This window comes from Tympanuchus pallidicinctus, unplaced genomic scaffold (assembly GCF_026119805.1).
Source record: "Tympanuchus pallidicinctus isolate F22 unplaced genomic scaffold, pur_lepc_1.0 scaffold45, whole genome shotgun sequence".
NCBI lineage: Eukaryota > Metazoa > Chordata > Aves > Galliformes > Phasianidae > Tympanuchus > Tympanuchus pallidicinctus.
Window position 1 is genome coordinate 418973 of NW_026294764.1, and position 245004 is coordinate 663976.

At 55.4% G+C, this 245004-nt stretch overlaps 8 protein-coding genes and 2 long non-coding RNA genes across 26 annotated transcripts; 4 read left to right on the forward strand and 6 right to left on the reverse strand.

Moving 5' to 3' along the window:
- Positions 1-2970: 2970 nt before the first annotated feature.
- PPP1R12B (protein phosphatase 1 regulatory subunit 12B) lies at positions 2971-87191 on the forward strand. Of its 9 annotated transcripts, none has more exons than XM_052702535.1 (26): positions 2971-3331; positions 20065-20195; positions 21049-21167; positions 23072-23231; positions 25237-25381; positions 26724-26798; positions 29234-29313; positions 29856-30001; positions 30800-30909; positions 31990-32187; positions 33137-33219; positions 34843-34968; positions 39625-39810; positions 40329-40514; positions 50933-51023; positions 51445-51606; positions 52291-52474; positions 52994-53106; positions 53466-53510; positions 74176-74192; positions 74632-74776; positions 75240-75344; positions 75616-75669; positions 76379-76429; positions 81206-81385; positions 84537-87191. In XM_052702535.1, the coding sequence occupies exons 1-25, from the start codon at positions 3044-3046 to the stop codon at positions 81338-81340; spliced, it is 3135 nt and encodes a 1044-aa protein (XP_052558495.1). In that variant the 5' UTR covers positions 2971-3043; the 3' UTR covers positions 81341-81385; positions 84537-87191. The 9 variants fall into 9 exon arrangements, with proteins under 9 accessions (XP_052558495.1, XP_052558498.1, XP_052558499.1 ...); XM_052702538.1 differs by lacking the exon at positions 81206-81385 and adding an exon at positions 76739-76791 and having other exon boundaries at positions 2972-3331; XM_052702539.1 differs by lacking the exon at positions 84537-87191 and adding an exon at positions 76739-76791 and having other exon boundaries at positions 2972-3331; positions 81206-81224.
- Positions 34976-36385, forward strand: LOC128090332 (uncharacterized). The gene is made up of 2 exons (XR_008210907.1): positions 34976-35927; positions 36046-36385. It is a non-coding gene; the product is annotated as an uncharacterized LOC128090332 (long non-coding RNA).
- Positions 87192-89501: 2310 nt separating the features above from the next.
- Positions 89502-100936, reverse strand: SYT2 (synaptotagmin 2). Its single transcript, XM_052702573.1, has 9 exons — positions 100838-100936; positions 93697-93879; positions 93432-93601; positions 92943-93059; positions 92671-92838; positions 92411-92578; positions 92183-92300; positions 91645-91778; positions 89502-91153 (listed from the first exon to the last, which is right to left on the reverse strand). Exons 2-9 carry the CDS (start codon positions 93860-93862, stop codon positions 90947-90949), a joined length of 1248 nt encoding a protein of 415 aa, XP_052558533.1. The 5' UTR covers positions 93863-93879; positions 100838-100936; the 3' UTR covers positions 89502-90946.
- A 1361-nt stretch (positions 100937-102297) lies between these two features.
- On the reverse strand, positions 102298-148805 carry NAV1 (neuron navigator 1). 6 transcript variants are annotated; one of them, XM_052702519.1, is made up of 32 exons: positions 148681-148805; positions 142280-142787; positions 141869-141954; positions 138533-139273; positions 125703-125805; positions 123603-123968; positions 116285-116423; positions 115831-116128; positions 114748-115441; positions 114027-114476; positions 113792-113833; positions 113511-113659; positions 112709-112879; positions 112225-112277; positions 112009-112032; positions 111841-111918; positions 111567-111650; positions 111360-111471; positions 110682-110803; positions 108919-109115; positions 108668-108830; positions 108396-108570; positions 108206-108303; positions 108021-108116; positions 107734-107893; positions 107406-107641; positions 107177-107331; positions 106983-107054; positions 106443-106639; positions 106209-106327; positions 105872-106069; positions 102298-105351 (listed from the first exon to the last, which is right to left on the reverse strand). In XM_052702519.1, the coding sequence occupies exons 2-32, from the start codon at positions 142759-142761 to the stop codon at positions 105256-105258; spliced, it is 6156 nt and encodes a 2051-aa protein (XP_052558479.1). In that variant the 5' UTR covers positions 142762-142787; positions 148681-148805; the 3' UTR covers positions 102298-105255. The 6 variants fall into 6 exon arrangements, with proteins under 6 accessions (XP_052558479.1, XP_052558477.1, XP_052558476.1 ...); XM_052702517.1 differs by lacking the exon at positions 148681-148805 and having other exon boundaries at positions 138533-139270; positions 142280-145579; XM_052702516.1 differs by lacking the exon at positions 148681-148805 and having other exon boundaries at positions 142280-145579.
- A 186-nt stretch (positions 148806-148991) lies between these two features.
- RNPEP (arginyl aminopeptidase) lies at positions 148992-154018 on the forward strand. Of its 2 annotated transcripts, none has more exons than XM_052702558.1 (11): positions 148992-149407; positions 149749-149889; positions 150551-150699; positions 151143-151259; positions 151364-151599; positions 151894-152007; positions 152156-152268; positions 152393-152501; positions 152827-153051; positions 153542-153684; positions 153768-154018. In XM_052702558.1, the coding sequence occupies exons 1-11, from the start codon at positions 149006-149008 to the stop codon at positions 153927-153929; spliced, it is 1911 nt and encodes a 636-aa protein (XP_052558518.1). In that variant the 5' UTR covers positions 148992-149005; the 3' UTR covers positions 153930-154018. The 2 variants fall into 2 exon arrangements, with proteins under 2 accessions (XP_052558518.1, XP_052558517.1); XM_052702557.1 differs by lacking the exon at positions 149749-149889 and adding an exon at positions 149927-150067.
- A 1591-nt stretch (positions 154019-155609) lies between these two features.
- Positions 155610-174668, reverse strand: LZTR1 (leucine zipper like transcription regulator 1). Of its 2 annotated transcripts, XM_052702545.1 has the most exons (20): positions 174462-174668; positions 174314-174376; positions 174052-174108; positions 173519-173598; positions 173053-173161; positions 172800-172883; positions 172086-172143; positions 171837-171976; positions 171483-171684; positions 167396-167506; positions 167084-167176; positions 166129-166224; positions 165304-165487; positions 163817-163986; positions 161951-162107; positions 161148-161274; positions 160020-160169; positions 159727-159832; positions 158829-158909; positions 155610-156331 (listed from the first exon to the last, which is right to left on the reverse strand). In XM_052702545.1, the coding sequence occupies exons 1-20, from the start codon at positions 174635-174637 to the stop codon at positions 156215-156217; spliced, it is 2361 nt and encodes a 786-aa protein (XP_052558505.1). In that variant the 5' UTR covers positions 174638-174668; the 3' UTR covers positions 155610-156214. The 2 variants fall into 2 exon arrangements, with proteins under 2 accessions (XP_052558505.1, XP_052558506.1); XM_052702546.1 differs by lacking the exons at positions 159727-159832; positions 160020-160169 and having other exon boundaries at positions 156212-156331.
- Positions 174669-176073: 1405 nt separating this feature from the next.
- On the reverse strand, positions 176074-194953 carry IPO9 (importin 9). The gene is made up of 24 exons (XM_052702544.1): positions 194788-194953; positions 192969-193030; positions 192340-192426; positions 191621-191822; positions 191164-191252; positions 190824-190910; positions 190298-190417; positions 189209-189309; positions 188312-188370; positions 187650-187801; positions 186879-186977; positions 186642-186748; positions 185831-185970; positions 185285-185444; positions 184550-184776; positions 184195-184343; positions 183173-183301; positions 182300-182575; positions 180567-180733; positions 179322-179455; positions 178904-179023; positions 178315-178416; positions 177513-177589; positions 176074-177153 (listed from the first exon to the last, which is right to left on the reverse strand). The coding sequence occupies exons 1-24, from the start codon at positions 194951-194953 to the stop codon at positions 177043-177045; spliced, it is 3123 nt and encodes a 1040-aa protein (XP_052558504.1). The 3' UTR covers positions 176074-177042.
- A 656-nt stretch (positions 194954-195609) lies between these two features.
- KDM5B (lysine demethylase 5B) lies at positions 195610-223989 on the reverse strand. Of its 2 annotated transcripts, none has more exons than XM_052702526.1 (27): positions 223732-223989; positions 216488-216565; positions 215859-215981; positions 215038-215208; positions 212793-212927; positions 212264-212357; positions 211796-211899; positions 211119-211277; positions 210423-210542; positions 209900-210058; positions 209332-209513; positions 208557-208719; positions 208058-208177; positions 207530-207724; positions 207170-207351; positions 206555-206679; positions 206125-206275; positions 204857-204971; positions 203603-203958; positions 202382-202520; positions 201535-201714; positions 201047-201205; positions 200265-200753; positions 198565-198676; positions 197829-197983; positions 197068-197400; positions 195610-196550 (listed from the first exon to the last, which is right to left on the reverse strand). In XM_052702526.1, the coding sequence occupies exons 1-27, from the start codon at positions 223867-223869 to the stop codon at positions 196413-196415; spliced, it is 4575 nt and encodes a 1524-aa protein (XP_052558486.1). In that variant the 5' UTR covers positions 223870-223989; the 3' UTR covers positions 195610-196412. The 2 variants fall into 2 exon arrangements, with proteins under 2 accessions (XP_052558486.1, XP_052558487.1); XM_052702527.1 differs by lacking the exon at positions 223732-223989 and adding an exon at positions 222079-223329.
- A 1024-nt stretch (positions 223990-225013) lies between these two features.
- LOC128090334 (uncharacterized) lies at positions 225014-228920 on the forward strand. Its single transcript, XR_008210909.1, has 2 exons — positions 225014-228010; positions 228169-228920. It is a non-coding gene; the product is annotated as an uncharacterized LOC128090334 (long non-coding RNA).
- Positions 228921-234405: 5485 nt separating this feature from the next.
- LOC128090309 (tubulin alpha-8 chain) lies at positions 234406-242162 on the reverse strand. The gene is made up of 5 exons (XM_052702567.1): positions 242038-242162; positions 239430-239652; positions 237037-237185; positions 235026-235706; positions 234406-234795 (listed from the first exon to the last, which is right to left on the reverse strand). The coding sequence occupies exons 1-5, from the start codon at positions 242038-242040 to the stop codon at positions 234502-234504; spliced, it is 1350 nt and encodes a 449-aa protein (XP_052558527.1). The 5' UTR covers positions 242041-242162; the 3' UTR covers positions 234406-234501.
- Between the last annotated feature and the right edge of the window lie 2842 nt (positions 242163-245004).

Genomic DNA, 245004 nt, shown 5'->3' on the forward strand with positions numbered 1-245004 from the left:
GACCGGGGGTCCTGATGGACGAAAGGCTGCAGGTGAGCCAGCACTGCGATCTTGCAGCCAACTGCAGCCTGGGCTGCATCAAAAGAGGGGTGGTAGTGAGCAGGAGCGGATTGCCCCCCTCTGCTCTGCCCTTGTGAGGCCCCGTTTGCAGAGCCGAGTCCAGATCTGAGGCCCTCAGCTCAGGAAAGATTGTGGAGCTTTGAATTTGAGGAGCTGAGAATTTGCTCTATCAAATCGTGTTCTTGTGTTCTTTGTATCTATTGTGGTTTCCCTGGAAACAAATAGGAGGCACTACTTATAGAGCAACCTACACGTCCCGTCCCTTGAGAAAAAAGGCTGATCCCTTCTCACTGCAGCTCCCTGCGGTGGTTGCAGAGCGATGGGTTCCACGTCACTGAGCAGAGCATCCCCAGCTGCCACCACGCAGGTTGACACGAGCACCTCCACGTCACCATCAGGTGCTCCTGATGGCCACGGATCTCCCTGCAGGCTCTCTGAGTTCCTGCTGAGGGCTGAAGCCTTACCCCAGCTCTGATGCAGCCATGGGGACGTGCGTCCTGCCCCGCGGGGCAGGGAAATGAGATGACTCATAGGAAGTGTGCAATGCTCAGCACTCTGGTGCTGCAGATGGCTGCAGACCTGGACAGAGCCACCCCCTCCTGCTGAGTTCCCAGAGATGTGCAGCAGGGCTGTCGGGTTCTGGAGGCTCACGTCTCCCCACTTCCTTCCTCCAAAGACGGAACGGATGAATGAAAAGCTGAGTGACATCTTCAGAAAAGGGCCCAGCATCCTGAAATTTGGGCTCTGCTGCTGCAAATCTCAGCTCTGCTCTTTGCTCCAGGGCTGTTCGCTGCAGGGCTGGAGGAGTGCGCAGGGGTCAGCATCCCTGGGGGCGTTCGGAGCCGCGGAAGTGGCGCTGAGGGATGTGGGCGGTGCGGGGGGCGGGCTGCGGTTGGGCTCGGGGAACTCGAAGGTCTTTCCCAACCTTAACGATCCTAAGGTTCTCTGCCTTGCTGTCCTCGAGGGGGAGGGCTTTGGCTGGCCGGTCCCTTCCATTGAGGGAGCCCTTTAGAGGCAGCGGATGGAGGCGAAGCCGTCCCCGCAGCTCGGCAGGTGCCGTGGGTCCCCGCGCCATCTGCTGTCGGGTCGGCGCTGCGATGCTTCGCACCGCGGGGCGGGGAAGGCTGCTGTGAAAGGTGAGAGGCACAAATCCGGGCTGTGCCAGAAAGCTTTGTTTGTTTCATAAATAAAGCACTTATTTATCGTGGAGCAGTCAAGGTTCAGGAGAAACTGAAGGGAACGAAAACAGTACTTCAAGATAGCGGCAGCTGGAGGCACACGATGCGGATTTTGTTCTGGATGTGGGGGATGAATGAATGGTGTGTGCTCAAAGTGATCATCTTGGGAGCAGACCTGCAATAAGAACGTTTTGTTCAAAAGCTTCGTGCTCAAAGACCAGAGCTGGGCTAAATTCGAAAGAGCATCATAGGAAAACAGACAGGAATGTGGTCAGCAGTGTGAGGGACCCCGGGGTGTCAGAAAGATGGGAAGATGGCAGCAGTGTCACAGGCACAGACAGCAGCCCCTTCTTGCAGAGTTGTTCATTCTGCTGAGGATAAATTCCACTATGGAGTCCAACCTGCACACCCAGCTGTGGTTGCTGCAGGGTTTGCACACAGTGCCCATCATAGTGGACGTTGCCAGGAAGGTGCTGCGCTGATTTAGAGGCAGCCGGAGCAGATCCCACAGCTTGGGGAGATGTGAGAATCTGTGCATGGGCAAAGCGGCGTCCCAGAAGTAACGGCACACATGCCAGAAGTTTGGGGAGCACTGTTTGCATGGATTACTGCCAGTTCTCATGGGCGGTGCCTCTCGGTCTTGTTAGCACTCTGAAGCTCATTCAGACAGCCAGGAATCCTGGATGTAGAAATCTCTGCAAAGATACTTGGCCAAAATTCCTGAGAGGAAAACCAAAGTCTTGAACACATCGACATCCAATGGCTTTTTCCGGGCGGTTTCCATAGGAGCACTGTGTGCTGCTCCCAGGAGCGCAGGGCAGCCCGCAGCTCCACGGCTTCACTGCACAGCTCACGGGGGCATTAAGTCCATGAGCTGCACCATCGGTGCACAGCAGTGCAGCTCCAGGCCTGGTCCAGCGTGGCTTCAGCTCATCACCGCGACTGCGGATCTCAGCGTCCCTTTCCAGCCTGAAAGATCCGCTGGGATCCGCCTTCAGGACGCGACGGAACGGCACCGGGAAAGCGCCGTGCTGCGCCGCGCCACCAGGGGGCGCCCGAGGACGGCACAGCGCCGCCAAAGCCGAACCGCAGCTGGGACTGGACGCGCTGCGCTGCATTGCTTTGCGCTGCATTGCTTTGCGCTGCATTGCTTTGCGCTGCATTGCTTTGCGCTGCATTGCTTTGCGCTGCATTGCTTTGCGCTGCATTGTTTTGCGCTGCATTGCTTTGCGCTGCACGGCACGGCGCCGCACGGGGCGGGCAGAGCCTCGCTGTCCCCTCGGTGCGGTCTGTGCGTTTAACGATGGAGAAAACCGGGCACTGCATCTCCGGGCACACCGCACCGCCTGGCACGGGCGGGGCCTGGCAGGTGCCGCTCGCTCAGCGCGGAGATGGGGAAGGCGCGGAGCCGCCGTTCCTCCTCATCCCCGCCCTCCCCTCGGCCTTCAGAGCCGCGGACCCCGCGGGCGGCGCTGCCGGCGGGGCGCGGCGATGGCGTCCGGCCCCGCCGGGCGGGAAGGCGGGCGGGGGGCGGGGACGGGCGCGGCGCGCGGGGGATGCCGGGAGTCGTAGTCCGGCGCGCGCCCAGGTGCGGCCGCGCGCGGGGGCCGCCGGGAGCCGCGCGGCGGCGCGGGGCAGGTGCGGCGCCCCCCGCGGGAACTACAAGTCCCGGGATGCCGCGGGGCGCGGGCGCTCGGGGCGCGGCGGCGGCGGCGGCGTAGCGGCGAAGATGGCGGCGGGGGCGCCGCGCCCCGCTCCGGGCTGAGGCTCCGCGCCGCTCCCTGCGCCTCAGTGCGGCGGCGGCGATGTCGGAGCCGGAGCACCTGGGCGGGAAGCGGGCCGAGTCGGCGCGGCTGCGGCGGGCCGAGCAGCTGCGGCGCTGGAAGGGCTCCCTGACCGAGCAGGAGCCGGTGGCGGCGGGGGGCGGCCGAGGGCGGCACCGAGGGGCCGGGGGATCCCGCGTCCGGTTCGAGGAGGGCGCCGTGTTCCTGGCCGCCTGCTCCAGCGGGGACACCGAGGAGGTGAAGCGGCTGCTGGGCCGCGGCGCCCGCATCGACACCACCAACGTGGATGGGCTGACGGCGCTGCACCAGGTGCGTGCGGGACCGGACGGGTCGCTGGGATCGGGTCGGGTCGGACGGGACGCGCGGCTCCCCGCGGGCTGTTTGTAAACAGAGCGGTGTCGGAACCGCGCGGAGCGGCGGTGCGGGGCGGGACGGAGCGCCGTGATGAGAGCGGAGCCGGGATGTGCGGGAGCCGCGGCGGTGTCACAGCGCTGCCCTGCGAGCCGCGAACGGCCCCGTGCAGGGCTGTGCTGAGGGCGGGCGGTGCCGCACCGAGCCGCCCGGCTCCCGTTGGGACGCGCGGATTTTGCTCGGGACCCCGCGGCTGCAGAACGGCGAAGCCTGCAGGCAAACCTGCGCTGGGTTTTGCTCGCACGGAGCTGCGCGGTACTGAGAGCTGCCCCTCGGTGCCGGGAAACCGCGGCCGGTTCGGAACCAATAGCAGGGTTGGTGAAATTGCGGCCGTAGAACGGCTTTGCTGTTCGTTTCCAACCCTGCTGTGGCTGCGCTGCGCCCACCCGGCCTCGAACGCCTCCACAAATGGGGGCAGCCCGTTGGAATCCCATCCCACAGCACCGCGTCTGACAGCGGGATCGAGCTGCCGGCACGCCGGGCAGGAGGAGGGTTTGGTGAGCTGGGGGTGTCGTGGGCTGAGTGTAGCCATGGGATGGGGAGAGCAGAGCACAGCCTGGAAAAAACACCTGTAATAACATCGTTGTAGGCACCAGTGCTTTAATAGCACAAATAGCCACCCAACCCAGTTACTGCTCTCTTTTTTGCTTGTTTGGCATCAAACTGAAGCACTGGGACGTTGAAAAGCTCCATTCACAAGCTCACCTGCTTGTGGCTGTCACTATGCTGGGCAGAGGTCTTCATATTCTTCTTGAGCTCCAAAAATAAGCAAATGGCACAGAGCTCACAGTCTGCTCTACAGTAGTTTGTTGTCGTGTAATTAAGCAAACATACAGATGTCAGAGTCAGTAATGGGAGGTGATTGGAACAGGGAGAAGACTGAAGCTAAGGTGGGGTAGTGCAGTGGAGCTGGGAGCCCCTGGGGGGGTTTTGCTGCTGGAGCTGTGGTGGATCTGCCCAGAAATGTCAGCACATCCCTGCTGTGCAGCACGGGACGCCCGGCCAGGAGCGCATCATGGAGTGCATTGGATCCGTCAGACTTTGATCAATGGGCAATTATTGCTGCAAGGTCACGTTTCTTGAGTATGTGGCAAGCAGTAATCACCAGGCAGACCACAAATACAGCTCTGTACATGGGAAGAATTTTGTCTTAGCAGCCATCAGGTGATGGCAGCACCTGGGCCCTGGTGCTCTGCAGAGCCTTCAGGTGAATGAGATGTTGAGCAGATGCTCACCCCCAGAGATGGGCTCTTACCTCTGAAACCTCTCAGGAAGGAAGTTGGTTTTCTCTATCTCATATCAACTTTGTTCCCTTGTCTCACTGAAGTTTTCTCGTGTGTGTGTTGTGGCAGTACTGAAGCAATGTGTGGCTGAAGAGAGGTTTTGTGCACCCAAAAGGGACGGGATGTGTTTGGTGACAGGTTCTGCATGTATCTCAATGCTGTAAGCTTGTGTTGGATGAAAATGTTTGCTGTCACTTTGTTATCTCCGATCAGGTCTGAAATACCTGTGGTCCCATGTTATGGGGAATTCTGCTATTATGGGAAAGCGTTAGCTGAGGTGATTTGACTAGTGGACTGCATGGGAGGATTTTCTTAACATCTCCTCTGAGCATTATGCAGAGTGGAGCAGATGATGGTGAGCATTGACTTGGGTTTAATACTGGTAAAACCAAGCAGCCACGCAGAGAGGTGCAGCTACCAGAAAGAGTTTGCTTTGCAAAAAGGGTGGGTAATCTTTTTTTTTTTCTTTGTTTAAAGAACTTAGTGAGGCTTGCTCTGTGCCAGTGCATGTCTGTGTAGGTAATGGAAGGCGTAATGAAGTCAATTGTCTTAATTTGTCAGACTCAGCATCTGCTTCTGTTAAACAGGAGGCCGATCTTACAGATGGGAAGTCATCTCCCAACCTTGTAGGCAGTGCTGTTCTGTCTTTAAGGGCTCTTTCAGAGAGGATGACAACATAAAAGATTGTTTATCCTTCGTCTGCCCTTTGATGATGTACCGGTTGTTTTCCTCTTGTGTTTTCCAAGGAGAACTGAGCTGCTGATGAATCTGCTCCCAGGACTGTCATTTGCAGTCCCATTGAAGTAGTCTGGCTCTTCTGATGGCTTTGCAGGACAACGCACAGCCGTTCAGAAGCTGCTCTGTTAGAAGCTGGGTACTTTGCACAGCGATTCCGCCTCAGCCAAATGATTCTGGAGCCTCGGTGGCAGTCCCAAATTAACAGAGTCCTGTTCCTGAGTCAGGGCTGTAAAACTGAGAGCGCGTCTGGTTGCTTTGCAGAGCTCACCAAAGCAGTGCCCACGTCAGCGGAAGGCGGCCAGTTGTTGATTGCTGTTAAGCAAATTTGGCCTTTTATTTGCTTTCAGACACAGGGTGTGTAGGCCTGGGGAAGCGAAAGGTGACGCGGTTGCTGACCAAAAAGTCCAGAGGTGGGCTGTGGGCTGCTGGCTGTCCAGCCGGGACGGTCCGTGGAGCAGAGGTTTGCTTGTTGCTCTGTAGGAGCTGCAGGGAGGCTGAAGCAGAGTGGGGTTCTTTGCAGGATAACAAGGATGGAGCCAGCATTGCTGCCAGAAGGGCAGTGGCTGCTCACGCAGATCCTGCACAGCAGGTCCTGGGAGGAGTTGGTCACCAAAAGGCAAAAGCCAGCTCGTGCCTTGGAGAGAGCAGTTGTAGCACTGTGCATTGAGCGAGGACTCTCCATCACAGAACGAGCGAGGCTGGCAAAGACCTTCCTGGTGTTACAGGGCTGTGTTTGGGGCACCACTGCTGTTCTTTCAGGTAATTCGGCTTCAGGTCTCTTAACGGAGGGCAGTGGTGCCGTACATCAGGCTGTGTTTTTTAGAACTGGGTGGCTGCATTGTCTAAAAATACATTAATCCTTAGAAGAGAAGGTTATCTGGGGACAGCCAGACCTTTTCCACTGCGCTCTGCAGAGTTTCTTTCCAAATACGTGCTTCTGTTAATGAAAGCAGAAGTTGCAGCCTGTGCTGTACTTAATATTGCTCATCAATCTGAAATCTGATGCTGTCAGCAGTTGGGTTTATCAATAGGGTAACTGCAGTGCTTTACTTCAGCCTTCCCTCGTAAATAGGGTACAACAATGTCCTCTGCCTGACGTGAGGAAGCTCCGATGCTGACATACAGCACAAACGTGGTGGGCAAACCTGGTTCCAATCCAAAGTGCAGCTTCACCAACCTAATGCATTTACTCTCCTGCTTTACTCAGTCCCACTTCTGGCTTCATGCTTTGTCCCCATGGGTTCATTCAGCTGTCTGTCCTTTGTGTCTCTGTTTCAAAACAGTCTCCTCAGTGGGCACAATTAACTCCAGACTAAACAAACTAACCTTGAAGCGAAATGAGTCGGAGCTGCTGCTCTCTGCAGAGCTCAGGGAAAGCCTTTATTTTGTTTCGGGGCCGTTGCTCTGTAAGGCTTCTGCAAACCGAAGCCATCAGCAGCAGGACTCAGCTGCTGGGTGCTGGGAGGAAGCAGTGCTTTAGTAAGTAGGTGGGTATTTCTGGTGGGAAATGTGCATCTTTATCATTTCCTTCTTCAGCCTCTGTTTGCCCATCTAGAGATCAGGTTGTCGAGCTCTGATCCTTCCACAAGCAGTGAACAAGTGAGCTGGCAGAGGGACCTGGGGGGAAGCTGGTTGTATGCAGGAGGTGCCAGAAGCTTTCTGACTTTGACAAATGCGATTCTCGAGCCTGCATTAGAGATGGAGACACGTCGTTAATGCTGCATGCTTGTCTGAATCAACACTGTTTGATAAGGTTGAGAGCTGCCTCAGCAAAAACAGGGGAATGGGCCATGAATGCAAGGCCTGGAAAGGGCTGCTGCCCCGGGCTCATGTCTTGCAGCTGATGTTAACGTGGCTGAAACCCACTGAAATGCTAAGGATGGTGTTTATGCGCAGCACTGTGCTGTAGCTGGGCAGCATCCTGGTATTAGCATTGTGATTTCTATCACCTCTTGCATGTTTGAACGGTGAGCGTTAGGGGCCGGGAGCTGCTTCTGTTGCCAACAGGTACAGAGACTTTGAATTGAGATTAGGTGTTTTAGGAATGGGACTCGTGAGACATCTTAACAGCAGCGTGTTGTAATATATTGAGATAATAACTGGCTAATATTAAAATATCAGGCTGTGGGGCTGGTGTGCTGCCTCTCAAACAAGGATGATTATTACCATAAGTCAGAAAGACGTGCCAGGCTGTGTGTATTAGAGCAGTATTTGGCTGTGTGTATTAGAGCAGTATTTTTAAGCTGGCTGGGAGAGGGGAATGCTGCGTTGGGCGGCCGTATAAATACAGGGCAGGGGGCTTTAAATGCTTGGAGGTATCTGCTGTGCTTGTTAACAAGTGGTGTTTCTGCACAGGGCTGGGATGGAGAAACCCCCGCTGTGCTGGGGAGCTGCAGCCCCACGCACACTGCAGGCTCTGCTCCGTGAGCGGTCTGGCTGACCCCCCTGCTGGCCGCACGGCCCGAGCGAGGTGAAGGTGCCCGGAAAAATCCCAGGGTCTGAGTCTGCGGTTTATTTTCAGCTGTCCCGAGGGGAGGTGCAACAGTTGTCCCTGCCGTCTCCTTTTTGGGCTGCAGCAAACTGATCTGTGGTGCTCGGGGATGGGAGCTGTGTGCTGAGTGGGGGTGGTTCGGTGGGCTTTGACGTGGGCTCCCCTCAGCACAAATGATGCAGAAGAGCTTTGCAGCTCGCGGGGCCCCGTCTGGTTTTCTGTCGCCTTGCTGGGTGCCAGGTGAGCGCATCTGATCCCCGTGCTGCTCCTGCTGCCTTCTCAAGCTGCTGGAAATGGGGACGTCAGAATCCTGGATTCAGACACCCACGCAGCTCCTCGTGACAGCATTAATTATCATGTACAGTAGTTAAAAGCGAGCAGTGTTTGGGAAAATACACCTAACTGCACTCTTGTTAAATTTTTTTGGAAGACCCGTCTCCTTGCAGATCAAATACGGTCCTTTTTCATCTGAAGAACAATCCTTCCTGAAGGATAAATGGTGTGGTTTCTTTCTTGGTGGTTTTCTGTTGGCTTTTATTTTTTGGCACTCTGTTTTTTCTTGGAAGCTGCTTTCCTGTAACTGAGCAAACCAGGGCAGCCTTCGCTTGTCGGTCTCCCTAGGAATGTTTCCGTGGTACGACAAGCTGACCTTGCAGAGGGGCACCAACAATTTCAGCATTGCTTTTCCAGCATTCAGCCTTGCTCGTAAATCCTTGTGAGATGTACAGAATGCGGGTGAGCACCTGCCAGTGGCCTTTTATGTGTCACTGCCTTTTCAGGATAGAGCTCAAGCTGGCCCCTCTCTGCCGCTCGGTGCTGGAGCATTGATTTGCCACAGTGGTTGCTCACCATCCATTTCTGGAATCCATCTGAAGCCACCTCCTATTTATAATGTGTCATTCCTTGCTGTCTCAGACAGCTAACTGTATTTTGTTACAAAGCTTCCTGCTTTCTGCATCTGAAAGCGTGTGATGGCAGCAACCCACGGACGAGGGGCTGCCATGCTGTGTGCACGCAGTGCTGGTGCAGTGAGGCAGGACTGTGCAGCACATCTGCTGTGTGGCCTCTGCCCATCTAACCTGGGTTGTGTCTGCTTAGCTGGGGCTGGTAAATGCAACGCCACGACCAAGGGATGCCAGGCAGTTGGAGCTGGTGGAGCCCGACTGCTTTGCTGGCTGGCTGGATGCATTCTGCAGCACTGCTGCAGCTGTTCTGAGGTCAAAGAGTGACGCAGGTGGATCTTCTTCCAGGATCTGAGTTTGTATGAGCATCAGCTTTATCCAGTACTGTTATCAGTGATGGGTTTTGAGTGGCAGATTGATACTTGGCACAAGGTGTGTTAATAGGGATTTCTTCCCTGGGAGATTGCTGGGGAAGCTGAACTCTGACCCAGCAGTTGTGTGTGATGGGGCTGCTTTTAATTGCTTGGGTACAGATGGGGCAGTGCTCCAGGTCCTGCCACTGCCAACAGAAATCCTGGGGTTCTGGAGGGCTGAACGTTCAACTCTTTGTGTCTGAAGGACCGCTTTGCTGTCCTGTTTGCTCTCTGGTGTTTGTAAGCAGGGTGATGCTCCAGTGTAGGCAGTGCCCTGTGTGGGCAGCAGCCTGATCTGAGCAAGTTGGCTGCACAGCACAGCCCCAGCTGCCCAGGCAGGGCTGCACTCTGAGCCCTACAGCTCACTGCCAACATCACAGCCTTGTGGGGGGCTGGATTTCTTTGATTTGTGTTGTAAAGTGATGTGACCGCACCAGCAGAAGTCTCTGCGAGCTCCAATCCTGTGCTGGGGTCTTTAGGTGAGCTTTCCAAATGGTGCTCACACTATGGGTGTTATCCACGTGTTGCATTCATGCAACGATTTCTGATACCAAAAATGATTACTCTGGCAAAGGTGCTTTCAGCACAGCTGGGCAGCACATGCCCAGTGCTGTGTTACACATATCAGCACGTCTGCATTTTCTGATAGAAGAGCTGGGTTTTAAGCAGCCTGCAGCAATCATCTCAAGCAGGCTTATGGATACTGAACTTAAATAGCTCTGTCTAGAGAGGGTTAGCAAGTGCTGCTGGCCTTCTTCCAGTGGAGCTGGTACGTGGCTTAAGCCTTTAAAGCCGGTTTTATCACTTGATGTGTGCTTTCGGTTCTTGTCTTGCTTTGGGCTTCTTTGTTGTTCTTTGGAAGCAGTTGAGCTCCGTGCTGCTCCAGGGCAGCTGTGCTGCCTGCTGATGCCCTCCTCAGCTGCCTTAGCTTGTGGGGCGCCCGCTCTCCATGCACAAGCCTCAAAAGGTAAAAGTTGTGCTTATAATCATTGTTTCACTGATGCTGGAGAAGCAGAAAGTTCATGCTGTGGTTCAGAGCCTCTTCTGATAGCTTACTCGAGCAGTTGCTGTGCCTGCTGCTCACCCTTCTGCTCTGCATCCCTGGGAGCTGGGCAGGTCTCTTTCTGCAGCCAGCACAGGGATGCTGCTGCTCACCAACTGGCTGCACTTCGTGTGGCTGCTCCCCTTGCAAGCCCAACGTTTGGACTGTTCTGTCAGCCAGATCTTGCCAGTTTGCCTGTAACAGACACCTCCAGAAACCATAGCAAAGCTGCACTGTGCCCTCTGTCCCGTTGTACACAAGGGGAGCAGCTCTGTGTGCCGGGGAGCTGGGCCAAGCAGGAACTGGCAAATGAACCTTCTGCTAAGAAAAACTGAAGGACATTGGAATCTTAAAAGGCCAAGTGTCTTCTCAAATGTTAAAGCTTTAAAATTAAAACTGGGTGATTTTTAAACAGCCAAATATTATTGTGTTGTGCAAATCATTAGCAGTAACGCTCTGTATTTAGTGGGGATGCTATTGAATTTGTGGGTGGTTTGCTGCAGCAGCACCAAGATCGTGTTTCTTAGTGTCCTCTAAGCTGTAAAGATGAATGTGTATGGGATATTACCTTGGTAATGCTTGATTTTTGGACCTTTTTCTGTTCCTAACTGACTGTATCCTGAACGAATGCACCCAGCTGAGCACAGGATGGAAGTATTCTTACAAAGGATGCATTTCAGCTTTGCAGTTTGCAGTGGCTTTTCTTGTCTGCCTTGGCTGGCTGACAAACAGAGTGTGACCTTCGTGGCTCTGAATGGTTTGTCTTCTAAATTGATATCACTTGAGTTATTCTGAACAAGCATTCCCTCACGCCGAAAAAGATAAGTGGAACATTTGTCTGCCTCTTGTTGGGAGACTTCAGGGCTGCGCCAGCCTGTGTGCCAGCAGAGCCAAGGTTTAAACTTCAGAGCATATTGCACGAGTTATTTTTGATCCCTGCTAATAGCGACTATAGAAAGAGCCCAATGCTTATGGCCAAATATTGTCTTATGGCTATTTCAGGTTTTGGCTTCTCTTCCATCTCCGACTCCATCGATAGAGAAATTCCATTCGTTTCCATTTAGTTTGGGTGCTCTTAATCTTTAAGAACATTTTTCAGTGTTGCAGAAAGCGACCGAGGAACAAAGAATCGATTGTGGCCATTGGCAGCGGTTCCACGTGCTGGCATTCCAGCCAGCTTCCTGCACACTGTGCTGCTGCCTGAACAGCCGAGGCCTCATCCACACCAAGAGCTGCGCTGGGGAGGACGAGGTGCTCTGACGAGACTCCAGGGTCGTGTTTCCCATGGCAGTGTTGCAGTGGTGGGAGCATCGCAGTTCAGAAGCCTTGGGCTGCCACGTGCGTCTCCCCTGGGTGCCTCCCGTTGCTTTGCCTTCCAGGACAGTCCTCCCAGTGCTGGAATACTTGCTTATCCTCAGCTGCTACAGTAAGGCTAGTTCTAATCAACCTTCCCAACCAGCTTGGTGTCTGTTGTATCTCTTTCAATTGGAGCACGCTGGAATTATTCAGGATACTGGAAGCACAGTGTGCCATCTGTTTATATAGAGGCCCAGTGATATTTTCTGCTTTTGTTCCTTTCCAGACAATTTCTAACGTTTTCTTTGCTTTCTGAGCCTGGAGCTGATGTTTTCCTACAGTTATTTGTTACAATCATAAGAGCTTGTTCCTGGATGGCAGTAATAAGCTCAAAGCCTTTCATTTTGGTGCACGGCTTCATTTCATTAGGTGTATTTTTTTTGCCTGTGACTCACTTCACAGTTACCCACATTGAATTTCATCTGTCACTTTCTCAGCAGTCACCCAGCATTGTGAGATTCATCCTTTTCTCTCCTCTCCCAAACAGTTTCAGCAGCCAGCTTTATGACTATTCACCTCATCTTCCGGATCCTTTGTTCATCACATTGGGCAGCACAGAGCTCAGGAAAGGTTTGCTGGGCACAAAATCTGCTGTGTATCCTTCAGGGCTGTCCCTGCTGAGCAGGTATTTGTAGCCGTGCTGTGTCTCCAGGAGCTGTGCTGAGGGCCTGGTGAGGAGCTGGTTGGTTTGTGTTGCCCTTCGTGCTCATTTCCCTCCAAGGAGCTCCAGTGGGTTTGTATATCTTACAACTCCCCTTTGTAAAAGCCTTGCTGCTCTCTTCCAAAATAGCACGACCACCCGTGTGTTTGTTGTCCTGTGTTATGCCATCTGCTAATGGCAGTGCCAGCAGCTTGGTTCCTTGGGCTTTTAATCAGATCTCTCTCTATCCCAGGAGTTTCTTCACTTCTAATGAGCCCTCCTGTCCATTCCCCAGCTGTGCAGTGAGGCACATCCTGCTCATCCAACCTAGTCAAGTTAAGATGTTGCTGATTCTTCCTGCAACCTCAGCTCCTCCCCAGTGAGCTGCTGCTCTTCCTTCGCAGCTGGCACTGAGCTGGGGCTGCTCTGTGGCACCCCAAGCCCTGTTGGTGCTCACTGCTTCTCCTCCTCAGCAGAAATGGGTTCAGCTGCCCGGAGGTGAGGTTGTTTCATGGCTCTGACACAGACCTTGCCCTCTCCTAAATGTTTACCACCTGTATTGTGGCACTCAGTGTGAGGTTTGCCTGCTGCCACCCTCCTGTGGTGCAGCTTGTTGCACAGGTGACACAGTGCAGTGAAGGTGGAAGTGGCCATCTTCTAGCTGGACTTCCACCTGGGTTTGTTTTACTTGGAGGCTGAGTTCACCTGTTGGCCTAGCTACTGTTTGGCTGCTGCTTCTGCAAATAGCCCTGGAGGTGGAGAGCTTGCTTGCCCTGCAGTCCTCCCTTTGCTTTCTTGCTTTACCCTTTTCTGTCTGTCCTTTTTTGGCAGCAGGCACTCTGGGGCTGTGTGACACTTGGAAGTCCTGGCGGAGCACTCAGGAGTTGTTCTGGGCTGCTGCTATCTGAACCACGCAGGGCATCTGCATGGCACTGGAGCGGCTGTACGTTTCACTTACGGGAGATGTAAAAGCTTGGATCAGGTCAGATTCTTTGATCACAGAGACCACAGTTCTCGACGGGTCTCTAAGCGTCATTAATGTCACTGGGGAAGCTGACGCCTTGGCTGTGCCCAACTTGTACAACTCCTGCCTGGCTCTGTAGGAGCGCTGTAGGAACGGGGTTGGATGGGAGCAGCACTGCCACTGATGGAGCACCTCCAGAGCTGAAGAGCAGCTCAGCAGAGCATTCTCTTGCTAAGTAAACCTATGGCAAACGAACGTCCGTCTTCAGGAGTGAAACCTGTGAGCTTTTTAATTACGACATGTAGTTGTTTCAGTCAGGGATTAAAATTTCCTTAATTTAAGGGCAGGATTTTGTATTTCATGCCTTGATCGGGTGTCAGCGAGTGCGAGCTGAGTGGAGCAGTGACACACTGAGTGGTCAGAACGGCTGAACTGGTGTGACTTGAAATGCTAATGCTGTTCTGCACCAGTAGGAAACTGGCAGCCCCTGCTTTTCAGTGACAGAAAGACTTTATTTTTAGTGCTGGCACTTCATCAAGCACTGGACTCGCTTCAAGCTCTTCTCAGGTGGTATGAAGCCTCCAACTGCTGTGGAAATAATGGGTATTAAATAATGCTGAAAGTAGGGAGATGGAGATGGTGAAAAGAGAGTGAGATGATGATCCAGGTTGGATTTGAAGGAGCGCTGTGAGCATCGCGGTGCTGCAGGAGGGGCGGCAGTGGGAGCGCAGGTGGGAGGCAGCAGGGCTGATCCCAGCAGCTCTGTGCACAGCAGATCACTCACATGGCTGTTGCTGACCTGGCTGGTTTCACCTGAGTGCTGTTTGATGGCGATGCAGGAAGGCTGGCAGTGCTGTGTGCCCTCCCAGGCAGCAGATGGACTGGAGCCATTCAGCTCTGCCCAGCTGTGCTGGGGTGGGCTGGGCAGTTTGTGTGTGTGTGGGGCCCTCTGACCTTCTCTTTCTTTAAAGCATCAGTTCCCTTTACCTAAAGAAGGCAGTGCTGGAAGCTGCAGCACACGAGGGCTGCCCTGCAGGGAGCAGGTAATGCACCACGCAGCAGCAATGAGCTGCTGTGCTCCCAGCAGTGCTGCTGCACAGCCACAACAAATCCTGCTAATTGCCAAGAATTTCACAGGAGTTCAGCTGAGCCATTGGTAGTCTGGTGAGGTGGATCTTTACCTCCTCTCCAATAACTGTTGTAACCCAGAGTGCGTATAAAGGTGGGGAGAGTTTCAAAACGTGGCCTCTGTTCCCAGCAGTTCTCCACCCGATGTTTTGTGCTGCTATTTCATCTTGAAAATGCTGTGCTGGAGAAGTAATTATGCCTTTGCAGCATCCCTCTTCTCCCTTGTGCTCTTCTGGGTTTTTGTTGTGCTAATCGTTGAAGAGATTTGTTGTTAGCTCCTTTTGATGACTGGCATGGATTGTGCCCAGTGCTGCTTCGTGTTGGCTTTTGTTTTCTTTCTAATGGAAAAATCTGACACAATCCATATCTCTTTTCCTGCCTGCATGAAAGTTATGACTCAGCTGTTGCTTAAAAACAAAAAGCAACGTAGCTAATTGATCAGAGGAGAAAATGAAAGATACCCTTTCATTTTGTTTCTCTCCCTTTTTCCTACCTATTTTAGTGCCAAAGCCACCTCTTTCTGCCAGTTCCAATCCTGTTGGTTCAGAGTGAGCCCTGCGTGAGGGTTTGGAACAGAGACTTGCAAGCTGAGTTCCTGGCCCAGCAGTGCCAGCGTGGGACATGGCAGCAGGTGGTGCAGAGGAGGGGTGGGAGGCACAGAGCTGCTCAGCAGGAGCTGCTTTGGTGCTCCTCAGGCTCACAGCCCATGCAGGCCACGCTGCTGCAGGATGGGGAATTTTTGGTAGTTGGACGAAAGGCCCCTGAAGTGCAGAGCTGGGATGGTGAGGCACGGAGGCAAGGTCGTCCCTGGGTGCTGGCAGTTGCTGGTGGTGACAGTTGGGAGGCTATTTCAGGAGTGCTTTTCTCTTTGTTTTCTGTGAGCAGCTCTCTCCGTGTTCCCAGATTTAACCCTGACGCTGCTCAGCTGTCATCGAGCTCGCCTTCCTTCAGGGGCTGCTGCCTGTTTGTGATATATGTTGATATCCTATATTTACTCTTCCTTTGCGTTCAGGGGAAGATCGGCTCCCTCCAGCTCCAGGCTGGCCTTGTCCCATGTGTTTTAGACTTATACCAGGAGAATATAACACAAGTCCTGTCATTTAATCTCTTTGATTGTGACCTGTGTGTCGTCACAGCAGGACACAGCAGCCTGCTGTTCCTCCCAGTCTGGTGTGTTAGCAGGCAATGGCTGCTGCCCTCGGTGTGTTCCTCTGGTTTGTAGTGATTCTGACCGTTTTCAAAGCTGCTCAGTGGCAGCAGTGCTGGGATGTGGGCTGTCCACTGCCTCTATCTGCTTACTGAAGGCTGGTTTACAGTTTGAAATATGGGTGAAGTAAATCCTGTGCATGGGGAGATGTGGGAACATATGGCTGGGGCAGGTGGGGCCGGCAGTCTGCATTTAAACCTCCTTAAGCTGCTGTGGAGTGGGCTCAGATGGAGTTGGGAGAACATTTGGCCTTGAGATTCGTGCTTCTCATTGCCTGTGTTTGCTGCAAGAGCACTCGAGCTCTTTGTTTAGCTGGCAGAAAACCTTTAGATGGGCTTTGCTGTGATGTGGCTCTGTCTGATATTGTCACAGGTAATCCTGCTGGTAACGCTAGGAAGAAGTCTGAACAAAACCCACTTTTGTTGTCCCATATCTAATGCAGAATCTTTCACAGCTCGGTGGTGGTGCAGCCTCTGCCATCCAAATGAGCCCAGGTTGAGTTTCCAGCATAGAAACATAATTCAGAAGAAGGCCAGAGGTGTGGGCAAACAAAACGAGCATCTAAACCTCCAAGATGTCAGTGCTGGAGGGGAATGGCTGCAGACACAGTGTGAACATGTGCATGTTTGCCTGTGCTGGTCTGACAGCCTGAATGCTCGGTGTGATGGCAGCGTGTCTGACCAGGCAGCTTGCACACTGTATTTACTGTGACAAGTGGCATTACCAAGCATGACTTCTATGCAGGAACCATGAGGAGTGTTACCTGAGAAGGTGACACTGTGGGATTATTAGATTTTCACTCTTCCATGCAGCAGGGGTTACCAGGATAGAGCTGTGTCACAGGACTGATGTCTTCATAGCAGAGGCACGCGGCACAGAAGCTGAGTCCCTTCTTTTCCCTTTCTCCATCATACCTCCGCCTCAAGGAAATGCAGAAGTTCTCACTTAAATCCTGAACAACGGAGGACGGAGCACCAGAGAATTAAATACAGCCCAAATTAAAATCACAGGAATTATTACAGGTTTCCTGGCTGACTTTGATTCCGAGCTCTTGATTACTGGCTGCTATTCTATTACATGATTTTATGACAGTGGGTGATGGACTGTTTGTAAGCTAAATATTTACTCAGTGGGGCAGCATTTAGAAATGCAGCATGCTCTCAGCCAGTTCTGTGCTTGTTAAGTGCACTGGTGGACACAGTGCTGCCAGCCCATGCAGGTAACAGCTGCTGAGGTGCTCAAACTGAGCACTGATGAGAGCTGTTCTGCTTGAAAACCACAGCACTGAGTTGTGTTAATGTACCAGCATGGGCCAAATGCGATGCCCTCAGCTGTCCCTCGTGCCCCCCAGACCCCTGCCCACCTTGGCAGCCCTCCTTTAGGTGCTCTCTTTTTGTCTTCCTTACAGCATGGCACCCAAACCCGCACACAGGGCTGGAGCTGAGGCTTCCCCAGCGTGGAGCAGGGCAGCCTGTGCTCAATTTGGTGCATGCCCAGAAAGTGAGCAGGGCTGTGCTGTTTCCAGGCAGTGACACGTGTGAGCTGGGCTGCTCCTGCTGTGACCACCTGGGTCTCAGCCCACCCAGCTCCTTTTGCTCCTGGCGTTCCATCTCCCCTGCAGGCATGCCCAGGAGATAGGCAGGCCCAGCCTTGGCAGCTGCTGCATTGCTGATAGCAATCACAAGTCAGACGAGAGCTTGTGTGCTCTGCGTGCTCCGAGGAAGGAGCAAAAGCTAACAGTGTTATAATAATGAGGTTTCATTCAAGATAACGATCAGATTGTGTCTGGCTGTTGGATGAGCCTTGCCAGGCAGGCGGAGCTTTGCAGAGCTGTTCTGTGACGTTTCCTGGTGGCCCTTTTCATTACTGTGATGTAAACTTCATGCTTTAAAGAAGAATGTGTCGGTGGTGGCAAAAAGCCATCGGTGGGTGCTGCTGTCCGTGAAGGGCTACAGCTGTTATGGGGGGGGAAGGCAGTGTCAGATCAGCAGATTTTAGAAGCTGAGCACTTCCTCCCTATGGAAAAACTGCTCAGTGCTGATGCTGTGCCAGGGCAGAAGGGATGTGTGAGTGGGGAGGGCAGCCTGCCCACCGCTGGGCTTTGGGCTCCATCCGCCAGCACTGAGCAGCTCGTGGCTGATCCTGGGCTCTGGGTGCAGTTTGCACCAAAGTGTGCTAAAGCTGGAATAGGTGAGGGCTGTGCCAGAAGGGATTGGGTCTAATCCACTGCCAAGGAAGGTGCTGCAATGGCTGGGGATCAGCCGGGTTGGGGTCTCTGGGTAGAGGGAGGGATAGCCCTGTGCATTCCTACCCTTATCATCTCCTGGAAGGTTGTGCTGGATCTCTCACAGGTAGAGGACGAGAAGGTCAAGTAGAATTAAAAATGTAAAGGGACAAAACTGCTGTGGTTAACCTTGCTCTTAGCCTCTCTTAGTGTGCCAGCAGCTCTTTGTGCACACGTCACAAAGCTGCTCAGGGTTAGCAGTGCCCAAAATCGAAAGAAAAGAGCCTGTCTGGCCATTTTTTTCTCTCTGTAAAGCAAATTCTAGCAGCAAAATGGGAGAAGAGAGTTCCTCACATCAAACAGCTCCCTGCTGAGAAGGCAGCGCTCCTCTTTCCTCACTTTTGGGCTGGGAGGCAGGTGTGTGCTTTGTGCTATTGCTGGCTGGTGTGAGTTATTCCTACCACATCCCGAGGAACGCAGCAGCAAATAAAAGAGGAGAACTGTGCATAGCGGTGGCTCCTCTCAGGTTTCTGAACTTACCACTCTCCTAAATTTAAGGCTGGGGGATTAATAGTACTTAAGGCAGGGTGCATCGGCCGCTTCACTTCCTCTCCGACCTCTTCTCCTTCCTCTGTAACCTCAGGAAACCTGCTTTGCTGAAGCAGAACTTTGCCCTCCGGCTCTCGGGGTGGTGTTTGCTGGGAGCTCAGGCTCCCTGTGCTGCATGGGCAGATGTGAGCTCTGAGATCCGAGGCTGGAGATTCCTCTTCCTTATGGCCTGGTTTGAGGAGCTGTGACTGCATGTGCAAATATGGGATCTGTGCAAACGTGTCAGTGTTACTTGGTTGATCCTTAGCACGATGCATAGGAGTACATTGCAGCCCCTGGCAGCTGCTGTTCCCTCTGTCCTACCTTGATGATTTATCCCATTATCCCTCCTAGTCCCATAGGAACTGTGCAGGAAAGGCACCAGCAGCAGAGCATGGCCAACAGCAAGTGTAAATTAAAAACACGCATATTTTATTTTGTGTCTAAAGAGACTTTTTAAAGTAATTTTTCTTTTAGTCCAACGCATTGTGGCTTGAAGAAGCAAATGTACTGGGTGGCAGCTGCTTGGGTGGCTTTAATGATAAAGAATGTAAATAGAACTGTCTGTCTGCCCAATAAACATGGAGCTCACAGGAGGAAGGAGTCCTTGAGGCTGGACTCGGTCATGCACCCAGTGCAGGCAGTCCTGCTGTGCTGTGCTCCTCCCTGGGCAGATCGGCAGAGCACCAAGCATTGGCCTCCCTGCTTCTTAGAGCTGCAGCAATAAAGTTCTTTGTTGTTCTTCGGTGGGCAGAAAGAGAGCTGGGTTCTGCCTGCAGCTGAACACATGAAACTCCTTTTGCCCCCCAGCCATGCTTGGTGCTCCTTAGCTGAGGCACGTGTGCTTGGACACGTGTTAAGCTGCCAGCTCATCCCTAAATAGCAGCCTCCTTAAATGCAGCACGGAGCATTGCTGTAGCCAGGAATCTGAGGAAGGAGGAATTCCACCTTACAGAACTGCTGAGACCTGAAAATCCAGCTGGGTTTTCGTCTGGCAACTTCAAAGCTAGCAGGTCTCTGTGCGTTCAGGCTCTGCAGTTAATAGAGCAGCTCATAAAGGGTTGTCATTCCCTTCAGGAGAATAAGCACTGCTGGATGAAGTTGTACTTAATATGTGCCATTTTGTGTTCTGATTTTTTTTTTTTAATGCAGTCATGTCTATAAAATTGTGCTGTTGCTGTAATTGTATCAGCAAAGAGCTCCATCCAGCATGCAGGTGCTCTGCTTGAAGCTGTGCTTCCTCTGCTCGTCCCATCAGCAGTGAGATCTGCTCTCATCACTTGCTCTGCTGTCGGGGGATGGCATTACCTCAATAGACACACAGCTTGCCCTGCTTCAAGGAATCCAGTGCCAGAGCTGAAACCAGCAATGGGGAGCGCGGCGTGGAGCTGTGCCAGGTTGATGTTGGGTAGAGGAGGGAAATGTGCGTTGGTGTGAAGCACAGAGCTTGAGTGAATTTTGAGGCTGTCCACCCAGAGACTCATTGAGTTTCTGTTCATTTCTGGAAGTTCTGAAATTAATGTAGTGCTGCCTTATGTTTCCAAGTGTGAGATCAGGAGCTGCCTGCTGCCAGTAAGCCGCCGATGGGAGGTGTTCATTTGATTTAACATCGTTGCATTTCTTTCTTTTCTCCAATTCTTCCCTCTCTCCCCCAGGCCTGTATAGATGAGAACCTGGACATGGTGAAGTTCCTTGTGGAAAATGGAGCCAATGTGAACCAGCAAGATAACGAGGGCTGGACCCCCCTGCACGCCGTGGCATCGTGTGGCTACCTGAACATTGCAGAGTGAGTGAGTTTCAGGCTGTTTGGGTATCAGTAACACTTTGCACATCCTCCTCTTTGAGTGGGTGCAGCCATGGTTGATGCTCTGAAGCTCACACAGTGCTTGGAAGCAACGTTAAAAAAAGAAGATGCCTTCCTTCTTCTACTGAATGCAAGATGTCTTACTGTTAGGGTGGAACCTGTAGCTGGTTGTCCTTTACTGATCCCATTAGAGTGGTTTGTGATTTGTTGGGTACTTTGCTAAAACCCCGAGCAGAGGGGAAACGTGAGGGCTGGCAGGAGCTGATGAGCACAGAGGAGCAGCAGAGCATGGAGAGTTCTGCCCTGATGTTTAGGGCAAAGCAGTGCTGCCAGTGACTGCAGCTGATCCACACTTCATGATGCTCACAGAGGGCAAGATAGTTGTGTTTGTCCCGGAGGAGGTAATGGTACTGCTTGTGCACCAACAGATTGTTCTGGGATTTGCCCAGATATGGGACCTATGGAATAACTGGAGCCAAAGAACTGGCAAACATAAGGGGGAGAAGGAGGCGTTCATTGTTTTTTGAATGAAATAAGTGAAAAAACTGGGGATAGCTTGGATTAAAGGCATCATCTCTCAGGTGAGTGCAAGAACTGGGGATGCTGAAGTAGCTACAGAGAAGCAGAAGTTATTTGCAAGAGCCACTGAGCAGGAACCTTGCACTTAGCAGTGAGCTTTTATAGAGCAGAGATTTGATAAGAATGTGAATGCTTGTTTGGTAAGTGAACTTGATTGAGGAGATTGTATGCTTTGTTCTGCCACTTGATTTCCTGTGTTAGTTGCTCTGAAGCCTTCATGTGAGGTCTGACGTTGGCATGGCTCTCATTGGTGTAGGTACTTAATTAGTCATGGAGCCAACGTGGCTGCTGTGAACAGCGAAGGCGAGGTCCCGTCTGACATTGCAGAGGAGGCAGCCATGAAGGACCTGCTTCTGGAACAAGTAAAGAAACAAGGTAAATCAGCAGTGGGATTGCGTGCATGAGGGGCAGAGAAGGGTTTCTCTGTGGGCTGCTTTTCTGTGGACAAGGAGATGTGAAGTAGCAGAGAGATTTCTGCTCAGAACACTGGAACGAATGCAGAAGATTTGTGTTGTGCATTCTCTGTCCTTTTTAGTAGGATCCTTGAAAGGGAGACGCTGCGGTCCTGAAAGCTGATTCTTTAGATCCAGTTGTTTTAAAAGTGAGATTTAATTCTGGTCTGGTTTCACTAAGGCTTGGTGGTGCAGAATTGAGATTTGCAGCCCTGCTGAGCGTTGGGGCCTGGAGTGCTGCGTGTGTCCTAGAGTGACCTGCTTTATCCTGATCCTTCCCAAGACTTCTGCAGCCCATCTGCTCTGCTATTTCCCCTTTCCTCGTCAGGTGTGTCTGTGTGAGTTGTCCCTGCAAAGCTGTCACTGGTGGAAGTGATTTGGGCAGTGTCTTAATTAAGGGATCCTGTGCCAGTGTAAGATTTTCTCTATACTCACCAAATTCATCTGCAAGTGGTTTGGTGTCTGTATGTATGTGTAAGAGTTTTAAGTCCTGCCTATGAAGTTCATCAGCGATGTTCTTGAAGGATGCAAACTGCTTCTCTGTAAAGCAGGTGATGAAAGCCGTGCACTGCAGTAACGTATTTGAGGGGGCATCAAGGCAGTAATTCCAGCTCTGCTGCTGATATTTTGCCTGATGCTTGTTAGGTTTTCGTTTGGCTTTTTCATTGCTTTGCCACGTTAGTAGCATCCTGCTAAGATGCCCGAAAGCAACCATCTGGCTCTGCTGAGAAGCTTCCCATTGACACAGTTTAAAGAGTTGATAATTGCTGAAATAAACGTGTTAGAAACTTCAGATAAGCATCCCTCCAGCTTTGCTTCAGCTGTAGCTGAAAGCAGATGCTTGGAGCAAGCACAAGAGCAGGACAAGTGTGCATGACTTCCCTCCCAAGTATTTTCCCAGCCTGCAGCCTCTGTGCCTCGAGGCGTTCCTGAGCCAGATGGACTTTCTGTGTATTTTCTATGTGAATCTGCCATGGATTTCTGTTTTGTGGACTTATGAGGTCTCTTTTGGTCTCTGAGCTTGTGGAGCATTGCGTTTAACATCTCCAGATGTGCTGCTACTGTTGTGCAAATCTGTAATTCTTGTTTTGAAGCTGTTTGCAATGTTAATATTTGCAACATCTCGCAGTGTTTCTCAGCTCGCAGACTGAGTTGATAAGTGTTGTCTTTTGTTCTACTGTAGTCTCATGCCCTACAATTTCCTTGGTAATCATGTTGTTATAGCGAAAGAACTGATCTGTAGGGCCTGCTGCTTTTCAATATTGATCTTGATTTGTTTTAATTTGACCTTTTATTTCCACCTCCTATCATCGAAATGATTTAGGACTGTTTCACCAGCATCTGTGGTTTGGAGGAGCTGATCAAATATGTCCCTCAGAATGCATGCCAGGAACGGCCCTGGTGCACTCTCTGCATGCAGCTTGCTCACTTACTGAATTTCCCATGAGAGCAGTGCTGGGGTTGTGCTGTTCTTACAGAGGATGCCTTAGAATCATTTCTGCACGTCCTACACAACTCATTTTTGTTAATTGTTGTTCACGAATTGGTTCTGTTAGGCTGGAATAAAGCATATTGGCAGTACAGCCCCTCCGCCCGTGACTGATTCAGTTAAGCCAGCAGTTGACCAGCAGAGTTTGTTTTCAGTCAGGCTGCTTTGAAGTTTCTGTTGACGATGCTGGAGATCTCCCAGCTGCTAGAAGCAGCTTCTGCTGATATTTTTGGGAGATGACAAAAGCTGGTGTTGTGTAGCAAATGAAAAATAGGGTAAGTTTACAAAGTGCACGAGAGCTTTCACCTGATGATCTCTTCTGTGCATTGCTGTCTTAGGTGTAGACCTGGACCTGGCAAGGAAAGAAGAGGAGCAGCAGATGCTGCAGGATGCCCGGCAGTGGCTGAACAGCGGGAGAATTGAAGATGTAAAGCAGCCTCAGACGGGTGCCACAGCTCTTCACGTGGCTTCAGCAAAGGGCTATTCTGAAGTCATGAGGTAGGAACTCCTTCCTGTGGCTGCTTGATGAATTGAGCCTGGATTTCCCGAGCATAGATTTGTAGTTGATATGTTTCATACCAACATCTTTGGGCTGCTGTGTAAGTGCTCAGTAGAATTATGTGCCCAGCAGTGGTCATTCACCTAGAAATGCATAGAGGCTGGAAGATTGCCTTTCATACCTCCAGGTCTTTGGAGAAATGAAAGCTTTTCTGAGAGCAGGGTGCAAATTAGAAGGTCAGGTTTCACTTAGACTACAAGTTTTAGGGCTAACAAGCCAGGCATATCAGGATGAAAGTATAATTTCAGCCTATGGGGGGACAGTGCATCCTGCATGGCAGTCACAAAAACACCCTGACAGCTGACATGCCCAGAAGGTCAGAGCAGTAGTAAAATGCAGTGTCCACCTCTGCCTCTGTGTCCCAGCACCCAATGCCACTGCTCTTGTAGCCATCAGCAGAGACAGAGGTCCCACCATGACACAGTGCTGCTTCTACTGCTTCATCATGGACAGAAGGTTGATCAGTGCAGTGCTTCCTGGCAATGAAGCGTTAATATTTTTACAGGTAGAGTCAAGCCAGGATGTCCCAGCAGTAAAGCTTCCTAAATGAGGGATGGATGGAACTAATGATATGCAGGTTGAAATGCTTTCTGGAAACATTCATCCACCTTGATTCCTTATTTCATAGTCCTGAGTGACGTGACTTGATGTGTAAGAGCAGCTTCTTATCAAGCTCAAGTAGTTTTGTTAATCTCTCTGTTTCCTCTTAACATTCATTCGTTAGAGCTTATAATAGAGTTACAAGCTGTCTGTGTCTCTGCTGTGCCCAAGAATGCTAATTCAACGTGGATCATATGGAATAGAAATCTGAGATCCCTCTGGACAATGTGGGGTTTGGTCCCACGGGTTTTTACTGGGAGGTTTTCTCTCCAGTCAATGGAAGCTGTGTTCCCCATTTGCCAGATGTCCACTTCTGCTCAGCTACTCGTTGCCATTAAATGCTGTAGTGATAAACAGATCTCACAGAGAGCTGACACTGTTCCACTCTTGTGTGTTTTACGGCCACCCTGTAAGTTCAAATACGAAGCTTCAGTGCCTTAAACCAAAGGGGCTGAAAGCCAGCAGCTGGCTAACTCAAATGAGATGTGGAATTTCTCTGTGACCTTGAGTATCTTAATAACCATGTTCCTCCCTTTTGCCAGCTGGAGAATGAACGTGAAGTCAGCATCCGATTTAAAACTTCTTTTGCAGGGAAGCCCGCTGCTGCTGTAGCACCACTGTGTTTTATTTAGCCCTGAAACACATCGTGTGAAGTTGCAGGAGTTTCAAAGCTGTGCTGTTCTGGGCTCGTGCTGGATTTCCCCTGAGCTGAAGGAAAGGGGAAACACCACGGAAATTTCCAGTGGCAGTTTTAGTGGAGCTGCAGAATTCCCTTGGGATGTCCTTCAGTATTTGAGCAGCTGGACAACAGTCAGTTCTGATACGTGAGCTGCTCGCTGCTTTCACCTGATCACTGTTGTGCCTCTGACATTTCAGACAATTGTCTCTGTTCTGTTTGTTTTGGTTTTAAATATTCAAGCCCCAGATGCATTGCAGCATGGTGCTTTGGTCTGCTGGAAGGGGCAGCAGGTGGGAGGTGTTCAGCAGTGGAGGGGACGAAAGGAGGTTTGCAGGCAGTCGTCTTGGGGACGATGTGCTGTAGCTGTGCAAGCTCTGATCTGCACAAACACTTATTGGAAGTCATCCATTATTTAACCTACAAGTTGAACAGCTGGTGATCGCAGTCCGCAATGTCTCTGCCTGTTGCCTGGCAGTTCTGCCAGCGCTGTCTCCTTGCTGTACGTGGCCCTGTTTTCCAGTAGAACCACCACCAAACTCGAATTACCAAGTGTCCTTTCCATGCCAGGTGCTGTGCTTGACTCACCTCTTACAGAGATTACGTTCTGGAGAGAATACAGAAGTCGTTCTTGAGTGGGCAGGAATCAGTGTTGCTTCTCTTCTCAGGCTCTTGATCCAGGCTGGGTTTAATTTGAACGTCCAGGACAACGATGGCTGGACTCCACTGCACGCTGCTGCACACTGGGGGGTGAAGGAGGCCTGCTCCATCTTGGCTGAGGCACTGTGTGACATGGATGTCAGGAACAAGCTGGTCAGTAAGCACTGCAGGCACAACATGCAGCTTATTTCATTGCAAGATGCAGTTTGACTTCATTGCCATATGCCATAATTGCTTATCAGTTTGATCCAGCAGTGTGACAGGTTACATGGTGAGCTGTTCTGCATGTGTACTAGAGCACTGAAAAGCAACAGGAGATAAGGACTCGTGGCAGGAGGAAGGAAGAAAAGATGCTAGGTATTATTGGAAAGCATCAGTGGTGAAACAAGGACCAAGAGGGGCTAATGTGTGCATTCCTCTTTCAGTATGACCCCAACATATGGACCAAGAAGAGAAAAACAATCATGGAGTGCAAAGTAATGTGCTAATATTAAGCTATGAAGCATTGCAAATTCATGAGCCCTTGAGTCACTGGCAGCATGAAATCTTTCCTACTCCTCTGTCTTGGTCACAAAAAAGGAAATAAAATTCACAATGCTTGTGAGAAATGTGTGAAGAAAAATAGGGCATTTGTGAGGGGGGGATTAGAAAGGAAGGAAAGCACCCCTACTTCCATGCTAAGAGCTGGAAGTTTGCTTAAAGAGCTTAAAGAGTGGGTATTCAGGAGGTGAAGCCTGCTTGTCCACAGTTGCTCTCTGTGTTCCCCTCCTTGTCTGCACTGGAAACTGATGTGAAAGAGGTCACTGTAGGAGGAGGCACCACTTTAGCATGGTGAGCTCCGTGGCATTCAAAATATGGAGAACTGTTTTTGTTTTTAATGCCATCAGAAGCTTTTCCAAAGTGTTCAGAAGGCGTGTGGGTTTTCTATTTTGATAGACATGAAAAGAAACAGACACAATTGTATTTGCTGCAGCCAGTTGCCAGATATTCCCTGTCAAAGATTATTACCTGGCTAAGTCAGATGGCTTGGAGTTATTTGGTCATTAGCCATCAAGTCTCATCGTGGTGTAAATGTAACTTGATTTCCTGTTTAATGCCCCAAAGTGATTTTTTGGGTTTCTTTTATTTGTAAATGTTCATGGATGTGGAAATTAGCACCCAGGTTTTTTGGCCTGCTGATGGTGGGCAGCCCTGCAGGAGGTCCAGGTGCACAATAATGCAGCAGAACAACTTGTTTGCAATCCTTCTCAGTCCAGGAGTGCTTTTCACAACACAGGTAGCTGTGCTGCCCTGATGGATGAAGGAAGGATTGTGTCAGGAAACCACGACTGCTGTCACTTGGCTTTCTCTACTGCGGAGCATGACAGAACGATGCTCAGAATCAAGGCACAGTGGCTGTGGTGCACATTCAGTTTAATTCTTCACTGATAAATAGTGGTTTTTGAGTGCTGATGGCATGCTGCACTGAACAGCCTCTTGTCCTCTTTTTCCTCAGGGCCAGACTCCGTTCGACGTGGCCGATGAGGGGCTGGTGGAGCATTTAGAAATGCTGCAGAAGAAGCAGACGGTGGTGAGTTCTTGGCAGATGGTTTTCCTCGTATCCAGTTCTGTGCACAGGTGCTCTCTGAAGCACAGGGCATCAGCAGAAGCATGAAGTGGAGGGGCAGCTATTTTTTATGTCCGTCACTCAAGGATCTCTAAACACACCATATTTTGAGTAGATAGGAATGTAGTGATTGTGTCTGATTCTCCCCTGTGACTGTACTGAGTCCTACACAGTCAGATCCAGTTTTAGACCATATAGAAGTCAGTCTAATAGACACTAACACATAATTTGTGTCTAGCCTTCCTAAATCCATCAACTATCTCCCAGGATTAATTTATATTAGGGTGAAAGGTAATTTATAGCTTTGATTTCTGAAGGGGCCTTCAAGCATAAGCGTGTCTTCACCGAATGGGCAACTCCAGCAGGAACATTGTCACTGTGCTGGTCAGTTTTTCCATGTCAGCAAACCCTTAGGTACTCACAAACTGCTTTGAGCTCTCACTGGTCCTTCTGTAAAAGCTGGTTTTATATTTAACATGCAGATGGATTTACATCAATTGTCTCTCATCACTTCACACCAGGAGAGGAATTGTCTCTATTTAGCATCCAGATTTTTAAGAAGACAACCTAGTTGCCCCCAATGCAGCCCAATGCTCTTGGTTGATTTGTCCATTTTTCCCATTCTCTCTGAGTGTAGAACACTCATCACCTCCATTTTCTTGTGAGGACAGGGAGATTACATCAAAACAGGCAGAGTAAATTATGTTGTGTGTAGAAAACTGGGTGGCTGACTGCATCCAGGTCTGCTGAGGTGCACAATTCTGTGAGCTGCTAAAGAATTGTAGTTCATCTGTGGAGTTGCTCCTTTCGTTGCTTTTGTTTGCTGGCAAAATCTGTAATGTCAAACTGCTCTTTACTTAATGGCAATTTACCCAAGTCCCCCCGTGTTTGTATCTGAGGGGTTACACTGTCACTGTACAGAAAGATTTCTGATCTCAAAACCATGTTGAACTGCTGCTTCGTGGTGCAGTGGAGATACTGGATGGATTTATTAGCAGAAAGTTGTCACTGAAATGCATCTTGATCAAAGTGAAGGCAGTCATCAGGCCAGAAAGTAGGTTTGGGTTACGTATTTTCCTATTTCACCTGGTTTGTACAATTGTATCTTTTGGGTGCTTCCAAAAAAGCCTGCCCCACATCTTTTCAAATAGAAAATAAGGACAAATATCAGAAAATATCATTTAAAGCGCTGGATTCAGAAGCAGACATAATGAGAGCATTGCTGGTAAAACCCAGTGGAGTATTTTGAGGAACTGATGATGTGGGTGGTAGAACTTGAGCTCTGATCATAGCACAGCTGCTGTCACCCGTAAATAGCATCCTAAAAATTAATCAGCTTCTCCCTAAACGAGGTGTTGATAAATACTACCAGCACTTTATTGTGGGTTCCCTCCTATGCAGATGCACCAGGATAGTGAGAGAAATGTATTCTTCAGAAGAAAAGCAACAGAAACAGCCACAAGACCTCTTTGGATGTGTGCTAACCCATTTTTAGGCTGGCTTTGCAGGAGATGGTAGCCCCCTGCTTCTCTAGATCGGCAGCTCTAGATAAAGGCCATCTCCATTTATTAAATGAATGCAGCTAGCTTTAGCAGAACTGGAAAGAAGGAAAGAATCCTTCTCCTATATTCTGAATTTCCAGAGTTCTTCCTTCTTGTGCCATTCTCAGCTCCTTGTATCGAAGAGTCACCCAGCTGGACATGGTACAGAGGAGACAGGCTTAAAGCGAGCCTCTAATTGTGGTCGTTATTCATTTCTTTCTTTTAACCCCAGCAGTCCCTGTGCTTTCAGTTTTGTTGTTTTTTGTTGCTGTCCATCAGCAGTGACACAGTGCTATCTGAGTGAACGCTGTGGTTGCTGCAGTGATTGCAGGTATTCCTGTCCAGTGCTGAATTTTGGCACTGAGGGGTTTAAGAAGGGCTCACCTACGTGGGAGATCCGCCCTGCCTGTGCTGGGCACGCTTGGATGCTTTCCCCTGACTATAAGTGCACAATGGGGACACAGGCACAGCTTTTAAACCGAATCCAGCCTGATTTCCTGGGTGTCCAACTGCACGTAGATGGACCTCCAGCACTGCGTCTGGGTGCAGAGCAGCGCCGTGAAAGTCACGCTTTGAGCCTCAGCACAGACTGCTGCAGACTCCTGCTGAGCCTCATTGCCTTGCAGCTGCAGGCTGAGGATGGGCTGTGTGTGCAGCTACGTGCTGGTGGAGCCCTGGGAGATCAGGGCATGCAGGGCTCTTGCAGATGTGCAGCTGCAGCAGGAGCTTGCTGGGCAGATCAGTGTTTTTCATTGACGAGGCTGAGGTGTCCTTGCACCGTGGATGTTGATGCTGTGCTGAGGTGTCGTGCTCAGATGTCTGTTTCTCTTTCTGCTTTCTGCTTGGACTTTCGGACAGCTGCGAAGTGAGAAGGAGACGAGGAATAAGCTGATTGAAGCTGACATGAATGGCAAACCTCAAAGTGGAGTCTTCATGAAGTACGTTGCTTTCCTCTTCTCTGAAAACAAGCTGCACGGTGCAGCAGGGCAGCATCTGTAAACTGTCAGCTGCTTTTAAAAGGTCTGCTGCTGTTTGTGCCTATTTCTTGATTCCTTTCAAATTCAGCCTCATTTAAATGTAGCATCAGATGGTTCTTACTGTACCCAGTGAAAGCCAGGACAAGGAGTTGGGCTGCTGTTTGGTCCCCAAGCTTCTCTTCCTGATGATCACTTTGACCTTTGGGCTGAGAGCTGCTTTGCAGCTGCAGAGCCTTACAGCCTTGCTGGTGGATTGCTTTCTTAGGAAAAGACAGGAGACCACATTTCTTCACTCTGAGAAATGCCCACAAAGTTAGGAAATGAGAGACTGGCTTTGGAATCCGTGGGAAATGGGCAGTGCTGGAAGGGCTGGGATGCAGAGCATACAGACTGATTTTTGTCAGTTTGATCTTCTGTGTATACAAATCATGTCTGCGTGTTTCTGAGAAGCAGAGCTCAGAAAGAACTCGCTTGGTAATCCTTAAAATTCCTGGTTCTTCCAGCAAAGAGAAAATTCTCTATGAGGAAGATAGGCTGAAGACCACAGATATGGAGGAGGAGAACAAAGACTCGAGCAGTTCTAGCTCTGAAGAAGAGGAAGAAGCTGAAGAAGATGAAGTTTCAGAATCAGATGCTGAAAAGGAATCAGGTAAGATGCAGAGCAGTTTGAGGTTTCATAGTTAGCTGGGCAGTGATAGGAATTGAATTGGAGAACTGCATTATTTTTTTTTTTTTGCTTTGTTGTTAAAGACATCCTGCAATCTCACTTCAAGTCTGTATGCATAGAGGAATACAGCCAGTGTACTAAAAAAGCCAACTTTCAGGTCAGCATATTATTTCAGAAAGCAAACCATGCGTGGTGTTTTAATTTCTACTTCCATCTCACTTGGAATAAGGAGCACAAGGCATGCTCTCAAACTGCAGGATGTTTTTTCCTCGTGGGCCATTTTTGGGATGAGCACTTCAGGTGCTGCAAGATGGTAGAAGACAACTGAACGAGAGTTTTATTCACTGCTCATGCTTCATTTGCTGGTGCTGTTTGGATGCTTACACCTATATTTGTTTCTTCAAAACAATGACTGTGAGAGGCACTCGTTGCTGGAGAGGAAAGTATTGCATTGTTGGTGTAGGGAGGGCATTTCCCAGGCGTGTTGAATGTGGCTGTGTTGGGTGAGTGGGCTGACCTGGAGGCAGACCTTGCTGAGAAGATTTTCTTACCATGGGATGAAGTTCTAAAGGTTTGCTTGGCAAAACACATCCATCTGGTGACTGTGGAAGTAACTGTTCAGTGAGTGGAAAGCCTCCCTGAAGTAAAGCTTGTTTAGGCTTGGCATCATCTTTGTGATCTAAGGCACGCCTGGGGCACGCGGCTCTGAACCTGAGTGCTTGTAAAGAAGGGCCTTGAAAAACGTGATACTGAAACATTTGTGTTTTTTTAAACCTGTAGAAAGGAAGGAAGAGTCCTTTGCCAACGACTCCAGCCACGAAACCAGGCCCAGCGTCACTGAGCAAATACCACCACCAGAGTCCAACTCCTTCACTGCCTCTGCCAGAAGGGTAAGAGAATTTGGATCAGCAGGGACTGGAACAGAGCTTGGAAGCAGTAGGGTTAGCTAGGAAATAGGATTCTGCATACTGTTGGGCTTTCCTGAATGGCCTCTGAGAGTCAGCTTCCATTTTGGCAAAGCTGCTGCATTAGCGGCAGTAGAAGTCCAGCACAGAGGAGGAGATTTGTATGATACAGTGCCTCTCCTAGATTCTTACTTTCTGAAACAAATCCTGGTGTTCACAAGGAAACTTTACTTGCTGCTGTCAGTTCTGAGGCAGCTGATGCTGACCTCTTACCAGCAGCTCTTTCTCCAAAGGGTTTTGCTGAGGTATCAGCACTGAATTTGGCATCCTAGTCTGAAGCGTCACTTGCCAAACCTGTTCATGCAGTGACACAACGTTACAGCCCAGTAAGCAGAGAAGATAAAGTTTGCCTCTGACTAGATAGCCAGGTGTGAAGGCTTTGCAAATGTGAACCAGTTACTGAAATCTTATCTGGATTCTCCAGCTCATGCATCACTCAGCCAGATGGCACTGGGAGGCTCTGTGTTTTGCCTAGGATGGGTATCTTATGCTCCTGGTTTCTTTTTGCACCAGAATATGGAGGGCAGCAGGCACTGTTGCAAGGATGAAGTACCAGTTGTATGCCAGAGGGAAAATGATTCTTAGCAGTCATCTTTTTAACTTTTTGCCTCTTACCAAAATCCAACTTCTTGTTCAAGTCAAGCTATTGCTCCTCTGTCCATTGCTCAGCTCAAGCTGAAGCTCCTTTATGGGAGAAATAATGAATAGTGGATTCTGATTCACCCCTCTGTGTACCCTTTAAGTTTCTGTCAGTCCCATCTCAGCCTGTAGGCTCTATATTGAATCATTCCTCGCACAAAAGCTCTCTTGCTCTACCTGTTGCCTTTGAATCTCTTCCCCTTCTTCTATACTGCTTTTAAGCTGTGGAGTCCAAAGTTGTGCCCGTTATCAAACATGCAGTCTGGGTGCAGCCCAGCATAAAGCGAGGCCCGCTGAAGCTTTTCTCAGAGCGGAAATCCAGCCTTGCAGTGCTCTCACCTCCTGCTGCTCTTGTCCCCGCTGCAGTTCAGTTGGCTCAGCAGGTCGGATGAGCAGAAGGATGAGTCGCCCTCCTCGTGGCGGTTGGGTCTGCGGAAGACTGGCAGCCACAACACCCTGAGCGAAGTCGCTGCCCCCCGTGAGGCACCGAGGGAGAAGGCAGCTTCCATCTATCGATCCTCGTCCACCCCTCGGATCTCTGCGTTACTGGACAGCAAAGACAAGGTTTGGCTCGTCTTTCGCAAGGATTTTGTGGCGTATCCCAGTTGAGATGTTTACCTTGCAGTTTCAAGACAGTTTCCCTTTCATTTTCACTTATTGCTGGGTTTGTATCTATAACAGAATCACAGGATGGCCCAGGTTGGAAGGGACCTCGAGGATCACGAATCTCCGACCCCTGCCACAGGCAGGGCCATCAGCCTCCCCATTTCATAGCAGTCCAGGCTGCCCAGGGCCCCATCCATCCTGGCCTTGAACACCTCCAGGGATGGACGGGGCATCACAGCCTCTCTGGGCAGCTGTTCCAGCACCTCACTGTTCTCACAGTAAAGAATTTCCCCCAACATCCAGCATAAATCTTCCCTCCCTCAACTTAAAACCGTTTCCCCTGGTCCTGCTGTTGTCTCCCCTTTCAAAGAGTTGAACAGGTTTGGGTGTCTCTGGTTCTTTTTATTGTATACTCACCCGTGCACCTTTTTCTACTGATTGCAATCCTGACACAGCTGTCCTCTGTGCCCCTCTGACCTGTTTCCTGCTCAGTTTCAGTTGGGCTGCCAATCTGGCACAGCCCATTCTTCACCAGAAAATATCAAATCCGGACAGTAGCACATATCTGCAATGGAAATTCTCCTTCCTCATCACCTGAGTAGATTCCCTCTCTATCCACCAGCTGTATTTGTGAATCTCGTTCTGTGTATTCACTAGCTGTAACTGCTGCCCATTTTAAAATAGTTCTAATTGGAAGCTGCTTACATTTGCTAACATGTTCAGGAAATCATGTTTAAGGTGGATATTTTTATGCTGTCACATTTCTTGCCCAAGAAAAAGCCTCAAACAAGTTATCCTTAGACAGGAAAATACTTCTGTGATTGAATGAACCTGACAGTGAATTTATCTGTCACTGAATGTGCTGCAGGTATCTCAGACTTACAGCCAAATTACTTTTCTTTATCAGGATAAAGAGAACAAGAGCTATCTGGCCACAATAGCCCCCAGAAGGCTGAGCAGTGCAAGTGACATAGAGGAGAAAGAAAACAGGTGAGACTGAATGTCTGTCGGCTCAGCTTGAATCCTGCAGGCAGTTCCTTGGAATGTCTTTTTCCTGTGTTAATGCATCGTATCTTTTCTGGCAGTCCTGTCTGCACAGGTATTTACAATCAGTTGCCTTTCATTTAGACAAGCAGGCAACATACAATAATGTTGCTTATCATTTAGGCAAGCAGGACAAGTGATTGTTTTCCCCAGCCCTGTATCACTATTTATCTATATCTATGTACTGTCTCCATCTGGGAAACTAGGTAAATGCTTACTTTTTCGTTCATCATTTTGTATGGAAGTGCCTGACTTTGCAGCTCTCACATCTGCACTTGTGTCACTGGCTCTCTAGTTCCCTTCAGTTCCTTTTATTCAGGTCTCTGTCACTTTTTGATTCGCTGAGTTTGTGAACTCTCTCGTGCAGAGCTGCATACAGCAGGGGCTGCTTTTGGAGGGTTGTTTGTAGTTGCCTCTGGGCAGAACCACAGTGTAAATGGGATGAATACCCAGTATCCCGAGGTGTACTGTAGAGATAAGCCATTCACACCAGTTACTCGTGGCGTGGAGGAGAATTTCAGCTGGCCTCACGTTCAGCCAGTTGCACAGCAGTGGTGAGCAGGCACACAGAGCAGTTCTGTGATCTGCACTTATGGGGGTGTCCCAGGATGTGACACCAGGAGAGCTTCAGCACAGACTGACATTCTTTGCTGATCTTTTGCTGGAACCTCCCTGCTGTGTTCTTGCTTAATCTCAGCTGGCGCTGGGATTTGGGCTGTGGCAGACAAATGACTGATAAGCTTGAGTGGTTTTGGCAGTGGCTTGGATTGAGTGGCATCTCCAGCTGAGTGCTGGTAAGTGTCCTTCGCTCTGTAAAGCAGAGAGCAAGGAGGGCTGTGCTGCACAAACAGATGGTGCCCAGATGCTCCGTGCAGGACAGGTTTTGTTCTGATATTCCTTCATTTCAAAGCAGCTGAATATCGCTTCTTAGAAGCACGGATGTCTGAAAGGGCATTTGGAAAGGCACTGCGACTGAAAAATGGTCATCAACCGTGGGCTGAAGGTCCTGTCCAAAACTAGAGCAGGACAGGACATTGTGCTGGAGAGTGGTTTGGGAAAGGCAGCCCCAGTTTCAGATAAATAGATAAGTGTGGCTGCTGATAACGTAATGCATAAACTGACAAGTGATTTTAGATATTGCCAAATCTTCTGTCTGTTTTGTACTGCTAAATATAGCAGAGGATTTGTCATACTGTGTGGCTTTTACTTCTATCATTGCACGATAGAGAATTAATGGTTTGATTGTAGATATTCTCCTTGTACCTGTTCCACTTGTGCCGTGCTGCTCGACACGAGGTGACGTTGTTTAATGTGTTCCATGACATTTGTGGCCAATCTGAACCTCAGTCGCAAGTCTTGGGACTGGAAAAGGATATTCATGCAAAATATCACATCCTATTCTTAAATAAAACAGCTAATAATCACAGCAACTGGCAGTGGAAGCGTTTCAGAGAGCAGCGATGTCTGTAGGTGGGTGTGAGGGGGGGGTTGGGGCTGGGGGCTGCGGGGGAGCTGGAAGCAGAGTCTGGGAGGTTTCCTAAACAAACCCTGTGCTCTCTGCTGCCTTAGAGAATCAGCTGCTAACATCGTGCGGAGCGGCTCCTACAGCCGGCAGCCGTGGAGGGATGAATCAAAGGGAAATGAAGCTCCCCATTCTGGGGCACCTCCTACCTACGTATCGACGTACTTGAAAAGGTATGCCCAGCTCTCTGCCTGTGCTGTCAGCAGTCGGTTCTGCCCTTAGCGTGCCTCCCTCTGCTCGCTGCAGCAGGCCTTGAGCAGAAAACACAAATCAAGGCTCGTCAGCGTCTGTCGTGCTGAATAACCTCCTTAGAGACCATCGCTTTTGTTGCTTATAAATGGCTGGACTGAACTTAGATACTTTTCTTTGTACAATTCAAACGCAAGATGTTTTGTGTTGATGTTGTGGTTCGATAGCAAAAGGGAAATTGGTCATAAAAAGAGAATAAAGCAATTACAGTCTGACCTCAGCATTCACATAGCTGTTAAGGTAAGTTGTAGCGTAGTGCTAGTTTTGGTTTGCATTAGAACGTGTTTATGGCAGTAATGCTATCGGGACAATGGCAGTGCTCTTATGGGTGGTTTAGGGCAGCAGACTGGTGTCTGCAACCTTTTCCTTGTGGCAGTAAGGATGCAGTTTGCACAGTGTATGCGAAATTGTAGAGCAGCTTCCAATTGCTGGTAGCCCAGCAGGGTCAGAAAAGCATCCCGTCTGTGACTTCATAACTTCAGTGTCTTTGACCCCTCTGGGAGGCGGAGGCTCGGTGTTCCCGGAGCAGCAGGTAGCGGCCTCTGAATGAGGTGAATGAATGGCCTCCTGTGATGGGGCAGATCATTCATTTCTGAGCTTTTGTCCACCTTGAGAAAAGGAAGATCAGCCCTTTGTGCAAGTACTGCTCCATCGCATCACCTTTCTTGTAGCTGCAGCTGGAAACCAGCATCTCAGCACGTGTAAATGTGTTGTGCTGCAATGCCATTTGTGCTTCAGGAGAAGAGCAGAAATGTTTCAGGATTTTAGATGATGTTCCACAAAATTCTAGACTCCGAGCTAAATAGCTGTGCTGGAGATGGAGCAGCTGCTCGAGGTTTGGGAAGAGGTGCACTTCTGTGTCCTGGTGCTTCTGCTGGTTGAGGTAAGTCCTGCTCTGGAGCGGCCTGTCCAATTGCTGAGAGCACAGAGACCCATTTCCACAAAAGGTGAAACAGCCACTTCAGGCAGCAGACTTTTCCTGATCTGCTGATCCATTCCAGTGACTTCACATCTATCCTGGGACATGATGACAGGTCAGCCTCTGTAGCGTGGCTCTCTGAAGGCACTCCAACCAGCAGCAGCTGATTGCATTGGAAAACTTTGGCCTCCTGCAGCTGGCATGCCTGCTGTTCCCTGGTCTGAGGCAGCCCATAACGTCACTGAAGTGACTGTGCTGAAACTTCACAAGCGTTGCCTGTTTGTCTCACCTGATCAGAATCAGATTTAGTGCCACGTTCACACAGTTGCATTATTTAGTTGTATTTCCTTGGTCAGACTGCGCAGGGATCAGCAAAGGCTTTGGCTGGCAGTGATGTTTTGCTAATAAAGACGTCTTTTCACGTAGGCTGAGTTCTGCCCTTCTGTAGGAGGGTGCTGGAATCTGAGCAGTTACAGGGAATAGCTTTGCCAACTCGGGAATGAGGCGCAGGGGCGCCCGCACTGCTTTACAGGCATCAGCAGTTCAGTGTGACTTCACAAGCAGTGAAACTGGGGTGCGTTTGCTCTCTGTCCCCTGATGGTTTTCTGTAGAGGAGCACAGAGCAATGAAATAATCGTGCCGATTTCTCCTCCCTTCTACATCACCTCTCAGATGAGAAGCAGAGCGGGTTGCCTGTTGTAGGCTCTTTGTCAGCAGAGTGTTGTTAGTATTTGGAAAACAATTCTGGAGGATAAAAGCTCATTTTGAAGGAGAGTTAAAGTGAACGTGACATACCTGCATGTTGCTGACAGGATGACTGCTTTCCCCTTTACCTTAGTGTTTAACTAATCCCCCTAACGAGACCCAGTTATGTTCTGAGTGCTTTGTGTGACCCCCAAACAAAGGGTAAACGCCACCAACAGATCACATTCAGGTGTTGAAAATGGTTTTTCTGCTCCGAGGGAATAAAAGAGCTTGCAGTAATTTTACAAATGCTCTTCAGCTTCAGTGGAAGCAAATGTTAAACCTCTTTCTCTAATGGTAGGGGCTGTCACTCCTTTCTCTGGGTGCAGCACTAAGGAGCAGAGCACAGACCCGTTTTCTGACAGCCCTGTTCTCGTGCATGTTGACCTTTGAGCAGCCAGTTCTCATCAGTTAAAGTGTTGGGAGGAAAACTAACGTTGCAGATTGAATTAATTCAGCATCCTTCCTTTGGCATCAGCTGCAAGAGATGCTTCACACCAAAATGAAACCACTTTTGCAGTTATTTTCTTCATTTTAGATACTTGCAGGCACTCTTTATTGTTTTTGCTGGCATAAAAGCCATCACAGCAAGTCAGGCCTGCAGTCCCAGCTCCCATCACCAACTGGTTTTGGAGATCCAGTTGCTGAAGCTAGAATGGCTTCAGAGCAGCCTCCTCCCCTGCCTTGGCTTTCAGCAATCCTTAATTAATGAGTGGGGGTCATAGTTAGGTCATCTGTTAGAGACTGAACAGCAGTGTGTCAGTGCCTTTATTTCTGTTGTTGGGTTCTTGAGCATAAATTCCTAATCCTCCTTTTTGATGAACATAACTGTTAATAAGTAGATTTTCCAGCTAAACTCTGTGTTGCAATTTTCTGGTCCTGTTTGCTCGAACTGTGACCAATTGAGTCAGTGCTTGAGCTGTGTGATGCCACCCCTGCAAGGTGATGGGGAGGGGAGGTGGCTTCCTGCAGAGCTGGCAGTGCTTCAGATCCATCAGCAGCTCGAGTGATGCCCAGCACCAGCTTCCCCTCGGACCTGAGCCATGTGCATGTATGTTCCCCCTTCCCCTCTCCGTTCGCTCACATCTCTGCTCCCCGGGCACCTGGTCTCCTTCCATCCTGTTGTCTCCCGTTTCCAGCCACTGCCTTTTCCCTTCTGAAGCACTTACCAGGTCTTATTCCATAACCCTCCCCTTTCCTCCCTTCCCAACCAGGTTTCTCATCTGCCCTCTGCACCGCAGCCTCTCTGCCTTGTGTTCTCCTAGGATGGTGCCCCACCAGCCCTGCTTCCCCAGGACCACCACCAGCATTTTCCAGGCTCCTCCTCTCACTCCTTCCCCTGGCGCTTGTTCCACTGCAGTCATCCTCTCAGTACAGCAGGCCCTGATTTCTCCCCCTCATCTCTGCGACGTCACGGCTGCTCTCTCCGCACGCCCACGGCAGCCAGGTTTAGCTCCCTGCTCTCACTCTCCTTTCAGGCTTTTCCTTTTCCTTTGGTGCAGAGCCCAGAACGGGAGGCAGTTCCTTCCCAAACCACTTCCTGCTCCCCTGTGCTCAGGGCTTGCCAGAGGAAGCTTTGTTTGCGGTCCAGTGGAGGTTGCTACCTGGTGACAATAACTTGCTTGTTCCTTTGTGACCTGGATATGGCAGGCAGCCATCAACCAAAGAGCCCAAATGTAATGCTGCTCCCCATGGAGGCCTTCCAGGATGCTCCAGTCTCTCTTTGGCTGTGTAGGGACCGGCTGCTTGGCTGGGCTGGCCGGCTGCCTTGGCGTATAAAACTAATTTGCAAATCGAGTGCCTACGTGAATTGGACTGAATCCTTCCTCCGACCTCCTGTCCTTGGCTGTTGTTCTGTCCCTTGCAAGTTTTATTTCGGCCTCGGGCTGCTCTCTCTGACTCTTGCTGTAGTGCTGACTTCCAGTTCCAGCCCATTTACCCTGCCTTTCCCATGCACCTGCAATTCTTCGTCCTGGCTTTTCCTCTCGATCAGCTTTTCCTCCTGGTGCATTTTATGTCAACCGCTTTTCTTCCATGCGTTCCTGCGTGGGAGTCATTAGGATGCAGGCGGTGAGACGAAGCCTTGCCAGCCTTTGATTCATCCTGCAGACAGCCCAGTCTGACCAGGAGCAGCCAGGAATACCAGTTGCTGGGTGTGTCAGGATCCCAGATCACGAATGCGTGCTTGTTTCTCTGTGCCATCAACAAGCAGCCTGGATATGGGGCTGAGCTGCATGTGACACAGATTTTTGCCATGTTTCATCATCTGTTCTTAGAGGTGTACAGCTAATCAAAGCAGAAGGGTGTATCCTCATATTGAAAGCCCTTCAAAGTAGGAGCACTTACAGCTTTTCTGTAGAAATGGTTTTGAGAGTTTTGCATTAAAATGGCCAAATACGCATTTCCTTTGCTCGTTCTTGAGTACTTTAGGACAATTTTGGTAGTGATTGTTCCAGATACAGAGCTTGTGCCATGTGTGCCCCATTGGAGCCAGAACTGATATCTTTAAGCCACTGCAAACAGGTTCTTAAACCTGGAAGTCCCAGGCATCGCTGGGAGGCAGTGCAGCCCGGCCCGCTGCTGTCCCTCGCTCCTTCCCTGCTCCCAGCAAAATGATCCTTGCTCATCATCCCCACCATTCCCCATACACAGCATCGCTCTGCGTGCAGCTTCTGCCACGGCAGGACTTCTCCCTTCCCCGATCTTCCCTGATCCACTGTTATTCTCTCTATGGAACTCAGCTGGACTGATCTGAAAGGTGATCTGCAGCATCTCTGGTGTGCCATAATCTCCTTTGCTCAGGAGTAATACTTTGCTAAGATGTAATACTCCCTTTTCAGCTGCGAGCTCAGCTGTGGGGATGTTCTGTTGAATGTTTACTGTGCTCTGAAGGACCTGATTTTGTGATGTTTTACAGTGCTTCATTTGGTAGAAGTAGTGACCTCAGCAGTCCCTACATTTCAGCCAGTCGCAATACATCTCTAGCTACCTCACCCACTGCCATTGGTTCATCTACCTCACTGAGCACCCCGTGGCAACCTGCCTCTGCCTGCCCCACACCTCTCGGTGCGAACACTCCTGCATCCACCTGCCAGCACACCAGGTAACAGCTGAGATAACGCTGCACAAAGTCAGCGCTTGGGTTGGAAGTTCTCAGTTCTGGATTATGGATTGGAAATGTGCTTCCGTACGGGAACTGCTGATAAGAGATCGCAGCGTGGTCGCCATGCAGTTTCAGTGGCGTGTTTGCACCAGGATGCAGTTAGCAGCCCACGAGTGAGCTCAGCTTCACGCTCCTCCTGCCCTGCTGCGATGACACGGCGCTGCTCGGGCTGCTCTCCAGCATTCAGCATACGAGCTCTGGAGTTCGTTCCTTCTGCCTGTTCACCAGTTACGTTTGTAATAATTTTTGCTGCAGACGGGGATGTGGTCATTAACTCTGAATTCTTCCTGCTTATTCTTCTACACGTTTTTATAAACCGGTCTGAATGTGTGCAGTTCCCTCTGCTACCACCAACCCGGAGCAGGGAGGATGAACTGCCGGTGCTCCCTCGAAGCCGTGGTCTCGGTTAGCAGTTGAGTTGACTTGCTTTGCTTTCCGTTATGTCTTCTCTATTTCAGAGCCCCTTTCAGGCAACAAACTGATTCTGCCGTAGAGAGAAATACAGAGGGCCTCTCTGCTAGCACCCCCCTAGGTGTAATCACAAACCGTGCTGCACGCGGCTCTGCTTACGGTACTGCGAGTGCCGGTGCTGCCTCAACCACAGGAAAGGACTGCTCTGCTGAGGAAGCCAGGGAGCGCAGAAGGTCAGTGGGCAGTGCTGGGGCGTTTGGTTCCTGCTCTGTGGTCGCAGCTGGCGTGGCGGTGCTGGTGGGGGTGGCAGAGCTGTTCCTCAGGTGCTGCCGGCGCTGCTCTGTCTTCAACGGCCACTTCAGAACCTGAAGGTTGCATTTATTTGGGGCTTTGCCTGCTCGTCCTTTCAGTGTGTCTCAGCCTTTTTCTTCACTAGTCATCTCTGCTACGGTCTGAGACCTCTGTGTGCAGGAACGGGCAGCGCTCTGTGGGTTCTGTAAAGTGAGTCCCCTCCTAAAAAGAGCATTGCACTGAGATACGTTCAGACCAAGTGCATCCCTGTGCTAAGACCAGTGGGGATGTCCTTGCATTGCTGTTAGTGGGGGAAAGCAAACGCTGCTGGAGTGTGAGATGTGTGATGCAGTGGAACAGGCTGCACTCCAGCAGCATCTGCTGCCTTCTGTTGGCTGTGAAAGAAGACTCAGCATGGAGGCTGAAGTCTGCCCTGTGCAGCCAAAGCTGTTCCAGCAGTAGCAGCACTTTGTATGGGTCTGAATGTATGATGTTACCTTAAGACTGAGGAAGTATAAGCCTGGATCAGTTGATGCTCTTTCCAAAGGAAATTTACCATGTGCATTTAAGTACAGAGTATCAAGTGATCCTGTTTATTCCTGCGAGCAGGTGAACTTTTGCAGGCTGTCCCTGCAGTCAGCCGTGGGACCCTCCAGCACACAGAGGTGTGCTTGCTGTGGGCTTCTCCCTGCTTCAGATGCAGCAGATCCCAAGAAAGAAGGCTGCTCTGTGCTGTTGGAAAATACTCAGATTCGTAAGCCTGTCCAGGCCCTTTTTTCTTCCAGAGCTAACCCAGGTAGTGCTTGGAAGGCACTGCAGGCTGAGCCGAGTTCATCAGCTCTGTATGCAGGGAAATAATTGGATGTAGCTACTGCAGCTTATCATTTTGGGTCTGTGAGGACGCTGAACATTCACTGCTTGGAGTGCCTCTGCTGCTCCGGGCGTTTTGCTGGCGGTCAGTTGACTCGGTGTCATTTGCAATTGAATTGAGATGAGCTGCCAAAGGATACTTTTAGTGCAGAGAGACCTCGGGAGAGCACGGAGCGAGGATTGTGCTCTCTGTTCGCTCTTCAGACCTTCTCATGGCAGTATCTCTATTTTGGCAAACTCAGAATAACGCTGTAGAGGCTTTGGATTCTTCCCAGGAGGAATGGTCTCTGCAAACCCCCCGACTTCTGGCACCGCCTGCAGACACAGAACCTGACTGACAGTACTTGTAAATGCCAAACAGAGCATCTATTAATATTACTGCATCGGCATTTATTGCCACATCAGTTCCTATAAATAATACAGGAGATCTGTTTGTCTCCTGTGTTCTTCCTATTAGTGATCCATCTCTTATGAGTTATGCTAATGCAGAGGTAAAAGCCAAAAAATTCCTCCCACCTTCAAGAGAAGCTTTGAAATTACTGAGCAAAAAATGCAGCAGTGATGCATTGTGCTTAAGGGCAGAGGAAACCTCGTGTGTGTGTCTCTTCTAAGAGCAGGATCTGCTGTTGGGCCGACTGCCTGCGTGCACAGAGCTAGGAAATGTGCTCTTAGAGAGGCAGGAGAGGTCACCTACATGGGGAAGGCTGATTTTGGAAGGAGGCCGAGTTCAGTAAAAGCAAATAAAAAAGGAAAATGGCAAGCAGTTGTCAGGGAAGCACTGTATGGATTTCAGTTCCCAGCTGTTGCAGTAGCATTTGGTCCGCTTCAGTGTTTCCAAAGCTCCAGCTTTCTCTTAGCAACAAAAACATAAACAAGCTTATCATCTAATATTAGATCACAGGGATGTCTTAGAACTTGGAGCCTTAAATTATCCGTGTGGGGCCAAAGGTTAAAGCAGAAGACTGTGAGGTTTGGGGAGGAATGAACAGCAGAACTCTCCTGCTGCTGTTTGGGATCCTCTGCCCGCCGGCAGGTTGGCCCTGGCCCACCGTAGCATTTCCTCTGGGGTGTCCCTCCTCCATCTCCTTCCTGGCTCCCTGCTTTGGTCAGGTAGCAGAAAATCACATGAGTCAAAAAAGAAGTTGGGGAGAAGAAAGGAAAAACCAGCAAAGAAGAAAACAGGAGGCAGCAGAGGAGCGATGCTGTGCCTGGCTGAGCGCAGCCCTGCCGGAGCTGGGGGTGCAGCAGCGCAGCCACGCTGCATGCAGGGCTCACAGACCCAGCAGCCCCCCGTGCTGCAGCACTGCATCGTGCTGCGGGCAGCTCGGAAGGTCGCCATCCTCCCCAGCAAATCGTTGTGCACTCGGTCGCTTTCTTCTCTCTTGTGGGTGCTTTGCAGCCAGTGCTGAGCGATGCTGCCGAGCCGTTTTGCTGATCTCTTGCCGGGGCAGAGCAGTCTCACCTTCCAAAAGCGTTTGTCCAGCTGAGCGCTGAGCAGCCCCGGCTCTGGGGCCGGACACCTTTCTGGCTTCTACACGCTGCCGGGGCTCTGGGTGCTGCTGCCCGCTCTGTCCTTTACGCAAGAGCGGCCTCTAGTGCTGGCAGCCCCTCTGCAGAGAGCGCTGTGATCTCATCCTTGCTGGGGCCGCGACCTGGAATGCAGCGTGTGCTGTGCGATGTGCAGCTCTGCGAGGGAGCCCTGGGGGCGCACGGCCTCACCTGAGGGCATCGCACAGCCCGGAGGATGGTAGAATCAGGAAGGCTGGAAAAGACCTGTGAGCTCAGGGAGTGCAACAGCCATCGGCCCATCGCCGCCGTGCCTGGATGTGCAGAGCAGGAGCTCTTTACCTGAGGACAGCAGAGCAGTGCCGCCTCTGTGCTCAGTTCTGTGACTGCTTTAGAAGGAAAAGCTTGAATTGAAGCCTTGTCCGTTTGGGTCAGAATTAGGAATTTAATTTGGCCTTCCTCTTTTTTCTTTTTTTTTTTCCCCCCTGCTCACACTGTTTATACAGTTGCAGTTGTGTGTGTTCTTCTTGTTGAACGTTGCATCGAGGTGGTGGTGCTCACCATCAGGAGAGCTGATGGAGATGGGAAGCGGCCTCTGCCTTATGTGCCCAGGGCAGATTTCCAGATAGATAAATGTAAGGTGAGGTGGGCTCACTTCCTGGGGGCTGAGGGCTGTGCTCAGTTTAGCATCTCGCCCTCTAAAGTTTCGCCTGGAAATGTTTTTGGAGGAAAGTTCACTGACACGCACGGTAAACGTGCCTGGCAAATATTTCTCTTTTCTGCTTTGTTCCCAAGAGGAATCCGTTCTTCATTCTAAGGATCCAGCTGCTAATTATAGTAGTGTATATTAATAATATATTAATAACTAAATCCTCCTCCACCAGCACTACTAGATGAACAGTTTTTGGCGAGTCCTTCGGCCCTTTTGCCTCGTGATTCCTGTCCAAATTCAGAACTTGACTCCTCCAGGGGTTCCCTGATACGTTAACCCTTCTTATTTCATAAAACAAAACCACAGTGAGATCCTGTCCTCTTAGAGACTTAAACCGTGGAACTTGAACCCAAGAGGTGCTTAAACATCACTGGAGAGGAACCGACGGAGAAAGCTGTGAGAGCTGCTGCCTGTGACAGCAGCGTTTGTCTCCTCATCCTCACTGAGTGCTCACGGTTCCCTGGGCAGCCTGAGTGCTGGGCATGGGGGAAGGGCAGCTCCCATCTGTGCCAGGCCGTGGAAAACGAAAAGTTAAAAGGTCCTGTGAAGAAGTGAGCGATCATGTGGCACCTGCTGCTGAGAGCCTTTATCTGCTGTGCTCCTGCAGCTAATCGCTTTCAGATAAAGTTGTCCTTTTTTTAAAGGGCTGCTGGTGCAGATGATGTGGGAGGGCAGGAATTCTTGGGGCCGCTGGGTTTTCCTTGTTGGGAAGCAGCGCGGCTGCTGCCGCTGTATCAGAAATCAGCCCGCATTTTTATTTGGAAAAAGGTCGGGGTGTGGGATGGGGGTCAGTGCTGAGCCTGCCTTCCTGCAGGGCGGGCGAGCAGGTGTGTGCTCTGCTGCCCACGGCCGGTGCTGTGCTCAGGGCGAGGAAGGGGGGGTTGTGGCACTTGAGTTGGGCGGAGGAGCTCGGGGTGGAGGTTGGCCTGCTAACTCCGAGCACCAATATATGTGGGATCCTCCAGGAATGGGGCAAGGAAATGAAGCGGGCGCTGCTTGAGCTAAGCAATGTAACAGCAGCCTGACGGCATGGAGCGAGCAGAAGGTAAAGCTGCCTTTTCTCGTCCCTTCCTACGTGCAGAATTTGTGTGCGGTTCCTCCTTCCCTACTAATCCCACCTGCTAATGTGTTTCACAGATTTAATTATTGAATCTAAGAGGAGCTCTGTTCATGGGTTCCAGCTCCATCTGCATGCCATCACCTGGACTCCGGGCTGTGGGTGTTTACTGACCAGGATTCTGACGTGTCACATTTAATACCCAAACTGGCATTAAACTGAAGAGTGAACCTGAAATGGTTGCGGTTGAGCTGAGGGTCCGGCTGGGAGTTTGTGTAGCACAAAGTCAGCTGTTCCGCCAAATCCTTTGCTCCACAGCACCGACCCGTGGATGCTGAAGGTGGAGGAGCAGGCAGAGCCGAGCAGTGACCCAGGGGCTGCTACAGAACGAGTTTTTGAGCCAACTTAATAAATCTTCTGCTCCTGAGAACAGCGGAGTCATGAAATTGAACCGGAGCCTCTGGCACACGCTAAGAAATTGCAACCTTAGCTCAGTAGGAAATGGGAATCTGTTATGCATTATTAACATTCGGTGATGTTTTCAGTAATTGAGCCGGGGCTGATTCATGCCTGCGTGCATCCCTTGAACCTCTGCAGCAGCAGCTCAGCGCCTCCTTCCACGGGGTGGCAGCCGAAGGCCGTGCAGCGCTGCCAGCCGGCGGAGCGCTTTGCAAAGGCTCCTGTAGCTCAGCAGCTGCGTGCTGCTCACGGCCAGCAAGTTCTGTGGGTTTGGTGGCTATGAACAGCAGTTTGGCAGATACTAAGGTTTGTGTTGAGTGCATTTTATTCAAGAACGTCCTGCCTTGCCTCGACATGGAAACCAACTTTTGGGAAGGCTGTAGCAGCACTGCTCGAGGTCGTTTAAAATGTCACATTGCAGAGACATTTTAAATGCAGAGAGAGCAATACCGAGGGAGGTAAAGCACGTGCATCTTTGCCTGCCTGCTGCAGGAGATGGAGTTTCATCCGTTTCTGTTTTCAGGAGCAGTTTCTTAAACACGGAGGTTCATCCTGTGAGCGCTGCAGACAGGGCTGCTTGTTGTTCTGCGATGCAGTGATGCACTGCTCAGCAATGGGCATTGGCACCCGGTGTGCTGAACAAAACCAGTTTCCAGGTATGCCAACCTGGAGGGCTTTGTTCTTGTGAGACTGCAGCTAATTGCATTCGATAACTGAAGGGAGGTTCAGCAGGGAGGACGTCTTGCTGGCTTGCTGTGTGTTGGCAGCACTCTTCGCTTTTTTTCTTGCAGGAAAAAAAAAGTCCTGAATTATTTGTTGTTGTTTCAGACAAAGGGGAAATGTGTCCATTAGGTATCTGGAAGGATCTGGATTCAGAGCACCAGCAAGCCGCCTCCAGACAAGGGTGTCAGTTTCAGGCCCATGATCACCGTGATGCTGAGGGTCCTCTGTTGATACAGAGGGAAAGCATTGATCATCTGAACGCTTCCAGCCTGTGTGCTGTGTCCCCCTGCTCCAGACGTGGCTCGAGAGGTGACAGCACTGATTTTCCTTTCCTTGCAGAGGAAACCCAGGGCCCGTGGGGCTCAGAGGAGCAGCAGGGCTCAGTGAGAGCAGCTCTCGTTGCTCTGCACCGCTGTGAGCAGCCTGCAGAGGGCTGGCATTGAGCTGTTTGCCCTGCTTTGTGAGCAGCACACGAGATGAGCGCAGCAGAGTGGAAGTGCTCCTCACACAGCAGCTGCCATGCTGTAACCTCAAACCATTGTAAACGTGGCATCAAAGCCGAGTTCTGAGGAGGGATAAAGGGGGCTTGTTGCGATCAGCAGGTGACAAAGATCACCAGTCTCATAATCTCAGATCAGAACCTGCATGCGTTGGGCAAAGCGAAGCTGTCACAGATAGGGAATTTCATCCTGTGCTTGTTAACCTGCAAATCAGACTGTAAAGAGGTGATTGAAATTCAGGCTTTTGAGATTCCGTGAGCTGAAAATTCACAGTCCAGATTGGAACACAGTGACAGCTCTCAACAGCCAGAACCAGCATGGGAGGGGAGAGCAAAGGCCTGGAAATGGGAAATCCTCAGGGGAGCCTTTTCAGGACAGCTGCAGAGTGCTTTTAGGAGCGTGGCTCTGAAATCTTGTTATCCTTTTGTCCTCTGCTTATGAAACACCTCAGCGTTGCCTGGCTGTCCCCCCCCCATCCCTGTTCCATCATTTGCAGTTGGATGCGTCGTCCTCTCCTGCCTGTTGAATGCTCTTGCTGCATTATGGCCAGTTTTATGGCGACTTCTGTGACAAAAGTTTCCGTTGGCTGCGAGCTGATGCACACAACGTGTTGGCATGGGGATAAACAGCAAAGAAGAGAAACCCGTTGTTGGATGTGAGCGCAGGAGAGCGTGCTGCCCAGCTGTCCTCGTGTAACTGTCAATGATTGATTCGCTGCTTTAACGTCTAACTTAGGGAGCTGTGTTTTGGAACCGCTGTCAGCGTTGTTTCCTATGAAACCTGCTCTTGCTGCTCTTCTCTCCCCAGTTTATGGATAGTTCCTTAGCTAATGGCAAGTTTCCAGGCTGTAGGATTGCATTGCTGGGATGCTGTACTTTTCCAGTCGCTTGCAGAGGAGCTGTATCAGTGCTTCAGACTTTCTCTGGGCATTTCTTCCATCCTTTGATCACCGTACAGCTATAGATAGATCTGTGTGCTAAGGATGTTTGAAATGCCTACAGGGTTTTGAACAGTGCTCTCGTGCTTTTGCAAAAGGCTTTTCCAAACCTGTTGGTAGGTTGGATGGGATGGATTGCCATCTGTGTGCCAGCAAGTCTCCTGTGCCTGGCTCCCCTTATCCATCTCACCCAGAGCTGGAGGAGTCACAAGCCTCGTCCTGGCTTCTGATACGGCCTCTGGTGTTGTGTCTGGGAGTGCAGGTCGAACTCCTGAACTAGAAGGAGGATTTGAGCTGAGCAATCAGGGAGTCACCATCGCATTATCTGTGTGTCCATTAGCAGAGATTGGCGCTTCTTATTCTGCACCATTCGCCCTTTACGTGGCAGTTGTCCCTGCATGGCATCTCCTTTCTCTGCAGCACAGATTCTCTATTGCGGGTTTGGTTGCATCCTTGGTTTGCCAGCTTGGATATCCAGGCTGTCATTTGCCCTACTTGGCCTCTCCCTTTCTATTCGTGTTTCATTGCTGCTACTTGAGCTGCTGGTGAGCAGTTGGGATCCGTGTTTGTGTCACAGTGCCCCAATTAAAAGAATTAACAGTGAAAATCGGTGGCTTTTTGCAAGGAAACACAACGTGTTGGGTCATTTCCTTAAAGATCTGCATGGACCGTATGATTTTTGCTGGCATCAGGATGGCAGAGATGGTGCACTTCATTAAGCATCACATTACTTAAAAATCAAAATCTCTGTGATTGTTTACACGCCACTTTTGCTGTCTGTCTCCTTCAGCTTGCTGTGATCTGCAATTCTTCTGCTTTGGAGAGCAGTGCATCGCTCTCCTCACAGCACGCAGCCCAGCCCTGCTGTGTGGCTGCATCCCGGCTTGCTGCCTCCTTTCAGTCACTCCTGCAGGTGTGCTGTCTGCTGTCTGCATCTGAAGTGGTGCAGCACAGCCGCCTTCTTTGAGCACTACAGAAACGGGCTGTGGCTGCTTCCTCCGAGGAAGCAGAGCGTCGCTGTGCAGTGGCTCTGCTGATTTGCATCAGAAAATTCGTTCACCTCGTGCTCGTAAAATGGCCTTGGTGAGCTCCGAGCAGCAGGGAGTTGTGTGAATGGAAACCTGAAGTCAGCAGGCGATGGAGTTCAGCCCAGCTGTGCCGCAAAATGTGCTCACCTGAATGCTAAGTCACTGCTGCAGGTTGGATGCAAAATTGTTAACGATGCTTTAAAATACTCCTATTTTTTTATCAGTTCTGGAGGAGCAGAGGGGAGGAGTGGGAAGGAGCAGGAGGCAAGATGTCGTTCCTCTTGCTGTGCTCACACGTGCTGTCTGCGCTGTGCTGAGTGCAGCAATCTCGCCTTGCTCACACGAAGCAGAGCATCCCTGCAATCCAGTGCTCTCCCAGCACCACGTCGTGGGTGTTGGGTCCTCCTTCTACAGGCACAGAGTTGCTCTCCTTTCTCTGCTTCCTTGCTGCATGCGTGTGGCTCCTGTGCTCTCACTGCTGAATCCTTCAGTCCTCCAAAGCATGAGATCCAGGTTCCATCAATGCAAAGCTATTGCAGTAAGCTGCCTGCCGTGCTTAGCTACACCATGACTTGGTAGGTGTGCTTCAGGATTTTTTTTAGTACTGCTCTGAGTTTAGCTAGCAGTATATTTGACAAATGCACTCTTCCTTATTGCTTCTGGATGCAGAGAGCAGCTATCCTACTTGTGTCAAAAGCTGCAGAAAGTGCTTATTGTTTCCTTAATGTGCCATTACCTGGGCAGCCCATTTGCACAGAGTAAAGGGGAGCAAAGAGAGCTACTTGTCTACAAAACTAGGAGCAGCAAAGCTTTTGCACATCAAACAGCAGGTTTTTGTTCACGAAGCAGCAAATTCTTAGGAGGCAATCATCGCTCTGAATTTTAGGCACTTCCACTGTTGGAGCATCCATCACAGCTAGTGTTTCTGTCTGGGTAATCAATGGGAAGAAACGAGCTGCTCTGCAATGCGTTCACATGATCAGCTCTTGCTGAAGGTGACGAATTGCAGCCTGGAGGTGCAGTTCGGTGTGGGCAGCCCAGCTGAGGCCATCTGCATCCACTGCAGCCATCTCCCAGATCACGATTCATCGCCTGCAGCCCTAGCACAGCTGGGCCTTCAGCCTCCTTGTACTCTCAAAGCAGTTCTGGCTTATCAAGTGGAACACACACCGTGGCTGTTGGGTTGGTTTCTTCCAGCTTCCCCATTGACCCCCATGGAAGCACCCCTGTGCAGCCAGAGCATTAAGTGATCTGAGCTGGGGGGGACCTGAAACGCCATGGAGCTCCAACCCCTGCCATGCAGGGCTGTCAGCTGCTGGTCACGCTGCCCAGGGCCCCGTCCAGCCCACCCTGAATGCCTCTGGAGCTGGGGCACCCTCAGCTCTCTGACAGCCTTTGATGGGAGCCTCTGCTCAGCGCTGCCAGCCTCGCGCTTGCTGAATAGTGCTGGGCGTGAAATCATGACAAGGGGGCTCAAAGCTGTGGGGCAGATGATTTGGGAATGATTCAGCCTCAAGGATTCATTGGTAGTGCAGCAAAGTCAGTAATCTTTCTAATAAATGGCTGGATCAGATGAAAAATCTGTTCAGCCCATTACGTTACATGGGAAGATGGTCTGCAGAGGGCAAACCAGGCGAAGAATCCCAGGGCAAACGAATTTTTCCTCGATAGATCTTTATCCCTTTCTTGGCTAATTACCTGTCTACATCTTTGATGCTCTGCTAACCTGTGGCAGTGATAGACCTACAAAAGAACATTTCATTTCAGACACTCTGGTTCTTCTACTGTGAGACGGCGTTAATCATCATTCCCCATTAGCCGGGCTGAAGAATCCAATCTAATTAATCTTAGCTAAGATGGAAGCCAATCCACCGGTATGGAAATGAGCCTCACCGCTGTGCTCTGCTGCAGCACTGCTGAATTCCTCTGAAGTTCCTCCTCTGTGAGCGTCTGTGCAGAGTTCAGTGAAGATATTTTCATGTGAATAATGCTGAGATCTCTGGGGTTTAATGCAATCCAGTGGTGGCACAGCCTCTGAGGCAGCTGTGTGCTTTTCGGTAGCAAGGGGCTCGCTTTACTCAGTGCTTGGAGGTCACTTCTTTCCTTCCTTAACCCTTTCCACCACGTTCCTCCTTTGTGTGGTGCCTGCAGTTCTGCTGTTTTCTGCTGTGATGGGTTTCGTACCGATGAAGGCAGCAGATTGCAGGGATGTGATGGTGAATATAATGCAGGGAGGGTCTGAGCAATGTGCCAGTGCAGGATTTCTTTCTTGAGATCTATATCTGAGCAAGAGATGTTTGGTTTTTTTGCTAATGAGTGTAGTAAGACCTGGACGGGGGTAAATAACACCCCAGATAGGAGGAGGTGATGTGTGCATTTCCCCTGCTCATAGGAAGGATGGCCCAGAGCAGACAACAGCAGCAGTGCTAGCAGACAGAGCTCAAAGGATGTTTGTAGATACAGAAGAGACCAACAGCTCTGGAGCTCGCTGAGTCAGGAGGGCAGAACGTCCGCTTTTATTTCCATGTTAACCTCTTCTGCCTCTTTTTGTCATTGCTTTCCCTGCAGGTCATACCTGACCCCGGTGCGGGATGAGGAGGCCGAGTCGCTGAGGAAGGCACGGTCCAGGCAGGCCCGGCAGACACGCAGATCCACCCAGGTGAGGGATGGAAATGGGTGCGAAGGGCGGCTGCGTGAGGAAGCAGGACTTGTGCTGCTGAGTGACTGCCTGGTGCGGGGACACCCTGATAAAAACACACAGGAGGAATTAGTATAAAATACTCCTGCGAGCACCTAGAAGTGAGATCACAAAGTGCTCATTCCGTCAGAACAGCAGAATAGCTGCCTGTTAGTTGGTGGCTTGATGGTGAATGTTTGGGTCGCTCTGATGCTGTTCTTACACTGAGAAATGTGGGAAGGGCAGCGAGGCGCTTCTCTCTGGGTCGGCGTCACGTTGAGGCCCACGGGCGTCAGGTTGGCCGAGCAGAAGCCAGCTGAGCAACCTTAAATTTGCTGCGCGAGCTGGAAGAGCTGAAAGGTAGTTGCACAAATGAAGAAATCCTGGCTTTTCTTTGTTACAGGGTGTGACGCTGACGGACCTTCAGGAGGCAGAGAGAACCTTCAGCCGCTCCCGGGCAGAACGGCAGGCTCAGGAGCAGCAGAGCGAGAAGGCTGAGAGCGCTGCTGAGGACAGTGAGAGGCAGGAGAGCCGCACGCGGTGGAGCAGAAATGCAGATGAGGAGGTGAACTCCTGCCCGGCCCCTCGTTGCTTGTGATGATGCAGTGCTGAGGCTAGCGGAGAGAAATTCTTAGGGGGTTTCCTGTTTATTTTAAGGGGGCAGATGTGCTGGAAAGACGCTGAGGATTGTCCTTGCCTCAGAGGGGTTGCACGTATGAGGGTTAAGGTGTTCCTTTGCTCTCCGCCAAGGATTGCATTCCTCTATTTCTTACCAGAAAGCAGAACTGGAAATCATAGAAGTGGAATGAGAAGACTAATGAGAGCGTTGTTGCCTGGATCCATGCTTACTGTGCAGATTGGGCTGAGGCTTTTTCCTTCCATCATAGCACAGATATTCTGGGTGCAGTGGAAAGCTGGGTAGCCCAGTGCTCTCCGCCTTCCATCACTCCTGGTTTTTTTCACTCGAAATCATTTTTGAGATAACTCATTTGTTGTGTTACCTGCAGTGGGGACAAAGGCAGTAATCCTAGGCTTCCTAGCAAAGGGACTATACAGTGTTTATGTGCATAGCTCCACTGGGCTGTTAATGCTTGTTCCAGTCTGTATCTGACCTGGTGGATGGTGCTGATGTCTTTCAGCAGTAGTGAAGGAAATACAACCCTCTGGAAGGTCACTCAGCTGCCTGAAATCCCAATCTTCTGCTTCCTTCTCGTTTTGCCGACATGTTGTGGTGTCTGTTTGCTTGCAGGCTGTCTATCGGCGATTAAGGTGCCCAGTGCAAGCAGACAAACCTACAACACCTGTATCTCCTTCTACGTCAGCTCCTCTCCTTTATACAAGCTCTTACCTAACTCGAACAAATAAATATCTGGGCCTTGACTCTGTGAATCCAGCAGACTTCACAGCTGCGGCCACAGAGATGGAGAAGAACGGTATGTGCTCAGCAGGAGGGCGACGGGAAGCTCCGGGATTTTGATGAGCTTTAGCACTTGCAGTGCATAAAGTCACAGAGTTTACGTGTTCTGAGGGGTGCAGTGTGGGAAGCTGCCATCTCAAAAAACAGATGTTACGTGTTAATAATGTGGGGTAAAGGCCACTGCTTGTAGAAGAGGAGGATAGAAGAGTTTTCCATTTTGAACAACTAACTATCATGAGTCTACGTTGTATTCAGATCTTAGAGCTGGGTACTGATTCTGCTACTGTAATTTGTCCTGAGAATAGAAGTGCGCTGTGGTGATCTGCTGAGAGCTGACAGGCAGTGTAATCCTTTGGTTTTGGATAAGGCCAGGTGTAGCAGGGCGCTCTGAGTCCATTTTATCTGGTTTACTCACTACTCCGTAATGGAACACAACCCAGAACCACCTTGATTGGCTTGAAAAGAAACGTAGTGCCTTAGCAGAAGTGCAGATGTAAATCACTGGAAGCAAAGCAGTCTTTCTTTGCTTGGCTAGAGTGCGAAGATGTGGATCTGGAGGACAGATCTCCAAACAAGCAGTCGATCCGAGAGAGGCGGCGGCCAAAAGAGCGGCGAAGAGGCACTGGCATCATTTTCTCAACAAAAGATGTGAGTTTGGGTTGCTTAGAGAAGTGAAACTTGCTTTGTAATATTTTGAGTGAATTTCCTTCCAGTTCCAAGCTTAAGATTTTCTTCCAGATCAGGTGGTTCCCCTTTGGTCCGTCTCTCTCTAGCTCCTATTTCAGACTGGCACTTCCAGAGCGATCGCATCACCCTTTGGTCCATGTAAAATCTAAGAAACAGGCTCTTAAAGGCCTGGCTTACTCCCTTATTTTGGTAGAAGTGTTCGTAGCTGTAACATCAAATCATAAATAACATCTTGCTGTGATATTAAAAAAAGAAAAAAGAAAGAAAGCAACACAACTGTTTCCAAGATGCCTCATGATAGCATCTGCTTTTCATCCTAGGACGATGACGACGTTGATGGAAATGAGGAAGTGAAGGAAAGTCGGGTGAGTGAAAACATCTCCAAACAGTGCTTTGCTCCTGAGTGCTGGTGGCAGTAATTCTCCTGTTGTTCATATGAGAAGCTCAGGAGCCAACTGGCAGGGAGCTGGGAGCAGTTTGCTTACTGAAAGGTGCAGAATATCTGCAGACCGACCCGAGTGCCAAAATCTGCTCCGTGTGGAGAAAGTGTGTGCTATGGAGAGAGCTGTCAGAGCAGTGTCCATAGAGCAGGGCTGCCAGGCGTCTCAAAGAGACACAGCCTGTGACCTTGTGCCTCAGCATCATCCCAGCCACGTTGGTTTGGATTCTGAAATCTGTGCTCGTCTCCTCGTGGATTTGTTTCTGTGCAGGAGATCTTGCCAAGCAGCACACCAGAGATTGTTCTTTGTTCCCCTGTAATTGCAATAGTCTCATGATCCTCCCAGGCCCTCTCTTCATAATAATTGTTGAGTCCTTCCAAATTGACTTGGTTTCTTTTGTTGCTGTCTGTCTTTGTCTAAAATACATTTGAGCCTGACAACATGACTTAAACATTGTTAAAGCTGAGTGTGTTTCCAAGCTCTCAAAGTGTGATGTGCAAACCTAGGAAAACAGTAAGCTGAAGGTTGCATGGAGGTCAGCCTGCTTGTGCACATTTAATCTTTGACAGAAACATTCGACTCAGAGCAGCTTCTCGTGTGCTTTGCAAATCAGTGCAGTGATGGAAGCATTTATTGGGTCAAAAAGAAAATATTCTTGTTATCTTCTTCCTGTGCTTGGTCCAAATGGGGGGAGGTCGTGGTTGGACTTCTAGGGGTCAGAGCCTCACATGGAGCTGGGATGGCTCTTGGCACATTCCTGTCTTTCAGTGCCAGCCTTTGCTTTCCCAGTGCTTGCTTTGCAAGTGTGAAACTCGGGGTATTCCTCGCATGCTGTGTGCTGGGTTGGGTTACAGCTCTCATGCCCACTTTTGTTTGCTCTTCCACTGAAATCTGAATCTTCTGCAGCATATCATCCTTCAAATTGTTCTGAGATTTCAGCCATCTCGCCTTGAGACCGAAAGAGATTTAAATGTTTACAAAGTAAAACTAACAGGGGTGTCTTATTCTGTGCAGTCCTCCAGCGCTGCTGTCTTGGTCACTCGTCCCCAGTTTATTTTACATTGAAGTCACGGACATTTCTGTGCTGCAAACTGCCCCTCGGGTTGCAGGAGTGGCAGAGCAGCTGCTGGGACACAATTCTAGCACCAAGCAGCCAGCGCACTTCGTATTCATGAATTTGTCAGTAATAACTTGCTGTTGTGGACTGACGAGTGCGGCCGTCGTTGCTGTGAATGTGAATGTGGTAAAAGTCCCATTGCAGACCCTCAGATCCCCCTGAGTTTGAGAGCAGCTTTTTTCTCCAGTGTTTGTGTGTTGGCTGCTAAGCAGACAGATTGCATGGGAGCCGAGCTCTGCTTCAATTCCCTCTTCCAAACTGTGCAGCAGTGAGGTTCAATAAAGGCAAGGTAGGTGCAGTCTTTGAAAAAGGAGCAAAGGTAAATTGTTGTAATTCTCAGAAGTGGATGAATTATTTTGGCTGAGATTTGCAAACCCAGCGTGGGAAAGCAGCCCAGGCTCTCTGGCTGAGTGGTAGGCAACTGAGAGCAGCCTTCTAATAGGATGTGTCAGGAAACCTTCATTTGTTTTGCTACCAGCCCTGCCTTTCTCCTGCTGATATAGACTGCTTGAATAGGTTGTGGAAAGTTGGAAGAGCAGACAAAGTTTTATTGTGGAATAAATGTTCAAGGGCAGAAGGGCTTTGGCTGGAAAAAGCCTCTGGGGAAGCAGTTCTAGGAGGGTTTTTTTTGCATGGATCCACTGGGAGGAATGTGGAAAGGGAAGAGCCTTTGTTGGATTGGGCAGACCTGAGCTCAGAGCGGAGAGAAGGAGGGAGCTCGGCCTCCATCTGGGCTCTGCTTCTCCAAGTGAGAAGTTGTGAGAGTGCAGGGAGAGCTGAGCAGGGGGGGCTGCAGCGGGGTCCCTGGTGGCTGCGCTGCTCCCTGTGAGCCAGGGGCTGAGGGGCAGCAGTGAGAACAGCATCACGGGGGGGTCGGCGTGTGCCAGCAGTGGGGGGTGGGCAGACATCCATGTACCGGTGTGATTTTGGAGGGGGTTTCCATATCCCTGGCTCTTTCTGTCTTTGCCTTACACCCGATGTCTGCCAGTGCTGTTAGCTAGCAGGAGAAACTGGGTCCAGTCTGGAAGAAAGCTGTTTCCAAACGAGGCACTGGATATAACAGAAGAACGACGATGTTTGCAATAGTTCAGAGCATTTATCTACTTGCAGTTCTCTCTAGAGGCGTTGCAAGTGAGTCTCACCCGTGTGGGACGCGGTTTCTCAGGGGAAAGCTTTAAATCCAGCCGAGTGTCGTGTTGGTGACATCCCAGCATTCCAGGCACTAAAAGTGTCAAGGGAAACATCTGTTTCCATGGACTTCCCTTAGGACGGTCTGTATGGCACAGCATAAAACTCAGACACGTAAATGGCGTCAGCTTTGATGCAGGGGTGGCACTGGAGCACACAGTTGTCCTTATGGCCGCAGTAGGGTGCGAAATGAGCCCCATTCTCAGCTCTTTGATTATGAAACGTGACTATTCTACGTTCCAGCGCCGCCCAAGCCCACTCTGCTTTGTGACTAATTCCTTCTCTGCCTAATGGTGTGACTGAGCTGAAATCAGCAGGCTCAGGTGAGGGCTGATAGAAGCAACAGCTCCTGTAGAAGGGCTGCGTTTCTGAGCTTGTTGCTGTGAGTTCCAAGGGAAGAGCAATGAACTGCAGAGTTGGTTTTGCAAACTGAGCGTCCTGATGTTGGAGCTGTTCCACAATGTAGCTCGGGAGCCCTTATTTGGGGATGTCACGGGGATTTCTCTCCTGCAGTTTTGCTCTTCGTGGCATTTTATCTCCCATTAAGACTTCCAGTTCAGCTTTTCTATCTGTGCTGTTTATCAAATCCTTCTTTAAAAATAGTTAAACGACCCAAAGGTCAGAAGCAGTTTCAGCTGCTGTTGCTCCTTGCCTGTTACAGCCAGACTGCATCTGCCAGAGCCCTCAAGTCCTACCTTCCTCCATGGACCCCAGCCTCTCTTGCTTCCTTTTCCCACTCTGGCAGCACAAAGCACAGCACCCTGCGGGCTGTTGTCTTTTTAAGCTAAGAAAGGATCCGAGTCCTCTGCTTTCAGGACTCAGATTGCCTAATATGGTAAGGTATGTCTTCACAGCCTGCTCTGTTTTGCTGAGATCCGAGGGAAAATTGACTCATAAAAGGGAACAAAATAGGTGAATTTCTTGCCAGCTGATAAGAAGGGGAGATCTTTCAACCTGGACAGCGTGATGTGATGCTGCTCACTGTGCTCCTCATTGCTGCCAGCCCAGGGTCCCTGTGGGGCAGTGAGGATGCAGTGTTTCTGCTCTTGAATGTTTACTTCTAACACAGTTGTGGTGTGATGGGGGAGCAGAGCCACCCGGCCCACATCCCAGGTAACAGAGGTGTAGCTGTGCATCACTTGTGTGGCTGTGGCTAAATTATAGAGGACTTAATTATGTGTAAAGGGAGACTATGAGAGATTGGCTCTGTTTAGTCCTGTTTATAAACAAAGTGCTGTAATAGGTTGTTATGCTGCAGTGAGACGGGATCTTGAACATGTGCACAGCTAGCAATATAAAGTTGGATCTGAAATAGCAGAAAATTGCTGCAACAGCATGAGTTAGTGTTTTGGCATAGAGCTGAAATGTGGTGAAGAACATTTTTATTGCATTTGGAGTACCCTGGCTTCCTTGGGAGCTGGAAGGGGAAGGCAGTGTAGACATTAAGATTCATTCTGTGTGCTTCTATAGCATTTTTTTCACATCTGCACAGATGATTCTCCTCTGTTGGTTCTTCTTAACATCAGTGTTTGGAGAGGAGTATCAGACTTGCTGTCTGCCATCCCTGGTGATGCAGTGTTTAAATCGTCAGCATGGCTGCCTAGTCCCTGTTTACACGTTGTTTGTGCTTAAAGGCCAAGCAGTCCAAGTCTGCTATGCAGACTACAGGGTTACAGCTAAATGCGTTCTGGTTAATTCCTATAATTCACCAAGCTGCTGAATTAGGAAGGTGTAACGTGAAGCAGTGTCCACGATGGAGGTGGGTAACACAAAACCAGCTGATGGGCAGCCTGTGAGTCCCGGGGAGGTGAAGCAAAGCAGCGAGTCCTCCAGGAGGGATTCACAAGGTCACGGAGCCGTGACTATTCGCAGTAACTTTATGCTGTAGCTTCTTGGTGAATTACTCTCACAATTTCAGTATGGTTCAGAGTGACAAATCTTTCACAGTTGTCAGCAGGTGATTGCTCCCGAAGCTGTGGAGCTGAGGTTAGCAATGGATCGGATGCCCAGCAGATCCCTTGGCTTTTGCTGGCTCTGCTGGGAGCTCTGTGCTGGCAGTTCCAGTGTTCCCATTTTAGCCCAGGGTTCCTTTGCTCACACAGGAGCCGACCCGCATGCTTCCAGGGATCCTTCTTCCTTCCCAGAAGGAGCTGGGAGCAGTGTGATGGTGCCACGTGGGCTGGCAGGGGGATCACTGCCATATGTGTGCATCCCTCCTGCGCCGGGTGACGTGGCTCAGGTGCTGCAGAAGCCAGCGCTGGCTGAGGCTGGGCAAACCTAACGACTGTTTTCAGGCTGATTGTGTTTATGATTTTTGATTTTAAGAACTAACAACACCTGTTTATGCTTATACGTATCCGTGACACGCTGAAAACTACGGAAGGGAGCGAGATTTCCAATTCCTGAAGTTCCCATAGCAGCCCTCCATCCTCTGGAGCTGCTGGTTGTACCTCGCTGTCCGTCAGCCTGCAGCCCGCAGTGCAGACATCTTTCCTGACATCCTCCAGGAAAATCCAGCCTGTGGGATGGACGATGGTGCCTCAGGTGGGCAGGGTTGTGTGCCTTGGGGTGAGCTTTGTGGGCAACGAGAGAAGGCTTCGGGGGATGCAATGCAATGCAGTGCATCTGTGCTTCCTGCCCAGTGCTTCTCCATGCTCTGCTGGCAATGCTTTCCTTGAGGCAGCATCCCTGTAGGTGGGTAATGCTTGTGGCTTGTGAGATGCTGAAGGAGTAAATGGTTCCTCTCCCAGATATGTCCAGAAGGACTGAAAAGCAGAAGCTGCGTTGCCAGATGGCTGGAAAGGAATGAAGAATAAGCTGCGTTTGTTTGGAAAACTGAACTCAGATTCTCTGGCAATAAAATATCCTTTGGAAAATAGAGCTGTAGGAAAAATCGCGTGTTCCAGTGACTCAAGGGTGGTGATGCTGTTTGTCACCCTTGTCTTTAAAAGGTCACTTTTTGTTCCTAGTTTATACCCTCCCACATGCTTTTCTTCAGAAAAAATCCTCCCATTTGGGAAGTCACCATTTGCTTTTGGTCTTGGACGTGCAGTTTCACTACTAGGAGTAACTCTGTTTGGCAGGAACCTTCATTGCTTGGTGTGTCAGGATGTAGAATCCTTAAGCTGTAAAACTCCTTCCTGGCAGGGATTGGCCCCCAGCTTTGGTTTTTCACACCTCAGGATGTTTGCTTTGCTCGCTCTGGTAGGCACCTCACACACAGGCAATGCTGAGCGCTGTTTTTTTAATGGACTTTTCTTTCATTACTCCTAGATTGCATCCTTGGGAGGGAACGTAACCTTCTGCACCGCAATCCGTTGCTGCTGTTGAAGGAAGGCCAGAAATAGCTTGAAACGTAGTTAGATAGCAATGTGTTGGAGCTGCATGTCTGTTGGATATTGCATTGGGAGAGCTGGCTGCTGCGTGGCACGAAGGCCCCGTGGGCATGGGGGGGAGGGGGCAGGTGGGACATGCACACACTGCTGAACCTCCGTGTTGCTGATCCATCCGATGTGACTCTGAGCGCTCGGTTTTACTTCTCCATGTCGTGTCTTGGAAGGTCTCGTAGCTGGAAGTGCTGTGTTTACATCTGGTTCTTATATTCCCGTTGGCTTCCTTCATTTCTCTGACACTGTCAGTATTTGTGAGTTTCTGCTGCGTTCCTCCTTGCAGCTCACCGTGTGTTTGCTTCTGCCGTGCTGGAAGGAGGTAATGTCACAAAGCACTCACAGAGTGCAACTGCTGAACAACTTGAGCTGGAACATGTCCTGCTCTGACACTGCTTTGCCCTTCATGGGATGAAGTCACTTGTTTTTGGCAGTGCTCTGAGATGGACCTGGGAGTGGACGAGGAGCTCATCCCTCCAGTGCTCATCACACTGCTTTTCTGAGCAAAACGTGGCCCTGATGCTGGAGTGGAGCCTGACTGGAAAAGGACGCCGTCAGCTTCTGCAGGAGCATGGAGCAGATGCACTGTGCACAGCAGCCCTGCCCCAGCATGTGGGGTTATGGCATCAAAGTCAGGAGTGCTGGGGCTGCCTCTGCACCTTCCAGTTGTATTTACAGCCTTGAGGGGAATCCCATCTGTTTGGTGTTCCTGGTTATTGATACCATTGCCTTCCGGCTCTGTAACCTCTCACTGACATCCCTTCTGGAGGTGATGAAGTCAACGCAGCGAAATCCTTCTTCCTTTTCCACAGACTTTTCTTTAAGCTCAGTCCTCATGGTGCAGTTGGGGACGTCCCATTCCAGTCACTCTGTGCCCCTTCTTGTCCCGTTCCAAACATCTCAGTTCAGACCCACAGAACTGCCTGAATGCTCATCTCCTGCGTGCACGATTTGATGCCTGTAGGTGCTAAAATGAGGTTTCTGTGCTCACAGTGGTGCTTCTTTTAACACTTTAACCACTGCTTTTTATTTTCTGTATTTGTAAGAAGGCAAGAGGATTCTCAAGTTTTAAATATAAAATGTGCTATTCTCAGCCCACACTAAAATTATCTTCTGCTGCAGCTTAATGCTAATCCAGGTAAGCCTAATGGGTACAGCTTGCAGCATTTTTATGGTAAATTTAGTGATGGGAATAGAAAGCAGAGTCACATACGGTGCTGAGTGTACCGTTATAGAATGGCAGCGGCGTTTGGGAGGGGAGGAAGATCCTCTCCTTCTGCTTCGTATCCGTGAGACATAGTGCCAGGTCTGCTCCTGGGAATCCTGCTCAGTGCACTGCAGAGGAGAGCTGCTCACTCCCACAGTTTGCATTCCATTTATGGCAAAGTGCTGCAGTGCCTTTACATCACGTTTACAACAGAGCTTATTGCCTGACCAATAGTTTCTTTGCTACAGCCCTTCAGCCTTCTGCTGCCGAACAGAACCATTGCTGGCTTTTCCAGTCCTAAATAAACCCTGTGAAGCTGTAACTGAGCCTGTTAAATTTTGCACGTAATTCTACAGTGATTTATTTACAGTGTTTTAAAGTGTTTTTTATATAGCGGGTATTTTTCAGTCAACTTTTCATCATCCCTGATAACAGCAGGTCGGTGTTTCAGCGCGTGCAGCTCTGACCCTGTGCTGTCCCACATAACAGCACTGCTCTGCGTTTGCAGTGTCTGCAGCCTGGATTGCAGCTCGTGGGGAACCCAGAGCTGGCCGTGCAAGAAACAAGGCTTGTGTTGCAGCCTTGAAGACAGGCTTTTCATCACATCTCCTGGGCTGGTTACCAGCACTGCTAATTTCAGAGCAGCTCACCGAGCGCTGAAACAAACAGCTTCTCTGCTGGCAGAATCTCATTGCACAACGGGCGTGGGATGCAGAGGATCAAGAAGCGAGGGCAGCAGTGCCAGCAGGATTCGGGCTGCTCCGTGCAGGTTAACTCCATCCCCACATCTCATCAGTGCTCGAGGCCTTCTGACCGTGAGATCCACACAGCAGGGCAGCACAGCAGTGCCCTCGTGCCAAGCTGTGATGGTTGCTGCTGTTGCAACCTTCCATCTGCAGCACCCCAGGTGTTCAAGCAGTGCCCTGAGCTGTCAGAGCAACGCTGGGCTGGGCCACAGGCGCTGCATCACAAACAGCAGAGCTCACAGCCAAGCATGGGGGTGTAGCAGAAGGCAGATGCAAGGCGTGTGAGATTCTTCCAGGGAAGAAAGTAATTGTTTGATGCTTTGTGTGTGGGAAGACTTGAGGATGGCCTGAGGTGGACGGCATGAAAGAATGCGTTCAGATTTTGGCCATAGTGTAAACGTTGCTTGGATTCTTGTTTTGAGGAGGAGGTGCCCTGCACTGTGGATTTTAGCTTTGCATGCCAACTCGGTAACAGAAAAGCAATTGGAAATTCAGTCCAGAATCTGTTCTGTCTAGCTTATGTCAATAGTTCAATACTTAATAGGTATTTTGTGTTTAAACTGAGTTTTTCTGTTTTGGGGTGGGTTTTTTTGTTTGTTTGTTTTCATAGAATCATAGCATGGTTTGAGTTGAAAGGATCACAGGATGGGTTGGGTTGGAAGGGACCTCAAGGACCATTGGGTTCCAGCCCCCTGCCATGGACAGGGCTTGGTTGTCTTTGTTTTTTTACAGGCTATCTAGAGCCCTAACAATTCTCTTATGGCATATAAGAGGACAGGACAGTGGAGTTCGCTCTGTTTCTCCAGAGAGGTGTCAGGAGAATGAATGTGGCTTCAGAATGATGAAGTATTACATGAAATATGCAGTCTGAATTTCAGCATTTCCCTGGGCTGGAGCAGCACCAAACGTGCAGCTCGCTGTCCTGCAGGTGCAAAATCCAGAAGTGGAGGCTGTGAAGTTCTGTGATTGAGCAGCAAATAACGAAAAGTCCAAGGGTCCAGCAGTGCCTGCGCTGTTTGCACCAGGAATGGAGTCGTGCCCAGAAGTGCTGCTCCAGGACAGACTGATGCTGGAGCCTTCCCTCCTGCTCAGCACGATGTGTGCTGGTGCGCAGGGCTGCTCCTGCCTGCGGTTGGTGCTGCAGATGGACTCGAGGTGACCCGGCCATGGCTGTGCTGTGGGGAGCATCCTGGTGTTGTGGCCCCAGTGCTGTCTTCAGCTCAGCCCCTCTGTCAGCTGAGCCCTGTAAATGCTCTCATTTGGGGAAGCAAATGTGCTCCTCAATGCGTCTCTGCCTGGGGGAGATGGGGAGGTTTGGCTGCAAATGAAAGAGAAGTCAGCTGGATGAGAAGTAATTCAGCAGCGGTCAGGAAAGCGTGGTAAACCTGAGGTGGAAAATGACAGCCAGGACTTCCAGGAGATTGGCTTGGGATGGTTTGCTCCAAAAATGCCATCCGCTCTCCCTCATCCTTCAAGTTTTATTAGAATTCTGCTCTCCCAGGAGGGCTCCTGCGTTCCTGCAGGGCTCACTGTGGGCTCACAGCACTCTGCAGCTCTGGCTGCAAATCCTGCCTTTGTTTCCCATTCTGCCGCCCTTTGTGAAGGCGCTCTGCTGCTTAAATCTACTTCGTCAGCCCAGCGTTGCATAGGTGAAGACTTCCAACGCAGGTAAAGGGGATGTTTGAATTCATCCTCTTTCTGATGCATCATCTTGTATATTGGTCTTCCTCTCCAGTTACAGCAGTAGAGTCTGTTTGGGGAGGAACACAGGTGGCCTTTCCAAAGGAAAAGTATCTGAAAAGTGATCTGAGCACCACTGCCCTGAGACAGAAGGTACTCGTGCTGCAGTGCTCATGAAGGAGGAGGAATTCGAGATAATGTTGCCTGTAAATAGAGTTCAGGTCGTGGCTTTGTGGGCTTTGTGATGTGATGTGGCAGCGCTCAGGAAAGGTGGCTGGGGGCTTTGGGGTGGGGTTGGATGCGTTGTGTCTCTGTTTGGTGGCTGTATGGATATTCTCTGACAAAATAAGCAGCACCACATCCATGGCGCAGGACGGGCTGGCGTTGCATACTGAGGAATATCCTTAGCAGACGGCAGCAGTCACAGCTAAACCACGACCTTGGATGTTACAAGCACTGGGATGTGAGGACGAGAGAGCTGCAAAGGGAGGTCGGGTTTCATACTTACACAGGGGAGAACTTGAAAGTGAGCTCTATGAGGCAGCATGAAGTGTCAGCTAGGCACTTTTGTTGAGGTGAGGATGGAGCCCGGCGTGTTTTGCCATATTGCATCTCGTTTGCTGTCTCTCTCCTGCCTAATAAGGATGCTATTCCTCGTGCTACCCCATCTCTGTAAAGTGAGTTATTGGCCACCAGGATGCGTTTTGTCAATCTGTGAGGCATCCGCACTGGATGACTAATTAACTTTTAATTAGTAGGGAATAGAAAGCTCAGATTTTGCTTTGCTTTGAGGCTCAGGCTGTGAGTTCTGTGCTCAGCGCTGCCGCCCCTCCCCGCAGAAACGCAGCAGTGGGTCCTGGAGGACCGGAGGGATGCACAAAGCTGTGGTGTGGGGCTGTTCAGCTCCGCCTCATGACTAAGCTGGGCTTTGTCAGCCTTGTAATTGGGACTGAGGTTGCCACACGAGTTAGCCCAGTTTCAGTTACTGATGTTTTGAAACCTCAGAGCCTGGTGTGAAGGAATTGCAGGATCATGGAATGGTTTGGGTTGGAAGGGACCGTAGAAATCACCTCGTTGCCACTTTCAAGCTTGCCCAGCTCCTCTTGGATGGCATCTCCTTCCTTCTGTTGTAGCAGCTGTGCTGTTCAGCTCGGTGTCTTATGCAGACATGCTGAGGATGCACTCGGTCTCACTGCTGTGCTGTCACTGCTCTGTGCTGCAGGGAGGGCTGGGTGCCGGGTGATGAGCGCGACAGATGCGGGCTGCGAAGGTCAAGGTCCTGCATGGCCTCCTTGAGCAGCAGGGCGCCTGTCACTGCTTCTCGTGTGTCTGGGCTTCATCTCCATACTTTTAACAGGGAATGCAGAAGTATTTCCAGGCAGATTTAGACCTCTCCGAAGTTTTTTTCCTTCCTGCAGTCAGTAGAGGAAGAATCTCCTTCCTTGTGGTGAAGCATCAAGTGGAAACCTGACCTCAGAGTGACTTTGCCAGAGAAGGGGAATCCAGCAGGCGCATTCCCCACTCTGTGGTCATCAGTGATGCTGTGTTGCTTCTCCTGGTCGTGGCAATACTGAATGGTGAGAGTCAGCCATGTGGCTGCATCCCAGGAGCCCTTCCCACATTGTGTGCTTTAGTACAAGTGCACAATTACCAGGCATTGTGCAAAGAAATGCAATATTTAAGGCTAACAGGTATGTGATATTTAAAAGTACTTCATATGGATGATTTGTTACTCTGGATTGTTCCATGATAAAGTGACCTGCAGGGCTGGAGCAGCACATGGCTGCGGGTGGGCAGGCTCCAGCACACTGGTGGGTCAGTGGCTGCTTTGGGGCTGTGAACAGGTCTGGGTCAGCGTCAGTGTCTCTGTGTGCCACCACAGCACCGATGCTGATCCACTTCAGCACATGAGCTGAACAGGTAGTTGAGCACACAGGTAGCTGAGCCAATGTCCTCCCGGTGAGGAATGGCAGAACTTTGCACCTTAAAGCTGCTGTTTGACTCCTAGATTCCGCTTAGCGTATGAAGCTGTTACATCAATGCAGTGCATTGCAGAGCACATTCCCTGTGCTTCTTGCAGTTGAACGCCGTGTGCCTGCTCAGCTGGCACTGCAAGCCATCCTCTTGCCTTTGCAGTGCTGCACTGCTGGCAGGGAGCAGGATGTTCTGCTCAGCAGAGTGCCCTGAAGTTTACTGAGAGGTGTGTGCGCTCCCCACCCTTCTCCCTGCCCTCCGTGCTCTCTCCCCTCCTCCTCCATCCCCAAAGCTCATTTCATTGCACAAGTTCCCTGTCGCCTTCTTGCTGCTCAGGGCGGGCTTCTGAGCAAACAACAAAAATCCTGTTGTGCTGCATGAATGCGTTCCTCCCTTTAATGGTATGAAGTGCTCCGTGTCCTTTACAAGATCTCCCTTTGTCACAGCTGTGAAATGCGTGCTCAGGCTGCCGGCTGCTCAGCCCTGCACAGCGCAAACCCTCCGACCTCCGCTCTCAGCTGCCAGGCCTTGGAAGCTTGGAAGTTTTTACTTTCTCCCCCACCTTCTCTTTTTTTCCCCCCGTTTCTCCCCTACAAGTGGCAGCTCAAATCCCAAGCTGAAAGTGAATCGCAGCTGCTGGCCGCCCTCCAGCATTCCTGGCTGCAAGAGTAAGGATCTGGAATGTCAGCGGCAGCGGGGCGGGAAGGAGCAGCGTGCGCGTGGGGAACGGCGCCCGGAGGAGGAGGACGGAACAAAACACAACTTCAGCTGCCTGCCCCTTTCCAAACCCGTGTTTGTTCCTGATTTATGCTTCGGGTTTCTCTTAAAGCATGCAGCTCGGCGCAGCCACGGCAGAGAGCTGGCAGCAGCGTGCCGGAGTACAACAGGTTTTTGGTGGTGGTTTGGGTTTGTTTTTTTACTCTTTGGAAAAGCGTCTGGTCTAGAGACCTCGGCTGTTCCTCCTGCTCTTCCCACTGAGCTGGGAGACCTTTCCTGAGCGGCTTTGGGAAGGAGAGCCCCTGGTCCTGCGGCTCCGGACAGGAGATGTCCCTGCGTGGGCACTGCGGACGCCGCCTCTTCTGCTCAGACGAGGAACCTTTCGGAGCCTCAGCTCCCCCTGCAGCAGATTAATGCCTAAAATTGTACACCTTAACCAGCAGGGTTTAATTACCAGAGCTGTGAGTAGTTTAATTAGTTTGTTCTGACCTTGGGAGGAGGACCTGCCCAGCGACGGGAGAGCGCAGCTTTATTGCTCTGCGGTGACCCAGCCTGCAGGGCCATGTCGTCTCTGTTCACCAGGAGCAAGGATTACACGCGGAGCAGGAAGTCCCAGTCAGATTCACCCCCGTCCTCTCCTTCCCCGATTGCAAAGACGCTCAGAGTAAGCAGCTTTTCCTTTCTGTGCTCAGGGCGGCCCGCTGGGGTTGGTGGAATGCCCTGGGAGTGCCGTGGCCGTGGTTTGCTTTGGAAGGAGCGTGGGGTGAAGTGAAAGTCGGGAAGGTGACTCTGCGGCAACAGGTTGGAAAGGCTGCAGGTTCCTGGGGCGGTGCTGATTGGCACCGGTGCTGCGGGGAGCTGCTGTGATGGTGTTCCCCTGCCCTGCGCTCGCAGCGGGCACAGGCATCTCTCTCCATAGGTTATGTCTGCGAGGAAAACGAGGCAAAGCCTGAGCAGCTTGTTAAGCTGTACGCTTCCATCAGCGCTGCGATGCTGCCGGCATCCAGCTGGGAGCTGTGGTCTGGTTTAGTAATTCCAGCAGTAGAAATATAAAGAGAACCACCTGCACCAGGAGGAGCAGCAGGGCAGGATGGCGGCGTGTGCTGCTGTGCGGAGGTGTTTTGGGAGTGGGAAGGCTGTAAGAGTGCTGGTGTTGGCTGGGGGAGGCTGTGGGGACCCCTGCATCCCCACCAGGGTATGGGCAGCTTCTTTGCAGCCGAGGAGTCTTAGCCATCCTGGAGGAAGTCCATTCACTTCTGGAGGAATGAGCCTGAAAAAAGGCAGATTGATTTGAGAGGCAAGCATTGCATTAATCTGAGCACTGAGGTTCGCTCAGATCAGGTGTTTGCGTGGTCTGCTCCATTGCTCCTGGTCTGGAAGCAGCGTAGTGCTGGTTGTGCAGGGGGTGTTTGCCCCTCTGTGGGGCAGTAGCAGCGGTGCTGCCTGGGGCATCCCTGGGGTTTTGGGGTCACCCCCTGTGAGCTGGGTCCCGTGGCAGCTGACCTCACTGTGCCTGCAGCTCCTGGGAGCCTGCAGCAGTGGTAACAGTGGGTGCAGGACACACTGGCGTGTCAGGGCTGTGGAAGCAGCCGGTGCTTTGGCAGGATTTGCTTCTAGCTGAAACAAAGTCTCCGAGTTAATTCCTTCTCCGAGATAATGTAATTCTGCCGTGAGCAAAAGCAATAATTAAGTGTACTTTCCTATGGGATTGTGCCATGGTATTTTTTGTGCGTTTCCCCTCTGCTCCCATGCCCACAATATTGGCAGCCCTTGCAGCCTTAATAAAACAGGTGGGAATGTGGTATCTTGGAGCCTTTCCTATTTCCATCCGGTTCCAATCGATCCCAGCAGAGCTGTGCATGCTGAACGATCCCAGCTGGGCAGGCAGTGAGGGGCAGGCATGGAAACCTCCTGGAGCAGCAGGCAGCCCAAAGAAGGGCTTGTTCCTTGGGCAGACAGCTGCATTCTGATGCCATTTGCAGAGCAGCTTCCTGTGGCATGCCCTTGGCCCTGCCTTTGCCCTGCTGCTCGTAGCCTTCCTTGTTGGCTGTTAGGATAAAACCACACGTGCTTTTTTTTCTGCCTTTAACAGTGAGAAGGGTGAGCACTTTGCAGTGAGTTATTGCACGCTCTAAGAAGGGCAATACCTGGGATATAACAGCACCATAGGGGAGGGCTCGAGCAGAAGGCACACGAGGAAGCTGTGCAGTGTGTTGGTGTGTGAGCAGCTCCATGGGCCATTGCAGGGTCAGCACCTCCTGGTGCCTGACACTTCTTGTGTCATAGAACCAGTAGGGTTGGAAAAAAGCCCTGAGGTCGTCTGATCCAACTTTCAGTGGCACCACCAAACCACATCCCTCAGTACTGCGTCTGCCCTTCAACACCTCCAGGGATGGTGAACCCCCACCCCCAGGCAGTGCTGCCGATGCACTGTTGCACTTTGTGGGGATGTTCGGGTGCCTCTGGAGCTCCTGCTGCCATCACAGCCCCACCTGGCAATGGGGGGGAGCGCCTCGTGGCCCCTTCTCACCCTGCTGAATGGCACTGTGACCACTTGAGCATGGCTGCAGTTATTAGAGGTGCCCGCTGTACTCTGGCATTAGGCAGAGCTGCGCAAATCATTGGCTGTGCTGCACAGCTTGAGGGGATAACAAGTGCTCTGCAAACAGTTCTCCAGGAACCTTTATCTTCCTGGTCTGCACTGAGCAGCCTGGGCTCGTCCTGCTGGTGATAAAAGTGATGCTGCTTGCATGGGAGCAGGGTCAGGCCGGTTGTTTCCAGACATTCTTCTCCTCGTGTCTGCACTGCTGGCTCATTACACAGTGTTTGCAGAAACTGCTGTCCTCTCCCCTTAGCCAGCAAAAACGTAGGATACCGAAACTTGAACTTTAAGGCAATTAACCTCAGGCTGTGCTCCTTCCACTGCCTGGTTTGTTTATTGCTGCTCCGATCGTTGTTTCTCAGGCGTCCTGTTCCTTAGATGGATATCAGCAAGAAATAATTCTGGGTTCTGTTTGTTGTTCTTCTTTTTGTTGTGTTTTGTTTGTTTCCTCTGTAAATGCCCATATCTGGAAATGCATTGGGAGCACGCAGTCATCCTCAGGGCTGGGCAGCTCTGACCACCCTTATGTCCATAGCAGGAGCCCTGGTGCATGCAGTGACCCATGTGAAGTGTTACACCCCGGCTGTGGCTCTGTAGTGAAACTTTCTCAGCTCTCCTCCTTTCCTAGGAATCAAGCCATTGATTCAAGCCAAAGCCAAGCAGGGAGTGTGGCAGCCCTTCAGTGTCCACAGGCTGCTGGCTGAGGCCATGCTCCAACCCTGTGGCATTTGCTAGGCAGACGTGGCCCCACTGCGTGTCCATATTACCAAAATAAGTCGTTTCTGCCCTGGGAGGGCTCTTGCAGGGTGCTGTGGTTGGCAGGGTGGGATGACGTTTCCCATGTGTTGAAATCCCATCGGGATCTGGCTGCTTTGGGTGTGCTGCTCCATGGAGGGATCCAGGTCAGCAGATGGGGAGAGGCTGCCTGGGATCACAGTGCTGTTGTGGGATTGCCCAGTGCTGCAGGGGGAGCCCGGTGTGCAGAAGGGGTGAGGAGGAGGAGATCTGATCTGGGCTCAGCCCAGGGGGGATGGGGAGGTGCTGTGGGATGGGAATGGGTGGAAGGGGAGAGCGGATGGAAGCCAGAGGCAGAAAACCACTCTAACCTCTGAATTGCAAACCAGTGTTTACTGCAGTGGCAGGAGCCCATTATAGCTTTATTTTCCATAAGAGGAACACGAACCCATAGCAAACAAAGCTGGCAGGGCTCAGTCTGCCCCACTGCCTCTGGGCACTGCAGCTGGATTTGTGCAGCTCTGGGCACATCTGTGCTGGCTCCTACCCTGGAGGTGCTGCCCCGTCCTTGGAGCTGCCCCTGGTGACAGATGCAGAGTGCTGACCTCAGGTTAGCTTGGTTTGCTTCTTGGGTTGGTTTTGTTTTTCACACGGACTTGTCAGTTCTTTTTAGTAACCCCCTGTAGCTGAGGTCACTCCTGAAGAAGCAAAGCTTTGGAGCAGACATCCTTGGGCAGGTTTGGGCTCAGATCACCTCTGGCAGCAGCTCCGGAGCTGTTTTAGACAGAAACAAATGAGGAGAGAAAGAGGCAGCACCAGCAGCCTTAACTGACAGCACAGGATGCTCCGTGCAGTGCAGACAGCCCAGCATACCTCAGCAGTCCTAATGGCTTTTCCATGCAAGCGCTCCCAGTGCCCATGCAGTTGTCACAGAAATGCTACGTGGCTGCAATGGGACAGGTTGGTTTTAGCAGCTGCAACTGGGGCTCCAAATAGATATTTAAACACACCATGATAACACCTGGGAATGCCCAGCAGTGTGTGCAGGGCTGGGGAGGAGCTGCTACCTGCAGCCCCGTGGCATTAAGAAGTTGGGGAGCAGCAATCTCCTCCTCTCAGTCACTTGGCCCTTCAGCTTTGATTTCCTCATGTCTGGAGTGCTTTGCAAAATGAAGTTTTTCAGCAATAAAACTTGATCCCTTCGAAAAGAAGGGAAAAAAAAAAAAAGAAATCAGAGCAGCAGACCCAGGTTTCTGAGTTGTGGCCTCTCCTAAATTAAACTACAATCCAGCTCAGTGCTTTACACAGTGAGCTCTATCCCCCAGAGCCAGCAGTAATGAAGTGCAGCTGGGGCTGAGCCGAGGGGCCACGGAGGAGTGGGGAACTGAGGCAGGGGGTGGGGGGAGCAGAGGGGAGCTGCCTGTGCTGGGGCCATGGAGGTGCTGCTGCTGACAGCCCCCCCAGCCACGTGTTTGTTTCGTGCCGTAAGCAATGCAATGTGTTGCAGGCAGCGGCCAAGGCTGCTATTCCAGCTCAGATGGGCTTTTAATATTATGCTTCAGTAACAGCAGTTTTTCTTAAGCAAAGCTTTTTGATTTATCGTTTGTGAAAACGTGCTTTGCGTAAGGCTTTGGGGAGTTGGGGGTTCGATGGAGGTGGTTTGGCTGCACGGTGTTATCCATCACGGCAGTGGGATTTGTGATGCTTGCATTCGCAGCGGTGCAGCCCGGGCGGAAGGCAGCAGCATCCATCACCAGGCTGGAGCTGGCGGGGAGCTGAGCCGCAGCGCTGGGTCGGCGCAGCAGCTTTCCCAGCGAGGCAATGACCTCAGAGAAGCAGAGTTCAAAACAGACCTTGTAATTCTTCTGCACCCTTTGGAAAACCAAACTTCCTGAGCACTGGTTGTGCCCAGCCCGCAGGTCCAACTGCAAGCTGCACCACGCACCAAAGCCATCCCTGCTCCTCCCCACAGCTCCTGCAGTGCAGCCCCACGCTCCCTGCCAGCTGCACACCGTGCACAGGGGCTGACCCTCCTGCAGCAGCCGTGCAGCAGAGCAGCAAACCTGCAGTGGGCTGGGAGCAGACAGCGCAGTCTGCAGCAGTGTGCAGCTCCCTGCAGCGTTGTGCACGTCACAGGGAGAACTGTGAGCCCACGGGCAGCGGGGCTCAGCAGGAGGATGGCTGCCAACACCGTTGGAGGAGTTGTTGGGGCTTTCTGTGTGGGTCTGGGGGGGAATTGGGGCTGTGGCTGTGCCCTGGGATCCTGCAAAGTGGCAGTTGATCATGGCGGTGATCAGATCCCTGAAACAAAGCACCAAAATGAATTCCTTGGGAACTGTCTTAAAATAGTGCGGACTTTCCCGAGGTTGGCCAATGGGAGATAAAGAACCATGAAATTTTCCAGCAGCATCTTTTTTTGGGGGGTGGAAATGTAAATAGTGGACTTGTTCTGCCTGTGCTGGGCCAGGTGTGAGCAGCAGCAGAATGCATCTGGAAGCAATGGGGCAGTGTCTGCCTTGGCAGAAGGCTGAGCCCCTCTTGGCGCTGCATTTCAGGGCTTCATTTCAGCCAAACCTTCCGCAAGGAATTTGGTTTTAATTTTACCTTACTGAACTTCAAACAGCTGTGAGAGTTTGTGTGTTCTGAAGGGAAAACTCCTGCCTTCCTCCATCCAAAACCCAAACCCTGCAGCGTTCCTGCACTGCGCAGCATCGGCTTGGAGCAACCCGGCGTGGTGTGAGGTGTCCCTGCCTGGAGCAGGGGGTTGGAACTAAATGGTGGTAAGGTCCCTTCCGACCCAAACCTCTGTATGATTCCATATGCTGTTTGCTCCCATGGGAGCTGTTTGCTCCCATGCCCTGTGTTCTGCAGCCCTGTGGGGTTCAGCCAGCTCTACCCCAGCCCAGGGGAGCTGGCAGCAATAGCCAGGCGGTGCCACCCCAGCGCTGTGCTGCCATCCCACAGCCAGGAGGAAGGATGTGACCCGAGGTGTGTGGCTGTAGGTCGGGGTGCACGTGCAAACCCCACTCCCATCCTCCTGCTGCGAGAGCTCTGAGCACTGATGCTGACCAGAAACCTGGCGGCGCTCCCTGCAGCGCTGCTCTGCGTGTCGAAGTTTTCCTTCACCAGCCATCAGCGTCCCGGGCTGCAGGTCCTGCCTGGCTGCACGCTGCTTTCAGAACCAGGGCAGCCGTGCTGCTCCCTGGGGCCCTCCTCCCCCCGCCCTGACCCTGTTTAGCTGGCGAGGCTCATGGCACAGCCCTGTGTTCCCGTGGCTGCTGCTGGTTCTTGTGGAGCTTCGGATCCCTGGGGAAACGCAGCGCTGGGGGCGATGCTGACAGAGCAGCTTCATGTTTGTCAGTGGAAAAAAAAACCATGAAAAATATGATGGTGCATTCAAAGAGTCGGTACAGCTGGTTCTCAGCACTGCTTGAACCCTACCAGGCCGTGTGCTGTTCAGCCAGGAGGGCTCTGCTTGGTGGGCTCAGCCGCCGCTGCCCTCTGCTCCTTCAGGGAGCGACGGAGGCTGAGGCTGCGGCGCTGAGCTTAGGGCATGCAGTGCTCTGCTCCCTTGGGCAGCACGGCAGGTGATGCTGCTGCCATTTAAATGGCACTTGGTTGTTTGAGCAGAGAAGCAGTGACTGCAGGGAGGGCAGCCCAGCTGCAGCTGGAGGTTTCTGAGGGTGCTGTGGCAGAATGCAGGGCAGGGCTGGGCTGGAAGGGAGCTGGGCCTGGTGGAGATGGCTCCTCTCTTCTGTCATCGTTTTAAAAGCAGAACAGAGAAATCTGGTCCTTGGGGTACCAGCGTGGCCTGTGTGCAGACCTCAAGAAGAGGCTGAGACAGAAACTGATCTAAAACAAAAGAAATATCCCTTCCTTCCCTGACGGTAATAGCGAGAGGAGGAGCGATCCTCTGCTGGAAGCTGGTTTGTGATTCCATCACAGCGGGGCCGTTGCCAGCAGTGGCTGCAGAGTTCTGTTCAGCCTCTGCTCTCCAGACCCGGCCTTTATATGGTATCATCTGTGTCTCAGAAGCACCACTTCACTGCAGCACCGCGCTGGGAGGCGGCTGCAGGTGGAAGGCTGGGGAAGGATGCAGTTCCCTGTGGGCCCCTTCCAGCTCGGGCTGTTCAGGCTGTAGCACAGGGCTGGAGCTGCTGCCGTGGTTCTGCTGCAGCCCTGTGCTCAGCGGATGGAGCCCCTGCAGGCACAGCCCTGGGGAGAACATGCCAACTGATAGCAGGGTTTGGGCTTTGGATTTAGCAGCTCCAGCTGAATGTGCTCTCCAGCTGTGAGGCTTCAGCTTTGGTTCAGTTCCTTTGTCCTGGCCAAGGCACCACGTTCCTGTGACAGAGGGCTGTGTGGGGTGGTTTCCTTCTTGAACAGAAGACGGGGGTTGTGTTGGGGTTGGAAGAATTAGAAATGTGGTGACTTGCAGTACCTGCCGTGTTGTTGTGTTCCTGCTGTGGTGCAGGCTGAGCACAGCCCTTGTGCTCAATGCACCCATGCTCAGAGGAGCTCATGGGGGGGAGCCGAGGATGGGAGCAGTGCATCCCACAGGAGCCCGTGCTGTTCTGTTTGACTTTGGCATTTGTAGGAGAAAACTGCCCGGTGCAGAGATCTCCACTACAAGCTGTGGTTTACCACACTTGGCCCCGCAGGACTCGGCAGCGCCAAGCAAAACTCCTGTAATCCCCTCTGGCCCAGGTCAGCGTGCTTTAAGAGCACCAGCGGCTGCAGCGAAGGCAGAGCTGGGCATTGCTCTGCTGTGATGGGAATGCAGGTGGGGAAGGAAGAGCCCGACGTGCCCCAGGCTCTGTGGGGCTGAGAGCTCCTCAGCCTCCCCACGGCTCCTGCTGAGCTCCTCTCGCCCTGCAAAGCTCTCCTTCCTCACGAGTATTTGGCCGTGGAGAAAAGGTGGGCAGCGATCAAAGCCAGCAGGGCTATTTGATGTGAAAGGGAAACAATAGATGAGTTTGGGGCCCAGGAATGGGCTTCAGTTCTGGACGCGAGGATTTAAAAGCCAAGGCTGTGTAGGTTTTGGGTTTGTGAAGGAAATGAAATCTGAAACGCTTCAGAGGAGCAGAAGCAGTTGAGAAGGCTCTGCAGCAGTCGCTGGGTCGCAGTTTGGAGCAGGCTGTGTGTGCTGGGTGGGAGCAACGTGCTGCTGGGGCTGCACTGTTAGTTCATTGGTCATTAATTCCCTTTTTTTCTTTTTTTTCCCCCTCTTTCCTTCAGCATGAACGACTTTCCAGGTAAGAACTTTGTTTCTCGGGGGTTGTTTTTTTTTTCCGATGTAATATTTTAGATTTAAGACTTTTTTCTGTGTCCCATTTTTGCACAGCTCTGGGGGTTCCCCTCCTTCACATCAATGGCACGAGCCGTCCCTGGCTCTGACCAGCGGGTTCTCAGCTCAGCTCAGCTGTTGGGCCACTCTGCTTTCTTCCTTTGCTCCTCCAGTCACCCAGCAGCCATGAGCAGATCAAAACCTTTGACGTCCCGTTGCATGGAGCCCATTCCCACCATGAAGGTGGGATCCCAGCAATGCATGGCACGTTGCTGCCCGCTGGGGTTTGGGCTGATATCCGCTGGGCTGTTCCCAGTTGGTTCAGCACGGGGCTCTGCTCGCCTTTGTGTCACACTGGCCTTCCCTGCATTGCAGCTGCTGCACAGTGCTGCGTCTTTGCCTTGCAGGTTGGAAGCAGCTACAGCCCCTGCCACCAGTGACTCCTACAGCGACCGTGCCTCCAGCCGCTCCAGTGCCTACAGCCGCAGAGAGAACCGCCTAGCAGCCCTCAGCAGCAGGGCAGAAGAGGAGAGCAACAGGGACTACAAGAAGGTGGGGTTTCTGTGTGTAATGTTGTCACTGGCTGCACCTCGGGAGCTGCACCGACTGTCTTTGGAGCATTGTCTGTTTCCATTGCCTTTGGGAATGATGCTCGCTGTTCTCGAATGCGTCAGTCCTACAGAGGGCAAAAACAGGACAGGGGGTGAAGGGACCCCCTGGGGAACAGGGAGTGAGGGATCGGGCTGGAGAGATGGGGGAGGGATTTGTAAAGAAGAAAAGGCTGACCTTGAATGCTACCAGCATGGCCACAGCGTGCGCCCCCAGCTGAATCACTTTGTGCTGCTATGACACTCTGGAATTATTTGTTCTAAAAGCTCTGAAGCTTTCAGCACGATCCTTGAAATCAGTAACACAGGCTGCCAGGTGTGCGTGATGCAAAGGCCGTGTGAAAAGTGTCTGTTTGGAGCACAGTGGCTGAAGAGCAGCCCTGTCAATTGAAACGTTTGCATTTCAGTTGTACGAAAGCGCCCTGTCTGAAAATCAGAAGCTGAAGTCGAAACTGCAAGAAGCGCAGCTCGAGCTGGCTGACATCAAATCCAAGTTGGAAAAGGCAGCCCAGGTAAGGCCAAAAGCTGCTGCTCTGCTGGGCAAAGCGAGTGCTGCCCTGTGCCATGCCAACACATCTGTGATGAGGGAGGGGATGCAGTGCTCACGAGGGAAGCTGCTGCAGGGGAGACTGGTGTTACTTTGCACAGAAAGCAGTGTGGTGTGTGTGATTCTCTAAGGATTGCTGCTTCTCTGGGCAAGAGCATCTGTGGGCTGTCCAGCCTTTGTACAGCATCGTGTGAATGCCTCTCCATTTTAATAGCTTTCTATTTTTAATTACATAGCAGAAACAGGAGAAAACTTCTGACCGGTCCAGCATGCTGGAGATGGAGAAAAGGGTATGTGTGTCTGCTTTCTTCTGGGTTCTGTCTTTGCCTTGTGCTGCTCTACAGGGCATGCTAATTTCTGGAAGGAAAGTGTTAATTAAAAGATAAGTTACATTTTTGCCTTGCAGAGCAGTGCACGGCTATAATTGTGTTCTGACCTTTTTGTGCCTGAGACTTTTCTGCTCTCTTTGCAGATCAGCCATGTTCTGACTTCCTTCTTTCATTATAGGAAGCGACAGAGCAGCAGATTGCATTGCACGGTCCTACAGGGCTGTCAGTCCTTTATGCCTTAAAATGTTATTGATCCTTATAAATAAGAACTTTCAGGAGGGAGGGAGAAACAAGACAAAGCACGGGCTGGGTGTCCATCCTTGTGATTACTCTTGAAATCTGATTGAACATTTCGTCCTCCTAACAAGCAGTTGGATTTGTTGCAATAAGTTAAGCTGTGGTGTCTGGCTGAGTCTTAACTGACCCTGAGGTCAGGTTGGAATGGACCTGAGAGCTGTGCTCCACCTCACGTGTAGGGGCAAAATGGGCCCCAGCACACGGCCTGCTGCCACGTCCGTCTGCTCTGCTCCTGGCTGTGCAGTGCTCTGAGGTGCTTTTTGGTGATGGCTCCCGTAGAAATGCAAGACTTTTGCTTTTCTTTAAAAGAGAACACGCTTTGTTTTTCCTGTAAACACCTCTGACCGTCTCTGTTATGAATCCCTGTAAACAGGAGAAGCGAGCCCTGGAGCGGAAACTCTCTGAAATGGAGGAGGAGATGAAGGTAGGGAATAATCTGTTCCCTCTGTTGTGATTTTGATGCTTTGTATTAATGTCTGTTGGGACTGTCACCCAGGAGTAGGACATTAAAGATATACATGGGAAGGGGCTCATCTCACCTCTGAGTGCCTTCAGTTTTGCATCCAGGCCTTGCTTTAATGGCTGTTCTCCAAACATGGAGTAGTGTTGAGCCCTCTGTTAGCATCCATCGAATCGCACCATGTGTTCTGTTATGTTGTTTGCCCTGAGAACTGTGAAGGCTATTCTCCCCAAATGCTTTCTGAGACTAACCTGTGGCATCCGTGAGTTTCAGTTTGCTGGATAGTCTGCAGCCCAAGCGAAGCCGTTGTGGCTCCCTCCAGATGGGTAAGAAGACAAAGCTGGCTTTTGAGATCACGCGCACTGGCCAGCACAGAGCACACAGTGATTGCATTTCTGTCCTACAGCATGTTTGTGGAAGGCTGCGTCAGTAAGTCAGGCTGGAATGGATCTCAGCAAAGAGGAATTTGCTCCCAAGTCCAGCATGGCTTGCTGTTCCCAGCCCACCCACCGACTGCTCCCTGCCTTCCCCTCCCGTGGCCCTGCTGGGACGGAGCCCCGCGGCTGGCAGGGAGCACCGCAGTGCAGATGCAGCGTTTGCCACCTGGGTGCACCTACAGCTTCACAGTGATTCTGCAGCGTTCCGTGATTTTATGCTGCACTTGAATGCTTGTCCTCACAGAACGGCCCTCTGGTCCTGCGTGCTGTGCTTCCCTCCCCTCTGAGGATGATCCAGGTGGGACCGCGTCGCTCTGACAAGGCAGGACCTGGGGATGTCAGCGGTGCACTGATGCAAATGATTCCTGCCACCCTCAACGTGGTTCCTGCTTTGTGCTTCTATTTCAAGCTTCATATCTTTACCAGGCTTACATCTTTGAAAGGATAGATTGGCTTTTGCTGCGTCTTCTGCTGCAATAAGTCTCAGAACAATTTGGTGGAGTCTTGCTGCAAAGGCTCTCTTGGTCTTTCAAAGAGGACGAAATGAATGTGGATGTGCTCAAAGGGGAGCAGCCAAGGGCTGAGGGTGCCTGGATTCCAAATCCTTCCTCCTCTCAGCAAGTGGCAACTGTGAACTCCGGAAGGACTTTCCCATCATTACAGAAATGCAGCCTCCAAGAGAAAGCACGGGCAGGAGCACTCTGTGGCATTGCTTTAGCCCTGCAGATCTCTTCACAAACCAGCTCAGTCCATGGAGTAAAAAGACAAATTGGTGTCCTCTAGTGGCCTGTTGGTTTTGAGCACTTCTATTGGTTCAGAAAGCAATTAATGAGAGAAGATGCCTGCAGGGACTGCTGGACACAGCTACAGCTTCTCTGGTTGGGGGAGCCGGGAGCTGCAGGTGGATGGAAGCTGAGAAAGTGCTGTGGGAAAAGCAGCACGTGAAGTCTGGTGTGTTCCTGTGTTACCCTGAAGCTGCTGGCCATGCAGGAGGCAGCACATGGCTGCAGCAGCCCGTGGTCTGCCTGAGGACAAGCTCAGCTCCTTGGGAGTGATGCTGCCTCTTTCTGCAGACCCAAGCAGCCTTTTGTTAGCGGAATAAATAGATGTGAAATTTGAAAGTGTCTCTTCTGAGGCACTGCTGGGTTTCCACCCCACCAGGCTTTGCAAAAACTCGAGCATGTGTTGAGCACCTGACTGTGCTGTGACATGCAAACAAGTGTGAAGGCTCTGACAATGGAAGTCCATAAGGATGGCAGGCTTTCCACGTCCACTTACATCACGTCTTAAAGCAGGATGCAGCCCAGCTGTGCTTGTGTAGAATGAGATAACCTCTGCAGAACATCTGTACCAGTCCCTGCTGAGTCAGTAGTGCCAGGAAAACAAATCTCTTAGTACTGGCTGTGCTTGCATTCCTGCTACTTTTGCTAATTGAATAGCTATTGAGCAGCATCAGAAAGAGCAATTTAAGCAAATCCACCAGTTTCCTATAAGGTGGAGAGCAGCAAGGGGAATCCCAGCCATGCCATGGCGTTGGGTTCTGAGTCATACTGCAGTCACTGGGATTCTTCCCAGCATCTGAATGGAACCAGTCCATCAGGGCTCACCTGCAGCTGTTTGCTCTTTGGCTGGCACTGAGTCCAGAGCAGTTTGGGAGCAGCTGACTCCTTGGGAAGAGGAGGCACAGCAATGTCACAGGAAGGTCCTGGGTTGCTGTGACAGCAATGCTGTGTAGTTCAGCCCAAGCTGAGCTTACAAGCTTTGTTCCTTCCATAAGTTGAGCTGCTGCTGGTGAAGCTGCCAAGAAGGGGAGAGGAGCGTGGTGAAACTGGTGATGGCAGGGAGCTCCGTGGTGCTGGAGGGGCTCCTGCAGCCCTTGGGAAGGTGACACAGCAGTACAGCATTTTCCTGAGTGACTGCAGGGTTTGACTGGAGATACAGCAGCAACTTGGCTGAGGAAGGAGAAAGAAAATTAGCATTTGCACTGAACTGATTTCAATGCCAAGTGCCTGAGGTCCCAACTTAACACAGCAATTTTCCTTGAAGGTCACAGAAGCTTCTTTACTCTGAAGCAGCGCCGCACCTCCTGGCTTGGTGCATTGTGCATGCTTTGGGCATCCTGATTTTCCTGAGTGTTGCAAGCACAAAACCCTTTAATTGAAGGCAAGTACAGCTGAACCGAGGAGCCTGCTTTCTGTAAGCCAGGAATCAAGCAGAGCGATAAGCAATCACAGCAGGATCATCCACATTCTGGTCTTTGCCTTTGGCTTCAGCCCAGCTCTCAGCCTTCGCTCGCTGTCTTTGAGCATGATAAATAGGAAGCCATCCGACCTGCAGCACACGCACATCTTTGCACAGGTGATCCTTTCCCAGCTGCACAGCGCGCTGAGCTGAGCTGCGTCTGCTCGTGCTGTGCTGCAGTTCGTGCTCTGTTGGTGTGGGAAGCGAGGATGGTCTCTGAAGTGATCACAATCCTTTCCACCCCACGAAGCACGCACTGCGTTCTACATATGTTGGCCATTTTCTGCCAGCCAGATGCTCAGCTGTTATAAAGCAGAGAGCATTTATAAGCTGCGATACCGCAGGAACAAACGGCCCTTGCAGTCCAACCAGCAGCTCCTGGGTGCAGGATGGACACAGTGATGTCTGTCTGTCCTCTGTCCAGCTGGCGCAGTGGGGCAGGTCGTACTGGCTGGGATCTGGGGATGGGGAGGGTGTCTGTCCCCCGAGCTGTCCATCAGTCCGGTGTCAGAGCGGCACAGTGAAGGCCAGGCAGCAGGAGCTGTGCTCCCTTGGATGCAGGAGCAGTTGCACAGCCAGCTGGGCTCAAGCCCCGTCCTTTCCTGCTCTGCATCCCTTCGTTGGCGTCGTGAGGCTTTTGGACGCGGTCTCCGTTCCTTCATGAGGAGCAAAGGTAGTGCTTAGGGGCAGCTGGGGCTGCACTGCTGGCTGCCCAAAATGCTTCTGTGTGGCACTGAGCCCTCAAACATCCCTGCATGCAGCAGTTCTGTGCGGAGCTCCGGCAGCTCCATGCACATCAGGTGGAAGTTCTCACAGCTGTGCAATGCTGCCCTGGCTAAGGGTGGTGTCATTTTGCAGGCAGTGCTGCCTTGGGACCCATGGCAGGAAGGAGCTCCCCGCAGCCCCTTCATCTCCTCCATCCCCACACACAGAGGTGTGGGGAGGCTGCAGGAGGGACGGAGGGCGCTTTGCCTTGGGCTGGGATTTGTCTCTTGAAGCCAAAATCCCTCCTTTGGAGGGTGCTTCCCTTCCTGCCCCCCACCCCAGGGCAGGGATGCAGTGCAGGAGGCAGCGCTCGGCCCTCACACCTCCTGGTGTCCATTCAGTGTTGGTGTCGATCCATTTTCATGTAGTGTTGCTGGGGACGCATCCTCCTTGTGTGAGCAGCAGTGATGTCTGCCCAGCTTTCTGCTCTGCCTTCCCCTGTGCTTCCACGCCGTGTCTCGGTGCCGCAGTGTGGCTGTGCCACCCCTCCTGGGCACCCATTCCTGCCCTGTTCTGTGCTCGTGTGGTTTCTGTACTGAGCAGCACTGTGTTCTGTCTGCCTCCTCCTCAGGCTGTTCTCATTCAAGCTCCCGTCATTAAAAATGAGTGCTTTCAGTTCTTACCTTTTTCCTTCTGAAGGCTGAGCCTTGTGGCAAAGAAGAGTTGAATTTGGGCCGGGTTACTTAGAAAAACCCATGCCCACCCCACAGCTGTGGGGAGCAGAGCCGAGAGCCTGGCTGTGAGCATGGCTGTGAGCATGGCTCAGCTCTGTGCCCTGCAGAGGCTCTGCTGCAGCTCTGCTCACTGCTGTGCAGCTGCTTCGGTGTTCAGAGATGCATGGGAGGAGTGGCACAGAAGCTCTCAGGTGCCAGCAGTGCTCCCAGTGCTCCCAGTGCTCCCAGTGCTCCCAGTGCCCACGGTGGCGGTGGGGCAGCATGACGGTTGGCACAGTGGCTCACTCCCACAGCTGTGTCTGGTGGAGCTCATTATGGGTCATTAGAAAATCACCCTTAAGGACCATCCTGCTTTGGGTGGGAAATCCACTTACTTAGGAGCATTCTAAAGGCTTTGGGGTCCCTGGGGGAAGGGCAGGCTCCCCACATGCTGTCAGTGTGCCAGAGGGCTTTCAGTGTGCACATCTGAGCTGCTGCCCACCCAGCACTCGCCGCTACTCATTTCTCTTTTCTTTTTCTCTGTTCTTTTACCCCTCGTGGACTAAATTCACCTTTCTGTGCCCTTTTGTCTCCACGGTGTGTTCTCTCTGTATCTTCCCGTCCCCTCCTGTCCCTCTCTGCAGAACCTCCACCAGCTCAAACAGATTCACACTCTGAGGCAGATGAACGAGCAGCTGCTGGCCGAGAACAGGGCTCTGACGCGGGTTGTGGCCAGGCTCTCGCTGCCTGCCAAGCCCTCCGAATCAGAGGAGCTGTAGCCATTTGCCATCCGGCTCATCTCGCCTCCCTCCTCCATCCTCCAGGCAGGTCTCCGCTCCCGTGGCCGTGTCTCCCCTGGCTGGCTGGGCTGCAGGCTGCATGCGGCCGACGGTCTGCAAGCACCGGCTCGCTGCTCTCCAGGCAGGGCTTCCCCGCACGGTGTGCTCTCAGTTCTGCTGACCCCGCTCTGCTTGGCAGCTGCTGACCTCCGCCGTCCCACTAACAGCCCGCAGCAGGGGGGGCTGCTTTCTCCTTGCCCGGAAGAGCAGCAGGACCCGGCACGGCAGCGGATGGGTGGCACTGAGGGGTGGGAGCTCGGGTGCTTCCCTGTGGCTCAGCAGCCGGCTGCCGTCGGTGGCGGTGCCCCTTGCCATCGCTGTGCTGTGTGTCTGATCGAGGTGTCGGCAGGCTGAGTTCAGCAGGATGTGGCATTATGCAAAGTCGCGATGAATGATTAATGAATTTCCAGGGGCGTCATGAAAAATGCGCATTTTAGAAAGGAAGGTGATTTCAAGAGAATCCCAAACCGATCAGCCTTCGGCACTTTCTCTTGTTTTCTTAAGCAATGAAAACAAGCTCCTTCCCTCCTGTGAAGCAGTGGAAGGTGGAGGTGTGAGCTCGGCACTGCAGCATCCGTGCTGCCTCCTGCGGGACGGTGCGAGCGGAGCCGACCTGCAGTGTGCACTCACTGTGTGCTGGGAGTCACTGCAGAGAAATGGGGCTGTGAGCCTTGGGAGCTGCACCCTCACGTCACACTGCATCCTTTCCTGCTGCTCCGTTGCCTCAGTGCTGGCATAAAGCTGTGCCTCCTCCCTTCGCTGGGTCCTGCACGCCTTCTGCAGGTCAGTAGGGATATTTGGGTCCCTACAGACAGAGCTATTTTTTCCTAAAGGAAAAAAGAACCACTGTGCTCTAGTGGGATGGAAGTGGCACTGAGGTATGAAAAAGCCTATTCTTAGCACACAAATTATATCAGAGATGATTAACCATAGAAACAAACTAACCGGGGGAACTGGGGCTTCCCTTCCCCGAGCCTCAGTGCCAGAGCCCACGATTTGCTCCGGCTGCTTTGTGCTGTGGGTCAGAGGGAACGGCCTCCCCACGCGCCCGCTTCAAGTCCACAGAAGTCGCCCCATGCCTGTCCCTGCCCCCCTTGTTCCCACAGCCTCAAAGCAGTGATGCTTCACCGACTTTAAGCCACCTGTCTCTCTTCTTCTGGTAGGAAACCATTGCAGCTCCGCTTCCCCTCTCTGCCCATTGCTCCCTGTCCCATTGCAGGCTGTGGTGTTGATGGATGCTCGCTCCCCGCTTGCTTGCAGGCTGAGTGCTGCCTGCTGGAGCAGCGCTGCGTCCCTGCTGGGTTTCCTCAGCTCTCCTCTTAGGTGCAGCACGGGATGCTGCTGCTGCCTGTCAGCTGCTCTCCTTGCTGTCCTTGGACATCACAGCTGTACGGCCGTGTCACTGTTCTCAACTGACAGATTTACTGCAGTGGCACTTCACGGAGAATCTCATTTTCCAAAATCCACATCATTTCTGCAGTGTCACCTTCTGTGTGTCGCAGTGCACACAGCTCAGCTCGCAGCTCGCTCTGTGCTGACGCTGCGCATCAGCATCGTGGGGCTGAGCCCTCCTGGCCCCGTCCCTCTGTGCCATTCTAGCAGACATTTACAGAGCATCATTGCTCAGACCCCTGCAGTACAGCCCTGCTTCACGTGCTGTTTATTTTGTGGGGCTTGAGCCTGGTTTGCAGTGAAGGGAGGAGTGCCCTCTGCTCGAGAGGCTCTGCACTTTGCAAGGCTGACGTGTGACTTCCACAAAGCTTCACTGGAAACTGATGGAGCCGAGCAACAGCCAGGAAGCTTCAAGCAGCACGTTGTTCCATTCCTCCCGTTCCAATAAATCACCAAAGTTGCACTGAAGTATTTTTGTAAAGCACATTGGTAAGCTGTGAAATGGGGATGGATGCTGCAGAGCCACCCCAGGCAGTGACAGGGAGGGGATGGGGGCTGTGTGCAGCCCTCAGCAGACGGCTCAGCCCTTCGATTGCTGTGGACGTGGAGGCAGTGTGCTCAGAACCATGGAGTCGTGAAGGCTGGAAAAGTCCTCTGAGATCCCCAGCCCCACCACGCTGTGCCCACCGCCATCTCCTCAGTGCCCACAGAGTCTGAGCGCTGTGACCTCTGGGCAGCCAAAGCATCACTGCTCCTTCAGAGAGTGAGGATGAGCCACTGGCAGGGAATGGAAGTGCAGGGTGAGGGCACAAACCCTTTGCCCTTCTCACCATTCCTGGGCACTCGGTGTTGGGCACTGCCTGCAATTTGGCTTCATTCCATGATGAGCAGCAGCATCTGTTCCAATGGCCGCCGTGTGGTGGGGTGCAGCCCCTGGTACCTCTTCCTTTGGGAAGGGGATGGAGCACATGGGGCTACAGGAGCCGTGCAGGGACGCAGAGCAGCGCTGCTGTGAGCTGGGGTAGAGCTGCCTGCAGGCAGGGCCAGGGCTCCAGCGCCAAGGGGGAGAAGGCAGAGCAGCTCTGCAGTGGGGATTTCATTTCAGGGGAATTCCTCCAAGGGCTGCATTGACGCAGGTGAGTCAGCGCTCAGCTCGCTGGGCTTTGTGCCACCTCCAGCTGGGACCCCCCCACACACAGCACCAGTGCTGTTCTGCTCCTCCTGCCTGGGCAGCCCCAGAGCTGCTCCCTGAGGGTCTGCAGTGTGGGAAGCAGGAGGGTCAGGGCTTGTTGGCCAGGAGGAGGTGCTGGGAAGGTCCTGTTGGTGGTGTTTGTTTCCCTCTCTGTTTAATTGGAGGTCTGTGTTTTTTCTCTGCTGCAGCCACTCACCGCGCAGCTCTCTGGGATGTTCTGTGGGACCACAATGTGAGCACTGCCATTCAATGTGTGATCCCAAAGAGATGCTTTGTTCTAAAGATCAGCTCTAAAGATCTCAGCCCCGTCCTGAGTTAGAAGTCCAAGGCAGAAAACGTGTCAGGCCTGGGGAAATGGACACAGGGAAAAGCTGCCTTAGTAGCTGTCTGTTCTGCCAGGCCCTGTGGGAGGGGGTTTGGATGAAAGGGCTCAGAAATGGTCCCACCGAGCTCCGTGGCACCGCTTTCCTGGGGGCTTTGCTGTGTGAGGAGCCGAGCTGAGCTGAGCCCCAGCCCTGCTGTAACCCCGGCCCTCTCTCTGTGTTTGTGCAGATTCTGACGGAGCTGAAATCGGACAATCAAAGGCTGAAGGACGAAAACGGGGCACTCATTCGTGTCATCAGCAAACTCTCCAAGTAGGGAGCCGAGCTGCAGGACGGGGGGGTGCCCTGCTGAGCCCTGCCCCTTCCTCCTGCCCCCCGCACAGCAGCATTGCAGCCACGGGATCAGCATCGCTCCTCCCTGCCCTCGGCTGGACGCTCCCTGTCTGCCCTTTCCCCCCCACAGCGCACCCCCCGCCATTCTGTTTTAACTTCAGCATGTTGTGCGATCTCGGACATTTGACTCAAGGAAGAGGAGGATGTGGAGTGGTGCTGAGCTGCCAAAACTTCTCCTTCCAGCAGCCCACGGTGTGCAGGAGGGAGCTCTGCTGTGCAAAGCGATGCCCACGGAGTTGGTGCAGCACATCTGTGCCCTTTGCAGGTGGGACCTGGACCGTGGGCCAGGATTCTGCGGACACCCATCAGCCCGTGTGCAGTGTGGGACTTTGGTTGAAATGTGATGCTACGAGGAACGGCAGCAGAGCTGATTCCTTCAGCACGTGGGGATGGCTGCTTTGCACAGAGACCTGGCTGGTTTTTATTTAATGTCACATTGCAGATCTGGTGGGTAAATGCCCCTCCTGTGCAGCTGGTGATGGGGTGCCGTGCTGCAAACCCCGGGGCTCCCGCCAAGCTCCCTGCACTCAGCAGCACCTGGGACCTGGACCCGGACTGCTGTTCTCAGGATGGAATTGCAGACGTTTGCCAAACTTTCTGAAGAAGGAGCCTGGTGTGGTGTGTTGGTGTGGGAGGCTGCCGTCAGGCAGAGCCCTGCAGAGGAGCCTGGGCAGATATTTCAGGTCCTGCAATGGCTTTTCAGCATCAGGCTGACCAGCTGAACCGCAGCACGGTTTTGTTTCTGGGGAATGGAAATGAGGGGGGCAATGAGGCCTGGTGGCACAGATCCTCTCAGGTGGGCTTTGGGGCACTGGGCACGGAGCTGCAGTAGCTGTGCTCCAGGTGCCCGGGGGTCTTTGGGGGCTGGGAGCTGAGTGGGAGTGCTGGGAGCTGCATCAGAGTCTTTTCATCCATCAGAAGTTTGCAGTCCGCCTCAGCCTTGAAGGAAACCTCAAAAAAAAAACCAACAAAACCCAACCCTCTGTATGTTGTACGGACTCAGAACAGTTTGAAATTGTTCTCCCTGTGGGCATTCAGGCAGCGACTCCTGCATGTGCTGCATGCTGCCCTGCTGAGCTCCCATACCAGACTGCTCTCCTCACCGCGTTCAGCCCCACGCCCTCATCCTCCCCCCCTCATTGCCTTTGTCCCTCCGTTTCCCACTTTGTGCCATGGGCTCCTCGTGCTCGGAGTGGCAGCAGCCGCGCACGGCAGCTCTGTGCTGAGATGCAGATGGATACTTGAACATGAGTACAACTAAGTTTGCTCAACAGGGTAAAAATTCATCTGCCTGTCCTGGGCTTCTTGGAGCCTCCTGCTGGTTATCACCTGTGCATTTTCCTCTCCCTGGGGGCTTTTTTGTTTCTTTCTAATTCTCCATTTTCCCCTCCCGTCCTCCCATCCCACCTCAGCTCTCTCTGCTGGCTGGGCTCAGGGCAGCTCAGCACGGAGCTCCAACTGCTCCTCTTTGCACCGTTCTCCGGTGCAGCGCGGCCGTTCCTCTGCTGCTGTGCTTCGGGGAGGAGGAGAAGCGCTTTGGCATCACCGGGGCTCCTGCAGAGCGCTGCCCACACCGGGCAGGCGGTATTACTGCTTCACGTATCCCTGCTTTATGGAACAGCTTTAAGCCCTGAGCTCCGGTCAGTGCTTTCCCTGCACGCCGCTCCCCCTCGGTGCGCCCTGTGTGAGCGCTGCTGCATCTCTCCACGTTCTCTCCCACCCTCACCCCGGGCTTGGCTGCAGCAGCGCTGCCCTGTCCCAGTCCCGGTCCGCAGGCAGGGACAGTCCGAGCTCCCGGCTGCTGGGAGAAGCTCGGCCCGAGCTGACATCATCCGCACCGGCGCTGCGCCCCTTCCTGCAGGGGCTGCCGCTGCGCTCTGCCCACGAGGAGCCGTTGTGCGAAGGGCGCGGAGCCGAAGCGCCGCTGGGATGCGGCGCTGCGCGCCCCTCTGTGCTCGCAGCCGACGCTCCGCGCTGACGATGGGAGCGCAAACCCCGCGGGCGAGGAGGACTCGGGGCTCTCAGTGCGTCTGCAGGAAGCACCGAGGTGGCGGTGGGTGCGACGCCGTGCTCTGCGCTGGGCACGGAGCGCAAAGGAAGCGGATTTTAACGCTGCTCCCTCCTTGAAGCAGAGTTTGTCAGACGTGCCTCCTTTGGAGAACACGGAGCTTTTTTTCTAAGCAGTGCTTGGGTGAATTCGTTTTTATTGCTTGGGGTGAACCCTGTTGTGGCTGCGAGTTTGATGGTGGCTCTTTGTAAATAACTTCCTGGAGGAAGCAGGACTGCGTTCCAGATGGGGAGAGAATGTATTTTTATGCAACTTTGAGTGGCCTTTCAAACCCTGAGATGAATGATTTGTTTTACTGGTTGTTGTTATATAGTATTATAAGTATTATGTGTTTGAAAGTTTGGGAATAATATTCACATCTATGATGCTTGTAAACACAACAGTATTTATAAATAAATAAAATAAGAGTTGATAAAATAGAAATTGTGTCTTCGAGTCCGACTTTATGGGGCCGGGGAGGGGTGGGCGCATCTCCTCACACCTCAGCCCATCTCCTCACATCTCAGCCCATCTCCCATCTCAGCCCATCTCCTCACACCTCAGCCCATCTCCTCCCATCTCAGCCCATCTCCTCCCATCTCAGCCCATCTCCTCCCATCTCAGCCCATCTCCTCCCACCTCAGCCCATCTCCCATCTCAGCCCATCTCCTCACACCTCAGCCCATCTCAGCCCATCTCAGCCCATCTCAGCCCATCTCCTCACATCTCAGCCCATCTCCCATCTCAGCCCATCTCCTCCCATCTCAGCCCATCTCCTCCCATCTCAGCTACCTGGAAGCTGACACCCCCAGGTGAAGAGCTGCAAAAGTGGTCCCAGGGATGGAAGCCCTCCTGAGAGCAGTGCCTGAAGGGGCTGTGAGAAGGAAGGGGACGGAGCGCAGCAGTGGTGTGAGGTGGGATGAGGGCTGCACACAGAGGCAGTGCTGCCCCGTCCCTGCAGACCCCCAAGGGTTGCGTTGCAGAGTCGGACCGGGCGGCCTTTAATGGCCCCTTCCAACTCAAACTGTGATTCTATGAGTTGGTGAAGCTGAAAGCTGAGCTCTGAAATGCCCTCACGTGTCCCCAGAACTTCACCCCAGAAGCAAAACCAGCAGGGCAGCAGGGCTCCTTTCAGCTGTTTCTTTAATAAGGAGACAGATATCATTACAAAATAACCATTGAACGATCAGAGACGGGAACGACAGAGTCCACACGAGGGGAAGGGGCTTTAAAAGCAGCTTCCTGCCGGAGCCCAGCGCTGCAGGGGCGGGCGGGGGGATGGGGATGGGGGCTTCACCCTCCCGGTTATGGGGCACGAAGGCAAAGCTGTGCGGCCTCACTTCTGTCCCCAGGAGGATGGCGCTGGTGTCACTGCGAGAGGGAGAGGGAGAAGAAAGAGGAGAGAGAAAAGGGAGAGAAAGGAGAGGAGGGGAGGGGAAGGGGAAGGGGAAGGGGAAGGGGAAGGGGAAGGGGAAGGGGAAGGGGAAGGGGAAGGGGAAGGGGAAGGGGAAGGGGAAGGGGAAGGGGAAGGGGAAGGGGAAGGGGAAGGGGAAGGGAGCAGCCCCCAAACAGACACAGCAGAGCCCCAGAACCTCTCCCCAACACCTTCCCACCGCCATCTCCAACGCAGCACAGATGTCACTGCAGGACATCCCTGGTTTCACCGCCCGCCCCCCCGCAGCTCTGAGCCCCACGGCCGGGGCTGGCGGCCACGCGGGACCCCCGGGGCGCTGCGGTCTGATATGGCTTCTAAAGTTGCAGTGATGTGAGACGCACCAACGCGACACAGAACACCGAAGCCACGATGGGACAACGCGACAAACACGGGGACGAGAGACGCGGGTGGAGGGCACGGCTGGCAGCGCTCGCCCTCCGCGGGCTGCAGGCATGCGGTGCTTCTTGGCCTATTTTCTTCTTCTGCACGATTTTGTTTTATTTTGTTTCATCTTTTTGGAGGGGGGAGGAGCACTCAGGCAATGAGTTTTGTCCGTCGCCCGCACTGCTCTGCTTGGGCACGGCCGGGCCATGCTGCGGGGCTCATGCACTGCTCGTGGTTTGTACAGCGATGGACGTCTCCATACAGGTACCTACACACAGCTGGGGGGGCAGAGGCAGCACAGATGGCTTTTGTAGGTCGGTGGTTTGTCCCTTTTTTTTTTTTAATTGTTATTATTATTAAAATTAAAAATAAAGAAAGACGTATCATGTATTAAAGTCAGAGTTCCCCCTCCTGCCCCGAAGCATAAAGAGTCCAAATGGAAATTGCAAAGTGCAGCAGGGATGGGGAGCGGGCGGGGGGGTGCATGGGGCAGGGGGGGGCAGGGGGGGTTGTGAACAGCATCTGCTCCTCTGCTGCTTCCAATGGAACGCCAGGGTTCTGGGTCTGGGCTGAGGGATTCCTGCTGCTGCCCCACGCTCCCATTCACTGAAGCCACCCCGAGATTTCTCCTCCCTTCTCTACACGGTCTGTGCACGGCTGTGTTCACACCCTGACACAGGACAAAAATGAATCAAAGCCAGGGAACCACTGCTCCCAGCCCCAGCACACGGACCCCAGGAGTGGGACAGCAGTTTGGGGTCCCCGTTCCCAGCCCCAGCTCAGGGCAGGGCGCTCCCCACTGCACACCACAGTTGTGGCTACCAGAACCCCGAACCACGGCGAGGATGGAGGTGTCCCCTACTGGGGTTGCACCCCCAGAGCTCCACTGTCCCTCACTGCTGAGTTCCCCTGAGTTCTGCCTCCAGCTCGGGGGGGAGGAGGGGGCAGTGCCAAGGCACCCAATGGCCCCAGGGGGAGCTCAGCTTTGGCACATCATACCTGGGCTTGGGGTGCTGGCATCAAGACACCGAGTGTAGACTCCTGGCAGCATCCTGGTGCCTGGGGCTTCCCCACTGCACTCTGAAACTCTGCTTCTCTGCTGCAAGCTTGCTCACCTGAATGCCAGTCTCTTTCATAGCCTAACAGTGCCAAACTCTGCATGCTCAGGACATTCCAAGGAGCTCCTCTCACCAGGACCTTTGCCACAAGACCTGGGGTGCAGGAAAGCAAAGCAGAGCAGCAAGCACAAAGCTGCTGGGGAGAACTGCACAGGGACATGGGGACACACTGTGCCCCAGGAAGGACCAGGCTGAACCAGGGGCAAGGCCATCAGCTTCCCAGCTCAGAGGCTTGGATCCAGAGAAGTTCTTACCCAACCAGCGCTGCTGCCAGCAACAGGAATATGGCTTATTCCACCCAGCAGGAGTGGAAGGGCGGATGCGACAGCAGTCGGCTCCTGGGGAGCAGCAGCCCATGGGGAAGGGGGGGGGATGTGGCCCCCCAGTGATGGGATGCAGCCATAGGGCCGGAGTTGCCAGAGCCCCACCTGGGCTCCGCTGGGTGCCCGCAATGGGGCTGAGCCGTGCGGATGGCAATGGGTCCCACAGCAGCTCCTCCAGCACTCAGACACCTCTCCACGTGAAGCAGCCGCAGGGAAGCATCTGGAGCGATGGGTTTCTACGCTGTGCCGTCAGGAGGCAAACAGCAGCTCCAAGCACGATGGGAAACGCGGAGCTCCGTGGCTCAGCCCCTGCTGACACGCAGTGGTGGCCCACGCTGCATCCCGTGCTGCGTCTCCTCCAAGCGCTCCGTCCTCGTGCTCCTCCTGCATCCCCCCAGCTCCTGCAGCACAGCTCCGCCGTCCCTGCGCACCTCTTCCCAGCAGCAGCCAAAGCTGGAGCGGCCCAGCATCTCATTCTCACCCCACGGGAGGCACAGCAGGAGAGGGGAGGCAGCCAGGTCTCCCGCAGAGGTCATGGATGTCCGTGCTGGTGCTGGAGCCCCAAGCAAGCACAGTGAGTGTGGTCATCCGGCTCCGGTGGCACCTCCATGCAGCGATGCTCGGCGATCCCCATGGGCAGAACGGAGGCGGTGAGGCCGCGGGTCGGTGATGGAGCAGTGGGGAGGGATGTTGGGCGAAGGGGATGGGGCATGCAGCCAGAGGGAGCGATGCTGGAGAATGAAAAGAACCATCCGAGTCTTTAACCTCTTCCCCTGGAAGCTATTGGGACCGTCTGGAAACCCTTCCACAGCTGTCAAAGGGTATTTCAGCTTAAAACAGAACAGCGACAACAAAAAAGAACCAAACCAAAGGTTGCGTAACTGAGGTATCGGTAGCTCTGGGTCGCTTTCAATGTCCGCCGCGCCGGCTGCAGGTCCTCTATTTGTTCTTCCCGAGAGCTGCGTCCACTTCTTCCTCTGGCTTCAGTGAGTGCCACTGGGCGATGGGCCGCCGCGGGTTGGCCAGCATGTCAGACCAGTGCCGCAGCTCCGTGCCCGTGGAGTTGAAGCCCGTGAAGATCTTGCCGATGGCTTCGTTCTTGCCCAGCTTGTCGTAGTCCAGCACCGTGATGACCACCTGCACTTTCTGGGGGAGGAAGCTGTCGTTAGAGGGGCGGGAAGGCAGAGCCCCAGGGGTCCCACAGGGCTGAGCCACACAGTGGCCTCTTTTGGGGCAAAGTCCCCTCCGTCCTTCCACCACTCCATCCCACGGAGACACGGGGTCACAGTGGGGACTGCGCTCACCCTCACGTGGCCACCCTTCCCAAACCTGGGGTGAGCACTGCAGGTCCAGGAGCAAAGGAACGGGTAGATGTGGCACTGAGGGACGTGGTTAGTGGCATGGGGGGGATGGGGTGCAAAAACCTGATGAACTTTGAGGTCTTCTCCAACCTTAATGATTGGATGATTCTATGGAAGCCCCAGCCCTGCCGTGGGCTGGGTTTGAAGGTGCGTCTCCAGACCAGGCTCAGGGATTGGGTTCCAGCTGGACCAGCAGCTCAGCAGGAGGCCTCAGGCTGCAGGGACATCCTTCACTTCCCCCCTCCCACGTGTCCCCACAGATGTCAGCACACCAACCTGTATCTGCTCAAAGGGGATCTCGAAGCTGAAGGACTCGTTGAAGTAAGGGTTTAAGGTCTTCTTCTTAACTGTGGTCTTCTTCTTCTTCAACCTCTTCCCGTTCTGCAGCAGGTGGATCTTCACATAGGGATCTGGGTGAAGGGGGGACATCAAGCAGGGCTGGGACACCCATGGGACACCCTGGGGCAGATCTCAGCCCAAGATGAGGGCTCTGGGAGGTGAGGAGTTTGGAGGTTTGTGGATGGAAGCCGAAGCCAAAATATTTCCAATTTAGGGAGTCGCTGGGCAAGGGATGGAGCTGCCCTGCCTGCTGTGGTTCTCCTTTCAGGGGGGTTGGGAGCAGCAGATGCCCCATTGATGGAGCAGGAGATGCCAGCAATGAAACCAAACCTTGTCACGCACTGAGCACCAAACTACCCTTCCTAAGGGGCAGGGGGCTCGTCTTCCCTACAGCCAGACTTCAGGCTGCCTCCAACAAAGGACTCTGAGAGCACTGGGATGGGGCAGCAGGATGACGCCCCCGAGCAGCACCCACCTGAGAGGCCCCCAACGTCCATCTTCTTCAGGTTCTTGGCCTCCAGGATGCAGACGGTGAGCTTGCCGGCCGTGGGCACGTAGCGGAGGGAGATGCAGATGTCTCCAAGCTTCTCTGGCTGCCGAGCAGAGCATTGGCAAAAAGGAGGAACTGGGTCAGACCCGGCTCACGGCACCGAGGTGGGTCCATCCCAAGTGCTGTGTGCCCGTTCCACATCTCAGCTCTCACCTCCTCCTTCTCACCGCTCTGCAGGTCCCGCCACTCCTCAATAGGTTGGCCCAGATCCACCGTGTTCATGGGCACCTTCACCTCACCAATGATGTCGTGCTTGGAGAAGCGATCGAAGTCGTAGATGGCCATCACCAACGTCTTCCCACCCAACTCCTGGTAAGGGACCTGCACAGGGAAGAGCCACCCGCTGGCATGGAGCCCCAAGGAGCCTTCAGCACCCAGCAAGGCACAGCTGAGGGGTCAGGCAAGGTCCTCACCTTGAAGGTGAAGGTCTCGTTGAAGGCAGGGTTGAGTGTCTTCTTCTGCACCTTTGTCTCATACTTCTTCTTCTTGTCGGGGAGCAGGAACACCTTGACGTAGGGGTCTGAGGTGCCACCCATGTCCAAAGCCGGCAGTTCAGCCGCTTGCAGGATCCCCACGGTCAACTGGAGGGGACAGAGTGCCTTCAGCACAGCGGGCTCCCAGCCCCACGTGGGAGATTTTTCCTCCTCAGATGAACCCCCTGGGTAAATCCCAGCCCCTCCAGCACCTGGTTTGCCTGGAAATCATAATCCAGTGAGAACTGCAGCTTGCCCAAGTTCTCTGGCTCCTTCTCCTCTTCTTCACCTTCCCCCTCCGTCAGTCCTGTCTCTGCGTCGTCATCGTCCTGGTGGCCAGAGCAGCACCCAGGGGGAGCGGCACAAAGGAAAAGAGTGATGTCATGGACAGCACTGGGGAGAGACCCAGGGCAAGGCAGGGAGCTGGGTGTTTGTATGGCCCCACTGATCCCCTGGGACACAGCATCCCTTCAGTATTTGGGAATCACAAAGGAACCCCTTTGCTGCAGCACACAGGTTGGATATGCACTGCAGCATCACGCCCCAGACCCACTGGTCCCATGAAATCCCCTTCCCCCATCCCCTCCTGGACCCCATAATGGGGAGATGGTCCGGTTCTGCACAGCACCATCCACCTGGAGATCCCCAAACTCTGGGGACACCAAACCAGCAGAACCTTGGAGCACCCCAAAGGACTTCACCTGGTTGCCCGACTTCATGTCCTTCATGTTCATGGCATTCTTCATGCCTTTGCCCTTCTCCTTCTTGTTCTTCTTCTTCTTGCAGCAGCATTTCTTGCAGATGCAGAAGCAGCAGGTGAGGAGGAGGAGGCCAGCAACCACCGCGATGGCGATGAGGGCCCATGGCGGCACTGCAGGGACAACAGTTCAGCCCCATCTGGCCCCACCACCCCACACCCTGCGGAGCCGTGGGGAAGGGGTCCCGGGAGGAGGGGCAGCCACTCACAAGGGATCTTGTTGAGCTCATTCATGAACTTCTCCCTCAGCTTGGCAAACATGTCCTCCTTGCTCTCTCCCGGCCCCGCAGCCTCGGTGGAGTTCTCCATGGTGGCCATGGGCATCGTGGTGGCCGTGGCCTCCGGGGCCACCATGGATGCTTGCTTGAATGTCATGGTGGGACTGGGGAACCCTGCAACACAGCACAGGTCCCTTGGTCCTTGCTGTGACCCTGAGCAGCCACGTTTCCTGGCCCTTTTCACCTCCAGAGCCCCTACAAACTCCCTGCAGGAGCTCCAGATGCTGCTGCCATCCAGCGGGGCCGTGGAGGCACTTCCAGCCCAAGTGGGGTTGAGACGACCCACACACCCCTGTGCCCTCTCCCACTGGAGATGTCCCCCGATGACTCGGTGGCATCATATGGGCCCTGTGGTGGGGCTGTTTTCCATTGGTCCCTGATTGCATCACAGCACACACAGTGCAGAGCTGAGCCTCCAGCTGCAAATGAAGGTGACATCCCACAGCGCCTGCCATGAGTTCCTCCCTGATGCTCCCAGCCTAAAGCTCCCATTCCAGCTCAGCACCGTGTCCCAGCTGCTCCTGTCACCTCCCAGTCCCTCAAGATACAGAGCAGCCCCCAAGAACGGGGACACCCAGCCCGAGAGGTGCAGATGTGGCACTCACTTCTGCAGCAAAAGCAATGTGAAGGGCACCAGGACCCGACCCAGGTGGCCTCCATAACCCTGGCATAGAGAAGAGGGCAGAGGAGTTTGTCCCACCCACCTCAACTGAGGCAGCCCCTCAGAAAGCACCAAAACAGCGCAAACTCATCACTTCCATCCCTGCTGCAGTCAGTGCCAAGGTCACTGCTTCACCACCACCCGAATGCTTCTCTATTGAGAAATCACAGAACTCAAAGGCAGGGCCAAAGTTTTCAGGCTGCTGGTGCTGTTTTGGGGAACTTAAAGCCCAGGACTGCAGGAGAAGGTGCTCAGCAGCTCTCAGTGCTGAGCGGGGCTGGCACCAGCCCTGCCTGCAGCTTGGAGCAATGCCTGCAGTGAGCAATGTCTGCTTCAAGCCCTGCTGCAGCTCTGAGCAATGCCTGCAGCACCGAGCAATGCCTGCAGCTGAGCAATGCCTGCAGTGAGCCCTGCTTGCACCAAGCCTGAGGCTCTGAGCACCTCCTGCAGCCCCCAGTGCTCCCCTTGGAGCTGCACCAGGACGTGTTCAGCTCAGGAGCTCCCACTCAGCCCCAAACCCTTCCTCCCCCTCAGAGGTCCCGCAGCAGCAGCAGCCCTGCTCTGCTCTCCACAGGATGACTTTCTCTCCAAACTGCTGATGCACACATTTCTGCCCATCTGTTATGGAAACACCAGAAACCACGTCAGAGAGGTGAGGATCCGGGGGCGAGCAGCCCTTCCTTCACTGCACCCATCAGTGCCACATTCAGTGCCACCCGTCTGTCCTTCCTGCAATGCCATAGCCATGGGTTGCAGCACGGTGCAAGGAAGTGCAGCCAAGTGGGAGGAGGAGGAGGCAGCCTGCACCTGTGTGCACGTCCGTGTGGATGTCAAGGAGTTTGGCCATGAACAGAGGGGGACTCTGCACAGCCCTAAGGGTGACATTTTCCATTGCTTTTGGTATTGCCTTTGCACACCGTGAGCCCCGGGCATCCCCACGTCCCCCCTCTGCCACCACCCCACAGTGTCCCTCCCCATGCAGTGCAGTGCAGTGCAGGTGCAGCAAAGGCACTGCAATGCAGCGCTGCAGGGCTCAGGTCTGTGTGCTGCTTGCTGGTTTTATTTTTTTCTCTTGCACATTTTTTTCTTTCTGTTTTCTGTCCATTCGAAGGAAAGCTGTTGTGGGGGGGATGGCAGCTCCCTCACCCCCCTGCCGCTCTGTCTCCTGTGCATTCCATTCACACCCATCTCCCCTCGCCCTTGGCCCAAGAGCAGATGGGGGTTCAGCACCAGCAGCACCACAGGGCTCTCACCCTCACCCTGCAAACCCCCATGGATCCCCCTGGGATTCCTCCATGCCGACACTGGGGAAGTTCTGCATCCAGCTGCAGTTTGGGCTCAGGAAATCCTTCCGGTGATCCCTTCATTGCTCCCATTCCCATACACAGCTTCAACCCACAGAGCCTCCGCAAGAAAAAAAGGGGACCAGAGCTTTCCCCGTGCGACAGCCCCCAGGCACAGCAGCACCACAGTCCCCACTGCCTTTGGCATGGAGGGAAAGGGATGGGGATATATGGACAGGAAGAGGGACGGGGCTGCAGCCATCCCTATCACAGCCTCCCAGGGCAAAGCAGGGTGCATGGGCAAGAAGTGGGGGCTGCCCGGGACCACAAGGACCAGAACCAGACAGAGGTGTGGGGACATGCGGAAGGGCAGAAAACAGCAGCTAATCATGATTAATGAAGCTGAGGCAGCAATTAGAGGCAGCACGCCTGGACAGCCGGCTGCAGGAGCCGCGATTCGCCGCGCTCGGGTTCAGGCAGTGGCTGTGCCTTGTCCCAGGGTGACCCAAAGATGGGCTCCAACCACACAGCACATCCCACAGAGGGAAACGGAGGCAAACAACGAGGACTGTCATGGGGGGGGGGGAACAGCGTGAGCTGCAGAGGGCTCTGCTGGGGCTGCCAGCACCGATCCCAGCCGAGATGTGGCACAATCCCACGCAGGGAGCGGCTGTGCTGGAAGTGCTGCTTTGAGCAAGGACCCTGCTCCTCCATCACAGCCTCTGTGCTATTGAAAGCAGAGCCTGGAGATGCAGAGCAGTTAAATACAGTCTTAAAGTTAGCCTTCATCCATCATTTGGCCACCAGATTAATGGCTCAGGACGTCCCCCAGCCGGAACGCGCTGCTCCCTCTGCCCAGCGCTGCTGCAGCTCCCATCAGTGCAGCACACACAGCTGGAACAGCTGAAGGTCGATGGATGCATGGAGCTGGAGGGTGAAGATCACACCCCACAGCCCCGGCCCACACTGAGCCCAAGGGAAGGGGCTGGGAGTGCTGCGGGGATGGGATCCAAAAGTACACAGGGAGGTAAAAACAAGTGGCGAGTGCACGGTTCCAAAGCAGGCAGCTCTGAGCTGCGCGTGGTGCATCTGCCATCCCAGGGCTTCTCTCAGGGTCCCTGCAGGGCTCAGCTGTCCCAGCTGTCCCCTGCCCAGCAGGACGCAGTGTGGGCTGCAGATGGCACTCCCTGGAGCTGCTGCAGCGCCGTCACAGCAGCTGCTCTTCTCCTGCCCTGTGAAAGCATTTGGCTCCTCAGCGCTTTGAGACCCCACGGAAGGCAGCTCCATGGCTAATTAGCAGGGAAGCAAAGCAGAGATGGCTCCGAGGCACCTGCAGAGGCCATGGGGCGCTGGGAGCAGCCCTCCTGGTGCAGCAGCACAGACACAGCCCTGTGCTGCAGAGAAGTTTTGGCTCACGTGTTGTTGCAGTGCCCTCAGCCCCCACGCAATGACACCACGGAGAGCTGCTAACCACCACCAACCCTCCCCAAACCACCACCAACCCTCCCCAACTGCTGACAGGCGCTGCCCATCCCAGCCCGCTCCCCACGCCATTCTGGCTGTGCTAAATAGGGCAACAGAAGGCGCTGGGGCAGAGCCATCCCAAGCAGCCGGCTGCGCACCAGGTTGGCACCACGAAGGCTTGGTGCAGCCGTGTTGGTGCTGCTCTGCCCACGCCGGGACGCTCCGTGCCATGGAGCTGCGGTGTCTCCAATCAATAGGAGGAGAAGGCAGACGATGGCTCCTGGGGCAGAGCCAGGAGCTGAACCAGGAGCGTGGAGTCGAGCCGCATCGATTTTGGTTTGGAGGAAGGAGAGTGATGGCACAGTGCTGGCAGCCCCTGCCCACCTCGCCTGCTCCCAGCAAACCTGGGATCCGAATCCCCCAAATCTGTCTGGCTGTGCAGGTGGATGAAAGCCGCTGGGCAGCCATGCGGCTCCAGGTCCCCTGCAGCCTGAGCTGCAGCCCTGTGATGCTCCCAGGGATTTGGGGCACACATCACGCATCCTGGAGGAGCAGCACAACCAAACGGGGCTCGCTGTGCTACGAGGTCTCCTGCCCCAGCCATCTTTGGTCACGGCCCACATCCCCAAAGTGCCACCACGCACTGAACTCAGTTCACACGCTGCCATCGTTCCAAGCACCAGAACGGCTCCTGCAGCCCCTGCAGTGCCTGCACAACCACCCCATGGCACCCACGCACCACCTCCAGCTCTCTGTGGGACAGGTATAGCATCAGGACTGCACCTCCTGCACCTCCTGCCAGCAGCAGTCGCTCCCTTCCATCTCCCAGCAATGCCCAGCCCAGAACTCTGCTCTGCTGCACTCTTTGAGGAGGAGCAGAGGAGCAAGGAAGACCTAAAATGATGCCTTTAAGCAGAACCACGAGCTTTCCTTAAGACGCAGAAGCAGAACCACGAAGCCAGGAGCCCCTTCTGTGCAGGGCTGTGGATGCAGCACTGCCTGCGTTCAGCAGTGCTGGTGTGGTGCAGGGTGCAGGATGGCCACACGAAGGGGAACACCGCAGCAATTCAGCACAGCACAGAGCAATCCCAGCATGCGGGCTGCAGCGTGGGCACATCCCATAGAAGCACCCCATAGGGACAGGGATGGCCCCTGTCCGGACCCAGAGAGCAGACCCCATATGGCAGCAATGCTCCAAGCAGCCAGCATCTGGGGGATCACATCCCATGATTTGGGGCTGGTCGGGATGGGTGATGCAGGCAGTGGGTGGCAACAGTGCAGGGCATCTTAGATTCCAGCCACACACTGCCTAATTTACGGTTTAATTAATAAATGGGGAATTATGCTGGGTTGATCCAATACCTCTGGACGTGCGATGTTATCAAAATCCCATTACCAATGAAGGAAGGCATGAAGAGCAAAATTAGCTTTGGCATCTGAAACATTTCAGCCGATGCGATAACACAATTATTAGGGCTAATAATCAAAGAGCACTTGGGGGAATGCAGGCTCCTGTGGGAGCTGAACACGGGGTGGGGATGAGAGGGGAGCAGAGGGGCTCCCACCCAGCGGGCAGAGCCATCTGCAGCCAAGGGCAAAGCGCACAGACAGCCTCCACTGCTCAGAGCTCTGGGTGTGGGGACAGCAGGACGGCACTGAGCTCTGCTGCGGGGTTAGGGGGAAAAGAAAACAACACCAGGGATGGAAAGCAGCAGGCACTCGGTCCCATCTATTTGCCTTGGGCACTGATCTTGCTCGAGGACACCCCACCTCCCTGCGCAGCCAGGAGGAGCAGAAACTCAAGCAATAATTAGGAACCGCAGTCATCTGGCGCCGGGAGCTGGGCCTCTGCCAGCAGCACGGTGAGCAGAGCAGCACCCGCTGCCGCCCTGCAGGAGCCCTCTGCGCTTCGGCGCCCCTCCATCAGCTTCCCATGGGCTCCAGCAGCACGGAGCCGCTCCCCCAGGAGTGAGCGCTGCAGCGCCCAATGAGCCGCTGGGCTGCTGGGGGTCCGTCTGTGTTTTCCTCTCCCCCTCCCGCCGTGGCATCGGGCAGAGGGCGCTGAGCCAGGGCTGCCCGAGGCGATGCGGTGCGGGGGACATTTGCACACCGATACTGCTGGGCTGATGTGGGGGGAGAAATGCACTCCTACAGGGATGGGGTCCGGGAGCTCCCAGTAAGGGGATCCCACTGCCCAGTGCAGGGGCTGAAGATGTGCAGGTAACTGGGAACAAGGTCAGATCCATCCCCGCGCTTCACCACCTGCAAGAAGCGGGCAGAGCATCGCTCCCAGAGGAACACGGGGCTGCTGGGGTGTCCGATGGGTTCGTGCCGTTCCCGAGCTGTGTGGCTCATGTCCCACTGCTCAATGACCTTGGGTGCATCACCTCTCACAGCACCCCACGCTCACCCAGAGTCGCAAACCAGCAAAGCCTCTCTGCTTCTCTGCAGCAGCATCCAGCCACGAGCACTGACCCCCGCGGTGAGGTGAGAGCCCCGGGCATCCCGCAGGGCCCCAGCAGCCCGCGGCAGCGTGGCCGAAGCGCTGCGCTAGCGAGGAATAATGCAGCAGGCAGGAGACGACGCCTGCCGGTCATCGAGCTCCCATACAGCGCGCACAGAGCGGAAAATCTGCAGCAGCACCTGAGTGCACCATCAGGTAGAAGTTTTGCTGCTGCAGAGGGGCGGGTGGGGGACCCCTGGACAACCTGCAGTGGTGACATCCCAGGGTGGGTGTCATCACAGGGAGGGTGTCATAGCAGGGAGGTTGAGGTCCCAGGGTGGGTGACATCCCATCGCTGCACCAAAGGCGCACGCAGTGCAGGGGGACACACACGGAGGTTCCAAAGCTCGGGCTGCAGTTGGGGACCACCGAGCAACGCGTGACACAGTCACTTTGTCCAGTTGCCTTCCCCCCGTGCGATTGGCAGAGCTTTTTTGGGGTCGCTGCCGCTCCTCTGAAAGTAGGCTGCGGGCGGGATGCGGGCACACAGCCCCTTGTAGCCCAACGCTGCCGCCCCGCACCGCCCCACCGCCGCACCCCGCGTGCACGAGGAGCGCGGAGGATGCTGCAGCCCCGCGAACGGACCGGCAGAGCTGGCCGCGGTCCAGGACGCGGCGGAGAACCCCGGGAGCTGCCGGTCCGGAGCCGCGATGCTGCCGCCGTTTACCCGCACCGCACCGCACCGTGGCTGCAACTGCGGGGATGGGGAACCCCCGGCCACCTCTCAGCGCCGGGATTCCAAGGGCGCTCCCGGCCCCGAACGCGCGTGGGTGCGCGGCTGAGAGCCACCAGCGGTCCGGGGCGCCCTGAAACCCGGGGTGCATCCCGCATCCCTGGGGGGTTCCCACATCCGGGGGCGGTGGTTCTTTCATCCAAGGGGGATCCCGCAGCCGTCAGCCTCGCAGACGGGGGAACCGAGGGCGCATCGCCCTATGGGCAGCCACCGGCACAGCCCCTGGCATCGGGCAGCGCCCAGAGCCCGCAGTCTCCTCGCGTCCCCGGGATCCCGCACCAGCCCCGCACCGACACCGGGAAACGGAGCTGCCACCCGTACACACCGGGGTCGGATCACCGGGGGAGCGGGCAGCCCCGTCCCGCAGAACCCGCACCGCTGCGGCACCGAGAGAAGCTCGAGAGAAACTTCGGCGGGCGCGAACTTACCGTGCGCTGCTGCGGAGCGCGGTGCGGTGCGGTGCGGGACGGGTGCGGGCGCTGCGGCAGCACCGGCCCCTCCGGGCTCGCGTGCAGCGGCTCCGCGTAGCCCCGCCCACTGCCCACAAGCCACGCCCCTCCCTCGGCAAGCCACGCCCCCCTCCGCAGTCCGCCCCGCCCCCAGCGCTGTGCTCGGCGCGGGGTCCCCGCAGCGAACCGCGGGGCTGCGGGCTGCGAGCTGCCAGACCCCCCAACCCCGGAGCTCCGCCCGTGCCGGGCGCAGCCAGGAGCCCTCCGTGCAGCCCCGAGGGGCCGTGGGGGGCAGAAAGGTCGGGGTCACCTTGGGAGCGTGGGCTGGCAGCGTACCTGTACCGACCGGATGATGTAACTGTAGTCAGCGCTGCGGCGCCCCAGTGGTGCTGCTGCAGCTGTGGGGTGATGATGTACCTGTACGTGGGTGCTGCTGTACCTAGACAGGGTGGTGATTCAGCTGTATGGGGCGCTACTCAGCCCATACCGGGTAGTATAGCATCCTATAGGTGCTGCTGTACCTGCACGGAGTTGTACTGCAGCATCCACACATCGCATGCTGCAGCACCCCATGGGTGCCACTGTACGAATATGGGCTGATGGTGTGCACGTACTGGGTGCTGCAGCACCCATGGGTGTTGTCATACCGATGGGGGTGGTGTAGTCAGATCCTGTAGTGGCAAAGCTGACACAGCTTGGAGCAGTGATGGAGCACCTGGTGGGAAGCCAGGGCCAAGCAGGGCAGCTCAGGTGTGTGCAATGTACCTGAGTGACAGAAAGGGGTGGAGCCAGGATCCACCCCAGCCCTCTTCTAAGGACTGGCAGTAGAAGTGGGAGCATCTTGCTGGAGGTCCCTGTCTTGTGGAGGTCTTCTAAAGGTAAGCAGTTTTTTTTCTGCTGTTTCTGTGTCTACGGTTGTTGCATTTGAGCTTGTCCTCATTTGCTGCAGCCCAGGACTTTGTTACCCTGCTGTCACTGCTGTGCTTTCCATCACATTACAGCATCACACACCCAAACTGAGTGCAGCTGCACCTGGAGTGGACGCAGTGGTCCCCCAGGGTCGCCTCTGTATCTATATGGGGCAGCGACCCACCCACACCCAGTAGAGCAGTACGGGTGCTGGGGTGCTCTGAGTGGGGCTGAGGCCCTACAGTTGCTGGGGCAGACTGGCAGCTCATTGCTGCCATCCCTGTGCAGAACCCTGGGAGCCAATGGGAAGAGCCCACATGAGGATCCTCGCTGTGCTGGCATTATTTCACAGCTTCTGGAGCATTTTTCCCTTCCTGGCACCGCTCTGTGGAGTGGAAAACAGCTCCGGGGCACCGTGCGGCCTCCCTGCAGGTCCTCACCTGTTCCCCAGCACTGTGCACGACAGCCCCAGCATTACAGATTGTGTTTGGGGCACTGTGTGCAGCGACAGAGGACACGCAGCCAGGCAGTACAGGAGATAACTTTATTGAACCCAATGGTGTGAGACAGACGACCGAGAGAGACATGCCGGGTGGTGCGGGCGGCGTGGGCAGCAGGAGCTGACTTGGTGCAGGGCTGGGTTGGTTACTGTCCTTCGGAATGAGCCTCAAGCCTTTTCCTGGCTTCCTCATGTACTTTCTTTAAGTAAAAACGACGAATGGTGGCAGAGTCCAGGTGGTGTTTGTTCCTCTGATTGTTCCCGCAGCTATGTACAACGTGGGGTTGGGTTTCCACATCAGGTATAAAACGGAGCGAGTTTACAAACTTGGAGGCGAGGGAAAAAGCAAAGACAGACAGGCGAGAGAGCAGTAGAAATCTGGACCAAAATCTTAAAGAGAAATTTAAAAAGTGCTATAAAACCCCTCGGCAGGAACACCATGCAGTTAAGAAACACAAAACCCAGTCAGTTACACAGATCATCTAAAACAGGAATTTGTCCATTTTCGTCTTTTATTTAATTAAAAAAAGGTTTGTTTCTTCTTTTAATAGAAAAAAGCTAAAATTGTAAGGTTCAGGCCCCTGGGCAGCAGCAGCTCGAGGGTGGGGGGGGGGCTCCTGGTGCTCCAAGGGGCCGCGGGCGCCTTTGGGGTGACGGCACCTCGGGGCCAGCAGGCAGCCTTAGCACAGCGTCCCCACGGGGACAGCAAGCACCCAGGGGTGGCTGGCAGCCCCAGCAATGGGCAGAGCAATGGTGGGATCCATGGGTGTGGGCACCCTGAGGGTCCCCAACCTCCCCAATGGGTGCCACCACACTGGGGGACACCAACAGGAGCCACCAACGCCGGTCCCCTTTGGGTGAGGGACCCCACTAGGAAGCCCCACCCAGCACCCACCGTGCCCAGGGCCCGGCTGTAGCTGCTGTTCATCCCACAGGGCTTGGGTGTCTGCACCCACAGGTTTGGGGCGACCCCACAGGCCACACAAGGGGACGCTGCAGTGCGTGTCCTGTGAGGGTTTGTGGGGTGTTTTGGTGGCTCCGTGGTGGTGCCAGGGATGAAATCCCAGTGTGAGGCTGCACCAACACCGTGCACTGCGGGGCTCCTCCAGGGCCCCCAAAGGTGCTTTGTGCCCCGTCCTCAGGGCGTTAAGGTCCCGAGGGGGGTGAGAGGGGAGTGCGGGTCCCCAACCTCGAGCTGCTGCTGAGCCAACACCTGGTACAATCAGAAAAGAAGTCAGCACAGCACAGTTATCACAGAGTACAAAAAAAGGAGAAAGACGCGCAGGGTCGGACCCCGCCAACTCACGCAGGGCGTTCGACTACGGATCTATTTACAGCGAGTCCTCAGCTGACAACACAACAGAAGGCAAACGGAAAGCCCTAACGTCCAAGCCAGCGTGGGGAGGGACAGCCCTGTGCAGAGGGGCTGGCAGCGGGGAGGCTGTGGGACAGACGGAGAAGTGAGCACCATGGGGCCGCGCGGGAGGGCTGCGCGGGCAGGAGAGCACCGAGGGCAGCGGGGGGCACACAGAGCCCCAGGGAGGTGGGGGGGGGTCCCTGAAGGCAGTGGGGGGCAGAGCAGCCGTGGGGAACGGCTCCCCTAAAGGTGCTGTGCCCTCTGCGGGGCAGGGAGGAGGGGAAGAGAAGGGTACTAAAGGGACCGAAGGCAGTGGCCCCAGCTGGGCAGCGCTCAGCGAAGCACTGGCACCACAGTCCCATCCCAGCCCAGCTGGCTTTGGAGGCAGCAAATGCGGGCTGTGCCAGTGGCCCCCCCCTCCAGCCCTGCGTGCCCCCTACCCACAGGGATTAAGGCAGTGCAGGGAGCAGCGCCTGTGACATTGCACCATAGGGCCAAGGGGACGCGTGGCCCCAGCTGGATGTCCCCAGAGCACCAGTGAGGGTATGGAGAGCCCATGCTGAGAGGGCACTGTGCGGCTGCAGGGCACAGGGTGGGCCTGGGGGGGTCACAAAACCCCATGGGGCAGTGGTGAGCCAGAGGCACGGGGACAATGTCAGGCACGGCTCTGTCCCTGTGCCACCCAACCCGGCAGCAGAGAGGGGATGGGAGCAAATTGCCACCCCTTGCCCCACAGCACTGTGCTGCCCCTTGGCAGCCCCACAGCACCCCCCCTGGCCCAAGGCCACACTTTGCCTTGTGCTTTTTGGGGAGGGGGCCTCCAGGCAAAGGGGCTCTCCGGGTGCATCCCCCTACCACCACCTGCCCAGACCCATCCCAGCCAAGATATGAGGCAACTGGAGAGGTGGATTTGGGGACTGGAGGTTGTCCAGTGAGCACCAGTTGTGTGACGGAAGTGTGTGGAGTGGTGGGACCAACAGCTGTAAAAGAAACCAAAAGGAAGCAGAGCTGCTCAGGGGGGGAAGCGATGGGCACCAGAGCATGGGCTCAGGCTTGGGAGAGCAAAGAACCAGAACAAAAAAGGGAGCAAAGCAAAGTCTGGACTCGGTCAAACGAAAAAGGGAGGGGGGAGTAATAAAATAAAATAACCGAAGCGGGGTTTATTGGGTTGTCCTGGGTGCAGCGGCTGCCAAGCAGGTTAAATGAGGAATGTACAAAGAGAGCAGTGGGAGCACGGTGCCGGACACACAGACACGGCCACACGTCCTCCCACCCCCCAGCTCCAGCCCAGGGGGCTCCCACGGGGTCCCTGCCCCACGCAGGGCCCATCCTGCAGCTCCCTGGAGCGGGGGCTTGGCCGCAGCAGCTCCAAAACCCGAGAGTTTGCAATAGAGACAGAAAAACCAAGAAGAGAAACCAGGATTCTCCTACCCCCAAAGAGGGGTGGGGAAGCGGAGCCTCGCACTCTCCCACGGCAGAGCTGAGCTTCCCCACGCTGCGCAGAGCTGCACAGGGCTCCGCTCCTCACCGCTCGCCAGCCCCAGCCCTGCGCTCCAGGCTACCGGAGGAGGAAGAGGAGGAGGAGGGCAGCCCGGCGGCCGCCCCCTGCACCTGGGCCAGCATGTGAGTGCCTCACAGAGTCGACTGCAGGTCGGGATCCACCATGGTTTCACGATCCGGAGACTCGATGTAGTTGGCGGCTTCCTGGAGCTTCAGCAGCATGGCCATCTGTGGGGAGCAGCGCGTGGCACTCAGCCCGGAATCCTTGCCCTCCCGAGGAGCCCACCCAGTAAGGGGGGGACGTCAGAGAGGAAAGCAAAGCCTGGACGTGCTGCAAACCCTTCCCCCCCCCACCTCGTGAGCTGGCCTTGATGCCTATGGCTCAGCATGCGCAGGGGAACGGGCCCTGGTGCGCTGAGGGATGTGGCTGGAGGGCACGGAGAGATGGGCTGAGGGATGGACTTGGTGATCTCAGAATCATTAAGGGTGGAAGGATCACCGTGATTCTAGGAGCAGACGCAGTGGGGACGGGGTGCCGGTTGGACTTGATGTTACCAAAGGTCTTTTCCAAACTCTATGATTTCTATTGGCGCCAGCATCCTGCACCCACCCAGAAAGACCCAACTTTTCTGCATCTCTCAATCAGGGTTTTTACACCAAAAACTAACTGGGAAAGCAATGCTCAGCTCCGTGCTGCTCTCCCTCCACCAGCACCACCCACCCCCTCCCCAGCACACCGCAGCCATACCAGGGGGTCCGCATCCAGGGAGCTGGGCGTTGTGTCTTTGACAGTGCGCTCCTCGGGGGGGGAGACAGTGCTATGGGGTCCGATGGTGGGTGGGGGCAGGTGGTACAGCTTGGACTGGTCTTGCTGTGCTGATGGCCAGGGCAGGGTGTCCCGCACCCACTCCACGGGGTCCTCCCAGGCTGCCTTCTGCCCGTGGACCTGCAGGCAGGGGGCAAGAGAGGTGGCACCTGCACACCAAACCTTCACCCCACCCCAAGGGTGCCAGCACAGCCCAGGCGCCACCAGCTCTGAGCTGGGCCCTGCTTTGTGTCCCCACGCGCCAGGATGCGCTGGGTACCTTGAGCCCATCTTTCGCCCCCTCCTGCAGGTAAGGGATGATGGAGTTGTTCCACAGGTCAATGAACCAGGTCCGGAAATCCTCGATTCCAATGGGGCAGGACAGGAAGAAGCAGGGACCTGCAGGAGGAGGCAGAGTACAGATGGGAGCTGGGCTCTCTGGCTCCAGCCACCCGCCCCACGCCAGCAAAGCTGCACCCAAAGATGATGTAGAAGAGAAAGGCACTGGCCATACCGATGAGGAAGTCGGAGGTGCTGTGTTTCTCCAGGAAGGTGTGCAAGTGGTACCAGAGCTTGGGCACCCAGTCCAGCACACGCAGCAGCTCCTCCTTGTTGGCGTTGACGTCCGTGTCTGACTCCAGCAGCTTCCTCCGCAGGTAGCGCACCAGGAAGCCATTGGCTGGCTCCACGTTGTTGGAGAAGGTCAGCATCCTGGGGGAGACCGGGGTGCTCAGGGATGGGGCTGTCCACGTACCACAGTGCCTCCCAACCCCCTTCACGGTCCTCGGACCCTTAGGAGAGGCTCCTAGGACCCCCACATGTCCCAAGCCCAGGGGTGAGGCAATCAGACCCTTCTGGGATGGCAGGCAAAGGCATGGGGCTTGGTCCTCATCAGGCTCCCCCACCACAGTATGTGTTCCTGGGACTGCCCAGCAGCAAGGAGTGACAGCCTCTGGCCTCCCCAAGCCCACCAGAACGCTCCCCAGGGATGTATAATCCTAAGGAGTTGGATCCTTACGGGTTTCCTCCATCTTGGGACAGTCTATAATTCTACCTGAAGCTGAGATGGAGACCATGGTTCGGGGTCATCTTCACAGGCTGGTTGGTGGTCCCGATGATGTAGGGGCTGAGCGAGAGATGGGATCGATGAGAAAAAGCAGCCTGCATCACTCCCAGCCGCAGCAGAGCCAGGCACATACGTGGCCTCACAGGAGGCTGTGCAGGATGGGGACACAGCAGAGTTCTCACCATTTGTGGTACTTGCAGGTGAGCGCGCCGTTGACGAGCTCACTGATGGAGCCCGCCTCGCTGAGGTCGTCCAGGAGGATGACCAGGGGCACGTCTGCCGTGCCCGTCTCCCTGTCGATCTGGTTGGCCAGGTTGGAGAGGTACAGCTGCAGGTCCTGCAAACAACGGAGCATCACAAACGGCCCCAGCATCAAGTGGGACAGCAGCACCGACAGGGACAGTCCCTCACCTTGCAGGACTGCTGGTGCATGTTGAAGGTGCTGACGATGCCCTCGGTGACGTCCCGGCCCGAGCGCTCCACCAGGTACTCGGCCAGCCGGTTGGTCAGGTACGTCTTGCCGGTGCCGCTGGGTCCCGAGAGGATGAGCCGCCGGTGCTTCAGCAGGAGGCTGATGTAATGCTGCATCATGGGCTTGGGGATGAGCGTCTCGAACACCAAGCTGTCCACGCACTTCTCCTTCAAGCCTGCAGGGAGGGATGAGCGTCCCGCTCACACCCTGTGGCACCAGGGGACAGAGGGAGGACGGCACAGCCGTGGAGCCTCTCTGCTCACCGACCTTTGAGTGTCACCACGATGCTGCTCATGCCCCGGCGGCACAGCGGCAGCTCCGGAGGCTCCGTGTCCAGGACCCGCTTGATGTGGCTGATGCTGTAGCCATAAACAGACTCAGTGCTGAGCCCCAGCGTGGAGGCAGGATCCATCTTGGTGATGTAATCCTGTGAAGACAAAGACGGGTCTGTTAAAGAGCAAGCAGGGCTCAGCAGCTCCCTGAGTCCCCAGTCAGGACCCAGGCACAGAGAAGCATGAGGAAGGCTCTCAGAAGAGGAGTCACAACGCTCCTACCTTGAAGACCTGGCAGACAGCCTCATCCAGCATCTTCCAGTCCACCTTCCCGCTCACCTTGGTCCAGCCCAGGAAAAACTCTTGTTGCTTGAGGTCCTAGGAGCCAAGGCAGAGGTGTGTGGGGTTGGAGCACAGCATTTTGCCCCACAGGGACAGGTCGGGACTCCTGCACAGCCCACGCTTACCCCCTTGATGATGTGCTGGGGCGGCATGCGCACCACGATCCTCAGCGTCAGCTCATCCTTCTGGGTGCCAGCACTGACGGCGTCCATGGGAGACATGTCTGGGGACAAAGCAGAGGCGGGGGGTCTGAGTACATCCAGCCTGAGCCAGACCCTGCACAGCCATCAGCACAGGCAGCTCCGCCATCCCTACCGGCGTCCCCCGGGCTGGGGCTGAAGGCATGGCCCAGGGAGAGCCCCAGCGAGCGCCGTGGCGACGAGGAGGCCGACGTGCTGGTGATGTGGCCAGGAATGGATCCCGGCACCACCGAGGGCCCCGGAGCCACTTTGAGCCGATCGTTCTCTGCCTTCAGGAGATCCACCTCCAGCTGAGGGAAGAAGAGCAGGACGGCCCGGGTGAGCAGCTGTGTGCTGGCAGTGCCCCAAGAGCCACAACAAGGCTCTGGGGAGAGCAGCCACCCCCACCTGCATGTTGTGCATGGTCTCCCGCAACTGCTCCAGCTGGTGAGCCGAGTTGAGGGCCTCCAGGCGGATGTCCGTCAGCTTCATCTCCTTCTCCCACAGCTCCGAGCGCAGCTCTGACACCTCCTTCTTCTCTGGTTCGCCCTCACCGTGCGCCTGGAAGAGCCTGGGCCAGGGAGAGACCGAGGTGTGCTCAGGGCTGGGGCGGGCGCGCAGCCACCCCACGGCCAGCCCTCGTCCCCTGCACCACGCACTCAGCCGTGTCGATGCCCACAGAGGAGGAGGTGGAGGATTTGATGGAGGGCGAGGCGGTCTCGGTGGAGCCGTGCTGGAGCTTGGGGGAGGACGGGGCTGATGAGTCCGGCGTGGCGATCTCCTCAATGTCTGAGTAGGACGAGGCCGACTTGGGCCCCTTCTTGATGCTGAAGGCTTTGTTGAAGGAGCTACGCAGCTACAGGAGACAGAAACACTCCTGTTAGAGACAGCCCTGCAAACGCAGTCCTGGCCCAGCCTCGTGCCCATGCCCACAGGCAGCCTGAACTGGGACCAGACAGCAGGACCACCACTGAGGCAGGACTGCCCACTACAACCACCCTGCTCTGCTGGCACAGCCTCCACCCCAACCAGCACCAACCACAGGACCCACCTCCCAGCCACGCTCCCCCACCAGCACCCACACTGGGGCACCGCACCAGCATCCTGCTCCATCCCAAAGAGCAGACTCCATGCTGGCAGTCACCCAGCAGCCAACCCAGCAAGCAGGACATTGCAGCACCCAGCCACCGCAGAGTTGGGTCCTGGGACACCCTGAGCCCCTCTGCATCCTTCTGGAGGTGTGGGGCACGAGGGTGGGCATGCAGCATGCACACAGCACACACACAGTGGCAGACAGATGAGTGGGAAAGGCTGGAGAGAACAGAGGGATGCTGTGCAGGGGCCAAACCATGGCTTACACAGTCCACCTCTGGGACACTGAGCTCACAGCGCATCCCCCTGGGGGTGGATGTTCCAGTGGGAGGTGGATGGAGAAGGGGGTGGAGAGCGGGCAGGATGCAGCCCACCTCCCACTGGCTGTAGAAAAGCTAAGCTGGCAATCCCAGGAGCAAAACTGTCACGATGGAGAGGATGGGATGGTTCGTGCAAAAACCAAGCAGAGTGCCTGGCTCTGCTGATGACAATAATATAGTGGGACCTACACGGGCCCTGAGGGGAACAGAGCAACTCAGCCCCACTGGCAGGCTGGGGGTCACCCCTGGGGCCAGCTGTGGAGCTGGGCACCGTGACACCTGGTGCACAGCCCAATGAGGGCAGCACCACACCAATCAGGGCTGCAGTGTCTCCTTTGTGGGGCTGCCCTTGGATGGCTGTGATGCCTGCCCCAAGCAAGAAGAGGACAGACACCATCCATGGGACAGGTCCCCATCCTGCCCCAGGGATCTCTGCCAAGCTGCCCAGGGGGTTCAGCCTGCAGGAAGCAACCAAGGCGTGCTCAGCACAAAGCCCTGGGGTTCGTGCCAGTGGGATGCGATGCTCTGTGTCATGAGTGCCTTCCCGTGAAATGGAGCGAGCACCCAGGGCAGGCACAGCATGGGGTGGAGGGCACAGCATAGGACTTACCTCATACACCTGGAAAAAAAGGGATGAGGTCAGCATAGGGGGAAGAGAAACAGAACAAAGCGAGACTTAATCATGCATCCAGCTCGGGGCCACCTGGCTGAGTGCCTGCAAAGCCCCAGGCCAATTCCCCTGCGGGGGCAGGGCTGACAAGTGGGAGAGACCACGAGGAGCAGCTGTGCAGGATAAGAGCTGGAAAACTCCTGGAGGAGCTGGGGAAGCCCTGGCCCCCGGCAGCACAGGACAAGTCCATGGTGCTCTGTGCTCCTTGCCAGTGCTGTCCCCAGGGGACAGAGGGGACCAACACCACGAGGTCACAACAGAGTGAGTGCAGCTGGCTCATAGGGCTGAGCCCACCCAGACCCCGCACCCCCTCCCCACGCCTGCCCCCTGCCCAACCCACCCAGCTCTTCTTCTTCTTCTTCTTGGCATCGGCATCTTTGCTGCTGCCGATGCTGGAGTGGCTGGTGATGCTGTTGAGGCTGGAGATGCTGTCTGAGGAGTTCTGCCGCTTGATGCGCAGCTCTGGGGCCACCAAGGGAAAGCAGACAAGGGGAGAGACCAAGAAGGGAGCGATTAAACTGCATCTATCCAGTACCAGAGCCGTCACATATTCCCAACCCACCTGCAATCCGCCCCTTCTCCCCCTCGCCCACCCAAACCAGGCAGGAAGGGGACATGAGGTGCTGACAACCAGGGACGTGCACAGAGCAGACACTGTTCCCCTCAGGTTCCAGGCTGCCTCCCTGCCATCACCCCACACCCACAGTGGGACCTGGGGGTAAGAAACACTTGAGCATTTGTGAGAATAAAGCCAAGATGAGTAGCTAGGAACATATTGGTGGCAACAGGCCCAGTGAGGGGAGGTCTGGGGGAGGACAACCATCTCATTCCCCACACACCAGCACCAAGACCTGCGATGACAGTTCTGGCTGTGACACACAGGCATTGGGAACCCCAGGTGGAGAAGAGCCTAAGGAACCCCAAACAGCTGGCTCAACCCAGATGCCAGCTCCTAACCGCACAGCTGAGGCTCTCGAGGTCCCAGCCCCCTGGTGGCCAGCAGACCACCATGCCTTACCTTTGGGAGCAACATCGGTGCCATTCAGGGCACCCTGGATCACGGCTTGGGCCTCTGAGTTCTTCTTCTTCAGGAAATCGATGGTCTCCCGCAGGTCCAGCAGCTCCGTGTCCTGCAGGAGCAGAGCCACGAGTCATGGAGCGCATCCCAGTGGTGCAGGAGAACTCCAGAGCACCCCCAGCTCCGGCACCCTGAGCACCCACCCACCTTCTCCTCAGCGGTCTCGGCCAGGTGCCGCAGGCGGGACGTCATGCTCACCAGGCTCTGCTCAAAAGCTGCCACCAGGTTGGCCTGGGAGAGATGGAGAGAAGGGTGAGCACCTGCAGCCCCAGGGCTGCTCAGTGCAGGTGGCAGGGAGCAGCAGAGGGGACTCCTCCTGGGGCAGAGAAGAGGAGCGCGGAGCAGAGCCCACAGCAGGTCAGCTCCTAAGGGAACCAGAGTGGAGGTGAGCATCAGCCCCACACATCCTGCAGGAACTCACGTTAGCAGACAGCTGGGATGTCAGCGTGGCCACCTTCTCCTGCGAGGACTCCAACTCGCGACGCAGCTTGCGGATTTGCTGCAAGGAGAGAGCAGAGGGGTGAGAGGGGCCGTGCGCTCACAGCGGCTGTGGGTGGGGACCAAGTAGCAGCGCTGGGCACGGGCTCACCTCAGACTGCATCTTCTCCTCAGCCTGGCAGCGTGAGGGCAGAGAGAGACAGACAGAGGCAGGCAGTCAGGAGGGCAGCGAGGCGCAGACAGGCTCAGCACGGGACAGAGGACATGCACGGAGCCCCCCCGCATAGCTCAGCATCATTTTCCCCCCCTCGGACCCCCCAGCCCATAGCCATGCAATGAGGAGGCGCAGCCCGGCGGCAGCTCTTACGGAGGAGTAGGTGGAGGACGCGCTGGAGGCCAGGGACAGCACCGATCCATGAACTGCAACACAGCAAAACCCAGTGTGTCAACAGACTGAGTGCTGCCTGGGGTTAAAGGCACAGGATAATGCCACAGGGGCTCCGCAAAGAGCCCGGAGTGGGGACAGAGCTGCAGGACGCTGCCCACTCCTCGGCACTCGGCCAGCATCCTCCTGCCTGGGCACACGGCAGGGAGCACCCTCCACCTGCTCTGACTGAGCCTGAGGCTCTGCCACCCATGCTGGATGCTCGGGTTCCCCGTCCCCGGTGCCAACCCAAGGCCACCGGGCACCTCCAGCCACCCAGCAGGGCTCCAACCTGCCCAGCAGCACCTGCACGGGTCGGGATGCACTGCGCTGATGCCTGGATGCAGCAGCCCCTCCAGCAGAGCCCAGAAAAAGTGGCGAGGGCCTGGGGAGCCCCACAGCCCCTCCATCCCAAGCATACTCTCACCGTCATCCACAGGGTCCCGGAAGGAGCCCGAGCGGATCATGCCCTTGGGTTTGTCTGCCAGGGAGAGGGTGCTGCCCATCTGGGAGGTGCTGTACAGCTCAAAGGTGGAGTCGTGGGTGGGGATGCTGTTGGAGCGGGTGATCCGCGGGGTGGTGGTGGCAGTGGGGCTCACTGCAAGGAGAAGGGAGGGGAGAGGAGGGGTCAGAGCCGGGCAGGGGATTGGGATGGGGAAGCGGGGCTGGAAGTGGACCTGGGGAGCCGGGATGGGGAAAGGAAGCAGGGATTGCAGTCCCAAAGCAGGAGGACGGGAGGAAAGCTAAAAAGCAGGTTTACGCAGGGAAGACTGGTAAGCTGTACCCAAGGCAATGCCTCCTGGTGAACATGGAGCTGAGAAATCCACCAAGCTGGGCACAGCTGGTGCCACTGTGCAGGTAGCACTCCGGTCACCTCCGGGTGCAGTGTGATGCACCCCATCACCTGCTGCCAGGCCCAGTCCCTTTGCCTGAGTCCCCCAGACCCTCCTGGGACACATAGGTCCCAGCGAGAACGCAGCAGGGCTCCACTCTGCACCCCCAGAGGAGCATGCAGGGCACCGAGGATGAGTCGGATGCCCTGAAGCAAAGCCGTCGGCCCCCAGCCACAACCCAGAACCTCAGTGTGGCAAAAGGAATGGGATGAGAGCTGGGTGTGCCAAAAAAACAACAAAACAGTGACCCTAGGCTCTGGAGCAGGCCCAGCAACGAACCGGGGCATAGGGGCACAGAGAGACCCAGGCTGGCACAAGGAGGAGGTGGGCACTGACCGATGCTGGTGAGCGGACCCTTCCCAACCAGAGCCATGGGGAGGGCAGGGGGTGAGGGCAGCTCCGGCTGATCGTCCGCTTCGGGCAGCCCTCCAATGGTGTGCGAGTGGCGGCGCTCCTTGGCCTCCTCCTGGGAGTGCAGCTGGTACCTGGAGCGGAGCATGGAGTGAGATGGTGTGGACACCTCCCCACCTCCTGCACAGCCAGCCCCACACTGCTGGGTGCTCTGCCCACCCATCCAACCTCCCTGCGCCACCCAAAAGCCACGTGGACCCTTTTACCTCAGCCCCTTCTTGGGCAGCGTGTTCCTGTCACGGTTGGTGCTGGAAGGGAAGGGAAGATCAGTCACCTCCCTGCACAGACAGGGGAATGTGATGAGGCAGCTAAGGGCTGGGTGACAGGAGGGGGATGCACGTTTCCCCCCAGAATGAACCTCTGAAGCAAGCAAACGCCAGAGGAGGATGATGATGGACAGGGTTATGGGGTTGAGTCTTGCTGCCCACCCTCTGCTCATACCTGTCCAGGTGTGCAAGCCGGGGGCTGCCGCTCCAGCCCAGCTCACCCGCCTCCTCCTCTTCCTCTGTGCTGGCAGGGGGGACAGCAGCAGGGCTGGGGGTGGCGGTGCTGCCCCCCGAAAAGGCACTGGGCAGGCTCATGGGCATCTGCAGGGACTCCATGCTGCGATGCAGGCCGGAGAGCTTAGGGTACATCCTGCCCTCCTTGGGGACGCTGAAGCCGCCCATGAGCTCCAGGCCCTGGGAGAAGCTGGCCGAGTTGATGTTGAGGATGGGAGCAGGACTGGGGCTGAAGCAGGGTGTCAGGTGCCCGCCAGCTGGGTGCAGGTCCTGGAGCTTGGCAGTGTGTGGGGGATGCAGCTCGCTGGAGGAGGGCAAGTCCAGGCTGTTGGAGTTGACCTTGTCCAAGTTGGCCAATGAGGGAGGCTTCACGTAGGTTTTGGCAGCCGCTCTGGGGTAAAAAATGGATGAGACAAAGTGAGAGCAGGCACTGGGTGCAACATCCCAAAGGACCCCGTTCAAGTAAAGCACAGATATGGCACTGAGAGGCATGGGTGGGTGGGCACGGGTTGGGTTTGGTGGGCCTAGAGGTCTTCTCCAACCTTAATGACTCTATGGGTGGGCACGGTGATGACGGGTTGATGCTTTGACTTGATGACCTCAGAGGTCTTTTCCAGCTTTAATGATTCTATGATTCTAGATTCTAGGTGGGAGGGTCATACCTGAGGGGGGTGGGGGGCAGCTCAGCCACCTTGGCCGCCGGCGGGAGGTTGGCCTGGGCTTTGGGGGTGCTCTCAGGAGAGCCAACGCTCTTCAGCGTCACGCACTCGGAGTCCAGCGCTACGGCCTTGGCCTTGGCCTTCTCCTTCTCCCGGTCCGTCTGGTTCACGGGGGCCGGCGTGCCACGGCCAGCGCCGATCTTGGACGGCTCCTTGAGCCGCGACACCGTGATGCTGGCCTGCTTGGTGCTGAGCAGGCTGGGATCGATGCTGCTGCTGACCGGCCGGTTAGCGCCGCGGCCACCAGTCACACTCATGGAGCTGGACTTGGCCGGCCGGGGCAGACTGCGGTACTGGATGTTGGTGCGAGCCCCCGGGGCCAGGAAGCCGGGCTCGGCTGCGTTGGAGACATCCAGGCTTGTTTTCCGCCCGCTGACCGGCTTGACGGGGATACCGGAGCTCTTCTGGATCTTGCCCAGCGTTGCTGAGCCCCCAGCTTGCATGACAGTGGCAGTGCCGGTGGCCGGGGCCGGTTTCTTGTAGCCAAAGGAGCTGGAGGCTGAGGGGCGCGTGAGACCCGAGGGCGGCTTCTTGGCATCGCCGACGCGATCGCGGCCAGCGTCAGAGGAGGAGCGCTGCAGCCCCGTGCTCTTCACTGACAGCTTGCTCTTATCGGTGGCTTTGGTCTCGGGTTTGCCTGGTGGGGAAGGAAGGATGAGTGAGCGGGGAGGTCTGAGGGACAGTTAGGTGCAAAACAATTCAGAGCTGAGGGAAGCAATGGAGATGGGAAAGCAGAGATGACAGAGAGGAAGGAACAGTTGGGTTGGAAGGGACCTTAAACATCACCCAGCCCCGATCCCTGCCGTGGGCTGGGTGCCCCCCTTCAGCTCAGGCTGCCCAGGACCCGTCCCTGGCCCCAGGCACCTCCAGGGATGGGGCACCCACAGCTCTGGGCAGCAGTGCCAGGGCCTCACCGTGCTCTAAGTAAAGGATTTCCCCCCATATCTAATCGTAACCTCCCCTCTTCCCATGTAACCCCACCACCTCCCCCCCGAGGAGCCGTGCCGTGCCCCATCCCGGCCTCACCTGCCACTTTGAGGGTGCTTTGGGCCGTGTGGGTGATGGGAGAGGTCACTGCCACCGGTGGGGTTTTGCCCTTCTTGAGGGAGCCGGGGGTGCCCAGGCTGACCGGCTTCTTCAGCTCTCCACCCTTGGAGCCCTCCTCGCAGCTCTCTGCAGGCTCCCGCCGCCACTTGGAGGAGCCGTGCTCCATCTTGAGGCTGCTGCTGTCGTAGTCCAGCTTCTTGGGCGCCTTCTCGTCCGCCTCGCCGTACCAGCTCAGCCCGCTCTCCGCCAGCGAGCGCTTCTCAGAGTCGGTGCGCAGCTGCGGGCAGAACGGAGCCATGGGTGCACCAGGGGATGGGGGGCACCGGGCACCCAAGGGTGCTCACAGCCCCACCGGGTCACCGCGCCATGCCTCTGCCGTGCCTCGGTTTCCCCACGCGTTGCCACGCTGCCCGGAGGGGATGGCAGCACCTACCGCTATGGCCGAGTTCCTGCGCGAGGCCGTGGGGGTGGAAGGCAGGGAGTTGAGCGAGGAGCTGGCATTGAACTCCTCCGAGCTGAGGTTGTCAGAGGCATCGCTGAGGCCGCTGCTGATGGAGCTGCTCTCATCCCAGCTGCAATGGCACAGCCAGCGTCACCCCCCGGCCCGGCCGTTCCCCACCACCCACCGGCTTCGCTCCACCCCGGGGCTCCAACCTCAGCCCCGTCAGCCTGGCAGGGAGCCGACGCTTGGCAGCCACAGATGGCTGCAGCCCAGCCTGGCAGAGCCTTCAAACCCCGCAATTTCCCCACCAAGGCCCCAGAGAGATGTTTTACGGACGCGGCAGCACGGGGGGCCACCACCTGCACCGGGGCTGGCACCGAGACCCCTGCAAGCGGTCCCACCCAGAGGGTCGGGAGGATTCCCAGAAAGGGCAGGGACCCAACACGGAGCACAGCATCCAAGCACCCTGCAGCCTCCACCCTTCCTTGGCTGCCCAGCATCCGCAAGGACGCAGCACCTCCGTGTGCCCCAACAGCTGCTCCGTGCCGAGGGCGCAGCAGAGCGTGCACAAGCCCATCTCCAGGGCTGTCACTCAGCACGGGCGTCTTCCAGCAGGGTGAGCACAGCCCCTTTCAGGTCAACGGCTCAGTAGGTCAGCGAGGCCCCCGCAGCCCTGAATTGGGCTGGGAGGGAGAAGCAGTAGTGGAGGAGAAGGGAGCAGAGCCGCGGGGTCCCCAGCAGAAGAGTCTGCACCGCAGCACCGGCATCACAGAAAAGCAGGAGCCCAACAAGCAGCAGCAGCTGGGGAACTGAGAAGCATCACACAAGTGACACAGCAGCCCTGGGGACAGGGCAGGCAGGGATGGCACCCACCAAGCATCTCTGCCACCTGGGGTCCAGGGACACCCAAACACAGGGATGGAGCCATACAGCAAGCCAAGTTAGCTCAGTGACCTGCAGCACAGCGCCAGGTGCTGGGCTGGGGTCTGCAAACCCCTACCCGTGGGTGGGGAGCGAGCTCTGCCAGAAATGAAGGGTGCTGGGGTCACTGAGCTGGAAATCCCAGGGGAGCCAGAACACGACCGGGAAGCACACAGAGCTTCCTGCAGGGCTGCACAGCGGATGCCCGCCCCCACGGCAGGGGGTCGGGATGAGCCGTCCCTCCCCACACGGTCCCCAGGAGCACAGCTGTTGTCATGCACCGCAGATTCATGGATGGGCGAGCAGAGTCCGGCCCCGGGGCAGAGGCCCCAGCACGTCTTGTGAGATCCCACAGCCGCTGCAGACCCCGGCAGGGCACGGCGGGATCCAAGTCCTGCCCCTGCTGGCCTTCCCAAACACAGGGACCGGAACGGACACAGCCCCCTGCATCCCTGCAGAGGAGCACCGCTGCCCAGGAAGGGATTTAATTACAACCACGTGCCCAGGAAGTGCCACGGGGCTGCCCGGCTCCCACCACCGGCCCAGCTCTGGGGATTTCTCGCCGGGACAGAAATCCCCAAAACACAAAGCAAAACTCCTCCACCACCCCACATCAGCATCTCTCGGTACCAACCCCGCGGCAGGCAGCACTCCAGCACGGCACGGAGCTGGGGCAGAGCCCTGGGGAGCTGCACCCCTGGATGTGACTGAGCCCAAGGTGGGTCTCTGCAGTTCCCCCCAGCCCAGCGGGGCTGACGCCAAAAGGTCTCCCGACCTCACACGGAGGCTCAGGGTGTTGGCACACACAGAACTCCCGTTAAACAGGAACAGGGCTGGGGGAACCCAACACCCCCAAACCCCCACGTTCCAGGGCATCCAGCTCTCCAAGCACTTCCCCGCTCCACCAAGCCCCAGCACAGCTGCAGGGTACAGGAAACGTCCTCAGAGCACTCAGTGCCTCCAGCCGGCACGCAAAGGGGTCCCCAAAACCGAGCACTGCACCGGGGCAATCACCCTGCAAGGAAAGCATCACCCCGGGCAGTGACGGCTCCCGGCTGAACGCACGCAGCCAACCCGCGATGGGCAAAACCAGCGGTCCTGCAGCCAAGGTCACCCTGCAACCCCCCCGCGAGCAGCAGCCACGGCACCGCACCGCAGCGAGCGCTGCAAACCCGGTGAGGGAGCCGGGCGGGCGCCCAAGGGACCTCCGGGGGGACGCCGTGCCCCGGGGGGGGCGGCAGCCCCCGGGCGATGGGCGGCACGGGGCACCCCGACGTGCCGCGGTCCCGGGGCTGCGCCGCGGGGCTGTGCGGGCAGCGGGGTCAGAGCTCAGCCCGGCTTTGTGCCGCACGCCCGCAGCCCCTCCATCTTAGCGGCGATCCGCGCGCCGGCACCGCGCCGAGCCCAGCCCGCACCCAGCCCGCAACCCGGCACCGAGAGCCGCGGGGATCGCGGGCGGGGCCGCGCCGCGCTCCCCCGGTGCAACCGACACAAAGCCCACCCGCGGCTCGGCCCCGGGGCTCCGGGCCCTGCAGACAAAGCCCCGCGCCCCGGAGCCGCCGCACCGCCGGGCCGGGAGCCGCCCGCCCGCAATGCGCCCGCCCCGCCCCGAGCCGCGCCGCGTCCGCCGGTGCCGGTCCCGATGCGATGCGGTGCCGGGCCCTACCTGGCGACCAGGCGCGGGGCGCGGCGCGGCCTCCCGGCCCGCAGCATGCTGCTGCCCGTGGCTGCGGCCCCGCGGGCGCGGCGGGAGGGGCGGCGGCGGCGGGACCGCCCCACCGCGTTAAAGCGGCAGCGGCGGCGGCGGCCCGGCCCGGCTCGGCGACAAAGGGACCCGCTCGGCACCGCTCGGCTCCCCTCGGCCCATCGAAATGGGGTTGGGGTCCCACCCACCGGCCGACACGGCCTCCCCCAATCGCGGCCCACGGCCCTGCGGTCCCCCCCAGTGAACCCCACATCCCTGCAGGCAGCTCCAGGTCCAGCCCATGTGAGCAGCATCCCCAGCCTCGCAGCGCCTCAAGCCGCCCCCTCCCCACAGCTCCTGGCACCCCCCGGCCCAGCGCCCCCAGCACAACCCTCAGCACAGCCCCCGTTACTCCACCACCACCTCCCAGCACCCCCGGTTTGCAGCCCCGGAGCCTCTTGGGCTCAACCCTCGTGCCGCGTGCACAGGGGGGCTGCGTCCGGACCCCCCCGCGCCCCGTGTGCACGGCAGCACGGACCCTCTGCATCTGTTTCTGTGGCTGCCCCCAGGCACGGCGCACGCTGGGACCTCTTCGCCCGCAGCGGGCAGAGAGGGTTAAGTGCAGCTTTAGCAAAACAGCACCGGTCCCTGCAGGCATGGAAATAAGTAATTCCTTCCTCGCTGTCCTCGCACGGCAACGCCTCTTGGCTCCCTCCCGCCGCTCATCTCCGCTCGCTCGAGGCGCTGCGCTGCGTTGCGGTGCGGTGCGGTCCCCCGGAAGCCTCCAGCAGCAGCTCAGCGCCGGGAGCAAGGAGGGGACGTGGGGCGGTGCACCCCGCGTTGTCTTCACCCGATGGTTTTGCCTCTCATCTGCCCCCGCTGACCCCAGATGACTCCCCCTGGGGATACTGAGCCCTCTCGGTCTGCCCTGGCCCTTTTCTCTTGCTCTGCCATAGTCATGGCAACGATGGAGCTGCAGGATTTGCACAGACCCGTTTCTACAGGGCTGTGTCTCCACACCCCATGTCCGGAGGTCGCTGGTACGAAGGGAGCCTTGGGGACGTGCAAATGGCCACCACTATTCCCCATCAGCTCCCAGCAGGACTGTTGGGAAATGCAGGGAAATAGGCTCTTCCCTTCTCATTCACTTAATGGGGCAGAAAAACCAATTAGCTTCACAAATCACTACTGGGGGGGGCGGGAGGACTGGGCGCTTCCCTGGCAGCATCCTCCATGGAAGCTCAGAGATCTCACCTTGCAGGGGCTAAAACTGAGGCAGCGAGCTGATCCGAATTGCCTGCGCTCACCCAAAGGGGGGAGGATCAGCATCACACCCCACTGCACCCCGACAGCCAGCCACCGCTGCAGGGCACACGGTGAGGAGCATCAGGCCATCTCTCTGCTCCCCTGAAGCTCTGCAAACCCCAGAGGCATCGCATCCCTGTGCGGGGACCTCGGGCTGCTGGGGGATGGGGGCACTCAGAGCCCTGCATGAGGAGGTCAGTGAGTCGCAGCGCAGCGCTGGGGTGGGGGTGTGACTCAGCCTGCTTGCGAAATTCCTGTTTTTCCCCATGTCTGGACAAGCCCTCGGACATCTCTGCCTGCAGAGGCCAGGATCCTTCACACGTGGCAAAGCGGCACGTGGCAAACAGCAAAGCCATGGGGCAGAGCCGTGCTGCCAGCTCCTGGGCTGCAAGAAAACCCCAACCCTGGACCCCATGCCCCCAGGCAACAAGAAAGGGGGCGCAAGCCTGAGAGACCCTCCTCACCATCCAGCTCCTCCAGGCTTGAGCTGGGGCAGCAACTGCCCCAGTCCCACTCCTTCGGTCCCGTTCCCTGGTGACAGCCTGCTGCAGAGCAGGGACAGGGCTGGAGGACCACGGCAAGGACAGCCACCAGCCCCGGATCATCCCCTGGCAGCCCCTGAGCCCATTTGCACAACACACCCGGTGCAGAATCCTGGCCTTGGGGAGCCCCGTGTGCAGGGAATCTCCTGGAGCAAACCCCACATCAGGAACAAATCCGACACAGCGCAGCACAGAGGATCACGCTTCAACGGTGGTGGTGCCCAGCGGGTTTCTGAGGCCCTTTTCTGGGATCATCCCCAGCTCGCCCTCAGCCCGGATGGACGCAGGAGCCCCGCTGAGCCCCGACACGCAGCGTGGCGCAGCAAATATTTATCCGGCATCGCTTCCCCGCTGCTCCCCAACGGCCCCAAACACACGCAGGGCCACGTGCGGGGCCACGGCCGCACCCCGCGGGACGTCCCTGCTGAGTGCTGAGCTCACGGCTCGCCGCGATGGTGCCGAGGGGTCAGGCTGGGGGGCAGCGCCGAGCGCGGGCGGTGAAGGGAAGGGAGAAGCGCGCCTGCACCAATCCCACTCGGAGAAGGGGAGGAGGGCGGCCGCTCCCCTGCTGCTTGCAGGGATCAGAGCCAAACATCTGCTCCCGGCTCTGAGCTCCAGGAGCTGTGAGGAAGCCGGAGCTCAGCCAGCACCGGAGTGAGTGCAGCAGGGCCGGAGCGGGCGCATCTGCATCCCAACCATGCGACAGCCCCGATCCCAGCACCAACAGTTGATGCTGCAGCTCCGTTCTGTGCCTACAAGCAGAGCCATGGACGTGTGGATGCTCACACCGCAATGGGATGCAACAACACCTCCACCCCTCCCCACTGATAAATGAGGGTGAAAGGACCCCCGAAATCATATTGCTCCTGGGGTCACCCTCGGCAGCGGGCACAGAGCACAGTAGGTCCGGCACAGCGCTGCAGCACGGCCCCAAGGGGACACCCGGAGCATCCCAGGACTCTGCATTCTGCTGTGCCAGCATTGTGGGGAAGCAGCAGGGAACGGGCGGGATGACGAAGGATCTGGCACAAGGAGGGTGGCGGAAAGCACGACGTCATGCAGGGCTCTCCAGCCCCGGGAGACGTGGCGGGGCGGCTCGGAGCCGGGCAGAGCTGGCTGCCCCGGCACGCCGCAGCCCTCGCTGTGCCAGGAGTGCCAGAGCTGCTCACATCAGCTCATCGAATGCACAGCACAGCGTGCAGCCACGGAGCTGCAGCACGGGCAGCTGGAACCAGGCAAAACCCGACTTGAAAAGCCCTGCCTGAGTGATCTCTGCCTCCTCCGCTTCCGCCTGATTCACGCACAGGTCTGCACACGAACGCCCCGCGTGGCCGCATCCCAGCCCCAAAATCACACCTCTGTGCCCCAGGGCTGGGCAGCAGCACCCAGCCAAGCCTTGCGGTGAGATGGGGGCCAAGGGTCACCAGAGCCCAGGAAATGTCCTCAGCCCAGCCAGGGGCTCCTCACAGCCACCCCACCCCATGGGACCCCCACCTCCCACCCACAGCCCCCATACCTGGTCCCGCTCTCCCGAGCTTTCCCAGCCAGGTCCCATCTCGCAGCCCCGCAGCCTCCAAGGGGCCGTGTCACCACGTCCCCCTCCACAGGGCTGTGTCACAGCACTGGGGGTGGCTCTGACCCACTGCCCTACAAGCCCGCGTGTGCGCCGGCGCATCGCAGCACCCCAGCAGCAGGGACCCGGGGGCTGGCGGCCCCATCTGCAGCTCCTGCCCGGTGCATTAGCGGCACGGGGAGATGCAGCCTGGGGCGGTGTTTGCTTTCTAGGTCAGAGGCAGCAGAGGAGGATGGATGTGGGGCTGTGGGGCTGCTCTGTGCTCTGGGAGTGCTCCCCGTCTGCAAAGCAGCCCCACGCCCTGCCAGCACGAGGGGGGAATCACAGAGACACATGGGCTGGAGAAGTCCTTCAAGATCCTCGGGTCCAGCCATCATCCTGACCCATTGAATCCCACCACTAAAGCACATCCCTTGGTGCCATGTCCACCCATCACCAAAATACACCCAGGGATGGGGACTCCCGTTCCAATGCTTTGGGCACTCTCCCCATAGAGATCTCCTTCCTGATTCCCAATCTCAGCCTCCCCTGGTGCAACTTGAGAGCTGAGCGCAGTACCCCAGGCTCCATGGGCTCCCCATGCAGCTTCCCCCTCCCCTCCAGGCCCACCCCACAGTGCTGGTGACACCACAACCAATGGGGTACCCAGAAGGGACCGCAATGAGCCCAGCACAGCACAGCTCCAGAAGGACCCCGGTGCCCCAGGGTGGTGTGAATGCACAGGCTGTGCTCGGTCCCGCTAGGAGCTGACGTGACTCTGGACACCCATCCAGGGCTGGAGCCAAATACCTCCTCCTGCTCTGGGACAACTCAAATGCTGGTGTTATTTATTTTCTCGTGCACTGAAACAGGAAACCTGCAATATGCTGAAGCCCTGGAGCCCCGCCAGAGCCAGGGGCACCTCACCAGCTCAGCGGGAGTGAAACACAAAGTGCTGGGCTGGAGATGCCCTGGGGTGGGGGGATGGAGGTCTGGGGGGACCCATAGCGAGGGGACAACATGGTGCCAGCCAGCGACATCAAAACCTTGGTGCCCTGCTTTTGCTGGGATCCCATCCCACCGGTCCCACTATGTGCCAGCAGTGCTCAGATCCACCGTTGGAAACAGGGGGAGCATTTCTGAACACAGAGCTGCTGCGTGCTTTTCACACAGCCACAGAAGCATCGCGGTCAGAAAACACCCCCAGGGTCACCAAACCCAGCCGTCGGCCCAGCCCCCGCCGCTACCCACGCTGCTCCTTATCAGCCCTCTGCTCTGCTAACAGCCCCCGATCCGGGCACTCACCCCGTGGTGATGTCATCGTCCTCCGTCAGGGTCTTCCCCATCAGGTCACTGTCGCTCATATATCCCGACTTCAGCTCCACGTCATCGCTGTCCAACGCCTCCACCAGCTCCAGCCGCGAGATGTGGCTCAGTTTACTGGGGCTGCGCATGGGCATGGTGTGCGAGTAATGCGCCCGCTCGCCGTGCATGTACCAGCCGGGGGTGCCCTCGGAGCGGCAGCCGCCCCCCACCGACGGCGCATCCCCCGCCTGCAGCCGCGGGCTGGATTGCCCGTAGCGCCAGGAGAGCGGCGAGGAGCGGTTCGACAGGCTGGAGACGCTGCGCGGGTTGGCTTCGTCGCTGTCGTAGCACGTCATCTCCAGGGAGCTGCGGGGACGGGCCAGGGTGAGGGCTGCCGGGCGGGTCAGGGTCGCCCGGAGGGTTACCGACCCCCAGCGGCCAGCACAGCCCGCACATCGCGTACTGCAGGTCCCGCGAGGACGGCCGTGCCGTCTGCATGGATGTGCTTGGTGGTGCCCAGTCCCTCCAGGGGCTGTGGGGCAGGATGTGGGGCGTGATGGCGCTGCTCCCCTTGTGCTCTGAGCTGCAGGACGATCGAGGACCCTGCTTCCCTGGCTCCAGCAGACCCCTGCTTTGCCCACTGCTGGGGATTCCCCGTACAGATGGTGTGGAGGGACACGAGCATCCACAGGCCGTGCTCCGTGCACCCCTGCCCATTTCCCCACACGTCCCAGCAGGGGCTGAGGCTGCAAAAGCAAAAGGGGCGGCTCCTCGGCACGGCACAGAGCTCCCCATCCCCGCAGGGCCCCCCGGGGTCGTGCTGAGCCCTGTTAACAGGGATCCACCAGGGAAAGCCCCACCGTGCTGCTGAGCGTGTGCCCCTCTGGGCCGGCCCAGGGGTCTGCTGTCCCCCAACCTCAGGGTGTATTTCGGGCACGGCAGGGAGTGATGCTGAGACTAAACTTAGACACCACAAATGATTCGTTCTTGGAGCAGCTCCTGGGAGCCCACAGCCCTCGGCTCAGCTCCACGCTGCCATCAGGAGCCGCTCCCCTGCTGCAGCCACGTGGGCCCAGCGCTCCTGCATGAGCAGCAGAAGCCAAACCCGACTGCAGCATGGAACTGAAAAGAGGGAACTGTATAAAAACTGGGAAGTTTGTTAAAGCAGAACTGCAAGAAGCAGCTGAAAGGAGCCGGTTTGGTAGGCAGCACAAGGGCTGTTTAAAGCTGTGCTGCTGGCAGCTCAGGGCAGAGACTGAGCAGAAAACCCCGAGGGCTGTGAAACCTCCCAGCAACAACGCTGCACCCCAACACAGACACAGGGCAGTGTCAGGGATCCACGGGATGCAAGAACCCGGCATGGAGGCCCACCATGCACTGATCGGTGTCTCCGTGGCAGGGATCTGTCTGAGCCCTCAGCCAGGGGGAGCATCATAAATCATCAAGGAAAGGAGGGACAAAACCCACCAGCAAGGCTAATTTAATCGCCTGTAATCCTTGTCCTATTTCCCTAAGAGTGGCTGACAGGATTTGCTGAGGAGCCGCCGAGCGGAGCACTGCTGGATGGAATCTGACACAGACGAATGCAAAGGGAATGCAAAGGAAATGCAAAGCAGCCCTGCTGGGGCGCGGGCAGCACGGCAGCTCTCACACCGAGCAGAGCCTGCAGAGCTGCAGTGGGTAAAGCCAGGAAATCGCGGGCTCAGGGAACACAGCCTGTAAATCCCGGGGCTTCGCTCCCTTCAGCTCAGAGATGTGCAAAGCGCAGTGGGGATCCCAAAGATCTGGGTGAGCTTCAGCACGAAGAAATGCTGAGCAGAGAGAAATTCTTCATCGGGGGAGCACAGGGCCGTGAGCGCCAGCGGGGGTGAAGGGGCGGCGAGCTGCTGCTGCTCGTCCCTTCCAACACAAAACTGAAGCGCGCAGCGAGACCACGAGGTGGCAACAGACAACCAGAGGATGCGAGCAGCTGCTCGCCCAGCGCAGCTCGCTGCAAAGCCCGGCTTCCAGGCGTGGCTGGGGGTGACATCGGGCACAGCTTCCCCCAGCTGAAGCCCCCAGGAAGGATGGGGAGGGGGATGGGGGGGGCTGAGTCCTCACCTGTGAGACACCTGGGAGCCCCGCAGGCTGGACATGGTCTCCTCCAGGTTCTGCCGAAGGTCCAGAACATTCTGCACCGTCCTCTTCCTCTGGGACTCGGGGTCTGTGGGGGCACAAGGAGGAGGCTGTGAGGGACAAAGTGCCTCTGACCACGTCCTGCAACCTGAGAGGGAATGGGGCAGGGTGGAAGGGCTCCCATGCTGCATCCAAACGTTAATATTGCTGCACCACAGCTAAACCCACCTCCCTGGGAGCAGGGCAGAGGGACCAGGAGGAGGGAACCCCGGGCAGCAGGGGCAGAGCCCCACTGGGACAGGGACTTCTGCTCCAGAAATGCTGTGCTGGGAGCACATCCCCATGCACATATGTGCACATACATGTTAGCACACCTGCGTGCACACGTGCTTACACAAACACACACAGATGCACACACGGCTACTGGGTCACCACCTCCTTTCTATGGCAGCTGGCACAGCGCTGCTGAGCCTGGGGCACAGCTTCCTCCCTCCACGTGCCCCTGACACACCGATGCAGACCCCAGTGCATAACAGCTGGGCTGTGACCCCCGATTCCAAGCTCTGCAGTGAACCACAGCCACATCTCCCAGGGCAGCAGGAGGGGATTGGCTCCTCCTTAACACAGCACAGCACACAGCCCTCGGGCTGTGCAACTGCACCAGGAGAGCTGTGGGGACCAGGGGGGGGCTGCACGGCCAGCACACAAGCAGGGCCCATGCCCCCTCATCCCCAGCACCCACGATCTGCATCCCTGGGACTGCAGGCAGTGCCACGGGCTCAGCAGCGCTGCCCCATCCCTGACTGTGTGCCTACCCCCAGCCATGCAGCCCCACTTTCCGTGCGACCCTACGAGGCAGTGATGAGCACAGGCAGCCACGATGAGACAGGTTAAATGAAGCAGGTGAAAGCCCACAGCACAGTGGGGTGAGCGGGGCTGGCAAGCACCAGCAGAGCCCCCAGCCACGACCGGAATGTGGGGCACCCAGCATGGCACACAGGGATGGGGATGTGCAGACAGCGAGGAAGGGTCTGGGGGCTGCAGACACAGCATGGATGGGGCACGGTGGGGCAGAAGCAGCCATCAGCCTGCTCTGCACCTGGGGACAGAGGGAGCCAGCGTCCTCCTAGGGGGGACAGGTTGGCACGCTGGCTCACCTGAACACAGGCAGGGCTCCTCCGCACACCGCACTCGGGGCAGCACCGCGTCCCCTGGGCAGCGACAGCACCGCAGCCCCAGGTGTCGGCGAGGGGCCGGCTGAGCCCTGCCCAAACCGGAGCTCCGGGAAGGGCTGCAGTGTGGGAACGGCGGCGGCGCGCCGGATTCCTCTCCTCATCGATTTAGCAAGCTGCTGCAGCCAGATGTTTGCAGCTGCCGGCACGCAGAGCAGCGGGGCCGGCTCAGCCGCGGGGTCAGTCGGGCACAAAGCCTGGGCTGGGCTCACTGCCCACCAGGGACGTGTCCACAGAGCTCCTGCTCGGCGCGTCTCCTCCATCCCAGCTCAGAAGCGCAGCCCCAACCCCGGCCCTGTGCCCCGCCGTGCTGCCCCCACAGCCCTCCTCCTGCCCTCCTGCCACCGCCCCAGCAGCTCTCCCCACCCCCTGCAGCTCTGTCCTTGCGAACAAATTGTGGTGGGGAAACTGAGGCAGAACGCCCGGCTCATCCCAACCCCCATCCGCACACGCAGACTTCCTTCACTCGGCGACGCCAGCTGCTCTACCATCGCAACGGGGCGCAGCCGCATCCCATAGCCGGGCACTGCAGACGTGGCCAGGAACATCCAGGAATGAGGAAACCATCAGCTCCTGCAGCTCGTGACAGCGCGTTTCCGCACACGGCCATCGCCTCCCGCTGGGCCGGCGGCTCCGCGCCCCACGTGCTCCCCATGTGCTTTGGCCGCCGTGACGATGCGCACATGTGGGCCACGTGGCAGCCAGCCCCGCACAGGGCGCAGGGCAGCAGGGCAGCAGGGCTGCGTGCGAAATGGGGGCTGTGCCTCGGGGCGCTGCCCGGCCCGCAGATGGCTGCTGCCCCTTCGGAGCGTTTCACGACCTCTTCCTCTGCTGCCTCCAACCCAAACCCGCTGCAGCTGGGGGCAGAGCGGAACCCGGGACCCTGCAGGTTCCCGCCTGCAGCGCAGGACTGCAATGTTTCCACGTGGAGTAACGTGGCTTTATCCCCCGTTCTTACATTCACTTCTGATTCATGCTGCTGGGCAGGCGGCGGTCACAAGTCGTCATCTTTCTCCCTGTGGTTTAATGAGTCCTTCTTTCCTTCCCCGTGACCCCGGGGCGACATCGGCCGCAGGGATGAGGATGGATGCATCTCAGTGTGCTCTGGGCTCAGCCCCAGTGTGTGGGGTCAAACAGAGGGGTGGCAGTGGGCAAAGCTGGCAGGGACAGCAAGGCACAGTCTGGGCCATCTCATAAACCATGGCCATCCCCACAGTCACAGCCAGCCCCACACCTATGACCAGTCCCATACCTGCAACCAGTCCCATAACCATCCCCATAACCGTGTCAGTTTTCATGACCAGGACCATCCCTGCAGCCCCACAGCCCCGCAGCACGTGCCAGCTCCCTGCTGGCAGCAGGCAAGAGCAGCAAATTAGCAGCAGTGCAGCAGTGACAGCTGGGATGGGACTTCAGCCGAATCAGCACTTCTGGGGCACTGCTGCTGCTAAGTGAATGGCTCCTCCTAATGAGGGCAGGGCTGGGAGACCTGGAGCCTGAACCCGGTCTGGCTGCAGCGAGCCAAGCTTTTAAAAGGGATTCAGATTTTCTCAGGCTGGAGCAGCCATAAATCTAGTTAATTGGGTCTCTCCCATACACTACTTTCCAAGCGAACACGCTGGAGAGATCCAGCCCGGGCCCCCGGCCCATTTGTGGGTTATTCTTTCAATGGATGCTTGGCCCCAAACCACCCCACCTGCACATCCAATGCAGCTCTGTCTCCATCAGGACGAGCTCAAGCTGCTCAGCCTGTCACACCTCCAGCCCAGGACTGCCTGAAATCCCCCCGCTGGTCAGGCTGTCCTGCAGCCAGGGCTGCTCCCTGAGCAGGGTCGGTCAGCACTGCGCCTCAGTTTCCCCACAGCTCTGTGCTCCCCCACAGTGCAACCTGTGTGCGCCACACAACACGGCTGCGCTCAGCCCTGGTACCCTGAGCCTCCAGCAGCCACCAGCAGCTCGAGGGGATCCACAGCAAAATTATCCACACCAGAAAAGGGGGACAAAAGCAAAGCGAAAGCCCTGGGGGCAGATGGTGCTGCTCCACACCCAGCGCAAGGCACGGGGCGGACATGGTGGAAATTCAGAATTCCAGATGGCTCTTTTGGGTGGGTTTTTTTGGGTCTTTTTTTTTTTTTTTTCCCTGTCTCATTTCCAAGGCAACAAGACTCGCTGTCATCTGCTCGTTGCCATGGCGATTTCACCTGATTCTGCTTCAGCAGCGGAGGAAGAGAAAAGCTGGGAGAGCGCCGTGCTGCCACAGAGCCCCGAGCTGCTCCGAGCTGCGGGGAGAGCGGGGATCAATGGGGCTTTATCCAACCCAGGCAATGGGCCGATTCACGGGATCTAAGGAAGGAGCTGCGGGTTTCTTAGGGCACAAGTCGGCCCTTCTCTTAACTGCTTGGTGCCCGCCAGATGTGCCGCACATCTGGGGACGTTGCCATGGTCTGCCTGGAGGGAGGTTTTGGGTGCTGGGGGTCCGGCGCCCACCTGTGGCTGCACCCAGAAGACCGAGCTGGGCTTCACATTGCCCCCCATCCCACGTCCCAGCACTGCCCTGCCCCGGGGTCCTCATGGCACTGGGAGGAACGGTGGGGAAGCATTCTCACAGCAAGCAAGAAGCAGAACGCCCCAATGCAGCCCCAATGCAGCCCCAATACAGCCCCAATGCAGCCCCAATGCAGCCCCAATGCAGCCCCACAGCCCACCTGCCCCACACTCTGCCCACCCCACACCCCGTGCCGGGGGCACAATGTCCTCCACCACTGCCAAAGAGCACAGCTCAGCTCCCAGATTCGGGCTTGAGCTCCCCACGGCCACAGAGCGCCGGGTGCCATCATGACACTGCCTCAGTGGCCCCGCTGCTGCTCCACGCAGACAGCACAGATATATCCACGTGCTGAGGGCTCCTCCAGCCCCACAGTCGCTACAGGGCACCTGGCACAGCCCAGCACCATCATCCATGCACACCCATCCCCTTCCTGCTGGGAACCAACACCAGGAGATCAGCAACCTGAGCTCCGGCGCCCCCCCAACCCACCCCCCCACACTGCCAGTGTGTGCCCTGCACCCGGGGCTGCCCCAAATGGGGTCATTGCCCAGGACTGTCCCCTCCTCATCCCACGTCCCCCTAGCAGGGGTAGCAGGGAAAGGCTTCTGGCTCACACTGGCTCCCATTTGCAGTGAGCAGAGCTCCAAACGAGCACACAGTCATTAGCGGAGCCAGCCGCCCCGCTCCCAGCCAGAACACAGCCACGCTTGGGGAAGCTTTATATTCACAGAGACAAACAACTCACATTTGCTTTTTAACTGTTGGAATTGCACCCAGTGGGACGGGAGGAACAGGGAACCCTTTGTCCCCTTCTCCTTGTGACTGAGAGCTTTGTGCAGAGCAATGCGTTGCAAACAAAATTCTCCGCGGCCTCAGCTGGGCTCTGGTGGACACTTGGTCTGTCTGTCCATCCGCCACCCAACAGCCGAGGAGCCCTCACGCATCTCCAGCAGGAAAGCAAAATGTCCTCCTCCACTCTGCACTGAGAGCCTTCCTACAGAGAACGCAGAGCTCACCAATCTTAGCAGTCCTCCCCAATCTCCCCCACCATTCCGTGAATCCACGCTGCTGAGGGCAGGGAGCTGCCACCACCCCGGAGAGGGACAGTGCTCCTGGGGCTCTGGTGACCCCAAATGAGTTTCCTTCACCCACAGAAGACCATTTTGGTGCTGAGCCCCCCCCAGAGCTTCACCCCGAGCTCTGTGATGGGCACACTGACCCCGAGGGCGGCCGGGGGTCCCCAGAAGCCCCCAGCAGATGAGTGAGGGACCCCCAGCCCCACTCAGCTGCAGTAGTGGCCCCATTGCCACCGCCTCCCCAGGGAGCAGGGAGATAACCCAGGCTATTCTTACTTCCATCTGGGGAACGGTTTCCCTCCCACGTACACTGCCACAATGCTAATTTTGAGGCTGATGATTAATTGATGTCAGGCTCATTAGGGGGCCAACAGCTCCCTCTCCCCAGGAGCGCCAAGGACGGGAGGACGCGTTCTGACAGATGCTGTGACGTCCTTACAATGGAGGAGAGTGAGAGCCAACGCCACGAGGAGCCCTGGGAAGGGCTGCCCCCCTGGGTCTGGGCTCAGGGTCCCACCACACACCCACCCCTCCACCAGCGCTATCATCACAACCTCACTGTAGCTGCAGTGCTGGAGGGCAGGGATGCGGGCGCACACGGTGCCAGTCCCAGCACTGCTGCCTTCCCATGGGAGCACCGTGGTGACAGCGGGGCAGCAGGACCTGCTCCATCCTCCGGCTGCTTCCAGCCCCTCACACCTCGCCCTGCCCCTGGGAAAAGCCTTCCTAAGCAACAGCTGTTTTTGCTACCAAAGACAAAGTGAGGAGCAGGATCAGGCTCTGCTCCTTTCTTCCTTCTGGCCGTGCCTGCAGGGCAGGGGATGCCTGGAGGAGCGGATGCTCCGTGGCGTAGGAAGCAGCACTGCCACACAGTCGGAGTTCTCAGAAGGGGCTCTGCAGCCCCTGCCCAGCTCTGCCAACACACAACCAGAGCCAGCACAGCACTGAGGGCAAGGCATCAGCCGCTCCAACGAGGAAGTGATTTGTCTTTTTCCGGATACCCTTTCCACCAACAGTGAGCACGGAGTGGGGAAGTTGGTTGTGACAGCACGCAGCGTGCCAACAAGGAGGCTATTGAACAGGGAAGTGAGAGCACCAGGAGCCCAACAGAGCACAGAGCAGGGGACAGGGCGCAAAAGGAGACGCCGTGTGACCCCGGCTCCATCCAAACCAGGCAGCAGCGCTGAAGGCGAAATGCACACAATGAGCTCAGCAGTAATCAGTCCCTTCAGGAAGGCTTTAAGTGGTTGCAGAGTTTACCAAGAAAAATAAAAATGGGAAAGTCATTGAAAGGAAAAAAAAAAAAAAAAGAAAAAGGCCATAAAATGTGTTTTCTGCTCCAGTACAAAACACAATGAGATCCACCAGGAGATCGCAGCTCCGCCAAACGTGGAGGCGATGGGGTTGGGCCGTTTTTCTACCAGCAAACACAGCCCTGCACGGGGAGCAGCAGCGCTCCAGACTTCCCTTCCTCCTTCTGGGAAGTCAGGGAGGCTCAGAGGATGAGCAGAACATGGAGCAGAGGCAGCCCCCACTGCAGCCCCATCTGCTGCCACTCCACAGGGGAGAACCTGCAGAGGAAGGGCAGCGTGGGGCACTGCTCCCAGGCGTTTGGCAGGGACCCCACGGGCCCCCCATGAGCCCCCAGCCCCATCCCAGAGCTGGGCAATGCAGTGTGAGCCAGCAGCACTGACGTAGCAAGGAAGGTGCGCACCGTGCTCCAGCACTGCCACCTCAAGCACCGACGTGGCAGCGATGGGACGGGGCCCCCAGGCAGCCCCACATCCGTGGGCTCCACGCAGCCCATCCACTCCTACAGCGGTTTCCAGGCCAGCCGCTCACAGGACGTGTGTCACATCTGCTTGGGAGCGAGAACGCCTTGCAGAGGGCTGAGAAGCTGCATGGAAACGAGAGATCGTTACCACCATCTCCTTGGAAACGTCCCATCAGAGCAAGTTTGTCTTCCTCCTCCTTCTCTCTCCCTCCCTTCCCATGCGCACGGTTCTGGCACCCCGCGCATCCCTTGGCTGTGCCTCAGCTCTGCGGGTCCAAAACGCAGGCGTCGGATTTCTAAAGCCATTGTGTCGGATGTGCTATTGAGCCACAAAACATGGACGGGTTGGGATGGAAAACAGGCATCGCCGCTGCACAGAAAGGAGCTGGCAGCCGGGATTCGATTTCCCTTTGAAGCTTTAGAGAACCTAAACCAAACAAAATTTGCTTTATTCCCACAAAGGGAACAAGAATCTTAGCAACAAAACAAATCAACACCTCTGCCCCCGAGCACCACGAGGAGTGGAGCAGCACCGGGGGCTCTGCAGGCGAACGCTGCTGGGGGGAACGTGGGGCAGCTCCACACGCGTCCTTCTGGATCGGAGCTGTGGGTCGGGGTCCCCTCCTCAGCACACTGCTGTGCCTCGTGCACGAGCCCATGCTCCCCCTCCCCACGCACGCCGCTCTCCCTGCAGCCCCACAACACCCCCTGCTCATCCCCCACGCTGTGCTATGAGCGGGGCCACCCCCTCCCCTTGCAGGAACCGGCCACATGTTCTCCATCTGGGAACGGAGACCCACGAGCCAATGATCTCGACTTGGAAAACTCCCTGAAAATAGCACAGCGTTTCTGAGCGCTCCGCAGAGCGCGGCCGAAAGACGATGGATGGATCTGCAGCACACCGGGACACTGCCTGGCACAGCACAGCAGAAGCACAGCTCCGAGGGCCCAGGGAAATGAGGAGGAGATGGCAGGAGGTGCTGCTGGCCGTCTGCTCTCCTCCAACAGATGCTCCTGCCCTGAAGGAAGGAGGGTTTGCTCTGCTGGTGAACCGGTCCCCAGCTGCCACGCTCAGCCTGCAGGACAGAAGGACGCAGGATCTGTGCTTCCTGCAGCCCCAACCCAGCCTGGGGACGTGCCAGTCCCTAATGCTGAAACCAAGAGATGCTGTAGGTATTTTGGGGCGTTGCTGCACCCCACCGGGTCCAGGTGCCATTGGCATCAACCACAGTGCTACGGAAAGTGATGCATCCGGCCTCAAGTCACATGGGGTGAGCCATCAAAGTGGAATTTGCCAGAGACAAAAGAGCCGATGCGATCCACCAGGCCCCAGCTACACACAGCCCCTGCTCTGAGCCAAACACGGGCATCTCCACACCTCCCTGTGCCACCGATCCCACCGCACGCTCCGTGCACAGCAGGATGCTCCGCCTGCACCATCCATGAGCGCCTCCATGGTGACAAATCACTGCCACCAGGAGCCAAAGCCACCTGCAGGTCCGGCACACCGGCACCTCTGCCCCCAGACCCACAGCCTCACACAGCCCAGCACAGCACACGCTGCGCCCAGGAGGGCGGTGATGCGTGGGCAGCAGGCGTGTGATATGGAGAGGAGTCTGATCAGGAGTTATTCTCAGCTCCTGCCGTGCTGAGAGCTCACACGCCTATAAATAGCCAGCAACGGAGCTGTACCTGAGCTGCAGCTTTGAACGTGACCTGGTGCTGCTCTGGGGCTGAGCCGCACTGCTCGGCATTGGGCTGGGACAGCACTGCCAGCAGGGATGCTGCGGTCCCACGGGTGGAAGCTCAGCGTTAGCTGGGCTGGGCTTCCCATAAAGCCCATCAGGGCTGGGCAGGACACACACTTCAGGAGCTCCCTGTTGAAGAAGCTCATCCAGATGCCCCACTGCAGGGTCCTGCTGCCAGCTGCCACAGCTGGGGACACAACCTGGCACAACACAGAGCGCAGAGGAGGGAATGGAGCGAGCAAAGATCCCAACCCGTGGGGCAGCGCTCAACAGGGCTGCACGTGGCACAGGGCTGGGGCAGATGTGGCCCCACAGCCCAACCCTCGAGGAACCACAGCCACCAAACCCAACCTCCCAGCCACCTCCTGCAGCCCCTCCACCAACACCACAACCTCCACCTGCTCACACTGCTGCCAGGACAGATACGGTGTGGGGACACACGGTGACAGAGCAGCCCTTCAGCTGCTCATTCCCTCCACTGTGATTGCAGGGATGCCTCAGGCCAGACCACCAGGCTCCAACAGCTTCTTCCAAAAAGAAAAGAGCCTCAGCATTTCTGAATTAAAAAGAAATACGCAGCTGCCTCCATCAGACCAGGCAAACAGCAGCGTAAGGAATGAAAGAAACGCTTGAGCGAAACAAAACGTGGAAGAAAGAGATGAGAGGAAGGATGAGAGGATCTGAGGGCACGCCGGGCGCCGCTCACAGCATCACAGCCACTCCGACATCTCCATTTGCACAGCTCTAATCTCAGCCCTGCAATGCAGCATCCCCTGCCTTCCCAGCTCCGCTCCCGGCTGGGAGCTGCAATGCAGCAGCACTGGGGAAGCCCTGCTCCCCGTCTCCCTCCTGGCAGCAGCACTGTGCCCCCAGACCCACAGCTCCGCTGCCCCAGAGCGCCCCAAAGGAGCGACTGCTGCAGATCCCATTCCCACCTCTGCGCTCTCCCAGGAGGGCGTTTGCACACCAGAGGAGGACGTGACTTTGCAGCAGGACTGAGCCCCATCTCAGCTCCCACACCTCTGAGCCTCACTCCCGAGACCCAAACCTGGGATCAACCACCCCGACAGACAGAGCCACCCCCACTGCACGCAGGCAGCTGCACCTGCATCTGAGGCCACACCTGAGCACATCCTGGGGACACCACTGCCACACACATCACCCAGCGCCACCCGCGCAGTGGCACAATGAGGCTCAGGATGAGAAACATCACCGGGCACCACAGAGCCACGTGAGCAGAGCTCACAGTCCTGCAGAACCCTGCCAGGATCCCGCAGAACCACGGCTGTGCCTTCAGCCGTCCCTGGGTGCTGGCATTGCTCAGGGGTGACACAGTGCCAGGGGCACAGGCTGTAGCTCCGTGCTGGCCTGGCACCAATCCCCCTCCCTGAGCAGCGGGCGCAGCCCCAGCCAAGGCAGGGGAAGGACCAGGAAAGGGGGTGGGGGGGATGGGGGATGCCGCTCTCTGGCACTGCAGGGTGCGAAGCTGTGCAGGACGGCACCGAGCTGGGAACTCCTGGGGCAGGGCAGCAGCGAGGGCACAGTGCTGGTGGCACTCGAGGGCAGTGGCACAGAGCTGGGGCTGCAGGACTCTGCAAAAGGCACAGAGCTGGCAGAGCTCCTGCGAGTGCCACCAACAGGAGCATCCCCACACCTGGCAGCACGCAGCGCCAGCAGCACGGCCTGAGGGGTCACAACCTGCGTGCACAGCACAGACACAGCCCTGGGGGTGGGCAGCCTGCTGGTGCCAGGCAGCTGTTGGTTCCTCCCCAAAATGAACCATTTTGCATTCAGCCACGTTGTTTTGGTGGGAGAGTGTTGGATCTGGGGGAAAAACGCAGCCAGGCCCTGGGAAAGCTCCATGTGAAACAACAATTTTCTTGCTCTCTGGAGGGAAGAATTTATTCCACCAACCCATCTCGGAGTAGTTTTGCCTTCAGATGTTTGTTCTGCTGCTTTTCCACAGGAAACCTTAAAAAGCAGCATGGATTTCTCAGCACCACCATTATCACACAACGGCACGGATCACCCCTTTCTCCCCATCCTATTTCTAAACGCTGGAGCTCCGTTTTGCTGCCAGAAGGAAATAAATTCCCACCCCGACAACCTCAGCACCGCCACACGGGTGCACTGAGGGAGGAATAACGTTCACATCAGAGCGGCCTCGAGCAGCCGCGCTGCTTGGAGAGGCAGTAACCACTCCTGGGGATGGAAGAGCTGTGCAGGCTTTGAGCCAACAGCGAGCAGAGCTGCACAGCACTGCCATGCACCCCAAGGCTGTGCTGCAAACACCGCGGGGAGCACCGCTTCCCCAGGCACTCTGAGCACCCCGGCACTTCTGTCCATTAGCAGCCACTACAGGGGCACGGTGCACAGCAAGAGGTGGCCATGGAAATGGCTGCTCCAGGGACCTGCAGCGAGCACACGGGGCCACGCTGCCTCTGTGCCTTTCATCCTGAACCACCAGCACGCCCGGCTTTGATGAGGACGCTCAGCCTGCGCTTGATGTGCAACGTGTAATTTGGATGTTAGAAATAGCCTCTACAAAGCACATGTGGTTGCTGTGCTCTGGTGACCTCTCCCAGCTTACGCAGGCCGCCCTGCTTTAAGTGTGGGGCCACCTCTGCCAGCCCTACAAAGGCTGCGGTGCCATCAAACGTGACATTTGCAGAGAGGTAACATTTGGCCACCACTACACAAACCGTAGCTTTGGCCAACGCTGCTCTTCAGCAGAGGCTGGGGACCATTTCTGGCAGTATGGGATGGAGATGGGAGCTCAGGTGCAGAGATCAGGGATGCAGAGTGCACCCGTGAGCCACCGCCCTCCACGGCCATGGGCACAGCTCACACTGTGAGATCTGCAGAGGAGCTGCCATCCCTGCAGAGGGTTCATCCACCCGCACAGCAGCGGATCAGTGAGGGGTCACCACCAGGAGCTCAGCACGTGCCCAACTGCAGCGGATGGAGCAGCCTCCACCACACTGCTGTCATCCCACTCCCCCAAGCATCTCCGAGCTCCACAGGCTGTCAAGGACATGCCAGGTCGTTGGTGGCTCAGTTAACGAAGCGGCTGCGATTCAACAGCACAGCTCCCCCTGAATGCAAGCACACAGCCAGAGCTGCACATGAGGAGAACAGCACAGCAGCACGGTGACAAACTGAGCTGCCAGCAGGGAACCGGTGCTTCCCACCTCGGGAAGCCCAGCAATGTTCATGGGCTGAAAGAACGACCAACTTCGGGAAGCACAGAGCAGAGAGTTCACAAACCCAACGTGGCAGCACTGGGCCAACTCAGCCTGGCCAAGGGCAACCGAAGCACAGCCTGGAGGGATGCTCCGCCCCAACGGAGAACCACCCCAAAACCTCCATCAGCTGTAGAGCAATTTGTGCACGAGGGTTTGTTCCTACTGGGCCAGTCCTGCACCCACAGGGAAGGGCAAGGGCTCTTCTTGAGGGCACTGAGGAACCCCCAAAAGCAGAATTACAGGGGCACACCAAAACCTCCGGAGCACAGGTACCAATGATGTGCATCCATTAGGAACAGACCTTCCTGTAAAACTGCCACGCACCCAGCAGGACCTGGGGAACGGGGATCCCACAGCAGTAGAGCCACCAAAAAGCCCCAAGCAGCGAAGGCAACCTCACACACACAGCACCTCGGCCCCACTCTGGGCTCACCCTGTGGCTTCCCACGGCACAGCGGCCACGGGACACTGCAGACCCACGAGGCACAGCCCTGCAGCTCAGCGGGGTCCGTGCCAACCCGCAGCCCCCAGCTGCCGCGCTCGCACCGAACGCTCCGAGCAGCCTCGCCATGGCTGCCTTGAGATCGCTTGCCATCTTCTCGCGAGCTGCGAGCCCCCAGGGCTGCGGGCACAGGGGAACGCAGCGCTGCTTTCCTGGAGATCGGCGCACATCCACGCATTTTGGGCACAGGGAGCGGAAGGCGAGGGCCGGGCACGGCGCTCAGCCACGAAGCGCCGACGAGACCCGAGCGCGCAGAGCCGCTCCCCACCGCAGCATCGCACGCGGCCGCGGGTGAGAGCGGCTCGCACCGCACCGCGCAGCGCCCCGAGGGGGGCACGTAGCCCCGAGCGGCCCCCCCCGCTGCGCTCCCACCGAGCTCCGCGTGCCGAGGGCAGCCCTCGGGACGGAGCACCGCTGCGCCTTCGGGTCCCGTTCGGAAACCAGTCGCGGCCGACAGCCCGCACGGGGCCGGGGCAGCCCCGCTCCGCACGGCCTCGCACGTGGCCTCGCCCCCGGGCCAAGCAGCAGGGAGATCCCAGAGCCTCCCGGGATCTCCTGGATTTCCTCATCCCACAACAGCTGCCGCCGGAACGCTCGCCCACGAACCGAACCCCCTCGGCTCCGCCTACGCGCCGCACCGACCCCGCGGGCGGACCGGGGGCTGCGAGCGGGGAGAGGGGCGGCACTCACCCAACATCTGGCTGAAGAGCAGCTGCTCCAGGTCGCCCAGCACCGTCACCACCAGCTCGGGGTCCACCTTCAGGTACGCCTTCTCCTCGGCCCCCGCCGCCGCCGGCCCCTTGCCGCCCAGCAGCTCGTCGTCGCACTTGCCGCCCCCTCCTCCTCCGCCTCCGCCCGCCTCGGGTGCTTTGCTGAGCGGCTTCACCTCGGCGTAGGGCCCGCGGGGGATGCGGCTCGGCTTCCCGGCGGCGGGCTGCGGCTTCTGGGGCCCGGCGGGGCGCGGCGGCAGCAGGGAGTGCTCGGAGCGGGACAGACTGCGCGACATGGCGGGCGCCTCGCGGCCACGGGGACCGCCGCCCCCGCCCCGTCCCCCCGCCGCCACCGCGGTGGTCGCCGTCCCTTTGGCCATGTCGTCGCTCCAGCGCGGCTCGTAGAGCTGCCGCTTCTTCTCGGCGTCGGTGAGGAAGGCCAGGTTGGTGAGCGACTTCTGCTTGCGCAGGTTGGAGCCGGCCGGCAGCCGCCCCTCCGCGCTGCTCGCCTTGAACACCCGCAGCTCCGCGCCCCGCGGCCCCCCCGCCGCCGCCGCCGCCGCCTTCGCCCGTTTGGGCATCACCGCGCCGCCGCCGTCGGGGCCCCGCCGAAAGCCGCGCAGCTCCGCCGCGCCCTCCTCGCCCAGCTCCACGTCGGGAAGGCTCTTGAGGTTGCTCCCCAGCATCCCCGCGCTGCAATCATTTAACCCGCCGGGGGCTGCTGCGGCACCGAGGGCGCGCCGGGAAAAAAGCAGACAGAGAGGAAGAGGGAGAGAGAAAAGAGCGGCGTCAGCGCCCGCCCCACCGGCGGGGAGAGGGGGGATCGCGGCGGGGGGAGCGGAGCGGAGCGGCCCCACCTCACTGCTCCGCCGCCGGCGGGACACTGCGAACCAGCGGAATGTCACGGGCAAACAAAAAGGGCCCGCCCTCCTCGGGCGCGGGCAGGGGGCGGGGCGCCGGGCGCGCTCCCGCCGAGGGGGGTGTGGCCGAGCGGGGGCGCGCTCGTGGGGGGAGGATCGCGCAGCGCTGAGCGCCGCGGGAACGCGCGGGGAACTGCGGGGCTGCGGGTGCTGAGCGCTCCGCTGCGGGGGGTGGCAAAGCAGCGCGGTGCCGGCAAAGCGCCCGCGTCCCCGGGAAGGGGGGAAACTTCCCCGATTCACCCCGACGGGGGCGGGAGGGGCCCTACAGGCGCCCCCGAGCGACGCCACGGCCCCCAACCCCGGCACGGCCCGGGGGAAGGAAGGGGGCGAAAAGCGGGGCAGCGGGATCTGGTTATCATCGTTTTTCATTAATTATCCGTCCCTCGGGAGGGGTGAATTAAGTCTATTTGGTGACCTCACGCAGGCTGCCATGGCAACCGCCGGGAAATATTGCATTAGAGCACATCGCCGCTGCGGAGATAAGGAGCGGGAGGGCGGGGGGCAGCGCCAGAGCCGGCCCCAACCGCCCCCCCCCTTCCGGAGATTTGGGGTTCAGCCCCACAACGCTGAGCTGCCCCGACACCACCGGGAGGGAAAGCAAAGCGCGCCCCAATGGGAGCTCTGCACCCAAAGGAGCTGTTGGGTCCCCGCGCTGCGCCCCAGAGCCTCCCCGCTTTGAGAGCCTTCACCAAGCCATGCAGCTGCTGCTTAAGCACAGGGCCCGTGGCGGGGGGTTGGGAGGGCTCGGGTCATTTGGGATTGGCCTCTCCCTGCCCCCCGCCCCTCCAGCGAGGCCCATCTGCCCCCAAAGCGATGCCCCACGCGGAGGGTCCGGGCAGGGGGACGGCACGGCACTACGAACCCAACCCCCAACCTCCCCGAGCCGTTTTCAGAACCGCCCGTCCCCCATTCGGTGCCGACACCCGGGACCCCCAGGCTGAGCCCCGCTGCCGGCAGTCCCGGGAGCGGCTCTGACCGACTTCCGTCCGCTCTCATCAGCCGCAGCCGCTCCCGCAGCGCCTCGCCCTCAGCTCCAGCCCTCCGCGGAGCACCCGCCATCCTCCGCTCGCTGCCCTGGCAACCGCCGCCCCAGCATCCTTGCGAGCAGCAGCACCCCCGCCCCCCAAAAAACCCACCCCAAAGCAAGCAGTGCAGAGCGGCGGGCTGATGCTGGTACCCGGTGCGCGATGGAGACCCCACGTCTGGGTTCAGCGGCCCCCCGGAAAATAAAGGGTTCCCTGCTGCCCCGCTTGCCCAGCAAAGCGCGAGCAGTGCTGGTGAATGGTTCATTGAAAAATGCCGTCGTGAGCGCGGAGCCGACCACGCAACGAGGGGGGGGGGGGGGGGGGCGGTGGGGGGCTCGTCCCCCGCACCTCTCAAGGCGCTGCCACCCGCGGGAGGGTCGGGAGGAACGCGCGGCTGCTCGGCGCCCGCCCGGGTGCGCAGCGCTGCCGGTGGGGCTGCGGGCGCGGGGAGCTGCCGGTGCCAGGGCCCGACTGTGAGCTGGCTGCCGGCCGCCTCCTCGGAAATGGGTCATTCCTGGAGCTGCTGGAAAACTAGAAAGAGGAGGAAAGGGAGCCAAGCGGCGGCCGGGCGTCGTGGGGGGCGGCGGGGGTGAACCTGGGCTGCCGGGCACCGGGAGCGCCCGCCCCACGGCAGCCCCACGCGGCAGGAAGGGTCCCCCATCCCTTCCTCGTGCCCTCATTGCGCTTTCTGACCTCACAGGATCGCCCTGCATGTGCAGCCAGCATCGTCCTCGCCCCAAATCAGGGCCGTCCTCACTCCCCCGACTCTGCTTCCCCCTCCCCATCCTTCTCCTGCTCGCTACGTGCTGCGCTTTGGGGATGGATGCTCCCATGCTCTGCACAGCCTCAGCCCCACAGCTGCTCGTGCATCGCGTCCAGCCCCGCTCCCAGCTGCCTCCAGCTGCTCTGGGAGGCCCTGCACGAGGCACTACCGACACAGCCAGCAGCTCCCGCAGCCCCCAGTGCCTCCTCCCCACAGTGCCTGGGCTCTGGTCAGAACCCACCAGGGGTCGAGGGGCACCCGGAGAGCCACAGCTCACCCAAGGACTGCCCGGTGTCTTCTGGCACCCCATTGTCGCTGTTTGATGGCATTTGGCCCCAGGGGACTCACATTGCCCACCTGCAGCCCCCCAGCAGCACCAAGCTGGCAGCAAGCAAAGCCAAGCGCCCACACAAGCATTGCCCAGAGCAGTGCTGACCCCTATTTTTTTTTGGGGGGGGGGGAACCCCAGCACAGCCCTGGAATGGGGCAGGATGAGCTGTGGGCACAGGGCAGCACTCCCACACAGCCCACATGCGGCCCCCAAGCAGGGGATGCACAGAATGCCCCCCGCACACCCCGTGCACATGCAGAAAACCCCACGCACTTACTCATGGCTCTGGATTTGGGGTCGGGCACCTCAGCAGGAGCGGTGTCACACAGGGATGTGGCATTCTGCTCTCCATCCTCCTGCAGCCTGGGAGCAGAGCGGGGCTGTGAGCGGGGGCTGCAGCTGATCAGGGACACCCAGAGATGGGGACCCCCAGAAATTGGCACGTGGTGCCTGAGCCTCGCTGTGGACTCTGAGAACACCGTTCCCATGGGGTGGGGGTACCCGAGGTGTCACATCTCCTTCAGCTTTGCCCCTGCCCCATGCCACACTCCCATGGGTGCCCCCAGACACCCAGCTGGGGCATCCCCAGCTCCGATTCCTACAGCCCCACTGTTCCAGTGATGCAACCCACGCCATCCCCACCGGCCTCCCCATCCCCCCACCCCCCACCACATCCCCCATCACTCACCGGTAGTGGAACGGGGCAACAGTGGCTGTCACAGGGCGGCTCTGCGGGGAGGCTGAGGAGAAGCTGATGGTCCCCGACCCAAACATGGGGCTCCTGCTCATAGGGCCAGCGTCGGGTCCATCCTCCACTGCCATCCCGAGGGGACGGTGGGCCCCAGGCCCCCTTAGGCTGTACTCCACCCGGCTTCCCCCCACCCCCTTCCCGGGGAGCAGTGGGGCTCTCTGCCCCCCATGGGAGGTTACACCTGGGCTCTCGGTTGCCTCACGACCTGAAGCTCTGGGCCTGGGTTTGAGGCTTTTGGGGCCGGGGGGTGCTGCCGGCCGTGGGGATGTGGCCCGGTGGGAGGCAGGGGGGCCTGAGGTGCTGTGCCGGGCCGGGGGGGCTGCAGAAGGCAGTTTGTTGGGGGTCGTGGATCGTGGCACCGGGATGGCGGAGGTGAAGTGGCCACGGGCGGTCGGGGCCAAGTTGGCCGTTCCATTCATCCTGGTGAGGCAGCTCCAGGAAGGCACTGCGGAGGGAGAGGAGAGTGAAGGAGCTGAACTGGAGCACGGTGATGTCCCTCCTCCATGGCCCCAATTGCAGCCACAAGGGCAGCTCTGTCCCTGTGTCCCCATGTCTCCGCACAGGCAGAGACTCAAAGTAGCAGGGACCCCTCTTGGCCACCAACACCATCCCCTGGGCCCCAAAACCACCCCAGCCCACTTCTCAGTCCTCTAAGACCATCCAGGCTGCAGCTCTCCAAGGAAAAAAAAAAGAATCCCCAAACTCAAATAAGTGAACAAATCTGCAGGGACAAGAGGGGACACAGCTGGACATATGGGGACATGCTGGGGAGGGCACCCAGGTGCTGCTCTACCCCACAGAGGCTTCGCCTGGAGCTGGAGCAGTGAGAACAGGCACAGCTTTGTGCTGACGGTTGGCTCTGGGGCACACACAGCCCGCTCTGTTCGTGGCCTGGCCGCAGCCTGACGGCTCTCAGGGCACTCAGCACTGGGGCTGTGATGCATCTCTATGGATTTTTTCGACCTATTCGGTCAGGTTGGATTCCCTCCCGTGGGCACAGCACACCCCCCAGGGCAGCCGTCCCTGTGCTCAGCCAAGTGTGGTCCTGCCCCATGATGTCACACCGTGGGACCCTCAGATGGGGACAAAGATGCTCGTGGGTCCAGGGATGCCATGTGAGCACCGAGCACCAAGCCGGACTCAGGAGAGCCTCCCACTCTAAGCAGCCTACCGCTAATCACCCATTATTTTATTAGTGAGCACAAATTAAAGTCATCCCTAGGAGATCCTGCACTTTCCCACTCTGAGCAAGCCATTAACTTGCCACCAACTTAATTCCTGCCCGCAGGCAGAGCTGCTCGGGGTGCAGAGGGTCCCCCCTGTGCCACATCACCGTGCTGTCGCCACGCAGGTTACAGCCTGACCTACATAGAGGCTCTTCCTGATGCCGTGGCTCCTTTGCAATCAGCTCCAAAGGGAAGCGATTTTCTCCTCATGAAAATGAGATGCTGGCTCTGCAGGCTCAGCTCGGTGGCGGAGCACCAAAGCGTGGGGTGGGCTTGGGGTGCTGTTCCTGGGGGTTCTCCCCCCACTGCTGTGGGTCTGGAGCTCTGAGCTCCACATTGCCCCGAAGCACAGAGCACTGAACCCAGGGACAGGGCAGCCGTCGATGGTTCGGGTGAGGGGGTCCGTAGGGGTGGATGTCTGCACCAAAGCGAAACAAAGCAGCCTTGGCTGAGCCGTGTCCTTCATCCCAGGACAAATGCAAACCGCAGCCCCGGAGGCACGTCTCTTTCAAAGAGGCATCTGTTGTGCTCGGGGCTGCAGCAACTCGCTTGGAATAGAGTCAAAACTCACCTCACACCTGTGGTTTCGGCAAGCAGAAAGGAACACTCGGACCTGGAGGCTGAGCCCCGGGTTGAGTCCCCATGGCAGAGCTTGGGGGGCACCGCAGCTCAGCCCTGCAGCAGGACTCTGAGCACAGGCACACTGAGATGCAAAAAAGCACGGACTTCCACCTCTGATGGTGCTTCTCTACCTCTCTGTGTCTCAGTTTCCCCACCCCGAGTGAACCCACAGCTCTGGATGTCCCCATGATGTCCTGTGGGATCACAGGCGATGGCAGCCTTCAGCACGCTCCAACCGACGGGAGTGCAGATTGCACACCATCACCCCAAATCCCCCGAATCCTCCCAGGAGGGTGAGGAGAATCCTCCCACACCGACATTTGCAGCCTGGCTCAGACGGGTTGGGCACGGATCCCCCAAAGCCCCTCCATGCAGGATCCAACCCCGTGCTGCCTTTGGGGCTGGCGCTGCTGCAATGCAACCTCCTGCCCGGCACGCTCAGAAGGATGACAAAGAAAAGGCTCCTTGTGACACAAGGGACATGAAACTCTCCTAAGAGAAACAGAGGGCAGCAAGGAGAGAAAGGAGCCTTCAGAGGGGAACAAACCACCGATTCAGCCTCCAGCCCTCGCGCTGCAGCCGGGACCTGGCCTGCCCCCAGCTGGGTGTCACCGCTGGGACACTGCACCGCTGGGCACTGCACTGCTGTAGGGCTCAGTGCTACAGAGTGGGGTTTGGGGCTCAAAGCGCGGCTGGGATGGGAGCAATGAGCACTGAGCGGTGTGAGTCCGTGACACAGAACACTGAACCCTGCAGAGCTGCAGACACGCATGCAACGCACTGCCATCGGGCACCCAGCAGCAAGCTTTTGGGGGCAGCTTCAGTGCCCGTGGAGCTGCTGGGTGAAGGGCTGCGGGCCGACGGAACAGGCGGGTGTCGGAGCAGCGATGGTTGCAGAGCCACAGCACTAATCCCTGCTTCAGCCACTCCACGGCAATCCCATTAGGCACTAAGCCCACTTTAATAACACCGTGCTGTTAGCAAAGCTCGGAGCTCAGCTGGACTGGCTCCAGCACCAAATCCTGGGGTCCGGCGGCAGAACCTCCTCTGCCACAGCCGGGCCGGGTGAGAGCCCTGCAGGTCAGCCCGGTACCGGGCACGTGCCGGCCGCCTCTCCCCGAGGCCGCTCCGCGCGATGCCGTCCCCGGCCAGGTTCGCAGCGCTCTCGATGCCTGAGATGCGAGTCGTGACCCGAGGAGCTCCGCGCGTCCCCGCGGCCGTTCAGGAGCCGCCGCTGCTGGACAGCTCCCCGGTACCGGTGCCGCCCACGCGCGTCCCGGGCTCCTCCGTGACGGGGCGGAGCGCGGCCGGAAGCCAAGCGCTGCAGGCGGGACGGGGACCGGAGGAGCCGGGGAGCTCGGAGGCCTCCTGAGCTCGAGCGGATGGCGCGGCTCCGCCCTGCGCTCACCGGCACGACGCGGCCGGACGGAAGCGGCCCCTCTGGCCTCGGCCCCAAAACCGGGAGTTCCGGCGCTGTCCGTGCGGAGCGGCGCTCGAGGACGCAGCTGTGCGGAGCGCATTAAGCGGGCGGATGCGACGCGTTGGACGCGAGCGATGGCACGGCTGCGATCGCTCGTCCCGGCGCTGCGCGGCCCTCTGCTCCGCCGAACGGGCCGACAAAAGGTGTTTTTTTGCCCCATCAGAGCGTGCTGAGGATTTGGGAAGTGCTGCACGGTAACGGCAGTGGGTTCGGCAGCACGGGCCCCAAAGCAGCCGCGGTAGCCGGGCGCGCAGCACAGGATGTTCCACCGCGATCTCCCACACCACGAACGCGCAGCTCTTGCAGCAAAAAAACTGCCCGAGACCCCCACGTGTGCCGAGGTCCCTCTGAAGGGAGCTCAGCCACCACCGAACTCCTCATCCCCGGTTCTGGGCTCCCCGGGATGGGCGTCTGCGGCTGGAAGCAAAAGCCATGAGGAGTCTTTAATGGGATGAGTGGATTTTCCAGCGAGCTGCAAAGCTGCAGTGCCTGTGAGTGCCACGCAAACACCTCGTTATGCCGGTATTAACGAGGAGTTTGCAGCGTTTGCTGTGTGCAGTGCAAGCGGCCAGCTGCCAGCCCGGCTTCAGACTGATCGCCGCAACGCAGCCGGGTGGGAGCAGCATCTCTGGGCTCCATTAGCATCCCCACAGGGCAGTGATCTGCACGTGGCTGTAATGGAAGAAGCTCCCCCAGCCCCGCGCTGCCCCATCCCTGCACCCTCACATCCAAAATTAATCCTTCATGCTCAAAGGAAAGCAGCTGATAGAGCAATCGCGGGTCCATCGCACCAGGAGGAGTTTCAGCTTTCCTGGAGGAGTCTGAGCATCCCCCGAGCACCCCCACGGAGGAGGGCAGTTCTCCAGCTTTCCGCCCTTTCCCCTCCCCGTGGCACAGAAATCTCCTCTGGAAAGGGTCCAGAGAGGGAGCGGGGAAAGCAAAGCGAGGAAAACCGGAGGGTGGAGATGGGGCTGGGAGGGGAGGAGAAGCCGGGAGTCATCGCACAGCGCCGAGCCGGGGGAGCTTCCGCTGCCCGCTGCCCCGCTTTGCTGCCGGAGGTGACGCGGAACGGCCGCATCCGCACCGAGCCTCCAATGTCCGCAGGAGCCGAGGATGAGGACGGAGATGATCGCAGCCCCGTAAGGGCGGCGGCGCCCCGGGACACCACGAGCCCGAAAGCCAACCCTGCAACGCTCGCGGGGCCGCAGCCGCAGCGCAGGGTCAGAACGCGGCCGCCGTGGCGGTGCGGGGAAAAACCGGCGTGGCGATGGGGGAACGGCAGCCGGGGCTGGGGAAGGCAGGGAGCCGGAGCGCCGTCCTGCAGAGCCTTTCTCCTCTGAGCATCCCCGAACCCATGGTTCAACTCGGCTGTGCCCACACGGCCGTGGCACCACCCTGAGCCCGTGCTGCGGCCCCCAAAGCCTTTGCTCAGTCACATAAAGCTCATTAGAGGCCACCTGTTAATGAGTAAGGCTTGGGGCCCTCCCTCAGCCCCGGGGAACAGTCGGAGAGGCTGGGAAAGGCTCATGTCCAACCTGGGAGTGTACAAAGACTCTCAGGCTGTGGCAAGGACCAAGGGACAAGGGCCAGCTCAGTGTCCCAGCACCGGCCCTTGGGCCCACGGGAAGATATGCCACCATTCTGGCAGCCTCTGCCAGCTCCATGTAGGATCATCGCTCCACCCGGTGCCGGGGCTGCTCCCCACTGTGCTGGGTGGGAGCCGGGGGGCACCTGGCCTCGGTCCCGCTTGTCCCCTGCAGGGCCAGCCCCGCTTCAGCCCAGAGCCGGAAACACCTTTTTCCTGTCCCTGGGCTGCAGCGTGGGGCTCTCGGCAGGAAAAGCCTCCCCATGGCTATTAATAACCTGCCAGACCCCCAACCCCATCCTCACTTCCATCCCCACTCCAATCCCTGCCCCCTGCCCAAACCCCAGGACTCACCTGGGAGCCCCCCAGGAGGAGGTCCAGATCCTGGGGACTTCATCCCCCCCCCCAGTCTCAAATTGCTTTTGGGGTGCAGCCCCAACAAAACTCACCCACCCACAACCCCCAGCCTGCCCCCACCCCAGCAGCAGCCTGCCCAGTGCCGGCGGCAGCCCGGAGCCGCCCTACGCCCCCCGGGCATCCTCGAGCCGCGTCAGATGGAGAGCGATGCCCACAAAGCACAGAGGGAAACTGAGGCAGGGGCACGGAGGGCGGTGAGCCCGGGGCTGCGTCTCTCCCGGGACATCCCAGTCGCTGGGAACCGGGACAAACAATGGGGACAGCAGGCGGAATCCCGCCCCGCTGCTGGCAATGTGTGCCCACGTCCCACGCCGCTGCCCAGCGGAGCCCCCCCGCAGCCGCAGCGGCACACCCAGCCTGGCGCGGGCTGCTGGCTTCTCTCCCGTCTGGATTTTTCCGAGGTGAGATCCGGGAGATCGGCGGCACCGCTGCACGCCCTCCTGGGCTCTGCGCTGCGCAGCCCGGCACGGGAGCGCGTTCCGGAGGCGTGGAGCCGCACAAGGGTCCCCCCAAAAACTCCCCCGAGCTCCCTGGTGCCCAGCGGTCCGCGCAGAGTCCTGCGGGGATCCCGGAGCCACCGACCGCAGCGCGGATGGAGACGGTCTGGCCCGACCCGGCACCGCCACGAAGTCCCCCCGCACCCTCACCGTCCTCAGCCCGGCGGGACGCGTCCGGGATCAGCGGCCGTCACCGCGCCGTCCGTCGCCACGAAGCTCTGCGGGGCATCTTCTCGAGCGCGGGTCGGGCGTGAGAACCTCGAGCTGCTCGCCCCGCTACGGCGTCCCACCGCGGGCAGCCCCGGGCCTCAGTTTCCCCACCGCTTCGCGCAGCCCACGGACAGGAGATCCCCGAGATGGGGCCGGGAGACACGGCGGTCGGCACCTCTCCCGCAGCACCGTCCCGGCCGCGCTGCCCACGCTGCGGGACGCGCGTGGTGGCGCACGGGGAGGCAGCTCCGAGTTCCCAGCGGGATGTTCCGCTCCCCCTCCGCCCCCCCCACCCCGCTCACCTCCGCTCTGCTCCGCTCAGCACCGCGGCCGCATCCCGGCACCGCCGCTCCCGGTGCCGCTTCCACAATGGCAGCGGCGAATTGAAGCGGGCGCCGGGCTCCGGGGAGCAGGGCGGAGTCGCGCAGAAGCCCGGCCCCCCCGCGCCCCCCCCAACCCGCCCCCCGCAGTGCCGAAGTGCCGCGAACGCGCGTGGAGCGGGGAAAGGGGGGGAGGGGGGGCGGAAAATCCCACGGGACCCCCGGCGCGCCCCCGCCCCGCGATACCCGCAATCCCCGCCCCCTCCCCGCCCCCTCGGGCGGTCCCGGCTGGTGGCTCCGACCGGCAATGGCGGCGCTGGGGGCGGCCCGGGACGCGGCCACGGCCACGGGTGGCGGCGCGGCGCCGTTCGCGTTGCGGCATCTGCACCTATCGCTGCGCGTGGGCTTCGCGGCCGCGGGTGCGGGGCGGCTGCGCGGGGCCGCGCGGTTGGAGTTGCGCTGCGTGCGCGCCGGGAGCCGGGAGCTGGTGTTGGACGCGCACCCCGCGCTGTCGGTGCTCGGAGCGCGGCTGCTGCCGCCCGGCGGGGCCGTGGAAGGGGAAGGAGAAGGGGAAGGGCGGGAGCTGCGCTTCGAGAGCCGCCCGTTCGCCAGCTATGGCACCGCGCTGCACCTCGCGCTGCCCGAAGAGCCGCGGCCCGGGGAGCTGCTGGTCGTGCGGATCGACTACGAGACGGGAGAGGGGCCTGGGGTGAGCGGCGGGGGGGCGGGGGGACACGGGGACACCGGGATACGCGGAGCCGGGGACATGGGGGGGTGAGGACGCCGGGACGTGAGGACACCGGGAAGTGGGGACTTGTGGACTCGAGGACGGGAGGACGTGGGGCGGCGGGGACCCCGCGCCATCTTTCACCCGGACCGCGTGCCGTCCAGAGTCCACGCGGCCCGCTGTCAAAGGCGCCGTGCCTCGGCTCTGGGCTGGGCTCGCCGCGGGCCGCTCCCAGCGCCACATCCCTCTGGCAGAGGGGACCGAGCGATGGGGACAGCAATGGAACCCTCGCCTCACCGCCTGTTGTTCCGCCTGTGCCGCAGGTGTCCTGGCTGGACTCCTCCCAAACGGCCCAGAAGGAGAAACCTTTCCTCTATACCTCTGGCTTCCCTGTGCTCAACAGATCCTTCTTCCCCGGCTTCCACACCCCTGCCACGAAGAGCACCTACACGGCCCGGCTCCAGGTAACGCCGCTCACTGCGCTGTCTCTTCTCTCGCCAGGTGTGCTGGCTCAGCCCCGAGCAGACCGCGGGGAAGCAGAAGCCCTATCTGTACACTCAAGGCCAGGCCGTCCTGAATAGATCCTTTTTCCCTGGCTTTGACACTCCAGCAGTTAAATGCACATACTCAGCCACAGTGCAGGTAAGCGGCACCGCAGGAGGGACGCGGGGTGCAAACCCCAGAAACCTTCCCGGAGCTTTTGTAGGGCGCAGCTCTGCTCTGTAAGTGCTGGAGAGGAGGGGCAGAAGGCTGCCATCCTCACAGGGTGCCCTCAAGGCTGGAGCAGAGCTCCCAGAGGGTGAAACCCCATGGATCAGCGCCAGGGGAAGCGGGGCTTCCCTGGGTCTGACATGAGGAAGATGAGTGGCTTTATAGGATGGGGAGGAGCAGCAGTTCCGCAGGGTTGGCACCCATCCCTCCTCCCTGCCCACCCGGTGCCCCGCTGTGCCCATGAACTGTGATGTGCTCTGAGAGAGCCTTGGTCGCGTTGTCCCCAGTGTGGGAGGGATGGCTGTGAGCAGCCCAGGCTCAGCTCATGGGATTCATTGCGGTGTCCCCATCAGGTTGGCTGAAACCCCACTGTGTGCCACGCAGATCTGATGGGCGTTTTGGTGACGTTTGCAGGTTCCCGAGGGTTTCACGGCCGTGATGAGCGCCACAACATGGGAGAAGCAGAAAGATAATACCTTTGTCTTCAAGATGGAGCACCCCATCCCCTCGTACCTGATTGCCCTGGCTGTGGGAGACATTGTGTCTGCTGAGGTTGGCCCGAGGTGAGTGCCCACAGATGGGACCCAATGTTAAGGCACGGCTGTGAGCTGCCACTCTGCCGGGGGTCTCTGCTTTGCTTCTGCCCCAAGCACGTCCCCAAAGGTCCCTTTCCCCCCTGGTACAGCAACGACACAAAAGCCCTTTGGCACTCAGGTTGGGAAGGAGGCTGCAGCAGTTGGACTCTCCTTAGCTTTATTGCCAGGCTTTCATGTCGCAGCATAAAGACGTGCAATCGCTGCCTGGTGAAGCAATAGGTGAAAGTCTACTGGTGGTTAAACCTTCCTCTGCTCTGCTCCAGGCCGAGCACACGAGCTGCAGGTCTGTCCCCTGTGTGACGTTTGCCCAACAGGGGCTGTCCCCATCACGCTGTCACTGTGCTGCTCCACAAGGCCATATGTCACAGCCAATGCCCCACGCTTGCTCTGAGCTCTCCCGGTCTCTGCAGGAGCCGAGTCTGGGCCGAGCCCTGCCTGATCGAGGCTGCCAAGAAGGAGTACGATGGGGTGATCGAGGAGTTCCTGGCTGTGGGCGAGAAGCTCTTCGGGCCCTATGTGTGGGGCAGGTAGGACGAGCCCCATTCCTTGGGGCTGGGAAGGGAGCGCCTGCAGCCCCGGGCCACGGCTGCAGGAAGAGGTGAGTCTGTGCCGAGCTGCCGCCCCTCCCCAGGTACGACGTGCTGTTCATGCCGCCCTCCTTCCCCTTCGGTGGGATGGAGAATCCCTGCATCACCTTCGTCACGCCCTGCCTGCTGGCTGGGGATCGCTCCCTGGTGGACGTCATCATCCACGAGATCTCCCACAGCTGGTTTGGCAACCTGGTCACCAACGCCACCTGGGGCGAGTTCTGGCTGAACGAGGGCTTCACCATGTACGCCCAGAGGCGGATTTCCACCGAGGTCTACGGTGCGTGGCTGCTGTCTGCGGTCCCCATTCTCAACCAGCCTCGTCCCGAGGTGCAGATGGAGCTGCCACGTCCGCTTCCAGGACACGGCCCTGCACAGCAGCGCTCCCTGCTCTTTCCTTTGCCCTTCCAGCTCTGGGCAGCGCGTGCTCTCACCAGCCCATTGCCGTGCCTCTCACCCTTCACCCGCACCCCATCATCCAGCTATGGGGCAAAATGCCATGCCCCCTCCCACGTTGTGCTTTCCTCACCCCACATGTGGGTCAGGGGCTCCAAACACTCCTCCTCCACGCCAGGTTCAGCCTACACCTGCCTGGAGGCTGCGACGGGCCGGGCTCTGCTGCGCCAGCACATGGACACGACTGGGGAGGAGCACCCACTGAACAAACTGCGGGTGGTGATTGAGCCAGGTCTGGGGGGCTGGGCTGCTGGGATTCGGGCTGCTTTGTGGCGGGGGGCTGCGTGGCACAGGGGTGGCAGCGATGAATCTGAGCACAGCGCTCGCTTTGCAGAACAAGGGATGATTTCCTTTGTGCCATTTCCTTTCTGCCCTGCTAGGTGTCAACCCGGACGACACGTACAACGAGACTCCCTATGAGAAGGGGTTCTGCTTCGTCAGCTACCTGGCACACCTGGTGGGGGACCAGGGCAAGTTTGACACCTTCCTGCAGGTCAGGGCAGCACTGAGCTGGGGGTGGGGGTGCAGTGGGGCAGTGCTGCATGTGGCAGCAGGCAGTGGGGATGCGCCCAGCAGGCAGTGATTGCACAGCACGGTCACCCTGTCCATCCCCACAGGCCTACGTGGAGCAGTTCAAGTTCCAGAGCATCACTGCAGACGATGCCCTCAATTTCTTCCTGGAGTTCTTCCCCGACCTGAAGAAGCAAGGCGTGGAGTCTCGCCCAGGTCAGCGCAGGGTGCAGCACCTCGGGGGCTCACAGCCATCTTCCATTCGAACACGGCGAGCTGCTGTGCTTCCAGGCACAGTGAGAGCTTGGCTTCATGGCTCCCAGCTCCTGGGCTTCCGTCCTGGCGCTGGTCTTATTGCAGATCCACCTGTGTGCTGGAGTTGGGGCTCAGCTCTGCTCAGCACTCCCAGCAGGAGCTTTTTGTGCCTGGCTGCAAACCCAGCCCTGGGCAGCAGCTGGGGCTGTGCTGGGAGCTGTGGGACACCAGGAGCCTCACATGTGGGCTCGGAGTCCCCCCAGCGCTCCTCCCCACACCTCTGCAGGTCTGGAGTTCGATCGCTGGCTCAACACGCCGGGCTGGCCGCCCTTCCTGCCCGACCTTTCCCCGGGGCAGCAGCTGATGAAGCCGGCAGATGAACTGGCAGAGCTGTGGGCATCTGATGGCCTGAACGTGGAGGAGATTGAAGCCGTGGACATCTCAGCCTGGAAGACCTACCAGCTGGTCTACTTCCTGGATCGGATCCTGCAGAAGTCGCCCCTGCCTGATGGTGAGGCCAAGGCCACCTCCAGGGCTTCGATGAGCCGCAGGGATTGTGGTTGGGAAGGGCAGCTGAGATCCTGCAATGCTCAGCTCACTGCCACTGCCCTGCAATCCTCTGCTGTCCTCACTGCCATCACCCTGTGCTTCTGAGCACGGTGCCCCCTCTGCTCCCATTCCCCACCCCAATCCTGCGCAGTATGAGGCCGTCACCTTTCGTCCCATTGCTGTTACCCGGAGCAGAGCCTGACTCTCCCCCTCCCCTTCAAACCTCCTCTCTGGAGCCGCATTCAATGGCAAGGTCTCCCCTGAGCCCATCTGCTGCACAAACCAACGCCGGGTCCCCTTGCCGTAGGACCCCACTGTGCTCCAGACCCCCACAGCTCCGTTGCCCCTCTCTGCACAGCTCCAGTGCTCAGTGTCCTTCTTGTTGCCCTCGGGGGGTGGGGGGCCTTGCCTTGAGGTCCCATGGGAGCAGAGGCGACGGCTCTCTCTTCCAGGCAACGTGGAGAGGCTGAGCGCCATGTACCCGAAGATCTCCAAGGCTCAGAACGCGGAGCTGCGGCTGCGCTGGTGCCAAATCATCCTCAGGAACAACCACGAGGCCGAGTACGGCAAGGTGAAGGCGTTCCTGCACAGCCAGGTGTGTGCTGGGGGGCATCCCTGCACCTCCTGCCCCGTGCTGGGAGTGCAGGGCTGTGCCCCAACCGCCGCTGTGCCCGGCAGGGGAAGCAGAAGTACACGCTGCCGCTGTACCGCGCCATGTGGGGCGGCTCGGAGGCTGCCCGAGCGTTGGCCATGGAGACCTTCTCAGCCACAGCCCCCCAGCTGCACATCAACGTCCGCAACTACGTCAAGAAGATCCTGGGCTTGGAGGGGAGCGACTGACTTTGCCCGCAGCCCCATCCCTGCCCTCCTCCTGCAGGCTGCTGAGCTCTCACTGCACGTTTCCTTATTAAACTCGGCTGTTTTTACCACTGCGTGCTCCTGCTCTTCTCGGCGAGCTTCAGCGCGAAGCCCCGATGCTCCTGGGGCCTGGTGGTGCCTGCACCACACTGGGGAGGGAGAGGCAACGCTGGGCTCACAGCTCCCACCTGCACCCACCTGGGGCTGGATGCGCCCTGCAGGACGCCCAGCACAGCAGGGATGGGAGCTGGAGCACTGGGACGGGTCCTGGCTTCATCCCCCCCAGGCACTGCAAGGGACGAGGTGGGGATCCTCTTCCTGCAGGGCTCGGGGTGGCACAGCTGAACCCTGAGTCTGCATGGCTTTGTCCACCTGCACCTCACCACGGCCGGGGCTCTGGGCTCTGTTTGGGGCTGGGGAGGCACCCTGTGCCCTGAGTGGGGCAGGGCCATTCAGCAGAGCAAGCCCCACAGATGCAGGGCTCAGGGATGGAGCAGCAGCAGAACAGCTCCTAAACCTGGCGCTTAATGCCATCAGAACGGCTATCAGACATTTCTGAGCAGCAGTGTAATGGAAGCGGGGCTCCGTCCCATCCGCAGCCTAATGGGCTTTTAGAGAGAAGCGTTCAGCAGGATGAAAACCTGCTCTGGTGAGCAGCCAGGCACTACCAGCAAACCGCACAGCGAGGGGCAGCAAACACACAGTGGAACCAACTGGTGCATTTTGCTGGGATAAATCCCACCAAGGATGGAGAAGGATGCAAGTCAAACATGACCGGAGGGCTGCAAAGAGCCAGCGTGGCCTACATACGGGGGAGGCGAGGGAGAGGACAAGAGGAAAAGCAGGCAGCCATGCTGTTAATTGGTCCTCATCAAGGGCAAGGAAAAGAGCAAGTTCCCCATTGCCAAAATGCAGCACAAAGCTGCCCACGTTGGCACCACGACCCCGGGCCCAGGACTGAGCCAAAGCCACCTCTGACACAGAGAGCTGCACAGCCAGCACCCAGCGTGCAGAGACCACCCGTGCCATCACTGCTCAGAAGGCATTCCAAATTCCACACAGTCACAGCAAACACAGTCAGTCGGGCTGTTACTGCACGGATGAGGTCAGCCTGCTCTTCCTTCCCAGGCTGTGCACGTTTGGAAAACTGGTGTCCTCTAGTGGATTCAGCATGGCTGAAAGTAACTGCTGGAATTATCACAGGCTGCAGCTTAGAACCTCTCCCTGTGGGCACTTTGTGTGCTTTCCCAGCACAATGCAGATTGCTGGGGCAATGAACACAACCCCTGGCTGGGACTTCTTTACCTCTGAAGCACCTGGAACCAATCCTCCGTGCTGAGGAGTGCTTGGCCCTCATTTATCTGCCACCTGTGGTTGGATTCACACCAGCAAAGCCAGCAGCTGAGACCAGTGGCCACCAGTGCCTGCGTGCCTCAGCACAGCTCAGACAACGGGGAGCTGCTGCCCATTCGGGACTGGGACTGACTGGGAACGGAGCTCTGCCTCCAGCACCTTCCTGCAAGGCAGCAGCCAACCAGGACATAGAGCTTAAAATGGGAAACAAGACGCAGCACAGATACTTATTTTTAACAAAGCGACCTTCATCCAGCCAAGAGTTCTTTTTGCTTCATTTTTTCCAAAATGAATGCCAAGTCAATCATGTAATGCAGGCAGGAGTCGTTAGCTCTTTATTAATGTATGGATGTAGGAAGGCTTAGTGAGATAGGATTCATGGATTGGATGGTCAGAAAGGACCGTAAGCTTCTAGTTTGGCCTGCAGCACAGCACAGGCCTACAATTCCTGCAGCCCAGCAGTCAAGGTTGCAACAGGGCTTCACTTTTAATCCATGTCACGGGGAGTCCCAAAAAAGTCCCTCCATCCTGGTCCAATATCAGCATCCCAGCTGAAACCGCGCTCTGCTTCCACCTCTGTTACGCCTGACTTCCACTTGCAGCCCATGGCCGTTTCAGGTGAAGTTTGTTTAACGCTGTTTGTTTTAAATACTTCTTCAACACAGGAACGACTCTCACACTATAAAAGCCACAGTATTGGGAAAGGCTCAGAACCGCCTGGGCCGGATTCGTTTCCTCAATGGCTGCAGCGTTACAACTGTGCAGCAGAGACCAAACCCTTCTCCACGAAGGTACAAACCGAGCACATCCACATCTGCCTGCTCCACTGCGAGCAGCTCAGCACGGAGTGGGAAGGGAGCGAAAGCAGCCCCAGATTGGAAGGAAGGAACGGGCAGCGCCGTTATCGCAGCGCGTCAGATGTCTGCGCCCAGCTCCGCGCACTGCTTGTCTGAGATGTGGTTAGCCAGCGACTCTATGATGTCAAGGAGGAGTGGCTGGCTCAGGGAGCGGAGGTTTGGCAACTTGGAGACCTTCAAGGAAAAGAAAAACAGAACAGAAAAACACCAAGAAATGAAAACCCTCCCCAAATGGCAGCTGATTGCTGCTGCTTTGCCCCCCTGCTCAGGTCAATGCGAGGTGCGAAATCGCAGCTGGGTGCAGGACCTGGCCCTCACCACTTCCCATAAGTGCACAGTGCTGCACGGAGGGGAAGGGAGGGGAGCACAGCAGAAATGCTGATCCCAGCACAAGAGAACAGTAATTACTGCTCATGATGACAATTCTGCTGTTATCGGATGCAAACGAAGCGCTCTCTTAACGCAGCGCCAGGCATGGCGCAGCACGGAGCTCTGAGGTCTGCTTGTCTCCTTCAGGTCGTCAGAACTGACAGAGGATGGGATCTCAGCACACCCAGGTGCTGCTCCGGAGCTGTGGAACCTCAGAGCAGAGCCACGTGGGCTCTGCTTTAATGCCTCCTGCAGCCCAGGCAGGGCAATGAAGCAGCAGCCAGCAAAACCTGTGCCACATCAGAGGCGTGAGTGACTCCAGCAATCCGTGTGCTCTGGGGCTGCTCGAAGCTCAGATGCACACAGCCCTGCCTTCTCTCCTCCATGCCAGCAATCCCTGCTCCTGTGGTTATCAGCACCACGTCCTGCCCTGCCTGCATTGCTGACACCATCCATCGCCTCAGCTGCGCACACCTCCAGAGAGCACAGAGCGGTGCTGCCCGAGGGCACGCAGCCAGGACTGGGAGCAAAGAGACACCCGAAGCACTGGTGGGAATCAGGCCCCGCAGTGGTAGGAGCAGATCGGGGCTGGTGTCAGAGCACAGACAGACACTTCAGAGCAGCACTTTTATTGGGGCTTCAGCACAGAACTGACACACAAATGCCTGCACAGCCATTGCCCCAATGAGCGAACCTCTGGGAACAGCTCTTCCGTTGGGGCTCTCGAAGTGGGGAAACTCTTTTGTGCTCTAAATGGAGGACAGCACGAACCAAGGTGGGGAAGGAGAGCTCACAGCAGCCTCTCTGAGCCCCACTGCCCTGCTGGGCTCACACAGAGGGAACAAATCACCTTTCAGAGACTGCAGCGTGCAAAGGAGCGGAGCAGCAGGCGTTCCTGCCCAGCCACGCACAGTCACACAGTGCTGGGCCAAAAATCACACACCAAAGCTCCTCAGGCCAAACACAAACATTGCATGATTACCATTTCTTGCACATCTGCTTGACAGCCTTCCAGCCACATGTTGATGAATGCTGTTCTAACAGGCAACAGTTTGAATGTAAAACATTTCCACATATTCTGACTGGTGCCGATGAGCACAGCTGAGCAACACCCCGCAGTTCAGGCTGTTCTTCCTGATGTGCTGCAATATTTGCCTCCCTCAGCACATTCTGGTGAGCATCGCTCCAACCTGCCTGCCTTCCTCTGGCCTCCACAGGAAGCAGAAACACCCCAGCATTTCAGCTCTCAGGGATTACAGAGCGTTGCCCCAAAGCCAAGAAGCCACCCCAGCCCCTGGGCTACGTGCAGTGGGAGCCACACTGAGCTGAGCCCCTCTGCAGGACTGGGGGACCAGAAGAAAACACAGCACAGGGCTGCAGCCTCGTGCTGAGGTCCCTCGAGCAGCCTGGGGGCTCCTGGATGCTCCCTCCACTCTCAAAGCTTTTTGTGCACTCCAAGTGATTACAGATGTGCAGAGCACTGAGCTTGGGCTGAATACCCCCTCTGAAGGTCCTTTAGATGCCACCTGGACACAGCAGTGCTTTTCAAACTTCAGGCATCAACAGGACTGTGAGATTAAACACACAGAAGACAGACCCCTACCTGAACACCACCCATGGCATCAGCAGGTATGGAGCACCCAGAAATCCCAGTTCAGTCTCTATGATTTACCCACAAATTTCAGCAATGCTAACAGTGTGCAGTGAACTCATGGAGGGATCCTCTCTCATCTGAACAACACGATGACAATCCCCTCATTCTCCCCAGTGAGGATGGGAACATCAGCACGTCAGGCTCGTGACTGTTCTATCAGCCCCGTATCCAGACGTGGAAGCCACAACAAGCCCAGCCAGGCCACGCTCAGCTGCCTTCTGAGCACAGGATTTCTGCATTCCCACCAATGGCAGGGAGAATGCCTCAGCAGAACTGTGCCCAGCACTCGTAGCTACCAGTGGAAGAGAAAAGTGCACTCAGTCCATGCCACGCCAGGCTTATCTTGTTGTATGCACAAAAACCCAACAACTGCATGCCACAAAATTAACAGCTGGAACAAGCGGAAATGGAAGCAATTCTGTTTTAGAAGGTCTTTGCATTTCCAGACTAGGATATTCTGGTCTTTTATTTATTGTTCATGTGAGAAGCGTGCCTGGCAGACTTGTCAGCAAGCGCCAAGGACAGGCAGCCATGTCTCAGCTGTCTCACATGAGGAAGGACGGACGGATTCCTATGTTAGTGTGTCTTTAACCAACGCAGCCACAGAGGACAGCAGCTCTCAAAAGCCCCAGAAAAGATGCAACCAACCTTGGTGAACTGGTGAACAATGATGTGCAGGCAGTGCCTCTTCATGTCCAGGGCCTGGGTCTTGTCAGCTGCCTCCAAAATCTACAGCAAAAGCAAAGGTAAGATCTTCCTTCTGCGTTGCTCAGACATACAAGCACACAAACTCTGCTCTGACTCACAGGAGAGAATTCCTCCGAGCTGCGGAAACATCGATGGTTTTCATTACCAAACCTTTTCTAAACTAATCAGAAGTAAACCTTGCATCTAAGATGTGTGGAGCCTACATGAGAGGAAACTGCAGATCAGTTTCAGAGCCGGGTTCCCTGGGGCGCTGCAGTGAGACTGCTGTGGGCAGCAGCCAGGAGCAGTCTGTGCAGGACTGGATTCTGCTCACGTTGCTCAGGGCTCTGGTTCCTATGCAGATGGCTTTGCTATCACAGAGTACTTCTGTTGCTTTAAACTTTGCTGCCAGATCAGCACTGATGTTAAAACAAGAGCAGCGTCACCTGCACACCACTGCTTTGGTTACTACTGAAAGCAAGATTTGCAGATGAGGCTGAGCACGCTGCGTAAAGCCCTATGGAAAGCCTGCTCCCACTGCGGGATGAGGAGCTCAACACGAGCATCCTGCTGCCCAAACCTCCTCAACACTTCCACACAGGAGCACCAACGGCAGAAAGAGCAGAAAAGGACGCAGGGCTGCTGGACTCTGTGCTCAGGCTGTGCTGTGCTCCAGGGTCTGCACAGCTCTGCGCCCAGCACTGCAGTGCCACTCAGCCCACGAGATGGGACTAAGCCAGCAGACACAGGGCAGCACTGCTTGATGGAGGAAAAGCAAACCCCACGTCCCCTGCATCAGACCCTTAGGCTTTCCTGTATCCAAGTGAAGCAGCTAATTAAAGCTCCTGAGGGCAATTACCTGGAGCACGTTCTCCACCGTAACGTTCATCTCCAGATTCTGCTTGCAGTAGGCTTGCAGTCTGTTGTTGGAGAAGCCGTAATAGTAAGGTGCAGCAAAGAGGTAGCTGTAATCTCATTAAGGGAAAGACACACAGCCAAGGATGGGCGCCGCAGCACACAGATGCAGCAGCAGAGGCTGAAATGCAGCTCCTGTTGTCAATGCAGCCCTGACCACCCCCAGCCTGCAGCCAGCAAACCAGAGCTGAGTCACTGCACGTGCACCTCACACAGACAGCCCGGATTTAAGGATACAGGGAGTCTTCAGGAGGCATGTTTACTTCTCCATAATAAATATATCTAAGCATAGATTCAAACGCTTGTTTGCTGGGAACCATTTCACCTATAGAAATATTCACTTGCCCGTCTTCAGGCATGAAGGAACGGAACATGGCTTCAAAGTAACTAGAAAGAAAGGAATTAAGAGTAACATAAAGCATTCTGCACACGGATGGTTTAACTCAGTGCTGTTCAGAAGCAGCTCCCTAAAGCAGGAGGTAACCTGGGCAAAAACAGGGCTGAGCTGTGCTTCCTGTGTCTGCCTGTTAGTACTCCAGTCATAATCCCCAGCTTCCATCAGCACTACCTGAACTTTGTCTCCCTTTCCTGAAAATTGGGACACACACTGCTTAGATTTTCATCTACTCTGCATAAAACCCAGCAGAAAGCAGAAAGCACGATGAATCTCCTCGCTATGCACAGCCTGTGACTGCCAGCCACACGGGGCTTCTACAGAGCTGTGGTAAAATAGTGCAGTAATAATACTGAATACCATGACTGGGACTGCAAAACACTGAGACAGAACTGCTGTGTGGATGCTTAACGTCACACAGGCACAAAGGTGCAGATACACAGAGCACACAGCAGGGACAAACCCACTCAGCTCAGATGTAGTGGAGGGAGAACTTCACTGCAGGCTGAACACCTCGCCTCTGGGCACTGAGCTGATGGGAACAATCTGCTCCCTGTTCTGCACCAGCTTTTTCTATGCTCATTCATATCAGCAGGTGAGAAACAGACTCGGGTTTCACAGGATTTGAGGTGGATGCTCAGTGGACATTTGCTGCTCCCCACCTCACCAGAACGGCCTTATGCTCAGCACATTTCCTTCTTGTGATTTTACAGATCCCTTCTCTTGCAGTGCAGCTTCTATGCTCACAAACCCTCCAAAGAGTCTCTACCATTTTAATTTCCTCCCCTCTTCCCCTGCTGGGTATCAAATTGAAAAATATCTCCTCGTTGTGGCTTAAAGGCTTATTGCACTTACAGAGCAGAGCTGCAACTTCCACCGTATGTGGGTACAGAGTTCCTCCCTGTCCTCTACAAAAGCTGCCCCAGCAGCTGCACAGCGTTTTGCACGTGCAGTAATGAGCAGAGACTCACCTGGAGCGGGCTGCAAGGATGGCCTTGTGTGCTGGCCGCGGGTGGCCGTCCAAGAGCAGGATGATATCACAGAATTCAGTCCCAGCTCCTTCCAGGTAAGCCTTCATGTCCTGAATTAAAGATGTTCCTGAAAGTCAACACAGAAATAGTTGGACGCTGCAGTTCCAGCTGTGCAGGTGCCAGGCCCCCCTTCCATGCTCTCCTTCCTTTGGGACCCTGGGGTGAGCAGCAAGCAGGCCCTTGTGCCTCATCCTGGAGCAAAAGGAGCTTCATCCTTCCCTGTCACGTTACTGCCCATCACACACACCCACAGCTCTGCCTGGGGACAGCTCTGAAAGGTGCATTCTACAGCTCCTTTCTGTTCCTACACTTCATTTTTTCTTCCCAACCTCCCCTGCCAAAGGAGGTGAAAACCTACAGCTTGGTTACCTTCTACTCCACTTAAACTGAAGACCTACTGCCTTTTCTTCTAACCTTCTTCTTTCTTTAATATATCTTTCCATTCCTTCTGCCTCCGATCAGAACCAGGATATTTCACCACAAGAACATGGAAACATCTGACATGATTCATGTGCTGCAGTGGGGACAATATTCTGACTGAAGCTCAGGGGGAGGAACTGCGCCGCTCTGCCTTCGCCTGGGACGCAGCCTGCAGCCGTTCTACCAGATGCAGAACTGCAGCTCTGCAGCAATCTCCTCTCAGGCCGCCCCCCAGCCTTTGCAAAGCCCTGCAGCCAAAGCCCTGCAGCCAAAGCCCTGCAGCCAAAGCCCTGCAGCTGATCTCAGTGAGGCACAACAGCTACCGATGTCGAGCGGCTGGTCAGAGTGCGTCCGAACCGGGGGCTGCTGCTTCCTCCGGACAATCTCCACTATGAGGGACGACGAAAGATGCTCAAACTCCTTCATCATTATGACCTGGTTAAAATGTGATTCTTTCACCACGAAGTTCAGGCAGTGCTCCTTTGAACAAAAGAGGAATAATAACAATAGTTACTGTTTCTTGCATGAAGCCATCCTGCAGCACATCGGTGTCACACTGGTGACAGCCAGCCTTCTCTGAGCCCCTGCCCGTGGATCCCAGCACTGGAACTGCCAGAGCTTTTCCTTACAAAGCCACCTCAGCTCCCACCTGAACAGGAGACGCAGGACAGTTCCAATTATTAAGAAAAACCCAACTAAGAAATAATGAGGAAAAGATTAATTGATTCCACCCAGCTGCTCTGATGATTTCTGAAATAGGAACCTAAGGAGATGAAGCAAACTGAGACCAGTTGCTCATAATATATGATTGGAACCCGATATTTAATCAGAAGGGTAAAGAGATCTTAGCTCTTCACTACTACCCAGCAATGCTACAAGAAGCTCGAAGGATTTCTTCGAGGAACTGGTGGAGACTTTGCCTGATCTTTTCTGACAAGGTTGCAGACAGCCTGAAGGAGATCTCGCAGGCTCTCGTAAGCCAAATTTAGAAAAATCAACACAGTAGGAAGGTAACAAATGGACCAGACCTAATGCTCAACAGTGAAAGGAACAACAAAAAAAGCAGCCCATTTGGCAGCACAAACCAGGGCTTTCCCTCAGGATATTTAAATAAGCAAAAAATGCAATCTATAGCAGCTCACCATAAGGTGAGTACAAAAATCAGGCCAAGGAATAATTACTGATTTCCATTTCCTGCCACAGTGAGTTCAGCTGCCACCTACAGGGATCTGCCCAGACCCAGCGGAAACAACGCTTAAATAACGCCTGAGATGCCAGGAAGAGCAGCCTTGTGCACAGGGCACGGAGCCACCAGGAGCCACCAGGCGCTGAGAACCAGGCTGCCAACCCGGGAGGATGGGTGTGCAAGAGCCCTGCAGCCTGCTGACCTGCTGCTGCTGGCACTGCATCCACCAGCGCTGGGATGCTGCGCACCGAGGGCTGTGCCAGCATGTGTGTAACTGCTGCTGACTGCTGCTGTGCTCCTGGACGCCTCCCCTTCGCCCACATCCAGTGCGCGGTGCCCAAGGAAATGCCTCTGCACACTGGTTTGCATTGCCCCACTCTGGCTGTAAGCGTCAGCCCTGTGGCCCACGTTCTGCACAGCTGTTCCATCGGCACCGTCTGCCCTTGCACGAATTGCTGGGCTGGCTGGAGAGCTGCTTCTCTGCAGCTGGAAGCAGAATCGGCTCTGGCCACTCCTGGTGGGAGCAGTGCAGCATGAGAACAGTCTGAAGCCGTGGGTATCAGCTCTGCACCTCGAGTGCAAGTGCCTCACAGTCCCACCGCACAGAGAGCTGCCAACGCTCATCTTCAGATCAAAGGTCTAAGAGCTGAGTTTAATTTTCCATCACGTCAGGTGAAAGAATCCATGCACAGGCTCAGCATTAAACCCTGCAACCAGAAAATGCGCTGCTGCCACCTCACTGCAGTGAGAGTCAACTGGGGAAGAGCAAAGTCACTCTGCCCTTTATATCCTCCAGGACAGACATGCAAAGATATCACTCACTGAAAAAGCCTCCATAATATTCATGAGCTCCTGCAGCACAACCCACAGCAACACACAGCCAGGCAGCCATAATTACAGGGGAGAACCGAATTTGCAAAGCTGACAGCTTTTGCAAAACATTAATTACATCAAAATTTTCTTTAATTTCTTATCAGTTACTTTGTATGCAAAATGTGATTACCTTTAGCTGATCCAGCTGAAGCTTGTTAGCATTTTCACACACAATGAGCACATTCTGCAGATCCACAGATGCTTCAATGTACTGAAGGCAGAGCTGTTCCAGGCGAGAGAGCTTGAAGTTTAAGGCCAGTTTGTACACATCCATAATGAGCAACACATCCTGCACATGGCCTGAAATCACGAGAGAGAAAAGCCCCTCCATGGCACCAGAGTTCACCGAACAAAAGGAGAAACTTTCTCAAAGCATTTCTTCTGACTCAACCCGAGCATTCAGAGCAGCACAGCGGGCAGCAATTGGGAGAGCACCTCTGTGACAGGTTGCTCTGCTGCTCAGATTAAACCAAGAATGGATACTGCAAAAAAGAAATGGATGATCTCTCAAAACAGAGGTGTGAAAGAGCCACCCCGAATGAGTTTTTGGGCAAAGGTTTTGTGACAGTTTTTCAAGCACAGACAGACAATTGTGGGGCACACAGACCAGAGGTCGGCCTGGAAGCCTGGCCTACACAGTGCAGAGGGGCTGTGGGGCTCAGGGTGACCACTGCAATGGGGCCACCGAGACGCCGCCTCCAGGAATAACCCTGCAGCCTTTGCTTTCCTCACAGGGGATCTCTGACCATCTGCTGTAACTACTTTTTGACAGAGAAAAGCCTTCTTGCATGTTATTTGGCTTCCCAGTGTCTAATAAGGAAAATCCCCCTTGATAGGCGTGCCAGGTGCCATTAGCTGAGCACAGAGGATCCCCAGGGCAATGCCCTCTGAGCCCAGAGCAGCCAGGAATACACAAAGTCAGGGTGGGAGCACAGGAGGATCCCAGCAGACCCAAAATGCTGCAGAGAGGGAAGCACTGGGGAGACCTGGGAGGCCAGGGAGGAGGGCAACCCTCTGCAACAAAGGGAGAAGCTGGGTGTGATAATCCTCCTTTGGTCTGTCCTGCATTAAACACACTGAGGATTAGGGCAACAGCTGAGAGCTGGGTCTGGCAACATCAGCAGAAGCCAGCGAGGAGGTTCCCTCATCCTCATAATTAGACTTTGCAGGGAAAGCTTTGGAACAACTGCTTACAAAGTAATATTTTACTGAGGATGATCTTTTCTAGAATAGAAAGATCTGGGTCTGAATCTGAAGCCAAGATTCCAGTGTCAGAGCTGATGCACCTTCACTTAAACTCCTGCGCTGTGCAGCCTCAGCTCCTTTCCTCCTCCAGCTGGAGTTCTAATGGCTTTCCCACAGCCAACCCCACAGCCCAACAGCCCTCAGCACTGCACCAGGGCCAGGAGTCAGATCTGGAGCTGAGAGACGTCTGGCAATTACCTCCCAGCCCCCAACTGCTCAGTAACTCAGGGATCTTCAATGAAAGCACCTAATGGACTTCTCGAGGCAAGCCCTCACGGCGGCACTCTGAAGAGATGATGGCATGGCTCTGCAATGGGCCAAACAGCAGAAAATCCTCTGCTGTCAGCACTCAGCGCTCGTCCTGCTGCCTACCTTTGCGAGGGTATTTTATTTTATCCGTGTACAGAAACTGCATGAGCACCTCGAAGGGCTGAGCCTCAGCCTCTCGGATGGGCACTTCCAGCAGCGGCTGCAGGCGGCACAGCTTCACATTCCCACCAGTGCCGTCCTTCTGACACCCCGCGTGCCCCTCATCTTCAATATCTTGCTTTGATTTCTGGTGAGACAGAGAAACCACTCCAGCATGGCACCGAGGCTGCATTCGCACACACACATCCCTACTGAACCAAAGGGCCTTCTCATCACCCCACAGTTATCCAGACCCTGCTGTCTTCAAGGTTATGTGCTGCCACGTGCAGAAGGACAACAGCCAGTTTTTGGTGAGGAGCTGTGAGCAGAGCTGACAGTCGATGCTCCGTGCTCCAGAAAAATCGTGCAATACTGAGGTGAAAGGCAGCCAGCATCAAACCCTGAATCCTGCCTTCCCTCTAATCTGTCTCATCTCGCTGGCCATCCCCAACAGCACACAGCATTTGTCCTCTGCAGAGTGAGGAGGGTGTGCTCCAGAGATTAGGACTGAGCCAGGAGAGCCCCAGGAACCACAGCCAAATCCAGCTCACCCATCAGCTTTGGCTCCCCCACGTTCTGCCCCGGCCTGCCCTGATGCCCACCCAGCAGTCCCTGTTAATACTAATTATCCTCTTTATTTTACAGGCCCAGGAGCATCTTAGCATCAGATACTGCTTTGCTCCTGCATCTGTCTCAGCACGTACTGTTTGCTTCCCAACAACCTGAGCTCCCAGTCAGGGCACACTGAGCTCAATCTCCTCCCCACGCCGACCCCTCCACAGCTCTCACCTGTTTCAGCCTCTCCCTCGCCTGCATGATTTTCTTTTTCAGCCACTTGCAGCGGGCTGTCACAATCGCCGTGTGCCCTCGGACCCGTTCCTCCTTCTGCCAAAGGAAGGGGCAGAACAGCCATCAGACATTAATTCCCAGACCGCACAGAGGTGGCAGATGGCAGCAGCAGCAGCAACCCGGGCTGTTCTCCAGATCACCAAACGTTCACTGCAAGTTCGAATGAAAGGCAGCCCTGCATCTGCGCCTCGCATCCAGGTGAAATTCAACACCAGTTTTCCCCACGGGCTGAGCAATGGCAAACACCATGTGGGGAAGCCTTTGTGAGGTCGCTGAGCAGAAGCTGCTGCACAGGTCCTGCTTTGGGCCATGCGTCTCAGCGCTGCATCTGATTTCACTCTGAATGGTAGTTTTCAGAATAACACTCTGCTTGTTTGCTGCTGCCCCTCATGATTTATTTATTCTGTTCTGGTTCATAATCTGTTCTGCTCTTGAAAGCATCATCTGATCTCTGTGAAGTCCTTAGCAACATTTTTAGCAAAACAAAACAAAAAAAAGCAGTTGAGTTGAAATTTCTCAGGTTTTCCACTGAAAACATTATTTTTATTTCTCTGTGCTGCTTTTCCTCACTCTATGTCAGTAATCAAGAAGTGGCTCTGGAGGCGATATGGGGATCTGCAGAGCACTGAGCTGCTCCTTCAGGAACCATCTGGGACCTCAGGGCTCAGTGGTTCGAGTCACCTTCACACTGCACACTCACAGAGCTCCTTCTCCTTTTATAAAGCTATCAGATAAGTGCAGCTCAGGGAACCAGGGCGCCCGCAGCAGTGATGCTGCTGCTCAGGTACATTCCCTGGGCACAGTTTGCTTTTTGCACGTGCTGTACAGGCAGTCACAGCCCTGTTGGGACCCTCTGCCCATCAAATCCAATACAGCGCTCACTAAAACCACTCACCTCTCCCAGAACAAACTCCAAATCACTGAACTGCCTGTTTTCCCACAGCCTTCCATAATCTTCGTGCAGAGTGCATTTTGGGTAACAGGAAAACTGCAAGGAAGATAAAATCCCACATCAGACATTTCCGTCCACTTCGGTCACCCATACCCAGAAGCACTTCTCCCGTCTGCCCAGCCAGCAGCTCTCAGCTTCTGTTCCATCAGCATTTGACACCCGAGTCTGAAACGCAGAGGAACACAGCGCAGGCAGGAGCCTCTGAGCAGAGCTGGGCTGGAGGCAGGCACAGAACGGAGCAGGAGTGGAGCTCACCTGGAATCTGTACATCTCCCCGCTGCGGATGTTGTTGTCCACCGTGCCGCCAAAGATGTACATGGCATCCGAGATGACGGCTGCAGCGTGGAAGAGCCGCCCGCTGGGCAACTGGGGGAAGAAACGGACAAAGGGGAGCGAATAAATGCAACCAGCTCCTCTCTGCTTTGGGAAAAGTCACCTGCAGGAGATGAACGGTGAGAAGCATAAAGCGTTTTGTGCGCAGTTTGTGTGCAGCCCGAGGCAGCGCAGCCTCGCGCACCCCGAGTGATGCCTGCAGAATTCCAGGGTCGTTTCCTTGGGCACAGCCGCCCTCTGCACCTCATCCAGCCCTGTGAGCACGCAGGGCTCAGCACAGCTCACACCAACCAAAACCTGCAGCCCCAGCGCGGTGCCACAAAGCAAACAGGGCCCTGCGGGAGCTGCTGGCTCAGGCCGCGCTCCTATGCAGACCCACTGCTGTGGCACAGCCCACATTTCACCCAGAGCAGCACACCTCCATGCAGCACACGGCCTTCATGCAGTGACAGTGACTTTCTCCTGGTTCCACCGGGCTGCTGCCCTGGGCTGTGCACTGCAATGGGCTCAGCCATCTCCCTGGTTTTTTTAAATTAGTTTAAGAATGTGAGACTTCAGCTTCGTTCTTAATTCAAACGCTTCCCTCACTCTGAAGGATTTGCAGTTCAGAAAACAGCTTTCTCATTTAGAAAACACTTTTGTTTGTCTTCCAACCGTAGCGTTTTCACAATCATTGCCAGAAAGGAAACATGAATCACTGGAATACGAAATTGAGTCACACTGCTTTGCCACCATGGCCCATCCACCTCCTGCACTCAGTAAGGATCCCTACAGCAATGGAGTTTCATCGGCAATGGTTGGAAGCAGAGCCCTGTGGCAGCACCCTGCCATTTACTGATCGACTTCAGCAACCAACACGAGTCTTTCTGAACAGCCATCCTGCATCTTGGAACTTTGTATGAAGAGAAACGTAAATATTGAAGGATAACCCAGAAAAAGAAACAAAACAGGAAGGCCGTGCACAGTTCATCAAAACATTCTGCAGCTGAAGGCTTCAGGAATGGGAGCAGAACTTGGCCAGCACGGAGCTCCCACTGCAACCACAGCTCACAGAGCTCAGCAGCCCCACAGCTCCACCGCAGCTCTGCACAGCGATGCAGCAAGGAGACAGAGCCAAAAAAAGAATAAAAGCAGAAAGGTTTGTAGAGTGCAGGAGTGTAAACAGCTGCAGAGAGGCTGCACAGTCAGGCTCTGTGCTCCCCAGCCCACCAATGCCAGATGCCAGAAAGTCCCACTCTGTCTTGAATTCTTTGCTGGGAGCCCAGGCCCACAAACCAGCTGTCAGAACATGCAAGCCAAGCACAGTTTGTATGGAGCAGCTATGCAGTGATGTGTGTCCTGCTAGGCCAGCAGTCCTGGGGACTCTGCAGAGGGAAAAGGTGACCAAGAATTTACCAAGCTGAAACGGAGCCACAAAAGCTGCCAGCTGTGTGCAGCACCAGCACAGCAGCACAGGGTGCTGCAGCTCCACGCTCCCCAATGGCAGACGCAGACACAGCCCTCTGCTCCCCACCTGTGCACAGCAGTGAGGCCGAGGGCTGGGCTGCAGCTGGAACTGCACAGGGCTGACCGGAAGGATGGAACCTGAGCTCCTTTTCTTGGTGAGATATTTTACACGTGTGTGAAACCAGCCCAGTCTCACCCACACAGCAGCACACACAGCCCTGTTCTGGGAAAGGAAGCCCAGGAAACAGCCATCCTCGCTCTCACAGCACAAACGGGACCGCAAGAAGCCCCAGACTGAGACGCACTGCCCCCAGATGGACACAGCACCTCCAGACCCCATTCTTATCCCCCAATTATCGTCATCTCCTTACTTCATTAGCAGTGCTGACAGAAAGAATTCCCTCCTCAGCCCTGACAGCTCTGCTCACAGCACACCGACCTGCTTCATCTGCTGAAGTGCTTTCCCTGTTTTAGGCTAACGAGATTTGCAAGCTCAAGGTGGAATCTTCACTTTCAACAGCAGAACCCATCAGCCAGCCCTCCTTCCTCCTTCCTCCTTCCTCCCCACGCTGCTGCCATGGCTCACACCACCTTTCAGCACTCACTCCTCTGCATTTCTTGCACCCAGACCCATCTCAGCACCCACTGCAGACGGCACAAACTGAGATCTCACCCTGTGCTGCTCCTCGGGGCTCTGATTTGACTCACAAAGCTGTGCCTTAGTTTTGCTCCTCTGTGCTGCAGCCCAGCAATCATTCAAACAGATGAGATCCGAGCCCTGAGCACCAACTCGGGGCTGATTCCACCCACGTCAACATTGATTTAATTAAACCTGTGCAAACCCCCACGTAAACTCATTGGTTTCAGTGTTAGCCTCACTAGGAACACACTCAGCTCTACTCAAAGTCCTCAGCAAATCAAGGTGAATCACTGCAAAAGCAGCAGTCACCAAATGAACAGTTCTCACCCAGGGGTTGGGAGCAGCTCCTGATGCAGCTCAGAGCTCACACAGAGCCACAGCTTCAAGGCTCCCCGGGCTGCAGTTTAGGCAAGAAGGCTCTCAGACTGGAAGCACAACATCAACTACAGGACCAGCAGGGAGTCACTGCCAGCAGTGCTGCAGCATGAGATGCAGAGCACCTACAGGAGGTGGCCCATGGGAGCTGATCTAAGGAACACAGGGGCAACGTATTGATGTCACCAAATGATGCTGTGCCATGTCAGCTCACACAGCCAAAAATACCACCAGCACTTCCAGGCTCTTTCCATTACAGGGAGCTTTTCTCAGCTACCCGCAGTGACTACAGTTTGTAACACACTGTTTCCAAGGGTAACCTTAAGGGCAGCCGTTAAGCAGAACCACATTCCCTGCTCCTAGATGTGTTACTCTGCATATATGCTAAAGACCATTTGCCTGGGCCCACCTCAACGAGAAATCCAAATCACTGAGGATTTAATTAAGACTGCAGGCAATCAGGAGATATCAGGGGAAAGCTGCGACTTCCTGTTTTCTTTCAAGGCCATTGACAAAAGTTTTGAACAATGCAAAGCAAATGAATGCTCCCCAAAGGACCGAAGCAGAGCAACCCCTCCTCACTGAGATCCCATTTCCTGCCTTATCAAACCTTACATCTGCTTCATGTGAGTCATGGCACAGATGCAGCACCTCAGAGCAACAGACACAAATGCCCCCGGCCCATCACTCACACGAGCCTGAACTTCTCTTTTTTGGGGAGAATTCCATAATAAACGTCGCTGAGAAATGAGAGCATTTGACAGAGAGGAACCGAGGTGTGGCACAACCCAAACCACAGCCATTGCCCTTTCTTTAACCTTTTTCTTTAATAAATCTCACGTTCTCCGAGACGCCTCCCTGGTTTGCTGAGCACAAACTTGGGAAGCTCACAGCTGTGATGAGCTGGAATTTAAAAAGCTATTTTCTACAAGGATGCAACTCTGAGCACGGCACTTCCTTTCCAACCACAAAACCACCCGTGAGAGCTGAACTGCATCTCCTCCAGCAGAACGGGGCACCCAGCAGCTCCAGGGGCCACACCTGCAGGCCGTGAGCTCTGGCCAGGGCCTCACTGCTGGAATTTGGGGTTCTGCTCCATAGTGACACCTCCTCTGCCTGAAGACACCTCACTGCGTGTAACCACCCTGCGCAGGGAGGCTGTGGCACGGTGTGACGAGTTGATGCATCCTCAGAGCACATCACAGCCACCACCCCAGCACCGTGCCCCAAAGCACAGCCAGAGCAGGGCGCCAACGTGCTGAGCTCTCTGCTTGCTTATTCACAAAAGAAAAGAAGAAAAAGTTTGGAGCTTTCAGGGTCAGAAGCTCTCGCTGCTCTTGGCTTCACAAGGCCAATGAGGTGCTGAGCTCAGTGCCATTCTCAGGTTCTGCAGACTCTGCCCACTGAACGCTGCAAGCCGGGTAACGATGGGCTCAAAACTCGAATTACAAATTTCTATAGAGCCTTTATGGTTAAAAACACATCGGCAGCAAAAGATGGGTCAAGAAAGATGGAGAGCAGAAGGCAGAGAGGAAAGCTGAGTTTTACCTCGCTGTCGGGGCTGGGCTGGATGACCTCCCACGTCTGCGAGTCCACATCATAGCAGTGCAGCTCGTTGGGCAGGGTGTTGTCTGCTGCTCCACCGAAGACGTAGAGGTGCCGGTCAAAGGCCACCATGGTGTGACCATAGCGGCGCTGCGGGGGGGGCGGGGAGCCCCGCAGGAGGTGCTCAGTGGGGATCCGTGTCCATCTGAGACAGCAAACAGGTGAGGGAGAGCAGCATTGCAAAGGGGTCCCAGAGCCACCCAGCCCCGCCGCGTTCTGCTGTAGGAGGCAAAGCAACGCGTTCCCCCTCACGACCTCCACTCAGTGACTTTGCTCTGCGTCTCTGCCTGCACTCACATTTTTTCCTTGAATTCAAACTGAAAGAGATTGTTGGTGATCTTCGCCCCGCTCTGCCCCGAGAAGACAAACATCTTGTCCTTGCACACAGCCACAGGGAAATTGCAGCACGAAGGAGGGATCTCACCGCTCTGTTCAATCTGGAAGACAAGGATGCTCAACCAGAAACGTGGCGGCACAACGCCACGCACTGCAGGACCTGCAGGCAGAGCAGTGGCAGTGCTCCATCCATTTCAAATGAAATCTTACCTCTTCCCAACACGTTAGCTCTCTATCCTGGAGCCCAATTGTCCACATGTCGTTTAACCTGTGTTATAAGACACAAAAGTCCAATTGGAAACTGTCTTTTTGCCAGAGTTCATTCATGGAGTTTAAAGAACAGACACTGTATGCTCTCAGCATGCAGAGTCACAGAACTGTAGGGCTGGGAGGGACCTCAGGAGATCACCAGTGCAACCCCGTCCAAAAGCAGCTCCCCTCAGCATTCCTTCCTCAGATGGAAAGAATCTCCACTGGTAGAAAAAAGCAAATCCTATCAGAATCTTTCTGTCCCACAGTTGGTGTTACACCACCACCTCAAACCCGCTCAGCACCCTTCCAGCAACCTGCACACAACAGCTGCACACAGCAGCTCTGCCTGGAACTAAACCAGAAAATCCAGGCTTTGCTCTGTGAGAGTTTTCAGCACCATCAGAAGGCCTAAGAAACGTTCATCTGCCAGATTTCAAAGATCGTTCAGCATCTTTGCAACCACGCTGAGCGCCTGGCTGCTCCTCGCAGCCGTTCTGCAGCAGAACTTCCTTGGTTTTAAACACACGTCTTCGAACGCCAGCCGGCAAACTGCAGTGCTCAGCAGCAGCGATGCTCTGCAGGGATGCAGGGGTGCTGCAGCGCCTCAGTGCTCGCCGTAGAGCTGAGATGGCAGCGCTGGGCAGGGAGCCGGCAGCCCGCACACAAACGCACCGCGCGTTGCCGTCGTATCCTGCGAAGATCCACAGCTTCTCGCTGTACACCGTTGCGCCGTGAGCCGACCTCGCCACCGGCAGCCTGCAATGGAGGAGGACATTCCTTCACCGCCCGCAGCACTGCCCCAAGGAGGATCTGCACGAGGTGCAGCCAGCACCAGGAGTGCCTTCACACAGCCCCGAGCGCGGAGCGGCCCTGCTTAGGGCGCGTGTCAGATGCCAGACCCTGCCTCCACCGCTGAGCTCCTTACCTTCCTTCAGTCTTCCACTCTGTCCACTGTCCGGTTGCAAACTTGTATTCAAAGAGATCGTTTTTGTTCTTCAGATTGGAATTGGAATAAATGTCCCCAGTGTAACCACCTGGGCAACGACAGCTTTGTTAGACAGCACACAGCACGAATTCTCACACTCAGTGTATTAAAGTGCAGGCCCCACAGAGAGAGGCTGCACAGCTCCTGTTGACTACAAATGGGAGACTTCTCCACTCTTCCCTGCATCAGCACTACAGCAATGAGCTTCAAGATTCCACCTCTCCAAACAAAACAGCAACAGTGCTTCAAAGCTAAAGCTGGAACCACAGCCAGCCATGGAAAAGGATTGGATTTGTTACTGAATGCGATCCTTCGACGCTTCCTAAAAACATCACATTCTTTTTCAATAAAAAAGCAGCAGCACAGCTACCGTTCCAAACACAGAGAGCTGTAACCATTGCCTTACCGAACACAAACATGCTGCTCCCATAGACCACAGCAGAGTGGTGATACCGCGGTGCAGGCGGGGTCCCCGTGGTAAAAGCCCTGCAGGACATTTAGAACAGCAGCAATCAAACGTCCCTGCTGTGCTTCAGGCACTCCAAGCCGTGATGCACACCCAGCATAACTGCTGTAAGTGATCTGCTGTCACTCAGGATTTTGTGAAGCACTGCAAGAGCTGATGGAGCACAAATGCAGCAGTGCTGAAATCTGTTTGGTGGAGATTCCAAACGAGGTGCAGTGAGACAGCATGGCCTGCAACGCCCGGAATGGGGGAGCAGAGCCCAGCTTTGCTGGCCCCCAGGGCTGCAGCAGCCCGGCACGCTGCCCACTCCCTGCACAGCGCCATGCACTGCTATGCTGCCCAGCTGGAGCCATGCCCCGCAGCAGCCCCAGTGGGATGCAGAAACCCACGGCAGCCCTCGGGCGGGGCGTTGCGTTCCCTCCTTCCCCCTCTTTTACAGCGGGGCCGTAGAGGAGAGCAGCTCTGCCGCCTACCTGCACCACGAGCAATCCTTCACGTCGAAGCGCAGCAGGTCGTTCAGCATCGTCTTCCTGCGGGGAGGAAACGGACAGGAACTGCGGCGGCCGCAGATCTGCAGGGCCGGGAGCCCTCAGCTCCCCAGTCCCCCCCTCCGCCGCCCGTTCCCGGATCCCCCCCAGCTCCGGCCCTCTCCGCTCAGCTCCCCCCGCCGCCCCGGCTCCCCGTTCCCCTCGGGCCTCCCCCCCGCTCTCGCTCCGCATCCCGCCGGGCCCTCACCCGTTGTCCCCGCCGAACACGTAGATGGCGTCCCGGTACGCAACCACGGTGTGTTTGCTGCGCCTGCGGGCGGCACACAGCGGCGCTCAGCAGCGCTCGCGGCCGCCGCCGCCGCCCCCCCCCTTCGCTCCACCGCCCCGCCGCTCACCGGGCGCCCACGAATTCGTCGCAGGGCGGGAGGCGGCGCCAGCGGTGCACCGTCTCGAAGGGCCCAAAGTTGAGGGTGAGGTACTCGACGCTGTCCGAGCAGCTGTGGTCGAAGTCCACGCTCGGAGCCACCTTCGAGCGCCCCGCGACGCCCGCGGGGGTCCCGGCCGCCGCCATGGCGCCGCCAGCCCGGCCGGACTACGGCTCCCGGCGTGCACCGCGACCGCGGCTCCCGGACTACGGCTCCCGGCGTGCACCGCGCGGGGTCGACTCGGGGGCAGCGGAGGCCGCCGGGGGGTGCGGGGTCTCAAGTTCGAGGCCGCACAGCGCCGTTCTGCCCCGGACCGCGGCACGAAGGGGCGACCCCGGCCCCGCCCGCTCCCTGTGAAAAGAAAAGCGAGGCGGTTTCGTCCGTTAAAAGCTCTTATTCGTTGATACAAAAAAAAACACAAAAACAAACAAACCAAGGCAAAGAAAAGCAGAACAGCACTCGTGAGTACGCATGACGTCCCCTCGCAGTCACAATCCGGCCCGGTACCCAGCAGCTGCGCAGAGCAGACAAACGCCGCCCGCCCGGCGCCGCTTTACCCAAACACCGCCCGGCCCGCGCTGCTGCGCCCGCGCACCCCGCACCCAACGCACCGCGCTGCCGCACGTGGCGCTGCGGGCTTCGCCCTTCCCTGCCCGCACGTGGCGCTGTGACCCGCGGCCCCGCCGGGGGCGGGAGGAGAACGCGAGGAAGGCGGAAGGGCTGCCGGGAGCTGCAGCGGGCAGCGCGCAAAGCGCCGCTCAGCATTTGGGACTGCGGGCACAAAGAGCCTTGGGTTCTTTGCTGCGGACAGGGGATGGGATCGGCAGCACCGCGCCGCTCCCGTCTGTCATCCCGCTTAACGTGCCCAAAGGACGGCTGGAGCACAGCCGGCAGCGTCCCAACGCACGGAGCCCCAGCGCAGCTCCACTCCGCCCTCAACCAGACCCAGGGAAAGATGTGGCAGGGAAAGATGCCACAAATTAACGGCATGGAAACTTCTGGTCAGAACTTTCACCTCACCTGATAACAGTGAACGCAGACAGAGCCACACACAAATCAGTCCCTCAGGTTCTCGCAGAGCTGTTGGTACAGAAGCACTGAGGGCTCACACTGCTGCTGCAGCACCGCAGGGCCGCCAGCTCTGCCTGCTCTCCTTCATAGCACTGCAGCACGGAGCTATTTCCCAAAGGCACCCAACACGCTGTGCCATCTTTGTCTGGTAAGGAGTTAATTTGTCACCCCCTCCTGGTAAAAACCTGGAAAGCTGCACTCTAAATCAGACCAGCAGGATACACGATTACTCCTTGGAGGCTTTCAGATACAACTCAAAGCATGTCATTCCACAAAGGAACAGCAATACCTTTCTTAAGAAAGGAACCTCTACAGTGGGTCAGCCTTTCCCTTTAAGCAGATGCATCCGTTACAGGACTCCTTTTCAGTTTGGATGACTCCTGTGAAACATGCTAGCATCCTCAGGCAGCACACAGGGAAGGTTTCCTAGGGAGAAATACATCTGAAAAAGTGACTCTGGGAAACGAGTGCCATTTCCTTTTATGTCTGCTTTACAAGAAGGATACTGGTGTACATTTCAATAGTTTTATTTTCATCTTCCCCAAGGGGGAACCAAAGGCAGAGAGGTGTTGTGAGATACATCACGCCGTTCTTACGGGTAAATCAATTTGCAAACGTTATTTTACCACCCTATAAAAATACACACAGGAGTGTGAAGGAAGCAAAGCAGTTCAGAGTGGCTGTCATGGAGCACAGCTGTTCAATACAGTCGGTTTTCTTCCCCCAAAATGGTGGCTCCTTGTGCTCCGTAAATCCGACGCCTCCGGCAGCCACGTGGCACAGGAGCAGAACAGAGGCAGCTCCCCTCAGCATTTGCACACCAAGGCATTGGTACAGAACTGCTCCCGTGGGACCAGGCAGTAAACGTGAGCAACAGGAAAGAAGATATGCTCTGGTTTATTGTCTCAGCTTCCCATCCAGACTCCTGCAAACAGGTTCTGTAGCGCTCAGGCATCTCTGATAAGAGTCCATGGTTCTATAAAAAGATGGAGATATTTACCCTGTGTGCTGCACCAAGAGGAACCACCTTCCGAATGCCTGGAGATACGTCCAGGCGATGTGTGAGTGACCAATGCCCTGCTCAGTCCGGCTGTGCTGTGTGGAGCTCAGTTAAGTGCCTCTTCACAGGCAGAGACAGTTTGCTTTTAAAAATATTAAGGACACATTTTGCTTTTTTTTTTTTGCTTTTTTTTTTTTTTTTCTTTTTTTAAGAACTTCCTGGAAAGTTACTGTGGAAAATGAAAGTGCTCCCATGGTGAGACCAATGTGCAAAGCTCAACAGACTTCCGTCTTTGCTGCTTTCTGAGTATTCCTTCCCTTAGCAGATTTGTTAAGATGAGGCTCAATACGTCGCCACGAGGCCGTCATCCACCTCTAACACGCAGGTGGGCACCAGAGAACGTTTTATGTTTAGTCATAAAACATGGAATAAGCCAAGAAACATGGTTCAGATATGATCAGTGTGCTCTCTTGGGTGGGCTTATATGCCAATGGCCTGCAGCACTCGCTTTTCATTCTCATTGAGATGGTCTGAAAACATGGCATAGCAGGGCTGCTGTGCAAACTGACACAGGAAGTCAGTGAGATACGCCTGCAAGGGAGACAGAGAGCAGCAGTCAGCATCACCTCCTGGGAAAGCCTGCTTCTATCCTGCATCAAGACATGAACGTGAGCACACAGCAAGGAACAGAGGGGGCACAGAGGGGAAGGGCTGAGGGGGAGCTCACAAGGAGGAACAGAGGATGGCACAGGGCAGCAGCAGGGAATTATGTGAGCTCCCATCTCCACCCTGCTTCTGACTTCAGCAAAAAGCTGCGGAGCTCACGGATAAAAGTCTCACCTCCCTCTGCTTGAGAAAGTTCTGTTCATTCACAAGTTACAGACAGAGTAGGGAAAAACAGCTCAGGCATCATTTGATAAACATGAAAAAACCTCATTGCAGAGCATCACCTGGAGATCTATCTGGTAAAGAGGGTCCTTTAACGCATCTGGGTCATCCTCTTCATCATCTTCATAGTAGTCCTCATCTGTCAGAGGCAAGGCAGCCCGTTTTAACAACAAACAGAGCAGAACACCTCAGGGAGTGTTCTATTGGACTCTTGTTGAAACACAGCAACCCACATGTAGCTTCAGTGCTGCTGTGCAGGCAGTTCTGTACCCAGCACTGCTCCTGAACTTCTGTGGCTGGAAACAAAACTGCACCCTGGTACACAGGGGTCAAAGCCAGGGAACACAGGGCTGAGCTGAGCACACATGGGATGCTGGGGGAGCAAGTCTGTAGGGTGCACTGTAAGGTGCGCTGTATCTCAGTCCTGATCTTAGGTCAGGGCACCACACTTCCAGTTCTGTGCTCAGCAAGCAGCCTCCTTACCGTGTCAGCCTGCAAGGTTCTCTTTACTAAGACTGTATGCAAACTGGAGAGGAAAGCAGGAATATCATACGTGCTCCATTTCTTTATGCAGCACTTCTGTTTCAAGACCGCTCCACAAGCAAGTTCAGCCACTGCTGTGACGCTGCCATTCCCAGGTCACACCTACACCTCTGACACCAACTTTCCCTCAGCAGGAGCTCCTGCCTGTACCTCACAGCAGCACGAAGCCTGCAGAGCATTCAAACCCTCCTGTCTGAAACAAAACCCCACTTCTTCCCTCTGCCTCTCATCTCTGTTGCACTGCTGTCAAAGAAAGAGAACTCAGACAAGAATGTCGTCCCTGTTTTATCCCCAAGGAAGCAGTAAAAAGCTGTGACTTACCATACTTGTTTGTGGAAAGAATATCTGATAAGAACTGTCCTGCTAAGCCTTCATCTTCATCCTCATCCTCTTCCTGGTCCTCCCACATATCGTTGGAATCATCTGTTCAGAAAACAAACATTCCCAGACATAAACAACACCTGACAACAACAGCCGACAGCTGTGCAGAAAGCCTTGCTCTGCAGGGGCAAAGGGAGACCTGCAGCCATCACTGTCCCTCAGGAGGAAGAAACCAGACACCAAAGCAAGGGCAATTCCCTGCTGTAGTCAGATCCTGACTTCCAGGCACAACTCCACGTGTGAGGCCACCATTTCCCAATAATTTCCAGGTATAAGAAGACACCAAAGTGACTCATCCTCTGAATTACTACTTAAGCCTTTGTTTAACTACATACACCAGTTCACTGCAGGGGAGTCTAGACTCGACTACGTGCCGTTTAAGTATCCCTTCCAACTCCAAAGACTCTATGGTACTAATTACAGGTGTAATAGTTATTAGTGTCGGTTTCTTATTACTATAAATGCTTCTGAAGAGATTACAGAGTAGATCTGAGCCATTAAAGAGGAAAAATCAATCCCAGTGTTTCACCTTGACTCCAATCTGCAGTGGTCTGTCGAGATGCGTTTGCTTCCATTGCATTTGAGAGTTCATTTATTATTAATTTCAGGATTTTTACTAACAAAGGAATGTTTGTCCAGCGTTCAGGATCTGTAAGAGAAGAAGAAGATACGTTCATGCTGCTCCTCATGAGAAGTTGTTTGTGCCTAATTACAGACAGAAAGACCCTATCAAGAGCTGGGAGCACTAATTTAGGTGCTCAGAAGTCAGCAACTGGACCAGGCAGCACCTGAGCTGCTCTGTACCAACACTGATGCGTGGATTCGTTTTAACAAACCAACCTGCACCTCCTCTGGGAAATCCCTCCCACAGCTCTGTGTGACCTGGTGAGACCCCTCACAGCCCCACTGACAGAACAAAAAGGCAGGGCAGCAAAATCACGACTTACTTTTGGCAGATTTTGATCGTGTCCGTATTCCCTCATCCATATTAAATATTTCCTCTCCCTTCACCCTGATGTCCTGAAGCCGTTTGTCATCCGTGTTGATGCCGTACTGCAGGAGTTTGCACAGAGCAACTGAGCTGGGGAGCAGAGATTGGGACAATTAGGGATGGGGATCCCCTGCGCCGCCCGGCCCACCCAGCAGGAGGGACGTGGGAAGGTCCCCAGGCAGCCACCAGGTGCCCCTTCTGATCCCTGCCACCAAGAACAAGCGCTGCAGCTCTCCAGTTTCTCCTGTTTTACATTAAGATGTGGAACAGCCGCTTCTTCAACCCACCATCCACAGGACAGGGAGTGAGGAACACAGAGGGGTTAAGCCCCTCAGTGGGAGCCATTCGTTTTCCTTTTAGTAACTGCCGTTTCCCCAGGTCTGAACAGCAGGCTCTTCTGCAAAGGCTTCTCTTCATTACTCAGAAAACATCCAGCATCTCCTAATGCATCGTGAGCTCCTCTGCTGTAAATAACCCCAAATGGGGGCCTAGAACAGAGCACAGCACTGCCAAATCACCTGCACACAAACCACTGCCGTGCTGGATGACACACAGAGCTGTACAACAGACTTCACAATCCTGTCACCTGCAGCGCTGTGCCCCCACGGCCTCAGAGCACCCTGCACAGCTCTCAGCTCGCCCAGAATGGGAGGAATCACTGCTGAGCAACACAACAGAGCAAGCACAACTGCCAACAGTGCTGAGCATCCATCGACCGCCTCCATCGTTCTGACATTCATCTCTTTGACGTGCTGCCTCTCATTTACTTTGCTGACTCGTTAAATCAATGAGAAATCATCAAATTCTCTTAGGAAACCCTTCTACAGTGCCCCGACCTTCCACTGCAGCTTTTAATGAGAATTTCACGTCCAGAAACAATTCTTCTCATCCTGCTCACACAACTGCAGTGTCACAACCAGCCCCCTGCTCACTTGAGGCACCCCTTCCCACCTGGGCGCCCCTCTTCCAGCACAGAACACGGGGCAGCAATAGGAGCACTGAGGAACATCAGGGATTGCTCCAATTACCACAGCTCTCCTGAGCAGAACTGACAGCACAGGAAAATAATTCCTTTTGCCCAATGCAGGCGTAGCACTGCGAGTGTGAACCAGCTCCCCCTTCCCTCACACACAGCACGTTTAAGTGCAAGAGGATGATCAGCCAGCTGCCATTAAGGCACGGGTGCAGCAGAACATCCTACCTGACTTTGCCTTCATACTGCCCATAGAACAGGTGCTGCCTGCTCATCCATTCAGCCATCACAAACTCCAGGGCAGGCTTGCCTGTTGGTCCAGGGAGGCTGCACAGGAACTCCAGGAGTGGTTCCAGTTGTGAGTGAACCAAATGAGCAAACACCATAATCAAGGACTGCCAGGGAAAAAAAGGAAACATGAGCTGTACATTATTTAGGAGCTGAAAATGTTTTATCAAATATTCAAGAAATGGAGCGCCCTGCAGGAATGGAGATGGTGCTGACCGACCCCAGGAGGAAAAGTAAAACCATCTGCAAGATACAGTGTGCTACAAAAGCAGGAAAGGATACTGCTACCATCAGAAGTGATATCTGACCCACAAAAAGCAGGTCAGGAGTCCAATCAGGAGTCCATCTGCTCACACCCACGCCTCAAGTCAGCAAAGCTTCCTAATGCAGAGCTGAAAACAACATTGGGGAAAAAAAAAAGGAGAGGCTGCAGTGGCTTCCGACCACCAAAAACATCCCATGGCAAAGGCAGGCAGTGCAGGTACCCAACTCTGCTGGTCCAATGCTGTACACACAGCCCTGTGCACAAAGAGCTCGGAATGCTCACCATGCTAAGGCACAGAAGTTGCTTGTCCACAGCCATTTTCTCCACCCCAAGGTATTCCATCACCAGCACGTCTCCCAGCCATCACACCATAATGCAGCAGCACTTCTCCTGCTCTGAATCTCAAACTGCAAGCTTTAGGAACGTATTTACAAGACAGATTTACAGTCCTGCCCCTGCAGACCAGGACCAAACGTCAGCCCCTACGCTGAGGGCATCTGCAGGGGCTCCTTCAGGGGAAAGCTGTCCTACTGCAGACTCCCATCTCAGGCTAAGACAGAGAAGAAATCCAACATCACTGGGCGCTTGTTGTCTTCCACAGCTGCAGGGGCTTCACATGACTAGTTCAGATTTAAGCTTCTGCATCTTTTAAATCCCAAAATAGCCAAAGCAAGAGCCATTTTGCATGGCTATGAATGAACAGTGTTTCCAAGGGGGAAAAACTGAAAAAAATCAAGGCCTGCAGATGAACTCTGTGCTGATGCTGATGTTTCACTGTGTACTGGTTTGAAAAAACGCACCATTCAAATCAGAGCTACCCAAGATAAAAGGCTCAGAACAGATGAGTCTCAGCCAGGTTCTTCACCGAGGGCAGAGGGTCCTGGCAGCAATGCCTTCCCACAGCTGCTGCTCAGGAAACAGGGCATCAGCAGATGCTGAACTTTAAGGCACATACGAGAAAGAGAATTAACACTACTGGGATAAAATTATTCTGTAAACCATGCCACTAAAAGGAGACCAAGGCCAGAGCAGACTGATATCTCACCTGACCTCTGTCCTGATGCAGGCCAACTGCACGCCCCATCTCCTAATGCTCACCTGCTCTCAGCTCCAAGCTGTTCACACACATTCAGAAGCTGCCCTGCCACCACAGCCCTACTGAAGGTGCTCTCTGAAGGTTCAGTCCTTGCAAGCAAAAGGTCATGAGACTATTTAAGGTGCATGAAAGCTTACCAACAAGAGCCTGGCTTACCTGGTAATCCACACAGTGCTGGATGAGCAGAGCCAGCCATTTCCTGCCCACCTCACAGGGTATGCAGAACCCATGAACAATCAGGCACACACTTTTATTTTTCAATCTGTCAGTTTCTTTTCCCAGCACTTCCTCTCACCCTCCTGGGCTGCTCACCTGCATTACACTGAGTGTCTCTGCTTGTTGCATTTTGCTCAGGATGGCTCTCAGAATCTGGTCCAAGTTCTCTCCCAGCTCACTCCCTGCTTTGGAAATTAAAGTGGAGACCAGCCTGCCCACAAAGGCAGCAGTGAACTCTGAGGTCCTCGGATCCAGAAGCTGGCTGACCACCTGCATCACGTACCACAGCCCGTTGTGGCCCTGCTCATCGTGCCACTGTGCAATCTGCTCCAACGCCACGGAGACGTACGCACGCAGACACTCGCCACCGTTCTGTAAGAGAAAGGCACTCTGTTAGAATTTCCCTTTCCAAAGCCATCAGCAGGTAACAGCAAAACTGCTACCAAGCACAGCACAGACCAGCACTGCCCCTGTGAGCTGAATCCTTGCTCTCCCTCCATTCAGTACGTAAACCAACCAAAAGTTTATCTTCCCCTTCCCACTTAAATGTGCACACGAGAAGATGGCACGAAACAAGATGCAGGGGCTCTGCTCCTCATGCCTGAGAGCATTCCCTGCTGACAGCCTCTGCCATTCCTAGATGTCATGAGCATTATCATGGGGGAAGAAAAGCAGTGAGGTTTTACGTGCTCCAGAGCACTAACAGAAAAAAAACCAAACAGGGCAAGGCTGCCAGCCTGCTCACTCTGATCCTGCACATTACAGAATGATCTCAGCAGAAGTGACCGCAGGTCCCTGAACAGCAATGCTCTAATGACAGACTGGGCAGCAGAGCCTCCCAGGAGCTGATGATACAACTACTGGCAAACAAGGCCTGGGCTCCCTCGAAGGCTTTGCCAACTGTCTCATTTGCTCACTTCCCTCAAACTCTCCTGTCCCTGCAGCTCTTACCACTCCCTGCAGTGTTACCTGCATGGTAGCATTGTCGTCTGTGTTCAGGCTGCACTGAGCCACTGCAGGGAACGCTTGGCAGATCAGGAGCTGGGACAGAGGAGGTTTGGTGTTCCTCACGACTGTGGTTAATATATCAATAGAAGTCTGAAAGGAAACCACAAACAAAAGCACTGTCACAACAGCAGCCACAGTACACAAAGTCAGCATTGCAAGCACTGCAGTCACGAGCAGGAGGGATGCGACCCAGCACTGCCATCACACCCTGATGTCACACACAGCAATACTTCAGTTATTTTAAAAGCCACGCACCCAGAGCCTCTGAAATTGCCATGGACACACGGTGCTGTGTGCTGTGCAGGGCAGTTTAAACACTAAGAGTGGTGTAAAACCACTCAGTGTGGCAAACAGCTCCACAGGGATGTACGTGATCCCGACAGTGATCAGTGCAGCCAGAGAATCCTCCTTGCTGATTTGTTCCAGTTTATCTTGATCTGCATTTATTTTAATCACCTACTAGTGATTGCTACAGCAATACTGATCAATATGCAGGTTATAAACATTTTTATTAAGATATTTATGGGCTTAATTTCATACAATCATTCTATGAGTCAATGCTCAATCTTTTCTAAGTGGACTTCTTAAAGAAACAACAAATGTTACAGTTTATCTCCAGCAATTTAGACATGTGACACATAAATCAGAAAAAAACTCAGAGGAAACCACAAGGAACAGTTGTGTATTCTGCTGGAGAATGCAACACCATTCAGGAGTGACTGTCACTGGTGAAACTTGACTACGGCACAGCAGAACAGCTGGGGACAAACTGCAGGGAGTGAGGAAGTCCACAGAGCACATTATTTTGGAAACATCTCCCCCCAGCTGCATTTTGCTTCTCTCCATAAAGACAAATCTACCAAACACTGAAGTCATTGTTCAAAGGCATTTTAAAGCAATTTTCTACTGCAGAGCAGCCATCCGTTATGTTAAAGAACAGGGAATCGGTCCCAGCTCAGACCAGGTACCACCACAGCACTTACTGCACAAAGCCCTGCTGGGATCTTGTCAGCAGGGGCCTGCATGATGCTGACAAGAGTTGGTATTAGCCTCATCTGCATTGGACCCTGGCAGGCTTCTATCTGAGCCAGCTCCTTAAAGATATCTTGGGCAAGAGAAGCAACAACTGGATCTGGAGAGAGAAAGCACCATTTACTCAAACTACCAAACACCTCAGTTTTTGCTACTGCTATTTCAAACTGGCACAGCAGCTCTTTCCCTGCTAGCTTTACAGCAAGGATCAATGTTCATTCATTTCTGGCTTATTACACGTTCAGCACAGCCATAATCCTGATCAGGATCCATGAGCAAAGCCAACCGCGGGACCTGAGCACCCACCATTGCTGTACTTCAGAAAGATGGCGATGGTGAAGGGGCAGATCTTGTTCTCCACACTTGCTGTAAATGCTGGGTCCACGGTGCAGACAATGCACAACGTTTCCATCACCAGGTTGAGCACCTCTGAGCTGAACTGCGTTGCCAAATGGATCAGACCATCAAGGATGCTGGGAAGGAAAGGCTGCAACACGTGGGTGCTCTCAGAGATCTTCAGCTGGTCACAGTAGCTAGACATGATACAGAAATGCACACAGAAGGCATGAAGTGTTTTATATACGTATCACTGGGTTAATCATAGATGGGTATTTCACCCCCCTGTTCTGTCAATTGGCTCCTCTAGCACCTCTCCCCACCAGTACACTTCTTCCTTCATCCCTCAACTTTGTTATTGCCCTGATCTGTCCCACAAGGACACATTCTGTTAGTCATACCTGTGTCTGCACAGCACTAACCATGGTTTCATTTCCATGCTTGTCACCAGCATCCATTTCTGCTTCTAGGTGGGACTGTGTCTATTATAACACTGTGCTGTACATAACCTTGAACCTCAACTTCTTATTCCTCATCAGAGTTACTCTGCTTCGAACCTGCTCACTTAAACTTCTTACACTGATACTTCATTCATTCCATGCCATCACTTCCACAGTCTGTACAGGAATTTTATATTTTGATGAACAAGCTTTAAAAATGTGATTTCTAACACAGATCCCTGAGGTTTGGAGTATCTTTGCTTACCCCCAGATAGCTCTGACTGCAGAGATTCGGACAGAGGGCGGCTGGGTTTCATGCAGACCACTGACTGTGGCTTGCAGGAACTGCTGGATGAGCTCTGGGGACATGGCCACTGTGAAACGGCTGGCGGCCCACAGGGCCCGGCCCAGGAGGAAGGGGGACACTGAAACAAAGCAGGACAGAGAGAGTTCCATGAATTTGAAGTCAGAGCTGCTTCCATCCGTCAGCCAAAGTTTTGCCATCCCAGCAGGAAAGTCGTTAAATGATAAACAGTTTCTCAAAGTTCAATTATTTGCAAGGACTTCTGTCAACTTCTCCGACCTCCCTGCGTGCTGAGGGAGCACCATCCAGGAAGCAGAAGTGCACAGAGCTCCCACTCACGGGATCCTCCTCCCCATGAGCATCAGCCTCAGCTTACAGAAAATGTGGAGCTGGCTCTGCACAGCACACACACACACACACACACAAACACACCACACCTGCACTCATACGAAGTTTCCAAGCTCTGGCACTCAGCTGCATCGTGGCCAACAGCCAGGACTGGCATACCTGAAAGGTTGAGGTCTGCCAGAACAACGTTGGTCAGGAAGCCATGCATATCAAAATGGATTCGGCCGTTCTTCACGCTGTCTGTAATAATGGACTTCACTGAGCCCAGGGCCAGCATACAAGCTTCGTGTATTTTCCACCTGTAGAAGAATCCAGATGCTTTTAGGCTTTTCTGCCCACCATCACCCCGAGAAACAAATCAAGAATTTGAAGGAAAACCATTCAGATCTTTTTCTCTAAGCTGACACAATTACCTACTTGATCCCAAAGCAGAAACAAATGAACATTCACAAAACTCTGCAGTGTGGGGACTCGGAATCCCAGCCAGCACAGGCAGCATTCCCAGTCCCTTTTCATAGTTTGGGTTAAAAAAAGGCTGCTGCTTGTACCACTTTCCCCCTCCAGAATAAATAAATAAACAAAGACTTTGTTCTGAAGGATTAAAGGACTTGTTCTGCAGCCTCCAACTCATCTCAGTTGATTATTCCATGTGCAGAAGCACCGAGAGATGCCTGAAATTCTGAGCCCACTTCACTGAGCAGAAAGAGAAGGTTCTGCTCCCTGGACACAACGAGCAACACTTCACAACCACGTGCAGGGCAGGGAAGGAGGAGCCTGGGCAGACACCCGGTGAAGGGTTTGCACAGGAAGGTTTGTGCATCTGGCCTGAGAAATCCCCTGCTCTCTTTTTCTTCTCCTGATCAGTTCTCAGATTTCATCCTTGCCCATCAGCAGCAGTGCCACAAACACTTGACTGCCCTCAGGACTACAGAACCCACTGCTGCAACTCCTTGCTGTCCCATCTCCTCACCAGTGCTCAGCACCGCTGTTCTTGGCCTGCTCAGCTTCCTGTAGGTGCCTCGTAGCTGCTGCAGCCAAAGCACTTGCACTCTCATTCTGGAAATCAGCAGCCACAGCCTGTGCAGAGGAAACAATCACGTTTAGTTGTAGACTTTTAAAGGCAGGCTTTCCTCCAAACACTCAAAATGAAGCTAAATGTATCGCTCTCATTCTTTGGTTGCTTCTAAGCATGGAATGTTTTTCATACCAGCAACAGATCCTGAGCAGCAATCCTCACTGTATAGGAAAAAGTGTCATCATCTTCATCCTCCACAAACTGCTGGGGATTTGCAGTCCAAACCTTTATCTGAAACACAAGGACAAGGAGAACAGGGAGGATAACAACAATGATTCTTACATGCTGTTGCAATAATCTTTGAAAAGAAGAGGCCCTCTCTGTTCTCAGCCCATCTTGCTCCTCTGCCCCTCATCTGAAATCAGTTTCACAAACTCACGACTGAGCTGAGATCAGTGCTACACAGCTTCATTTACAGATGAGAAATGGGAGAAGCAGATGAAGCTTTAACAGATGCCTGTTTTTATGCATGCCTACCTAAACAAGACCAACAGAAGATGGCTTTCAGGCTTGGGAGACCTGGAAGCACAAAGAATAGCCATGAAAACTATGTCACACCACTTGCCCAATCCTTTCCCTATCGCTGTGGTGTGGCCATCCATTTCAGTTTGGTAACCTCCATGTTCACAGCACATTCCTCCACTGCTGCACACGAGGTGCTACTGACAGGAACACCTGGATGCTGACAAATTGATGGAACAGCACAGAACCACGAAGGCTGGAAACGACCTTTAAGATCATCCAGCCCAAGCACCCACCTACCAACAAAGCTGTCCACTAAACCACATCCCTGAGTAACCATGTTAGCTTACAGCAGCTTCCATGCACTGAACACTTCCTAGGACACTAATTGGTTTAAATCTCTTATCTCATTTGCTTCCTACACAAGACAAACTTGCTCACCTGCTCCTCTGTGATCTGCATGTAAAGAAGGATGTAGTAGATCAGCTCTGGCAAAGCCTTCTTCACTGTGCTCTTAAATTTGTTGTTTTCCAACAAGGCATGAACAAACTCAAATATGCTGAACACCAGATTTTCAAATCCCAACACTTCACCTGAACAAAGAAAGGAAAAAAAGGACCATGACTCCAAATGCCAACATGCACAGTAGTATAAACTTGGTGTCAAATACAGTTACAGACTTCCAGGCTGTCTGATGGGGTAATGGCTGTTCTTGCTCCTGGACCAGCAAGGGCAGCAGCAGCCCTGGGAGGACTCTGACTCGATCACCTTCTGCTCTCTTCCCACATCACTGCACACCCCTCACTAAAATTTATCAAGCCCAAAATAAAACCTGTTTGGTTTTCTTTTGTCCCATCAGTTTTACCTCAAAACTGCTGCAAAACTCACTCCTGGAGTCGTTAGAAACCTTAAGTTATGCAGCTTCACTGATCACAGCCACATGAAACTTAGAACAGCGTCCATCACTTCCTTCCAACACTGTAAATGTACATTAAGCATGAACTCCCGAGGTGTTTCTGCAACTGCTTTGACAACAGTCATATTCAGGTGAGTCCACTCCTCTTCAAAAGGGGACTCAGGAGTGCAGTTCAACAAGTTCTTACCATCGGAATCCACAGGATCCTCCACCTCTTCTGTATAATTTACTTCTGTTCTCACATAAGTAGATGAAGTTAAGTAAACAAGTATGTTTCTAAGATGCATCTGGGAATTAAAAATCCTAATAATGACTATGCCTTCTTTCTTAGGAACGTGGGTTGCACACAGTGCTGTGTTTCGAGCAGAAGATGAGCCCTGGGATCTCCTGCCCAGCTGTAGAAGCCACTTCTCCACCACCTGACAGCAGCCCTGGGCGACTCCATTCGCACACACCAAATCCTCCATGGAAACCCAAAGGTTCCCCCACACTACAGCTCTGCCACACTGAATCCACTCAGACTCAGCCCAGCAGGGCACAAGGAGCTCATTCTGCACCTCCGTGCTCCCAGTGGTGAGGAGCCACAGCAGCACAAACCTGGGGCGGACGTGGAAGATCTGCCCTGTCAGTTTGCACGTAGCACGAAAACCCCAGAACATCTCTTTAACATTGCAGGCTGCCCAGCAAAGTAATGACTGATAACATTTAAAAGGCAAATTCAGCTTCAGCAGCAAACGTAACCAGTCATTACTGCTGCAGCAAGGGATAAAGCAGGTTCTCCTCTGAAGTCTCACTATGAGGCATTGTTTGAAGAAGGCAATTTTCACTGAAGAGCACCAGAGAGAATGCAGAGGTTGGCCACAGTTCTGCAGCCAGCATGATGTGGGTGCTCCCATGGTTTACTGTAAATGACTCAGGCCAAAGGAACCTCATGGAGCCCAACTGAAATACCCACAGGATCTCCACAGCAGATTCCTGCATTGCTGGTCATGGTCTCACACTCCTCAGCCTCGTTCAATCCTTACTGGGCACAAGATATTTGTCTTGTCCTACTCCAGTTAAAAGCATTCAGTGCAAAGGATATAAGGCAGCACTTTCTGTAAGGGTGTTCCACACGATGGGCAGGATCTGCTGCATTGAGGACACCATGTGCTTCGGGTAGTTCTTCACCAGCGCTGTCACAGCCTGGAAGCACAAGGAGCAGCAATCAGAAGGGAAACCAGGGAACACCACCAAAACCAGCTCACGGGCTGCACTTCCACCACCAATGGAAATAATCCCAAGTCGTGCTGGGACTGCTCTCGAGAGATAGGGAAGAAAAAAAGGCACCTTTCTGTTGTTTACTTCTCAGTACTTTGCTGAGAGGAAAGAAAAAAAAAAAGATCTTGCAGCTGGTTGAAAATGCATTACCTGCATTACCAAAAACGTCTCCATTCTTTCTCCTGCTGCCCCTGCACTTCAGGAGCTCCTGCAATCATCTTATCTGCTTAACCAATCCCTTGAGTTTTCTCATTTCTGCATTACAATGACTACAAAATGCACTTTCCTGGAAGGAAAGGCAATTTATAGGTCTTATACCTGAATTCCTTTTGCCTTAGAAAATTGCTGTCATTAGTTTAGAAGCCTTAAGCGACAAACCCACAGGTTGCCCTGAGCACCCAGCCAGAACACTGCTCCCCTCATAGAGCTGCTGCCATCCATCAGTGGCTGCTGCAGCACTGCTCCCCTCCCTGAGGAGAGGCACAGCAGGGGCAGCCATGGATGCAGTGCCACAGTGCTGCTGCCTTGAACAGGACCACAAAAGCCAACCTAACAGCTGCCCTCTGAACACCACACCAGCACCCTCCTGCACCTTCCTGCATTTAATTTCTTGGCTCAGGAGCAAAGCTAATCGTTATGACAGACTGTATGCTTCTTTACAGTAACTGCAGTATGATTTTGTTCAAGGAACACAGCTGTCCACCTTCACCCAAAACCTGCAGCCCAATAATGCACCACCACACCCCTATGGAGCTCCCCACACGTCTTCAGTGTAGGCACAATTCTGTGTTTCAAAACTGCGTGGCACTGGGAGCCAGAAAGCTTCACAACACACAGCACTCGGCCCTCTCTCCTTCCCAGCACACCTGGCAGTGCTTACTGCCATTGTTCCTATCAGTATTAACCAACTTACTTTCAGGACTTCCATCTTAAATCCACTGTCTGATGTGGGTCCGTCAGGCATCTGCAGGGCCTGAACAAAAGCCTCTGTGAACTGCTGCACCACGGGGAATATCAGGACTTTGGCTGCACCCTGGTTAAAAATCAGTGCAAGCAGAGGTGAGTTCCAGGCAACAGATCTCTGTCTGACAGGAAAGCAAAGGGCCACCCTGTGCTCAGCAAACAAGTGCTGCCCCAGGCACCAGAGGCTCCTCCAGGGATTCCCAAGCAAAGTTCTGGGCCTCGTCTCCTCCCCAGGCTGATCCCCTCCCTCCAAGCTGCCCCTGCACGTCTGTTAAACTCAGTTATGGAAACCAAGCACAGCATCAAAACGTGCACAGAAAGCAGGGAGCTGGCAGCTCTGCGAGCAGGAAGTGACACCCACTCCTCCAGATTACACCTGGCACCATGGAATTCTCCTATCTTTCATTTCCAGGTTACGATTTAGAGCCTCACTTCATTTCCATTCAATATGTGTTGCAGGATAGGTGAAATCTTGCCTTTTCCAGTTCCTCCATGTTACAGATCATATGGGCACACGTGGTAAATATCTCCACTGCACGTGACCTCGTGCGAATACCATACACCTGTAAAACAGCAGACAGGGAACAGCAGATGTTTTTAAGTGATTTTTTTTTCCTGCTTTATTTGATTCCCTTTTATTTCATTATTGGCTTTAACATTTCAGCTGAAACGTTAGCTGTCACGAATGAGCACAGCACAGAGGAAACACTTTAAGTCTTACCATGGCACAGCTCAACCTCCACATCTGCTGTTTCTTTGCTCCAAGAAACATTCCCACCAATGCAACTCAGTACCCATTTAAGAGTGAAGATGTACCTCAGCCATTGTGAAGATTTTGTACATCTCTGGGAGAATAACAGGAGCAACGTGTGGCATCTGTGTGTCCGTCACTTCCCGCGTAAACTCTGCAGAACGGAAAGCAAGGGGACTTAGAAGAAAACAAACCCAAAACAACAACATAGAGATTGCTGGGAAACGAACTGCTTCGTGCTCGCCTACAGCAGCGCCGGCTGTTCTACCCACAGCAATCCCTGAGGGACAGCAGAAACGTCATGCTGAAAGTGGCACAGCTGAGAGCAGGGAGTTACAAAGCAGCCCGCAGCACAGAGCCTGACGCTGCGCTTCCTCAGCTCCCAGCAGCAGCCAGCAGGCACCGAGCCCTGCGGAGCAGCAGCAGCAAGTTCTAGCTCCATTTGCAGTACAAAGGGACAGAATGCTGTGGTAAGGAAAAGCCTGCAGCACCTCCTCGGGGCGCCCTGCTGCGTGCACGTACCTGTCAGCACTCTCATGGCTCCATGCACCGCGTTCACATCTCCACTAACCAGCATCTCCATCAGGAGGTTGAAGAGCTCGGGCCAGGCTTCGGGCCAGTCCCAGTGTGCCACTGCTGACACTGCGTAGGCAACACTGGAGCGCACTTTGCTGATGGATTCTCTCAGCCCGTTGGGCAGGAGCTCTCTAATAGCAACTTTTGCCTGTAGAGAAGCATAGCGTTTAGCAGAACATCCCCAGTCACAGGACAAGCTGCTCAAAACCAAGTCATGGCACCTGACCGTATCCTGGTACAGCTTCACTGTCAGGTTTACAAAACAAATGCTCAGCAGAGGACTAAACCTGGCAGACTGCATTCTGTGTTTCTGTGTAGGGAAGGCTGCTGGGTGTGCTGCAAGGCAGCTCTCTCCTCAGGCAAAGCCCTCCGGCAGGCACACAGCAACTGCCTTCCCCAGCTCAGAGCTGCATGAGGTGGGATGCAGACACGGATGAAGGACACCCTGGGCTCATTGATACAAACGCTGGTTCCAATGTCAGGGCCTGCGTTTGCTTTCTTTGTAAGGTTTGGGTGGAGGAGAACCAGGCACCCAGCCCCAAAGGGACAGAAGGAAAAAGGGCAGCGCTTCTGGGGCACCAGTCCCAAGACCTGTTTCAGGGAACCAGGTAATATTCTTGACAGATAAAGCATCTTAAATCAGGAATCAAGAAGCAAAGCCTTACCCTCTCTGTGGTCTCTGGAGGTCTAAACTTTTCTGACTGAGAACACCAGTGAGTTTCCACATACTGCTTCAAAATGACAGATGCTAGCTGCATTAGAAGAGAGGTCACAAATTAGGAACAAATCTCACAACCACAGCACACTGCTTTTACCAGAATGCAAGTCTTTGCCAAACTGCTGTAAAAGCCACAGCAGTAAAAAGCTGAACTGATGGCCACTCCTTGCACAGCGACAGCCTACACAGCACTGACACAAGAAGGCTGCTATTTCTCACCTCTACAACAGCACGAGGTATGGGCCACATCGCAACCACAGAAACACAGAACCTAAACCTCCTTTTCGAGGAGGAAAACACCAGCAGGAAAAGCTGTGGCAGACAGAAGAGGATTTCTGCTGCTGGTGCCCACTGCACACAGCCAGCACCACGCAGCCCAGCAGCAGGCTGAGCGGCCCCAAAAGCGCTGCTTCCAGGAAAGGAAAGGTCAGCACACCTGGATATGCTGAAGGAACGAGTGACAAAGCCACAGATACCCAAGGGAAAATGCAGGGACAAAGGCAAACCAGCTCTGGCTCCCCCAGGACACAGCAGGATGCCCCACAAACTGCAGCGCTGCCCTGGCTGTGAGCTCACCTGCCGGATGGCCAGCGCTCCCTGCGGGTCCACAGTCAGCTCTGCCAAATGGACACCAAACTCTGCAACACAAAATAAATGTTTGTGTCAGAACTTTCATTCCCACACAGAGAAACTCACCAAGATTTTTGGAGGAAGCCACAATACCAATGGTGTGACTCATCCGTGGGAAGGAGAAGACAATTCCAGTGCAGAGCTTCTCAAATGAATCACTGAGCATTCATTCTCCCCTGTGCTCCCTGCACAAACTTTGTTTGTTGTCTCAGCATCTCACTTCTTTCTCTCACGGGTAAAAACGTTGCAACTCAGGTTACCAACAAGTACACTCTGAGATGCACTCGGTTTAAACTCCCCTTAACTGCAGCTGGAACTGTTCCTCCCTGGGCCAGGGCAGGGCTGTGAGCACTGCTGGGGCTGGGGGTGTCCCTGTGCACGGCAGGCAGTGGGACCAGATGGCCTTCGAGGGTCAGGGTTAGAACTCAAACCGTTCTGCAACTCCATGAATCTAATGGCTGCACTGCCCTTGTTTTTGCTGTCAGTGTTGTATCTTTAAAACATGCTTAATGACAGCCGTATTTCTGGTTTCTTTACAGCACTTTAAAGCACTCCTGATTCACGTGATCTACGTTTCTCTCCCACAACAACACGGAGCTGGCAAACACAATGCTGCTCTTGCTCCTCCTCTTGGCATCTGCAAAGAGGATACAGCTCGCTCCTCCCGTGCTCCTTGACTCCCAACAGCACAAAGTAATGCAGATGAAGGGATCCCAGCCTGGCAGTCCTCACCAAGGTCAGCAGCCCCGACCCACACAGCCTGAATCTCTCCCATCCCCTCCGGTTTGGTGCCACGTGCAGCTCCATGGGAGCAGCCTGCGGAGCTTTCCCCAGGTGAAGGAGTTAAAGCACCCACAGCAGAGCTGCGATGTGCTGGGGAGGTCAGCAGCAAAGCGCTGGGAGACCCCAGGATATCTGTAACACAGTGATAAAGTGAACGTGTAGATGACAGGGTTTGGACTCAGTGATGCTCTCAGATTCCTCCCAACTCGTTTTATTCTGACTCCATTCCTCATCCTCTGGATCTCCTTTACCCACAAAGCACAGTCCTGCTGCGTTCCTGCACATCCTACAGCACTGCCAGACCTGCACAGCTGCACCAGCACCATTACCTGCCCAACAGCCGTGGTGGCAACAAACTCATCTCCGTGTGCTGCACCACAAACGGCTCAACGGGAGCATCGCACACAGATCGCAGCAGGGAACCTTCCTGCCACACCGCCTGCCTTCCCCTCATCGCCTCGCGTCCATTGGGAGCAGTCACCGCACAACCCCCGGGCAGACCCAGCCTCACATCGTCCTTGTCTTTTACCACAAGGCTCCTCTGAGCTCAAGTTCAGGAGCACAGAGACCTTCGAGCACCACAAAGAACCCTTCAGAGTAGGAAAAGCCTCCGCGAGGAGCGGAGAAGCGCCGGGAGTGCCTGCAGGACACGGAGTGCAGCTCCATGCACAGCACTGCGGCTGCACGAACCAGCACGGAACCTTCAGGGCTGAGGAGGCCGTGCAGACCCCGCGGTGCCGACAGCACTCTGTACAGCACAGCGCAGCACAGCACAGCACAGCACAGCACAGCACAGCACAGCACAGCGCTGCCCCACGTGCAGACTCCCGCTGAGGCCCCGAGGGCTCCGGTGCGGCGGCTCCACCCCCGCGGCCCTACCGGCTGCCCGCCGCCCTCCCGGCCGCGCGGCCCGGCCCCGACGCTCCCCGCGTTCCCCGGCGGCCCGCAGTTCGGCCGCCCTCCCGGCCCGGCGCTCACTCACCCTCCGTCACCTCCAGCACCTTCACCTGCTCCTCGGCGGCGGCGCGCACCGCCTGCACCGGGCACAGGATCCCCGTCAGCGTCTCCACCAGCGCCTCCTTCAGGCCCTGCGCCACCGGCCCCGGCCCGCCGCCCCCCGGCCCTCCCGCAGCCGCCGCTCCCGCCATCGCCCCCTCGCGCTCCGCTCCGCCGCCGCCGCGCGCGGGATACGGGGCCGCCGCGCGCCAAACGCACGCACGCACGCGCGCCGCGTCGGGACGTCACCGCGCGCAGCGCCCCCGGCGGCGGGGAGGACGAACGGCGGCGGGGCCGCCCCGTGCGCGCGATGGGCGGGGCTGTGGGCAGCAGCTCAGCGTCGCTCCGCCCCCTGCCGCCATCGGACCGCGCGACGGCACTTCCGGCGCGGAGGCGACGAGAGGCCGCGGCTGCTGCCTCCGCTTCCGTGGAGGGAAACGCGCGTGTCCGTGCGCCGCTCCTCGTATCGCGGTACGGCGGCGTTTCCTTCGGCCCCCCCGTGCCGTTCCTCGCGGCGCTCCGTAGCACCGGAACGTGGCCGCTTTGGGCTTTAATTCACGAACTTTTGTTCCTACGCAGCGTCGTTCGCGGGGTCCGGCGAAGCCCCGCAGCCGCGCCAAATCCCTGAGCGGCGGGGCGGAGTTTGTGCGCATGGCCGCCCCCCTTCCTCCCCCCCAACCGCGCCGCTCCGATTTTGGGGGCGCTTTGCGGATGAACGGATTTTTTTCCTTTGTTTTGGGCACCACGAAGCCTCAGCAGCGGCCGGAGGGAAACGAACTGCGTGGGAAGTTCTCTAAAAACACCAACATTTAATTTTATAACATAACCAGGGGTTTATTCCACAATATAAACTGCAACGTTTGATACAAGCTACCCAAAAAAGGAGAAAGCCAAAATACAGCTGTGGCAATTACTTTACAGAGCTTTTTTTGTTTGTTTTTTCTTTCTTTTTTTTTTTTGTCTTCTACATCACGGCCCCTCAGTCACACTAGGATCTACCACCTGCTTTCTGTACATCAACCAATGCTAAAAGCAACACGCCGTCCCCAGCTGCCATTCCAGTCGCTGAAACCAGACATAGAAGTTATTGCTCAGATAAATAAACCTAAATCTACCAAAAACAAAGTGGGAAAAAAACAGAAAAAAAAAAAAAACAAAAAGACGAAACAAAAAAAAAAAAACCCAAAACCTAAAAGTCTCCAAAGAGTTGATAACAGAGTAAACAGGGATCTCCTCCAACGAGGACTGCCTGGAACAGCCCGCGCTGTGGGGCTCCGTGCTCCACGCAGGATTCAAAGCGCTGCAAATCCCAGAGGTACGGTGATGCTGTGCAGGGACAGGAGCACAGGAGCGCGGCCCCGCGGCCCCAGCAGTGCCTTCGAGTCGGCCGAGACCCCCCTGCTCCAACAGCCAGCTTCGCAAACCTCCACAACCACAAAGATCAAAGGGAGAATACAAAAAGTGTCAAAAATCGTTTCGAGTTCTGGAAAATGATCCCGTGAGGATAGAAGTAGCACCAATTGCAGCCTGGTTCTCCAAACAGCCCCTGCAGCCCCAATGGAAAACTCCGCAGCTCTCCCTGCTCGAGTCCCGAAGGCTCTGTGGGCACTTTCACTTGCGGTACGGGGAGCCCCTCCCGGCGCAGCTGGCACAGATGTAATCCTCCTTCTCGGCCATTTCGGGGGAGATGCCCACGCACACCTGGTGGAACCACTGGTTGCAGCTGCCATCGCACTGGACCCAGTCCACCTGGGGAGGAAGGGATGCTGCGGGTCAGAGGCAGCGCACAAAGGCACGGCACTCAGGAGTTACTTTTCAACCCCGTTTATCCCCACGAGGGCACAGCGCTGCTGCATGCCAGGAGCCAAACCACTGCAGCCCGGCTCCTGCGGAGGAGAGCCGCCCTCCCCTCCCATCGCAGCTCTGCCACCCAGGGCAGCGATACGGATGGGAATGCAGCCTCTCACACTGGGGGCAATGCCATCCTTCCCCATCCTTCAGCACACATGGGCGCAGCGGAGCTCCAGGGCTCTGTGCCCGTATTTCAGGAGTGGAAGTGAACACATCCCACTCAGCCTCCCGCCCCTTCCCAGCCCCACAGCACTGCTGCGATGCTCAGCCCCGCTCCCCTTCCCCGCTGCTCCTGGGGAATTCAGAGGTGTGATTTGTGACACCTTCGCACCCCTCACGCTGCCTCCAGCTCTTTGCAAACAGCATTTCTGCAGACCAGCAGCTCCCGGCGCTCAGTGGGATCAGCTCCACTCACCTCCTCTCCCTCGGGCTGCAGACACGTCTCTGCAGGGCAGATGGCATCTTCATCCTCAGAGTCCTCCTGCTCAGAGAACGACGTGTCGGAGGGAACCAAATGGCTTTCGCTGCTGCGCTGCACCTCCAGGAGCCGCTCCCTCTCCCTCTCCATCCTGCTGCTGCTGCTGCTCAGATCCTTTGTGTGACTCAGTTTCAGTTTCTTCTTTTTGGGCGTTCTCATTTTTCTTACCCTTGCTCTCTTCTCCTCGCAGAAGCTCTCTCTCTCGAAACGGCGCTTCATTTTTCTCTCCATGTAACTCATTCCATCCTTTTTGCCCCGGCAGCACTCGTTCTGTCAGAAAGGTATTTGACAAACGGTGAGGATACAGCTGGTGGACACAGCTCCATTCACTACACCCCGTGCTTAGGAGGAGTCTCCAGGACAAGCAGCGTTTGTCAGTGCTGCGCAGCGGAGCGAAGGATGGGGTCACACTTCAGTGAGAGTTTATAGAAAGAAGATTCTCATCTCCTGTCCACGCAGTGCCCCAGGGGCAGCCAGCAGGGCCCTCAGCACAGGGACAGATGTATTTATCATGAAGAGCGGGGATCACAAAATCCAGATTCAAACTGCAGAAATGCATCAGACCCCAAATGACATCCGATGGATTGGACACCTTACCAATTCTCCACAGCTTTTGGGCACGGGAAGCACCTTCCGTGCTCACACACCCAGCATGATGCCCACACTGCCCCATGCTGACCCCGCGCTCAGACATTCACCTTTTCATTGCTCGGCCCTCCAGATGCTTTCTGCTCAGCCTGCAGAGCGGGGCTTGGCTTTGTGAATAGGATCTGGTACAGCTCCTGTATTTCAGGCAGAGAAACCTGCAGCAGCTGCGCTTCCATCATCAGCTCGTCCAGCTCAGTGCTAACGACTGCCAGCAAGGAGAGAAGAAAAGGAATCCCTCCGTGTCAGCACCGATGAGAACACAACCCGTGCAAGACTTTAAATCTGCAACTGGACAATTTTACTCTCATCTGTTCCCTCTTCGCCGCTCGTTTTTAACAGCAGAGTTAAAATGAGAGTTCCAAGTTTCCACAGCAGTTACTGAGCAGCGCTGTGACTTCATCCTCCCCTGCCTGCGGTTTGTGCCAGCCCTATGGCAAAGCACTGCCATCGTTCTCCTTCCTCTGAAGACACAAATCAGTGTCGTGGTCTCACTGCAGCACGAGTGGATGAGATGAACAGAGCGGAATTCAGAAGTGAAGCCAAGAGAGGAGAGGAGGAAGAGCTGAGGATGAGCCTTGCACCTGAAACCTGCCTATGGGCACCACCCCCACCCCACAGTTGCACAGAGGGCAGCTCACAGCCACGGCCCGTTTCACTGGCACTGAATTACAGAGCGCTCCTACTTGGAAGCATGAAACTAAGGCTGGACGTGGAGCTCTCCTCCATCAAACACATGAGAAAAAGAAAAGAAAAGGAAAGAAAACTATCAAAGTGAAGATTACGAACCATGAAGTGGGATGCATTGCTGTCCTGTAGAAAATGGAGAATGTAAATATATGGTTCTGTTATCCCAGTCATGAGGCATGGAGAATGACATAGCTCCGATTGTTTGAGACACCTAGAAAACAAAGCAGAACACAGCGCACAGGGTTTTCGTTACGCATTTCGGTCTGAAGCGTCAAATAGCTGCAAAATGAAAAATCAGAACTCGTTTCTTTCACAGCTGCTTGGGACTTGCATTCCTGCACAGGATCCCTAAAACCCCTCATCCTGAACCTGGAACACGGGCAGCATTAGGGCTGGAGCTGCTGGTTCTGGTTGTGACTGCATGCTGTCCCTGCTCAGCACGGCCATGGTGACACCTCCACAGCCCTTGGAGGCTCAACATCCCGACTGGCTCAGCTCCTTCCTGAGCCTCTCCTGACACCTCTCACAGGGGCACCCAACCTTCACTCTGAGCATCTGGGTGCCTTTATAAACCCCCTTCACCTTCCCTGCTCACAGCTGGTTTTCAGCTTAGTTTCTCACACCCCGTTGTCCCCTCTGTGCGGCGCCCCAGGGCTGCAGTACTGTGGGAGGCACAGGACAGGAGGGCAGCGCCAAGAACATCGTCCAAAAAAGAAAACTCAGAGTCCATGCAGAGCGAGGTTCTGGCTCACAGCTCAACCCAAGGAGGGACGGAACCCCACGGTCGCAGTGAGCTCCTGCCCAGGCCCCCCCACTGCTGCTGCTCCAGAAGTGAGCCCTGCTTGGTGGCCCTGCTAGGCAGGGAGGTTGGAACTACATGATCCTTGAGGTCCCTTCCAACCCGAGTGATTCTGTGATTCTGTGTGATTCTGTGAAGTGCAGCCCCAGCACGGCCGCACAGGCAGCACAGAGCAGCCCCAGCCCTGGGCAGAGCGGGCAGTGGGACAAGCAGAAGCCATGCTGCTCAGACAGAGCCTGAAAGCAACACTGCGTGTCATTTCGACTGGTTTGTGTCCTTTCTGCTGCACAGACCTTTTGGTTCAGGCTTTGTCCCCCTGCGTTTATTATCTCAGGAACACCAGGACTGTGACACACTTTGTGCTGCCCCTGCCCCTTTTTGCTGACAGACCTCTTCACCAGAGGAAGTCCCAAACTGTCCCAGGATCCCACTTCAAACACTGCAGCTCAACCCAAGGCAGCTGCAGCCAAGGTCCAGCCTGGGAGTTTTAGTGTAAGTGACACAGAGGGATGGAGGGATGAAGAACCCCCTGCTGAAAACCACCTGATCTGAGCAGAGCTCAGGAAGGTTTGTGTCTCCATTCCCAACTGTAAGATTCAATATTTCTAAGTATACAAGTACACAAAATATACAAGTAATTATACAAGATTCAAATACTTGTAAGATAAGAACACAAAGACCAATCAAATACTGAGAGCTCTTAGAAACAATAGCTCAGCAACTGCCATTAGTGGCATCTCATCAGTGCCCAGAAGCAGGGAGAAGCAGAAGGAAGAAAAGCTCCTTCAGGAGCCGTTGTCCTCAGGACTCCAGCAGGACAGAACAGGAGCTGTCGCTGGAGGACACGCACTGTGGCTTACAACCCTAATTCCTTAAATCTGGAAAGGGAAACATGAGCAGTCTGTCTCGCCAGCATTTGTGAGGAGATACAGAGCACCAAAAAGCAGAGAGGCATTCAAGGCCGCTCTCAACCACATCCCGCCTGGGCACTCAGCCTCACCTTGTTTGTCTCCGGCAGCTGCCCCGCCGCGCTCTGCCACCGGCTGTACAGCAATCCTGAGCCAACTTTGTCCTGTAGAAGTTTGAGATTCCCTGAATACAGCATTTGTTGTGCTCTGTGCTGCCAGTTCACAGTTCTCTCTATCATGTACCGCAGGGCATCCCCCTCGGGGAGCCGCACGCGGATGCGCTGCAGGGAGGCCAGCAGAGGAAGGATCTTCTCCAAGGGCGGCTTTTCCGAGCGGCGGCAGAGCGGGCAGAGCCACACGCGTGGAGCCTGCGAGGCGTGGGGTGCAGAAACGCAGCCGGTGTGGAAGAACCCCCTGCAGAGCTCACACTGGATCATGGGAGCTGCCGGCTCCTTCTGGCACACGCAGACCTTCAGCTCCGCGTCCTCCTCGCCGCACAGCAGCACCTTCCCCTCGTTGGCCACCCGCAGGGAGCGCAGCGCCTCCATCTCTTTGAGCCGCGCCTCCCCGAGCGTCGCCATCTGAAAGCGGGGTTGGGAAGAAGGGGTGAGATGTCAGAGCTGCACCACCAGGAGCCCCGCGCGCCCAGAAGCGTCTCCTGTCTGCTCAGCTCCATCCCTGCCCGCCTCCCCTCAGAGCTGTCGGCGTTGGAGGGGCAGCAATCGGGGCATGCAGCGATGAGATTTCACAGTTCTGTTTTCCGCCAGGACCAGAGACACAAAGCCCCTTCCCTTGCAAAATTAACGACAACCAATGCAAACAGATTGCAAGAACTTGGAAGAAACTCCAGGTCAAGAGAAGCGGCAGTGCTTACCGCCGACGCGGTGTCTTTGCTCTCACACAGAGCTCTCTCTAAGTCACTCAGGCTCTCCAGCTTGGTGCTCTTCTTCTTTGCGCTCGGCATCGGCTCCTTCAGCTTCTTCTGCTTTCTCTTCAGACTCAGCGTCCCGATGTCGCAGCGGGGACACAGCACCTGGTGGGCAGAGGGGCGGCATGGCTGCGATGTCCTGACTGCAGCCACGCTGCTCTCACACAGCCATGTGCAATCATTTGGATCGGGAATCCCTGCTGCTTTTACATCGCAGATCCGGGCTCCAGGGCAAGGTCAGCTGGGAATCGAGGGCAGCTGGAAGGTGGAAAACTGAGGGTCCAACCCCCTGTGTCTGAAGTTTAGAACTAGAAGCACAGTGCAGCGCGATCACTTTAAGATCAGCATACAATCCTATAAGGTCACATCTGCTGTTTGATGAGTTCATCCCCAACCCGGACACACTTTGCAGCAGTGCTGTGCAGCTCTCTTACCTCCAGAAGGGAATACGGGGAGTTCTCACACAGGAATGTGTTGGCTGCACACTCCTTCCACGCCTGCACCTCCGCCACCAAGGACTCGAGCCGTGGCAGGTAGTCCAGGTGCACCGGGATCGAGCGGCCCCTCGTCACCAGCTCCACCAGCGTGTCCAGGACAGGCACACGTCCTCCAACCTGCAGGATTAAAATTGGGGGACGCTCCATGGGCCGAGGAGCTCTGTGCACCACACTGCAGGCAGCGCATGAGGAGCAGAGCGGGCAGAGCTCACTGCCACAACAGGCGCCGATGGGTGCCTGAGATCTGCTGTGCAGAACCTCCAGCACCACAATCACAGCTCGGGCACCGCAGCTTTGCTGGGCACGGCCCCACAGCCGCCTGCTGACACCTGCATGCAACTGCAGCCAGAATCCCCGGCACACACAGACGAGTTTCCATCCCCAGCAGCCAGAATTCCACAATCCAAGGCAGTTTGGTTAAGCCCTCTCATGACAGCCGTCAAACAAAAGTTAGCAAACCTGGAATGCTGCACTTTGGCCTTTCGAAGGACTTAATGCCTATCAGAGTTTGTTGTTTTGTGTTTGTTTTTTTAAATAAAACTTCAAAATAAGTCCCTATTAAGATCCCAATTCAGGTTGGATTGACCTGAAAACATCAGCACGTCCAGTCAGGGCTCACGGCCAGCCCAGGGCAGGGGGACAACCCTCGTTTACCCACAGCAGTGCCATCGGAGCACAGCGCGCCGAGCTGCAGGCAGGCACTGCTGATGGCCCCACGCACACAGCAGCGACCTGACAGCACTTCCCTGTGCCCGAGGAGAAGCTCAGAGCTCCGCTGACACACCTGCAAAGCTTCCACCTCCTGCAGCCAGTCCTGCGCCTTCTGAACCGCGTCCTTCAGTGCCGCGCCGCTGGGGAGGTAGGCAGGGATCTCCTCTATCTCCTTCACTGCCACCGCGAGGCTGCTGAGCGACTGCCGGGGCCTGGCCAGGAGAAACAGCTCAGAATGTGAAACGGCCACAGCACCCGGGGCTCCCAGAGCAGCCGCGCCGAGCAGAGATGTGCACTGAGCACGTGGGGCACAAATAATGCAGGGAGAGCCCCCAGAAAGGTTTGTCTGTGTGCTGAAGACTCCTGCTGGCAATGCTAACAGGAAGCGATCTGCTGGCTGTTCCAAAAACGTTTACACCTTTGGGCTGCAGGGAAATCCACCATTTGCCAGTTCCTGAGGGCAGACCTTTGGTGCCCCAATGCACCAAACCCCACAGCAGAATCAGCTTCAAGATTCTACACAAGAAGCCTGCTTTCAGAAAGCAGATAAGGACAGTTCTGTGATCCTAGATGTAACTGGTGGGATATGCATTGTTCCCATGGATATCAAATAATGTCAAATGCAGCCATTGCTCCAGATGGCTCATCGTTTCCTCCTGCTTTCTGATTCATACTCAAGCTGTGCTTTGAAATTGTGCTAGGACCACTGGTTACCCACCTTGAGCTCATCTGAAGCTTTTGCTGTGATTGACTGACTTCCCTTTTGTCCTTCTTATCATAATGGCTCCAGATGAGCACTGCTCCCAGGAAAGCCTGGGAGATTTAGGGCCATGGTTTAGTGGTACAGCAGTGCTGGGATGAAGGTTGGACTGCATGAGCTGAGGGGTCTTTTCCAACCTTAATGGTTCTACGACTTCTCAGCATTTCATGGTTTGATTCTGATTGTTTAAAAACGTACAAACTCAACTTCATCTCTACTTTGGAGGCTGAAACCAAACTTTAACCCAGTTCTGATGGCACTGCTTTAAAAGTAGTAATGCACCCCACCGTGCAGTGGGAGGGGAATGCAGCCCAGTCCACAGAATAACATCTGTCAGTCGGTGATACACCTCTGCCTCAGCCCCATCTGGGCACCCATCTCCCACCTGATGGACAAAGGGCTGCACAGCAGGGAATGCTGTCGCTCAGCCCCATCTCCGTCCCCTCCAGAACGGCGCAGACACAACAGGGAGCCCCTCTGGAAACAAAGCCAACCATTTTCATCTCAAACAGCAAATAAAGGACCCGCTTCTACCTGGCCTTTATCAGGTTTCTGGCTTTGTCATCCCAGTGCTCGGACACGGTCAGCAGCTCCTGCAGCTTTGCCATGGCCTTCTCAACTGCTGGGTAGGGAGCCAGGCCGACACCGGAGTCGATGAGGCGCCTCATGTCATCCAGAGTGAGAGAGTTCTGCTCTGACGAAGCCATCTGCACGTCCTCCAGCCAGCGGGCCTGCTCCAGCCTGACCCGCAGCTCAGCAAGCTGGGGTAAATCCACATCGAAGTCAAAGCTGACGTCCAGGAGCTCCTGCAGCTCCGCAGCGCTCGGCATTTCTTCTGAGAGCAGTTTTTGGCTTTGCTGTTGAAAAGCTTCCACGCGATCAAGAAGATCCTGTAAGGCACAAATGCACCCATGAAACAGAACAAACCAGACTGCCAAATCCCCTACACATCGAAGCTCAGCCTTAAACATTCAGTTTAATTCTGCTGGCAGCCACCAGGTCACCATGCACAGTGTGCACAGCAGATGATTGTGGTGCTTGGAGGACCCTCAGCACACAGCACAGATTGAGCACCTCCCCCACAGCGACACCTCTGCCATCAGATGGGTGTCACACTGAGGAGCAAAAGGCTCCGAAGGGAAATTCAATGCTCTGCTGGTGCCATCTCCTGGCTTTGTTCTGGGATGTTTATGAAGAACATCCGTGTAATTCCATAATGGAAACAAAGCCTTTCTGGAGATACCTCAAAGCATGAATCAATCGTCAGGAACTCGGGCACTGGTATGAATCCTAAGCTGGAATTGCCTTCATTCTCCTCCTTTCTCTTTCTAAAAGCAATCACACTTTTGCCCTGTTTGGATCTGTGAACTCTTTTATGCTGAGGTCCTTTCACTGAGCCCACTGAGCAGTGCTGGAGCTGCAGCTTCCACTGCTCAGCTGTGACTCCGACTTCCCACCTTGGGACTGCAGAGAACAAGAAGAATGCTGCAGCTGTGTGTGCCTGCTATCGCCCTGCTCAGGAACACCAGACGCACAGCACTGTTTGGATGCCTGCCATTCCTGGACTTCTGCTTTTTAAATAAGGAGATAGCTTCAGAGCAACAACGCTATCAACAACGAAAAGAAAGCACACGGAATTCTACAATACCTGCATGCCAAATTCCAGACCTGACAGAGCCTCCAAGGCCATCGCCCTGCCAGCTTTCATCCTCGGCACACACAGCGCCAGGGGTGAACGCAGGGCCGATGCGGAGCGACACAGAGCTGCACCCCCCAGAGCCACCTTACCTTCAGCAGCGGCGTCTGGCTGAGCAGGCAGGGGAGGGCGTAGAGCTGCCTGACAAACAGCCGCAGCTCATTCACCGTCAGCTGGTTGGGGCATTTCCCTCCTCCGGAGCGGTACCTGCAACCACACGCAGTTAAACCTCCTCAGATGCTGCTAAATCCTGATCTGCCCCACTCCAAAATCTGCTTCTGATTTCTCGTCGCTCACACGCAGTGCAGCACCCGAAGGCATCCAACCCAGGGCCCACATGAGGGGAAACTCGAGTTATGAGAGCAGAATGAACTATTGTTGAAGACACTCCTTCACATGAAGCGATGCTCTGGAACGGCTCCTCAGCTTGGGCAGAGCACCAGCTCTTACAGAACCAACTCAGGCTTCTTTCCAGAGCACAAAGCAATTGTGGGTAAACCATGCAGTTCTGTTGCAATAGCCATTGTAGGAAGCTCTCCCCGTGCCCACGTCGAGAGAGAGCAAATCCCACCTCTGAATGGGTTCTGTATGCACAGGTCATGCAGGCACTTCTCAAAAATCCTCTCTGTGCTGAAATCATCATTTTCATTTTTACCTAAACGCACTGCATCAAATGAGAGGCTGCTCAGTGCCACCCAATTAGCTGGTATTAAAAAAAAGCTCTCTGGTGCCAAGCCAGTATGAGCAGGAGGGGAAAGACATCTCTTACAATGCTGGCTCCAGCTGACCCTACAACGCGTTGTTTAAATTAATGAGGAAAACAACACCCCTGCAGGACACACAACTGCAATGGGAACGCAGCTCTGATTCCCTTTAACTCAATTTCTGCACAGAACGTGCTGGCAGGAGCAGGCAGCCAGATGCCCAGTAATGGAACACCCAAACAATGCCCCATCTTCCAATTCCACCAACAAATAACCTGAAGATGCACCGCAAGTGCTGCCAAAGGAACAGCGAGCCCTGCTCAGAGCTCCCACACAGCATCACCAACCCGGGGTAACAGGCTTCAGTTTTCCACAAGCAGGAATGAATGCAGTGGCACTGGCAGCCCCAGCAGCTCCCAGTCCCTGTGCCGTGCAGCTCAGTGGGAGCCGCTCCCCCTAAAAGCATCACCAGCACCTCCTGCCTCCAGGGAACGACAGCAGAGTGGAGCAGACTGGGAGCCCTGCACGGCTCTCATGAAGGAAAGCTGAGTCTCCCCACAAAGATAACAAGATTTTTCACGTGTCACTCTTTCACACCGCCCATCGCTCCCCACTGACACGTGGCTCAGTTCTGCTGCAAACATAACGGCGTTTACCTGGTTTGCCTTTTGCCATTAAGGAGCTGCTGTGCTACTGAGGCACATTTGTCTGCATCCTGTGTGACCAAGCGGAGGTGCCGCAGCAGGTCGTTGTCGGGGAACTTCTTCACTTCTGATTCTTCTATCAGAGCCTTAAAACTGATGAGGCCTTTTGGGGAAGACACCACGTCAGCACAAGCGTCCCTTAGGGATGGACTTCAAACGTTAAGGTGGAACAGTGTAACACAATAAATATATTTCAACTGCAGTTATGTTCGTACGAAAGAGAAAAGCGATTTCTAACCTTCCCACATAACTTCCAGAGAAACAAGATCTGGAACTTTGGACCATGAAATCCGATCGATCTCTTTCGACTGTCACGTATCACAAAGTTGCCAAGGTTCCAAAACCAAATCAGTATTTTAACAGTCACAGGGAAGGCACTTACTTCTCTTATTGCTGATCTTTGCTTCCAGGGCTTCGTTCACATTGGAAGCCCATTCATTGTACGACTCTGCACGCATCTTCAGAGCGTTCATCATTGGGTAGAGCTCCTCCAGTGTGTAGCGGTACCTGCAGCAGCACAGGGCTCAAACTTCAGCAGAGACTGAGGGAGCAGAGCACACAGCCCATACAACAGCAGCAATCTCACAGCTCAGAGCTGCAACCGCTGCGTGCTGCACCTCACCCACATCGGTCACACAGCAGCTCCAGAAAGCACAAAGGTACGTTTGTGTAGGGCTGAGATGTGACAAAAAAAAGACAGCAGGAAGGAGAGCTAACAAAGGCACACCAGAGGTTACTCCACAAGGACTGGAAGTAGTGCGGGCAATGATGACCTTGTTACCATAAATCAAAAAGCAAATTAATTTGCTCAGTAATGCCTGCCATCATACAACAAGAGCTGAACGCTGAACAGAAAGCATCTTTGTGCACGAGCACATGACAGGAACTTTGTTTTGAGAGCACTGTTTGCAAAGGACCTCCGCAGACAGAACACAGAGAGCATCACTGACACAGCACAGCCCCGCACGGATCTCCAGAGCACAGCTTATCTGCTTACCCCAGTTTGTATTGGTAGGCAGGGCAGGAACAAAGATCCTCCACGTGGTACAAGCACACCAGCAGCCCTGGTTTACACGGGCAGTAAACGGCAGACATGAAACAAGTGGTTTTGCACTTATAGCACTGCCGCTCGTCGTCGGGGAACAGCTCGAACGCCACCCTCTCGCAGTCCGTCACCCCCTGCAGAAGCGTTAACAAACAGCTGTGCCTTCCTTCGGAAGCTGAACGCATCAGCTGGACAACATTCAGAGACAAGACATTGAAATCAGGCAGACAGAAATGTGTCGAGAGGGCAGGCGGAGGCAGGACTGCCGGCCCTCGGCGCCAGCTCAGCTCACGCAGCCTTCCCACAGCTCACCAGTTTCTGAACCTTGTCGCGCAGCATCTTCTCGTCGTCGATCATGATGGCCATGTCCTTCTGAACAGTAGATGCCACCACCACATCCAGGACGTCGGCCTTGGAGGCCATCTTACAAATCATCTCATCGTGAGAGAACACGCAGTAGCGGCTCAGCAGGCGGTAATGCTCTATGCACTGGCGGCCCAGCGGCAACTGCAGGGACGGAAATCGCAGCATGAACGCGGAGCTCTTTGTGCAAAGCACACTGCAGCCCTGATGCTTTCTGCTACGAACCAAAAACGAGCAGGGGAAAGGCTGAGACAAACCCTCCTACCAACAGCACCCCCAACTCTGAGCACAGAACAAGAGGCACCAGGACTCCACAGACAGCCACAGCTCTCTGCGTTCAGCTTCCAGCAACGCTGGAACAACTTCCTCCTGAGCTGGGGACCAGCTTTGCACATCAGCAGTAAAACGCTGCTTCTATGGCAGCTAGAGACAGGTCTGGAACCACACACTTCAAAAGAAGTTGGTTTTGGAACGCACCCAATCCACGGTGCAGAAGTTCACAGCTTCAGCAAAATTAAAACCCTGATTGAAGCCGCTGTGATAAGCTCTTGGAAAGGTGATCACAAACTCTCCAGCACACTGATTGGTCCGATAAACCTAGGAGAAAACGCAGATACCATCAGGTCAAAGCTGAACAGAACTAACAGGTTTTGGCCCCTTGACAGAAACTCTATGGCAAAAACAAGGGTCTGATTAAACAGGCACAGCAGGAGCTCTGGCCACCGTTTCCATCCAAGATGCAGAAATTACATTAAGGTGGAGTTCCAGAGAAGATTTGCCAAGCAGTTCCCAAAACAACGATCCCGCTGCCCACCCGTTCACACGGACACACTGCACCACACAAGGAAGCCACAACACGCGTGGAAACAACCCCAGCATCTCTGCAATACAGGCTGCTTCAATTATCAAGCATGAAGTGGAATTCGGTGCAGATGAAAGAGGGCTGAGTCAGGGGGAGCAGCACAGTCCAACATACAGGCACTCCGTGGGCCATCAAAGTATTTGGGTTCATTATGGTGACAAGTTGGTGCAAGAGGTCTGGCTGAGACTCGAACAGCTCTGGAGCAAGCTTCTTCATCACGTCCTCCAGCTGTTCTGCTGCATACCCCGGGGCTCCATACCACGTCTTTGGTTCTCCCCTGCAAGGGTATTTAAACAGGTAACTATCAACAAACCTGTAAGACATCCTGCTTAAGGGCCCCACGTCGAAAGGAGGGATCTCACCAGGAGGAAACATAAGGGTTACGTGCTCTCCTCAACCCTCACAACCCTCCTCCAGCCCTGCGCTCTGCACCGCCCGCATTTCAGAGAGCATGTTTTAAACGTGGAGAGAAAAAGAACTGGGCCACTGGGATCCCAGTCCTCACAGTGGAAGCAATGGGGGACACAGAGCAGGGTGTGCACACAAAGAGGAGAGGTGATGGAGAAACAAAGGCCTGAGGGACTGCAGCTCATAGGACCCTGCGGCATCGGCTGAAGCTAAATGGTTTTAAAAAGCCTCCACGATTTCCAGTTTCACACTGAGCATAATAAAACACCGGAGGGCATTCACTGCACCTCTCATGGTTGATTTAAAAGCTGGGGGTGGATGTCCCCTTCCAAAACACAACCAATGTTCAAGCACAGCAAGCAGTGCATCGCATCCAAGGCTGCAGCACGGCGTCCTCAGCTGAGCTCTGAGAAAGTGCTGTCAGAAAAGGGTGAATGAAAGGGACAGGGCTGCTCCACCCAGTCAACCCCCCCTCACTCACCAGTGCAGGTAGTTGATGGAGTAGCTCCAGTGGTCCTCAATGTGCCAACAGAAGGAAGAGAAGCACATTCCCACATACAGCCAGGGCAGTTTCATCCCACATATATCTGCGGTGATGTGGGCAAGAACAGACTGCTCCATCACAGGCATGTTGTTTAAATTCCAGCCACTGTCAAGGTATTCCTGAAAATGGAACAAGAGTTTAACAAAGATGAAGTGAAAAAAAACAAGAACAGGTAGAAGAAAAGCATCTTTCCCAACTGAAAAACACTGGGAATGGGTCAATGGAGGAACAGAACCTCCATTGTCCTGATTCTTTTCAGTAACCTTATCTGACCTGCTTTGTTAAAATGAGATTGTTTTGTGTTTTTTTATCTCAAAGTTATTTATTAACTTCTATGGTAAACCTATGGCTCTTCCTGTGTGATCACCAGGCATTTCATTTCTGCAAAACTGATGTAATTCTCTTCAAGCTCTACACCAGATACACAGAGCAAACGCTCTGCAAACCAGTTCCACTGTTTTGCTTCGAACCAAAGCGAGCGACTGGAGAGCTGCTAAGGACCCACCTCCTCTTCTGGTCTCACTTTGAATTTCCCATCTCTAACTGGGAACCCGCTGCCGAACTCCTTGGAAGCGATGTCAGCCCCGTACTCCACGGTGACGTCCTCCTCAATGGTGCTGACGAGTCTCCAGAATTCCTTCTCCACCAGCTCGGTGGGGACCATCTGGGCACCACAGAGGGAAGCAGGTCAGGCGCTCGGCAGCACCCAGAGCAAAGCCCAGCGCACAGCAGGCCTCACGGCGGGCCGCAGCCGGACCTGGGGTCCCAGCGACGCCTGCAGCTGCACAAAGTCCCCTCCTCACAGATGCTTTCCCAGAAGTGAAAAAATCAGCAGCCAGTGGAATAGAAAACCACGATGCCACCAATCACGGGAATCACCAGCATGAAGAGGAACCTCTGATCTGCCAATTCTTCCCATACAAAACCAGGACTCCCCTCCTCTCTCCCTTTCCCCCCCACTTCCACATTTAAAAGAAGCACAGACAATTCAAACCGTGTAACGGCGTCAGGACGAGAACAGAACTTACGTGGACTGGCATGTTAAAATAGTCGGACTTGAAGGCATCTGCCATCTCCCCAAACGTGCGCAGTGTGTAGTCCCGGGCTGCCTGCTCGAAGCCAAACGCTTCTTGGGGCTTATTGCACTCCTGCAATCACAAAGATCATCATTTCCACAAGGTGTTACTGCAAAACAACCCGCACTGTGATTTTACAGGGGGGGCTGCGACTGCCCTGTGTGATGGGGCAGGAAAGCAGACCCAAACGGGACCAGTGCCCCACATCACAGCGGCAGAGGAACAGCCAGAAGGGGCACTGAGGAGCACCCTGCCCATCTGCCCCTAATCCACCAAGCACAGAACTGATGGGTAAACGAATGAATCCATGTGTCAGCACCGTAATCTCCTCCTCCTTTAATACAGCTAAGGAAAAAGCAAAAGCTTCCATACTGCAGCATATGGTGACACCCCCATTCGAACTCCAAAAGGAAGGTAACCATAAAACCCAAAGCGTTCTTTGGAATTTCAGCTGTGTTAACGCACAGCAGCCTGAGGTGCAGAGCATCAAGTGGCAGCTGTGCAGCGTGGAGCACACCTGGCCTTCCTTTCCTTTCCCCCTCCCTCACCTTGTTTCACAGCCGTGTGACAACAAACGGTGTTTTCATCCCTAAGCCCACATTCAGAACAGAAGGAATTTCCAGCCTCCTACACCATCAGTCGAATTACCTGAGCCAAACACTGGGGGCACCTCCAGTCCCCTTTGGGAACATCGTGAAGGGGTGGAATTAAGCAGAAGGTATGGTAACTGTCATCACAGCCATCGCACAGCAGGAGACGGTCCTCATCGTTACCACTGCCACATAAGAGACACACATACAAATCCACCTGTAACAAAAAACGGCCAGAGCAGGGAGGTGAGTGCTGAAGGAACTGATGGCCAAAGAGCAGCTCGGTCACTGCGTCATCTGTGCCACTCAGCAAGGTGTATTTATTTCTACTGCCTCTCTGCAATGGAACTCAAGCAAGTGCACTCAGTGTCGTGTCTTTGTCAGTTTACACAGCCTGCCTCCCACATTCAGAGGCACACAGAAGCTGCAGGCTCTTCCGTGGACTTTTTCCTCAAACAATTCAGCAGGAATCAGATGATTCCAGACCAGCAAATTACATCTCCTGTAGGCAGTGCAGCTTATCTACCCTGTTATTTTCAGCTTTGCAGCAGCCCAGAGCTTTGTAAGCATCTTTGCTCCGTCAGGCACAAACACTGTTTTGTTTCAGCCACGTGATAAAAAAACACAACAGGTTTTACTGTGACACGAGTGACAGGAAACATCACTGCATCCCCCAGAGAAGCCCAGGAGCACCTGGAGCTGCGTGGGGCAGCAGGGAACACAGGGCATACTCACAGCACTGGTGGGTTTTTTGGATCGGGCTTTGGATTTGTCCTTCTCCTGCTCCCCAGCATGCTCTCTCTTCTCAGTAAGTTTCACTGTGCTGTACGTTTCCTTTTCTGGCGCAACAGGTGAAAAAAAAAAGCCATTATAAAACATCTAACACTTAGCATCACCGGTTATCACTTATTTTGCTTGTTATTACTTGTTAAGATCGCCACAGGATGTTACATTTTGCACAGGGCTCTCTGCTTCCTTCAGCCCTGCTGCAGGCTGTGCTCAGTGCTCAGTGTGCCCACGGCTGCTCTGCCGCCCCACCTCAGGATGGCAGTAAAGCAGCAACACACAGCTGAGGCAACACCTGAACACCAGCAGCGCCCACGTGAGCCAGCATTGGATCATTCCAACTGCTGAATTAAAGCCTGGCCTGAAAACCAGCTCTGTGCGAGGCAGAGGAGCCCGCTCACTGCTCCCTGTGCTCACCATTCTCACACTTTGGAGGCGCACATCCCATCCTGCGTCTCAGATTATGCGTTCTCGCCTCTGGAGAATCAGACTCAGTTTTAATGTTGGTCGCCTGATGAAGCGAAAAAAGGAATGGAGAGAGTAAAACTGAACGAGTCGATAACGCCCTTAAATACAAAACTCTGGCTTTGCATTTGTGTTTGGGAAAACCTTTGCTGCCCCTCCAACTCAGGGCTGCCCACCCACGGAGCGCCTCCCAGCCTCAGCCCTGCTTTTGGTTTGCCTTGTTTTCCTTTTCCAGGTAGCACACAATTCACACGGCTGTAAATATTTGCATCTGTTTCACCACGATAAACCACCATTTACCACCAGACGGGCTGGGAGCAGCTGCTGTGCGCAGGGCTGGGGCCGCAGCACCGCCAGCTCCCTTCCAACCCGAACCATTCTGTGCTTCAATGGCTGGGGAGACACCAAACTCGCAGGCACCCCTGCAGCACAGCTGCCCTTAAGCCCCGGCTCAGCACACAGAGCAGCTCAGGCCGCTCACCTCGGCCCGCAGGCGCTTCGCTCGGCGAGCAGGAGGGCAGCTCTCGGACGGCGGCACCGACTGCCTCTGCGGGATGTCGTGGGGTTTGTACTCCTTGTCCTTGGTGTCGCTGGTGAGATCCGGCTTCTGCAGACACTGCAGAGACACAATTGGAAATAGGATTGCTTCACTTCTGCCCCCGCTCCTATTGGGAGCTTTGTGCTGAGCAACGTCCTGGCTCGTGTGACAGAATGCAGAACAGGCCTCCCTACTTACTGTGCTGCGTTAATAGAAACAAGATTTGTGACAGTTCTAACTGCACCGTTTGGAACAAGTTTCAAAATCCCTTTTTCTTGCCCAGCAACTGGAACTGCACTTCCAAATGCCAAACCATTCCTGATCCTGAGCTGCAGCCCTGGCACAGCTCTCCCTGCAGCCCAACACTCCTCCAGCAGCGCTGCTTTACGCCCCCAGCTGCACAAGGAGCCCTGGCAGCGCCCCACGACCAGCAGCAAGGCGCTGTGCAGCCACACTGCCCTCCACCCTGCTCAACAGACAGAGCTTCTCCTGCAGGAACTGCAGCAGTTACATTTCTTGTGTGTTGTTGGAGGGGAGGGCGCCGCAGGGGGAACCCAGAGCAAAAGAGAAGAGGACGACACAAAGGAAGGAAAGCTGCTTCTGGGCCCGGATGGATTCCTGAAAGTCAGGCACAAACTGAGGCGCTCGACGCTCAGTAGCAGGAGACAGAACTGGATGCTTCTGGAGGAGAGAACAACAAACACTAAGGAAAGGAGGAGTCTTTTTTGTCACAAATAGCCCTGCCAACCTGCAGCCACATCCCAGCGCTGGGCGCCTGCTCCAACCAGAACCCTGTCAGCAGCAGAGAAAAGAGGATGGGAACTGCAAGAGAAATGCTGCGGTGGCACAGGGATGGATTCTCTGCAGACAACAAAAGAAATCAGACTTTGAGAAACATTACAGAGAAGGGGAGGAAATAGAGGGAAAAGTGGTGCTTCAGAGACAAGGAGATGAAAAGGAGTGAACAGAAGAGGAGATCAACACCAAGGCAGGCAGAATGCTGCTGGAATTAGCAACTCTCCTCAGTTCTGGGTCCTCCAATTACATCCTCTTGTGAAACCTGAACCTCCACTACAGCTTCTACTCCTTCTGCAATTGAGGACATACAATCCTTGAAAGCAAGTATCTAGAAGGCAAGCAGCTTTTCCTAAACAAAGTAAGGATGAAACACAGAAAGACAGCAACAAATAGCAAAATTTGCCTCATTTCAGTGCAGCGCCTGAGCAAAGAAAGAGCACTGCTCAGCAAAGGGAAAACCCAGACATCTACAGACTACACTTTCAACAACTGTTGAAGTAAAAACATTTCCCACCGCCTCAGCAACCAGAAGGCAAAGCAGCAGCACGAAATGGCAGCTCCTTAAGCTTCCACTTCTTGTAGGTCCAACTGAAAACACTGAGTGCTCTTACAAATGAGAACTTGGAACGGCACGACAAACTGCAGGCCCTTTCCCAAGGGCACCCTTTTGGAAAGGCTGAACAGGTCAGGATGAGATTTAGGTTATGGCACAGCCTTCAGAAGAAAGGATGCCATTCCTCAGCTTTGTTTCCACAGGGAGAAGGAGCTGAGCACTTGGACAGAAGAGCAGGGAGCTGCTGGCAGATGGATGCTGGCAGCTGGGCAGGTTTCTCCTAAGAGCTGTGCTGGGCAGCACTGGGAGGAAACCCCGCCTGGCACTGAGCTGCAGCATCCAATGGCTGCATCCTCTACAAAGACAAAAAGCACAGAGGCTGAGCTGCTGGCAAAGCACCGAGCTGACATACAGGGAAACAAACGGGAGACACGACCCACAGTGCTGCTGTGCCACCAGAGAGGACCTGCACCCACCTGCTGGGCTGTGGATGTAACTCTACTTTGCATTGGACAAACAGCACTAAAACCATTACTGGAGGAATGAACAGTCATTACTGGGGGGCTCAAGACAGAGAGGAAATACATGAAGGCTGCACTGCAGTTGGTGGCTGTGAGGTTACCTTGAAGAATCCCACCTAGCAGCAGCTCTGAAACATTGCTCTTGCTTACAAGCTTTCCTGTGGCTCTCTGCACGGCTTGCTGCATCACAGACTGCACATTACCAACTCATGGTGTAAAGCACGAGATGCAGGTGTTGCAAAGATTCCACTGACACAAAATTAACAGACTGGCTCTGACACAGGTAGGATTTGAGTTAAGACACAGCACAGCTTACCAGCAGGCTCGCTCCAGACTGGAATAAATTGTAAGGATAGAGAATTCGCTCGTAGTGCGCGCGAATGTGCGAACCCACAGCCTTGCCAGGAGCAAATCCCATCCTTGTGGCTATTTTGGTCCATTTCCTCTCTTTGCAAACGACATCAAACCCTCCTTCTTCTGCAACTAGCTGAAAGAGAACAAAACGGCTCCAGTTCAACACCCAGGTGATCAGCATTGAAGGCACACTGAGTGTGAAAGAAACAGACACAACGCAATCACTGCTTTAACAGAGACAACTCGTGATTCTATGAGTCCAAAACCATCCATTTTTTAAATGATTCGAAGCTTATTTAAAATCTGCAACTGGCAGCCACTGCTCACTGCAGTGCTGCTGTGGAAAGGGCTCAAAGCAGCAAACAGGAGCCACCTGACGTGTGAAGGAGTGCAGAACCACCTGGGGTGGTGAACCCCAGCCCTCGCTATCAGGACAGACATCAATCCCCCCTCGCAGATTCCGTCCCCACAGTATCTGACTTTTCACTCCCTCGCTCCTAATGCAAACACCTTTTCTACCTGCTGTTGCTCAGCAGCTTCCTCCAGTTACAAACACAAGTTTCTTCCTGACCAATTTGCTTCCAGGTTCATCTGCAGAAGAGCTGACATCTCATCTCATCCCCGTGCTCAGGTGGAAACCCCCACCATTGCATTTCCTATTATTTCGCCACATTATGTCAGCCAGCTTTAAATGAAGTAACATTTCCCGCTCACACACAGCCCAATCCTGAGAGCTGCCAACACAACACCCCCTCCAGGTCGGTTCCCCTCTCGCAGCCTTACCCTGTTAAGCTGAAATAAATCCAAGATCTTCCTCTCCACGTGGGGGATTTTCAGCGTGCAGCCCTGCAGCTCCCAGAACTTCGCAATCTGGTCCAGGAAATTCAGCTTCACGCGGGTTTGGGCCTGGAAAGCAACAAGTGACACCGTGCCACGTGGAGGCACAGCTCCCCTGCCTGTGCTCCCAGCGCCGCTTCCTGCAGCCTGAGTCGACGCCAGCAGTGAAAGGAAGTTGCTCACAAACACATTTTGCACCAACCGCGTTTTCTAATTGTTCCTTCAAACGGCTCCTTGTTTTTAGAGCCCTCTCTGCAAGCTTTGTCTCTTCTACTTATAAAAGATGCTGCAGATGCACAAAATGAGGGCAGAAAATGTACAGCGCTTGAGAATTTGAGCTCGGCCACTTAAAAGTGGAACTGTGTGCTTTTAACAAGCACCGATTTTACTTTTTATGGCTGGTAGGCCTTCATGCAATTGCTGGAACACGAGGATTTCTGTGTGTTAAGGTCGACGTGCAGAGGCACCAAATGCTGTTGGCTGAAGTCGCACCGAGCTCACGAGCAATCAGCTGGGAAACACCATTAAAGACGGGACAAAACAGAGAGGGGGCAACGCCTGGCTCTGCAGCTTACCTCCAACTCATTGAGCCGCTGGATCCTCGGCGTGAAGTGAAGTTTATCAACATCACACGCAAATGGAGGCTGCCAGTCCTGGGAAAACAGAAGTGCCTCATCAACAGGGCGGGAGGGGAGCGGGGCTGCGCAGCGCGGAGCAGGAGAGCTTCCAGCTCCTGATTCCTCGTCTGCAAACGCTCCGGAGCAACCAGCGCACGAGCAATTAGAGCTGAGGATCAGCACCGAAACAAAATACCTGCAAACCACTGCAGTTATTTGTAAATACGACTACAAAGGAATTTTATCTCTCAGATCTCTGACACCCATCACGTGCGGCGGTTTGGCTGCACTGAACTACACGAGATTTGATCTGAACTTGACGGTAATTTATTACTTATAAAGCAATCTGATTATCACTAATTACAGAACGAAGATAACATGCAAGCACTTCTGAGACAGGAGAGCTCTGCACCGGGAAGGACCTGCAGTGCCACGCGTTCCCGCAGCAGAAACAGCCGGAGTCGCAGGCTGCATTCCTCACCTCAGCAGGGAAATGAGACCCCGTGCCAAAGCTGCCATCAGCAACACGGGAAGCAACGGCCCACCATGGCAGCAGCTGTGCCCAGCAGCAGAGCCCTCAGCAGGGCTGTGCAGTCACAGGGCAAAGGACTCCCAGCCTTTTATTCTGTTCAACACACAACAGCAGCCCAAACCCCAAGGCAGCGTGGACAAGTCTTGCGATCCGACAGGGCATTTTTGGTACATGAAGGCTAAGCAAGGCTGGAATTAAAACTGTGTGAGCTTCCAGGCTCACCAGCAGACCCTTCAGACATGAGCTGCTCAGCCCACAGAGCCGTGCTGCCCTCACACTGCAGGGCGCAGGGCCAGAGATCCGCTGCAACCCACATTGCCCTCCTGGGGCTCCCAGAACTCACCCACAGAGCCCACTTACGCAGAGCCAGCTCCTGCCCCACAGGTCGGTTACCCACGCATCACCTGCAGCATCCAGCATCCAGCAGGCAGCCCTGGGCTCAGCGCTCCGATCCCCAGCCCCAGGCGCCTCAACCTGAGCCGTAAGTCAGTAAAACCCACGAGAACAACACCCGGCAGCTCATGTTTCTGGCCTATGGGAACCGCCTCAATTCCTGAACAAGATGCAAAATAAAAATTAACACATTAAGATCCGTGGAGCCTGAGGCTGCCTGAAGGACCCCGTGGCCGCCCAGCCACACTCACATCCCTGAGCGCCTCCTGGGAGCGATGCTCACAGCGTTTCTCTGCGCACAGCTCGCGCCTTTTGCTCCCCTGCACACGAGCAGCTTCCAAGTGCTGCAAGATCTTCCTCCAGATTTTGTCCTGAAGCCTCTCCAACGTCTTCAGCATCTTTTGAAAACTGCAAGCACCATTTCAGACGCAACCCTTCCCGTGTAGGCAAAAAAAAGGAGACACGTCACTTCCATTATTTTGCTAGACAGCGGCGTAGTAAGATCCAAAGGAGGATCTCAGCAATTCTGCCACAGAAATGCACTCGGTTCACACAGCAGCTTGCTGGGATGCCCACCCCGCACACATGACCTACATTTCTTTGTTCCCCATCCGTGTGAAGGTGCGACGCGGCTGCTGGCAGAGGATTGAGGTCGGACTGAGGTGCGTGTTCTCATGCCACAAAGACACTCAAAGGGCACCTGGATCACAGAACCTCAGCAGAACCGACCTGCGCCACCAGCGGAGCTGGGCTCACCCACAAAGCTGTGCAGGGGAATTAATCCCTCTGTGACCCGCTTGGGGCGGCGCTGCCAGCAGGGCTGTGCACTGCAGAGCTGGTGGTGGAGCCCTGCAGGGAGATGAGCCCCTTCCTCCCGTGTTTCTCACTGGAGATCAAACCGGGCTCTGCGACAGACCGCAGATTAACAACGGAAAACAAAATCTCAAACCCTTCCCAACAGAATCACTGCCAAAAGAGGAGCCTGCAGCACAGAGCGCCTCTCCAGACTCAGGAGTTTCTGTGCCAATTCCAAACATGGAGAGCAATGAAATCTCAGGCCAGCAGGACGCTTCTGGAGCAGCACGGCCAGCAGCTCAGCAATGTGGGAACCAGGTCTGACCCCCAGCACAGGACGTGGCAGACACAGCCTCTGTGCTGCGAGCGCAGGAAGCGGCCATGGGGCAACGGTGAGCAGCACCAGCATGGGAAGGAAAACGCAGGGCAGCTCAGGAGCTTCCCTGCTGTGAGCAGCGAGGGCAGCAGCTTCACCAACGCACCGCCAGGTCTGTGCTGAGCAGCTGCAGAGCACCAGCCTGGATCCTGCCCAGAAGCAGCAGCCGCTTCTGCATCAGCAAAGCCGGGTGCCCAGCCCTGGGAGGGCTGCTTGCTGGAGGAGCAATCGGACCTTGAGCAACCAACCCACGGGCAGGAGCAGCACACCCAGCCCTGCGCTGGCTGGGAGGCGGGGAGCTGGAAGCCATCTCTGCCACCGCTGTCAGCAGCAATGGAGATTCTTTCAGTAAGGGCGACCTCTCAGCTCCAAACACTGCTGTTCTCTCCCCACACCCCCAGGTCAGCATCCATCTGTGCCACCAGCACCAGGCCCAAGAGCTGCAGCACCGCAGTCCCACCGCAGGGCCTCCAGTCCCACCTGGCCATGCGCCCCCTGCACATGGGGCTCTCCCATGCCGCCCTGTGGAGCTGCAGCCTGGGGGCAGGGGATGTTTTATGAGCTGATCCATCTTGTTTCTCTCCCTCAAGTTTAGCAAACAAACAGAAAAGTAGCAACAATCTGAAGGCTCTCCCTACAACTGCACCTCTGGGAGCTCTCGAATAAACTGCTGCATCTCCAATTTTCATTGGGCTGCACGGATCGAGCACCCAGAGCTCTGTGCCAGAAGGATGGACCCCAGCACGGAGCTCCCATCGTTCTCACTCCAACTTTTCAGCATTTCACAAGCACAGGAAATACTGCACTGCCTGCGCCGTGCCCAACAGCCACCACCAGCAGCACCTCCTCCTTCCCACCTCCCTGAGCACCAAGGATGGGCACACAGGTAAGTGGGCTCCTCTGACCTTTCCTGGCTCTGCTATTGGAGCGGCTCAGGCTGCCCAGGTGCCCACAGGGATGGGTGCTGCTCCACCTGCAGCTCCAACACCACGGGGCTGCCATGGCTCTGAGCAGAAGCCCTCCCAAAGGTAACCACCGCGTTCTGCCCACACTTCATACAGAAAGATAAAATAACCTCCGTTAAATGGAAGCCTACCAACAAGGAGGAGGGGTTTTAAATGTCCAAGTGTCCAGCAGACACAGCTCTCCCAGCCCAGAAGAGCTTTGGGTCTCACAGCTGCACTCACAGCGCTGCTCCGCACGCAGCACTGCTCAGCACGCCTCCATGCAGCACCCACTGCTGGATCTCATTGAAATCCCCCCAGCTGTGCCCTGCTCAGCACTGCCCAGCACAGCTCACCACCACTGCCCCACCAACCCCGCTCCCTCCAGCTCAGATCTCAGCCCCTTTGTTCCTAAAGGGAAAACCTCACGCTGAGTCCCACTTGGGAGCTTCTGGCCTCATCGCATCCAGTGCTTGTGAGGCAGTCGGGGTCACCCCACGACTCACCCAAACCCGCCACCTGCATGAGGTCACCTCTTTTGTCCTTCCAGACCCTTCCATGGAGATCAGACGCTGTTGGCTTGAGGTTCTGAAAGACCATCAGAAACCCCTCCTTTACTGTAATACATTAAAGCTGAAACAATGCACGATTCCTTCAGCACGTTATCAATTTTGCAGAACCACAACGACTGCAATTAGAATCCTGACACACACCCAATTCGTTTACAGCCCTGGGATTGTGACAGTGTGACCGACCGAACCAAACAGCGCCAGGGCAAACAGCAGAGCCAACCCCAGCCCTGCCCACCAGCCCACCAAGAACTTAAAACCACCCCACTCAAAGCCCCCCAGCTCCATGAGACCCACTGGAAGAGAGCTGCTCGTGTAGAAGTGCTGTGCCAACTCCTGCGAGCTGCAGGCAGCTTCACACAGACCTCCTTCATCTCATCACTGCACCCTGAGGGTTGTTGGGACCCCAGCCGCCCTCCTTCATCCTCACATTATTCAAAGCACAGCCCAAACCTTCTCGATTGCTACGTTCAGCCATCAGCTGTAATGCTGCCAGGACGTCATACAGCATTTTATATTTTGAGACTGGTGACCACGGCAAGGAGAGCTGAAGTAATTGCTGTCAGTTATTTCTTCACTACAGCAAAGCAGCTCCGCAACCCAATGGAAAGAGGGGTCCATTCTGGAGCAGAACTGGAGCAGAACAGCAGGACACGCTCTACTTTCCACCTTTCATTCTTGAAGCTGTGTTGGAAATCTGAGGGAATGTTTACTTCCACTAATTGAAATTAAAAAGCCATCTCCGTCCAACAACAGCCACGCTGTGCTCCAGCATCACCCTTCAGCCTTTGAAGGGCCGGACAAACCACCACTCCAACTTAGCACCAAAATGAAGAAACCCTAACAAAGGACCAATTCAGAGAAGAAAACCCAGCCAAGCACGTGATGGACGGCTGCGCAGCACCCACTGCTCTGCAGGCAGCTCTGCACCTTCTTGGTGGTGGCACACGAACCCCACGAGGTGACTGCAGGCAAAGCCCAGCTGTGCTGCGCTCAGGGCAGCCAGCAAGGAGCTCAGCGCTCTGTTCCACATCCTACAGCAGCGCCAACACACAGCCACTGCCGCGTCCTGCACAGAACCAGCGGCTCACGTCCAGGAGAGAACCGCAGAGCGGTGCGAGTCGGAAGGGGCCCTCAGAGGCCCTCTGGTCCCACTCCCTGCCGAGCACGGGGACACCCCCGGCCCCAGCAGCGCTCACAGCCCTGCCCTGCCCTCGGGGGGCTGCGGGGACGGGGCAGCGCCGCCTCTCTGTGACCGATCGAAATCCTGCTCTTTTCCTCTGAAGCCACCTCCCCTCGCCCACCGCACAGACCCCGCTATGGACTCCGTCCCCTTCCGTCTTACAGCCCATCAGATGCCAAAGGGAAGAGTTAACGCTGGGATTGCAGCATCCCACAGTCACCTGAACGAGAGCAGAACCAAGTCATCAGCAACGAAGAGGAAGGAAGCTTCTCTGGAGAGCTCAAGTGGAAACTGAAATTCCAGCCCCCCTGAGCAGCTCTCCCTCCTGTCACAACCCTGGTGGTTCCCCCACCCAACGCCCTGCTGTTGCCCCGACCTCCAGCACTGATTTCTGCCCTGTGCTCTGGCTGCCCGCTCGCATCCAGCTCCCAGGAAGGAGGCGTCCGCAAGCCTTGAGCACGCAGAGCTCTTCCCTTTGTGCTCTGCAGCTCGGAGCTGTGACCATCCTGCCATCCTGCCAGCCATCCCATGCTGCAGTCAGGTAGAACAGCACGGCTTCACCAGATGATAATTATACAAGAGTTTAAGCCCAAATCAATGCAAAAAGGGACTAAATTCTGAATTTTTTCCCAATGCGGATCCCGGATGGCACAGCCACACAGGCCAAGCAGAGGCCAGAGCCCCACTGGGACACAGGGCGATTCCCACCCCTTCCACCGGGGAGTTCTGCAAAAAGGCCGACGCAGCCCCAGCTCACCTCCCGCAAACCACCGGATCCTACAGAAACCAACAGCTGAATATTCATCGCGCTCCTGTTTCCAGGAAGGCCAGGAACCACGTCAGGCGCCGGGCCTGAAGGGCTCCCTCTACGCTCCAGGCTGGTGCAGGCGCAGCCACAGGGCCACCGCGGGGCAGGCGGGCGGTGGGAGCCGAACCCTGCACAGCCATGGGGCGCTGTGCCCTCGGAGCTCCGGCCGTCCTCATCCCGCTCCTGAACAGCAGCTCAGCGAATCCATCGGATCATAGAGGGGAGGCTGGCCTTTGTAAGTGGAGATGGAGCGTGCTGAGGACGCAGTTGCAGTCGGTCGCAATTCCTTCAGAGCTGCTCGTCTCTGCCTCTCTAACAGATAACGAAGCTCAGAAGGAGCTTTTATTGACAGGCTTTGGTTTTTGTGTGCAAGCAGATGAGAAACGTAGATGAGATTTTTAAAACAAAACACACAAAAAAAAAACCAACAACCCATCTCCACAGAAATTCTGCTCCGCTCCCAACTGCTCAATGCTGTTGGCAATGCGCGCTCCAAAAAGATTATTCTCCTCAAAAAGATTACATAAGTTCAGCGTTGGCCGGATAATGAAAACCATCTGATCCCCTCCGCCGGGCTCGGGGCACGCAGAGCCTCCCAGGGCGCAGCTCCTCCGGCACAAAGATCCGCACCAGCTCAAGCACCAACTTCACTTTAATTCGGCCGGCCGCCGGCGGGCGGAGCGCGGAGCCGAGGAGCAGCGAGGATCGGCTCCGAACCGCGAGCATCGGCCCGCAAAGCGCCGCGCTGAGCTCGGCCCCGGCTGGGGGAGGTGCGGGGCTCCGCAGCCGTGGCCGTGCCGGCCCGGCTCCGCATCGAGACGAGGAGATCCGCAAACGCTCGGCAATCAGATTTCCGCTCCTCGCCATTCGGGCCGTTTATCCCCGTAACGGAACCGCCGCTCCCGGCCGCGGGGCTGAGATCGAACGGCTCTCGGCAAACGGGGTCAGCTAACAAAAGAAAATCGGAACCGCGACTGCGAGCGCACCGCGCGGCCGGGCCGGGCGACGAGGACGAGGACGAAGCTCACGGCTCTTCCCAGCGAGGATCGCGTTCTAAAATGGTGGCCGCGTCGGCCCGGGGTCTGGCGAGCGGAGCCGGCGGCCGAACTCCGGCCGAGGAGCGCGGGGCGCCGCAACTTGCGCGGAGATTCCCCGCACGGAGAGCGCCGGGCCGGGCGCCGCGGGGCCGGGAGCAGCGCGGAGCGGAGGGCCGCGGCCCCACAATGCCAACATGGAGGGCAGCACCGAGCGCCGCTCCGCTCCGGGGCCACTCGGCCCAACTGCGCTCCGGGACGGCGCCGGAACTTTTGGTGACCGAGTGGCGCGGGGAGGCGCAGAGAGACCTCGGCGGGGAGCGCGGGGCGGCCGGGTCAGAACCGGGCCAACTCCGGCACTCGGAGCGACTTGGAGGCGGCCGGGGGACGGACGGGGGCGGCGAACGGCGGCGGAACGGCCCCGTCCGGCTCCGGGGGCGGCCGAACTTCCGCGCGGCGCCGGGGCGCTCCGGCCGGGCCCGCCTGCCCGGGATCGGCGCCGGAGGTGCGGCTGCGGGCCGGGCCGCCACACAAAGGCCGTTCCCGGCGGCGCCATGCGGGCACTCACCGGCGGCGGCCGCACCTTGCAGATGCCGGTCTGCTCGGCGATGGGCCGGATCTTGTGGATGAAGGCGAAGGGGTCGGCGAACTCCTCCCAGCTGGGCTCGAACACCGGGCACTCGGGCGGGGGCAGGAACTCGGCCATGGCCCGGCCCGGGCCGCGCCGCCACCGCCGCCGACTCGGAACAATCCTCCGACAGCCGCCGGGGCCGCCGAGCGCCTCGAACGGGACGTGCGCGTCCGCCGGGAGGTGGGGGGTGGAAGGGAGGGGGCGGGGGGGCACGAAGCCAGAACGCGAGAGAAAAAGAGTCCGCCCCGGGCTGGGCGGGGGGAGGGGGCGGCGGCCGCCCCGCCCCGTCACGCGCCTTTGTGAGGGGGCGCCGGGCCGGGGTCGTCGTGGGGAGGGGGGCGACGCGGCCCGGGGCCGGCCGAGCTCTGAGCCGCCCCGGCCCCCTCCGCCCCGCTTCCTTCCTAGGCGCGGAACGAGCCGAGCCGCGCGCTCCGAGCGTTGGCCCCGCGCCTTTGTGCGCGCCCCGCGGCCCTCCTGCCCCGCTCCGCTCCCCCCGGCACCGCCGGTTCAGGGAGCGCCCGCGGCCCCGTGCCGCCGCCCCGGACGGCCGCCGGAGCAGCTGCTCGGTGCGGCGCCCCCCGCGCGGAGCCGCTCTCAGCGGGAAAGTCGAGGGGGGTCCCCGGCCGTCGGGCCGCGCGGCGCCGTGAGGGGCGCTGGGCCCGCTGTGTTTACATGCGCGGAGGGATCCGCACAGCTGACGGCCGCCGCTGCCGGCGCTTCTTTTTTTAAAGAGCCTCTCCGCCGCCTCCCGTTGGCTGCGCCGTGGACGCGTCACCGGGGGGCGGGGCCCGAGCGCGCCGCGCGGCCGCATTGTCTGTGCCCGAGGCCGGGCGGCCGCCGCCGGAGGCAGGCGGCATCGTTACGGCGTCGTTACGGCGTCGTTACGGTTCCGTTTGGGGCCTCGCGCGGCGCTCCCATGGTAAAACGGTTCCGCTTCGCAGCCGGAACGCCGCGCGGACCGGTCCCGCCGTCCTCCCGAGCGGCGCAGGCCGACTCAGCGGCGAGACGAGCCGGGGGCTCCGCGACCGCGACGGAACGCGACGTCGGACGGGGACGCGCCCCGAGGCCCGGCGCCGCCCCCCCGCGACGCGGATGGAGGCCCGGCCCCGCCGCGGCTGCAGCGCCGCACGTAGCGCACGTGCGTGCCGGCCCCGCCCCCCCCCCTCCCGTCCGCGCTCCCCGCACGGCGGTGCGGCTCCGCCTCGCTGCCGTTGGTGCCGCTGCCGCCCCGCGCGGCTCCGCCCCGTTCTCGCACACGCGGGTCGCGTCCCGCCCGCTCCTGGGCCCCGTCGAGGCTCCGCGCACGGTACCCACGCCGACCCCCTCTCCACCGCTGCCCGTCCGGCCCAGCCGCCATGTTCGGAGCGCGGCCCTTTCCTGCGGCTCTGCTCGGCCGCAGGCACGAAAGTCCCCTTTTGTTAAGCAGAACCGCGCTCGTGGCCTTAACGAAACACCGACTGCCGGCCAAAGCTTCCTCCCCTCGAGTAAAACCCACGCGGTGCTACCGAAAGCCTCGTGTTACTGCGGAAAGCTCCTCTGCTGCGCTCGATGGGGCGCACGCGCGGTGGAAGGAGATGCCGGAGCAGTTTAATGGTCCCGGCGCCAAAACCGTCTGCAAACAGCGCCTGAACTTTCACCACGTCAGGTTCCCATCCCTCCGTTGTTCCCATAACGCAGGCATTTAATTCATTAAATTGTTTACGGGAAGGAGGAAGTCATAAACTACCCCAACTTCTGCTCCCTGTTTGAGTAAGAAGCTTCCCCAGGTCGAGCCGAACACTTCTCAGCGAATAACCGAAATGGAAGCCGAGTTTAAAGAGCGCATTGAAGAGGCGGGGGGGGCTCGGCTGCAGCCCCCGGCGCTGGGGCTCACCCAGCAGGCAGGCAGGGCCAGCAGACACCTGCAGCACAGATGATGGGCTGAGCTCCTCCCGATGCCTTCTCCTGGCGGAGATGAGCTCAGCCGGCACCGCGCCCTGGCCTCGCCCCGAGGAGCCGCCTGGGCTCCGCTCCGAGCTGACGGCAGCAGCCCCGGCTCAGGGGCGTCCCGCGCGCTGCCCGCTGCTGTTGTGCCGCCGCTGTACCTGCAGCTGGGAGCAGAAGCGGCAGCAAGTCCAGGCAAACGGGAGTCTCAACCTATTTACGTAAAGTACAGCACAGCTGTTTTGTGCTCTCATTTTTACACCGAGGGAATCTCCAGCAGCAGTCACCTCATACAGCAGGGAGAAAACTGAGCTGCTTCCTCACCTTCAGAACAGCTGCTCTGTTCCACACCCAGAACTCAAGGGTCCCCAGCGGGGAGAAGAAAGCTTTGAGCAACACGACTTCTGTGGCCGTGCCAAGGTCAAGGATGGGGAAACATTCCTGCATGTCAGAAGGCACCAAAGCCCTGTTGGGGATGAGCCCCCAGGGCTCCTTCCGTCGGAGCCATGGTTAGAAGGGCCGTGTTTAGAAGCACCATTTCTGCTAATAGAATCAGGTGCAAAGTCTCCTGTGGGAAAAATACAATGCATACAATGCAGGTACTTTACAGTGGAAGTTATTACAGGGGAAGACAAAAGCACTGCAAAGATCTTAAGGTGATCAGAGCAGAGAGGAAAGTTAAAATGACCCCCAAAATAACAAGATTGCCCTTGGAGGGAAGGTGAGGGGTCCAGGTCTGAATACCCACAGGCATCTCATCATCCTGCGTGCTGCATAACACAAAGTGCTCTGCTGTACTCGGCGGGTTGGTGGCACAGCACTGCCTGACTTCAGAATCATCTGCCCTGGATTCTGATAAAGCAGCACACCTTACAGAAGAAAAGGCAGATTCCTCCCAGTTGAAATGAAACCTTCTTGAAGGGTTTGGTAGCCCTATTTGCTTCCAAGGATGTGCTGCTATAGAACTGAATGGTACAGCAAGAAGGGGCAAACAAGAACAGGAGCTGCTAGCAAGAAGCAGGAGCTCAGCCAGAGAGGAAGGCATCCTGAGTGCCAGCAGCCTCAGCTGCATCCCAGAGCACAGAGCTCCAAGTGCAGCCTGGTCCCACGGCACCCTGAGCCCTGGGACAACGGGAGCACCGGGAACTGAGGTGAGCTCTAGGAAAGATGGGAGCCCAGGGCTCTGAGCAGACAGATACCTGCAGCTCTGGGCACTGAGAAACCTGAACTGCTCCCAGAGACTCAGAAATCACAACAGGATGCTGACATCCCAGGAACTGCGCTGTGGGGTCACCAAGCAGCAGGCTGGGACAGAGCCCTATGGATCCAAGGCAGTGTCACCCTGCGGTGCCCAGAGAGGCTCCGTACCACATATGAGCCTATAATCAGCTTTTGGCCTTAAGTCACAGATAAGCGAACTCCACTGAAGCCAAAGCACTCCTTTCAACAGCAGATTTCTGCCCTATTAAAATACACATTCACAGCAAAAGGCGGGGAGGGAAACATGCTGAGCCTTTCAGCTCTTTAACAAAATAGATTCCTGGGAACAAACAGATTTAGTAAGCAGGATGTATGACAGATCAAACCAAACCAGTTCACCTGGGCAAACCAGCCACACGTACGAGCCTGCAAAGCAGTCTTAATTTCACCACCAAGGCTAGGAAAGGGTTTTACATTTTCCAGAAAGCCAGCTGCTCCGAGATACTGATGCACGTCAGTCTTGGAGTAAAACATTCAGTGTTAAGCTACCCCAGCCTCGGGATCCTGGTTAGGAATATGGAGGGATCTGCTGAGCAATCCCGGACATTTCATTAACACAGCTTGCAGATGTTGCACTGACTCCTGCTGTGGTGCCAGGGATGCAGACTGTTTGGCTTGTTTTGCCTTGGCTGATTTGAGTCCCAACAGCAGCATTTTCAATGGATAACAACGGGAACTTTGCTAGCAGCTTCTGCTACAAGAGGGGAGAAGCAGCAGTTTCAATACCTCAACACTTGGTGCTTTTTCCCCCAGAAGCTGTGCTCCAAACCCCTGCCCTGCCGTGTGCTGGCTGACAACACGCAGGCTTCACATCTGCGGTGCCTGCCGCGCTCGGGGAAGCCTAACAAGCACCACAAGCTCTTAACTCTTCAGGCTGCAGGCTGAACGTGTCAGCTACAGGAAACCACGCGGAGGGGCCGCGCCGAAGGGGCAGGCAGGAAATCTGAGCCCCGTCTGTGGGCTGCGCCGAGCCGAGCGAGGACGGAAGTCCCCCAGCTGCACAGAGCTGCTGGCCGGGCTGCGTGAGCAGCAGGTAAAGGCAGATGGGGAGCAGCTGGGATGCTCAGGTATGGGAAGCCCTTCACAGTTGTGCAACTCCCCTCAGCTTTACTTTCATTAATGAAGTCTCCAAAGTCTCATACCCTCTCATTAGCTGCCATTAAAGGCTGAAGAGTCTTACTCCAAATCCAGGGCCAGACTACCGTAGGCACAAGGATAAGCAAAGCAGCGCCGTAGGAAGCGCGGCAGAGGCAGAGCTGAGCTTCACACGCCTCCCTTCATCTCCAGCAGCTGCTGACTCACCCAAATTACAGCTGTACCTGCTTGCTAACAGCACCGCCTGCTCCAGGCAGGACGTGCCAAGGGTGGGAAGCTTCTGGGTAAGTGTGGAGGCTGATGAGGAGCAGCCACCCGTGGAGCACTTGGGGAGCCGGCGAGGGTGAGGCCCAGCTCATTATCTTAAGGGTAGTTCTAAAGTAGGTCAGAGAAATCTAACCCTAAAATCCCCCCTTTGCATCGGCTGTGAAGGGAGCCATGGGTGACAAGCTCAGGTCTGGACCTCAGCATCGAGGAAAGCGACTCAGCCACGCAGCCCCTGCAGCACAGTGGGCTGAATGGAAAAACACAACCTGCCGTGATGCTCAGAGCTACAAAGCACATCTTTCTTAAAAAGGAAAGGGTAACTGCAGTGAAACAAAGCTCCATCGCAACCGTTCCCCCGAGTATCTGAACTCAGCTGTGGTTTCTGCATGGGTTGAGTGGAAACAGCAATAAAAAACCCACTGAGGAGCCCGTCCCTCCTGCCAGCCGTGCAGAGCCCACTATCACAGAGCACAGGCACGTTGCTGCGCCCCAGATAAACCCACTGCCCTCTGCTCAGTGACGCTGCACAGGCCCAGGCAAGGAGAGAAGCCGATCTGGTAATAAACATTAATTAAAGCTTACAGCAGAGAAACGATGACGAACTACTAGTCGGGTTCCAAAAGGCAGATGTGCACAATCATTTAAGCCCTCATCAGTCACTAAAAAACACTAAAAATGAGTCTAAGAGCAGACAGACGAGTAGTCAGAATGAGGTTGGGTTCCAAGCCACCATCATTCACAGATGGAGAGCCCTGGAAATATCACTTACAAAGAGGGCATAAGCATGGAGCAATGGCTGCAGATTGCTCAGATACGTTGGAGGATGTGTAAGAGCTGCATGAATTAAAGCAGAGGAAAATATTTCAGATAGTATTGCTGATAACACCGATGACATGAAATGGCCAAGGTAGCAAGAAACCACATGAATCACAACCAGGCAGAATGATGCAGAATCTGGTTGATGGCAAGGAGGCTTAGAGGCAGCTGGTGAGCCAGAAGGCATCTGAAGGAGAAAGATTGAACAACCTGGCAATGGAAAGAATTTAATAAACTCCTCAAATAAACACAAATCAGACCCCTCAGAACGCACTGCATTTGGAGGGCCTTTCAAACGGCTTTTCCAGAAATCTGGACTGCCCTGGCTTCCCACATCCATCTCCACAACCCTGAGCGCCTGGCAGATGATACAAAGCTTCCAGAGCATCTTTTGCAAGGGAGTGCAGGACTGGACAAGAAAATCAGCTGCCAGCGGCAACAAGCAGAACTGTAAGGCTTGCTCCTGATCTGCCAGCACCTGCAGTGGCCCAAACATGGCAGTGTTGGCTCTCGGGAGCTTCAGAAGCATTCTGCAATAGACACACGTGAGTATTTAATGCAGCCGATCAAAAATAAACAAGGTCTAAATCAACGTGCAGACAAGCTGTCCCTCTCAGCATTAGCAAGCAAATTTAATACACAGACACACTCAGCAGACACCAAATAGTTGTAGGCACTGCAGATAATGAAGGCAGCGCACATATGCTGCAATAGACAAAGCTGGAACTTAAACACACTGTTGATATCTGTAACAGCAGTGAACAAGTAAAGAAACAGCCGGAATTTGAAAACAGGAAGATAAACACTAAAAAGCAAAAAGAATAACACAAGAAACAGAAGTACTTTGTGTAGAAGGGCCAGGAACCATCGCCTGAATGGTGAGATGATCCAAGGATGAGGCAGCCCTCCACTGCTGGGCGCCATATGTGCTGGCTGCAAGACATTCACACTTCCCAAAAGTATCTGTGGACAACAGCAGGAATGGTTCTATAATGCACTGAGACGTGACTGGGACACTTCCACTGATGCGAGCACGTGCTTCTGCCTGCCACATCTACACTCCATTTAAGTTGTGAAGATCAAAGACAGAAACCATTTTGCCCCAGTCAGCACCAGTAGTAGAGGCTCAGCTCAGCTGCAGCTGCCCCATGGCACCCCAAGCTTCCCTCCTGCCCGCCGTGGCACTCAGGTGACCCTGTGCTGAGCCACCAGAGCTCATGAAGCTGAGAGAGAGCTTTGTCCTTCTTCCTGCCCCAAGGATGGATTAATTTTCTTATCTACTTAACACAAAAACAGCATCAGAGCAGCATGAGCGCAGAGGCGAGACCGCCTGGTGACAGGAGTGCCAGGGAGATGGGATGCAGCAGTTAGCAGTTCAGGCTGTCCCACAACAGCAGGCACAGACAGAACTGAAAGCAACTCCGTATGCAACACAGCTCTGACAGTGCAGAACCGCATGAAATCAGCTCCAGAGCCGCTGGAGGAACAATGGCTTTACAGAAGTGTTTCAGCATCTTTCAAACGCTGCCTTCCTGCAGCGCTCGCCCACAGCAGGTTCTGCAAACCGCTTTGAAATAACCAAAAAGCCGCAGACCCTCGGTGCTGCCAGACGAAAAGCAGCCCCTGCAAGTGGCGATGGCACAAGTCTGCAGTGTGTGAGAGCTGCAGCCATAGAGCTCTGACAGAAATGACAGGGAGATGCCTGAGGTCTTGGCAGCCTTCAAGAACACGGCTTGGAATTCACTCCCACCATGAAGCGTCGCAGTGTGCACCTCCAGCAGCCACCACTGAGAAAGCAGCCTGAATAAACATTGACAGCAGCCTTGTGGAGGCCTCTGTCTCACAGGAACAAAGCAGTGACAAAAAAGGTGCAGTGAGCACAGGCAGGTGGAGTTTGAGATGCTTTGGCAAAGGATTGATCTGGACTGAACACCTTCAGGAGGCACGGACTGCAGAAATCATCCGCATCGCTCCAGGACCGGCACCTGGAACAGAGGGAAGTTGTCTGTTCTGTTCCCTAACCCTGTAGAAGAACCCTCGACACCCAGCCCTTACTACAGATAACTCAGGTCTAATAAATGGAGAAATGAATCTAACCCACCAAACAAGGCACAGGAATTTGGCAGTTCTGAACTGCCCAGGTACCTCCTTCACCCACCTCTGTTCGATGAACTGCTGACAGCAAAGCTCAGCAAGGGGTTTTCAAGCAGCAATATGCAGGGAACAGCAACAGCCCTGCTCCATTTCAGCCCTGCTCCATTTCAGCCCTGCTCCATTTCAGCCCTGCTCCATTTCAGCCCTGCTCCATTTCAGCCCTGCTCCATTTCAGCCCTGCTCCATTTCAGCCCTGCTCCATTTCAGCCCTGCTCCTGGCTGCAGGCTCGGTTACCCTTCCTCTGTACCTTCCAAGCTCTGGCCACGCGCAGCTCCTATACAAGACACAGTATCTCTATCTTTAATAGACTTCTTCCTAAACTTCTAAGACTTGGAAAAGAAATATGAACTCAACATCAAAGACATTGAGAAAAAAATAACTTATGAATTTTTAGGTTTACACAAAACTTCAGCAATAAAGTGAAAACTGCCCTGTTTAGAGGATCTCTGCACTGTAACTATGCACAACTGAAGTTCTGCCTTTGTGAAGCATGCCCTACGTAAGAGAAAACACGACCTTGTACAAAGGCACAAGTCCAGGCTTCTGTAGTTAGCAGCACTGCAGTTCAGATGGCAAGATCTGTCTGCTGTCTGCAGGCTTGGCTGAAAATGGCAGCTCACCTTGCGCTGCCCAGGGATAAGCAGTACTGCAGCAGAGGGCTCAGCAAGGCTGAAGGCTGCAGGCCTGGGACAAGGCGACTCAACCACCTACAAGTGCACGGCAGCAAAGCAGTGAGCTGATGCTGCTGCTCCCCCAGCTCTGCCAGTCATTCCAGATTTTCTGCAATGAACAACTGAACTGCCACCGAGGTGCTGTTCTGCGACTCCCCTTGCTGCCACACAGCAGCAAAGGCACGAGGTGAATCAGAGAATCCTTAATACCGAGTCCATCCACACAGATAGCGCTCACTTATTGCCTCACTCAGAGGCAGTGGGTGGAAATGAAGTTGTTGCCCTGCATTTCCCTGCAATGGCACCAGAAGCAGCTTGGGACAGACCTCCCAGCCACGCAAAGGTGCCTGCTCACTTCCTCCTCTTCCTCTCCGTGAGTCAGCGTTGCCCTATCAGGTCATGGCCACTGACTGCCAATCTCAGCACTGGAGGAAAGCTGTGTCACCACAGGTAAAGGTATATTTAGCTCCCATCAGGTAATGCCTGCTCCGACAGGCACACGGCTCCTTCTGAGCACAAGTAGGGGATGCTTCTTATCTAATGAGGCGCATTCGGCAGCATCTCCCTGCTGTAATTACCTCTGCTTTACGTCTGATCTTCACTTGCTGTGAGTTATGACTACACTGAGGGTTCAGTGCTCACCAGTTAATGCAATGTTTCTCAACACTGCTACCAAGCAAAGCAGCGCACGATGCAGCCTGGATGCAGGGCGCTTGCAGCCTGAGCCCAGTGGTGAACAGGTGACAAAGCATCCCCTGTTCAACCCGTCAGTGGCAGCTTATCATTTTTCTACTTCTATTAAAACAGCACACGCTGTTTTTAACACGTGAAAGCAGGATGCATTCAGACCCAATGAGCACAGTGAGATGCCCCAGCTGGATCCAGGTTCTCAGAGAACTCAGACTCCACTTGCTGAGCCCTCACAGCATGCTGTGCAGCAGCTCATCCATGGCTGCGTGCCGCACAGGGAGCACTGGCATAGCGCAAGGCAGCTCCCATCACGAGGGGAGCGGTGTCCTAAGAAAGGGAATCCTGGCATACAGTAAAGCAATGAACTGCAGCAGCAGGAGGCTGCAGGCAGGCCTCACAAAACCAAAAGAATCCCAGATAGGAAGGTGACAAATCACTGCTGAAAGCCCGCGCTGAAGGTCAGTTCAGGAAAGCACTGCCTGCACCCCAGCACACAGGTTCTAAGGACAGCCGTGGCGCTGGCACCAGCAGTCACAGGGCCTTCACAACCTGAGTCTGAGGTCCTAAGCCAAAGCCCTCAAACCTGTAAGGCATGCAGCAGCCTCCTCAAGCACTGCTCACGGCATTGCCAACACATTAGAAGTCTGAATACATGCAAGGAAATGAAGTCTGTCTGACTTGCAATGAGTGCATCTGCCTCCTGGGCTACATCTAGCACATTTACTTAATTAGCTAATCAACAGGAAAATAAGTTGTCAAGAGGACTCTGAATACTCTACAGTTGGTCAGTGTCTTTCCCTGATCTCTGTTTCATTCTGAGTCCACATCAGACACTGCAGCATTATTTGGGTACCGTAGGTTTCCTTACACAGAATGTAAGGCGTTTTTCTTACCACAGCCCAGACTCCTGCCAAGCAGGTATAACTCACCTTCATCAGCTAACCCAGGCTCCAGGCTTAGCCTAAATCATGTTTATCAAGTCAGAAGGAAAACAAGTAAGGTTGAAATAGGACTGGGAGTTATTTTCCACTCAAATCCAGTCTCTTACAGACTGTGGCATCGTGTCAACATCAATATTCAAGCACCATGACATGTTTGACTATTCTCCCTTTACAACTTCCGTGGGAGAGATTTAATAACCACCCACCTAAGGCAGAAATGGAAATAGGTTATTTGGGGATCACTGTGCTTTGTGTTCCCAAGCCTCCACCCAGACCACGCAGAATGTTTCAGAGGTATTCTCATCTGCAGATAACTGCATCAGCCAAATCCTGCCATTACACCAGATACACAAGTTACAGTCCTTCCTTCTGCCTTCCACATGAAGCCACACCAACAAACCATTTCTGCAAAATAATCACTTTTAGGGAAAAGCGCTGATTGACCCCAACAGCTAAATGAGGTTCTGCTTCAGAGTGAAGGCGCCGTGCAGACAGCAGGCAGGCAGGGACTGAAGGACAAAGCAGCAGGGCAACCACCAGAGGGCCCACAGCTCCCCCTGCTTCCGCACACCAGAACATCATCTCCCTTTCCTGCTTGCTCTCTCAATTACTCACAAACACCAACTCTACGTTAGAGCAGTTTGGGAGCAAATTTGCACTATTCAAACAGCAGTGCCATACGGACAGTAACTTCTAGCTGCAGCTGATTACTTTATTCAGCTTTCTCAGGCAGTTGTCTTAGACTATGGACCGTTTGAGTACAGCTGATGAAGATACAGTGTTTGGACACTACTGGATGTCTTAAAGAAGTTTATTCCAATCATTAGACATGATTTACACTGCTAATAAGAAGGCCCTGGAGAAGACCTGCCATTCACTTTGGCTGTGTTCAGTATTCTTCGCCTTCGTCTTCTCCATCCATCGAGTCTGTGCCCACTTCTTCATAATCTTTTTCAAGTGCAGCCAAATCTTCCCGAGCCTCTGAGAATTCCCCTTCCTCCATCCCTTCTCCAACATACCAGTGCACAAAGGCACGTTTGGCATACATCAGATCGAACTTGTGGTCAAGACGAGCCCAGGCCTCAGCAATGGCTGTAGTGTTGCTCAGCATGCACACCGCCCGCTGCACTTTGGCCAGGTCCCCTCCAGGAACCACTGTTGGTGGCTGGTAATTGATGCCAACCTACGGGAGAAGCACAGAAGACCGTGAGTTTCCTCGTAGCATTCAATAGCGACCACAGTCAAAGAAGCCAGAGGAAGCAGCTCTGCACAATAACACTAAGACTCATTTCTCAACACAAATCAGGTGCCCACCTACACATTTTAACGACAAAATACGCTTAATAAGAGCATTACGGCAATTAGCCTTAAAAACAAAACAAAACAAAGGCTCGTGATGTAACTGAGACTTGCCTTAAAACCAGTAGGGCACCAGTCCACAAACTGGATCGTGCGCTTGGTTTTGATAGCAGCAATAGCAGCGTTGACGTCCTTGGGGACCACGTCCCCCCGGTACAGCATGCAGCAGGCCATGTACTTGCCATGGCGAGGGTCGCACTTCACCATCTGATTGGAAGGCTCAAAGCACGCGTTGGTTATCTCAGACACAGAGAGCTGCTCGTGATAGGCCTTCTCTGCTGAAATAATTGGGGAATACGTTACCAACGGGAAGTGGATACGAGGGTAAGGCACCAGGTTAGTCTGGAATTCCGTGAGATCCACGTTTAAGGCACCATCGAATCTGAGGGAGGCAGTAATGGAGGACACGATCTGACCAATGAGGCGATTGAGGTTGGTGTAGGTCGGGCGCTCAATGTCCAGATTCCTACGGCAAATGTCATAGATGGCCTCGTTGTCCACCATGAAGGCACAGTCAGAATGCTCCAGAGTGGTGTGGGTGGTCAGGATGGAGTTGTACGGCTCAACAACAGCTGTTGAGACCTGTGGTGCAGGGTAGATGGCAAATTCCAATTTGGACTTTTTCCCATAGTCAACAGACAGGCGCTCCATCAGCAGGGAAGTGAAACCTGAGCCGGTGCCTCCCCCAAAGCTGTGGAAAATCAGGAAACCCTGCAAACCAGTGCACTGGTCTGACTGAAAGAGAAAATACACGTTGTCACAGCAGTGGTACAGGCATCACGAACCCCAAACCAGCCTACTGCAGACTCACGCAGCCACTCGAACCTGACGTACCAACGGACCAAGCTTCAGGACAGTAACATTTAATCCTTGTACCATTAGCCATGGAAGCGTCTCCAAAAATAACAAAAACAACAACAACAAAAAACCCATTCCAAACTGGTATTCTTAGCAGTTTTAAGTCACCAACATACTGGAAGGCAACCTTTCCACTTCTTCCTAAGTTACTGCCTCAAAACATTTTCTGCTCCCATTCTCTGCAAGGCCAGTAGCATCATAGTTCTTAGAGTTTTGCCTTGCTCGATAAACTGTCTGACCCTCGCACTGACTGACTCCCTTCCTGCACAAGGTGCAGCAGTGACCCGTGCCACAACTACTGCTACAATCCTGCGAGGGCTGTGGGCACGCAGCTTATGTCAGAGACCAGCTGTCAAACTGCATTGCTTCACCACTCTCAGACGAAGCCAGGCCGCATTCCCCAGCAGAGTGCTGCATGATGCCTACCTTTATTGTCAGGGCTGACAGGGAGGTAAAACAGCTTCTAGAGGGAAGTTATGACCACATTTCTCGGGTCAAAGTCCAGACTCGGCATCAGAGCCTGCGGCAGCCAAGTTCTCGATACCAGCTTTGATCTGCAGAAGCTGCATCTTTCATAACTCATTTAGCATTCCATGTTAAAGCACCAGAGGTGAACTCTCAAATCTTATGCAATGAGAACACCCTGCCTTTGTGATATTGGTGAAGTACATGCTGGCTGCTCTAGAAAAGGGAACTCTAACCTACATTGTCATCTTCAGGATCACCACATGAAGAAAGCACCAGGGAAACTGAGCTATCACAGGCCACTGAGATTTATTGGTTTTCTACTGCTGCTACAGTAAAGCTGAGTCAGAAGTTACAACTGAAGGAAATTCAAAGAAAAGTCTAAGCCACGTGAGCTAAACCAACTTAACCTTCCTTGCAAGAGCCCCAGCCAGGCCATAATCCCTTTCCAGCAGGAACCATGCAGATCAGAACATAATCTCACACCCTGCTTTCTGAAGTTGAACACGAAGACATAAAATGTTGGGCATCTCATCAGCACTTTAGGCCATTTGAAAACCCCAACAGGAGTAACTTCAGCAAGCTGAGGATAAGGACGCACGCAAAGTAACCACACAACTTCCCAACCATGCAACAAGTTAGAGCAGAACTCATAGGCCTATCTGTTTTGACAGCCTCATCTCCAAATCCTGTAAAACAGGATAAAGAATCTCATCTGAGTGCCTGCAGTGAGAGGCCTTACCAGTTTCCTGATGCGCTCCAGGACCAAGTCAATTATCTCCTTCCCAACTGTGTAATGACCTCGAGCATAGTTGTTTGCAGCATCTTCTTTACCAGATATCAGTTGTTCGGGATGAAAGAGTTGCCTGTATGTCCCAGTCCTGACTTCATCTGGAGAGACAAGAGAGTTTTTTAAGACGTTGCTTTTCCAGGTATTTTCCAGATCCTTCGAGCTTCTGAGGCTGTTCAGACTGAGGCACCTTGCCCTTATTTACAGATAAGAAGGAACTGGTTTTCTTGCTATCAGCAGATGGTGCCCAGTGCCCAGCATAGCCAAAGCGTGGGACACCTGAGAAAATCCACTGCCCAGAAAGCCGCCCCATTTTCACAAGCAGTTTTTCGCTTGCCAGAACTATTTGCAGCCAGACTACAAAGCAGAATCACTGTGCTGGAGCTGGGGACTCAACTTCTGATGCTCATCTGCAAAGAGGGTCTGAAGCACTGCCTTTCCCCACGTTTCCCAAGTCACCCACACTGCTGCTGCAATGGGCGCTCAGAGCCTGCACTGCTGGCTTATCACCTTCTTTCCTTTCCTTGTGCTTTCTGCCAAGGGCAGAAGGGAATGTTTTAAAGGAACAAACGTTATTCAAATACTACTAGAGCAAAAGTAAACTCTAGCATTAATGGCTCTTGCATGAACAACTTGGAGAATTATGAGGAATAACCCTTGGCTGTGTGTTGAGGCCAGCAGGCAGGAGAACCCAGCTGCCCTCTGCACACCTGCTCCTCGTGTTTGTGTTTCACCACGGGAGATTTAAGTCACTTCCATCAAACTCTGGACAGGTTCCTGCCTTATTTCCTGCAGGAAGCTCTGGCAGCACTTTACACACCACGCACAGAGCTGGTGCACACATGCTGCAGTCCTCGCTTTCACCAAGGGCAGCATTATTAGGAAGCCCCAGCAACCCCCAGTGCTCACACACGGCATCTGTATGGGTGCTGCACACAGAGATGTTCTGAGACAGCGCAGCGGGGCACAGCGCTTGCACAGGAAGAATAATCAGAGCAGCATAAGGACAGAGTGCTGACCCCCAAAGGCCCGCGATGTCACCCTGCTAACGAGAGGCCCAGCTCCTTCAGCACTGCCAGCATTTCATCAGGCGGCCTTTTGCCCATCTCCCATGCTGCACTTCCATCATTAGCGAGCGCTAATGAACACCTCCACGTAGAGCTGCCCCACGGCTCAGCAGCTGCTCCTCCAGCAGCAAGGCACGAGCTCTGCCAGCTGCTCTTCCTCACCTCCTTCCTCAGCCTTTCCTGGTTGCTCAGAGCCACCACCCGGCCAGCAGCAGAGGGAGCAACAGCTGTGGGGCTCAGGGAAACTACAGCTGATGAGCCACAGCTCCTGGCAAAGGGTCAAAACGTGCCCTGCTGTGGACACAGCGTTAAAGGACATGGTTTAGTGAAGGACTCAAAGGGTCAGACTGATGGTTGGACTTCGTGACCTTGAAAGTAACCTCCAACCTAAATGGTTGATTCTATTTGAATGTTCAGCCTAACCTGCCCAGCAGCCTGCCTCCTGCAGGTCACAGAATGGTTTGGGCTGCTACAATTAAAGTAAGCTGCAGGGAGCCCTCACTCCTGGGGTATATAGGAGTAGCTTTGGCCTTTTCACTCCTTCCCTTCACAACTTTTTACGTATTAAACAGAGCACATAAACACAGCAACTGTACAAGCATAGGCAGCGCAGATCTGAGCACCCAGAGTCGCCACTGAGGGCAAAGACAGCCCCCAGTCTGACCCAGCAGGATTAGTGAGGCACAGACTGGTGACAGAGCAGCCAGCAGCACGCAGTGAGGGCGAGCGTGAAGAGGCAGCGCTGCCACAGCAGGGGATAGCACTGATTTTCAGGGGAAGGGGGGTGGTCACAGATCGGGGGGCACAAAGTCAAAGTACATGTTTAATGTATCTGATTTTAGATGTGCAATTGAGATTCATTTCCTCAGACACAGCAGGACAGAGGCCAGAACAGTGCTTTGAGAAAGCAGAGGAATAATGCTATACACAAGAAATCTGCTTAATGAGGTATATTACAGCTTTCTAAAAAGGCACCTGTGTCTACTGAACATCCCACTCCGTGTGCTTTCAAGAGGTTATAACTATCTTCTGCAGCAAAAGCATGTGGCATGTTCAGAATTTAATTCTGCAGGTTGGCAGAAGGTGGTGTTTAATCCTTTGGAGTCCTACTGAACACAGAGCCAAGCGCCCCCCATTACCAGGAAGATGTAGGCAGCCTTTCTGCAGTAAGAATTCAAAGCCCCAAAGCACTTTGTCAAGGAATGGATCCCTTGGGCAAAGCGTGCAAGTTAAACCCAACCTGGCACTACAGTCTCCTGCGTACATCGCTGTATTTACCTATCACTGCTGGCTCCAGGTCCACAAACACAGCACGAGGGACGTGTTTTCCTGCTCCAGTCTCGCTGAAGAAGGTATTGAAGGAATCGTCGCCTCCGCCGATGGCTCTGTCGCTGGGCATGGTCCCGCTGGGCTGGATGCCGTGCTCCAGGCAGTACAGCTCCCAGCACGCATTTCCAATCTGCACCCCGGCCTGACCGACGTGGACTGAGATGCACTCACGCTGTGGGAAGGAAAAGCTTGGATCACTGGCAGAAACAGCAGCTTCCTTGTTTACAAAACATTCAGCACACACAGCTTGAGCTCCCATATTGCAAGGCTGTTTGAACATTGGCCTTACTGTCCTGGTGTTAAGGGCACCGGGCACAAACTCAGCAGGACAAAAGGTCCTTTCAGCCACCCACCTGGGAAGACCCTTTGGGACAGTGTCATCTTTACAGTCTCATCTCTCCTCTACCCTCAACCAAACCGGGAGAGCCGAACTCATCTGAGCCCTTCAGCCAACGTTTGTGATCACAGGCAGTGATTTAGATGAACTGATGACTGCACGTCACTGGCCTGAGCCTCCAGAAAAACACCCCTGCACTCCAAGCCCAGAAGCCAGAGGCAGTGAAACCTCCCTAAGATCCATGGCATCCACCATCCATCTCGGTTAATGCATGTAAAATCAGAAAAAATATCCCAATCACTTCAGGGAGCTCCACCAGGAATCCTTCCCTAAGCAAACCCTTCCTGTTGCTGCTGAAGGCTGAAACAGGCCCCACATTGCACTGCTGTACGAGTGCTAAACTGAGACTGAACAAAATTGGGCCTCGTTTAAATCGTGCCAAAACAGGAAGATCATCCATAGCAATTTACAGATTCCCAAGGTCCATTTGACATCCAGAGCACAACGCCAGCTTCCTTCACATTGCAGCACACAGCTCTGAACACCGGGAGCCAAACCACAACTGAACCAGCTCCAAGCTCCTGACCTGTGGCATTTCGTGTCCTTCTTTTTACCAACTTCTCGTTCTGAGTGACGGAGCAAAATGCAATGCACAAGAGCTGAGCACAGGACAGCTTTGAGTCAGTCACACTGGACTACTCAGGCCCTATGAGCGGGTGATACAAGTTGTTCCCTAAAACTGCAGGGTAGCGGGACCTGGAACAAATGCAAGAAAGCACGAGCAAACTCTCTATTTCCTTGGGAGCTCCACCTTCAGAACTCACAATCTATTTGCTAAAGAACAGCGCTGCGGTTGAGAACACGCGATGAAGAGGTGAGAGCAAGCCCCATCTCAGCCGTACATTCAGACACACAGCTTCCAGAAGAGCAATGCACAGCCTTGCTGCAGCCAACCACACAAAGCTGCTGCCAGCCCACTGCTCTCCAGGGCCACAGCTTCATCCCTGTCCAGGTGGGAGCAGTGGGCCTTGCAAAGCACTGCCATGGCAGAGAACAGCCAACCCACATAGCAAAGAAAGCAAGAGGAAAAGAAGCTTCAGCACACAGCCCAGCAAGGCTGTGCTGTCCAAGAGATGCCAGGTCACAGCAATGAGGTCACGCTGCCCTTCAGGACAGCCCACGGCTCTTTCCTCCACTGAGAGGGAAAATACAGAATTAATTCCCCCACTTCAGCCTCACACCTGCAGTGACACCTACTGCTGAGATGCGCTTTGTTAGCAAAGCTCCCAGGCAGCTGCGAAGGTCACCGACGGGACGCGTAGGAACCAGCGTGCCCCCAAAAGGTGAGACGTGGAAAAGGTCGAAATAAATATCAGCTTTCCAGCACAAAATGAACGAGTGGCACTTCTTGAAATGACACCAAGCAAGGCCGTTCGTTACAAAGAAAGCCTCGGCCTGGGCAGCACAACCGTGGTGCCGCGCTGAACACGTGTATGTTTACTTCGTGCAAGCAGAAAGTCCAGCACCGAGGGCAGAGCGAGCGCCGTGCCCTGGTTCGAACAGGGCTGCAATGAACTGGGAGGTAGCGCTGCAGGAAGGAGCCTGGGGCTCCTGCACAAAGCACGCCGCACGCCCAGCAAGGTGCTGCATCTCAACGGGGCAAAGGACGCGCGGTGCTGCAGGAGGAGCCGCTCTGCTGAGCGCGGCTGGGAGCCGAGCGGGGCGGCAGGGCGGGCTTCACCGCGACGGGAGCCGTCACCGCCGGGCTGCAACGCGAATGTCGGCGGTTACGGATATCCCGTGAAAGCAGAACGGGGAGAACGGGGAGAACTGGGAGCGGCTCCCGGACACGGAGCGGCACCGGGAAAAGCGAACAGCGGAACAAAGGCGCGGAGCGGGGCACGGCGAGCGGCGGCAGGACGGACGCACAGCCGGACGGACGCCGACCCGCCGCTCCCCCCGCGCCGCCTCCCCCCAGCGCTGCCGCCCGCCGCTCTCCCAGCCCCGCTCTGGAGCCTCCCGGCCCGGCGCCGCCATGTTCTGAGGAGCCGCCACCATTTTGGGACGAGGCCCCGCACGGCCGCCGCTCCCCGGCCCGCCCGCTCCGTACCCGCACACCGCGGCAGACCCGCGCCTCCCGCCGCGCACGGGCGGAGCCGCCCCGCCCCTCCACGCCGCGCGAAGCCGAGCAGCGCCGGCTGCCGCCCCTCCCCCGCTCACCATGGCTTCGGGCCGGCAGCGCTGGGAGCGACAGACGCGCGACGGGTCCGAGCAGCACCGCAAACGCGGCCGACCTTCCCGGGACGGTTTATATAGCGAGAGGGACGGGGCGGCCGACCCCCCGCGCGTTGCTCATTGGTTCAGCCTCGTGCAGAGGCGTCACCCCTTCGCGGTGCTATTGGGGAGTCCGCGAGGCGAGACGATTCTCTCAACCAATCGGAGACGGGCAGCAGCCGAGCGGGCCGCGCCGTTGGGCCGCAGGTATGAATTTCAACTTATTGCGCTAACTATTGGTCGATTCATAAAGAGGGGCGGGGACGGGGCGGGGCTCCGCCTTCCCGCCAACGGAGGCCAGCGCCCATTTTCTCACCTCTGGCGCTGGGCGCGCTGCTCTCCAGGCGAGCTGAGAGGACTTAAACGCAAACGGCCGCGTAGAGGCCACTGAAATCTGTGCACACGGAGTTAAAATGCCCCAACTCGGGCTGGGTGTTAACAGGAGAAGTGTGAAAACGATTCAAAATCCCTGCCGCCTTTCTTAACATTTACAAATCAGCAAAGAGCTGCTTTGTGAGCAGCGCTGCAGCGAAATGCAGGCGGCCGCTCCTCCCTCAGCCGAGCTGCGCTTTCCAGGGCAGGACGCGAGCTTTAAACAATGACGGACGGGACGCTGTTTTCTTCTTCCCGAGCAGGAGGCATCCGTGCACGTTTCCAAAGCAGCCCTCATGTGCCAGATTCCAGAGCGAGCGGAGCTGCGGCCAGCCGTGAGCTGGCCGAGCCGAAAGACGCTGCTAAGCACGGCCCAGCAGAGCCAGCAGCTCCAGGGCAGACGGACGGATGCCTTCAGCAGCCCCGGCTGCGTCCTCTCCCCGGCTCTCAGGGCTCCTCCAGCTGCTGCTGAACGATTGCAGCAGGTTCCCTCTGGCAGCGCTCCGACAGCAGCACAGCGGCTGCCTGCCCTCCTCCAGGGAACGTGGAGACTGCTGGAAGATGAGGAACGTGAAACGGAACAAACGCAGCTGAGATTCAGCGCTGCCTGCTGCTTCCCCAGCGAGAATCCCGGATAAATCGTGGATAAATGCAACCTGCGATTCTTACAGCGTGGTTTCTTGCCCCAGGAATGCCAGCTCCTATTGACACCACAAATGGCTCTGAAAGGCATTTCAAGGACAGGCTGCCTGCAGTTCTGACCTGTCCTGCCAGACAGCACTCACCCAGGAGGGCAGGCTGCTGGAAAACCTCCACTCTGCCTCTCATCGCTTTGTCCTCCTCTGGCAGCTGAGCTCCAGCTGCTTTGGCAGAACATGAGCAGCTTTTTGGCCCAGGTGCATTCATGGGATTGGTGCCTGCCCTGAGCTGCTCACAGCTGTGCCAAGGAAAGGAGAGCAGAGCATTTCTCCGGGCAGAGGCTGTATCTGAACAGTTCACACTTTAACCAAAGGCAAAATCAAAGCCCCCAGAAAGCGACCACGAGGTGTTTGACCACGGGACACCCCTGCCAGGAGCCACTGCCATTCACACAGCACACTGACACCCAGGTATGCAGGACTGAAAGCTGTGCTGCCAGCACTCTGCAGGTTGAGCTGTGCCATTCCAAATGAAGTATTAGGAGAACAATGCAAGAACCAAATTCCCTGAAGGGACTCCTGGTTTCCTCTTCAGAAGGAAACTCAGCCCTGGTGACCCAGAACCTTTTTCCTCCCACTTCCCTGCCTCACCAGCACCAGCAGTTCCCAGCACATCTGTGAGAAAGCTGCGTTTTAAGAGTGGGGCTGGCGAGCAGCACAGCATGGAAGAAGTATTTACACTGATATGCAGAAGAGGAGTTGGTTAAAAGGAGCGTGAAGCTGGCTTTTATCAAAATCTTCTCTCTGCACTTTTATGGCAAACTCTGCTCATCTGCTGTGGTTTCTTTCCATGTTCCCCAGCAGCTGCAAAACACTCGGTGGTTTTAGGCAAAATACTTGGGGGTTTCGTGCTCCTTTGATTCCAGGCTTTGTTGTAACCTGGCTTTGCAGGAGGCAGGGAAGCATTTCCCTGCACTATTTGTTTAAGGACCCTGAAGCTATTTCCTATTATTTCCTTCCCTCCTACTTTGCTTGTTCCTGCCAAGGAATGTAATGTTAGGCACGTAAAATAACACTCACAATCTTCATAATACATTTCAGATATCCCAAACACTCACACCTCGTAAAAGCTGCCCATGTGGAAGCAGCAGTACCCGATTACAGAGCTCTGCTGCTCTGCGAAAATAAGCAGTGCAACTTAGGCAAGAGAGAGAATGCCAGTGCTACACTCCTAGCAGAACTGCCCTGTTTGCATCCATCCACCGCCCCTCTCTGAGCCCTGCTGAGCCCCTTGTTTTGACACATGATGGCAGCAGGTTTCTTTCCAGGTTACCAATAAAGCTGCCACCACCCGCAGCAGCTCCCAGCTTCAGGACGCCACGTGCACAACTGTGGGAGGTGTCATTTAGCAAAGCTGATATCCACAAGATGTTGCAAAGATGAAAGTATTGCACAGATGCCAAAGGTGCCTCCACCCATCCCTTCCTCCCATTACTAAACCTGGACTGCCCACAGCAGAGGTCTGTGGCAGAATAACCAACACATTGGCTGCTTTACTTTTCTATGATGGCACTTTTCTGATACTAACAGTGCAGGTGCCCAAGCACTGGGAAAGAAAGGACTCATTTCTCCCTCCTCCGCTGTCATCAAACCAGAACAGGTTGTCATTTCTGGATAACCTCCCTGAGGCTGTGCCTGCCTCAGGCCAGCAGATGGTTTAAAAGAGAAGCGAGGGAAAGTCTGTCCCACAGCCCTCAGGAGTGACGCCGTTGGTTTTTGCCCCCAGCAGACTGTGGCTGTGAACACACAAATTCATCATTGCCAGTTGCACCTCAGCTGAATCGGTACCAAAAGTGTTTAATAGCACAGCATGCTGCACACGTAGTGCAGAAAGGCAGGCGTG

Bases quoted from the DNA above. Each gene is read 5' to 3' on its own strand.
- PPP1R12B (XM_052702535.1), top strand. From the start codon at position 3,044: ATGTCGGAGCCGGAGCACCTGGGCGGGAAGCGGGCCGAGTCGGCGCGG. The intron at 29,314-29,855 runs GTACGTTGCTTT...TGGTTCTTCCAG, and splicing joins CAAAGTGGAGTCTTCATGAA to CAAAGAGAAAATTCTCTATG. The intron at 40,515-50,932 runs GTCAGTGGGCAG...CTTTCCCTGCAG, and splicing joins GAAGCCAGGGAGCGCAGAAG to GTCATACCTGACCCCGGTGC.
- SYT2 (XM_052702573.1), bottom strand. From the start codon at position 93,862: ATGACATTCAAGCAAGCATCCATGGTGGCCCCGGAGGCCACGGCCACC. The intron at 92,579-92,670 runs GTGAGGACCTTG...TTCCCTGTGCAG, and splicing joins ACGAGACCTTCACCTTCAAG to GTCCCTTACCAGGAGTTGGG. The intron at 91,154-91,644 runs GTTGGTGTGCTG...TTCCTCCCCCAG, and splicing joins TCCCCTTTGAGCAGATACAG to AAAGTGCAGGTGGTCATCAC.
- NAV1 (XM_052702516.1), bottom strand. From the start codon at position 142,893: ATGGGGACACAGGGACAGAGCTGCCCTTGTGGCTGCAATTGGGGCCAT. The intron at 113,660-113,791 runs GTAAAAGGGTCC...GCTCCGCTCCAG, and splicing joins CTGCCCAAGAAGGGGCTGAG to GTACCAGCTGCACTCCCAGG. The intron at 112,033-112,224 runs GTAAGAGCTGCC...TCACGCTGCCAG, and splicing joins CGTCCTCCACCTACTCCTCC to GCTGAGGAGAAGATGCAGTC.
- RNPEP (XM_052702558.1), top strand. From the start codon at position 149,006: ATGGCGGCGCTGGGGGCGGCCCGGGACGCGGCCACGGCCACGGGTGGC. The intron at 152,008-152,155 runs GTCTGGGGGGCT...CTGCCCTGCTAG, and splicing joins GCGGGTGGTGATTGAGCCAG to GTGTCAACCCGGACGACACG. The intron at 153,052-153,541 runs GTGAGGCCAAGG...TCTCTCTTCCAG, and splicing joins GAAGTCGCCCCTGCCTGATG to GCAACGTGGAGAGGCTGAGC.
- LZTR1 (XM_052702545.1), bottom strand. From the start codon at position 174,637: ATGGCGGCGGCCGGGACCCCCGCGGGCGTCGCGGGGCGCTCGAAGGTG. The intron at 171,977-172,085 runs GTAAGATTTCAT...CTTGTCTTCCAG, and splicing joins AGCTAACGTGTTGGGAAGAG to ATTGAACAGAGCGGTGAGAT. The intron at 171,685-171,836 runs GTGAGTGCAGGC...TTGCTGTCTCAG, and splicing joins TTTGAATTCAAGGAAAAAAT to ATGGACACGGATCCCCACTG.
- IPO9 (XM_052702544.1), bottom strand. From the start codon at position 194,953: ATGGCGGGAGCGGCGGCTGCGGGAGGGCCGGGGGGCGGCGGGCCGGGG. The intron at 190,418-190,823 runs GCAAGATTTCAC...ATTTTTAACCAG, and splicing joins ACATGGAGGAACTGGAAAAG to GGTGCAGCCAAAGTCCTGAT. The intron at 186,749-186,878 runs GTATGAAAAACA...TCCTCTGCACAG, and splicing joins CTGCTCAGGATCTGTTGCTG to GCTGTGGCTGCTGATTTCCA.
- KDM5B (XM_052702526.1), bottom strand. From the start codon at position 223,869: ATGGCCGAGTTCCTGCCCCCGCCCGAGTGCCCGGTGTTCGAGCCCAGC. The intron at 197,984-198,564 runs GTTCGTAATCTT...CCTTGCTGGCAG, and splicing joins GCAATGCATCCCACTTCATG to TCGTTAGCACTGAGCTGGAC. The intron at 196,551-197,067 runs GTGAGTGGAGCT...CTTCCTCCCCAG, and splicing joins TGCAGCCCGAGGGAGAGGAG to GTGGACTGGGTCCAGTGCGA.
- LOC128090309 (XM_052702567.1), bottom strand. The intron at 237,186-239,429 runs GTAAATACAGCG...TTGTCTCTCCAG, and splicing joins CCTGGAGCCAGCAGTGATAG to ATGAAGTCAGGACTGGGACA. The intron at 235,707-237,036 runs GTAAGGCCTCTC...TTTCTCTTTCAG, and splicing joins TGGAGCGCATCAGGAAACTG to TCAGACCAGTGCACTGGTTT.